The following is a 288,358-nucleotide window of genomic DNA, read 5'->3' as shown; positions in this document are numbered from 1 at the left end:
TCATGTCGATGAGATCATGCATTGAAACCCTCGGACATCGGTTATTCCTAAACAAGTATATACTTCTTTGGTGCAATGACCCTTGACATCTTTCCCCCAAGCTTAGATACTTCTAATCCTTATTACCTTATTATCTTCCCCGCCCTCTTCTAGTAGTAGCTGTAGGCCTAGTAGTCGGACTTTCTAGTGACAAAGTAGTGTTAGCCTACATAGTGTTTTTACTTGAAAAATTGAGCGACCCACAATCAAACTAAAACGGTAACCATAGCTGAATCTTTTTTTAAAATAATCTATAGTAGATTAGTCGGGATGTTTTGTGGTATAACAGCTGATTTACCATGTTCATTATAATAATCAGTAAACGTCGAGGAATGATATGTATCCGAGAAATGTATATCCTTAGGACAGGCTTGCGCACTTCTCAGATAAATAGGACTTATATTAATTATAACCAAAGTATTAGAGTAAATGAAACATATTACCAAAGAATCAGACATTAGTAGGCCTAGGTACAAACCGTCGAACCGATAGGTTTATATTAATTGATTCCTGTATTGTGCTTATTGTAGGCCTATATGGAGAATGGCATTTTAGTCTTACGATTAAGAAAAATGAATTGTAAGCTTCAGAATGGCAGCTATATTCCTATTAGTTCTGCATACATTATTCATTTAAACGGAACGAGCGATTGAAGCCACAGTAGGATACTAACGAATTCATGTGTTTTTATTGTGCCTCAAACTGCCGATTCTTTCTAATTCTGGATTTCTTGTATGTTTTTCTATGGTCTATGTTGGTGCGATCACCGCCACACTGTGTAATTCCAAGTATTGGGCAACTTTATAGTATATAGTCATGTAATCGCAGGCATAAACCAATCAACCATTTAGATGATTATCGCTACTGTATATTTAATTTACAATTTGCAGTTATCAAGATAATTCTGATAGAGTATCACAGTATAAACTTAATATTACAATACACTGGGATATTGGGACACGGCAATTGCATGGTCAAGTATGTAAATTAACAAGGGTTACCAGCTGCACATTGATATAAGTTGTTTAGTTGTTGGCCAAAATAATAACCTTAAACTAAAAGATGTCTTCACCGTTTAAGTGTCTGGCTTACAGGAAGTGGGTTTCCTAGAATCACGATGACATACAGTAAGGCATAATAATTAAGCAGTCTCCGCATAAAACCCACATCCTTGTAATTTTTTTTTTCTTATTTTTGGCATGATGGAAATTCTATAAGTGAAGTAGGAACGATAATCCTAACCAGTCTACGCAATGTAATACCGGTAGGCCTACACTGTATTTTAAAAAACCGCTCATTTTGTTTAACTATTACAAATCATTATCAATGATGGTAATTTACCGTCCGGTATAACCGAACTTTCAGATTTGTTATTCATATTGTTTTCAACACACAAACGCATCCTTATCACGTAGGCCTAGTTGTATATATACAAAGCTTAAACAACACTTACAGTCAATAAAAATGACATTTTCTCTAAAAAGAATTTATATTAAAAAGTTTGATCTATTCTTTTATTCTATTCGTTATACATTACGGTCACTTTACCAGTCAAAAAGGGTAAGAGTAAACTACGAGAGGTCGCAGGTTCGAATCCCGTCTGAGACATTTTTCATATAACTAAGAAAAATACGGAGCTTTCGCCAATGAGCTATGCTCGACGCGATTATGAGATCATGTTCCGAATATGAGCACTGTTTCTATAATTTGACAGTATGATTTATAAATAATTAGAGCAAACTAATAAGTAACGTTGCAAAGTAGGCCTAGTCTCATTACACCGTTAATCGATCGGCATACAGCTTTTCATAATATGGCATCGACACATCAATACACTCAAGCAAATCTTCGGAGAACTCAGATCGTGGAGGAGGATCCATGTTAGTAGGCTTCTTGAAGCACGTACTATCAAATGCAGCCTGGTAAACACCGTATACGGCCTTGTTGGCTTGCAGCTGAACCTTCGACGCTGCCCATTGCTTCACGACCCCATCACCAGCTTCGAATTTCAATAGCTTATCTGTATACTGAAGACCTGAACTCTTGCAGAATTTTCGAAGAATCCCTTCTGGGTCCATAAGCAAGTCATCAGAATCGATAATGATTGGGTTCCTTTCTAGACCACTCTTCTTCACATATTCGTAAAGATCAAACAGCTCTTTGAAGCCATACCCTTCTGCCCCAGATGCTTTTAACATTTCAGAGAATAAGAAACCCTCCCCAAGGTGCGGCATCATTGCTGCAAACATCTTGTTCCAAGATTTGAAAAGTTTGTTTGGATGTCGTATCATGAAGGCATGTCTATATCCACGTGGGATCATATTGTATTTATCTCTTGGAATGCTCATTGCTGTATCTTTACATACTACGGCCACTTTGCCGGGATATGTTCCTTCCAAGAGCGACTCTTTGACCCACTTGTAAGTGTAAAGATTGTGATCCAGACCCATGTCCATTTCGGCTTTTGAACTAATATCAGATACAGTATCCACAAAGCCTTCTGCAGCACCCTTCAAAAGTCGTTCTGGACCAAAAGCAGATGCACACGTGAACGGCTCAGATATGATCTTGACCCGATCCAGATTGCTCATCGATTTGAGGAAGACAGTGGATAGTGTTCGAGGAACCATCCAAACCATCACTCGCACAGGTTCTACTTCGTTTGACGCCATTTTGGTAGCAGTAGTCTGGTTTAAAGAAAAAAATTATGAATTTTGTCTTGAAGAGTCAAGTTTATTTAAAGATGTATTGTCCCCCAAAAACATGAAAAATGAAAATTAACTTTGAATAGGTTATTTTGTAGTTTTAATAATAATAATAATTTTAATCCCTTCCGTGAAAAAAAAAATAATGTTTTCTCACATAAAATGAAAAAAATTGTCAAATTCAACCAAAAACCTATTGGCTGGCAGTCAATTTGACTATATTTTGCTTTAAATTACAGTTTTTTCAGGTAAATACATTTTTTTTTATTCAATTTTTTTTCAAAGTGGATAACTATTATGTGACAATAAAATAGCACATTCAACAACAAAAAAATGTAAAAAATTATTTTTTCAGGGGGACAATACATCTTTAAGATAAGTTATCAGTTAATAGTAGACCTGTATTACCTGTACTTAAATATGTTAAGCATTTGACTTTTGACACTCGATTACATGCAACATTATAATGTTCAATTCAATCGTTACCCTATAACCAATATTCACTCTTCCCACAGTAACATTACTGTCGTGTAGGCCTACATACCTCTTGATTTATTGGCACGTCGCAAGCAGTTTCAGGAAAGAATCATCTATAAGCCAAAATCCAGTGAAGCTATATCTGACCTCGACAGATCACATGATGTTTGTCCCTTATTATAATAATGTATATCCTTGTAAAATAAACAACATGGTTCGTATTGACACAGTTACTTGCAGAGGTAAAAGTCTGATGAGTCAACGCAGCGCATAGATACGGTATTAAATTATTTGATGAAGGTTAACAGCGGAAATAATACCATTTTTGATATAGCTATAAACAATAATACCAAGGGAAATATTATAATTGTCAATGCAGCTAATTAACATATGGAAAATGAAAAATAAAACAATAAGCAAGGCCTTATTTGATGGACTTCAAGTCATCACACAATACACATACTATATAATTATTTCAATTACATCATGTTGACAATAATAAAGAAACATCTATCAATGGACGTGTTAATTTATATAACATCTCTCTATCCTAAAAATATGAACGAGCTTGAGAATAATTCTAACTGGATAGGCCGCATACAAATTGTTTATAACTCAAAACACGGAAAAAATACCCAATCAGTGCTCGGAATGTTCCTATTTTGGTGGTTAATTTTGGACGTATCGTAAAGTTATTATTCATTTATCGTTCGAGCAAGATGTTTTGTTCTAATACATGACCTTGTAAAATTGTAACTCAATAATCGAGATTTCTGATTTTAATCTCTTTATGGTTTTTAAGAAGCACTTAGGCCGCATTTGTATGATTTTTTAATCCCACTAATCTAAAATGATGTTTTCTGTTCTGTCACAAAGGTCAGCTGAACGTCTCATTTTTGCCTTTCGCGTTGAACTGTATTTCTTTATAACTCGTAGGCCTATATTAAAGGAAACAACCTTCATCAAATGTCCCGTCAAATGTGCCATAAATTGTTTAGTTGCACAATCGTAATCAGCTGTAGGAAAGGTGAAATAGGCCTACTCTATATAACGTTTCGGGACCGGTAAGCGATAATAAATGCATATGCGCATGCGTGCAACACGCCTATGACACACATGTTCGGTTCAAATCTTTTTTAAACAAGCTCGTACTGTAGATAAAGTTTATCTCTACTGAGAATAATTTGTATCTGATGAATAGCCTACCGCTCGAAGGGAAATATGAGATTAAATCATTAATATTGATGTACTGTAATTATGTAAATGAGCTAGCGAATAGATTCGTATCGACTTGCTTGGTGGTCGATACTTGTATAATGAATTCGATATTACATAATTAATTGTAATAACAATATTTTGTCTACAATACGTTTGATTATGTAAATGTGTGTCTACGTCGAATTTGCAGAGAATGCTTGCGATATTCGGCTGTGTCACACTGTCGTCTACGCCATTCTCGCCTTCACCGCTACGTACATGCAGCGCGTTCTAGAAAACCGCGCTCATGTCTACTCTTTCCCAGAGTCTCTAAAAGTCACCCATGTTCGACCCACATTGAAAAAAACAGGTCTAGATCCCGAGATTCTGAAAAACTACAGACCTATCTCGAATCTTAGTTTTTTAGGAAAAATAATTGAGAAGGTTGTTTCTAAACGGATTTTGTCGCATGTACAAAAACATGGCCTACTTGATCCGTATCAATCTGCCTACAAAGCGCATCACAGTACTGAAACGGCATTACTTCGTGTAAATAATGACATCCTACGTGGGATGGATGATGGAAAGCTAACTGCTCTAGTATTATTAGATTTAAGTGCAGCATTTGATACGGTTGATCATTCTGTGTTGCTAAATAGACTCAGTACTTATATTGGTATTGAAGGAAATGCACTTGATTGGTGTCGGTCATATTTGGAAAAACGACCTCAACACGTATGTATTGGTGATGCTATTTCAAAAGCTTCTTTTCTAAACTTTTCGGTACCACAAGGATCTGTTCTTGGGCCGCAATGGTTTACTATTTATTTACACCCGATACGGGATATCATAAGTAAATATGATCTGTGCTATCATGTTTATGCTGATGATACTCAGATTTATATTTCTTTTAAACCTACTATGAAACACAGTGACATTTCTTTGGAATTGCTCCAACATTGTATCTATGAATTGCGTGTCTGGATGAAAAACAACTTTCTTAAATTAAATGATGAAAAAACAGAATTTGTTCTCTTTGGATCAAAACAGCAGTTGGAAAAACTGCCACCAAGCTTTATTCACATTGGTGAAACCCAAATTGACCCGGCTAGGCAGGTTAGAAATCTTGGGGTTGAAATGGATGTGGGTATGACTATGATTTCTCATATCTCAAAAACTATTTCTGCGTCGTCTTTTCACTTGCGAAACATTCGAAGGATTCGTAAGTTTATAAATGAGACAGCAGCTAAACAACTTGTTCATGCTTTTGTCACTTCACGACTAGATATGGGAAACTCTTTGCTATACGGGCTACCACAAAAACAACTCCACAGGCTCCAACTGATTCAAAATACAGCGGCACGAGTTGTTAAAAAATTACCAAGATATGGACACATATCAAATACTTTGGAAATATTGCATTGGCTCCCTGTTAGGTACCGCATTGTTTTTAAAATATTACTCTTTGTTTTTAAGTCTATAAATGGCATGGCTCCTGAATATATTTCTGACATGCTTAGGCTGTATGTTCCCGGACGTAATCTGCGCTCTAGTGACTCGCTGCTTCTACATCAGCCTAAGTCTCACCACTCATGGGGTGACAGAGCATTCTCCGTTACTGCTCCTCGTCTGTGGAATGCTCTACCGAGCTCTATAAGATTTTGCAAAACTGTTGATACTTTTAAAAAATTATTAAAAACACATTTATTCATTAAGGCATATGGAAATCATGAGGTTTCTTAAAGTTGTTTAGACTTAGAATTGTTTTGTATACCTTTTCCTGGCCAGCATTCTCTTTGGGGTGCCTCTGTCTTGGTTGTTGTCTCTGAGCACCCGGTCGTCTGTGGCAAGGCAAATGTGTATCCTGCTCCTTTGTTTGGTCACCTAGGTAGGGGTCCGGGACCGCGACAGAATGACAACGGATGGGGACCCTCCAAAGAAATTGCATTTTATTTGCCAGGAATTTGTATGATTTATTTCTTTTTTATTTTTAAATGCGCCTTGAGCACTCTGGAGTGGTATGTGCGCTATAAAAATCTTATTATTATTATTATTATTACGTTACATATATTGCGTCTAAAGCGTGGTTCCCACTAGCGACGCAACGCAAGGACGTAACGCAACGCAAGTGAATTGACCAATCACAAGCGATGGCTTATTCGCTTGTGATTGCTAAAGCGTGGTTCCCACTAGCGACGCAACGCAAGGACGTAACGCAACGCAAGTGAATTGAACAATCACAAGCAATGGCTTATTCGCTTTTGATTGCTAACTGTCTATAACTTCGCTTGTCATTGGTTAAAACGCTTGCGTTGCGTTTACGTCCTTGCGTTACGTTCTAGTGGGAAACAAGCTTTAAGCGTGGTTCCCACTAGCGACGCAACGCAAGGACGTAACGCAACGCAATTGAATTCACCAATCACAAGCGATGGCTTATTCGCTTGTAATTGCTAACTGTCTATAACTTCGCTTGTCATTGGTTAAAACGCTTGTCATTGGTTAAAACGCTTGCGTTGCGTTTACGTCCTTGCGTTACCGTACGTTCTAGTGGGAACCAAGCTTTAGTTGCATTGGCTTCACGTCCTACGTACGATACGTCATACATGCATTTCGTTACGTCATGTGAATTACGTTGCTTACTACACGTCCCACGATCATTGTACGTTACGTCCTAGACTTTTTTTACCGTCTTTAAAAATCAAACTTTTACATGAATACACCACCATTAAGAATAAATAAATCGACATGAATTTACCACCCTTTTAATTGACAGGCCTACATAACTCATGTAATTAGTATTGTAGTACCATTTCTCTAATCAGCAGCAAAGCAAATATCATTTCCATGAAACATACCTGAAAATTTACATTTTTGCTGTGTAGCATTGCAAATACTGTATTTTAACACAAACAGATGTTTTTCACTCAAACAAATTAGCCTTTTTGTAAAATGTTTTGTATTTATTCAATACAGTTTACTATACATTAATTTACAATCTAAAAAAAATGATTGGATAATAGCTGTTTTACAGTTCCACCACAAAAAAATCAATATTTACATATTGGAGAATACATAAATATGCCAATGATAATACAATATTAATTTGTGTTTCTTTCTAGATACTCTGTAAGGTAAAGGTAAAGTCGAAACCTAAGCTAATGATAACAGCCGCGGTGCCTATCTTTATTTCTTTAGCATTTGGGCCAGACTCCCAATAAGTGTGTTTGTTTGTACGCCACTCCTCCCGCACAAACGAGTCCGATTTACCTTCCCAGTACTTTTTACATACCGGTACCCATTTCTTTCACCTGGGTGAGGACGAACAATGTGGATGAAGAATCTTGCTCAAGGACTTAACACTGCAAAGACCGGGTCGGGGCTTGAACCGGCAACCTCTTGATTGTCCAATCAAGAGGTTCTAACCACTGTGCCACAGTGCTCATTCAGTGGTATTACTCTCAGTGTAGATCATTCATTTTTTATATTCTGGTTTTTTTTGGGAGAACTTGAAACACACTTGTGTTTTATTTAAAACACTAACATGTCTTCACAAAATGATAAAAAGTATGTATCATATAGAAATATTAACATAACATTATGATAGGTCTGCTCCATGTGAGGACATGATGCTCAAGAAACTAATTGACCATGATACCTTAGACTAATATTGTTTAACAGTATGTGTAAAATAACACTGACAAGTACTTACCATGCTCTGGCAATTACTTGTAGTCTGTTTACACTGTTTTCTTAATGCATTTATGCAATTTAAACAAACTATGTGAAGTGTAGGCATAATCAGATGTTTGATTTGAATAAAATATCCATTCAAACTCTATACATTCACTTTGGTAGGACAGCATTAATGGGCAACAGTTACATATATCAGTTCTTTCTTTGTCGGTGCGTCTAAAAATTACCTTCATTTTCATTTTTTCAACTTGGAACCAAACTTTGCACTTGGTTTCTTAGGAGGACTCCATCTGAGGACGTTGCTGTCTACTGTAAGACGTGGTTTGCGATATTGCGTACTCTTTAAATGTTCTTCCACTAACTTTGGCGTTACACACACAACATGCTGTCCCTTCCAGTACTTCACCATGTTAAGCGCTTGCAGTGTGTTAATGATGTCATTCTGAGCAATGCTTGTCATTGAACTGAAAATAGAGTTATTATGATATTAGGGACTTATCGCATCAGAACGGGAGAAACAAAGCATCTGTGTTCATCGGAGCGTGACAGTATTCTGTCATTTATAGCGATCAGTGAATAACCATCTTACAATTCTAAGCAGTGTTACCCTCCACAATTCAGTTTAATTATGGTAGTAAAATGTTCATTTTTATAAACACAACATTAAAACATTATATAATGTTAAAAAACTTCAATTCAAATTAATTGTAATGTACTGTAGTATTTAAGAATAATATGTTTTTTGTGAGTAATCTTGATGTTTTGAGATGTTGGTAAAGTGGGCCAGAACTTTCAAAGTTGTCCTTTAATTTGAGATTGCTTTACCATTTACCATGCTTTATCGTACACAATGAAAAAAAAAGGAGTCATCAAAGCCGGCTTGGCACTCGTCTTGAATTTAAGTAAACCATACCTGAGGTCTTTGATGGAGAGTGTGCCACGGAAATCTCTTAAAATCTCTAACAGAACCCAAGACCAGTAACTTCTGTAACTTAGTTTGCCAAGATCTGATAATGGCTTCTCTGGTGAGCCAACTTTATTTTCAATCTTTGATAGTTCATAACCTGTGTAAAAAATTAAAATCTATGTGATCTTGCTCAGTTTTAATCAAATGATGGTTTTGATACTAGCATGATATGAAACCAAACCAAATACAGCTACGGCTTGGTTCCCACTTGGATGCAACGCAACAACTTTGATGCAACGCAACAACTTGGGCACAACGCAACTAAGTTAAATAATAACAAGCGACAATACTGGAAACTGCATTGCGTCAAAGTGGAAATCAAGCTTAAATTAGAATGAAACTGTCGGAAAGGGCTGTCCAATAAAATCAATTATTTTTATTATGTCATCAAACACACACTTGGTTGATGATTGAAGGAGCCAATTACAAATTATTTTGCTTAATACATTCTTATTCTGGAATATCATAATGTATACAAATACTTAAGTTATGTTTGTCTTTGGGTTATATACAAAATAATATTTTAGCCACAAAATTATTTGTTAGTCGTTAGTGAACAACTTACTAAAAGCAATCAACAGTTTGCCATAGCCCTTTCTTTGGAATGGTGGAAGAGTTAATATACACGCAACGTTGTTACCATCTGGTGACTCCTTTTCCTGTGGAGAACAATATTATTCAAATGAACATTGAGAAGATATTACTACATCAGGGAATATTACTACATCAGGGAATATTACTACATCAGGGAATATTCCATTTCGTTGAAACCTTTTAATAGAATATGACACCAGAAACTTCCATACTGGGCAAGGTATATGTTTTGACATGGTCATGTCATGTGAAGTTGATGGGGAGTGGAGTTGTGCTAATTACAACACCACTACCAAAGACTTGTTTATGTAGAGCATGTTAGGGGGACACTTTGTGAGGACTCAACAGTGTCCTCTACAGTATCAACGGTCTACATACCTTAGAAAAGAAGCCAACAATATGTGCGCCATAGCGGTCAACTTCAGTGAGTATGTAGAATAAGAATGGCTCAACATCAAAGTACAAAGTTTTATGGTCCAAAAACAACTTAGCAAGAAGACAAACATTCTGACAGTATATCTAAAGAAAGAACAATAACATTTTTAGATAAACTTCAAATTATCACCACTAATTAATTAAATTCCTTCTCAAACAAATGAATTGAGTTATTTTCTATCATGGTTCAAGTAGAAATTATATTATAGTTCTAGAGCTGTATATATATATTCAGATAAGTGTTTATTTATTGGTCCTCACTTTTTTTTATCCGTTGCACACACTGTCGTGCAACCAAAATAGAGCAAGAAAACAAATGAGCAAAGTAATGTTGTATCCTTTTGTATTAGACACAAAACCAGATCCCTGAAGGACTCCAGGTTTACATGTAATTTGCCGTTTATAAAAGTTATGATAATGACCATAATGATATTTTGGATAATGTTTAAATTATTAGGTCAATATTTAGAAAAATGACCATTTTCATTAAAGCAAATAGAAATATGTGTGTTGTAAACAATTTGAGACCAAATAGAAGCCTCTACAGTTAACGGTTGCCAAGATATACAATCATATTAATTACAGTAGGCAAATTTTATCAAAAATTAAAATAAAAGAAAAATTTTTCCCCAAGATGGATTTTTGTCGATTTTGGATATGTTATTATCCATAAAATTCCGCTGCCAATGGTGTAAAAATTTCTTTTGTACCATTTTTTCTCTTCAACTACCAGACTAAAGGCATTTTAGGCAACATTTCCACATATTTCAGATAACAATCCTAAACTGATATCGTATTTATGTCTCTAATTTGTTTGAATCTCACCTTGGAGTCATGTCCGTCAACTTCATACACTGATATTGAACCTTTTCTGTAAATTTCTTTACCAGGGGGTTGCCGCACTGAACATGTACTCTAGAAAATGAATGATTGGAATTGAAACACCACCATATATGCGATTTCAGAAACTCTGAATGCGAGGACAGGGATCCAGACTGTAAAATATTACAGATAATTTACTTGCCCTTACCAACTGTAACTTGCCTAACAAACATTTGTGAATAGATTTGGTATTTCATTATTTGCACTCTTGGTCCAAACTTTATCAATAAATTGGTCAAGTACTTATGCATATTCTGTATGTCTTACCATGTGTTTTTTATATGTTCTCTCATACTTCATGTAAGTCAGGCAGTACTCACAGATCCACAGTTTTGGTTGACGACCGAATTCTTCCGGGTAAGGCGAGAAATACCAAACATCAATCTCATATTTTCCAATCTGAATTCTATCAACATACTTGACTTTTGTAATCTATAAAAAATATGGCTACATGTATGTAAATAGCAAAAATACCATGACTAAAAAAATCTTACCTTTAAAAGTGTATGTATTTCTTTATAATAATTTACTACTACATCATAGTAAACATTTTGACAAAACAATTCAATCTTTTATCAAATAACACTGAAGTATAATAATATAATGTCCCGTGATCACACTCTATTAGTCACCACGGATATACTTTCATCATCAGTGCTTCTATGAATGGATGACTTTTTACAATACTTACTAGCTCATGTTCTTTCTCTAAAGCCGCTGTTGTCGGGTCCATTTCCGCCAATGTCTACAAAATACAAACAAATATTATAATTATAAATTACAGTCACAAAATCTTTGTTGAATGACTATTTAGAGCGTTTATACCTTTTGGACATGGTTGATTTCATCATGCTTCCGTTTCTGGTTACGAGTTATCTTTCTGTCTGGTTGGTCAGCAAAGATAACATTTTGGTCAAGTTGTTTCTTAACCTCAACTGGACGTTTTACATCCAAGCGGTTCACATCCACCCATTCATCCATACGACGATTCACTAAAACAGCAAAATATAATTACAAAAGATAAGAACACAGCAATGCAATGTTAACTTTCTTAAATTATCTACAGATTCAACTTCATCGCTGCATACAAAAAATATATACATACTGTATAAGCAAGCGAAAAAGAAAGAGATGAACCCTATGCACTATTAACGCCTGCAACAAGAACAACAGCAATAATAATATCAGGGGTCAAAATTTATCATAATTTTAAGTAAAGTATTTAAATACAACAACAAATAAATCTCTAAGCAAATAAAAGGAACTAAAACCACTTTAAAATGAATTAAAGATTGTTAATTGAATTTATTCAAAGATTTTTTTTTATTCCACATATTTTGTAGCATTCCCTGGTAAGTTTGCACTTTGTATTGTTCATTGCCTTTTAAAGTAAAAGAAACATTATACAAAAAGTTATACACTTAGTCTTACATCCTTTGTAATGAACATAGTACTCGGTTCTTCCTGACTTGTAGTCATTGTGTCGAGATTGCACCACTTCAGCATTAACTAAAAACAAAGAGTGTAAACAATTAAATTACTTCCATTTTCATACTTGATTTATTTTCCTCTAATAGTAATTGGCATTGCAAAAAAAACCCCTATGTTTAATACCAAATATCCTGGAGAGATGACCTCATGACTAGCCTACTCTTTGGCCTACTGTACTTTTTTCTAGGCCTAGGTCGTGCCGCTTACAACAGGCCGCCTAGCTTGCACCTACTACTACAATTAGCCCTACTAGGCCTAGAGTAGTACTAGTACTCTAGCCTAGACTAGCTAGGATTGAATACTTACGCCACGTGTTATCAGCTCGCTTTACAAGGTAATTTTGACCAATAACAACGTCAAAGTTTTTCTCTTCTGAAACATTTTCTTTATCTTCGGTAACTGCAGCATCCTTCTGCTTATTTTCAATCTTATCTGAAGATAATAAAGGCTTTTCTTCAGCATTTACTTTTGGTGTTTTCACAACACCGTCCGATGTCGCACAGCCATCCGCCATTATTATTATTATTGCTAGTGGTCGATACCATTTTACACAAAGGGAAGGTAATTTTAATTGCCCATCATTCAAAACGCAACAATTTTTCCTTCATGTTGGGTTAAAAATTAACGCATTAATCCGACAATTACTTGATTTGAATGAGATAAATATCGGTTAATTTGTCTCGAGCGGAATTTATCGGTAAATTTTTGACTGCGGAAACACGGCCAGATGCACAAGTACGAGTCTGCATACAATTCAGTTTACAAATTCCAATTTAGACTCTCTGCCCAGACGTACTTTAGCGGTGCGCATGCCCAGTCCAAGTTTACTCAATAGTTCACTATGTCGGTCGGTCGGTCTGTCTGTCGGTCCGGTATCAATATGCGTCGCTTTTCTGTACTTTTTGAACTGTTTTGATGTACATTACTTTTTGAGAGTTCATTTTTTGAGAGCACGCGACTTATGGCTGTTGGCCTTGTTCAGCTTAAAGCTCTGTACTAATTATGTGGCATTTGATGTCTGATGTAATATCACGACCATTAGCAATATCAATACCATTTAGACACATCACACTTTTTTGTCAAACTATAGTTTGTGATAGTGTAGACAGAGCTAGTAGTAGTAAACTATAAATTTACTTCCGCATGGAATAACTGTTTCCTAATGCTTCCGTTCTCTTAAATTAAAACTGAATAAATATAGGCTAAATAGAAAGAAATAAAAAGAGCGGCGCGAAAAAGAAACATGACATCTTGCACGAATTTTCATCACGATCATTTTTTTTTTCATTCTTGTTCATATAATCATTATAGCTGCCAAGAAGGAGACTAAATTTAACAAATACTGTCGATTTAAACTCCAAAAAAGTACATATAGTTTAGGGCCGGGCAAACAGACGCCCGACTCGGGAAAAAGTCTTTTGTTATTTAATTTGCTGAAATATAAAGAAACGTTCAACTTTATTGTTTAAAATAATTAACAATATAAAAACAATCGTACGTTATTAAAGAACTTAAACAATGTTATGTTTAAAATCACAAAGCGAAAATTGAACGAAAGTGAACACTATCACCGTAACAGCGGTGTAACCCCGCAGTTGTTAGTACACCGGGCCGGCCGTTAAACGCCGGTGTTGTGGTTTTTATTGAATGGTGTAAATGGGAAAATCCAACCACCCCGGTGTGCTCTCCCCGGGGTAAAACGAAGCTGAATGTTTTCCGGTGTACCTTCTCCGGTATAGTCGAATCTACACCGGCGAGACACGAAGTGTAAACGGTTTTTGTGGTTCAACACCGAGCTGTTAAATGGATGAAAATGATATCTTTTTTAGGAACTGAAAACGTACCATACAATAATTAATTTTCCTTCATTGATACATTGTTATGCTAATTAACAAATACATTTTTTATCTTAAATACTTACCATACCTACCCTATTTTTACGCCAACCTAACAATTTAAGGCCTACTTAATGTATGCACAGTCTACAAGGCGGAAATGCAGTCATTTTAAAAAGAAAAATAATTGTTAATGTTTAAAATAATAAATGATAATCTTAATAGCCACAAAGAAAATTTAACACTGGACTACATTAAAAATTAAATAAATTGTGTGTAAATTCGGAGTATTATGTTTTGATATGAGATTTGTCGATATGTTCCATGATATGTTTAAACGTTTAAACCATTGTCAGTTAAGTTCCACGTGTGCGCTCGCAATGGTGATTTGATTGACAGCACCGGGGTGATCTATATAGTGTAAATGGGCGCAACTCGAGTTCATCTCGCAGTTTTTTTGGCTAGTGTAAATGGAAATTGCCTCCGAGTTCAACTCGTGTTCCTCTCCCAGTCGATAGTGGTAAAAAGGGTATCAGCCACATGGAACCGACCGAATGGCGTCCAAGTTATTTATCTTGCGCGCGCGCCGCGTATATTTGGTTGCTTACAAAAAAATGACCGATGGATTCGAAAGGTGTATCATGGCAACGATAGAACAAATCGACCGTTCTACGCCGCGCATAGAACAAAAAGATGCACTTCGAACATGTGCACGCACACGCGCTCAGAATTATCTATATAAGCAGCGCACCGGCAACCTAAAAATCGACAACGACAAGAGACAAGACTCTCTACCAGTACCAGTTGTTTTTTTTGTGCTTACAAAAAAAAGTGTTGCTAAGTAAACGTGAATTCGAATTCGAAATATACCAAGACGACGATCATGGCAAACAAATCGATTGTTCAACCAGAAATCCTGAAGAAACCAATAATTGGAGGGTAGGCCCAAATACAATTTAATAGTGGTAATAATTAATAGTGGTTACATTTCCACCACTAGTAGGCCTAGCCTCTAGGCCTGGGCTGGGGCCTAGCCTTCTAGGCCTAGCCTAGGCTAATTTAGTTACCGTAGGCCGTAGAGTACCTAGCCTAGTAGTAGGTAGTCTATACGTACTTAAATAGGCTAGGCCTAGGCCTACTAAGCTACTAATCCTAATGCCTATAATTATAGGCCTATAGGCTACCTATCCTGCCTCTACATATAGGCTAGCACGTATAGCCTAACCACTTATTTAAATAGTAAGTTGCTGTAGAGTAAAGCATCATTTAACCTAGCTAGGCTAGACCTAACTTTAGTTAGTCTGTATGTAGGCCTAGGTAGGCCTAATTAATAAGAGTATGGGGCATTAATTATAGGCTAGGAATAGGACCTAGAGGTCTAAGTATACAAAGGTATAGCCTAGGCCAGGCCCAATATTAATAATAATATGAGGGACTGCTAACTAGGACTAGGGCCTAGTTATTTAGTTACTGTAGGCCGTAGAGTAGTAGTAGTAGGTTGCCTATAATAATAGGCTATGCATAATATAATATAGCCTATCCTGCTTCTACCTAGGCTAGCATAGTATTAGTATAGCTACTTTACTTATTTAAGTTTCTGTAGAGTAAGGCATCCTTTAACCTAGCTAGGTGGCTATGTAGGTAGGCCTAATTAATTAGAGTCTGGAGCATTAATTATAGGCTAGGAATAAGACCTAGAGGTCTAAGCTTACATAAAGGTATAGGCCTAGGCCAGGCCTAATATTAATAATAATATGAGGGACTGATAACTAGGCATAGGCCTAGTTATTTAGTTACTGCTGTAGGCCGTAGACTAGTAGGTGGCCTATAATTAAATAGGCTATGCCTATATATCCTATCCTGCCTCTAACCTAGGCTAGCATAGTAGTATAGCTACTTATTTATATAGTAAGTTGCTGTAGATTAAGGCATTCTTTAACCTAGCTAGGCTACACCTAACTTTAGTTAGTCTGTATGTAGTATGTAGGTAGGCCTAATTAGAGTCTGAGGCATTATTATCGTAAATACTTACTATAGTAGCGCCTATTCAAGTTACCGATTGAATTGAATAATTGATAATAACTTTGTAATATAATATAATGTTTCTTGTTTCGAATTTAAGCAGATCTCAGCAAGATATAGGACACCAACCAAGAAGAAAGTCATTATTTAGAAGGGTTTGGACAGCAGTACTAAACCTTTTATGTATCACAAGTTACCAAGCAGCGGATAGCAACTTAAGTTCACCATATTCATCACCTCTATCATCAATCCAACCATCAACGAGTGCAGTTCCAGTTTCAACCTCACTATCACGACATTCAACAGCATCACTATCATCAAAGTCATCATCACTATCAAAATCAACGTCTGTACGGCCAAGGTCATCTTCGACATTATCGCCTGGTCAGATAAGTGCATCCGCGTCGTTGTCCTCCTCAACAGCGTTATCACCCGGTCAGATACCAGCATCGTCGTCATCACAATGGCCAGTGTCATCTATTAGTAGCTACAATGGTTCTCCGACAAGTAACTCAACCACGTCAACAAAAACCGTTGGTAACAAGGGAGATGCCACTTCAAAACATCTTGATCAAATACTGCCGCATGTGAAGATCCTGCCTAGATCGAGTGTATCCAACCTTAGCACTCCTGTAGAGCTTGGTCATGGCAGCTTCGGTCGCGTTGACTTGATGTCGTCAACTCTGTATCCAGGAAATCTAGTTGCAGTCAAGACGGCATTTTTGGAGAGGTACGATAATGCTGATGAAGCGTGGTCCGAAATGGTGATAGAAGCACGTGTTATGGCGTTGATGAATGACCAACCTTCAGTTCCTCGTGTCTTGGGCGTCTTTCGCCAAGCCAATGTTTGTTGCATGGTGCAGGAGTTCGTTGGAAATACTCTGACCCTATCCAGTACAACATTACTGAAAGCAATGCGAACTGGACAGCCGTCATTGAGTGAACTTGATTGCATTTCCATGACGAAAGAGGTGACCACTGCCCTTAACATCATGCACCAGCGAGGAATTCTCCATAATGACGTGGCAGCAAGGAACATCCTCATCAACCACGATGGCATCTGCCACAGAGCGAAGCTATCAGACTTCGGCATGGCTAGCACCCTACAACACCCAAGGGAAAACACCCAGCTAACATTCAAATCGTCAGCCGAAGTGATTAAATACCACTTGGACAACCGAGAAATCGCGCCAGAAAAATACATTTTCGGTGCCTGCAACTCAGTACAGAGTGACGTGTATGCTATCGGTTATGTAATCAAATGTTTAGGAGTAGCAATTCAAAGTAGACAGATGGTTGAACTCGGAAAGGACACTACAGCAGTTAAAGGACACTACAGCAGTTAAAGGACACTACAGCAGTTAAACCAGAACATCGACCTTCATTAGATTTCTTAATAAACAAATTAGAAAAAATAGCAGAAAGTGAAAAGAGAAATCGACGTGTATATTAAATATAATTTTAATCAATATTTTAATTAAAAGTAATCATTGTATTAAGTAATTAAAATTTTTTTATAGGATAAATTTAATAACGATATTAAAATAATAATAAATAAATAGTAATATAACAATTTTAAAATGTAACAATAATAAATAATTAAAAATCGATTTTAATCTCTAATTTACGTGTTTTATATTCAACATTATTACAAAACATTTACCAAATACATTTTGCGTTGCTACTGGTAACTGGTAAGTATTATTTATAATAAAGTAAGTACACACAATTTGTATTATTTCTAATGTTCTAGTAATGCATTCAAATGCCTTAATAGGTATGTTTAAATAATACATTTTTAAAAACCCATAGAAATAATATAACAGATTTGTCAATATACTGTAATATATTGAGAAGCATGAACAGTTCACTTCATTTACGCCTAAAACTATTTACTTTATATTAATTAAGGTATTTTTTTTAAAGAGTTTACGAATTATATATGTACAAGATCGACAACCCTTTTACCCATTATAGGTAAATTTTTATGTAAGCCTGTTCGACAAGAAGTCAATATGATGTTTTCAAAATTTTAGGTAAAAACAATCAGCATATTTTTGTACAATTATGTTATACCGAAATGTTACAGACTTCTTATAAAATTATTATTTCTTTTTATTAAATGCTTGCCGATTCGAGGGATTACTATCACAGCCATCGATATGAAGACAAGATCTTTTCAGAGCGGCATTTTTCAACATTTTAGGTAAAAACAATCAACATATTTTGTACCTTTAACGATTTGTATATAACGTTATTTATTTCTTTTGTAAAACTATATCTAACAATAATATATAATATTTTGTATATAACGTTTATTCATTTCTTTTCATTAAATGCTTGCCGAATCGAGGATCTACTACAGTATCACAGCCATCGATATGAAGACAAATTGATGTTCAGAGCGGCATTTTTCAACATTTTATGTAAAAACAATCAACATATTTTGTACCTTTAACGATTTGTAGTATATAACGTTATTTATTTCTTTTGTAAAACTATATCTAACATCAATATATAATATGTTGTATATAACGTTTATTTATTTCTTTTCATTGTTTGCCGATTCGAGGGACCACTATCACAGCAATCGATATGAAGACAAAATCATGTTCAGAGCGGCATTTTTCAACATTTTAGGTAAAAACTATCAACATAATAATGTTGTACAATAACATTAATATATAATATATTTGTATATAACGTTATATTTTTTGCATTACATTCTTTCCGATTCGAGGGACCACTATCACAGCCATCGATATGAAAACAAGATGATGTTCAGAGCAGCATTTTTAAACAAGAAGACAAGATGATGTTAGCAGCATTTTAAAACAAGAAGACAAGATGATGTTAGCAGCATTTTAAAACAAGAAGACAAGATGATGTTAGCAGCATTTTTAAACAAGAAGACAAGATGATGTTAGCAGCATTTTAAGTAAATCAAAAGTGTTGTAAACTATCTAATATATGTTTACAAACGTTAACATGTACTTGTTTGTAACCCCATATGCCCTTTCACGCTAAACCTTTAACCGGCCGTCACCTGTAAATGTAAATTACCCACGTTGTTATGAAACACGATCATTGTCGGATTTTAATTTCGTGAAAATATCCTAACAAATATACAATCAATACATTACAACTTTGATGTTAACTGCTTAACTTTACAGAATCGTTAACTTTTAACTTTGCGATTATGATCATAGCTAACATAGCCTTTCCCTATTAAATTTTAAGAAAAAACTTAATAGTATAGCAATGATAAGCAACCAGAACCCAGATAGAAGTGCCTATAAGGTTCATGGCCAGGTACTCGGCATGAGTACCCTTGTAAGGAGCCCACGACAACGGAAAATATCCAAAGAAAACTTCATGACTCACGTACAGTAGAATTGAATTCATTCCTAAAAATAAAAGAATATTATTTCAAAAAAGATGTGATTAAAACAACAGTAGCCTAACCTCATTTATATTTTACTTACATTAACTCAGTTTCCTTGACCACTTTACATATTACTTATACTACTACCCACACATCACAATAGGCCTAACTTAATTTTTTATATAAGTGTAATTGTTTACCAGCGTAGTAGAATGGGTTACCGGAATACCAGGGTTTGACATCTATGATATAATAAAAGAATGCCAGTAAAATAAACGCCATCGAAGCGAGGACAAGAACGTACGTCAGAGACCTATAAAATAAATAACATTATATATTATGAAATAATATATGCCAATATACCTAGCCAACGACATATTCAGTTAGTATTTGGACTCGGCCTTGTAGGCCTATTTCATAATAATGTCCTGAAGCGGCAATGCAGCTTAATTTAGTGATTATCATACTTCTTTAGGAGCCTACGGATCTTAAGGTCCTGTGTTCAAATCCAGGTTGATGAATATGTTACATTACTAGGCGGACCATTTTCTAGCTAAAACAGCGCTACGACATACAACACTGCAGAAAAACTATGATTTTGAAAAACAGAACAGAATAAAGAAATGTATTATTTAACTGTAATAGAAAATGTGGAGTAGGCCTACCATAAGTTTTTATTGACTGGAATCCACCCATCGTCTTTTGATGCTTTACACAGTATAGTACCTATCGCACCCTGAATGTAAATACAATCTGTATGGTTAATACAAATGAAGAAACTAATGTATTCTAAGTGGGTCTAAAATATTAGGCTTATGTGTAAATTATGTAGTACTGATAGTGATACATACCGTAAGAATACCCCAAATTACTAAACGCGACAATCTCTGACCGTTTCCTGGGAAATGAAATATAATCTTTCCAGCCTGAAATGTAAACAGCATTACAGCATCTTTTTTAATTTGCAATTTTGTGACCATAACATTAATTAATTCATTAGAGACAATGTACTATTATTATTATTATATATATATATATATATATATATATATATATATATATATATATAATATGTCGTTTTCTGTACTATATTATGAAGATACAATAGTTTTTCTATTGCAACTGCAATTATTTTTACCTGAAGTCCCAAAAAAGTCATGAAAATTGAAGTAATTGAGCCTAGCATACCCTCGGGATCGTACGCTCCTGTGCCATAGACAGCCTAAAAAGAACAACACTTTAATGCCAAACGTTTAGGCCTACTATAATTTAATGAGCCATAACACTATTCAATACTACCTGGCAAGTTGGATATTGGTAGATATGGTCTTCACCAAAGAACCATTTATCAATATATCCGGCAGCACCACCAGTACACAGACTATAAGAACTATTCTTTCCATAGATCATATCTCCTCCGGGTCCAAGATAGCCACTATTAAAAAAGATAGACACACTAAATTTGATGCGCTATTTCAAATTATGTTAATTATATGACATAGTTGTCATTTTTCTGAAACTGAATTGAGATACCGTGTTCCTTTCAAAATATTTTTTCTGTGTTTAGACTTATTCTAAAACTTTCCAAATACCAAAATATAAATAAAGATACTTACGTTGGGCATCCAGAAACTGGTAGTAAAAACGTAAGACATGTATGCGTTACCAGCAGTGCAATGATGACCAACCACTCAGCCCAGTAATCGAAGACATCGGCCACATAACTGTACCAGTTACCCTAATAGAAGTGTACAAAAACTATTTGAAACCAACCTGTTAATAAAGTTGCCCTTTACATCCTATTTATATTTGAATACTGTGCGTAATACTCAAGTATTTGTATTTGACTTTAAAGCATCACGTTGCCTGCAACTATTCATCTATATAAAATAACTTCAATTCATAGTGTCTATATCCAATCACGTCACACTGTCTATGTCCAATCACGTTACGTGCTTCTGTTCTACAAATACGCCTCGTAATGCTTACGTCAAATCAAATCACGCTGTCGACATCCAATAATGTCACTTCACGTTTTTTTTTTTTTTCGTTTTTTTTTTTTAAATTACTGAAAATGATAATAATGAACGTACCTCTGACACCTTTCGTGTGGCTTTTGCGAACATTAATTCCAAGATTGCAACAACAAAATACGAAATACTAAATCTCTGAAGAACTCCCGGAATCCTTATAAAATGTAAATCGTTATGACCTTGAATAAAGAAACACGTTATGGCAAATTTAACAAGACATCAATATTTAGAAGAGACGACAAAGACACAAAAAGATGACAAAGAAAGACGAAAAGATGACGACGAAGACACAAAGAGATGACGAAGAAAGACAAAGAGAGATTAGGAAGAAAGACGAAGAGATGATGAAAAGATGACCAAGAAAGACAAAAACATGACAAAGAAAGACGAAAAGATGACGAAGAAAGCCAAAGAGATGACGAAGAAAGCCAAAGAGATGACGAAGAAAGCCAAGGAGATGACGAAGAAATGATGAAGAAAGTCAGATAGCGAAGAAAGAAGACGAAGAAAGCCAGAAAGCGAAGACGAAGAGATGATAAAGAAAGCTAAGCCAGATAGCGAAGAAAGACAAGGAGATGACGAAGAAAGCCGAATAGCGAAGAAAGACAAAAATACGACAGAGAAAGCCAGATAGCGAAGAAAGACGAAGAAAGCCAGATAGCGAAGATCAAAGACGAAGATATGACGAAGACTAAAGAGGGCCTGTTTCTCGTTACCATCAGCTCAAAGTCAACTGTTGTTAACAATAAAGATTTAAATTAATTTTAAAAAAAGTACGTTTTGACTTGATTGGAGATACAGTACACAAATAAATAATTTCATTACCTCCAGCAGTGTTTAGAAATAGACCAAGCAGAAAGAGTATGATTGTTCGACGAATTATCTTCTTGAAAATTTGAAGCTTGGTTATTCCTTTGGAACGCAAAGAATGCTGGGATAGAGTTATTGAAGTTCCCATAATAAATACAAACCTACGAAAGAAGTGTATTGGAATCATTAAAACACGAGTAAAACTCGATATTACACAAGGAAGAGTAAATAAGATAAGATGATGATTTAGTATACTGAAATAAGCGTCACCATGTGCCAAAATTAAAAACAATGTTAAATTGATTACTTACCAAGGGAAAACAAGGTCAGCTACTGTAAGACCTTAAAAAGAAAAAGATCACTTGTATATCAATGAATAAACGGACAAAGCGCATAATTGATATCTTTACATTATATTTGATAATTGTATTTCTGAATAGTATCAATTGTGAAGAATCAGCGACGAACCATATTTTGTATGACGATATAGAAGCCACACTGTTATTTTTTGCTTCGCTAGTAGGCCTACAGGTATGTTGGTACAATGGGACTATCATTCATAAGATTTACTTTTGTTGCATTATTTACAAAATTAACTAACCATTCCATATGCTGTGTTCAAAATACCAATATCGTCCTCCACCATAATTAACAAAAATCATTATTACTAATGAGAGACTATATAAAAAAAAAGAAACGCCATTCATGTTTAAATCAAGAATATTAATCAACGACACTTTGTGTATGAAAGATAATATAACATAGAACTTCATAGTTAAATTAAAAAAAAAAATCACAATCACAGTTGTGTACATGAGTCGATAGGAAGAGTGGCAGACCTCAACGTAGAAGACGGACGTACAGTCTCCTTCGTCTACGGTCCCGAAACGAAGGCACTCTAAACAAAACATATCATTTAAGGATAAACAATAGTAATAATTCTTATATTTTACTGTTTTATTCTCCCAAAAAAACATACATGCGTGGCGCACAAGAACAAAATTGTCTTTACCCTCTGAATGTGTCCAATGATCTCAATCGTTTCGTCCTTGGTTTCTTGCCACTGTTAGCGCTGCTTTGTTCAGCCTGAGAAGTTTGTTCTTGTTTGAGATGTTCTAGCGAAACCGTTGCCTGCATATATTAAATTGTTCAATTAAAATGTATTTTGTAATTATTGTTGTTGATTATTTGTACTGAATGAATTAAATGGCTGGACATGAGTGTAATGAATAATGGATAAGTATTGTATAAGATTACCCTCTCTCAAAGCGCAGTGGACCGGATACTACACCTAGAATAACTTCCATCTCCCTCCCTTGCTGTCCACAACCACAGGGGATAAGTACCACTCGGACACCGGGGTAATCCTTTACTCTTCCGAAAGATGCACTGTGTTTAGTGTTCGCAGTGTTCCGTTCCATAAAACGGAGAAACAGGTAGGTGTGAATGTAACCTAAGAGATGGTGCATGTACGTAACGATAACCAGTTACGTCATTAGTGGACAAATCACCTGATACAATTATAAGAGCGGTATCATTTTAAGCGACAACGTACAAACAGGATGCATTATTCGGTTTTGCAGCAATTGTCATCCCACATATGGTACCGTATAGTCTCTGCTGACAATAATATACAATGACCTCTTTATCAAAAGCTTAATTATTGTATCAGCACATAATAAACTAATTTTTGCATCAACATGTTACTGTTACTCTAGAATGGTATACTTACATTGTTGTTTAGGACATCTGATCCACAACAACAACATACTTTATTTACACACTTGTGTCTGAAAATAGAAAAACTTATTGTATTGGTAGGCCTATATGCGGTAATACTTGGTTCCCACTAGAGACAAGGACGTAAGCGTAACGTAAGTGATTTGGTCAATCACAATTGATGGAATATTTGAACTGTCGCTTGTCATTGGTCAACTTGGTCGTCTACGTTTATTGTTTGGTAACAGGGTCTCTCTGATTAAACATTTGAAATTATGGATTTTACAAAATGATATAATTTTGTAAAAAGCATTACTACACCTACCTTGAAGCTTGTTTTAATGCAATATACAAGCATATGAGACCAGCATATATTCCAATTGCTACAAAGATTGCTGAAAATATAAGTTATAAGATAAATTACTGTAAACCTGAGAATTTCAATATGCATACTGACACTAGCCAACAAGTAACAAGGGTCATTTAGGTAGGGTTGTTACCGCTAACGACAGGAGCTCATTTCGAAAAAGTGCGCAGTAAACTTTTCCAATTTCGATTATTTACACCTTGTTGACACACAATATTAAATTTAAGCCTATCCTGTAAGCTAGGTCCTAATCATTTGACAAACTACTCACTATTACAGTTTGTTATTTAGTATTGTAAATAATAAAGAAGAAATGTGCGATTTTCAAAACTTACGTGTAGCACTAAAATCTGGTTTCTTTAAAACGTCAACAACAAAAATAAACTGATATTTCTCATCAATTTCAACTGAAACGTTGTATTTTCCATTTTCACCAAAATGATATCTAAAACTAACACTGAAAGGGTATAATTATTATTTCTGCGTAAATAAACGTATGACCTGAATGGTGCTTTTTAACGTTAATGAGGAGTAAACAAAACTTTAAAAAATAAAAGTTTACCTTGTATTACTAGTTGTGTTGTATTTTTCTTTAACTTGGAATAGCATTGGATACCTTGTATCAACAAGTAATTCAACATGTTCCATTGACAATAAATCCGAAACAAATAGCGACTTGCACTGCAACAAAACAGAAAAGTATAACAAAATCAACGACTTGAAATGATCTGATTGTTTAAGAACATATAACCAACAATGCAATTTTACTCTTCCCTGATATAACTAAAGTATAGTTGACCGATTGGACATCAACGATCAAACCGTCAATCACAAACTGGTCAATCACAGACACCACGCAATGAAACACCGCGCAATGATCTAGAACCACTGCCCGCATATAAATCGAAAGGTTGATGTTCAAAACAGCTCAGACGTTGTTACCTTATAGCATTCAGTTGTCTGTGCCCAGATTTCTGCATCGTATACCAAATTCGACACAAATTGAACCACGGCTGTATCAAATGTTACCTGATGTATCTCTAAGATGTCTAATGGTTCAGCAATAATCACGGAACCTGTATGTAGAACAGATATTGGTCAATCAGATATTAAGATGAAATAAAAGTACTTACTTATTATACTTTATTATAAAAATAAATAACCTGGTATATGTTAGGCCTATAGGTTAAATGTGTTTTGTAAACTATATGCGATACGTTACAGAAAAATGCTACTGTGTGTATGTAGCACCCAACCCCTTTTCTGTTTGTAAGCCTAATTAGCAGTGGACAAAGTTGTTACACAATCATATCATTACAACACGAAATAATAGGCATACTGTTTCGATTGATACAATACATTTTACTTCTTGAAAATCGCACTTACTTGAAAACAATAAAACAAGAAGGCATATTGTAATTGAAAGTTTCTTCATTGTGATACAATTTTGTTTCAAGACCAGTGACTTGATGTGTTGTTTTCATGACCACGTTAATAATACTTACTATTATTATTAAATAGATTACTAGTATCTTACCTTAACACTACAAATGAGTGCAACGTCCACTGCAATCAGTTTATAAATTGGGTTCCCACTGATAAACGATACAGATAATGATGATTTACCTATATAGTCTACAAACTAGCAAACTTGATCAAACATTATTTGCAAACTCTCAGTTTGCAGAACTACAGTAATTCTGTCCACCTGCACAATTATTACTGTTATTTGTTTCGTTGAGTTTACAAGTCTGGTCTGCACTGATAAACTCTATCAAACCTTATTTGCAAACTCTGAGTTTGCACAACTACAGAATTCTGTCCACACGTGCATGTCACATGCACGATTATTATGCTATTTGGTTCTTTGAGTTTACAAGTCTTTGTAAACTATTTTTTTTAAATCTGGTCTGCACTAGTAAACTTGTTTGCAAACTCAGGATTTGATCGAGAAAAGTGGTTACGTTTGCCTTGTAGAATTCAAATCTGTAAACTTGTTTGCCCAAGTTTGTCAACTGGTCTACACTTAAGCATGCTTGTGTTGAAAAGTCTCGTCTTTTCATGATTTTGTCAAGAAACGTTTTTAAAACTTTGCTAGTGTAGCCGAGTTTACAAATGTCCGCAAAATGCGGAAAATACGTTGTATACACATTTTACAGTAGTTTGCCTACACAAATTTGGTAAAGTTTTCTCAGTTTTAGTGACACACAGTCATAATGGTACAATCATAATAAAACAATAAAGTAAAATTGAAAGTAAAAAAAACACAAATAACTAATTTAAGAACTTGGCCTTCCAAGTTTTTATGTTGTAATTGTCTTTAACCTTGAAACAAAATCAAAGAAATAACAAAGTGTGTAGATAACAAGAAAAATATAGCACAAATACATTAAATTACACTTACGATTGAAAGGAGAAAAATACTTTACTTGTAGAGAGTCATATGACTAATAATGTACGTTTAATTATAACGTCATGTTGGTCATTCAATCCCATACTCCTTTGCTTTCTCAAGTGGTGATGTATTTAAGAATCTATACAAACAATCTTACGTTATGTAATTTTGAAATCACAAATGCACAGCAGGCTACATGTACGATGCTGAGATCCGCAAATATTCTATTTTTAATAACTTTTCACTACAAATTTATTGTTGGTAAGTATTAATATTTTTTCTATCCAAACACGTGGTTTAGATTTTGACGATAGCTCTTTCAATGATAATCTTTATTTTTAATTTTGTGGTGTAATCATGGTAATTATATTAAAGAACTAGTCAAAAACGGGCTCTATATTATCGGGTAATAAAAATTAAAATCATTAATTTCAATTTTTTAATAAAAAAAATGTTAACACTGAAAAAATATAGATTGATACCATTAATATAATTAAAGTGTAATCAATATGGAGTCAAAATTGAGTAACTGATGCTTAATCATATAAATATATTATTCCACGTATAAGTTCATTCTGTTTTGTGTGTCGTGTGACTAATGCGCTTATATATTAATTATTATTAAGGTTCACTTTGCTGTAAATAATAATTATAACTTATATGGCCTATATATCATGTGTTCAAAAACATTATATAGATATTTCATATTTATTTACAAAATAACTAAAGTTACTACGTCATGCATAGCAATGTATTAATGTAAAACAAGGCCAAAAGCCATTAAGTCGCGTGCTACAATGCATAGTGATACCGGACCGACAGACAGACCGACAGACCGACCGACCGGCATAGTGAACTCAAAAGGCATAATTTTGAGAATTTTTTAACTTTTTCATCCAAAACGTGCGCAAATTATCCAATTCGACGTGCTCGTATGACGTAATTTTAAGTCGAAATTGTTTAAAAGTTGGTAAAATTATTAGAAAAGGCTGCAAAAACATAAATCACGCGAAAAAAGTATGTATTTAACGCTACGTGCGCACCGCGCGCGTAAAAATTTGCGGGCGTATGGGAATTTTTGACATGCTCAAAATGACAAGAAACGCGTAGAAAGTTGATTAAAAATTAATTTTGCGCATTTTAAAATTTAAATGCGCGTGCGCGCGTAACTTTGTGTAAAACACATTTTTTTCCAACAGAAAGTTAGCGCCTGATATAAATTAAACTTTTGCAAAGTTTCAATTTAAAATGTTATTTGGTTTTTGACCTATGTTAAATACGAGAAAATCGTTAAATCGCGCGTAAATCACGTTGCGCAACTCTAACGTCATTCACAATAGGAGGTCCACAATTTCACGTAAATGATGTTGACATCAAAACAGTTCAAAAAGTACAGAAAATCAATAAAACGCATAGTGATACCGGACCGACAGACAGACCGACAGTCCAACCGACCGACATAGTGAACTAAAGAGTCGCGTCCACGCGACTAAAAACTTACATTCTATGGTACATTCAGAAACATTGTAGATATTACGGTACGTTATAATTTGTATTATGCATTAACCAGTGAGTATAATCACAAATAAATTAAAATATATTTATAGAATAATGTTCACGCAAACAAGTCACTACTTCTCCTATTCACTAATCAAATAATGGCCCAAGGTACACTTATTAATCAGTTCATACAAAAAACATCTACAATTTCACTATGATTTCCATTAGAAAAAATGTCTCGCTTATTAAATCCTTTCGTGGCTAATTGATGTTTTATTAGCGTAATTGTTAAGTTGAAACACTATACCATACTAATTTGGCCCATTCAGATACTTATATAACCTTGGTTGCTATTGATTGTAAGAGATTGTTATAAGTGTTGATCGAGGTATAGAAAACCAAGTGCATCGTGTTATACAGCAGTACAGTTCATTACTTTTGACTTTTATATTATTTTCTTCTACATAAGATACATATACCTAATTGTTTTGTACTAGACAAAATGAAAAGCACATTACGGTACTACTTTTTTTTTTTTTTACAAGTTAAAGTCCACAATTTTGAAGTTATCTCCTTAATTTGTTTTTTTATATGTAACAGACTATACCTATTGATTTTGGGAAAAAATATCGATATATTGATGACGTCATAAAAGCCGATTAAAATCTTTTTTTATGTGTGTTTTTATTGGCCGAAAATTAATAGCATTTCGCCAAAGATCTTTCTTACCCTTTAAAATCTTTTTTTTGCAAGTATTTCACTCTCAGTTTCTGAGCGCTTGATTCATTTCATTCCTTCTTACTTGCATACATTAAACAATATAATTCAAATTTAAAATCAATGCGTACATTTAGGATACAGCCAATGGGCTGATTTAGTTGATATGCTTTTACTATTCCTGTAAGTATTGATCTAGGAAAAAATAAGATGTCAATCATGGTAAAATTTCAGGATTTGAGATTCGTAAAAGTATGTTGTTATACAGTATATAAAAATCATATCAACCAATATTTACAATATTTTTTAGTGTCTGGTGGATGTCCATCTACTTGGCTTGCATTTGAAGGAAGCTGTTACAAACAGTTTACTGGTAGTCCGCAAACATGGCACAATGCAAAATACAATTGTGGAACACATGGTGCCACCTTAGTATCAATAACGTCACAGGATGAGAACGAATTTGTGCGTTTTAACGGATTGTGCCAAGAATACTGGATTGGTCTTAATGATATTAATTATCCAGGCACTTGGAAATGGGAGAGTGGTGTGGAAACAACGTACTTGAGTAATAAAAAATACATTCTATTTATGCAATTTAACTTTTTGTTTATGTTTGTACGAGGTGCTTTTTTTCAATGTATTTTGTAAGAAACAAATGTTGAAATTAAATTACTAGCAATTGAATTTGAATCTGGGGAAAGTTACAAGTATATATTATAACAGTTCGTCATTATCAAATTACGTTTATTAACGAGTTCGATATATATATATATATATATATATATATATATATATATATATATATATATATATATATATATATATATATATATATATATATATATATATATATAATCAATGATGTTGCGTAGCACTGTGTAAATTATATATAAATCATACTGTAAATTATAGAAACAGTGCTCATATTCGGAACATGATCTCATAATCGCGTCGAGCATAGCTCATTGGCGAAAGTTCCGTATTTTTTAGTTGTATGAAAAAATGTCTCTGGCTGGATTCGAACCTGCAACCTCTCGCTTACAGGGCGAGTTCCGAATATGAGCACTGTTCCGAATATGAGCACTGTTTCTATAATTTACAGTATGATTTATATATATATATATATATATATATATATATATATTGAAACGATAAACATGAGGAAATCTGTGAGAATGAGAAAAAGTCGCCCCAACCGAGACTCGAACTCGGACCGCCTGCTTGATATGCAGATGTCCTAACCATTAGACCACTGGGGTTTCATGGTATTGTTCGAACTCGATTTGATAGCGACTCTTTAACATTCTCGGCGTGGTACGGCGGAACAGCACTAGTACTCAGTTGTACACACGCGCAACAGAGATCAAATTGATACACCCTCATCTTACAGTATTTTTATTCACGAGGCGGGATCTCCGAAGAGATACTTTTATATATATAAACACAGTAGGCAAAGAACATTAATTCTAAACCGCCCGGTGATATACTGAAATTTAATTAATTAATTTGAAACGATAAAGATGAGGAAATCTGTGAGAATGAGAAAAAGTCGCCCCAACCGAGACTCGAACTCGGACCGTCTGCTTGATATGCAGATGTCCTAACCATTAGACCACTGGGGCTTTCATGGTATTGTTCGAACTCGATTGGATAGCGACTCTTTAACATTCTCGGCGTGGTACGGCGGAACAGCACTAGTCCTCAGTTGTACACACGCGCAACAGAGATCAAATTGATACACCCTCATCTTACAGTATTTTTATTCACGAGGCGGGATCTCCGAAGAGATACTTTTATATATATAAACACAGTAGGCAAAGAACATTAATTCTAAACCGCCCGGTGATATACTGAAATTTAATTTATTAATTTGAAACGATAAAGATGAGGAAATCTGTGAGAATGAGAAAAAGTCGCCCCAACCGAGACTCGAACTCGGACCGTCTGCTTGATATGCAGATGTCCTAACCATTAGACCACTGGGGTTTCATGGTATTGTTCGAACTCGATTGGCTAGCGACTCTTTAACATTCTCGGCGTGGTACGGCGGAACAGCACTAGTACTCAGTTGTACACACGCGCAACAGAGATCAAATTGATACACCCTCATCTTACAGTATTTTTATTCACGAGGCGGGATCTCCGAAGAGATACTTTTATATATATAAACACAGTAGGCAAAGAACATTAATTCTAAACCGCCCGGTGATATACTGAAATTTAATTAATTAATTTGAAACGATAAAGATGAGGAAATCTGTGAGAATGAGAAAAAGTCGCCCCAACCGAGACTCGAACTCGGACCGTCTGCTTGATATGCAGATGTCCTAACCATTAGACCACTGGGGCTTTCATGGTATTGTTCGAACTCGATTGGATAGCGACTCTTTAACATTCTCGGCGTGGTACGGCGGAACAGCACTAGTCCTCAGTTGTACACACGCGCAACAGAGATCAAATTGATACACCCTCATCTTACAGTATTTTTATTCACGAGGCGGGATCTCCGAAGAGATACTTTTATATATATAAACACAGTAGGCAAAGAACATTAATTCTAAACCGCCCGGTGATATACTGAAATTTAATTTATTAATTTGAAACGATAAAGATGAGGAAATCTGTGAGAATGAGAAAAAGTCGCCCCAACCGAGACTCGAACTCGGACCGTCTGCTTGATATGCAGATGTCCTAACCATTAGACCACTGGGGCTTTCATGGTATTGTTCGAACTCGATTGGATAGCGACTCTTTAACATTCTCGGCGTGGTACGGCGGAACAGCACTAGTCCTCAGTTGTACACATGCGCAACAGAGATCAAATTGATACACCCTCATCTTACAGTATTTATATTCACGAGGCGGGATCTCCGAAGAGATACTTTTATATATATAAACACAGTAGGCAAAGAACATTAATTCTAAACCGCCCGGTGATATACTGAAATATATATATATATATGCTCGACGCGATTATAAGATCATGTTCCGAATATGAGCACTGTTTCTATAATTTACAGTATGATTTATATATAATTTACACAGTGCTACGCAACACCATTGATTTATATATATATATATATATATATATATATATATATATATATATATATATGTATATATATATTATATTAATCGATAATAATAGCGATCATGTTTAGACCCACGATTCTCAACATGTCGGCCTATACTAAAATGCTGATTCCCCGGTGATGACGATTCATCATCAACAATTCAACAATATAGTAAATGCATCCTCTATCAATAATTTTAAAACCCATCTTGAAACACACTGAAAACCCCACAGCCTAAAGTTTGAGCCATATAACCAAGATGATCAAAGAGGGACTCACAAACCTTAACAGGTTTATAGTCTAAAGGTCAAGGTAAATCAAGGTAAATAATGATTATAATTTTAAATCATTATTCTTATTGGTATTATTAATGCCATTGTAATATTGTTAACTATCACTGTTATTTAATTTTAGACTGGATACCAGGAGAGCCGTCTGGTCCAGCTGATTGTGTAACATTTTACTGTAGTGATGGAGCTTGGAGTACTTACGGATGTAACAATAATCTAGACTACCTTTGTGAAATAGGTTTGTACACTGAGAGACCCATGTTGTAAACATAAACTATTTAATCTAAACAATAGGAAATGATTATGTCACTATAAAATGTACTAAACTATATATTATTAACTATATTGTTTATTATTTATAGGGCCCTATTTCAATTAAATTATATTGCAACATCTGCAGCTTAATTTTATTTGTACAAAACAAATTAAGCTAATTATGAGTTATCCTCAGTTCAAAATTTCAATAGGAATTTATGATCTTTATTCTAAATTAATAGTTGGACCTCCTCTAACAACAGAAGAAGAATCCACCACTTTGAGACACACTACCGAAGGTATACTTATTTTATTGTTAAATGTCTAAAGTTTTTAAACGGTATTAAATAATTACGTAGTTCACATTGTGTTATAATTACATGACAAATTATTTAATACATACCTTCATTTGATAGATTCTGAATCGACGACATTACTCCCCACCACACCTGCTGTAACGACGCTAGGTCAAACAACAGAAGGTATGTAATGTACTGTACCTGTAACAATCGACTATACAATGAAGTAATTTATCGATAAAGTAGTCCGAAAATTAAATGTATTACTTCTGTACATACAACTTATTGTAACACTTTACTTACCTACTTACTTATTTGATTTATAGAATCAACGACACTTTCCCCCACTACAACTGCTGTAACAACGCTAGGTCAAACAACAGAAGGTATGTAATGTACTGTACCTGTAACAATCGACCATACAATGAAGTAATTTATCGATAAAGTAGGCCGAAAATTAAATGTATTACTTCTGTACATACAACTTATTGTAACACTTACTTACCTACTTACTTATTTGATTTATAGAATCAACGACACTTTCCCCCACTACAACTGCTGTAACAACGCTAGGTCAAACAACAGAAGGTATGTAATGTACTGTACCTGTAACAATCGACCATACAATGAAGTAATTTATCGATAAAGTAGGCCGAAAATTAAATGTAGGCCTATTACTTCTGTACATACAACTTATTGTAACACTTACTTACCTACTTACTTATTTGATTTATAGAATCAACGACACTTTCCCCCACTACAACTGCTGTAACAACGCTAGGTCAAACAACAGAAGGTATGTAATGTACTGTACCTGTAACAATCGACCATACAATGAAGTAATTTATCGATAAAGTAGGCCGAAAATTAAATTTATTACTTCTGTACATACAACTTATTGTAACACTTACTTACCTACTTACTTATTTGATTTATAGAATCAACGACACTTTCCCACACTACAACTGCTGTAACAACGCTAGGTCAAACAACAGAAGGTATGTAATGTACTGTACCTGTAACAATCGACCATACAATGAAGTAATTTATCGATAAAGTAGGCCGAAAATTAAATGTACTAGATGGCACGCTCGCTTCGCTCGCGTACCATCTAGGTCGTGCCCACAGATGGTTCTCGAATACACAGTATTTCCAGCGAGAAAAAAATGGAGATTTCAAATGTACGTACCGCAGGACTATAATACATATTGTCGTTTACAGAAACGAATAAATATACACAATGATTTATGTAGTCAACCAAAATTAGCACCCTGGGAATTACTTCCGAGAGAGAAACAAAATGAGTCAATTTTTTTTATTTGGACTCATTTAAACAAACCCAATTTGTGTTTTGTATGTAACATTAAGGGTTGAGGGATGGGGGAAGAAGATAGGTACAAAGAGGAAACATTTTAAAATATATTCTTATCCACTCAGGAACGAAATATTGTTTTTAATGTTTTATAGGCCTATAAATAATATACCACTAAATACAGTAAAACATTTACGATTTAATACGGTACTTTGTTAAAACTCTCACTGTCATAGTCGATTGAAATAGTAAAGTACATGTAACGATACACCACTACGACGTTTATATATTTTTAAATTATTAATTAATACAAACGTTGAGAAGCAACTGTCAGTAATAACGTTTATTTATTTGTATATTATATGTTTATAATCTAACAGTAGGGCCTACCCACACTCACAGTAATAAAGTTTATTTGTATATATTTTTATATTACTATACATCTAACAGTACCAACACTCACAGTAAGAAATTTGCGATTCAAATTGCCATCAAAAGTTGTTAATACCTTAACAGTATTGTACAGCATTGCAATACTATTTATGTTTATTCTCCAAGGGGGCCCATAAATCTAAATCTATACCTCTATGGTTAAACCAAATAATTTGGAATGTTCCATTCATCACAAATCAATGCATTTGTAAAAACGTATATTAAATGTATCAAAATAGTATTTTTTAAAGAAAATCGGCCTGTCTTCAACATTATGATGCTGTACTCGAACTGTTCAACCGGTTTTCAGCTATTAAAAACAATTATCGTAGGAGGAGATAGGAAAATGCGAAGCCTCTTCGCATTTTTGTGGCGGGTATTTTTCAAGATGGACATCCATTAGACAGTGTATACCACGATCGGAAAACACCCCTATTTGGGGCAAATCGTTGAACCTAAATTCGTTTTAATCGTCAATAACTAATTATCTAACTTAATTTAATTAGTAAACAGGGTTACATCAGGTGGTTAAAATCAGTACCGAAAGTGCGAACCAACTTTATATACCATCGAGTAAAAATTCTAGAAGTAAGGCGCGATTTACCGAATTTTGCCCTTACGTAAATTTATATATAGATTACTTCTGTACATACAACTTATTGTAACACTTACTTACCTACTTACTTATTTGATTTTTAGAATCAACTACACTGCCTCCAACCACACCTGCTGTAACGACGTTATGTCAAACAACAGAAGGTATGTACTGGTAACATTGTTTCTTTTGTCAGAAAATTAAACGATGACAACTTATTAAATACTTTTATCTTATCTATTTATAGATTTAACAACACTACTCCCGACCACACCTCAAGCAACAGAAGGTTTGTAGCAAAACATTTTACATGTTAAAAGTTGATAATTGAAAATAATGTGCCTTTAGGCAATTATATTCAAGAAGACGGAAACTTTAGGAAAATATTTTCTCGCAGAAGCTTATAGTTTGAAGATGGTTTGAAAAATGGGAATTTGTAAACTCGGACTGGACATGCGCAAACCGCAGAGTACATCTTGAAAAAGAGAGTATATTAGAAGTATGCAAACAGTAATATTTACGACCTGTTCAATAAAAAATGTTTTCATTTTGGCTGTCAAAATAAGACGGGTATAATACCATCAATTTATCATTAAATAATGGTCAAAACAATCCTTCCTCTATGGTATATTTTTTGACGAATGATGTGTATGTTTGATTAGTGAGTATACCTTTGTCGAAATAAATTATAAAAAAAGCATCATTTAATGAAGAAAGAACCATCATTAAAACTGTCAAAAAGTCGAGCGGCTTTTTTTGTTTCTTGTTTTCATTCATACAAACAAAATAATCTCATTCAGAATACTATTGTTGGTATTTTGATAAAGTTTGCGGTACACTACGTAATTCTGAAAATAACTGTGAGCTTTCTTGACGTTCCGATCAACATGCTTCGATCGTCAGTAGTCAAGAAATTGTGAATAAGATTGTTATAATTAATATCTTGATGTATTTTAGATTTAGTTAGTCCATACACTGCAAGATTGGTGTTTGTATCGACGACAAAGGCAAGAAAATGTCTGACGGAAGGCGCCCTGCGCACACTGACTGTACGTGCTCATCATTCCACTCAAAGTGTTCTACGTTGTTTTAAATTCTGTATTTCGACACCCGGTTGTGCGTCATTCCAGATACAACGACAGCTGGGTACGAACTCTTGTTTTGCCCTCGAGGATCATGGACATGCACCGTATACAATCAATGTAAACAATTGCAGTTTGTTTGAAATAGTTTAATTTGTTTTGCATTTTAAAATTAAATATAGAGTGCAATTGTCTTTTTAAAGTGTTCTTTTAACATTCTTTTCTTCTTCTTTCTTATAACACGTATAGGCCTAATTAGAACAAAAATATGTTTATATGTGAATACGTCTCCTGTCTGCACAAATAAAGTGCAGAGAGGAGACCAATTAAGTTTTAAAGTTTGACGGCCAACCACCCCCGCCTCATCATCATCGTGTCATGCAGACTGTATTATAGTTTTAAACAGAATTGATATACCTTGAAATGTTGTATACTGGAAATGTATCTTGTAATAAATTAAGATTGGCATTTTTTAAGATACTGTATTGTGATAATTAGATTTCGTTCATTTTCACAAATTTACTTTGATTGTTATATACATACAAGTTGAATCTAACATGGAAAAGGGAATATAATATGAAATAGACATAAACAAATCAATTTTAAAATTAGGTTCTTTTTAACTATTTAAAAATATAAAAAGAACAAATCGATATTTTATTAGGTGAAATGGGCCGGGGCGCAATATTTCTTTTCGTACATAAGTAGGGGACCCCTCATGAAACGTCACAAAGTAAACATGAATAAGGTGTGACGTAAGAAATGAGCTAACTACAATTCGCTAATGTCGAGCCATAAGAAAAGTAATATTATTATTTTCTATATGTTAGTTAAAATTACAAAAGCACGAAGAAGAATTATGTGAAGTATTGATAATATGTTAATGATGCAATTTTTTAATGATTGATGAATAAATGTGGTTGCCTATCAAAGTAAAAAACACACTCGTTTGCGTTCCTAATATCCCCCTGGGATCGCAATAATTCGTAACGCCAATGCTTGCGGGTCTAACGGACGAACAATTAAAGATGTATTGTCCAAAAACATGAAAAATGAAGATTAATTAAATCAGACTTTGAATATGTTATTTTGTAGTTTCAATAAAGTTAATCACTTCTGTAGAATAAAAAATCACGTTTTCACTTATAAAATGACAAAATAAATGATTAAATTCAACCAAAAACACATTGGCTGGTAGCCAATTTGACAATTTTTTGCTTTAAATTACAGTTTTTTCAGGTAAATACATTTTTTTTTCGATCTAATTTTTTGTAAAAGTGGATAAATATTTAATATGTTACATTAAAATGACATATTCAATTCAATTTTCAGGGGGACAATATATCTTTAAAACATATGTTATTTATAATATTACGGTTTTACCAAGAATATCGATTTGGATGGAAAGTACGGCCAAAGAGAAGACGTATCTACTTCAAAATGATGATTTAATGTGTTTTTTTATGTTTAGATAAACAGTCCCATGCTCCTTTGCGTTTAAATGCTCTTACCAACATTAAATGTTTTAATCATAATTAGTTGTTAGAAGGATAACTGGAAAAGCTGGTGTAATCATCTACAGCAAATACTGCCATGCATGATAGAACAAAGTTTGAGCGATTAATAATCGTAGTCATTTTAATTTCTTTCCATGGCAATTTTACGTTAGGTAAGTTTTTTAATTTTTACTAATATAATTGACTCACAGTTTACAAACTAATAAAATAATGATTGTTTTTTTATTCCAATGATGGACTGTATAAATACTATTTTTGCTACTCCGCCATCTTAAACAGTAATTATTGTATACCATTTAATGGCTTTGATGTAAACCTATACAGTAATACATTTAACTATCGATTTGTTTTAGCTGCATATTCGTTACTGTATGCTAAACATTTCTAAATGATGAGTTTATCGGACACCGGTGTCGGAAAGAGAGCGACTGTAAACTACCTATCGATAAAATAAAATACTAAGATATGCTTAGGCCTAAAATACGTAAGCGGTAGCCATGAGAAACGTGTATTAAGGCTGTTATTTTGTAATAAAAGCTTTCTCAACCAACTCTGTATGAATTTTATTTAATAGTAATTTCTTTTTGATGACCCAATACAAATATTGGAATAAATACGTTATTCTTAAGTTCAACGTATCTATTAAAAAAGAAATCCTATTAAACTCTGGTATGTTAAGGTGGGTTTGTGGGCCCGTTATTTACCCGTAACTATAACCCCCAAAAAACAAAATAATTTATTTTCATTTGTAAGAAGCTTCGATTCTACATATATTTATAGACTCGCGCGCCTTATTTTTTTTCATGGGCGTAGCCTTCGCGCGAATCATGCATTAAGAGAGAGGCGAATAAATTTACTGTATACAAGTTTACATACGAAAAATGAGTTAAACATGAATTGACGTCCAATATTTCAACTTATTAATCTATTCTTTTGATTCCGCTCTTATAAACATTAAATGGCTGGGATATTATAATTTCGTGCAGTTACAATACACTGATTTAAACAGACTGAACGTTGAACATCAGGAAAGTGTTGAATTGCACTTCACAACCATTAGGCCTTCGTAATCATATAAAAGTAATAATGATCAAGGCTTATCGACTAACAATAAAACACTTTGGTTTGAAATAGAAGAAGCTAATTACTCCTTGTAACGTTTTTATTACTCGGGTACCCGAGTCTAGGACTCACTCATCTTCTCCTCCTCCTCCATCTGGACACTATTGAGCAAAAAGTACGATTTATAAAGTACTACTCCTCCTTTATTCGTTGTAGTACTGAGATTTAGCATAAATATACTACAGGGACATGTCCTCAAAGCTATAGAGCCGGATTTTTTAATTTCAAACCGGATGCGCGCAGCCATATCACGTCTCGAAGATGGTACCGTATAGCCGTATTTGGTAGCGAGGTAATTGATGTGTATGTGACATTACATTCGGTCTTTTGACGTCATTACAGCTGCTTGTTATAATTGATGTTTAAACATACGTTATTCCTACCAGCTTGGTTGTCTAGTCAGCCTTGGAAGATATTGATCCAAATTGTCTTTGCAAGTTCAGTTTATTAAAAATATCGAATATAATAATCATCATCATTTACACAGCAAGTAAACATGTTTACGCTCCACGTTTATCATTACAGTATACAAGTTAACAAATGCGCTAATTAATATGCTTTATACCGACACGTACTGGAAGTATAAATTCAATCAATATCAAATCAAAAACAAAAAACTATGATATTGAGATAGACAATACTACGTACGACAGTTGGCCGAGATCTGAACACGTCAATAAAAGTTATTTTAAGCATGGCTGATCACATTAGTTCAAGTTGGGAGAAGAGAGACGGGTGGATGGGAATGTCTGTCGAAACCCTTTACAAATCCTATTTTTTTCAGGAAGTGGATGTACGAGTCCTTGGGTTCCTTATGCTGGAAGCTGTTACAAACATGTTTTGGCAAGTGGCACTTGGTCCAGTGCAAAATCAAGCTGTCAATCGCATGGTGCCAACCTTGTAACCATAACATCTGCAGGGGAAAATACGTTTCTGCAAACTATCTTACCAGGTTGCTATGGATTTTGGATTGGCCTTAATGACATCACTGTGGAAGGAACTTGGAAATGGGAGAGTGGTGAAGGAAACGTTTATGAAAGTAAGTATTGATGGGAAGAGTAACTCTTCACACATGGTATTGTGCAATAATGCTCTTTTAACTTCAAATAGCTATTTGGTTTAAAACCAGCGTGCCGACCACTAATAACTCGTAAAACTATAAAATATATTAATCACTTAATAAACAACTTTAGTGATTACCATGGGGGTGTCACGAAACCTATAAGATCACGAAAGTTAAGACCTCCTAAGACCTAAGATCATGAAACCTAAGACCTAAGATTACCAATAATTCTCTCTCGCACCTGCCATGTATTTTAACTCTAAATTTGTTAACTAACTTTATCCTGAATAATACCACACCTTATAATTAGATAAAAAAAAAATCAATAAAATAACAATACATTCTTTAAATAAATTGATGATTTTACGGACGTTTTTTTCATGCGAATTTCGCATAGGCCTACTCTATTTTCAATATTTTGTTTCTATGGAACGCAAAAAAAAACAACATTAATAGAGCTACAAGGTATCTGGAATCCATCTATTTAACTAATTTTTTTGTGAAAATCATGTTTAATTCAATATATTTTGTCACTGTCAATACAAATAAAATGTTACTGTTGATAATTTACACGGTTTCGTTAACTTTAAAAATAAAATCGACAAATTATTCCTATCCCCTATAGGTCGCCCTTATGACTAGGCCTAGGGTAAGTAGTGATGCTGATTTTAAGATCGATTAATATTCTTTGAAAATAGAGAAGTATCAGCAGTAACATATTACAGTATTTTTATTGACAAAGTGACAAAATATATTGAACAAATTAAAGGTGCATTTCACCAATAAATGCATTCATGTAGACGCCCTCTATTATTGTTGCTCCTTTGGCGCTCCATAAAATTAAAATATTTAAAGTTGAGTATGCGAAAGAAACACGTCTGTAATTTTTATCTATAAACAATACTTATATATATTTATTTATTACTTTTTATGTGAATCTCTTTTATAAAAGTACTCATGAGGCCTAATTCTAAGGTGTGGTATTCAGAATAAAGTTAGTAGAATTATTTTGAAGTAAAAATATAATGCAGGTGCGAAAGGGAAATACCCCTTGAAACCAACACAACGGAGTAAATATATCAAACAATTAGAATTTGTAATCTTAGGTTTTGGGTCTTAATTTTTGTGATCTTAGGTCTTAGGGGGTCTTAGCTTTTGTGATCTTAGGTTTTAGGGGTCTTAGCTTTCATGATCTTATGTTTCATGACACCCATACAATGGTTCTAATTATATATATTAATGTTTATTATTGCTATTATAAATTGTTATTCCTTTAGGGTGGATACCAGGTGACCCGTCTGGTGCACTCTACTGTGTAGTCTTTTTCTGTAGTGATGGACGTTGGAGTAATATAAATTGTGCCACTTCAGCTGGAGCCTATGTTTGTGAAAAAGGTTTGACTTTAATACACGATATGCACGATCTATTATATAATAATAATAACAATGATAATAATAACACTGATAATGATGATAATCGTGATACAAAATCTAATGTGTTCACATGTCACGCCTGGTATCTTAACCTAACCTTCTTTGGTACACCACGTTTGATACAAATGAGACGGATTTGTCGATGACTGGAAAAATAATTATCATAATGTGCACTGAGAATCACTACCGCGCATTACACCGTATGAAGACAAATTTTCATCTTGTTTTTAAATAATTATTGGTCTTCAAGTCTCTCTTAATATTTTCTTAATAGGGTAAGCAATTGTGTTTGTCCATCTTATATGAGATGTAGGAGAAGATATGAAGTACTCCCATTCAAGTTTTGGAAATAGTCACACACTCTTAAATGACCCTTTTGTCGAAACGTATACAAATTGTCGTTAATAAATATTTTAGTTGATGTTAGCTTTCAATCTAATTATAGGCCTGACATTCTCAACAGAAGAATCAACCACGTTGATACAAACAACCGAAGGTATACATACCATTTTTTGGACTGGATTTTTTAATAAAGTTAGTTAGAAGTGTTTCTTTGAAAACTGAAGGCTTTGTCCTTTTAACCAAATACTTTATTCCGACTTCAATGTTAAGCTGTGTATATTTTGTTTTACATCACACTGTAAGAAGCTATATAAATCACATTAATGGAATTTATCAAAACCATTGTTAATAATAGATAAATTATGTTATAGTTCGTCTTTAATGTTTCTTTTTAATTAATATATGTAATTTATTTTTATTAGTTTTTTCATAATATCTATATTTAATTGTAAAGACAACAAGATTCTCATCTTTTGGGTTCTAAATTTTCTCTTGTCATTATTATTTTTGTTACTTTTTGTCTTTAGACGTAAATAAATGTTTTTTTGACTTGAATTGAATCTTCTATAGAACCAACGACAGCTCCTCTAACCACTCCTTTTGTGACAACGTTAGATCAAACGACGAAAGGTATGCCTATGTATATTCGTAAATCAATGAATCAATCAATCAATGAGTTAGTTAAATCTAATAAGTAACTGCGTTTACTTTTATAGAATCAACGACACAAATCTCGACCACTATGATGACGACGGTTGACCAAACTACCGAAGGTAATTCATGTACAATCAAAATGTAAATATATCAGGCCAATTGACCACCAGTCAATTAATCAATCAACCAATATATATAATCATCAATCAATAATCTTACTTACAATAACCTGTATCAATAAATCAACCAATATATATAATCATCAATAAATAATCTTATTTACAATAACCTGTATCAATCAATCAACAAACCAATAGATATAATCATCAATCAATAATCTTACTTACAATAACCTGTATTAGTCAATCAATCAATCACCAAATAAATATAATTATCAATCAATAATCTTACTTACAATAACCTGTATCAATCAATCAATCAACAAACCAATAGATATAATCATCAATCAATAATCTTACTTACAATAACCTGTGTCAATCAATCAATCAACCAACCAATATATATAATCATCAATCAATAATCTTACTTACAATAACCTGTGTCAATCAATCAATCAATCAACCAACCAATATATATAATCATCAATCAATAATCCTACTTACAATAACCTGTGTTAATCAATCAATCAATCAACCAACCAATATATATAATCATCAATCAATAATCTTACTTAAAATAATCTGTATCAGTCAATCAATCAATCACCCAATAGATATAATCATCAATCAATAATCTTACTTACAATAACCTGAATCAACCAACCAATAGATATAAGCATCAATCAATAATCTTATTTACAATAACCTGTATCAATCAATCAACCAACCAATAGATATAATCATCAATCAATAGTCTTACTTACAATAACCTGTATTAGTCAATCAGTCAATAAATCAACCAATAGATATAATAATAAATCAATAATCTTACTTACAATAACCTGTATCAGTCAATGAATCAATCAATCAACCAATAGATATAATCATCAATCAATAATCTTACTTACAATAACCTGTATCAATCAATGAATCAATCAATCAACCAATAGATATAATCATTAATCAATAATCTCACTTACAATAACCTGTATCAGTCAATGAATCAATCCATCAACCAATAGATATAACCATCAATCAATGATCTTACTTACAATAACCTGTATCAGTCAATCAATCGATCAATCTAGTCGTTAAAAAGCACATTTTAAATGGCAACAACTTACTAATATTTGTTTATTTTTATAGAATCAACAACAGTAATCCCGACCACACCTATTTTGACTACGGTAGCCCAAATGACCAACGAAGGTAACGCAGAATTCACAATCCATTTAAAGTAATCAATATTATTTCTATATAATCGATTTACCAAATCAAATAATAAATATATTGGTATCGATATATTGAAATATAAACCAATATGAGCATCTTACTATTTCTAACTAAAAAATGACACAATTTAAAAAATTTTTATTACAGGACCGTACAGTGCAAGAATTGTGTTTGCACCAACAGGGAAAAGGAAGTGTTTGACGTCACACGCCTTGAATACACTCGCTGTCGGTGTTCGCTGTGCCCCCAGAAGCAACCTACGTTGTTTTAAATTCTGTATTTCAACACCCGGTTGCACGTCCTTCCAAATACAACAAAAAGTCGACACACATTTTTGTTTTGCGATTACTGATTATGGATCCAATGCACCGTACGATGACAATGCAACCAATTGTGGTTTGTTCGAAATAGTTTAGTTACTTAATGACCCCTTTATAGTTTTCTATATTCGATCAAAAACAACTTTATAGAAAGTGTGGGTTTTTCATTCATAGTTAAACTTTTGCAAAACTAAATAGAATGTATACGTTACAATACAATAAATAATAATAATTTATTTGGAAGCTACACTTTTGAAAAAGTGGCACACTTCTTGGATGAAGGTGCGTTCAGACTAAGTACAATAACGTGAAAGAAGAAAACAAGATTTGATAATAGGCCTATTTACAAGGAAACTTAAACTAAATTATGTACAAAATAACATCAACAAAAGTAATACAGGATTTTAAAAAGAACAATAAGTAAATAAAAAGAAATATATTTCCCTTCTCTTTGTCCTCAGTGCAACTATGTGTTTTGTTAAGTCATACCCGGCCATTGCACTGTGGCATATGCAACTTCAATATTAAGTCTAATCTTCAGTCTAAATTCCAGTCTAATATTCTGAAGCGCAGGAAATAAATATTTTTAAAATAAAAAATTAATTTTCTCTGAATACCACATAAATAAAAGTTCAACTTACTTTGCCAAATGTTAAAAAAATAAACAATAACTAGTGACAATACTACTTCAATGCTATCCTGTCTGTCACGACGTCGATGTCCTGGAAGCGATGGAAAACATAGGCATCCTCCATGTATGTTTACTGATTACTATAGGGCTGCCTGGGAAACAAGTACGCAACAATTACGCCGTTTACGCGCAATATACGCGATTTTACGCTAGACAGGTGGCCGGTATGGACGACAGCGATACTGTACACATGTATTCATTAATTTTTTAATTATTTACGGCCATCTAAGTATTGCCAGAGCTGGTCAATGTCCAATTTTTTAGCTCAATTTGTCCCGAAAGCCATCATTTACCTTTCTTTCATCCTAAACTTGAGGCCTACATAATAAATACAAAATATATAGTTTGTTTTTACCTCTACTACTAAACAGTACATGTGTAAAATCAACAATCCTCTCACGCCGGTATCATCCATGTCTGTCTATTTCCAAGTGGAATACACGAAATACTCCTCATATTCAAATCACACGTAATTACCATATCAATAACTGCACCTGCTTGGACTATTCCATTACAGAATTTACAGTACAACATTTTTTTCACCGATGATCGAAAATTTTATGTGATAGTGTCCAAATGAGATGTTTAAATCGAATTGGTTGTCAATATCAATGTTTTTCATCAATGAAAATGTAATGATTCAGGAAAAAAATGATGGAAAGTAAACAAAATTGGTCAATGTTTTACAAACATTGTACAAAACGGTATTTGATATATAAGTAGATTTATTTATACATAATGCCTAATGGATCTGTCCATAATTTAAATTAAAATATATGATTACAATAATAGCAACCCGATACTTGAACAAAATTATAACTAAAATATTACTATAAAGTTAATACTACATTACTATATTAATTAAAATCAATATTTGAATTAAAATAAACAAAAAAAAATATTTTATGAAACTGATATTTATAATTTACTCTATATGAATGTTAATTAACAAAATGAGTCTTGTTTTTCGTAGGCTATTCTGACATAACTTATCACTAGTATTTTGATTAGTTCATTGTTTTTATTTGATTCATTTTTATTGGTCAATTTATTGTCAACACCCTTGATAAAAGTATACATATTGTAAATAGTATTGATACAGATACATAAATAAAGTTCACATTAGTGTCGTAATGGCTTGCTTCACAGAGTTTGTTTTTATTATCAGTCTCGTACAATTTAGTATTATGATATTCATAATTGACTCATTATGTATATAGGCATAATAATTATAATAATAACAATATATACAAATAAATGATAATATTACAAACATTTTAGATTAATAATTGTTATTAATAAAATATGTAAAATGTATAAATTAATTAAAATACAAAATTAAACAAAAATAGTTCATGGCTTAATTATTATAGTTTAAAAATATTTATTTTATAAAACGATGAATTGAATGAAACCAACTTTCTTGATAGAATTTTTAATAATTAACAGTTTTCTTTAAAATATTTCATTATACATGACTTTAACTAGCATGTAAAATATAATTTGTTTATAATTTTAATTTTTTTCAAAATACATACATTTAACTATAAATAAGTAAATTAATATGCACTACACTATCAAACTAGCTTGACAAAAACAGTGTGATGTGCCCATATATGGTAGTGGTATGCCCAAAAATGGTAGAGATATGAGATCATTGTGTCCATATGCGAGCACATCACATTTTCTGTCACATAAAGTTTGAAAGTGTAAACAGAGCTTTATACTGGTTTATGAAAGATGAATCAACCTGCTGGTGCTTGGATCTGAATGTAGCTTTTACCCAATACAATATAAATAATGATAACAATAAAACAAGGCATTTTATTTAATTATGCTAATGAATACTATTAGAGTATATGCCCATATGTTAGTTATGTACAAAAAATAATTTTTAACATTGTTCATTTAGTAACATTTTACTTTCTTCAAAATAATCTTCATAATACAATATCAAATCTTACCCCACCCCCATATCTCCTATCCTATGAGATTTCATAGAGTGAGCAATTGGCTAAACAGTTAAGACATAGAATATTCTAACTTTTTAAAAACAACACCGCAAATAAAACCCACATCCTGGTTATTATAATGGCATTGTATTGAGTACAGTGAATTGAAGTAAATTAAAATATTTACATATTTGATGCATGACTGAGCAAAAGTCTTCAGATCTTTAAAAAGAATTTCACCTTGTAAAGGTAGAAAGCAATCAGTGCCCATAGACTGGTCCCAATCAGACTTATGGCAAGATATTCGGTATGATTTCCCACATACGGAACCCAAGAAAATGGGAAGTAATCTTGGAAAACTTCATGGCCGATGTACAGGAAAATGGAGTTCATACCTGTATTTAAACAAAGAGATATTAACAAAACGTTATTCATTTAATACAATTCTTGCTTCAAAATCCATGCGCTACTTGTCAGACTGAGACATATATTATTTCCTCATAGACATATTATTATCTGTATAAGAAATAGACATTGAACTCCAACAGCTCAGGAGAGGGACCACTCAATATAGCTGCAGCCATCAGATACTCTGTTTGAAGTTAAACCAACTACTCCAATGCGGGAACCTATTCTTATCTGCTTCGTATGCAAGGATTGCCTGAATGATTGTACCACAATTACGATATTCAACAATTTAAAATAATGCAGTTACATTTGAGGATTCAGTGTGGTTTTCGTGAGAAAAAAACAATCTCTGTGCAGGCCACTGGGTTTTTAAAGGCCTCTGTGAAAAAGTGGTAAGGCAGAAACCTTACCAACTGTACTGGTGGCTAAGGCCCTGGGATTAGTTATATAAATCTAGATACATTTCATACATATAGTTTTCCTAATGATGATCTGAAGGTTGTGGGTTCCTGTCTAATACAGTACTACATATAGAATAAACTACATATTATGTCAGAGTAAAGCAAACATCTGACCAATAACAGATTTTGTTAATTACCTGGATAGAAAAAGGGAGCACCCGACCAAATCCTGACCACATCAATAGTATAGTAACAAGCAATGAGAAGGATAAATGCCATACTTGACAATGCAAGCACAAATGAAATAGACCTTTAAAGAAAAATAAATATTAGTAGTGTGCACGCCTAGATTTAGTACTAGTCTAGCATACTATAATATGTCTAGTGCATTATATTTTTTTCTTGGTGGAAAGTTAGCTTCCACAGAGAAATATTTAAGAATGCAAGGCCTGCGACTAGATGATGGCTGTTAAAGGATACTGAACCATTAAAACACTTTGACACTAAATAACATAATCAAATATACAGTACACCATAATTGCTGTATAATTAAATTTTATATTGAAAAATTGTTTTGTTGTGTTTAATTACATTATAAATGATTATGTAATCTTGCTAAACTACTACTGGTAAAACAGATTGGTACACTATAGAAAATTTACTCGTACTGTAAATTGAATGCCCAATTACACACACAAAAAAACCAACTCATATTTTTTTGCCAACATACTTTTTTTTCAAAAACAAAACACATTGCATTTCATAATATTTTATTTTTCTTACCATAAGTTCTTATTTACTGGAATCCATCCATCATTTTTTGTTCCCTTACAAAGGATTGTTGCAATTGCACCCTGAAATAAGGAAACATACACATAATTAAACATAAGTTAAACTTGATACAACATTCAGTAAATGATATAACAAGCCTTTTAAAATACCATATAATATAAACATTCTATAAATTGTACATTGAAATTGAATTAATGACAAACACGTTACTGTATTCAAAAGAATTTATTTACTATGGTTTATATAAAACAAAATGTATATTGCTTTATAGCCTTTGGCTATATGTTATGTCTAAAACATTTGATATATAACACCAATTAAGCCCTTAAAACACACTGCTAATCTATGTATATCTTTTATTACCGTTATCAGTGCCCACACAAAGAACCTTTTAATTCTGCTTTTATATCCTGGATATATTAAGAAAATCTTTCCAGCCTGAAATAAAAAAAAATTGTTAAATCAATATAAAACCATACAATGTGACTGTTGATATTAACAATATGTAATAAACTAAGACTGAGTGCATTTCAATCAGGTATCATGTCAAATTATTCTACTGCAGTAACTATACAGTATTTCTTTTTACTGCAATAATGTTTGATTTTAGTTTGTTCCGTAAATATATGGCATATTCAATGCAATTAACACAGTGCATGTGATTACCAAAAAATACAGTTAGTGTAGTAACTAAAAGTAAAACCATTAGAGGTAGAAGATGAAAAAAACAGTAGATTATGTAAAATATGTAAGTAAAATAAAGTACTGTAGATGAATATTATTTTATATTGTTATGAAGTAATTAGAAATAAATTTATACCAAAATAATATTTTTTTCCAATTCCATTGTCATGATATTATTGCTCTTAGAGAACAATTTGAATAATATAAATGTTAATGCAAGCAATATAAAAGATGTTTATTCAAATAATTATACATATGTATCGCATTATTCTGAGACTTACCTGTAAGCCAAGGAACGTGAGAAATATTGATGGAATTGATCCCAACACACCCTCCGGATCAAAAGCTCCCGTTTTATATATTACCTAAATAGAAAACAATCATCTTTTTACTAACACTACTCAATTGTGAAGGTAGATAACAAACTTTTTTCATTGAGAAAAAATAAATTTACATTGTCATATAATTATTATGTTATATTATCAATGAATTAAATAAAAGAATAATAATCATAAACTTTTGTTTTTATTTTATTATTTAGAATGTAATTTAAGCAGACGTTTGACCTAGAGGTAAGAATCAAACATTACGGCATCGTTCAGTTTAATGAGATACCAGGCATCCACAAAAAGTGTATATGTGGCGGGGACAATCTCTCTCCACCGCTATCCCTCCCAGAAAAATCATACATTACGTCATTGTTCAGTTTAAATGGTCATGAGATATACCAGGAATTCACAAGAGGCTGTTGCTTCCAATATATTTTTTCCACAAATTTGTAGGTGTATATGTGAGGGGGGGGGGGGCATCCCTCTACACCCCTATCCCTCCACACCCCTATCCCTCCCAGAAAAATCATACATTACGGCATTGTTCTGTTAAATGGTCTTGGGATATACCAGGCATTCACAAGAAGCTGCTGCTTCCAATATATTTGTTCCCACAAATGTTTAGGTATATATGTGAGGGGGACAATCCCTCTCAACCCCTATCCCACACCAAAGAAAAAAACAAATATTTAAAAGGGGTCCTCCTATCCCAACCCCAATAGTAAAATGTGCAACCAAACTGTGGCAAAGCTTACCATACACGTTGGATGCTGGTAGATATGGTGGAGGGAAAACAACTTCTCATCAATATACCTGGCTGCACCTCCTGTGCAGTTGTCAACCGTCTCATTGGCTAATTGCTGAAGTGAACCTCCTGGTCCTATGTACCCACTTGAAAAGAGCAAAAAGTAATTCAATAACATAAATATATCATAAAATTATATTAATCATGGATTCGTTAATTCAACAAATATTCTCCACACATATATTAAAAATACATAAAAATAACAATTATAGTAACAAATTTGATAGTAATTAAAAAAACATAGTATGTGTGGAAGATAAAACATATTGCTTTATATATTGACCTTCAATAATTGTATTGTCATTTCATTTCAATTTTATTATTTCTTTACTAAGAAATTATGTTTCAATATGAATTTAATTTTGTTTGCAAATAAGATGAACTACGAAGGATGTAAATTAGTAGCTACTCTACAATGTTTCTTCAACGTAGGAATTAGATAAATCAACCAATTGACTGGCAGCCAATTTGACTATTATTGCTTTAAATAAGGTAAGGTAAATTTTTAGTCGTGTGATTACAGTTTTTTCAGGTAAATTTTTATTATCTATGTTGGTCGGTCGGTTAACACTAACTCAAATTTGCGCACATGACTGCAGCCATGTATATGGCCTTTTTTTTCCAATCTAATTTTTGACCAAAGTGTCACTATCATGTGACAAGAAAATGGTATATTCAACAAAAAATGTTTTACAAAAATATTTTTTCAGGGGGACAATACATCTTTAACAATTTGGTTACTTACGTTGGACAGCCTGGAACTGGTAAAAGGAAAGTGAGGCAGAAATAAACCACCAGCAGAACAATTATTACAAGCCATTCAATCCAATAATCAATCACATCACGTAATGGCGTGTACCAACGAGGCTACGAAAGACAATTAATAATCAATTAAAATGTGCATATAGAAATCAGCAGAGTATGAGTATGACTTTCTGGTAAAGCACAAATATGAAACATTAAGAAGAAGACCAAAAATAGATAATAATGCAGGAATAACAGCCAATAGCAGTATGTCTGCCTAAAGCGTGGTTCCCACTGGAATGCAACATAATACAGCTGCATATCGACGCAAGGTGCTGTATTGCATAATCACAAGTGGAAACCAATAATGCAACCAACAGTGCTGCAAACATAGTCACGGGAAATCAAATCAGTTTGATTTCACGCAACAACGCAAGGCAAAAAAACACTGGAAAACATAGTACAGTACATACTCAAAAGTATGCGGCATGCTAACGCAAAAACTGGGATTGATTTCACGCAGAAAAACATAGTACAGCACGAAGTCAAAGTCTACGGCATGCTATTGTTGACGCGCAACAAGCAGGTTTGATTTTACGCAGGCGGGGGGGCAAACACATTTATTGGAAAGGTATTTTGTTATGTTGCGTCAGTTGCATTGCATCACTAGTAGGAACCATGGGTTAGCCTCATTAGCATGGGTTTACTCATGAGCATGGGTGTGTTTCCTATTCACATGCTAAAAAACACAAAATAAAGATAAGAAAAATAGATACATTACTGAAAGTGTGGCTAACAATAGAGGACAGTATAACAAATACAGTACTAAAAACAAACCACCTGAAAGATGATCTATATTCTTAGATAATGTAGTGCTAATGGTAAAACAGTAGCTGGGGTATAAAAATGGAAGACTACTACAAGTAGCAGTAGACAATTTACACTGACAAGCGGCAACAGTAAGCGGAAAACCGCATAGCTTGTCTCACGTAGAATCTGTTTCTATCCTCAGCGGAACCCGCCAGTCCGCTCCGCGCATTGTGTAAATGGTCATAAGGAACAACATAGATTCTATATTTTATTACCGTTACCACTTGTCTTTGTAAATTTGCCTTTATTAAGTTACTAACCGTGAGACTTTCATACTGTCCTTGAGGTTTTCTACCAAATACTAACTCCAATGTAGCGACAACAAAGTAGCAGATACTAAATCTCTGCAATACACCTGGAATTCTTAAAACACTCAAATCATTTCTACCTGAAAAAAGAGCAATATTACAGATATATAACAGAACATTACTTAAACATAGTATTAGTAGTAATATTGGCTGATTGAAATATAAAAGAATATAATTGAACCTTTATTTATAAAATAATAATTTGTATCCAGACTTTTTGAATCAGATGATCACAATAGTTGACTGCACACATTGAAGAGAGAATTTAAATGAAATGATTAAGATAAATTTGGTATAATGTACCTAGTATTAAAAATGCATCTAGGCCCTTCAGATAAAGGGAAAGCAGACGAGAAAACCCTGCAAAATCAGAAAAGAAAGTTGATGGGCCTGTACAATTTTAATTATAGAAAGTATTGGGACTCAACAAATTGTCCCTTAATGGTGGTGGTTTCCCCTGAATTGGGACTGACTCTAGTGTAAAAATGTGTGTTTTCCCTTGCTCCATTCAGAGACAAGCAATTCCCTTGGGACGTTGAATAGAAATAGAGGTGTCCTCTGAATAGGGCCTCTACTGTATATGAATAATAGTTGAAAGTTGGAGAAAGATTTCCAGTAAGGAGAAGAAAGTTTTACATGAAATGTCTGAATCAATGGAGCTAAACATAACACCTAAAGTTGGTTGTTGTCATGTAAAATTACTGCATATTAGGTTTAATTTTACCTCCAGAATTCATGAAGATTCCAAGAGCAAAAAGGATAACCGCTCGGCGAACTATTTTCAGGAACAAACGTTTCGGAGACACACCTTTCAGCTTCAAAACATTTTGGGATAGTGCAACAGACGTGCCCATGATAAAGATGAACCTAAAATAAGAATATTAATAATAGTACAAAACATTTATTTAATTCATTACTAAATATCAAATCATGTTTTAATTGTTAATATAGCATTTTGATACACCATATCAAAATACAAAAGTCACACTAAAAGTTGATGATTATTATATAGAAGATACATGCAGTATGCCAGGCCTCTGATTGATCAAAAGTGACCATCAGTTATCTGACCTAAAATTCTAAAAAATGTTTAGAAAACATGGTTTAGAAAGTATGATGTCATGTTATCATGTTTGTACTTACCATGGAAATACTAGATCAGCAACAGTTAAACCTAAAATATAACAAAATATAAATAAAAATGAAATTTTACCAACACCCAGTAAAGGCAAATTCTATTTTTCATTAAAAAAACAATAGTTTTCATACAAATATGAATATGGTATTACAGTAGGATTCGGATTTGATTGTGAACTTTTAATACAAGCTAGGTTTACTATACATGATATTTTAACTATAATTTGAACAATTTGATGAGGAAGAAGATGTGAAACTATTATTTTTTATTTGGTTTTAGATTACAAAGATTACAGTATATCTGAAACCTAATAATTATTTATTTAGTACCAAAATAAATGTTCACAAAATAAATTAATACAGCAACAAATACAATTAGTTTTCCACTTTGCCATACGAAGCTTAACGTTAATAGATAAACTAGGTCACACTAAGAGTGAACAATGACAGGAAGTAGTAGTCGTGTAGATGATAACCAAATTTCATTTTTGTTTGTTATGTATATACTGAAATAGACCGAATAAATAATTAATTAGTAAATCAATTAATTTACTAACCGTTCCAACGAGAGTGTTGAAAATAATAATATTCCCCTCCTCTGTAGTTAACAAATATCATTACTATAATAGAAATCCTAAAAACAATACATGCAAAATAATATTACATTATTATAAATATACATTATATTTATATTATTATTTGTGCAAATTATATTATTGTAAATATTTATTAATAAGTTTGTTACAAAAATGGCATTGGCATGGTTTAGATGATTTCATGATAATATATAGTTTGGTTATTCTGAATACTGTATGTGCATTTCCGCCTAGGTAAAATATAATGCTGTATTCAAAACTATTCAAGTCTCAGTCAAGAATGATTTGAGAAAGACTTTACAATATCTGCAGTTGACACACTTCAGTAACTGCAGTACAATAGTTTTTTTTTTTCAGTTATATTTATATTGCTGTTTCAATTGTCATCAACAGTAAAGCACATTTGTATAACTATATAAAGTTAAATTTTATTATTTTATCAAACCTAACCCAAGAAAAAATGTCCTTTAGTATTTTTACTAAACAAGTCCAGTGGATTAGATTGATATCTTTCTAAATGAATACTACTTGAATGAATGAGAATGTTCAAATTCTCTTCTTGCCATAACAAGTCTTACTTACCCTCGGAAAGTGTCCAAAGATTTGAGGCGTTTTGATCTTTGTTGCTGTGCCATAGCTTCTGGGTTTATGGAGTTTGAATGTTCATTCAATGAACCATCAGGGGCACCAAGATCCTATTAACAATATCAGAAAGTGAACATGTTTAATTAGAATAAGTGCCCAGGTGTTCTAAGACAGGGAACTTTAAAGCATAATCATATTAATAAATTTTGAATTATTATTATTATATCAGTACAGGTACAAGGCAATGCATTTGAAATCTTTATAGATAGTACATTACCATAAATTATTAAATAATCATGTCTATAAACAAATGCTAAACCAAACTTCAAATTGTTTTGTTAAGCGAATTAAGCTTAGTTCCCATTTAGACGCAACGCAAAGATGTAGACATAACACAAGTGGGTTGACCAATGCCAAATGACAGTTTATCGCATTGTGATTGGTCAAATTACTTGACGTGCGCTTCCAATCTTTAACTGTATCTGTGCAGAGAGTTTAAAACCATGGGAAACATAGACTTCGAACCCAAATAAACAATTGGAACATTAGTATCAGTAAGGTACAGTATGTGATTGTTGAAATAAGTAATAAAAATATAGAATACATACATTATTAACTAATCTACTGGTACCAAGGCAACAGCATATCTTGTAGATCAATTGTCTCCTTTCAGAAAATATAAAAGATTTTGATAATGTCTTAATAATGACAAAAAGGTTAAGTTGCAACCTAATTCTTATTAATTAGTCTTCATCACAATAAACACTGACATTCTTTAAGGACCATGTAAAAATGATTATCATGCAGTTACTGCAGTAATGCTAATACAAAATAAATGTATTGTGTAACAGAAAATGTATTACAATGTAGTAGTGTATTAGGAATTTCCTGCAATAAACAGTTTGTATGATTATCCAAAAAAATGCTTGTTAAATTATTTCATAAACCAGTGGTTTAACAAAATGTAGTACATTACTGCAGTATACTGCAGTAGAATAAATTTGACATGGTCCTTAATCAGCCTCATCATTTACAATCACTCTTCTCATCAGATTCAATGATGCAGATCTGTTTTGAAAGTAGACACAACATCTGTCTCTTCTGTCTTCACACACAGTCAAATTTTAATGAAAGTATGATGTACCAGTCTTTGAAAGTTGCTATTGGTACTTCTATTTGGGGTGTTGCTGTCAAAATTGGATGACGGTGGGGACCATCAATGTTGGGAGTGGTGGAGGGGGACTATCTATACCCCAGGATCTGCATTAAGGCTTATCACTGTATAAACATACCTTATTCCGGCATTGCTAAGCAGACAAAGAATTGCTAACACAACATAAATTCCAATTGCAACTAAAATAGCTATAAAAAAAAAAGCATCAACATAAGTCTGAATAACAACGCTCTAGTATTCGTTTATTATACTTACCACGAATATATTTTAATGGCAACAAAAAAACTATTACTACGCATGAATAAGATTTTTTTAAATAAAACTAATAAATTAAATCAAACTTTTTATTTCATATAATATGCGAAACAAAATGCCATCAGTATTTTTTATAATTTACAACAACAAACCGGGAAGATGTACGCAATATGTTTATACTGTGAACACCGGTTTATCTCTGGTTTACCCAGTTTGTTTCACTCCTGTGGTTTAGTAACCAAGACAAATTTGTATGCTGTTAGTGCTACCATGGACTATACAGTAGGTCCCTAATGCTACACTGGCCTATAATTCTACATTATGCTTTCTAAAGTACAGTAAATCTTCTAATTGTAACCCTGGGTGATTATTCTTACTTACTATTAGAAGGGGGGTTACTATTAGAGTGTGGGTTACTATTAGAAGGGGGGGTTACTATTAGAAGGGGGGGTTACTATTAGAGTGTGGGTTACTATTAGAGTGTGGGTTACTATTAGAGTGTGGGTTACTATTAGAAGGTTTATGGTATAGTATGACTCGGGTTACACAATTTAAATGTTCAACTGTGCATTTTTGCTGACACAGTGTAAAGGTAAATAAATCAACTCTCTCAATTCTAGGCACCTTTTTATTCGAAATGTTTGTTTAAATGTTTGTTTCGAGATTTTATAATTAGTATGACTGTATTTCATCTGGAAAGTCCAGAGGAAAGAACATGTATTTATAAATAGATTACTATTTGTTTAACTTACGAACATAAGATAAATCAATATCTTTTGGGTCTATCAGATGACACTTGATTGGTTGACTGTTGTTCATGTCATTAACATTTACAAATAAACTGTAGTTACTGTTCTCTGTAAAATGAGTATCAAATCTGCAAACGAATGAAAACAAAAGTAAAGTTGAGATAAAATAATTTTCTTATATTGAAGAATTATTGACATAACTTTAGAGAGAGACCAAAAAAAGATAAAAGCTTTTGAGGATAAAATAAATGTTTGACTTGCTTAACAAAATTTTAAAACGGAAAAGTTCTTGTCATCTACAGTGCTGATAGCTAAAAGTTCTTATTGGGCCTGAAATAGTGTCATAGTTCATTAAATCACAATGTGTCTGTGAATCTTTTAATGTTTGTAATTGTGTTTTCTTTAAATGTTTTCTTATTAAAAGCTGGAATGCTATTATTGTTACATATTTTATCATTTGTAATTGTTGCATTAATAATGAATTTCTTGAAATACAGTATAATTTGTGAAAGGGGGAAGGGGATTATGGTAAGAAATCAGTCATAACACATGAACCAAAATAACCCATTATAGACTCTATAAAGTGGAGATACAATGTTGGATGGGCTTGCTTTGATTTATCAGTAAAATCAATTACATTGATAGTAGTTGTATTGTTTTCATAGCTCATTTCTCTCCTTGTTCAACACTTTAAGGTATATTTAAATTGAAAGTATCTATCTACAGTAAATAGTGTCGATAAATTAAAGAAAGCATTATAATTCCATCCCCTGCTTTGTAAATATCCGAGACATCAAATGGCAATGACATTTTTTTCTATTAATACAGTATTGGTAATAATATCAAATAAGGGGAAATTTGATATTGACTATATTTGTTTAAGCATTTTACTGGTAAGTATTGTACTCAAACAAAGGGATGAAATAGCACAAGATTCAACAGGAAATCAATCAATCAATTACGGGTATGATTTCAAATACAGCACTGTACATTGTACAAACTTTTAAACTAAAATAAAAGGGTTTTTCAATTACAGTACAGTATATAAGGAAGGTTATTTCAAACAAATTAAATTTTGCTCCAGGAAATACAAAATACTAAAACCCTTTGTTTTTAAAGTTATCTAATTTTACTGGGTCTAAACACAAGGACATGCTCCCAAGGCAAGTAATTTGACCAATTACAAGTGATTGATCAGGTTATCCTTCACTTGTGATTGGTTACAATTATTTGGGTTGCATGTCCTTGAGTTGTCTTAACAGGAACCAAGCTTTAGCAAACAAAGACATTGTAATCTTTAATATCAACCATGAAGAAATCTGGACAAATCATAATTTTTTAATGCATTAACTGCATAGGGAAATTAAAATGTTTTTCTTCAGTACAGTATATAAATATGCCTACATCTAAGCAAAAAAAGATTAAATCTATGAACTTGTTTTACTTATACTATTATCATTTATTATTGTTTGGAAAATTACCATTTACAAAGACCAGTAAACTTGCATCAATTTGGGCCAAAGTCAGGGATGAGCTTGTAACCACCAAGGCATGGCCTTATACCAAAGCCAACAGTAACATCAGACTTACTTGAAATATTTCTTTACAGACACACAAACAAACAAACAAACAATACTGTACCTGCAGTCATTCGTTGTATTAAGATGGTAAGCGTGATCTGGCACCACCACTAGCTTGGTCCTATACCTGGTGTCCATCTTAAGTTGTACATGAGAAGACTTGTGAATCTCTTTTAGCATGATCAACTCGCACTTTAATTTAAACATAAACAAAAATTAGTAGCAATCACCCAGCTTAACTCCAACTGGCATAATATATGTACAGTATCATAATATTCTGTACTGTGGCACCTGTATTTATGTTACTTTAGTTACGGTATTATTAGGCTTATGGTTTATGATGATGCAGGCATCACAATAGACTTGCCCCAAGTCTGTATTATCTTTTTTTCTATTTATTTGTTTTTATTTCGACCGCGATTTTTGTCTGAAAATACAGACTTGTGAAACACGTATAGAAATCGATTTGCAGACCGCAAACATCCGATAAGAATGACGTAGGTTATCATACCGTATTTGGCTATATGGGGCGGGCGGTATGTAAATATGGATTTCGAATCAACCAATGATCATTTTGTTTCAAAATGAAAGAGATCGAGTAGGCCTACGTACAGTGCTGAATGTACGATCGAGACTGTTGAAATATAAAATCGTAATGCCAAGTTGTTTTGTTTATTAATTGTTTAGTCCTTGGCCTAGGCCTCTTTTGTAGGTCCTACTCAACTCGCACGTATGACCTGCCAAATAAAACGCCAATAAAGTAGGCCTACATACCACCACCGGCACACAACAGGGCTACACCACCACACAGAACAGGACAGGGTCTGGGTGGAAATTAAATCAAATTATCTCCGCGTAATAAATGATCCATTCAATGTTTGATTTGTGGAGAAGCTAGCCTATCATATCAAGACGAGTTTTCATGTTCTTGGGAAAAATCCCATCAAATGTTTACCAGACTACTAGGCATATAAAATAATTTCTAGACTTCAGAAACTTCATAAATGTACCCAAGTACACATTGTCTAAACGTAACATAGCGCATGCGCATCATCTTAGTTGTTGTGAGTCTTTGAAATTCTGAAATATGAATATTAAAACGGTGTACGAGTGAGTAGCCAATCGCATGCAGCTGAAACTAGTCAACCGGATAATCGTATGCACCAAGAATTCTTGGTGTCAAACCACGTGACTTGTGCGTGTTTCCCCAGACGGAGTATCCAAAATCAAGTAGTATACGTATGAAACGCCATATGTGCCAAAATATTTATCTTTTTACTAATATTAAGACAAAACTCCGTCTGGAACCCAGACTAGCATCACAAGTGGAATATGGGGATTTTGACTATCTTGTTACGTAATTAAATTCTTACATTATGGCACTCATGCGTTTGTCCCCATACTTGTAAATTGCTGTCCACACTGGAGATTACTTGCAGATCAGCTGTATCAAAGGTAATAGAATGGATTCCAAAGACATCCTTTTTATTAGCCAATGCTAAATACAAAAAAAAATAAATACACTATTATTGCTGATGTATTCGTAACAGTCAACTGTGTGTGTCACAGTAATTCAACGTTTATTCTTGTCACCGTCAATATTCTAGTGTTGAGGCTTTTGGTATGCCAACCGTCCATTCATTTGTTTATGCAGTCATGGTTTCTTATCATAGAATTATTATCACAGTAATTAATAACAATTACTTCATGAGAATCAAACAAATATAAAATTTAAGTTTATAAAATTTAAAAAAATTTAAAAAAGACCTTTTGTTGTATTTCGAAACCTATAAGATGCAGCTACGAGCCATAAATTGAACTTAACTGTGTGAATCTACTGTTTTAATAGGTTCATCTGGGGCGAAACGTCCCCTTTTTCTGTAACACCAATCTGGATGTCAGTAGGTACTATATAATATTGTAGCAAACTAGTCAAAGGGCCTAGGCTAGGTAGGCTAGCATCATGGAGGGAACGAACGAGATTAAATTATAATTTTTAAAATACAAATACACAATAAAGATTGCTTATGTTTATATGAAGCTTTTATTAAATATTATACAAACCTGCGTTGAATAGGAGGAAAACTGTACATATTGTTCGTAAATTCATCATTATTTCATTGTTTATTTCAAGCCCCACTAGACTGTCATCAGAGAGAGCAGAGTAGTACTGTGTTTTTCTGTCTCATGATTATATGGATCAATGCACATGATCACTGATCCGTATCAAGAAATAACCTTGATATGTAAATTAGGTATTTTAAAACGGTACACACAATGTTCAAATATTTGTGTAATGAGTGCATATCATATTATGATCTACTCCGAAAATCAAGTTATATAAAATAACAATTTAATTTGTATAGATAAAAATCAGATACTATTAAATTGGTTAATTTTTACTGTACTCAATGAGTACATTAAATTACGTGCACACCTAGGATTAGGCATTAATTAACAGACATGCACCAGGGGCAGATTTTTAAAATATATTAATCATTAGTTCTTCTTGGCTGTATCAGAAGAGGAGGGGAAGGGGCACCCCTAGCACTCAATTCCCCGCACCCCTAGCACTCAATTCCCCCCACCCCTGCTCTGGATCTGCACCTGTGTACAAAAAAACTTCTTATATAAGCAATCAATAAAATAACAATTACAAATAACAATTACAAGCAATCAATAAAATACACATCAAATTATGTTGGTTTCATTTATTGCACACCACAATGATGAAAACACTTCAATAAATATAACACATTCCAAGATTAACACGAAAGGTGTGCGTGATTAATATTGCTTGAATATGGAAAGACAAAACGTGGCCCTAGTATAATGATATTCAACATTCTAACAGAATCATTTAATTTCAGTAGGCCTATTTGTATTACTAATTAATCCATGCCTACTAGTAGGCTACACCAGCATAAACTAAATGATCATTATTATTTAAAAATACCATACGCCAAATAGATTAGTAATCCACCTATTCATAGTATACGCCGGAAGAATACAGTATAGTATTAATTAATAGCAATAATAGTGAAATGCAATAAACACAATATGAATTCTGAATAATTAATTTAAATCTAGTATGATAAACTGTATAATACATTGTAGTACAGTAGTATCAGAGTAATGGTTTTTAATTTTTTGTCAACAAAGAAAGAACAGGAAAGAACAGAATACCAATAGGAAATATTACAAAATACTGTACTACTGTACATACAAACAAGTCTGAATATGTGGTACATTTTTGGTAGGTAAAACTTCAGGAACAATAATCTTGAAAATTACAAAAGGCACATTGGGTTTCATAGGAAATTGCACATTTTACAATAAATATACAGATTTGCATAGAACTAAATATTATAATAAATTATAATATAATGTAGATCAAGGTTATAGATAATTTGATAATAAAAATATATCTCAAATAAATATGGAATGTGTAAAACTAAAGTTTAAAATTATTTTAAACTAAAATAGTATTAAAAACATATAATTTTGTTAAAATAAAAACTATGTTTTAAAATATACACTCAGATAAATATGCGGAATAAAAAACCTTTATTTTCAATAATAAAATATCAATTTAAACACATATTTTTGGTAGGAAGTGTATCAGCAAAAAAATTAAATACCTATGTATACATAAAATGTGACCTAATATTTGCAGATAATAAAATATATATAAAATATAGCACCATTAACTTTATATAATTCTTTTAAAATTAATACTGTACTAAGGACCTTTCCACAATTCTTGTGGGAGGGTCTTTAGTGGAACAGACTTATACAATAGATATTTAGGGGTGGGTGTATAAACAAGGGTGGCCTTATACTAATAACAACTATTTGATAATTCAATATCTACACCAACAATACCACTAACAAGAACAATGTTAAATACTATCTGGAAAGAACACAGACATTTTGATATCTTTAACCTCATTTTCACAGCTTTTCAGCGACTGCTTCAAAGTTTGCTTCAACCAATGCTCGCTTTATTACATTAACTGTTGCTGTAATACCATTTTCCTTTTTCCATTCTTTCAGAAGTTCTTCAACCTACAAATGCAAAATCAAATATTTCATCAACTAAGAAAATACAATAGAACCTCTATTAAAGGACACCTTCAAGACCCAACAAATTGTCCCCTGAAAAGGGGTTGGTTTGGTTATAGTGTTAACACTCCTCCTCCTCCTCCTTCAATTCGCAATTTAACAGTGTCCCCCTAATGGGAGTGTCCCAAAGATGTTTTATAGTACATATATACTGAATAAAAAAGAAAGACATATGATAGCATTTTATCCAAATGAAGCAAAGTTAAGTGTTAAGAAAGAACCAATTTATTAAATGATGTACCACAGCCATAGTGCACCATGGTAGGAAGTCAATCACTTTCTCAGTCTTTTCAAAGTTCAATTATGTACATATGACCAATGAAAAAAAATTAAAGAGTGTGCATGATCAGTCATTGCCAAACAACCAGATGCCCAATCACAACGCAACAATTTGTCCTTCAGGTCAAAGGTTAAAAAATATTGCATTTATCCGATAAATTATCCGATTTGAATGAGATAATTATTGTATTGGTTAATTTTGTGGAATTGGTTAATTATCGGTTACTTTTAATTGGTTAATTTTTGGCTGCGGAAACGGCCAGAATGTTGTATCTGAAGGATGCAGATGATAATGCAGAAAAAGAAACATACCTGTTGTCTTTTGGTTGTGTAGTTCTCTTTAATATCCTTGACTTCCATCAGAGTGAAGCCTAGCTTATTTGCAAGCAAGAGCCAGTCTTTATCATACATTTGCTTAGCCACTGCCATCAACTGATCTTCTGTAACTACTGGTCCTCCAAGAGATGTTGGCCTCAAGACCTTTGTAGAATGCGGTGTCTAAAAGACAAGACATAATCAATTGGTTCAAAATGGAAGGTTGTAGACTGGTTAGGCTGGGTGGGAAGGCTTCAAAACTTTGAAATGAAGGATACTGCCCATACGGTCACCGTTTACTAATGCCTAGCTTTATATTGCCGAGGTTGCCTAAACCAAAATTACTGACATCATTTGATCAGAAAACTTGTTTTATATACACCATTGTCTCCCCAACAAGCATAGAAATTGCCAGTTAAGCTCCTGTGATGTTTGCACCAAGAAGCTTATTTTATGTCATTTGACACAAAATGAATGCTAGGAACTGATTGGCTCTTTAAAAAACAAATTTCAAATCATAGATTTATTGTATCAAAATTGGCCATTGATAAGTTAGCAAAAATCTGGTAAGGTAGTGTTAGTATACCATCAATTTCATATTCATTAGTTCTTCGAAATGTCCTTTACATACCTTAACAGGTGTGGTAGAAGTTGAAATACCATCCTTGTCATTCTGCTGACTAATTTCAAACTTAAGAATGGCCTCCAGAGTGTCATGAGGAAGGGTCGTGACCCAGGAAGAAAACTGATCTTCTGTGATGGCGCCATTTCCATCCTTATCAATCTGTTTCAGCAATACAACTGCTGCTCTTCTTATTGACTCCTAAGAGTATACAGTAAAATTGTAATGATTATTGGACTATGGGATTCCCTCTGGCACTATTGTAAAGTATATTGTACATTGTCATTTATTCATCAAAAAAAGAGAAAGAATACGATTAATGCAATATCCATTCCTGCCTTTTCCCTTTCATGTTCAATTTATTATCTTTTCTATTTCTCTTTAGATTTCTAGTATTTAATATTCCTTATTATATTTAATTCATTATATATATATAAATTATATCTATTTTAATTAATTTTTTTTATACATTTTTGTATACTTTTTTCATGTTATTTTCTTGTCAAATTCACCACCCTCATAAAATATTGTTGAAATAATAAATTAGTAAAACATGAGGAATACAAAGACAATATTAATTAGTACCTGACTGTCTTCCAAATAAACTTGAGAGAGAATTTCAATCAAAACATCTTCATTGAGTGGTCTTCCATCGTTTAAAACGGCAAACACAGCTAAAATGATTCAAAAATATGTGTTAATTTTTAGTTTCCAACGATAATGTCATTAATAGTGACATGACAAATGTTTCTCTAATCACAATAAAATCAGAAAATAAAACTAATTATTTCTTTGTTAAGTATCTGCTACTGTACAAGTAGTTGAATTCTATGCTTTCAGGCAGTGAAATCAAGATTAGGGAGCAATCGATTTGCGATGAACTTACGTTAGGGCATAGGAACTGCTTGTGTTAATATGTGCATGCAAAACAAGGATAGGGGTATGTTTTTTCACTTGATACCTCATAATCTGGACGGATCCTAATGGTAGCTCGTAAGTTCTGGGTTGTTGCAAATCAGACTACCTCTCTAATGCCCAAGTTTTTAGGTGTCTATCGAAATCGTATTGCTTAAAGTTTCATTCCCTACGTTTTTTAGATCTAATTTAAGGTCACAAACTACATTTAATGTAAAAATAAATACTATATGGTCCTATTGAGATTTTTTTTTTCGTCTTTAAGCGGTTAAAATGTGAAAAATGAGTTGATTCTAATAATTTATGCGGTCCTCTATTAATACCAACATGCATTTGCTCGCAGATTGATATTTTTGTGTTTCTTCCGTAATTCACCCACTTTTGGATCGATCGTGAGGCCAAAAACAAATGGAAGCCTCCTAACTTTTTTTTTAGCGAAAATACCGCGTTTCCCCCAATTTTTATCAACAGATTCTGGCAAAAACAGAAAGACAATTAATGCAGCAACTATACAACGTCAGGCTAGGCCTATAGCTAGCGTACGTTACCAGCTGTTTACCTACAAAACTAAGCATAGCTAAGCTAAGCCTAAACACCGTCCATGAGAGGACATTCACCGCGAGCTACATAGGTACTGTAGTGCGTAGTTTCTCTCTTTTTATCATAATTTACCATGAAACGTACATTTAAGACATGGAATAACCTGGTTTAATGTTTTAAAATAATATATATGCATTATTTTTATAAAACGTCACAAATTGTAGGGAATGTTTGGAATCTTTAATCTGAAATTTAAAATTAAGATATTTTCACCTCTTATCTTTCCATCTATGGATTCATCTGATAACCATCTAGTTGCTGCACAGAAGGTTTGAAATGTTATAGCTTCATCGTCTGATTTTGGAAACTGCTTAAAAATCTGTAAAAATTAAGTTCATTATTCAAAATTAACTGTTGGTATTCTGAAGGAATTGTAGCCTCTACTGCAGGGTTTCTTGGTCAATTATAGCTGGTAACTTAATTTGACCAAATTAAATCCAGTGCGAATGAAGCTTTAGTAAGAGAATACAAACTCTGGTTTAAAAATTACCTTGCTCACAAATGGGTCAGAGGTCGGAGAATCATTAGGTAAGGAACCTGCATACAATATGCCTTCCTGATTACAACCAAGCTCATTAAATCGTTTCCACAACTGTTTTACTTCTATTGTTGTCACTAAGAAAAATACATGAATCATCAATCAATACATAAATTATTCTGGGTGTGTGAGTAGCCGAGTGTTAAGACAGTTGAACTATAATCCATAGCCATAATATTAGGAAGGGTTCGAGGCTCTCACACACCATGGTTCTGGGTTCTGGTGGTAGAACGAGTCTTCTATTAACCATAGGTCCAATGCACTTAAAGAACTTAGTACATCTTTCAAACAAATAGTACTAGTTGGCACAGCCACTAAGTCAATCTAGAACTCATGAAAAATTCAAGCTCCAATCAACTAATAAACATTAATTATTTGTATACTCACGTCCGCAAGCGTCAGCATGCTGAATTATCCAGTCATCTTTTAAAGGTGAAGTTAATTCAGAGATGATTCCTCCATTATCTCCAGGTATTGTTGATGCATTCAAACCCATTTTGTAATCATTATACAAAAATCCTAGAGTAAATAGAAACAAACATCAACGTCAACGATAAATGTAAAATGTTATGGTAATGCATGAGAAATTGGCAGATAAACATTCTTACCACCCACTTCCTCAATTCCAGGCACAACACATATGATTATTATATTATTTAAAATCTTTGTCGTGCCTGTTTTAACCTTCCGCTATGAGCCTTATAATTTTCTATATTCTGCTTCCAAAAACGGTCTTAATAGCATGACATCATAGTTGCTGGTGGTAGGCAAACTGTTTAAATGATGTACAACATACAAAATCCTTTAATTTTATTTTATTGCTTAGCTGCTGTATAATTCAAGTTTCCCAAGTAAAAAAAGTCAAATGGGTTCTGATGATTGCACACTATATGCACATTTCATATGAACCCCAATACATGAAAAATAAAGATGAATAAAATATGAATATGCCATTTGCCATTTTGTAGTTTTAATATTTATTATTAAAAATTTGATATTTATTTTTTATAAAACACTATACTGTAGTACATACTATAATACTAAATACTTATTACTATAATAATAAGTATAATAAAATAATAATTTTCATAGTTATATAGGTAATTAAAATTATGTGACTTTTTTTTTAAAAAGTTATTTTTTCGGAGAACAATATTAAATTCTAGTTTAGAAGTCTATTATTAGCTTAGCCTTTAGTATAGTAGTACTAGTAGGCCTATGACTATGTTATACTAATTTGCCTACTATTTAGGCCTAGGGCCTAGGTATGCTAGTAGTACTACTCTGGCCTAAACTCTAGTAGACTAGGCCTATGCCTAGGGGCCTACTAGGCCTAGGCCTACTAGTACTAGGCCTAGGCTATAGGTTAGGTAAGGCCTGTGTGAGTGAGGCCTACTAACTAAGACTAGAGAGACCCTCGTTGTATGTAATACAAACACGGTGGGCTAGCTATAGGCGTACTATACCTGGCTATCGTATTTATGTCTAGTAGGCCTAATACTTACTTATATTATACTAGGCCTAGGGCTAGAGACCTACCTACCTACCCGAATTAATTTGTTTAAACCTAGGCCTAGGCTCCAGCCTTCTTTTTTTTGGTTTTTTTCAGATTACCGACTACCGCCCTCAACAATGAAATGCGCTTGGGAATATTCCATTTTCTTAACAGGGGAGTCGAGTAGGAGGCGAAAGAAACGTTACTGAAGATTCTCGATGTACTGTAAATTATTATTTTTACTCGGGGTACCCGAATCTAGTACTCTCTCATCTTCTCCTCTTCCATTTCCTCCATCTGGACACTATTGAGTAAAAAGTGCGATTTATAAAGTACTACTCCTCGATCCCTTATTCGTTGTGATATTGAGCTGGGATTTGGCATGAATATACTCCAGGGACATGTCCTCAAAGCGTTAGAGCCGGATTTTTAAATTTCAAACAGGATGCAGCCATATCACGTCTCGAAGATGGTACCATATAGCTATATTTGGTAGCTGATTTTGATGTGTATGTGACGTCATCCCGTCTTATGACGTCATTACAGCTTCTTTTGCTGTACCCAGAGTATCGCACATTCGTGCTTGTTTATAATGATTATGAGATATACCGTATTTGCATCTGGTTAATTTGTATTGTAGGCCTATAGGGTCTAATTGCTTTCGACGATAGGAACAGGGAGGAATAAACAAGAATTTTTCTTACTAAAAACGCTGCTCGATATTTAAAAAAATTATTGATTGTTCTTTCTTCAGATATACTTATGATTAATTATTAAAAAGATGTCCTTTAATCCCAAAAATACATACAAATCAAAGATAGTTCTTTAATTATGAATCACATGCCCATTTAAAAATGGTCAATTTTGAACTTTAATGTGTGTGTGTGTGTATGACCTCAAGGCATGCAACCGAATACCCTCTAGAGAAAACGTGACTTCAAGCAAAGAGTGATATAATATTCTTTGCTTTAAATGAGAAAATTCTTTCCAGTCTGTAGATTCAACCAATCAAAGGGCGAGAATCCAAAACCGTTTAAGTGAGCCCTCATAGACTCTCTTTTTCCACAGTTGTTTGGGTCCAGCAGCTGGGATCTATAAATTATAGTTGAGTTTACAAATTAGCAAAAACGTCAGCGTCAGCCTCTGTACTATAACTGCTGCTAATTGCTTTCAGCTTATAATTGATGAGTCATCATCTCCTGTGACGTAGCGGGCTAGAGCAGCAGGGTGAAAAATTATCTCATTAAATTGTTTGTAGCATTATTCAGTCTTGAAGTCCCATGTATCACATAATGTTGAATTGACTTAAAAGGTTGTAAACCAAATCCTAAAATCTAGCAATTGCAATATATACATAATACAGTAGAACCCATATTAAGGGGCCACTTCGGGACCCAAAAAATGTCCCTTAATAATGGTGTCCCCTGAATATAGATAATCCTACTCAGGGGATCGGACATTAACCACAACAACTGAAATTGTTCTGTTTAATATTGTTTTAAAAAAAACATTTTGGTATCCTACGCTATTAACCAAGGTTGCAGTGGTGAGGCTTCTAAATAATGCAACCGATCAGCAGTAGTTTCTTTTAATATGAATTAGTACCGTACCTGATGGCAGAAAATGAGAAAAATCATGTGAGAGTCACTCCAGTGAATATTACCGACGTTTCGCTAGTTCGGTACCAATTATGAGTAAAAACATTATCTAAATATATAAGGTAATAAATGGTGCATTGACATATTTAACTAATATTATGATTATTACTTAAATCGGGGAAGAATGAAAACATAAATTAATTATATAATTATAGGTAGGCCTATATTATCAACACTCTTCAGCTGCCTTGACGATGGGATGGTCACTTCCTTGCATATTATGGCCTCCTTCAACGCAATTGGCTATGATTTAATAAATAATACGATTGCCTTCAATTTATAATACTATTATTATCGTACTTTTTTGGTTTATGCAAATCATACGCAGCCATTACGTAATATTTTTACTTACGTCACTTCCAACGCAAATTCAATCTTCGGCGGCGGCGCCGCTTAAAAACAGGATCTGGGTTTTTCCCTCCCTTTAAAAATAGAACAAACATCATCACCGATCGCCGATCGACGCCATAGTTTTCAATCTGTAGTACGTGCTCAGTGGATTTATAGAGTGGATAATTATTATACTGTGAAATTAATAGTTTAAAAGCATCTAGGCCTAAATCATTTAAATGACTTGTATTAATGTATAAGGTAGTAGGTAAGTTTATTATCGGAATAAATGTGTAATGTAGTGCCTTTGTTCTGTGATCATGCAGCCCGAAGCTGACGAGGTAGGTTTTAAAGCTAGGCTAGCTGGCTAGTAGGCCTAGCCTAGTACCTCAAATTCAATCAATCTCGTTTGTCCACTCCGCAGATAGTTTTCACCGCGGGATGTGGAATGTGTGATTGGGTCAAATAACCCACAAACACGGAAACTATTGCCCTATTTCACATTATATAGGTTTATAATTAAGTCTATTAGTGCCAAAATATTTTTCGCAATATACAGTAGGCCTCTCTAGTAGCTCTAGCAAGCATGATGCTTGCATAGGCTAGGCCTAGTTCTTTGCAATTCAAATTAAATTCTGAGGGTTATCAGATAAGAATTGTGCTGCATATATATATATATATAGCGTACTGATAGTATAGGGCCTATTATAGTATTATTACAGTTTACTATTCTAAACATATTATGCGCAACTTGGACAATTTGCGCAATGATTTCCTTGCATAGAATTATAGTCAACTATCACTCAATTACTGTAACATAAAGTTAAACTTTGTGGATGTGTTTATATATTAAATATTGATACCAAAGTGGGGCCTGTTTCTGTTGCATATCGCCGAATAAATCATTTATTTAAGAAATATAATTTTTAAGTTGATCGCATTTCTATTTCTTATTTAAATTTGTGGTTGTTTGAGACTACAGCTGTCAATCAAATAACCGTTTTATTTTACGTTGTAGCTAAAAGTTGCACAGCGATAACAGGTTAAATGGCGTCTAAATTTGGTGTTTTTAACCATTATTTTCAAGCTGTCATCTACCCAATTAATATTTGTCCTGTTTCTGCGGCAAAGAAATTTTGGTTAATTTATTCAGGTTATTTGTTCGCAGCAAAAACAGGACCTTAGACCTAATGACCTCAGATGGGCAATTGATGTGATTTAATGCATGTCATGTGATTACTAAGCTAGCCAATGAAAGTAATCAAGACCATACATTTATAATGTATATCCATCATGATGTCACAAATGAAAAGTGGAAGACTATTGTAAAATCCCGAGTTCTATTTATAGTTCAGTATTTAAAACAGAAACCGCGGTATTGATTTTCACTTTATTATAGCATTTTAATTGTAAACTACAAGCACGCAATGTTTCATTGATTCAGCTTCGGTATTGTTAGGAACCATCCAACTACCTCATTTGCTAAAGTAATTCAAGAAAGATTACCTCATTCAACAGGTAAGAAAGTTTTACTTCCAAGGTACAGTAGCCATACTGTCTGTCTGTATTTATTATTAACCGGGGTGTACAGTATCTGTTTGAATATCATAGTTTACAAGATAGCTTCTACTGTAAATATTTATTTATCAATATCAAAGTATAAAAACTAGTACTGTTACTGTTACAGTATCCTCAGATAAATGTATTTTTATTACTGTACAGTTACTGTAGAATTAGATTTTCCCCAAGAAGTGTATTCAATTGTCTTTTTTTATTTATTTTTTTTTTATTTCGATTTTTGTCTGAAGCTCATCCAAGCTCAAGTAGTATACGTTTGAAACCCCATAATGTTCAAAAATATTTATCTTTTTACTAATATTAAGACACTCTAGAATTTACTTTAATACTAGGATTTAAAGTGCATAAGATTTTTTTTTTTTTTTAAATATAAATATTTAGTTAATCTCATCACAGTATGCTAAACGCTAAATAATACTCTATTGATATTACTATTAGGCCTACAATTGTATAGTCTTTTAATAACAGTATTTATACAGTACCAGAATAGAAAGGTAAAGATGCATTACTCGTTTTAATTAATTATATAAAATGTTAAGCTTATGTTACTCATCCAAAGTATGAAGCTAAAGTAATTCTTACAGTATAAGCATAGAGCTATACAATTAGATAGCTCCATGGTATAAGTGATGAATTGTATTTTATTTTTCAACAAAGAATACTGCACAAATAAATAGCAAAGTTCTAATATAAACAATTTGTTTGTTTTCAAATACATTAAAATTAAATTTGTTAAAAAGTTTCTGCTAATTTTTCTATGAATGGAAAACATTCATTAAACTGTATATTTTGATTCAGCTATTTAGTTATAAACTCTAGAATCAGGAAATAATATAAAATATAATCTTAAGGAAGAGGTCTCAAGGAACAGTCTTATTATTTCCTTAGTTGCCAGGATATTTAAGGTATTAATCCAGCAATTTCAATTTCAAAATGTTTACTATAGATACTGAATAATTCCGTCATAAACTGTACAGTATCTGTAATTTAAAGGCATTATACAGTTTTATCAATTATTTTGTCTCAATTTACTGGAATTCTGAACAGGCACTTTACAACAGCCACAGTAAACATACTAATAATGATGATTGTATTACCACTGTGGAGTACAGTAGCTTTGCCTCGAGGAGGTGAGTCTGACCAATCATTAATAATCATACAGAAACACCAGTATTCTTAATGTTTATCCGAAATGAGAGTAAATTAAAAGCTACTTGCCCAATGACACAAAGAAGAGGCATGTTTACTTACACAGCAGCTAGGCAAATGAAGTTGTTTAGGAAAAAGATGATAACAAATTAAGGATGTACAGTTACTGTAGGAAAATAAATACAAAGTGTTAAAGTTGGCGAAAAATTCACCAGACAAAATTTGCAAAATAATTGAATGAAACATATTGTACTTAAATGAATAATTGAAAAAACTATGCTAATACTGCACAAATCAAAAACGCTGTTGAAGTGAAAAAAAGATTTAAACACTGTAATTACTGTACCTTTGTTTTAATCTATCTTTTTGCATGTATTAATTACTGTTCATGACTTCTAGCCACAGTAAACTAAAATCACTTTTTAAGTTTTCTAAGAAGCAACTAATTTACTTGTCGGCAAATATTAAATTTGCAATTGAAAGCTAGATTTAAGATAACTATATTTTAATAACTACAATTGGTACTTATTTTTTAGTACAGAACTATCTTGTTCTCAGAAATATTCTTTTGAAACCAACAAATGGCGATCTTTCTTTCAATTGAAATATTAAACATATTAATAATATTTAAACAAACTAACTACGCTGTTGCCATAGCAAATTTTGCAATATGAGTTTTGTAAACCTTGAAGATTACAGTTCTGCAATTTTGATATAAATATTCTATGATCATATTGTGGTAATCAAGTAAATCATTATTTGATCAAATCGATTCTAGGGAAATTTTGTTCACAAATACTACTTTCTTTGAAAGATAAACAAGTGTTTAGTTTATCATCTGGTTTAATTTGTTCCACAATAGTTATGGTTAATAACTAGACTGTATTTTATGGACAGATCTTTTTTTTCATAATTAAGTAAATTGTTTTTATTGAAACAATAAGAAGTATAAAATATAGTGTATTTATCCTAATACATGTACAGTAAATCCAATTCTAGTCTCTTAATACAGTACATACTGTAGTAGGACAATATTTACTAGCCTACAGTAATGTTCATTAATGTGTCTGCTACAGTAGTGCTATGCAAAACAGTATTAAATAAACAGAAAAGTAAATAAAAAATCATAACATATCATAGTAGTTCTAATTTATGAAAGCAACAAAACAGAATCAAAAACTTTGTTTACATTTCTACAGGATATTGCAATTAAGTAGTAACAACAGTACAGTTAGTAACAAGTGCAATCTGTGCTGCCTTATATGGTGGATGCTGTTTAGGGAAAGTCCCTAAATTTTCCCTTATAGTCAGTTCATTGAAAGATAAACAATGTTCAAAGGAAATGCTTTTGTGAAACCAATCTCAGTGATTAGGTACTGTGCTACTATTAGTATTGTGATTTTTCTTTTAAAAGGTTTTTTACTATAATTATAGATGCAAGTTTTTATATTGTATTATACAATAATGATTTGTTGTCAAAAATAAAAAAAACTTGATATGAATACAGCTACATGTGTATATGTAATTTATATTTTTTTTGTAGAAAATATGTAACAAAACATACTAATTTACCAGGGAAGAGTGAATCATTCCTCCTTGATTTTACAAAACATAGATAGTGTGTCTATATCGTGCCTCTGTAGCTTACCTGGATAAACCGACAATAGCCTGTGCTCTCAATGGGAGTGCTTAGATACGAAAAGTAAAAGTTCCTATAACACTTCTGGACCATAATGGACTATTCCGCAACCACGCCCTTAAGTGGGAACGTACCACCACTATTACTGTACAATTGAGGGTTACAATATGTACTGTAATTGACTTCTGTTAATTTAACTTTATTATTAACTTCTCCTTCAATTAAATTCTAATGTACTGAAAATTATTAATTATTATAAATCTTTTTTTTTGTTCGATGAAAAATCTAACCAAATTTTATTTGGCTGCGCAAACTTTGCATGTGTTTGATCTTACTTTGATTGACCTGAATGTGTGACACTTTCATGTTCCACCATTCCAAAGATATGGTCTACTTTAAATACATGTTTCATTAAAAATTGCCATTTTAGTTATAACAATACCATTGAGATACTATTATAGTATCGCATACAATTCACTAGGGGAATAAAGAAGGTTCCCCAAAAGAAAAGAAAAGACCCTGCCTCCTAACAGCGGGGTTTAAGAGAATACATACTTAGACCACAATGGATTTAAATCTACAGCTATTTTCCTGTGTGACTGATACAGGTAGCTTTATGCCCCACCATTAATTACGATTCATTCAAGTAACAGAGATCACTCCAGGTAGCTTCTTTCATTTACCTCCTGAACTATCGCCCAATATTCAGAATTTAAAAAAGTATTGCTTACTTCCTTGTTTAATACAGAATAATATGTGTTTAAAAATTAACATTATTTAAAAGCAATTTACTGTTTGGGTGTGTGTGTGTAAAGTACATCAGTTGGAATTAAAAATGTGTGTTTATAAATAAAGAATTTTCATTCAATTGGCTATTATTAAAGTGGCACAGGGGCACAAGCTCCCGCCGTCCCCAATTTTGACAACTAAAAATGAAATATTATTTTTTAACCGACTATTTACATTATATGTTTGCGTTCCCCCATTTAACAGAATCCTAGATCTGCCCCTGAAAGTATACTTTTAATACCCGCAAGATATATACAGTAGAAGACAAATAAATTCCTAATTTGGTCATAAAGGCCAGGTGAGATCAAAGTTAATAATATAAACTCATCACTTTGTTTACCAAGGAAACAAAGAGCTGTTTCATTTCAGTTTTAATTGTTTATACACTGTTATTTGCAAATATACTTTTTATTACCTATTTTGCATGGTGTGATTTGACAGAAGATGTTTTTATAATTCAAAGTAAATTTTGAATATATTATAATATTTGCTTTTATCTCTGCATTGTCTTCATTTCTGCAGAGTAGAATACCGGCATGGAAACATCAAGATATTCAACTTTACAGCTGGGTATTTATTTTGTATAATTATTCTGTCTTTCAGACTAAAGTAAATCATTCAAAAGATGGCTGTACCATTTGACCCTGGCTATGACCCTAGCCTTAATGTCCATATGGACATGAACGCCCCTCAACTTAGAATCATTGAGCAACCAAAACAGGTGAGATATTACAGTATACTAATTATTATATTATACCATATTTATAGTTCTATACTGTATGCTTTCCTTATTAATAGCAATTATAGAACAGGCCTTTTCTTTTGAGGTTAGCGAGTGCGATCACTCACCAAACACACTCCTAATAAAAAGACAAGACCTGATAGAATTTATAATACTATAGCTTCAGTAATACAGTACAGTGATGCCTTACCTTTTAATATCTTAATACCAAATCATTATTAGTGCTTTAAATATTTCTTTTTAAACCTTAGTACGGCTTTCGGTTCAGATATGAGTGTGAAGGAAAATCCCATGGTGGAATTCCTGGAATCAGTAGTGAAAGAGGAAAAAAAACATATCCATCAACTGAGGTAGGTTTTAATTATACTGTGTACTGTATGATAGATTCTCACCTACGATCCTATTTTAGGTGATAAACACTTAAGTGAAATCCTTCATATAAATTTATTGGCAAAAGTGAAATATCTAACTTGCAGTAAGTAAGATTAGTATATGCTCCTGTATCTATATTTACCATTATACATAAAAATTAAATTTTTTTCTATTTAGGTTAATACCACTTAATGGAAATCCATATTGACTTAAGTGAAATAATTAGTAGTTAATGAAACAAATCTCAGTTAAGTTTTCTTGATAAATAACTACAGCAACTGAATTCAAGTCCTGGACCTTATTATGTTTTCTCTGTAACCAAAAAAAAAAACTCCACTCCCAAATACTACTAAAGTACTATATAGTACTGTAAAACACATTTTAAATTTAAAATCATTTGTGATTTCTTAACTTTTAAATGAAGTAGGCTTAAAACTACACAGCCTAAAATTAATTGTTATAGTCTTTTCCTATTAATAAACAAGTTCTTCCTTCCTTCATAAACCACACCTGTCAGACCACCTGAAACGTTACAAAAATTTTCGAGCTGTATGTACAAAGCAAACTATGCATTATTGGGCATTCATTAAATATGATCAACAAAATAATTTGGCTTTGGGACAATTTGCAGATTAAAAAGTGCTGTATAAATATAACAACATTGATATAAATCATAAACATTTTTTTCCCATTTTGTTTATACATCTAGATTGTTAACTACAAAGGTGTAGCAAGGATTGTTGTCTCTCTTGTCACTAACGAGGAAATGCCTAGGCCTCATGCCCATAGTCTGGTAGGCAAGCATTGCACCAATGGCATCTGCTCTGTACAAGTTGGGCCTACTGACATGACTGCAAGGTAAGTACACAGATGTTTATAAAGAGAAACTGAATTGAAAGAAGTCCTAATCTGATCTTGGTAACCCCACACTTAACCCAGCATGAATACATTAATTATCATATAACATTGAATGGCTGATAAGCTAATTGTTCATTTTAATTATTTTTACCTTTTCAGCTTTCCAAACCTTGGAATACTACACATAACAAAGAAGAATGTTATTCCTATCCTAAAGAAACGAATGTTTGACTATCAGGAGACATCCAAGAACCTCTGGGGACAGAGCAGTGACCAGTTGACGGACTCTGTTGCAGAGCAGCGGGCAAAAGATCTTGCTAAAGACATGGACTTGGCATCTGTCCGGTTGTGTTTCCAGGCTTTTTTGCCAGATAACAATGGCCACTTCACACAACCTCTTCCGCCAGTAATTTCAGTGCCTATTTATGACAGCAGTAAGTAAAATAGCATTATCCATTTAATCATCAATCCAAGGTGGTCCACCTAAATAATAGTTTAATTTTAGCACAGCTCGAATTTTAAACCAGTTTCGTTGATATGTAATAAAAACTTTTATACATATTAAATTCTTAATTTGTTGTAAAATCTGTTTCATTTCATTATTGTATTATAACAGAAGCACCTAATGCAACGACATTAAAGATTTGTCGCATGGACCGTACATCTGGGTCGGCAGAAGGCGGGGACGAAGTGTACATGCTCTGTGACAAGGTACAAAAGGATGATATTCAAGTCCGTTTCTTTGAGACATCAACTGATGAAAATACTCAAAGCTGGGAAGGCTTTGCTGATTTTGGACCAACAGATGTCCACAGACAGGTAGACAATATGATGAGATATCATACTTAAATGTTAAGATCAATATTCATCATATCCTATTTTACCCAGAATGAATAATGGAACTTCCCAAATGAAAACAGGCAACATGTTTACATTTCAGAGTTTGAAAAACCCATCTCAATAAACTTTTTATCTAAAACTATTACAGTTAACATTTTTATATACATATATTGCAAGTGTAAATACCTGTTCCAGGGCAGTTTCCCTCCCCATATCACCAACCCCTTCAGGAGGAAGTTAAAAACTTTCCAGTACAATTCCGGTCATTTTGATACTTTGCGTGTGGATGCGTATACAATTGTTTTAATGGACAAACTTAATCTCTCTCGCTCTCCCTCTTATTATGATTGATAATGCAAGTTGTTTTGTTTCACAGGGGTTTACCCCATAATGTGTGTTATAATGCCTGTAGTGTGATTGTACTTTTGATTGGGTTTCTATTATGTGTTAATGATGTTGCAAAACCAGTTTTCTATTGTAGACTCATATTGAATATAATATTTACTAATTTAACTTGTTGCCAAATAAATATTATAACTGCTATTATAAATTATGAGAGAAAAATAATAATTGAATAGTGTAATTCTTGAAAAAGTAGACATAAATTTTATATAATTAAAAATAGTATTTCAAATGCTTTTTATACTACTACAGTATGCCATTGTGTTCAAGACACCAAAATACAAAAATGGAGATATATTGAAACCTGTGCATGTTCATATTCAGCTTATGCGCAGGTCAACTAAAGAAAAGAGCGAACCAAAACCGTTTTGTTACTTTCCAAGACCATTTGGTAAGTGTATTACTTTACTCAAATAACTTTGGTATAAGCTACAGTACATTCCTTGAACACAAAATTAGGGCATATTTTGTTCGTGCACTAATAGTATAGCAAGAAATGAGCGAACCAAACCCATTTCGTTACTCTCTAAGACCATTAAGTAAGTGTAACTGTAACTTATAAATGTTTAAGATAAGAAAATCTGTGAGAATGAGAAAAAGCACACTCAATTGAGATTCAAACTCGAAATCTTCTGTTTAGCATAGAGGGTGCTGTATCTATAGTAAATAACAGCTATACATTGTTTTCACATAGCATAGTGTTTGTTACTAAAGGTGGAAATGTATTTTTTGCCTTCAGTAACCAAAAATGGTAGAACTTCAATGGTAAATATACTATGTACTATAATATTTTTTTTTTTTTAAATATACAAAAAAAAGTACAAATTCGGCAAAAATCAATATGATGATATAAGTTTGAGGTGCACACAAGTCATGTATGAAGTTCTGACAAGAACTGCTGAGAAACAAAAAAACAAAAAAGAAATAATAATGATGTTGCTTTTATCAGATAAAGACGTAATCAATCATATAAGTTTGAGGTACACACAAGTCATGTATGAAGTTCTGACAAGAACTGCTGAGAAACAAAAAAATAACAATGATTTTGCTTTTATCAGATAAAGACGAAATCAATAAAAAAAGACAGAAGATATTGCCACATTTCACGCAGCACTTTGGGCCAATGGGTCAGAGATTTCAAGGAGGTGGGGGCGCAGGCGGAGGAGGAGGGGGAAGTGACGGACTTGGAGGTGGAGGTGGTGGATTAAGTAAGTGGTTTTTTTTATTTTAACTTTAGCATAATCGATAGTTTCATCCAGTATGTTTTGTAATATTAAGTTTATTAACATATATGATGGTCATATTGAATAATAATAATAGAATTCAGAAACATTCCAAATTAAACAATTAACTTGATTAAAGAGATTTTTCATAAAAATATATATATATATATTTCAGATTGGTTTAAAATCACTTTAGATATGAAGCTCTTATACTGTAAAAAATGTGTAAACTTATGATCTAAATATGAAAACAACATAAAACATGAACATACTCAAATTTCATGTTTACCTCAGTTGTAAACGTGAAATGATATTAAATAATAAACCTATAAAATTTATATCTTTTCTTATCTAATATTATTAATCTCTTTGCCTAATATAGATTTTCAGTTTGGACATTCGGGTAATGTACGGCACATGGTGTACGAGGCTGCTAATAGTCCAATGGATGTTCAGATTAACGGTACGCTAAAGAATAATAAAGACAACCTCTCATGTCAACGTTTTAAACAATTATATATTTTTCCTATGATATACAACATACATTAATCTAAAAAATGTAATTTGGTAATTTTTTTCCTCTAGGTGTTGCCATGCAAGAAAGACAACCATCTCCATTCAACCAATCTGAAAATATGTATCAGCACAACTTACCTACAATTCCTACAACTCAGATGCAACAACAAGGCAGAATAATCGCAACCCCAACACTACCTGGATTTAACATGCAACCTGTCTTACCGCAGCAGCAGCAACAACAGCAGCAACAACAGCAGCGGCAACAACAACATCGACAGCGACAACCACAAAACCAGCCTCAAAATGCAATGCAGTTTCCAAACTTCATTGCCCGTGCTGCTAGCCCTGATGATCCAGACATAAAGCTTATTCACAGAGGGCCTAAGCCATCTAATGGTGAAGTTACTAAGCTTGTCTCAAGAGGCCTAAATAAACCTAGTAACATGGACACATCAGACAGTGGGGATAGTGATCTTGAAACAGATTCTTCCCCTCCAGGTAATACTATACTTTGTTATTGTGTTTTCACACTATAGTAAAATCATTTAAAATGCCTCATTAACATACTAATTTGCATAATGTTATTAATGCCATTTGTTATTCTTGTCTTCTAGAACATGAGCCAATACCTATTAGCTCCAAGATGGTAATATCAGCATCGGAAAGATTGGTGAAACCATACAGTCATTGTGCAGTTCAAACTGGTTAGTTTGTTTGGATATTTATAGTAATAATGAATACATATCCATGGTTTGCCATACCCTATCCACTGGGCAACTTGACTCTAATGCCTTATAAATCAAATTCAAAATAAATGTTAAATAATAATAAAAAATACAATATTTTTAACAGACTATACTGACAACCTTTTGTTACTGGCTGAGAATACCTCAAGAGCTCTGTACGACTACGCCATCACAGGCGATGTCAAGATGATTTTGGCAGTACAACGCCATCTTCTGGCTGTTCAAGATGACTTTGGTGATACGTATGTATATTGAAATTGCAAAAATGCATATGTATATAGAGAACTGAAGAGTAGGGGATTGTCATTGTATTTTTTAATTTAACAAACTGCTTTATTGTAGGTGTCTACACATGTCAATCATTCATCAAGAATATGAGGTAACCAAGGCTATTTTAGCTATAATTGTGCAGTTGCCAAACCAGGATATCATTGACATGCCTAATGATCTCCAACAGGTCAGTATATAAAATCTTTAGCAAGCAGTTACAAATCTACATACAATCTATTTTCTACATACTAAAGTTAATTTTCTAAAATGGTTGTTCGAAATAACTGTTGGTGATATTCTTTAATAACAGAAATGTATTGCCAATTGTGGTATTTAGTATTGACTTGGTGTTTGACATGCTTTCCTGGCCACTGAATTCAATCCTTACCTAAAGTAGAGCTAGAGTTTATACTCCATGATTTGACAAATGTTTCTCAATATTAAAGCATGGTACAGTTTTAATATCCCTCCTGTAATTGGCAAGTTACTAGCTGTTGAATGTGCATGGTAGTGGTATGCCTAGATATGATAGTGATATGATATCATCATGTCCATATATGAGTACATCACATTTTTTTGTCACATAAAGTTTGATACTGTAGACAGAGCTTTAAAAGGTAATGTTAGCTGGTAATGCATACTATATTTTATGTTATATTTTATTTTCAGACACCTTTACACTTGGCTGTTATCACAAACAAACCAAACACAGTGGAACTATTGATGAGCAATGGAGCTGACCCTAACATAGCAGACCAACATGGCAACACACCACTGCATCTTTCCATTCAGTATGGTAACATCGCTTCAGTCAATGCTCTTCTTCAAAACTCAATATCTTCTGCTACGTTACAGGCAGATGTTAATATGCTCAACCATAAGGGTTAGTCTTATTAGTAGTATATTTGTTTTCTTTGTTTTATAGCACTATAGTACTAACTGTATATGAACAAATATAGTCCCAGATGGCCTGGTTGTTAAAATTGGCAAAACAAAATAGCTTGATACTTACTTAATTAAATAATTGGTATTCATCGACCCTCTGTCTACACTATTAAACTAGTTTGACAAAAAAAGTGTGACACACCAAAACTAGAAAGACACTCCGGGAGTGCATACCTTCGCCTACTGTGAAATTCTCCTACATAAGATTTCTCCGGTCAAAAAGAAATATATATATATATTTGTGTGTGTCTTGATGCTGTTTGTGATTTAGGCTAATTTCACTACAAGCATGTGTATGCGAGTTTGGTGTAATGGCTATGTAACAAGCCTTTCAATTAACAATAGCTTCAGTTGACTAACAATAGAACAGCAACGCGAAAATCAAACGAGTGAATTTGAAAAGAAATAGGTTTTTTAAACTACTCGCATCAAAAAACGTGCACATTAAATCGAATTATGTTTTAAATTTACAAATCACAAGTTATAACTCTTGCCTCTTGTACAAAAATGAAGTTTTTTGGACAAGTAGTTCTCGAGAAAATGCAATTTTAGTTTATTTGTTACTTTAAGACTGCTCGCCGGCTTTTGGAAAATTCTGTCCTATCTTTTAACACTAGCAGGTCTGAATAGTATACTAAAAAAGTGGTCCAGAATTGGGACCATGGTCCCAAATGGTCCCAAAATTTAATGGAATGGTCCTTGAACACATATCTATCCGTATATTCATTTTGGTAAAGATCTTGTAATTACTTTTTGAGTAATCCTGCTAACAAACAAACAGACAGACAAACAAACCCACGCGATCGATTACATATACCTCCTTGGCGGAGGTAAATAATGGAAGTGATATGCCCAAATATAGTACTAGTAGTGATATGACATCATCATGTCCATATATGGGCACATCACATTTTTTTGATAGTGTAGACAGAGCTTTAGGGTAGTGTTCTCATCTTTTCTTCAAATGTTTTAACACTAGATACAGTACAGTATTACGTTGTTAAAAATTCTTTGCTTTTGTGTTCAGGATTTGCTCCTATACACATCGCCTGTCGGAATGGAGATCTTAAGTCTGTGAAAGCTCTCTGTCGTGCTCAGTGTAATATTGACATACAAGTAAGTATACTGTCTGTAGCTAGTAGTATGTTGGTTGCGAGGATATTTGCATGGTATTATGTATATGTACATCCTCTTAGGTTCCCAAAATCTGTATTTGGAATTGTATGCAGTTTATTTCATACAGAATACATATTCATAGCTCACTACAGACATTCCAAGAGATTACAGTTTAAAAAAGATTTAATGATAGAGTATGTTTAGTTTGATACTGGATTCGTATGCACTTTCTACAGTGACAACCATCTCAACGCGCATATTTAGTGGGTTTAAAGTGCGTACAATGGAGCTCAAATTTTAAGCCCTTATGTAAAACCAACCAGAACTATGGTTGGGGAGAGGCTTAAAACTGTGCTGATTTTTTGGCTATGATTCGCGATGCCCCTGGCTTAATTTCACAACCACTTAACTCAACAATAATAACATTTTCTTGTGTACATTTTTAGGATGGTACCAGTGGATACACAGCATTACATTTTGCAGTAGAGAAACAGGACTTTGGAATTTTGGGATACCTCCTTCTCGACACTAATGCAAACGTTCATGAAGCAACGTTCAATGGGAACACTGCATTACATCTTGCAACCGGGAGAAACCTCGTTGCTGTGGCTGCACTGCTTCTAGCCTCTCACGCAGACCCCCTGAAGGAGAATTACGACACGTACATTGACAGTTCAGATTCATCAGATGATGAAAATGACGAAGATCCAAATATGGACATAAGTGATGATGGGGTATGTGGGAAGACATCATTGGATTTGGCGTCAACAGAAGAGGTATAGAATTAAATCCATATTATTGATTACAATAGAAATGTAATGTGTGATTATTTATTCTTTTCATTTTCCTTGTGTCATATATTTCAAAACCAATTTTAATGATAATGATTATCACTGTGGCTCAATTGAATTTTTGTACAATTTGGTATTTTTGTATTTAGGATTGTTTTTTGCAATAATCGTATTTTCAGTCAAATTATATATTTTTTTTATAACATTGTAAAACTACACCACACTAATATTTCTTTTTATAGATGAGACAACTTTTAAACGGTGAGCCTTTTATCAAAGGTCCATCCACCACAGATATAATGTCAGAGTTCATGCTGGGGTCAGAGTTCACTGGCACATGTGACTCATTCAAGATTGATTCAAGTAAGACATTTTCTTCTATACACATTTTCTAAAATATTAATGAAGTTTGATGTTGTCTAGAGATTACTAGAGATTATAATTGGATCTGGATTTTAGAGTACTATGTGTAATGCAAAATGGTAATGGTATTAGACTGCTAATTAAAAGTTTAAAAACAAAATTATAATGATAGGCACACCAATAGAACTAATACATGGTTTTTATTTATTATTTATACTGGGTAGCCTCTTCAGTCTAAGACTGTTCTCCCAGAGGGCCCCGTGTCTTAACCGCTCGACCACTCACTCGCTCTCGAAAGCTGCTAATAATCTTTAAACCACCCTCTAATTTTTTTATTTTTTTTTTTCCTGTACTTATTTTCTGATTTTAGGCACAACATCATTTTGTGATCCAATCACCCTGGACAAGCTAGCCCGACTGCTCGATCAAAATGATTCCTGGGTTGAGGTAGCTAAAAGAGTTGAACTGGGTGATATTGTCAATTATCTCAGGAAGGCTAACAGCCCAACACTGGATTTACTGTATCATTTTGAGGTAATAACGCAATATATTGAAAGCATCTGGGTGCATGATGTTTGTAAGCATACAGTAGTAGCATAATAAGCCTGTAGTAAGTAGAGGTTCGAATTTTTCGAATGAACCTCCATTTTCTTTAAGTGCCATTTTCTATCTAGAGAGTTTTTAGAATTTTATTCAGGCATGTCATTATACAATATCTTGACATGTTTATTCAATTTTATGTTTATAAACTTCTTTTTCAAAGAAAATTGATGGAACACTTGAAGAATTGAAAAATACACTGAGCATGATGGGTAGGACTGATGCTGTGGATATCATTCATGAAAGGTCATTGACCTACTCAGCCTCGCAACTTAAACCTTTGTCGAAAGACTATCTAGATTCACTTAAAGATTCCGGAATTTCTGAAGAATTATTGGAGAGTTTGAGACGCACAACCATTGATAGCAATTAAATGAAAATCATAGAGATAAAATAAAACCAAAAGAGTTAACACACTAAAACAGTGTTCCACCATACAGACACATTGACACAACAGTTTTAAGTCACGCACAACTACGTCTGCGTTTCACAGTGTTAAGCGTATGGGCTTCGTATACAACAAATTTGATAATAAATTATTCTTTTTATTGCCATTACCAATAGATTTGATTTTATAAATATAATGATATAGGTATGATGTGTGATTTATGTTGTTAATTAAACAACATGTTGTTAAAGTAAAAAAAAAATGTTTTAAAATTATTTTTATATTTTAGTAAAATATTTGCGATACGGAATATAGTAGCCATTTTAAAGAGTCGTTGCCCTGTTTGCATCATGTCGCTGTTTGTTTGTTTACTCTCTATTAATTTAATAGTATCTCTATGATGAATATTTTAATTAATAATGACAATGATGCAATGGTCTTCATTGTTGGCATTGTCAAGGTTTGGCATTTCTAACTATACATTAATTGTGATATCCATAAATGTTTGTACAGTTTCAGAGAGAATTTCAGGCTCAAACTTGGTAATTTTAAATCTTTAAATGATGTAGCATAACTATCTGTACATGCACCTGTTTACACTTTTATCAAGAAATACACTTGTCTGAAACTTATAAAGATGTATTGATTACTGAAACTTATAAAGATGTATTGATTACTGAAACTGATTATGGTCTATGATGACAACATGTTTCAAGTATTTTAACAGATAAATGTGGTATTTTAGCAAATCATTTCAATAAATTAATGCTGGTATTTGATTGATTGATATACTGTATATATTTGATAGATCATATCATTATCCTTTTTTTTATTGAAATTTACTAAGTATTGGCAATTGCTTGTTCAGCAACCTCTTCTTTGTTTCTGTCTTACCATAGAGTATCCTCTTCCTCTTCTTTTATTTTTCTGTATATAAAATTCTATTATGTTTTTTCAGTTTTAGGTAGTACAGTAGATCTCCACTTTTGTGACTACCAAACACATTTTACCCTTTATTATATCCCCTGAATAGGATTTAATAATAATAATGGTAGTCTTATATAGCGCCTAATACAATATTTCTAAGCTCTTTACACAAAAAAAATGATCCATAAAATATCCAAAGATAATCAAAACAAAAAAGAAGAAGCAGGGGGACCATTTACATACACCACTCTGTTCTCCAGCACTTTAAAGCTCTCATATGAGAGCTCGCTGGTCCCCTAGTGTTAAACATATATTGCTGCTCATTCGTTTGACAAGAAAGTGTCCCCTGAATAGGAGTTCGTATAGTGTTAAACATATATTGCTGCTTATTCGTTTGACAAGAAAGTGTCCCCTGAATAGGAGTTCGTATAGTGTTAAACATATATTGCTGCTCATTCGTTTCACGAGAAAGTGTCTCCTGAATAGGAGTTCGTATAGTGTTAAACATATATTGCTGCTTATTCGTTTGACAAGAAAGTGTCTCCTGAATAGGAGTTCGTATAGTGTTAAACATATAGGCCTATTGCTGCTTATTCGTTTGACAAGAAAGTGTCCCCTGAATAGAGGTTTACTCTGGGGTGTCCTAAAGGACGTGTGCTACTGTAGTACACTATTCATACATTTTTCTTTTTCTTAATTCTTTTCATAAATGTAGATGCCGATTTGTTTTCGAAAATAAACATGCTTTTGTAAACAGTTGTTTCTTATAAATTACGACATACTGTATTTGCATATAGAATTTTGTTTTTAATTGTTGTCCGAGCATTTGTAATGTAAAAAGTTACAGTAGTTGAGATAATTTGTACTCTTACTCTATGATTGATTGATTGTATTTTATATTTGGATTTTATGTAAATATAATAATCTTTGAATTAAAACAAACGCAGTTAAAATTCAATTCTTGCTGCATTGGTTTGTAGGTGTGTTTCAATATACTGTATATATACTGTATATATACTGTATATATACTGTATATATACTGTATATATATAACGAAACGCCATATTTATCTTTTTACCAATTTACAGGCGAATCTAGATTAGGTGGATTGTGTTTGACTTAAAAAATGTCTAGGTCTTTAATACGTGTGATGGAATTTTTATGTCACCATTTTACTTATTAATTTAATAGTTTGATTTTTTTTGGTTATTTTCATCCGGGGTTTTTGTGAATGTTGTTGTAATAAAAGAATCGGTTAAAACTTTACAATGAATGATAGACGGATTGAATCCAACGTTTATTATTCTGTAAATATATGAATCTAAATTACTAAAATTAATATTTTTTCTACTGGATTATGTGCCAAAAATGGTATAAAATTAAGAAAAAGGAATCTGATTTAATGGAAATCAAAATAAAAGTCTGTATCAGAAAGGATAACTAACAGAGTCCGTTATAGATAATTATTAAAATAGAAAATGTAGTGAGAGTAATAAATACACTTAATTTATATATCCTTACAGTATAGGCCTATTGTAAATAAATTGCACTAAAATTCCCTCTCTGTTTCCTTACATTGTTAATTTTTGTTATCCTTAAAGTTTACAAAAAATGATCTAAATATAAATAATGTGACTGTGATGTTTCACATGAAAAAAGCATTGGTAATTAATAATATTTTGAATATAATTAAAACTTTAAAAATCGAAATTAATTTTTCGCATATGTAAATATTTTTGTATTTTATTTCATGTCATTCCTTGTTTTTAATTATTATCCTACATTTTTGTTTAGTTAAGTCCGTCAAATTTCAACATGTACATGTATTGATTTGATTAGAATCACAATCACTTGCTAATAAAAAAAACAAACTATTATTATTTACGCCCATAATATTCAACATAATTGATTATCATGGAACTAAAAGGCCACAGTACTAGAAGGCCTACTTCAAGCACGACAGTGTGTAACCCCTACTCGTCTCGAAAGATGTACTAGGTTCTTTAGAGTGCTTTAGTCTCTTTACAAAACCCATTGCAATAACAAGTTTGATAAAAGTTAGTTTTTTTTTTGCTTAAGCTTTTTGACTTAAGAAAGTTGATAAAAGCCCGGATAGGGCCCTATTTCTGGTACATAACCTGATATCCAATGCTTTTTATAGAATTTCATTGTGTAATGTAATTTTAGGTCAAAAATAAGTGGTATTTTATGTGTATATTGATGTCAGTGTTTCTGTACTGGGTTAATAACATAGTAGGCCACAGTAGAATTTTTTTTTTCAACCCTAGAGCTTATAACTCCATAGTTGAACTATGAGCTTTGTATGATGATTTTGATGAAAAATAAAGTGCTGTGTCTACAGTAGGTTAAAACTTGTTAGGCATTCTCCTTAAATGCTAAAAGATTTTTCTTAATGTAGTATTCATGTTTTCCCTAACAATATTTCCCATGTTTAACATAAGCCACAGTTACTGGTTTTAGGCCTTCAACAGAACTACACTATCATTTCTGTCCAAATAAAATTGTTCCAATGGCCAAAGTAGCATTGCCAGAATTTTTACGGAAAGTTAAAAGACCATTTGGGTGCGAAAATTGTAAACTACATAAGTGCGAATGTTCAGCATTCTTTAAAAAAATCAAATCTAATCTATAGCTAGCTTTTGTTCCAACTAGAACGCAACGCAAGGACGTCGAGACAAAACGCAAGCGAGTTGACCCAAGACAAGCGAGATTAATCTAACATTTCTATTTGAATAGAGACCCTAAATTTCACACTAATTTGCATAACAATAGATGTGTTTTATACAAACACAATAAATTGAATTGTTAATAATAATAATAGTGGTGGTATAAGCTGTCTTTGCTACAGCAGTTTGATTTAGCTTTCGTGATCTTAAGTTTCGTGACACCCGGTAAGTATGTCATCTAGTCTGTGAAAGCTAGATTTTAGTACCAATATCTTGACTAACTATGTTTATTTTTTATTATTTACGACATAAAAAGTGACTGGGAATATTTATTTTCCCCAGAAACCAGTTTGGCGTAAGCTATGCAGGCAGTATCTATAATCTATATATAAATTTACGTAAGGGCATTATATAAATTATGCTTAATTCTTCTGGAATAGGTAGATACAATGTAAAACGCATGTCACCAACTCCGTCGGTGTCGGTTACTTACTCTATCTATCCTACTTGGAACTCAATGTGACCAAAACCAAGGAGATGATTGTAGATTTTAGGAAGGAGAAAGGACGCAACCCTTGGGTATCCATTATAAATGACGAACCAGTCGAAATTGTCCATTCCTTTAAATACCTAGGTACTATAGGCCTATTTGAGGACAATCTCGGCTGGGAATTAAATACAGAGGCAATAGTAAAGAAAGGACACCAGAGACTTTATCTGTTAAGGAAGCTGAACCATTTTAATGTCGATAAAGTAATTCTTAGGGTTTTTATATTAAATTCCTTTATTGAGAACGTTTTAAATTTTTTCTTTATATGCTGGTTTTTTAGTCTTAGGGTCAAAGAGAAAAACTAACTACACAGAATTGTTAACTTAAGTTCTAAATTAATAGGTTGTCAACTTCGTAGCTTATCTTCTTTCTGTGACATGCAAACTCTAGAAAAAAGTAGAGCTATTCTAAAAAATATTAACCATGCCTTGTTCAGTGATTTCGAGCTCATGCCTCATGGGCGTCGCTTTCGATGCCCGGCATGTAGAACAAACCGTAAAAGGAATTCGTTTTTGCCAGTGGCTATTCGACTCTTAAATTCTTGATCCTTGACTCTTGTTTTTTTTTTGTACTGTGTATTGTGATATTTTGTATATTTTGTAAGATCATTTTAATCCAGTCCTTTTTATTTGAATTGCCCCGTGTGGGATGATTAAAGAATTTTGAATTGAATTGAATTGAATATCAGCTGTTCAATGTGTACCGCAATAGGTTATTCTAAAACATTTTAGCAGGCCTACGATATTCTTCCATATTTCTGTCTTATGAATATTATTATCAAAGGTTTTAAAACAATATTTCTGAGGTCATCGGTAGAGTTTTAACCGTCGGCGGTAAAGTTAGTTCACTTTGCGATTTCCGGGTTGCAACTAGTTAGGAACTGCAACTCATGCTCGATCACTAGACGTATCTTTAGGTTAAAAAATGTACTAGTAGTAGTCGACCTAAGCTACCTGTTACAAACTGAAGATCCACTTTTAATTAAGGTTAAAATATATGATGTAACCGTAACCGATGTCGGTATTGAGTCACGGACACCGCCGACAAATTTTCACGCAACTGTCATGTCAAGGCCTATTCCAGAATACTAAAAGCCTTAGAATAGATGATATTTTTTACTCTAAAAAATACACCAATAGTTTTTACAGCAGTTTTCTGCTTTTTACAGATTGAAATGACGGCAGATCTAGTACATAAAGGGTACTATCACTACAAAGGAAGTAAGTTTGACATGCTATATACTCCTCCTGGAAACTTGGATACAATGGCAACGTTTGAAGTTAGGCCTGATGATATATTTAAGTATAGTAACAAAATCAGAAGACCGACCCAAGTTTTCTGTTTAAAATGTGCCATGTCTAAGTTGTCTAGGGACCAGAAGTACGTGAAGCTGTATCCCAAGACAGACATACAGTATTTGGTGTTTTTTTTCTCTTTTTCCTAAGTACTCGCTGGACATCTGAAATTAGCCATCTAATTCTGACTGGTGGTGATCCAGATAAAATAGATCGTACCTGTATAGAATCACCTCTGGAAATATCATACTTAAAGGACAAAACTGACATAATCTTCGGTCCCTTTTTTACAAAAAGTTGGAAGCAATTACAACTCGTAGAGTTATTCTCACCCACCTTCCCAAATCCCTACTTTCTCCTCAGGTGTTTACCAAGAAACCTAAGGTAACAAGATTGAAATGCAACTGTCAATCTAGTGGGTTTTTTTCTGTCCGATCAAGAAACACATATTCATTGCACTTGTAATTCTTGCATAATCCTTCGCTGGCTTTAATTCATCCGTGTATTATCTGTGATGATTTAGTTCAAGTCTCTACTTGCTTCCATCCATCTCGTCTGCAACCGTAATTATGGTTATCGCTCTGTTGAGCCCCCTTATTCCTTCAATTGCTAATTGAAAGACATTTAAAATGTATTAAATTGTTTTATGTTCATTTTCTGGCATTTTAGTTTATTGTTAAGTACTATTAAACGTATTATATTGTATATTATGTTTTAGCTTTTAGATCTGCATCAGGCATTTGATTTGATAGATCTGTGTGACGAGAAATGCTAAGGATTGTGGAGTATCTATGTATCACTTCGCCTTAGGACTTGGTGTAATTGAGAAGAGAAGTTGGAATGGATATATTGATAACTGGATAAAACAAGAAGACAGTAAGTATACTTTATTCTGTATATTGTAATGCAAGCAATACTTAAAATGTGATGTGCCTATATGGACATGATGATGTCATATCACTACCATATTTGAACATACCACCACCATATTTGAGCACATCACACTATTTTGTCTAGTTTGATAGTGTAAACAGAGCTTTATACGAATGCTTCAGTTATTCTATTCAAAATGTACGTTTTTACATGATCATATATCTCCAGCTTCCACGTGTTCATGCAATAGAACAATTTAATAGAACAACAATAACATATAATTTTTAACATAACATTTTTTCCGTGCAGTATAAATGAAATTGAACGACATATGATATACAAAAGTAACCAAACCGTAAATATACACAGGTGTGTTGTAACATCTTCTGCACTGACTGTTCACTTTTATTTTATAGTGGTAATGGGAGGATTTTTCACAAATGTTCTTGATTTCTGGAAACATCGACATGATTCAAACTTTTTGTTTATGAAGTATGAAGATATGAAAAAGGTATTCTGAGATTAGGCCAAATGAACTCCCTAGTTAAAGAATGTACCGTAATGATCATTTCCAGGTAATCAAATAATTTGTATTGATTTTCCTTTTTCCTTATTTATAGAAATGGTATATTTTATGTTTATTTGATCAAAATTAATGCAAGGCCTTTTCCCATAGAAAAAACAAATACTCAATCAATGAAATACCCAATTGTGGGCATTCTAGAAAAACATTAATGGCCGGTCTATACTTCCAAAAATAGGGATATGTTTTTGTAGGTGTGCAGGTGTAAAATAACGATATGTTTTTTCTATATCAAAATTAACCGATCAATCAATCTAAAAAAATGCACCTTAACGTAAGGCACACGAAATATGGATTATTACAAATCTTCTTTTATAGTGATTTTGTGTTTGTTATTGAACAATTTAAATTATTTTGACAATGTATATTGACATTATTGTATGCCTATACATATTTTTACATGTATAGGTAGTTTTTAAATTGTAGTTTATGTTCCGGTAAGTAGGTCTATAAAAACACATTTATATATAGTTTATATTGGATAATAAAGGTTGTGCCATCAGTGCAAAAACTGGAATTGGCACACGTGACACAGGCTTATTACATTTTTCCTACTGTATGTAATGTTCTAGATATAACAGAACATTTTGTAAATGGCCGTATGGTTTTTGTAGAGTATTGAAAGTGACTACGTTAATTGAGTTGCTTAAAGCATCAGCATTGTGTTCAATAATGTTCTAAATATTACTTTTAGGACCCAAAAGAATCAATCATTAAATTTGCCGATCATCTAGAGCGCACTCTAACGGATGAAGAACTTGACCAAGTAGTTCATCACTCTGAAGTAAAAAATATGAAGAAATCATATGAAAATTTTGAGAAAAGGGTACAAGGAGGCGTGTTTATAACAAAAGCAATGGGAAAAGTTCCATTGATCCGAAAAGGTAAGTGACTGTAGGTTCTTTCACCACACTAAAGATTAGTAGAAATTTTTAAATTTTAGTGCTTTTCATGCAATTTGTTTTAAGATACTTTACACAATTTGTATTCTTTTAGAAAAAAACATTATTATTATTCTTTGTTATGATCAGAAGATCATCATCATCATCATTCGCTGCTCAGGCAAAATGACAAGTTAGTTATTGCCGGCCTCATTTGGGTTTTAATGTTTGCAAATTGTTTTAATATAGGTCAAATTGGTGACTGGAAGAACCATTTACTGTTGCTCAAAATGAGCAGTTTGATGCTGTGATCAGAGAGAATCTTCACGGAACAGGCCTGGTATATGATTTTGAATAATACATTAATACTCAATTGAACTAATGACCTAACACTATAGTCTTTCATTTTTTCAATGAAGAATTCTTATAACTTAAATTACTAAACTATTTTTATGGTGGTTTGGAATTGATAAGTAGTGTTTAATATGTTATATCTTTTATATTTTAAACTATACTCTGCCTCACAACTTTCGTATAGATTTACTCGTGGATCTATAAATTAATTTATAGATCCGTAATTCACTCAAGATACCACCATTCTAATGTAGCCTCAAAAAGCGATTCACCACAAAGAGAACAGACTATCGAAAAATGACATTAGCCAATTATATACACAAGAACATATGCGAATATTAACAACTTTAAACAATAAACTAGTGATTTTTTAAAAAATATTCCATGGTTTTACTCAAGAAACACCTTCTGTCAATTTGCTTATTGTACGTCTTAAATCTCACATTGTAATAACCAATTTTTTTACTAACACCAGCCAATAATACTTCTCTGGCATACAATTTCTTTTTTAAATTGAATTTTAATAATTTGCTATAGACCTTATATTGTTTTGTACATTTTTTCATCCTTTTTATTTAGTTTCTAATTTTCATATGTTCTGTCTTACGTTTACGATTCTTTATTTAATTGTACACATTTTTTTGTATCTTTATGTTATCTGTATGCTTTATTTGGTAGGGCCACCGTAGTCCAGATAATTGTGGAATCAAATCATTCATACGGCTTTAGCCTTTGTTTTACATATCTGTTTGTGTTGAGAAACACATTTGTTTTAGGATCCACCGATTCGTAATCCAGACACCTATTATTTGTTTTAAATCATTTATTTAAATAAAAGGTAGCCCTAGCCTACATTTGATTCACATTTATTAAGTAACATTTGTTTTTTTAATTTTATATTAAATGTTATATTTATATGTATTTTAGAAACACACCTACTACTTTAGTGTTAATTATGTCAACAAACGACCAAACAATCCTAGGCCTAGCAAGGCTAAAACGCCTATAGGCTAGGCCTAGCCTAATACTAAGGCCTCTAGACTATAGCAGCTCTGGGCCTAGCCTAGGCTAGATCTAGGCCTAGTACTATAGCTTGGCTGAAAGGCAACTTCGACAGACAATTGGAACTCATCTAGGCTAATTATTTTTCCAATTATTCCACGTCTTTTTTAGATGTTTCCATTAATTATTCAAAATCCTACAAACGATCTAAAGTTAATTTAAATGCCTTTTCAAAAGGCTTTTGGTATAAATTAGTACATATAGGGTATATGTTTTATCGCAATCAAAACTTACCAATCATAACATTCAAATCGCGGCGAAAGTACAAAGTAGGTGGCGCTGTTGTATTTCAAAAGCAATATTAAAAAAACAAAATGTTTTTCAAACGCAGAAAGATTTTTTTTTTCGTACACGAAAAAAGGTACTATTAAACGATCGTTTAATAGTGCGTACTATTACACGCCATGTGACCTAAATGCGTCCAATAAAATGACAGGAATTTATTTATGTGTTATATACCTGTATAATATAGTATAGCAGTAATGTAAATTTACATCATCGCGCTTAGCCTCGTGCCTAGCCTATGGAACTGTTTTGTCCCCATTTACCCAAAGATAGCCTACTACACTATCTTTGATTTACCTTTTAAATATGGCGCCCTCTGGAGTTATCGCTTAATAAGCTGTTAAGCTCAGGTACAGGCATGAATTTTAAATATAATATTTGGTTAATTGTACATAAATCAAATATGTGTAACAGAAATCAAGACGAAAAAACATGAATTTCCCTTAATATGGTCAAATACAAAATTTGGCAAAATTCTTCCATAAAAACCAAGAAGACCTTTTTTCAGTAGTTAGGTAGTTAACCTAATGTAATAACATGTCTGGTGACTCCCTAGAAGGTGAAAAAAGATGGTGGATATACGCTGGATAATTTTTGCTATAGCATGAAAATAAAAATCTGAAGTTGAATAAAAAAAAACAGAAATGTAATATTCAAGTTATATTACCTATATTTAGTCATCTGATAACATTTTTTACCACAATGTTTATTTTTCATAGCGTTTTAAAATGTCTGTCTATTTACAAAATTTGTGTACAAAAGAATAGAGATTTTACTGTTTAATTTGAACTATCCCCCCACTGATAAGAAAGTGCTGATTTTCAACAAGCTTGTGTAACACAAATAAAATCCCAAAAATTATGAAACATAGGGGAAACTATAGATCGATAATTATTGGAATGTATGATCAATAGAAATTTTTTGCCCGCACCTGGCCTTTACACAAGTTTCTTTCCGGAGGAAATTAATTAATTTACTCACAAGCGAAAGTACTGTTACTATGTCCATGACATTCCTACTAAAATGTAATTATGTTAAATTATTACTCGGTGTGTTTGTTTTTGTATCTTTATAACATTATTATTTCATGTTTCTTTGTTGTAAACAACGTAAATGTAATGAATAGGCTAAGATTAGTATTGTATTCCATATTGAAATATTTCTCGTATACATTTTCTAATTTCACTACAGAAATACAGCTTTTGTCGTTAGCTTCTACCCATAATGTAGCTCCGCACCCCTATTCTCTATATCCATTCTTCCAATTATATAACTACAAGTTGAATAATAATAATGCATCGACGCGGACAATTTCAGATAACCACCTTTCAATCGGGCATAAAGAGTAAAACGCACATTTAAATCTGGTGGAAATAGTTTTAAAATAAACGACTCAGATTATTTAATCTGAACCTATCTTGTGGAACGTCAAACTGTAACATTGATTCGACATCAAAATGGAAGAAGGCTGTTACTACTACAAAGGTTTCAAATTTAACATGTTGTTTGTTCCCCCTGAAAACTTGGATGCCATGTCAACGTTTGAAGTTCGAGCCGATGATATCTTCTTGGTGACTTACGCTAAGTGTGGTAAGTAGGCCTAAATAAGGTTAACAAAATGATCAAATTAATGTTAACACATTGATTAATGCTATTAATGTTTGGAACATTGTTAATGTATATATAACTAGACTAGTTATAGATATAACTTTTATCCGATTCTACAGCTGATAGACACCATATAGATACACCTAAATGACCATCGATGGAAGTCAGTAAAATAGAAGTCTTGAATGGAGACTACTGTAATAATGCTCTGTCGGTATTATTAAGTTATGATTAGGTAAATTTAACTTTAATTTTTGGTCTATATATCTTGCGAAATGTAATTTATTACCGAGATTGTTTTTATGTTTTATATGTTTTTAATTTAGGCACACACTGGGCATGTGAAATTATTAATCTAATTCTTACTGGTGGTGATCCGGACAAAATAGACCGTACCTGTATGGAAGCATGTTTAGAAATGTCATACCTAAAGGACATAACTGACTTCACATCTACTGTGCCTTATTATAAAACATTGGAGGCAAAAACAAGTCGTAGAGTAATTCTCACGCACCTGCCCAAATCCCTACTACCACCTCAAGTATTTACCAAGAAACCTAAGGTAAGCATATTTCAATTTGTAGTATACCTTTTACCTTATCCAAAACTTCTTATAATTTACCCGCTGTATACGGTATAGAGAAAAAAATCTCTTTTGTCAATCAAAATACTTGTAAGGAAAAAATATTCCCCGTTCAACTAACTAAACATTCATTTTTGTATAGTTACTTTGTTTTTCCAACTGAGTGAATCTGAATGGAAATGAACAAAAGGGAGAACAGGTCTGGTGCAGACAGGTTGAAAGGGGGCCACCACACATAGTTGTTTCTGTGGTTTTTTTTTTAAAGCATATTGAAGTGTACCAGTATATCAATGGAGTCTCCATATTTTATCATTCATTCATTCAATGGTTATTTTGTTTTTCCAACTGTGAGTAAATCTGAATGGAAATGAACAAAAGGGAGAACAAGTCTGGTGCAGACAGGATGAAAGGGAGCCAGCACCACGCAATATTACAGCAATCTCGTTATTTCATATTCCATATAACCAATACCATGATGGAAAATCGTGTGCAGGCGTTCTTTTTATTATTTCGAATGACTCCCGGAACGAAAGACGGTACCGTTTTGTTAGAAAATCGTACGAAGAACTGAACGGCGGAATATTCAACAGAACAAGTGTGAATATAGGTCTACTTCTCTTATAGGTGATATATGTAACTCGAAATCCTAAGGATTGTGGCGTATCTATGTATCATGCTTTTAAAGAAATGGGAATGCCGGATTCAGATTGGGATGGATTTGTTAATGAATGGACAAAACAAGATAATTGTAAGAAAACATAACAACCTTATACATATACACATACATGCTTAATCACAACTAATTATACTAATTGTGTATGAAAAAAGTTTAAGCCTACCATTTTTCTTTTTGCTTAAGTAAATATTGTTTAGAAGTGTAACAAGCTGCTGTTCATTCTTCCGCATTCATTAAATATCACATTGTGATCTTTAAGGAAATGATGAAAAAAGTACATTTTTGTGACTCATTTTTGTGTGTAAATTTGTTTTTTTTCGTATTTTTTTGTAAAAACTACTGATTCAATAAATATAATATAATCTAAGATGTAAGAATAATCTTATAATACTTTAGTTTGCCGACAATTGATTATAACTCTTGTTGTTAAGTATAGTATAATATAAGGTATAGTACGGTAACAACCATGTGTATATAAATTCATGTAGTTTATCGAAAGTAACATGTTTATCATAGAATAGACTTCGTCATCAGGTAGGATTTAAGAAAATTAATCATTGTACGTAAGAATTAATTATTTGCTAAGGTTATTTTGAAGCTGACATTAAATTAAAATTAAAATTAACTTAAAAATAAAGGGCTCTCTTCAGTTGCAACAGTTGTATTAGACACGTTTAATCTACTGTGTTACAATAATTTTGTTTCCAGTGCTATTCGGTGGATTCTTTACACACGTTTTGGATTTCTGGAAACATCGACATGATTCAAACTTGTTGTTTATGAAGTATGAAGATATGAAAAAGGTATGGATATAGTTTGTATAGTGGAGTATTAAATAAAAGATATTTCATTGACAGTTTCTCATAACTAGCTACCTACAGTGTTAACGTGTCAGTGTGTCAATTTATAGAAGATATAATTTCTTGGTTAAATGATATAAGCCTAAAATCACATTAGTAGACTAAGGGTATTTAATAACTCTCAAAATATTGGTGTTGGTTTGTCTGTTATTTTTAGGATCCTAGAGGATCGATTGTCAGGTTTGCCGATCACCTAGAGTGCAATCTAACTGACGAAAAACTTTAACTTGTTGTTCATCACTCGGAGGTGAACAATATGAAGAAAACGTACGATAACATTGAGAAGAATATACCCGGTGGAGTGTTTCTGACAAAAATATTGGGAAAGGCACCGTTTATTCGAAAAGGTTGGTTGTTGCTATTTAGGCACATATATATTATATTATTATATTCATATTCCTAGTTGCCAAATCCATATGTGCGACGAATTCTAGATCATTGAGCTTTTCGCTTCAGAAAATGAGGTCGCATGTTTCTATTTTTTGCGATAAAAAAAACCTGAGCTTCAATATCTATAGCGAATTGAACATCAGTTCGAAAGCAGAGACATGCATCTATATATAAATTATGGTTAATTCTGACATAGGCGAGCACAATGCAAAAACTTCGGTACAAACCTTATCTATCTCAGATGTACTGTGAAACGTAGATTTGATAACATTAGTTTTCACATCGACGCTATTGTTCCATATTTCTATCTTAGGAAGATATTATAAAGGGTTTTATAAGAAATTTTCTGATTTCAATCGGTAAATTTTAACTCTACGCGCGGTAGAAGTAATTTCCGGGTTCACGGTAAGGTGTTGGTTTCAACCAGGGAGTTGTAAAACAACTACCTGTTTCAACTAAGTTGGCCGTTGGTGCTTAGTGGCGATAGCCATTTAGATTTTTTGTTTATTTTCAGTATAGTAGTACATAAAGATCAAATTAAATACATTCATGAAACATAGGAGTAAATTGTGGGAATTAATTATATAAAATTACATTACATCGAGAGAATTGATGATAAGAGTTTTTGTTTTGAAATCGAATGAAACCCCGATAGCCGAGTTGTTGAGTAAGCTGCCAGGACTTTTTTTTTTTTTTATCTTATGTGGGTTCATCCCACTTTTATTTCCATACCACTGTTCTCTTTACATATATTTTTCACTATACACTAATACATATCATTATATTTACAATGTTTGTTTAATCATCTGTATACATATACTTATTTAAAGAGTTTTATTCATTTGTTTACATATTATCACATTGATTACATAGCTTCCTCTTTTTAAACATATTATTTGTAACACATTTTCATTAACAAGCTTATTTTTTTCTTACATAGTTGTTTTTGATTTTTTCATCTACCACATTTTCATTTAACAATGCATATTCTCTGTTATACTCATTACTTACTATATGTTTACTGTTAACATAATATTGTTCTCATTCTTTAACCTTAATATTAATATTTTTGTTCTTTAATGTTTACAAAACTTTTATTTCCAGCAGATCTTTTTTTGCATCTATAACTTCTTAAATTTTCATTTAACTTTTTTACATTCTTCTCTTATGTGGATTCATTCCACTTTTTTTTTTTTTTCTTATTTTCTTTAAAAACTATTTCCATATATTATTTTGTTTATACATACATTATCATTTAACCACATTGATTACCTGGTTTCCTCTTTTTATACATATTATCTATAACACATTTTCATTAACAAAGCTTATTTTTTTCTTACATAGTTGTTTTGTTTTTTTTTTCATCTACATGCATATTTATTTCATACAATTATAATACGTTTATGTTTAATAAATCCATCCCATGGGTTTGTCCCATTTTATTTTTCTTTGGATTTATCTATGCAAACATATTTTCATTTAAACAATGCTTATTCTCTGTTATACTAATTACTTACAAACTTTTTACTGTTAACATTATATTTTCCTCATCCTTTAACATTGATTTTTTTTTTATCTTTAAATGTTTACAAAATTTATTTCCAACAGATTATCCTTTTTTGCATCTACAGTATAACCCATCAAAGTTTCATTTAACTTTTTTTTTCCTATGTGGGTTCATTCAATTATTTTTTTTTTACTTATTATTTATTCTATTATTTTTTCATACATACATTATCATTTAACAACATTTGTGTTTAATGATCCATTAAAAAAATTAGAATTTTTTTTTTCTTTTTAACCATTTTATCATTTCAAAATTCCACATGCAGTAAGAATGTGCAAATTACATATATACGGTATATACCTATAATATGAAAGCTTTGATGAAAACACTTCACCACTTAAACCTAAACCTTCTTATCCTTCATCATTTTTTTTTATCATCAATCTATAAAAAGCTTTTCACATTTTGTCTTTTTGTTTTCAAATCATCAAGGTATACATATTTACAAAACATACAATATAGTAGCAAGAAAAAAAAAAAAAAAAAAAAAAAAAAAAAAAAAAACATAATAGATTCATCATTCATGGTATCTCTTTTACATATTTTCTTCCTTAATCTGGTTGAGCATATACAGTATACCTGCAGATTTACATATTTCTTATCTTTTTTTCAGATTTAAACATTTGTAGGAGATTGATTTTTTTTTCTTTTTCCAATAAACTTAATATCTTTACTTTATAAATACAAAATGCTCCTAAAGTGTATAATTTATTTACGTAATTATTGTCAGTTTCAAATAAAAGTCTTTTGAAAGAAAAAACAGGAATATGTATGCTTACTGCTCTAATTATTTCGTTTATCTCTCTCCATAAACATTTTACTGTTATGCACTCTACTAACATATGTTTATCATTCTCAATAACATTGCATGTGTCACAACATGGGGAATTTACAAGTCTCCACCTATGTAATCTTTCATTTGTTGGCAATATTCTGTGCAACAATTTAAAATTAAAATGTGCCAGTTTTTTTTCTTTAAGACCAGAAACTTTCTTAACCCATATTTTTGTCCATGGCATATTACCAAATATGGATTCCCACTTAACCTGTGCCGTAGGTGTAATATATTGAGCATCTATTATGAATCTATATAATTGTCTAGACGTCATATTTAAGACCTTATTGTTTGTAATAGGTATATCATTTACATTAATGTCATGTGTTGATTTTAAAATACATTTCCATTCTTTTGGAATGGCTTTCAATATACATGAATATTCACTGATCCAATTTTGTGTACATCTTAACCATCTTTTTATCTCTATCGCAGGCTTAAACACATTATTATTTATTACATCATATATTTTTAAAAACCCTGAACTAATCCAGTTACAGTTATATAACGGCTTCTTTTTAATACATATAAACTCATTACCCCATAATGATTGATTAATAATGTCATCATAGCTTATTGGTTCCTTATTTAATCTATTATTACAAGCATTAGCTACTGCTATAGACTTAATAACTGAGAGGTAAAATGGTGGTACGGATATATTACACGGAACTTTTGATAAATTTGAGGTTAATGATTTTGGGCCTATCTTTTCTATATAAAATGTAGGTAAATATTTCCATTTGGCATCATCGTTTTCATACAGTCTCCTGTACCATTTAACTTGGAAAGATATTACCTGAGATCTGAATTCTACCATTTTTAGACCACCTTGACTGTAATTGGCACACATGGTTTTTCTTTTTATTTTCTCTTTCTTGGTTTCCCAAATGAATTTAAAAATTAATTTATCCACCTCTTTTATTACTTTTTCTGGTACTAGCAAAATGCAGGAATTGTATATAATTTTTGAGAGCGCTAATGTTTTTACAATAGTAATTCTTCCAAAAAAAGTGAGGTGTCTTTTCTCCCATGTTTTTAGGGTATTTTCTAATGCGTCTATTTTTTCTTTCCAGTTCTTTTGATAACAATATTCCTTATCATGTCCAACATAGATACCTAATATCCGAATTGGTGTGGATGTCCAAGAAATGTTACCATGTGTGTCCTTGCAGTCTCTTAAACTGCCAAGCCAAAAAGCATTTGTTTTATTCTTATTTAATTTTAATCCAGAAACCTCTCCAAACTTTTCAATAATACTTATGCTGTTATCTATACTATTTATATCCTTTAGAAAAAGCACAGTGTCATCTGCTAGCTGTGCAATCTTAATCTGCCAGGACTTTATGTATACTGTGCGCTATCTGTGTCCCGTCAGGACCCTGGGATACTTCTGCCCATGTTGCAAGCCGTCTAAAACGTCTTCCTTCTTAGGCCACTGTGTCGCGGAATAATGTATTAATTATACCAATTAGGATGGTATTTATTTGAATAAACGCCCGGAACAAAACATCAATTTAAATAAATATCTCGCTACTCACCACTCTCCCCCCCCCCCCCAACCCCAAATACATCTAATAAACGCCCATCCACATTTATACACACAATATTGTATTATATTTATAACACAATTATACTATTTTTAGTATAGATTTCTTCGGATTGTTATCTACAATTTACCAAGCATTTGTTATTTTAGGTTAGTGAGTACGTTTAGTTTTACGAATATCAAAAGCATTTAAATAATGGTAACCGACCGAAATTGTCCAGGCCAGAATGTCCTTCTAAGACTTTTTACGTCCTGAGTCATTATCATTCCGAGAACCATCGTCTACACTTCCTAGAGGGGGAGCGAGCGAAGCGAGCTCACCCTCTAGTCAGAATAATTCGTTGTGTTGTAATTGGATAGTAAGTGCAGCGCGATTTTTTCCAGCAAATAATTCTCGAAAAATAACATAGTGGTATATTGGCTACCGTAATAGTCATTGTTGTATTATTTTATTTACAATTTCTGGTCTTATAATTAACTTTCCATATTGCACTTGTACATATTCCAACAGAAAATATCTTTATTATCTATGTTAAGGTCAAATTGGTGACTGGAAGAACCACTTCACTGTTGCTCAAAATGAGCAGTTTGATGTTGTTATCAGAGAGAATCTTCATACCACCGGATTAGTATTTGATTTTGAATAATGCAGTCAAATAGTAAACACACCATGAGTGTCCCATTCGATTATTGAAAACATAAACGAACCGTAAAACAATAATGTAGATAACGAGTTGATATAATATTCAATTTCCAGTATTTCAAGTTACAGTGATTAGCAAGTTACAGTTAAACCTCAGGTTATATCAAGTTACAGTGATATAGCAAGTTAGGTCCATACAGTAAAATCTCAGGTTAGGCCTATATCAAGTTAATACATTTAAATCTCAGTCTGGAATTTGAATATTTTATTGCTTAATTACATATTTGTATTTATTACATACGTGTTTATTATGCTTTGCTGAAATATAATAATCAAAATATAATAATTACATATTTTATTTAAACAATTAGAATCGAACACTTATAATAATAATAATAAGTAATAATCTTTCCGTGGTCTAATTTTAAGGAAATAAAGACAGTTGTTTAGCAATACGTTTGTTTTTGTCAATTGATCTTCGACGCATACATGTGAATAGAGCAATCATACTGCGCATAATCATTTATACATGGGTGTGTTTCGTTATTGATAGAGTATTTACGACAATATCAGTTGATGTTTTATAGAGGACCACGGCAAGCGACATACAATCATTTGTTGCAAGCCATTCTACTCCGCTTGCCCATGGTACCACCCGCGGTGCGTTGCAACGACGCCCTCAATAAAGTATAACATTAACTTTAATAGCGAGGACGCACTCTATTTAATGAACCAAGGAAATAACTCGTGAACTAAGTCCATAACAACTTTGTCATTATACTGATAGTATATTTAACGTCAGGGTGTGTTTAAGAATACACGACGGCTTTACTAAATTATTTTCTACAAATACAGATCCTTTAAATATTAATTGTATGCTATTTGTGTACGGTTCAGTTCACACAATTGTTATTGGAATCTCTTTTCAATGTATTATATTATGTTTTCTCTTTATTGTAACTACATATAAATTAATCTAACTTAATACAAGGTTCAGTTAGCTACTTCAATGGCTATTGTTAGTGAATTATTGTAATGGCATATTTATTTCAATATATGTATCCGTACATAGTCGATGGAATGGTTCAACACACATTCCATCCTATATAATCCATTAATTCGCTTATCCATTTCCATCCATCCCCAATAAAAGTTTGAATGGAACAGTTAATCAAATCTTCCAAAATACAGCATCCTCCTCAACAAAACATTAATAGATTTGATTAGATAAATATCTAATTTCAAATCCCTGCTTCTTTATGATGACCTGTATAACAATATTATTGCTTGCCTAAAACGTGCATCTAGTGAATGTTTGAAGCCCACTAGGTCCAAGTCATATAATATTGTGCCGGGCTGGAATGATTATGTTTCTGATCTGCATTCTGTTGCTCGTGAAGCCTTCTTATTATGGAGAACTAACAACGGGAAACCAAGGAATGGGCCCTTGTTTCATTCTATGAAAATATCTCGTTCTCGTTTTAAGTTGGCATTACGCACGTGTAAACAGAATGATCAACAACTGAGAGCTGATAAATTAGCTCAGTCTTAGGCCTACAACAGTAATAGGGACTACCAAGGTTTTTGGGAAGGTGATATGAACGATACTAGAGCTATAGGCCTACCTCTGAAGTTATTGATAATGTTAGTGGTGAATAATCTATATATAAATTTACGTAAGGGCAAAATTCGGTAAATCGCGCCTTACTTCTAGAATTTTCACTCGATGGTATGTAAAGTTGGTTCGTACTTTCGGTACTGATTTTAACCGCCTGATGTAACCCTGTTTACTAATTAAATTGAGTTAGATAATTAGTTATTGACGATTAAAACGAATTTAGGTTCAACGATTTGCCCCAAATAGGGGTGTTTTCCGATCGTGGTATACACTGTCTAATGGATGTCCATCTTGAAAAATACCCGCCAAAAAAATGCGAGGAGGCTTCGCATTTTCCTATCTCCTCCTACGATAATTGTTTTTAATAGCTGAAAACCGGTTGAACAGCTAGAGTACAGCATCATAATGTTGAAGACAGGCCGATTTTCTTAAAAAAATACTATTTTGATAGATTTAATATACGATTATACAAATGTATTGATTTGCGATGAATGGAACATCCCAATCTCTCAGTCTGCCAGAGTTTGGTTTAACACAAGTACTGTAGGTAAATTTATGAGCCCTTGGTTTAACACATACGGTAGGTAAATATATGGGCCCTTTGAGAATAAACTTGCAATACTTTGACAATACTGTAAATACCTATTAACTATTTTTCATTTGAATCGAACATTTCTTACTGTGAATGTTCGTACTGTTAGATGTAATATAAAAATATATACAAATAAACTTTATTACTGAGACTGTGGATAGGCTCTACTGTTAGATATACAAATAAACTTTATACTGACAGTTCCTTCTCAACGTTTGTATTAATTAATAATTACCAAAAATATAAACGTCGTAGTGGTGTATCGTGACATGTACTTTAATATTTCAATCGATTATGACAGTGACAGTTTTAACAAAGTATTAAATCGCAAATGTTTTAGGCCTACTGTATTTAGAGGTATATTATTTATAGGCCTATAAAACATGAACAAAATATTTCGTTACTCAGTGGATAAAGAATATATTTAAAAATTGTTCCTCTTTGTACCTATCCGCTTTCCCATCCCTCAACCCTAATGTTACATAGCAAGGAGGCTTCGCATTTTCCTATCTCCTCCTACGATAATTGTTTTTAATAGCTGAAAACCGGTTGAACAGCTAGAGTACACCATCATAATGTTGAAGACAGGCCGATTTTCTTTAAAAAAATACTATTTTGATAGATTGCTAGAGTACACCATCATAATGTTGAAGACAGGCCGATTTTCTTTAAAAAAGACTATTTTGATAGATTTAATATACGATTATACAAATGTATTGATTTGCGATGAATGGAACATCCCAATCTCTCAGTCTGCCAGAGTTTGGTTTAACACAAGTACTGTAGGTAAATTTATGAGCCCTTGGTTTAACACATACGGTAGGTAAATATATGGGCCCTTTGAGAATAAACTTGCAATAGGTTCGGAAAATGTTAAAAACCAATTTATATTATTTGAATCGGTAAACAGTTTCCATTTATTATACATTGATAATGAAACATGAAATATTCCTATTTATGTTCATTACAATTTATATTTAGTAGTCCCACGGACTTCATCTTAGCCACTCCCCCGAGTGCTAAGGCCAAATTTATGATACCCTACTTTCTATGTAAGTTTAGTTACAGTTAGTTCTTGACGATAATACAACGAATTTAGGTTACACCCTTCGGCCGCGAAAACGTTTCTGTACAAATATGATACCGATTGGCTTTATTTCATTCAACAGCGACCATAATGTCGCCAATTACAGGATAGATAAACTATTTTATTATTGATGTGCTTATAAATTAAGACTCATGTAAACAGCTTGATTACATCATTTTACAGACAAACGAAACTTTTTTAAACCTACTGTTTCAATAACTGAGTATAATACTGTATACGTTTTCATAAGTAAGTGCATATACATTTTCGTGTTTTCATTGACGAGATTGTAATAGTAACTTCAGTAACTATTACAGTACTTATTTATTATACGACACAAGACAATTGTATCTGACAGGTACGTACATTATTCTAAAAAATAAGTCTAGATAGATCCCTTAGGCGTCATAAATCACAGGCCAACAAATCAGTACTCATGACAGAAATTCGACCCAGTTTGGTTCACACAAATGTTTACAGGAATTTCAACCACCACAACCGATGATTTGCCCTAAATATTTAGGTAGACTACAGTTTAATTTTTCACTGAATAGGAGCTTGAATTTCCGATTTCCATTTCGCAGAATGTCTAGGTCTATTTATTTAGTTTGGTTCTTATAATATATAAATACAATCAACTTTATTACTGCGGTTCCATCACCACCACCACGTGCCGCCCAATTCCCCGGTACATACATTTCCATTTCTCCCTAATTTCTTTAGTCCACATAAATTAATTGTCCTTTATGGAATCCAGTATTGGTTTTGTTGTCTCTATTCTATTCTACTGTATTCGAGAACCATCTGTGAGCACCCCTAGATGGTACGCGAGCGAAGCGAGCGTGCCATCTAGTTATGAGAATTTGTTTAACTGTGTGGATAACACGACTCATAAAGCATTTGTAGAGGAGACTCTAGAATACTCAGTGTCCGCCTGAGATTGGTATTAATGTCACTCCTATCATTGTGTTTAAAGAGCGTGATACGTTGCAAGCCATTCTACTCCGCTTGCCCATGGTACCACCCGCGGTGCGTTGCAACGACGCCCTCAATAAAATTAACTTTAATAGCGAGGACGCACTCTATTTAATGAACCAAGGAAATAACTCGTGAACTAAGTCCATAACAACTTTGTCGTTATACTGATAGTATATTTAACGTCAGGGTGTGTTTAAGAATACCAGCTCTCATTTCATAAAAAGTAAGGTAAGTCTACTAGTTATTTTTAAAAAGAGTAATTTGAAGAAAGCTCGGCTTTCTAAATAATAACGGCGACGGCTTTACTAAATTATTTTCTACAAATACAGATCCTTTAAATATTAATTGTATGTTATTTGTGTACGGTTCAGTTCACACAATTGTTATTGGAATCTCTTTTCAATGTATTATGTTTTCTCTTTATTGTAACTACATATAAATTAATCTAACTTAATACAAGGTTCAGTTAGCTACTTCAATGGCTATTGTTAGTGAATTATTGTAATGGCATATTTATTTCAATATGTATCCGCACACCGCTCATAGTCGATAGAATGGTTCAACACACATTCCATCCTCTATAATACATTAATCCGCTTATCCATTTCCATGCATCCATCCCCAATAAAAGTTTGAATGGAACAGTTAATCAAATCTTCCAAAATACAGCATCCTCCTCAACAAAACATTAATAGATTTGATTAGATAAATATCTAATTTCAAATCCCTGCTTCTTTATGATGACCTGTATAACAATATTATTGCTTGCCTAAAACGTGCATCTAGTGAATGTTTGAAGCCCACTAGGTCCAAGTCATATAATATTGTGCCGGGCTTGAATGAGTATGTTTCTGATCTGCATTCTGTTGCTCGTGAAGCCTTCTTATTATGGAGAACTAACAACGGCAAACCAAGGAATGGGCCCTTGTTTCATTCTATGAAAATATCTCGTTCTCGTTTTAAGTTGGCATTACGCACGTGTAAACAGAATGATCAACAACTGAGAGCTGATAAATTAGCTCAGTCTTACAGTAATAGGGACTACCAAGGTTTTTGGGAAGGTGTTAAGCATACGAATGATACTAGAGCTAATACCTCTGAAGTTATTGATAATGTTAGTGGTGAATACAACATATGTAATCATTGGGCCAAGCATTGTGAGAATTTGTTTAACTGTGTGGATAACACGACTCATAAAGCATTTGTAGAGGAGACTCTAGAATACTGTCCGCCTGAGATTGGTATTAATGTCACTCATGATCTTGTATCTAATTGCATTGATAAACTTTCTGTAGGAAAATCACCCGGACTTGATGGTTTGGGTGGTGAACATCTTAAATATGGTAGTAAACGACTTAATATCCTGAGTTTATGCTATAATGCTATGCTGTGTCATGGTCATGTAACTAAAGATCTTGTTAAAGTTATTCTAGTGCCGATTGTTAAGAGCAAATCAGGTGATACTACTAATAAGAATAATTATAGACCTATTGCTTTAGCGTCTGTATTATCTAAGGTGTTTGAATCCATTTTGATCAGTCATTGTGGTAACCCATTGGAATCCAATGACTACCAATTTGCATTTAAAGCGAAACACTCGACTGATACGTGTATCTTTGTATTAAAACATGTAATTGACTACTACAATAGAAATTGTAGTCCAGTTTTTGCCTGCTTTCTAGATGCCAGTAAGGATTTTGATCGAGTCAATCACTGGACTCTTTATAATAAGCTCATTAACAATGGTATTAATCTTTGTATTGTTAAATTGCTCAAATGTTGGTATGAGAAGCAGAGTTTTGTGATACGTTGGGGAAACTCTGTTTCAAATCCATTTACAGTATCCAATGGAGTTAGACAGGGTGGGGTTATGTCCCCTCTCCTTTATAACATATATATTAGTACTCTAAATTGTAGACTAAGTGGTTTGTGTCAGGGTTGCCAATGTAGAAACATTATCTTGAATCATCTTAGTTATGCGGGTGATCTTGTTCTACTTGCCCCCTCAGTTGCTGGTCTCCAGCAATTGGTACATGTTTGTGAAGAGTTTTCGCAAGAGAATGATGTTTTATTTAATGATAAGAAATCTTTTTGTATGCGTTTCTGTCCTCGTACTTGCAAACTTGAAGGTAATTCTATTACTAAACTTGTTGGTAAAAAACTTGCTTATGTTGAGAAAGGTACCTATCTTGGTCATATTCTTATGTGTGATTGCAGTGATGAGGCCGACATTCAAAGTCAGTACAGGTCTTTATGTATTATAAGCAACTCACTCAATCGTAAATTTATGAAATGCTCTACCAATTTTAAATGTTGTCTCTTTAGATCTTACTGTATTAATATGTATTGTGCAGCCCTTTGGTGTAACTATCGTATGAAGACTATTAGATCTCTTAATGTATGCTACAATAATGCTCTGCGCCGTATACTTAATGTCTGTAGAAGTAGTAGTGCCAGTGCAATGTTTATTGAACATGGTGTCCCTTCCTTTAATGAGTACATGCGAAAATCTACCTATGGTTTCATGCAACGTATGTTGAATAGTGATAACATCCTTGTTGCTTGTGTTTGCAAACATATGCTCCATAACTCCAAAATGTATTGTAGATGGAGAAGCATTCTTTATACTTAAGTTTAGATTTTTCTTTTTCTGTTAATAAGTTTATTAATATGGATGATATTTCCGAAATAAAAAGAAATTGAATTGAGTTGAATTTACACCTGTTATCACCAGCAGCGTGGTGAATGTTAGCTGAGCCTCACCAGTAAAATATGCATTTAAAGGCTGGTCGAAAGAGTTTCAAAGTAATGAAAAAATTGACACGATTGAAATTGTATTTTTTTAAGATCAAAATGAAACAAGAGCATAACTACAAAGGAGTCAAGTTCAGCATGATGGTTCCTCCTGGAAACTTAGATGCCATGGCAACGTTTGAAGTTAGACCCGATGACATCTTTTTGGTGACTTATCCCAAGTGTGGTAAATTGTTTAAGGCAATCTATTGACAAATAAAAGTATTTTATTTTGTCGATGCTTTGAGTTGAATGTAGATTTCTGATTTAAACTTTTCCACAATGTTAGTGTTAAGGTATACTTAATCCTATTTTTATTTAGCTTAGCTCACATAATTTAATGAATATATTTCTAAAGGTATACACTGGTTATTTGAAATTACCAACCTAATTTTGACTGGTGGTGATCCGGACAAAATAGACCGTACCTGTATGGAATCTTCGTTGGAAATGGCATACCTAAAGGACAAAACTGACATGACATCTTTTGAACCTTTTTACAAAAAGTTGGAAGCAAAGATTGATCGAAGGGTTATTGTCAGCCACTTGCCAGAATCCTTTCTTCCTCCACAAGTGTTTACAAAGAAACCCAAGGCAAGGAAGTAGATTGTTTAATATTTATGATATTAAGTTATTATATAGGCCTATCTGAATTCATTACATGATAAACATCTGATAAAACGTACGTTTTACATGCATAGTACAAGTCATGTTTCCCGGAATTGACTCAATTCATTCTTGTATGATTACTTCCGAATGATAATGTACAGATTATGTTTTTTAGATAGGCGTGGCACTATCGTAAACAAAGATGAATAGTCTTAAAACACGGACACATATTCATTTCCTAGTTTCTCTTTAATCTTTGCCCCAGTTTATGCGTAAAGTAATCATAAAAAAGGAAATTGGACGCATCGTCAGTATATGCAGTTATGCTATATACACGTACTGTAACTTTTCGGAATCTTATCAAAATATTTTTGTGATGCACTTGGATCAGTAGTATTAATAATTACGTTATTTAAATTCGTCTTAGGTGATTTATGTAGCCAGAAATCCTAAGGATTGTGGAGTATCCATCTACACTGCGCTTAAGGAAATGGGCGCTGCATCGGAATGGGAAGAATTTGTCGAAGAATGGACAAAACAAGAGGAATGTAAGAAACTTCTATATTATATAATCTTTCCATGCAAAAACTTCATATTATTTTTACTTTTTACACTATCGAGTATTTGATCGTGTGGGTCAGCGATGACATTTTGTTTATACACTCGAAATCTGCACATTCACTTTCGCGTTTTATTTTAACCGATTCATCCGAACACCATTAATATCAGTCGTTATTTTGTGGTGGTTCAGCTGTTCATCCGATGAACCGAATTGCGGAACTAATTGAAGGAATCAGAAAAACACTATATGGAGTGTATTCGACACTATTACTGATACTGCCCGAATTTTATCAAATAACCTCTGATCTTGTTAATGAAACTATTATCCGGTGTGAATAATGACATTCAAACGTACTTACCTTTTCTCGGGCAAACAATGATGTCTACACGGAATGCTTTTAACGTTATCTTGATCAGTGGTTACAAATTGTATGTAAATATAATGTTTACATATAACATTTTATATTGAAAACTAAACAAAGTTAAAGCTATTACAATGTATTTTTTTTTAAGTAACATACGGAGGGTACTTCAAACATGTTTTGGATTTCTGGAAACATCGGAATGATTTAAACGTTTTGTTCATGAAGTATGAAGATATGAAAAAGGTATGTAAGGAAGCCTATTGGAGAATCTATTCGTCATTCTATAATTCTTGGTAAAGTGTATATCCTTATTAATTGTTTCTAATGAGGATTGTAATCTCAATCTTTCCTACTTTTGAATATAATTTTAAAAAGTTGATGTTCCTGAATGATTGCTATTTCTAGGATCCTAGAGGGTCGATTGTCAGGTTTGCCGATCACCTGGAGTGCAATCTAACTGACGAAAAACTTAAACTTGTTGTTCATCACTCGGAGGTGAACAATATGAAAAAAACGTATGATGACATTGAGAAGAATGTACCAGGAGGAGTGTTTCTCACCAGAATATTTGGAAAGGCACCGTTTATCCGAAAAGGTAAAGCTTGATTTTCACACAGCGAATTATTAGGAGAATCGATAGCGTTAGTTTATGCATAGAGATATCATAATGGTTTATGCACATGCGCATTCATATTTCATTTTGTCAACCTTTCTGCGAACACAATAAGTATGATTCCCTGATTTTTTGCCTAACCTTCTACTTTTTTCGGTAAGAAAAAACCGAAACTCAGATAAAATCTAAATAAAATTGCAGCTATTCGATCTTGAATTCGAATATGATAAGAATAGCATAAGAGTGATTTTTGTCGAAAGAAAATGTTCGAAAGAAGAAGAAAAAATAATTAAATGGAAATAGACATGTGTAATTGCAAATAGAAATTTTTATTGTCTGAAAACATTCTTATTAATACATTTATTTATATTTAGGTGAAATTGGTGACTGGAAGAACCACTTCACTGTGGCTCAAAATGAGCAGTTTGATGCTAAGATCAGAGAGAATCTTCGTGGAACGGGCCTAGTATTTGACTTTGAATAGTGCATCATGCTTGGATGATAAATCTGCTCAGTAGAGAGCGTTGCAGCTTATAAATGTAGGCCTACAATATAAATATTAAAATTATAGAACGGAAAGAAGTAATACTATTGTGACAAATATCAACATTGTTTTACTATATACAAATTAGACCATTAGATATTATGACTCTTGTTTTTAATAAATAATTCATTTATGAATAGAGCTTTTTGATGGACGTTATAATGGTACGACTTTTAATGTCAAATGGTAAATAATATAACTAGTTTAAATCAAAAATATGGATATAGATGGCCTTTTTTTGGCAAGTGGCAACCCACTTTTATTTATTCATCATATTTTAATTAAAATCATTATTTGAAATGTACGGTCATCTACAAAACTAATATACTTATGATTTTCTATATGTTATATTAGGATTAACAACTTAAGAATCATTTATGCATAGCTTTTCCGAAATAAAATTCATTATTTTTCCTTTCACATTAGTCCATTTTTTTTAAATCAAGCAAGTTCCAAACTACTGTTGAATTTTGTTAATACTTTCTAAAAAATTAATGTTATATTTGTATAATATACAAACGGTTAACAATGAGATTTATAATTAAATATTGAAATTTTCACCTTTCAATAACAGTATCTATCAAGTTACGAACTGTTTCGTCATGTAAAACAAATTTAAGATAGTTTTTCATATAGAGGCCAAAGCAATAGAAATGTTAAGCCCGTGGCTTTAAAATTGGCGGGAAAATGTATGCATAACCCTTCTACGACCTTTTACTTTATGTATATTTACAAGAAATTATCTGATGCCACATGTGATGAACAAAGTTCAAGTCTGTGTTTACTACGGTCGTCTTGTAACATACCCAGTTAGAAAAAATATCACAGACTTCCACAGTAATAAGGTACAGTAACATCATTTGATAATTTCCTTTGTGTGGAGGCTATAGTAGATAAATAGTAGGCTACTGTAATTTACCAACTTTTGGCCACTGTCGGTCAATTGCCAGTAGGCATATACTCACCAGGTGTTCTGAACAGAAGATTGCTAATAGTCGAATTGTTTAGATTATTAATTTAATTGTGGCTGTTAAACAGGGTTGGGGATGTAGCGCACCACCGACCCGAATCCTCCCTATCTGCATGCAATACTTCCTAACTCTCAGGTCTCTCATATGTTGAAGTATATCTTCTTCATGTCGTACACTATTTCAAATCATAGGCCTATGTATATCCTTGTAGAATGCTTATAATTCATAAATATACAATTAACCATAGATTAACAGAGTTCAAAATGTCAGCCGCAGAACAATTTTCAACCGAAAAGTTCCAGAAGGGGTACTATCACTACAAAGGCATTAAGTTCCATATGATGATGATTCCTCCTGGAAATTTGGATGCCATGGCAACGTTTGAAGTCAGACCTGACGATATATTTTTAGTGACTTACGCAAAGTGTGGTAAATAAATCCATTTTACATAATTGGTATGTGACAAGGTGTTTAATACAGTACTAATAATAACATTATAACTTTAACATTGCTTTTACAATACTGGTCCTACAAATTATCACGATATAATTGGAAGATACGTTCATTTTATATTCAATTTAGTGAACACAAAGTATATATTAGAAAAGAAACAATTTCAAAGATTACAACCAAAACATTAGATAAGCAGCAAGAGTGGAGAAGATATTGACTTTATTGGTAATGTAGGTCCCGATGTAAAGAGCCGTTGTTCTAAGAAATCCACCCCCCCCCCCCATAATTCTCAACCTCTCCCCCCCCCCCCCCTTAACAACGCATGCGCGAAAAGGGAATTTTTTATGTTTATTCAACGATTACACGCTTCACTGATCTTCGCTGGCTTGGAGGGGAGGTTGAAAATGTTAGCTAAGCTAAAACTTTCAACCCCCCCCCCCCCCCACCCACCCCCTTTCTCTTTTGACTGACCCTCCACCATCTCTTATAGCAGAACCACATAGTTACCTAAAAAATAACAAAATAAATAAACATGGATATTACGAGGGCCTTTTTATAATCATAATTTTATTTTTTTATGTCGCAATATAATAATAATACAATTTTCAGAATGTCTCCCTCTGTTTTACAAAGAAGAAGTTCTGCTTCATTTTTTCATAATCAATCGGTTCTCAACACTATGTCAAATATAAATACAAACAAAATGGTTTTAATTAAGAAATTGGAGGGGGTTCGTTTCCACAGCATATAACCATAAGGTAGGCCTACTTGTCTAAAATGTTCAACCCCCCTGTGAAAGAATGTCTCCCCTCTGTTTAAAGAAGTTCTGAATCGATTTTCATCATTATTTTTTTCATAATCGATCAGTTCTCAACAATATGTCAAATATCAATACAAACAAAATTTGGTTTTAAATCAGAATATCATAGAAATTGGAGGGGGGTTCGTTTTCATGGCCTATCTAAAATTTTCAACCCCCCTGTGAAAGTATGTCCCCCGTCTGTTTAAAGAAGTTCTGAATCGATATTCATCATTATTTTTCCATAATCGATCAGTTCTTAACACTATGTCAAATATCAATACAAACAAAATTTGGTTTTAAATCAGAATATCATAGAAATTGGAGGGGGTTTGTTTTCATGGCCTATCTAAAATTTTCAACCCCACCTGTGAAAGAATGTCCCCCTCTGTTTAAAGAAGTTCTGAATCGATATTCATCATTATTTTTTCATAATCGATCAGTTCTTAACACTATGTCAAATATCAATACAAACAAAATTTGGTTTTAAATCAGAATATCATAGAAATTGGAGGGGGTTCGTTTTCATGGCCTATCTAAAATGTTCAACCACCCTGTGAAAGAATGTCCCCCGGCCCTCTGTTTTAAGAAGTTCTGAATCGATATTCATCATTATATTTTCATAATCGATCAGTTCTCAACACTATGTCAAATATCAATACAAACAAAATTGGTTTTAAATTAGAATATCATAGAAAATGGAGAGGGGGGAGGGGGTACGTTTTCATGTCCTATCGGAAAAAAAGGCTCCTACGATTATAGTTATTAGGCCAATTATGAAGCCTGTGCTTCATAATTGGTAGGTCGGAAAGGAGGCTTCTTATTTATATTATATTTAATACAGTATTAATAAATAATATATAGAGTCAAAAGGCTATAAATTTAGCCTTGTTTTCCTATATGCCTAGCCTAGTAACAGGGAGCTAAAATGCTCTAAACTATTTCTTTCCCTTCTCTAGCCTTAGATCAAAGAACTCCTAGATGTAGGAGAGATCGAGGCTAGAGAGCGTTGTAGAGATCGAGGCTAGAGCGTTGCTGCTGCAGAGAGAACACCTCGACACATAAAGCTTAGCTTAAAAGCTGTTATCTGGCGGCCGCCACTTAATTATCTGGCGGCCGCCACTTAATTATCTGGCGGCCGCCACTTAATTATCTGGCGGCCGCCACTTAATTATCTTGCGGCCGCCACTTAATTATCTGGCGGCCGCCACTTAATTATCTGGCGGCCGCCACTTAATTATCTGGCGGCCGCCACTTAATTATCTGGCGGCCGCCACTTAATTATCTGGCGGCCGCCACTTAATTATCTGGCGGCCGCCACTTAATTATCTGGCGGCCGCCACTTAATTATCTGGCGGCCGCCACTTAATTATCTGGCGGGCGCCACTTAATTATCTGGCGGCCGCCACTTAATTATCTGGCGGCCGCCACTTAATTATCTGGCGTATTATATTATTATCAGTACATGTCCCGTCACGTGACATGTACGTGCATTGGATCCGAGGCGATGTTGCATATGGAACGCCATCGCTGCCTCCGGCAGCAAACTTTAATTCTATTCGGCTCTTTTACCATTACGTTCGGCTCTTTTAGCATTGGGCGCATTTCTATTCGGCCCATTCACCATTACGTTCGGCTCTTTCAGCATTCGGCGCATTTCTATTTGGCCCATTTACCATTACGTTCGGCTTTTAAAATGTAGTTAACTTGTGGCCCGAACGGGCTTCCGTAAAATAACAGCTTCAGTTAATACATCACAATATTATAAATAACAATTTTTTTCTTTTCAAAATGTATTGCCACATTGGTTAGTAAAGTCCTGCTGGATCAATTAATTTCTATAGTGACGTATTGCACATAAACAAATCACAAGTAAATTCTCTTGGCTTCTTGTTAGGTACGCACTGGTCGAATGAAATTATCAACTTAATTCTAACTGGTGGTGATCCGGACAAAATTGACCGTACTTGTCAGGAAGCTGCTCTGGAAATGTCTTACATAAAGGACAAAACTGACATAAAATCTTTTGAACCTTTTTACAAAAAGATGGAAGCAAAGAAAGCTCGTAGAGTTATTCTCACCCATCTGCCCGAATCTTTACTTCCTCCTCAAGTGTTTACAAAGAAACCTAAGGTACGATTTGATTTTCAAGTTATGTTTTTAAGTTAATATCCGTGAACAATTATTATCTAAAATACAGTATTGATCAATTTGATAATGATGCAATATTGTTTATGAATTGATGATTGATGAAATAAAAGCGGTTATGCCAAAACATTTTGTTTATGTCTGCACTCGTATACTCGGTATATACATACTCGAGTACTCCATGGTATAACTATAGGTAGGCACTTTAATATCCATTGTTCTTGCATACCGTACGAATTTCGTCTCACAACTTAGGCCTATAGAACATAAACTAAACTCGATTCATTTAAATTAACAACTTGAAGATATCAATGAAACGGCGTCCCATAAGCCGTGATAGTGATAAGAAGTGCTGCCAACGACCTGTTTCTTCAAAGTCCGTAATAAAAGACTCTAAATCTAAACTCCTCTCACAGGTGATATACGTCACCCGAAATCCTAAAGATTGTGGAGTATCCTTGTATCATGCGAAAAAGGGAATTGGTATGTCGGCTCTGGATGAATCTTGGAGTACATTTGTTGACGAATGGATAAAACAAGAAGATTGTGAGGATAAACGTATTTTTCTTTAGGCCTATCTGAGTTCTAGCCAACAACTTTCTTTTATCATCATAATAACATCATAACTACATACATTGTATGTTCTAACCACTGTATCATAATGTTGGGGTTTTCTTGCAGTGCTGATGGGAGGATTTTTTACCCATGTTCTGGAATACTGGAAACATCGACATGATTCAAACTTTTTGTATATGAAGTATGAAGATATGAAAAGGGTATGCAAATAGCTACAGTTTTTTCTGATATTCAATCAACCATTTCCTTAAAGAACTGTCAACTAACTTTACTGTTTTTTAAAACTATCTATTGGATACTGCACGTTGGCTACTACAGAACAAAATCAATGACAGACTGCCCAAAGTACATAACTATGCCTAAATACACATACAAACAGGGTCTGCAGTATACATTTGATGCACACCCCATTGATTAGGTTGTCGCTTTAGGGCGTGTTCTTTCCGACAACATGAATTGTAGACAACTAGATGGTACGCTCGCTTCGCTCGCGTACCATCTAGGTCGTGCCCACAGATGGTTCTCGAATACATGTAATTTCAGCGTAAAAAAACTGGCGATTTCAAATTTACGTACCGCATGACTAAAAAACATTGTCGTTTACAGAAACAAATAAATATACACAATGATTTATGTAGTGTACCAAAATTAGCACCCTGCGAATTACTTCCAACAGAGAAACTTGTCACAAAATGAGTCAAAATGTTAAATTTTGACTTATTTATACAAACCCAATTTGTGTTTTGTATCTAACATTAGGGTTGAGGGTTGGGATGAGGATAGATACAAAGAGGAACAATTTTTTAATATATTCTTTATATTAAATTATTCTTTATATTTCTTTATTATCCACTAAGTAACGAAATATGTTTTTTATAGGCCTATAAATAATATACCACTAAATAGAGTAAAACATTTCCGATTTATTAACTGTTACAATTGTCACTGTCATAGTCGATTGAAATAGTAAAGTACATGTAACGATACACCACTACGACGTTTATATTTTTTGTAATTATTAATTAATACAAACGTTGAGAAGCAACTGTAAGTAATAAAGTATTATATTATTATGTGTTTATAATCTAAAATTAGGGGCTACCCACACTCACAGTAATAAGTTTATTTGTATTTTTGTTTATATTATATCTAACAGTCCCAACACACACAATAAGAAATTTGCGATTCAAATGGCGATCTAAAGTGGTTAATACCTATTTACAGTATTGTATAGCATTACAATACTATTTATGTTTATTCTCCAATGGCCCATAAATTTACCTACTTGTGTTAAACCATGGAGGTATGCAAGCATGGTTAAACCAAATAATTTGGAATGTTCCATTCATCGCAAATCAATACATTTGTATAAACGTATATTAAATCTATCAAAATAGTATTTTTTAAAGAAAATCGGCCTGTCTTCAACATTATGATGCTGTACTCGAGCTGTTCAACCAGTTTTCAGCCATTAAAAACAATTATCGTAGGAGGAGATAGGAAAATGCGAAGCATCCTCGTATTATTGTCTGCGGGTATTTTTCAAGATGGACGTCCATTAGACAGTGTATACCACGATTGAAAAACACCCCTACTTGGGGCAAATCATTGAACCTAAATTCGTTTTAATTGTCAATAACTAATTATCGAACTAAATTTAATTAGTAAACAGGGTTACATCAGGTGGTTAAAATCAGTACCGAAAGTACGAACCAACTTTATATACAATCGAGTAAACATTGTAGAAATAACGCGCGATTTACCGAATTTTGCCCTTACGTAAATTTATATATAGATTACAAAGATACGACCGGTTGAGTTCCAACTGATGCTGATATTTATACTACAATTAAGATAGAAAATAAATACAACAAAATATGCTTACAGAAAAAACATGGAAATACAATTTCATAAAAATGTCATAAATACATTATTTATTTCAATCAAAATGCTTTTATTTTTACGATTTCATGAATAAATGTTAAAAAGCGTAAACATATAGTGAAAATTGCTAACATTTTAGTATAAATATTATTTTAAAATTGCTTTTTAGGATCCAAGAGGATCGATTGTTAAGTTTGCCGATCATCTGCAGCGCACTCTAACGGATGAAGAACTTGACAAGGTAGTTCATCACTCTGAAGTAAAAAATATGAAGAAAACTTACGACAATGTTGAGAAGAACGTGAAAGATGGCGTGTTCCTAACAAAAGCCATGGGGAAATCATCATTTATCAGAAAAGGTTCGTAATTATATTTAAACAATCAAGCAAGCTAGCTGGTTACTTCTGTTCTGGGGGATTGTTCGACCATTTCGACAACCAAATCATTCAGTAAAAACTACAATAGGCCTACAGACAGTAAAGTATGGAAAATGTTTCTTTTATATTATTTTTTACTCAAATCCTCACAAACTGGCATCCAATGTGTTTATTTTTAGGTCAAATTGGTGACTGGAAGAACCACTTCACTGTGGCTCAAAATGAGAAGTTTGATGCTGTTATCAGAGAGAATCTTCACGAAACAGGCCTTGTATTTGATTTTGAATAACAAGTTAAACTCATTTTTAAAAGAGACGAAATATTAGTGTGCCGAAGTATCGTATTCAACTAGACTAAATCATTATAATGAATCAGTCCAGTAATTTAAAATCATAGAACGTGAAGAAGAAATAATATATTATATAATATCAACATTGTTTTACTCTATACAAATTAGATCTTTAGATATTATGATACTGGTTTTTTTTTTTTATTAAATATATGATTTATAAATAGAGGGACGTTATAACAGCACGACATTTAATGTCAAATGGTAAATATATAGAAAATTCAAGAAATATAACTGGAGTAGGTAAAAGTTTGGAATATCAGTGACGAGGGTTTAGGATAATATTATTACAAAATTGTAATAACTTTAATAATAATAATGTTTGGCAAGTGGCAACCCACATTTATTCATTCATCATATTTTGATTAAAAATGTACGGTCACCTATAAAACTATTATACTATACATATAGATTTTCTATATAAGTTATAACAAAAAAGATAAAATAACTTTAAAACACATAAATATGCATGACTTTTAAGAAATACAATTCAATATTCTTTCTTTCACATTAGTCTATTTCTTTTTAGCATTATTTGTATCGCAAGGTCAAATAAAGCAATAGGCCTAAGTACCGTTGATTTTATTTTTCAATACTTTCAAAATAATTAATACTATATTTGTATAATATACAAACGGTTAACAATTCAATACTGACATTTTCACTTTTTTTCAATAACAGTATCTAAGTTATGTACTGTTTCGTCATGTAAAACATATTTAAGAATCAAATAGGCCTAAACAATAGAAATGTTAAACCCGGGGTTATACAAATTGACGTACACTATGTACTTATACGGTAAACCTTCTGCGACCTTTCACTTTTATGTATATTTGAAATTATCTGATGGATATGCCACGTGTGATGTACAAAGTTCAAGTCTGTGTCTACTACGGTCATCTTGTACCAGTAAGAATAAATATCACAGACTTTCATAATAAGGTACAGTAACATCATTTAATAATAATTTTGTTAGATTTGTATGTATCGTAGTATTTTCTATTTTTATAGTTGTTTGTTATTTGTCTATAGATATTATTTGACGCAATTCAGTTTTCTACCGTAATTCTGTAATTGACCTTTTGGCCACTTTCGGCCAATTAGGCCTATAGTCGGCTTGACTTAGGCTAACTTTAGTGATGCAGTATGCCTATGCTCACCAGGCTTTCTGAACAGAAGATTGCTAATAGTCGAATTTATGATCAGAGGCATTTAAGCATCTAGATGGTCCATTCAAACTATAATTATTTGAAGAGACTAATAATTTAATTTTGGCTGTTAAGGGGGTGGGGGATTCAACGCACCACCGACTCCCAGACCTCTCATGTATTAAAGTATATCTTGTTCATACCTTTGTAGAATGCTTATAATTCATAAATACAGTATACAATTAACAATAGATTAACAGTACAGTTCAAAATGTCAGCCGCAGACCAATTTTCAACCGAAAAGTTCCAGAAGGGGTACTATCATTACAAAGGGATTAAGTTCCATATGATGATGCTTCCTCCTGGAAATTTGGATGCCATGGCAACGTTCGAAGTCAGACCTGACGATATATTTTTAGTGACTTACGCAAAGTGTGGTAAATAAATACATTTCACATATCGGTATAAGGTGTTTAACACTAATAATAACATTACTTTAACATTGGTTTTACAATACTCATGGTCCTATTCACGATATAATTCGAATAACGTTCATTTTATGTTCAATTTAATGAACACAACATATAATTATTACTATTAGAAAAGAAACGATTGTATTATATTAAAAACATTAGATAAACAGGAAGAGGGGCGAAGATATTGACTTTATCGGTAATGTTGGTCCCGATGCAAAGAGCCGTAATCAAATGTTAACTGTTTCAAAATATCTATATTGTGATATTAACAGCCAATAACCATTTATAGGTAGCAATTTCGCCCTATTAATGTGTCTCCTCAAGACGGATTGCCCAATTTGTTAGTAAAGTCCCACTGGAACAGTTTTCTATAGTGACGTATTTACACATAAACGAATCCCAAATACATTTTTTTTTTCGTGGAAAGCAGGCGCTAAGACTCTTGGCTTCTTTTAGGTACGCACTGGTCGTATGAAATTATCAATTTAATTCTAAATGGTGGTGATCCGGACAAAATTGACCGTACTTGTCAGGAAGCTCCTCTGGAAATGTCTTACATAAAGGACAAAACTGACATGAAATCTTTTGAGCCATTTTACAAAAAGATTGAAGCAAAGAAAGGTCAAAGAGTTATTCTCACCCATCTTCCCGAATCTCTACTTCCTCCTCAAGTGTTTACAAAGAAACCGAAGGTACGATTTGATTTTCATGTTATGATTTAAGTATGAGAAGGAGAACAATGTTTATTTAGAATACAGTATTGATAAATTTGCTAATGATTTGCAATATTGTGTAAACGCGAGCTTTCCCTCAAGTAACATATTGCTAAATGACGCAAGAGCATCGTCTTTACTTAAACTGTAGTTACTTAAGCCCACCTAACTGTAGTTGTGCTTTGACACGGCGTCCCATAAGCCGTGATAGTAATAAGAAGTGCTGCCAACGACCTGTTTCTTAAAAATACTACTAAACTCCTCTTACAGGTGATATACGTCACCCGAAATCCTAAGGATTGTGGAGTATCCTTGTATCATGCTACAAAAGGAGTTGGTATGACGGCTCATACAAATTGGAGTACTTTTGTTGACGAATGGATAAAACAAGAAGATAGTGAGGATAAACGCATTTTTCTGTATCTGAGTTCTATCACACACTATATACATTGCATATGTTCTAACCACTGTATCTTAATTCATTTTTGCAGTACTATTGGGAGGATTCTTTACACATGTTCTAGATTACTGGAAACATCGACACGATTCAAACTTTTTGTATATGAAGTATGAAGATATGAAAAGGGTATACATAGCTATAGCTTACTTCTGATATTCAATCAACCATTTTCATAAGGAACAGTCAACCAAGACAGACTGCTCAGTACATAACTAGGCCTAAACACACATACATACATACATATGGGATCCTCTTCTTCGTCGTAGAACTGGAGTCGAAAACCTATTCAGCACTAAATAGCCTACTAAGATGTTCGTTAAGAATTTTCTTCGATCAAACAGCTGGTCTGCACTAACCCTCATAACATTTAGTTTAACTCAGTGTTATTTCCGGCCAACATGAATTGTAGACAATTAAAAAGATACAACCGATTCAGTTCCAACTAAAAATGCTGATATTTATAATAAAATTAAGATTGAACCCCCAAAAAAGATAAATAGGCCTAAATACAACACAATATGATTGATAAACACAGTGAGTGAGCAAGACGATGATTGTAAATAATAATTCTTGAATGTAATGTAATTGTTTATAGACTCTATTTAACTTTAATCAAAATACTTTTAGTTTTATGACTGCAAGAATAAATGTTAAAAAGCGTAGATATATAGTGAAAATTGCTAATATTATTCTTTTAGAATGAATAATTATTTTAAAATTTCTTTTTAAGGATCCAAGAGGATCGGTCACTAAGTTTGCCGATCATCTTGAGCGCTGTCTAACGGATGAAGAACTTGACAATGTAGTTCATTACTCGGATGTAAAAAATATGAAGAAAACTTACGACAATGTTGAGAAGAACGTGAAAGATGGAGTGTTCCTCACAAAAGCCATGGGGAAATCATCATTTATCAGAAAAGGTTCGTAATTTTATGTAAACAACTAAGCAATGCTACATCCATGCTTCGACAACGTATGGTATGATCGGGAAAGTTTTTTTCATTATATTATTTTGTTCGCAAGTTCTCATACTGGCATTAATATGATTGAACCTAGACTATTGCTGAGACAGCCCACGGTTGACATGCTTAAAGGATATTTTTCCATTCAATTTCAAGCCAAGTTCTCGGTACTTCTAATATAATGTGTTTCTTGCCCAAAATCAAAACACTGTTTATTAATTTTTTAGGTCAAATTGGTGACTGGAAGAACCACTTCACAGTGGCTCAAAATGAGCAGTTTGAAGCTAAGATCAGAGAAAATCTTCACGGAACGGGCCTAGTATTTGATTTTGAATAACAAGTTAAACACATGTTTAAAAGATACGAAAAATATGAGTGTGCCGAAATACCGTATTCAACTATACTTGAACTTGAACTTTTTTTATTGCAATCGATTATATAAATAAATTGACTACTATAATTAATCAGTCCAGGCTCTCCGCAATTATGAAAATAAGATTATATTATTTACAGGGTCATTGAAGATCAATCATTACGCTGATGAAATCGAAAAAAATGTTCTGACTCATTTAAATGTGGTACGGCAGTACATATAAAAATGTATGATGTATTTCTTCGTTTATCAATATTCATACAAATTGGTGTAGAACGTGCTTGTCAATTAAAATATAATTTCTAGAAATGACTCCTTTTTATCGTGAATTGATAAAAATTTACACTTTGAAATGGAACTGTATTAAAATTGTATTAAAATTAATTTTTATTATTGAAATACACCAGACACGTTATTTAGATGACTATCAATATTCAGTTAAGATTTACCTAGTGACAACTGCTGGATCGGGTGGGATATTATTAGGTCTTATATAGTAATATCACTTTATTTCAACCATTGAGGGGTAAGAACTCAATCCCATGACCTTCTGTTTACAGAGCACTGTCAACAACATTGCCACGTCACCCACGACCTCTTCCTTACATTAGTTCTATTTACACGAGACACGTCTATTATTATTTGATAAATAAACCTACGTGTAATTTACACCGTTCAATTCATTTAAAAGAGTCGCCGTCGACTTAATAGTACCCAGTTGCAACGAAGGTGAATAACGAAGAATACCGTCACAACAGCTATTAAGGTACAGTAAATTGATTTAATTATCTAATTTATGCTATTATGAGCTACATAACATTTCGCCTATAGCCTGAAAGTAAAGTAATGCATGTGATTTTTTTTTTCACTAATAACAATTAAACCGGAAAAATGTGCCCTTTATTACTAAGTTCACATGTTAGGCATACGTATGTTTGAAGAGGAGTGCTGATTAATGTAAAGTTCTGTCTACTATGAATTTGTGCCAAAAAAAGTATGATGTGTCCAAATATGTTAGTGATATTCTCAAATATGGTAGTAACACATCATTATGTCCATATATGGGAGCATCAATTTTGATTCGTCATATAAAGTTTGTTTGTGCAGACAGAGCTTAAGAAAATTCGCCCAGTTCAGAGCAACACAGTACATTTTGAAGTGTTGTAATTTGTAGGCATACGGTACTCTATCTCAATTCACTCTCTCTATGGTCAGGTCAGTAGTTGACCTACTCGATTAAAAAAATCACATTGTGTACTATATTTCTTTTGTATAGACTGTTTGTAATGTATGATGTATAGTATAAATCAATTTAAGATTCTGGCAATAATTGAATGAATTATATTCACAGTTCAAAATGTCAGCCGCAGAACAATTTTCAACCGAAATGTTCCAGAAGGGATACTATCACTACAAAGGGATTAAGTTCCACACCATGGTCTTTCCAGTTGGAAACTTAGATGCCATGCCAACGTTTGAAGTCAGACCTGACGATATCTTTTTGGTTACTTATGCAAAATGTGGTAAATAATTTTTACACCAAAAATATTTATTTTTCAGTAAAAAAAATGTGTTTACTAGGCATATAACATAACTTGAATATATTCTACTAATACTAATTATGACGATGGATGATGATTATTAATTTTTATGTATACTTTTTAAATTTAATATTATCATTCATGGAACGATAATTTACTAAAAAAATATTAGTAATACATATCAAAATCTGACGGTTGAATGATCAAACATGGGGCACGTTTTCAAGCATAAGTAAACTCGGTCTAATCTGTGTAAACAGTCGTAATCTTATCCAAATGTTTACAGCCCTAATTCAAAAGAAAGCAAAAATGATTGATTATGCAGCATACCTTATTTGCAGAGATCATATTTATAGCTAAACATTTTTTAATGGAAATGAAGTAATATCCCACTTGATATGCTCTAGATTATGATATTAAAATGTATAATTTTTCTTCTGCATGTGGAGCGGTATTAAGTCTAGCGATAGTAAACAGCATCCCAGTATCGAGTCTTCTGACAGCCACGTTCATGTCATTATGATATAGTGTATCCTCTCCTGACACTATACAGTATCTATGTTATGCCGGTTACATTATACTGTAGAATCGAACGTCCCTTAGCTACGGTTGCGCATTTTATTTGCTTTAAAATAAGTAGACAGCGGGAAGTTTGCGCATAAACGATTTCTTGGATTTTGAAAATTGAATAGCAGGCTATAACGATCTCACTCTTTTTTTTTTTAAAGGAACTCACTGGTCGAATGAAATTATCAATTTAATTCTAACTGGTGGTGATCCGGACAAAATTGACCGTTCTTGTCAGGAAGCTGCTCTGGAAATGTCTTACATAAAGGACAAAACTGACATAAAATCTCTTGCGCCTTTTTACAAAAAGTTGGAAGCAATAGAAGGTCAAAGAGTTATTCTCACGCATCTGCAAGAATCTCTACTTCCTCCTCAGGTGTTTACAAAGAAACCAAAGGTACGATACGATTTCTGCAACATTATCCAATTGTTGTTTGTTGATGTCTCCACAACTAAAGCTTGGTTCCCACTTTAGACAGTTGAACCTCTCGTGATTGGTCAATCACTTGAGTTGCAACGCTTACCTCCTTCCGTCGCGTCGTACAGGGTAGTGGGAACCGAGCTACAGTCCACTGTCACATGCACATTCCGTCTATTCGGCCTAACTCTCAATATAAACACAATCACTAACACGATTGGATTTGATTTTAAAAAGCTTGAAGAAACATCTATTTAATTCGTGACAAATTTTCTATTGGAGGATGGATGTCTAATTTACCGTATACATAAGCCTTTCAAACCAATTTGAGTTAAAGGTTCCATAATTATCTCATGATTTGATTTGTTGACCATAATTATCCAATTGCTTCAAAGTTTTGGGGTGTCGATATTGCATTTATTATAGGTGTAAGAAATAATACAATTACAAATTCATTGGAATTCGTCTTGCAGGTTATCTACGTAACCCGAAATCCTAAAGATTGTGGAGTATCGTTGTATCATGCTAACAACAAAATTGGTGTGTCGGCTCTGGATGCAACTTGGAATACTTTTGCTGACGAATGGATAAAACAAGAAGATTGTAAGGACACCCATATTATATTAGCTGTATTCTTTTTGTTCATTTCAAAAAGTGTTAATCAACAACTAGCCACAGCAACTTTTCTAACCACTGGTGTATCATAATTCTTTTTTTGCAGTACTAATGGGAGGATTCTTCACGCATGCTCTGGAATACTGGAAACATCGACATGATTCAAACTTTTTGTATATGAAGTATGAAGATATGAAAAAGGTATGCAAATGAACCAAAGGTATGCAAATGAACCATTTTCATAAAGAAAACAGAAACAAATCAAGAATTGAAAACAATTTCCTAATATTGAATACATAAAACAACAAGTTGTAATTTGTAGGAATTCTTCTTTATGGCAAGATGAATGGTACGCCAGATAGGTCATTAACACATTGTCGACTATAACTAAAAAATACTGTTCTTTATTTCAACTTAAAAGAGGATAATCTTCCAACTGGAAATTTCAAGGCACTCTTAATAAATAAATTTTAAAAAACACGCATAGGAAGAAAAAAACGATAATGTTACAACAGCAGGATTAAACAAAAAAGTTCAAATAAGTATACACTTCATCAACAATTGCATTGGAAAATATAACTCGGTTTAATGAGAAAGATAATTATTTTTATATGATTTTTATGGATTTTTCTTAGGATCCAAAAGGATCGGTCACTAAGTTTGCCAATCATCTGGAGCGCACTCTAACGGACGAAGAACTTGACAAGGTAGTTCATTACTCGGATGTAAAAAATATGAAGAAAACTTACGACGATGTTGAGAAGAAAGTGAAAGATGGAGTGTTCCTAACAAAAGCAGTGGGAAAATCACCATTTATCCGAAAAGGTTTGTAATTTATGAGGCGTATATAACAACTTTGGATTGTTGTGTTTGGTACCTCTTGCTTCAGAGGGATCGTTTTGAATTGCTGAACTCTTGTGTTGTGACATGGTGACATCCAAAGTCACCATCTGTGAATACTATTAATGAAATACGGTAGTTTTTTGTGTGTTCAACACAGTCGGCGTTACGATATTATACGTCATGTGTGCCAATATATTATCTTTTAATTTATATCTTCTATTAAGTTGAAATGCAGTTTAGAACATCGACTACTGAGACAACCCACGGATGGCATGATTAAATTGGATATTTCCAGTCAATTTTACGCTACTTTTACTATATGTGTTTCTTTTCCAAATTCAACCCACTGTTTATTTCTCTTTAGGTCAAATTGGTGACTGGAAGAACCACTTTACTGTTGCTCAAAATGAGCAGTTTGATGCTAAGATCAGAGAGAATCTTCATGGAACGGGTCTAGCATTTGACTTTGAATAGTGCATCATTGATTTAAAGAAATCCATGTTCGTAGGCCTATCCTTGTAACAGATGAAATATAAACTATTAAGTGTACAAATACAACAAAATAATCATCCAGACTGATATAATGATATAGTCTATATACAGACTCTCCCCAATTATGAAAATATAGATACTATTGTTTGGGGTCATGACATGCTAAAGATCATCATTTAATTATCATGGCTGATGAATCCGGCGGCAGAAACGATGTTATAGGAAAGCCTATATTATTCATTTTTTAAATGAAAAATAAATTAGATATGTACGTTTTAATAATGTTAAGACCTAATATCGAATAAATCATTGAACCAGTAACCAAATGAATTTTAGAATATTTATTATGCATTAAGATTCCCTGCACAAAATAATCTTATAATTCGTTAGTTGCTGAAATTGTTTGATGAATGCGATGTAGAACCCATAATGAAATAGTTAAATATGCACTTCTTATTCAAACAAGTATTCCATGTATAGACACCATACCCATCCTAACCCTAAAGTACCCCTCTTTGATCAACTTTAATCTAAACGATAAAAGCGATGACTTATCCAGTGACCTGCTGCTCAAGACTATTTGAAAACTACAACAATATTACAAAGAACAGAAGGGAAACAAATGCTATTCAAGCGTCGTGAGTCTATAAACGCAACTTCGATAAATGGACCATTTTAGTCCGGTGGCAGGAGGGGGGATATCACCACCCGAAAGGGGACAAATTGCCATCCAACTTTTCTAGACCAGAATTTTCCGTAGATTACGAATATGGAAGGTAATCGATCAGGATAGGAAGCGTTTTCGAGATATAAGGGGTCAAAGTTCAAAATTGACCAATATAAAAACATGCTATATCTCTGGAAATTCTGGACGTAGTGAGATAATTTTAGTGTCAAATTGTTCACAATGTATATGTTTATATTAGCTCTAACAGAACTTTCTTTGAAAAATAATAGCAATTTTGACCTTTGACCTCTTTTTGCTATATCTAAGTAACGGCAGGTCGGAGAGAATTAAAAATAGGAGCAAATTGTTCCCAAGATATACATTTATATTCAGTATAACAGATGATATTGCTTGAAAATGACCGGAAGTGTGGTTATTAACCTTTGACATAATTGAATAAGGTTATAAAAACATTAATAAATATTTGTCGTAAGGAGCCAATTTTGGTGTCAAATTGTTCACAATATATATGTTTATACTTTACATAATGCAACATTTTTTTCAAAAAGTGACTTAAACACCTATTTTTCTGTAATTTTAACCTTTGACCTGTTTTTCTCATCTAAATAACGACATGGCATAGCGATTTCTAACGGCAAATTGTTTATAATAGATATTTTTATTCAATCTAATAGATTATACTGTTTGAAAAATACAAGTGTGATTATTGCCTTGAAAGCCTTTACAAAGAGCCTATCAGGGCAGATTTAATTCAAAGAGGTGTGGAAGGGGAATAATACTATTACTATACAGTACAATGTCTTTCTTTTGAGCAATTTCAATCAGGTATCCATGTATTTCCAATAAACGGAATGTACGGCTCATAGAGAATTCAGAAGTTACCCTTGGTTCATTTTGGCAAATCCATATGGGTTCTTTTAAACGGATTGAGGGTGCACAGACAGGCTTTTCCCATGGCTTAATATTGGAACCTACAGTTTTAATTACCCGATATATTTCTAACACAGTAACTTATGTAGCCAAATGCATTGATCCCATACAGGAGCCAAATGTAGAACTGACCATACAGTAGAGAACCGCATAAGGGTCTAAATAGATGACCTGCTGTAATTGTTTCATTTTAGGCAAAATCCAAATCGGTTCTTTAAGGATCGAGAGTGCACAGGCAGCTTTATTCCATGTGCCTGTCTATATTAACCAACATTGTCACCCCTTATATTTCCATTATGAGGCTTAATGTCCATGGATGACCGGCCCTTGGGTTAATTTGGGCAAATCCATAAGTGTTCCTTAAGGATCGAGAGTGCACAGGCAGCTTTATTCCATGTGCCTGTCTATATAAACCCACAGTGTCATCCATTATATTTCCATTATGGGGCTTAATGTCCATCCATGGAGGACCGGCCCTTTGGTTAATTTGGGCAAATCCATAAATGTTCCTTAAGGATCGAGAGTGCACAGGCAGCTTTATTCCATGGTTCTGCCTGTCTGTATAAACCCACAGTGTCACCCATTATATTTCCATTATGGGACTTAATGTCCATGGAGGACCGGCCCTTGGTTTAATTTGGGCAAATCCATAAATTTGTCTTAAGGATCGAGAGTGCACAGTCAGCTTAATTCATGGGCCGCGCCTGTCTATATGAACTCACAGTGTCACCCCTTATATTTCCATTATGGGGCTTAATGTCCATCCATGGAGGACCGGCCCTTTGGTTAATTTGGGCAAATCCATAAATGTTCCTTAAGGATCGAGAGTGCACAGGCAGCTTTATTCCATGGTTCTGCCTGTCTGTATAAACCCACAGTGTCACCCATTATATTTCCATTATGGGACTTAATGTCCATGGAGGACCGGCCCTTGGTTTAATTTGGGCAAATCCATAAATTTGTCTTAAGGATCGAGAGTGCACAGTCAGCTTAATTCATGGGCCGCGCCTGTCTATATGAACTCACAGTGTCACCCCTTATATTTCCATTATGGAGCTTAATGTCCATCCATGGAGAACGACCGGCCCTTGGGTTAATTTGGGCAAATCCATAAAATGTTCCTTATGGATGATCGAGGGCGCACAGGGATATTTATTATATCTCTATGAACCCACATTTTCACCCCACATACAGTATTTCCAATATAGGTTCTCTTGTAGCCCCACATAGAGAACCCCGAAAGGTCCATGAAGGATCAGCCCTTGGGTTCATTTGAGCAAATCCATAAATGTTATTTAAAGATTGAGGGTGCACATTTAGTTTTATTCCATAGTTCATCTATGAACTATTTACTAATTTCTAATACAGGGCCTTATGTAGAAGCACACCACATAGAGATCCAAAAAGGGTCCTAAGAGGGTTCATTCGGGCAAATCCATATGGGTTATTTTAGAATCCTTTGTATACAGGAAACTATTTCCTGTATGGGCCAAACTATATAAAAATTTTGGTCTGTCTGTGTAGTGAGTTGTGGATTGAGTTTGGCCACCTGGATCTGCCTATGCCCTATCCTGTACGAATTGGTATTCTCTGGTTCTGATGAATAGTAGTTTATTTTCCAAAAACGAATATTGTTGCCCTAATAAATGCAACTGTATAGTGGCAAATCATTGAAGGTCAGCGCAACATTTTTTTTAACATCATAACATTTTAATCGTCATAATATTAATTTTATTATTTACTTTACAGTATTATATTAATACATTTAAAATAATGCGCACTAGAAAAAATATAAAAATACCATAACTTCACTGATCAAATAATGTGATTACATTTATGAACATCGATCTCATAGTTTGAATAACTTTGCATTATTTAGTGGATCATTTGTTCAAATGTTGACCTTTGACCCATGTCGACTTGTGTAATGATAAATGTGCTCTTTTGATTGTGTATGATTGATAGATGTCTTAACAGAATGATAAAACATAACATTTTGTCTTAAATGTTAGTTTTTATTTGGTTTTAAATGCAAATTGTGTGATTGGTCAATATTGACATTTGACCTTTAATTGCAAAGTATTTGTTTTATAAGGCGACTGAATAACACCATACAATACCTATAACCATACACATGTATTAAAAGACCAAATTGAACTTTAATAAATTGGTTATAATACATATGTATATAATACATTGTTATAATTGGTCAATTTTGAACTTTGACCCCTTATCTCTTCCAATTCGCTTCCTATCTTGATCGAAGTCTGATTTGATTAAATACAGTATTATAATGAAATAACATAACTTTACTAATCAAATAATTTGATTACTTGTAAAACCATCAATATCATAGTTTCGACAACTTTGCATTTATTTGTTAACTAATACGCGTATTAAAATGTTGACCTTTGACCTTATGTCAACTGATGAAATTGACCTTATGTCAACTGATGAAATGATGTATTCGCTCTTTTACATTGCGTATGATTGATTAACAGGATGAGAAAACATCCAATTTTTATTAAATATTAGTTTTTATTTGGTTTTATAGGTACGTTTTATGATTGGTCAATATTGACATTTGACCCTTAATCACAAAGGATTTTTTTCATAAGGTGATTGAATAGACACTTATAATCATAAAAATGTAATAACAGACCAAATTGTGCTTCAATAAATTTGTTATAATACATATACATAATACATTGTTGTAATTGGTCAATTTTGAACTTTGACCCCTTATATCTCGAAAACGCTTCCTATCCTGATCGATTACCTTCTGAGTCGAGACGCAGAGTTGCGTGACCTCGAAATTATCACAATCTCGAAATTTGAATCGCCGCCATTGCTACCGGCAATCGAGAGAAAAAAGTTCTGAATTTCCGTGTAAAATTATGAGATTTTATTAACGATTTACAGGGTATTTTGTATTTATAAATAATATTTAAGGGATTTTACCTGTATAGAATTCAAAAATTCGATCATATTTAGCCTAGCCAAGTGAAAGTTTGTGGCGACCTTAGCGTAGGCTAGCGGCGACTGGCGTAGTGATGAGTAACTTTAGTCGAAAAAAATTAAATAACTCACTGAAAATCGTATGAACAGTCACAGATTTTAGGTATATGACGTAAATATATATTCCAAACATTTCTACCAAAGGAAATCGTTAAACTCTCTTGAAGAAAAAAACGGCTGGATTCGTTTGAGTGAAGCGAATGAATTCTAAAATAGCAGCCATTTTCCGACGAGAGAAATGACGTAATGACAATAGCCTTACAGCACCAGACGGCTTAAAATGACGTCATGGCATTAGTCGTAGGGGAACCAGACTGCTTTTAATAAAAACTTTCAAGGTCTGACTGCATTACAGTATTTATGATTTAATTTTTAAATTCCATTTATTATTGTTATTAATTAATAAATATTAATTTACAATGCACAATCCATCACTGCAATCATCACACCACAAATTCTTCAAAAACTACATAATAAAAATAAAACACAAAGAAGAATTTTTAAAATTTATACTTTATTTTATTTCAATTCATAACTGTTGTAAAATAAAAATTATCATTAACAAACTATCCTAAAATATACAAAAATGATTTTGGTAGAGTTATAAAACATTAAAAGTGTAAGTGTAAATTAACTGAATCTCTTTGGTATTTTTTGAAGAACTGAGAAACATGTAACCTAATACAATTATGCAGCACGAATTTAAACATAAATACGATAACATTTAAAAAGACTAGATAGAAGTTAAATGCTGATAAAATAAATAAATATACTGTAATTATTATGCACTATACAATATTTACACTACCATGATGAAATTATTATTGAAATTAATCCTAGACAATGCAGAATGTAACGAGATGTTTTTATTTTTTTATGGCAAAGTATTGGTGCATATAAAAAATACTATTTTTATACTATTCTAAGGCAAACAAATCTAATTATTATAATATTATTACGGTAAATAAAATCAAATATATCATATAGGTCTATAACTTATTTACATAGCACACATATTAAACTTGATATAAATTGGCGTAGTAAATGCACATGAAAGTTGGTTCACAACAGTAGCAGACAGGGTGTGTAGAAAGCGACGACCTCGAATTGGACGACCCCAACGACCCGGGCGACCTCGAATTGGACGACCTAGAATTGGACGACCCATAACACGAAACCGACGACCCCTATAATAGCCTAGCCTAGCCTAGGCCTAAGTATGGTATAACATCCCAAAGCCGAACATAACCAAAGATCTTTAAACCATACCTTATATAATACTCGCAAGCAAGCAATTGATTGAAAAAATACAGAAATATCGCCATTTGATACTGAATGTGTCGACACGAACAAACGAACAGATATGGAACGCCAAGAGTGCATCATTAAAACTGCATTTGACATATTAAAAATAAATTAAAAAGAAAAAAATATTATACAATACATGGTTAAACCATAGACGTATAATTACATCTAGTCTTCTTATAACGAACACTATAGGCCTACCAAGCAGCGTAACATGTCCATGGGGGGATATGACCGGTTGGGCCGCCGACAAGTTGAGCCGCCGGTAATTTCTATGAAACGGCCAGTGCGTCTTTTACGACATTTCGCGTAGTGATAGAGTGGTGTCCTAGTAGGCCCTACATAAGTTCATGGTCTTTAGGTTTATTGTGTCATGAAAATAAATAATAATTACATACTACAATTTTGTTGGTTTGAAACAGCAAAGGAAAGTAGTCATATTTAATAATTTAATTGTTTTTAATCTTTCAAGGTAAAAATGCAGTGCACTCTATAATATTTTTCTCGCGTGTATGCCTACCACGTAAAATCACGTTGTCTCTCAGGACTAATAGAGTATTGATATTCTTCGAATGAGGTTAAATAATTATTATTTTTTATTTACTATCTTTTAATATCATATTTTATTGAATTTTACAATGTTAATACACAAAATATTTTACTAAAAAACGCCAGTGCGCCCTCATGGGCTGGAGCTGTTCGTGCGTTGTGGCTTTTGATTTCCATGTTGTTGTATTGAGTTTAATTGACTGTTATTAAAATACATTATTCGCATTACATCGGTCTATGTGTGATCTGTAGAGTTGTGGCATATAAACATCAACCTTATTGGCGTGGTGGCAGCCCAAGATATTCGGACCTTCCGCTTAAAACCAGTGAGTTATTAGTTGTTGAACTTAGGCCTAGCCTAGGCCCATCCATACCATTATCTACGAGATCGCACTAACGCACAGAGGCGTACGACCAGCCAGCACATATAGCTGGTAGGATGGCGAACGTTAACAGAGCTCCTAAACAGTGGAGCTTAACCAAAACTGAAACAATAAACTCATTTGAGTCATGGCGGCAGAACATTATTTATACACTTTCGTTGGATGAAAATTTTGCTCCATTCTTGATGGAAGGCACACAATGGGGCCCCAAAACCAGAGCATCTCCACTCCGCCTATTTGAGGACGATGATGACACTGTCCCTAGAGCACGTCGACGTACTGCTCAGCAAAAGGTACACATGCTCGAGCTCATGCTAGGCCAGATCGCAAACTTCTGTCCTATTATTTCTCGAAGCACAATTGTTAAAACCTCCACGTCCATCTCGCAAATCTGGAAGGCCATCCGACTTCACTATGGTTTCCAAACGACCGGAGGTCACTTCTTAGACTTTGCCACTATTCACCTCGAGGCTGGTGAACGTCCAGAAGATTTGTATCAACGACTATTGGCATTTGCTGACGATAATTTGCTACGCACTGGAGGCGGAATTAATCATCACGGCGTCGCGATCACAGAGGATGAAGAAATGACACCTACTGTGGAGAACTTTATTGTGTTAACCTGGTTATCCCTTATCCATAAAGACCTCCCGCGTCTAGTCAAGCAACGATATGGAACTGATCTGCGAGATCGTACCCTGGCGACAATAAAGCCCGAAATTTCGCAAGCGATGGATTCCCTTCTCGATGAATTGCGTGCTACAGAAGACACACGCGCAATGCGTACTTTCGCAACACCTCCCATGGTCAACTATCAACGCGCTTCTCGCACGTCTCGTAATACTACTAGTCATATTCGTCGACAGCTAAAGTCTTGTCCTCTTTGCAAACAGGCTGGTCGAAAGCATGACACCCACTTTCTCAGTGGATGCATTCACTTACCTGAACAGGACCGGAAGTACATGGTCAGGGCTAGACAGGTCATCGGAATCATTGAAGGTATCGAGGAGACTGACGTTAGCGATGACGCCAGTTTAGCAGATAACCAGACAGAACAGGCTGCACTACGCCTGCAGATCAGACAGTCGCCCTATCTCGACGTTTTCCACAATCACCACACGGCACGTATTACTATCGACAGTGGTGCCACCGGCAATATGATCTCCCTTGCCGCAGCGACAGCCCTATCGGCCGAAATTAGAGAATCATCTCAATCAGCCCACCAAGCAGATGGCTCATCTCCATTAAAGGTTGTCGGCGAGACAACAATTAGTTACATTTTCCCGCGACCATATTGAACTTCTCTTTGACGGCCTCGTAGTCGAACGACTCGATGTGGATATTCTGGCAGGCACACCCTTTATGGAAAACAATGACATCGCCATTCGTCCAGCGAAACGTCAAGTAGTCATAGGGAACACTTCTTCTTATACGTACGGTTCTAAGGACACTACTAAGACCCCTGCCATTCGTCGCGCTCAAGTATTACGCGCTCCTAGCAGCTTAACTACTCTGTGGCCTGGTGACTTCATAGAGTTACTAATCCCAGAAGGTGTTTCGACTCATGATAATGAGCTCGCCCTTGAACCTCGCAGCTATACTCATCGACCTCCTACCTGGCCAGAGTATGGTACTATTCACAGCATTGACGGAAAAATTCGCATTGAAAATAACACATCATTACCTCAGGTTCTTAAACGAAACGAACACTTCTGTCAGATACGCCCTGTCTTTGTCCCGGACGATTGTAATACCAATGACCACACTTGTAAACCTCCTGTGAAAACCAGTTCATCACCACGCCCCACACAATCGACACTACATTCATTGCAAATTCACCTTGACCCTGATCGTATCATTCCCCCTACAATCCGACAAAGATTTAAATCTCTTAACGAAGAGTTTGATGTTGTTTTTGATCCGCATATCAAATGCTATAATGGCGCAGCCGGTCCCTTCCAAGCCGTCGTTAATATGGGTCCTGTACAGCCACCACAGCGAAAAGGCAGACTTCCACAGTATTCGCGAGACAAACTTGTTGAGCTTCAAGAGAAGTTCGACGACTTAGAGAAGATGGGTGTTTTTGTGCGACCTGAAGATGCGGGTATTCAAGTAGAATATTGAAACCCATCATTCTTAGTAAAGAAAGACAGCGGAGGATTCCGCCTTGTAACCGCCTTTGCGGATGTCGGTCGATACGCGAAACCTCAGCCTTCACTAATGCCCGACGTAAACTCTGTACAGTACTTCGTCATATCGCTAGGTGGAAGTACATTATCTCTACAGACCTCACTAAGGCATTTTATCAGATACCGCTTTCACGCGAATCGATGAAGTACTGCGGAGTGGCCACGCCCTTCAGAGGAATCCGTGTATACGCCAGGTCTGCTATGGGAATGCCGGGATCTGAAACAGCGCTGGAGGAACTAACCTGCCGCGTCTTAGGAGAGCTTCTCTCTGAAGGCGTCATTGCCAAGATTGCAGACGATCTCTACTGCGGAGGAGACACCCTAGATGAGTTACTTTGCAACTGGCGCCGACTGCTGTCCGAACTTTATAGATGCGGCCTCAGTCTCTCAGCAAGTAAAACATTTATCTGAACAAAAACTACCACTATACTCGGGTGGACATGGTCCCTTGGCACGTTAAGAGCCAATCCACATCGTATTTCGACGCTCGCTACGTGTTCTCCCCCTAAGACTGTAAAGGGCCTCCGATCGTTCATTGGGGCGTATAAAGTGCTCGCACGGGTTATCCCCAACTGCGCTTCCATCCTCACACCTTTAGACGATGCTGTGGCTGGCCGACAGTCCCAAGACAAAATCACGTGGTGTGATACCCTTTGTGAAGATTTTCAGACTGCTCAAAAGTTGCTCACAACCAGCCAAACAATCACGTTACCCCATCCAGATGACCAGCTTTGGATAGTCACTGATGGTTCAGTAAAAAGACACGGAATTGGGGCAACACTATACATTAGACGAGACGATAGTCTGCGGATCTCCGGAAACTTAGAGCTCGACAGCTTACGTGGCTCCCGTGTGAGATCGAAGCCCTGGCAATCGCTGTCGCAGTTAAGCATTTTAGTCCATATGTTGTTCAATCTACTAAACGAGCTTGTGTTTTAACTGACAGTAAACCGTGCGTGCAGGCTTTTGAAAAGCTTTGCCGGGGTGAATTTTCCGTGAGCCCCAGAGTATCAACTTTCCTGTCCTCTGCTAGCCGATACCAGGTTTCCGTTCGACACCTAGCTGGTTCCGCGAATGTTCCCTCAGACTTTGCAAGCCGCAATGCTCCTGAATGCATTGATGCCAATTGCCAGGTATGTTCCTTTGTTCAGCGCTCTGAGGAATCAGTTGTACTCAGAATCGCTTGACACGATTTCATCACAGGTCAATCCAAGTTGCCTTTCACAAGTAGGTCCGCATGGCTTTCACTACAATCTGAATGCCCTGATTTACGTAGGGTACACGCCCACTTAATCCAAGGCACGCGTCCTTCTAAAAAGGTTACCGATAAGAGAGATGTCAAACGCTACCTCGCTGTCGCATCACTTAGCAAAGACAACCTTCTCGTGTCTCTCGTTCATGAGCCACTTCCTCCTCCACGAGAAAGAATTATTGTTCCACGCCCGTTTTTGCATGGCCTGCTTACTGCCTTACACATCCGATTAGACCACCTGACTTGTCACCAACTCAAACATATGGCACATCGATATTTTTATGCCCTCGACATGGATAAATCGATCGAAGTCACCACCTTATCTTGCCACCAATGCGCCACCCTTCGCCGAATTCCTAAGGCCTCTATCGATCAGTCTACTGGCGACCCACCGGAAACTGTGGGTGTTACGTTCGCTGCAGATGTCATGAAGCGCAATCGTCAATTCATTCTGATTGTGAGAGAAGCGGTAACGTCATTCACAGTCGCTTGTTTTCTTGACAACGAACAGCGTAACTCACTTCGTGACGCTCTTATCCGAATGTGCGTTGAGCTCCGTCCCCTTGATGGTCCCCACGCCATTATCCGTGCCGATGGGGCACCCGGATTCCAAGCACTTGTTAATGACTCATTACTCAAGCAGGAACGCATCTGTATTGAAATAGGCCGACTTAAAAATGTTAATAAAAATCCAATTGCCGAGAAGGCTATTCAAGAACTGGAAGATGAGCTACTTCGTTTGGATCCTGACGCTGGTTTTATCTCGCCTATTGCACTCGCTCGTGCAACCGCACAACTCAACTCACGCATTCGCTCCCGTGGTTTATCCGCTCGTGAGATGTGGACCCAGCGTGACCAGTTTTCCCACGAACAGATCCCACTCTCTGACCTCGAGCTTATCCGCGAACAGCACTCATCACGCACCTCTAATCACAAATACAGTCGAATTTCAAAAGCTCCCACTCGTGAACTTGCTCCTGCAACTCTTGTGGATGTGGGTGATCTCGTATACCTGTATGCAGATCTTAACAAGTCTAACGCTCGTAAGAGATACCTTGTCGTATCTGTTGATGGTACATGGTGTTGCGTTCGCAAGTTCAGTGGAACCCAGTTACGAAACACATCGTACCGTGTTAAGCGATCCGAATGCTTTAAAGTTCCTAGCTCTATACTTGCTCCTAGTACACTTACCTCACGAAAGTACCAGAGTGAGGGATCGGACAATGAGGATAATACATTTGGACCTACCGTGGTTGCCCCAGTTCAGCCTGTCATTCCTCTTGAGATATCTTCTCCGCTTGTCGACGGTGCCACAAACACCGTCCTTGAAGATGTTCATGATAATGATCCGCCCTACAACCAGATTCGCGATGAACCAACTTCTCAGTCTTGTTCAAGACCTCAAAACTCTCACCACCTACCAAACCGATTTGCTGAATTTATTATGGACTAGTGGTTTTACGATCTTGCACGTTATTTTATTTTTTAACAAGTTTCACTCTGAATAACATGATTTTATTTTTTGCTTTGATTTTGTGATGCCGGTTACCATATGTCAGGCCCGTAACCAGGGGGGGATCGGGGGGATCGTACGTCGGAGGACATCGTCAGCTTGATCGCATTCCACCAAGCATCATGTACGTCGACATCCTTTGTGTACTATCAATCTCTAGTGTAACAGCGTTACCAACGATCATTCACAGTTAAGTGTAAAAGGAGCAAGTTGATAAAAGCCACGTGGTGAGCTTGGTCGCGTTCCACTAAGCATGTCGGCATCCTTTGTGATCGTCACTCCCGTATTGTAGAGTAGCGGTACCTCAGACGATCAATAGAGTTGATGAAGCCACATGGTCAGTGCTACTATACTACGCGCCCATTTATTAAGTACAATAAAAACAAAGGCTAGGACTGTAGTGCCTATGAAAATTATCCCGTTAGGGCTAAATGTTATTAAAACGTATTACTATTAAAATATTAACAATGCTGCAGCATTTCATGACCCTTGTTGTTTTATTTGCTTTCCCGTCGATGATTCTCATAAACACATCGCGATGACATCATGACAAAAGAGGTGTTTTGTTTTTTCAAATCACTAAATATAATGTAATCGAGCCGGACCGCTAATTTTTAAACGATCGTTGAATATACCGTGATTTTAATTGTCAAAAACATGACCGTCAGTCGATGGCTCGGAGTCGAGTTTCGATAAATCTCGCGTCGCATGTGTTGCGTGGTGAAAACACTCTCAGCAAGTTTGCTTCATTAATATTCATGATGAGACTCTGTGACGACCCGCTTTAACTTGACGTCATTTTACTTTAGCTGCATGCCAAGTATAGTGACCGCGATCGACCCGGCGCGCGTGTAAAAAAATAATACCGGCCTAGGTATTATATAGTTTATAATATAAAGCGAACAAATTCGCCTAGTGGAAAATCGGCTTAAAAGGTGAAAAACATCGTCGCGTTGTAAAAATTTAGATGTAAAGTACAGGCAAGTTGTTAGCTTGCTTTTGGTACCCTAGGTAAGTATCAGCTGCATATTCCACATGTCGTAATTTGCGAGCTTTAGAGTGTTTGGTAAATGACATTATGAGATGTTTGTAAATCGTTTTAAACGACTTACAATGCGCTAGAACGCCAAAATTTCCAGGGGCCGTCGGCCCCTGGATCCCGACCGCGCCGGGGGCCCTTGGCGGCCCCCTGGCCCCCAGCCAATGTTTGCTCGCTTCGCTCGCAAAGCTACGCCACCCCTATTTCAATATCCTGGATCCGCCCCTGGGTTCCACTAAACAACTTAACGATCCACCCCGCCGTCAAACCTGGTTACGGCCCTGTATGTTTTGCTTTTCTTCTCATGTATTGTATTGTTTTAGATTAAAACTGATTAAGAAAGAAGAAGAAAGAAAAGTAGTCACGCCAGTGCGCCCTCATGGGCTGGAGTTGTTCGTGCGTTGTGGCTTTTGATTTCCATGTTGTTGTATTGTAGTTTAATTGACTGTTATTAAAATACATTATTCGCATTACATCGGTCTATGTGTGATCTGTAGAGTTGTGGCATATAAACATCAACCTTATTGGCGCTATCCATAGGATATCTGCTATCGATAACTGTGAGTTCTCACGAATTCAAATAAACAATTCAGTCCAAGCCTATCGTGTAGGCCTAAGGTAAAATGTGTTTTTATTTGAGAGCTTATAGCAAAATGGTATATACATCATAACAGTACAGGCGTATATGTAGAAACGATTATTGTAAAATCCATGCTTAGTGGCTCGAGTACGGATAATACGAGGGGTTATGGGACCGGTCCCCCCCCCCCCCCTCGGGTTGCAATCTTGCAGACAGTACACACAAACGTGAGTGAGTATGACATGCTTTCGTGGCAAAAAATCATGTTTAACAAGAGTGTTGTGATCACTTCCCGGATCCGTGTGACCTCAGTCTTATAAATCTAGGATATGTAATCTTGAAGTTAACTGCAAGTTGGCAAGAATACAAAATGTCAAATATATATATATATAATAAATGTTGCTGGTATTACCTATACTTTAAGAAACCTTGATTTTTAAACCGAGTGTAATATATATTTTGAATGTATATGTGTTTATTCATATGCAGGTAAAATGGCAGAGAAAGGTGAACTTTCGAATGGTTGCTATGAGTACAAAGGAATTAAATTTGTACGTTGGTTGGTTTCACCTGATAATTTAGATGCCATGGAAACTTTTGAAGTCAGGCCTGACGATATCTTCTTAATTACCTATCTTAAATGTGGTATGTACTATGGAAATCTCCAATTTAAAATAATAATTCTAATTCAAAACAATTAATTGAACCGCTGTTATATTGTTTCTTATTCCTATAGGAACACATTGGGCTTATGAAATTATCAATCTGATTTTAACTGGTGGAGATCCTGACAAAATTGACCATAGTCGTCATGAAGCAGTACTTGAAATGATGTATATGGCAGACAAAAGCAATCGGACGTTTGGGTCATGGTATCTGAAGCTTAATTCGATGAAAGGTCGTAGAATTATAATAACACACTTGCCATTATCTCTCTTACCTCCTCAGGTGTTTTCCAAAAAAGTGAAGGTAATTTGAAACACTTCATCCTTTTTATTCATGCCTGTATTACTTAGGGAGGATGATTGAGATGTCAATGAACGTTACTACTGAATTAGAACCTACAGACCTACAGATGATTAGAACGAAGTAAATTAGGTCCCCTATAGTTTCATTTATTTTCTTCTGTAGATAATGTTTTGTCATTTCTACTGCTTTCCTCAATGCCACGATTTACACAGTTGAGGAGAACGCTTAAGCAACACCTGTACAAGTTTGTTTACGTTCATCTTCTTCTTCTTGTTAGATAATCTACGTAGCTCGAAACCCTAAAGATTGTGGCGTTTCATTATACCACGTCAAAAAAACAATTGGAACACCAGATGCATCGTCATGGGAAGCTTTCATTGGTCAATGGATAGAACAAAAGAATTGTAAGATATGCTCAAATTCACGTATGTGTTGAAAGGTGGCAAATACCGGAGGGTCAATAGACAATTAGCAGTCTATCTTCCCATTTTGAGAAGCTGATATGTTTCTATAAGTTCTATTACAAATTATTGGATTGTTTTTCTGTATAAACTCTTTGCTTATTTTGAGTTCCCTTTTTTTATGACAATTTATATGCCTACATATTTTTTTTAATGAAATAGATTGATTGATTTTAGAAATAATATGATGGGGTCCCTAAGACAGTAGAAACAGCGCTTTCAATATACATATCACATTATAACATTTTTTGCAAATTTTGTAGATTGTTTTTAAGAGTTAGTCTAAGCATGGAGAAATCAGCTAGGACTGATTTCTCCATGGTCTAATGTATACTCTGTTCTTCAAATTTTTTTTCTAGTGGAATATGGCGGCTTTTTTCCACACGTTCTTGATTTTTGGAAATATAGACACGAACCATATTTCTTGTATATGAAGTTTGAGGATATGAAAAAGGTATGTGATAGACCTGTTTTTTGTTTTCTATACGATTGTGTACACTGTTTTCTATTCAATATTTTGATCCGATAGCAAGCCAAAATGTTTATTATTTCTGGTTCTGAACCAACATGTATAAAAGCATCATGTCTAACTGGCTTATTTAAACGACAGAAAAAGTCATATTATTTTTAAATTTTTCGTAATTCTGAATATACTTCCAGTGCCCTTGATGGAGCAATGTGTGTTTTAACCATAATTATTTATATCATTTCTTTTGCTTATTCTTTCTTGGTTTGTTTTTGTAGGACCCTAGAGGAGCGATCATTCAGTTTGCCGATCATTTGGAGTGCACTCTAACTGAAGAAGAACTTGACAGAGTCGTTTATAACTCTGATGTGAAAAACATGAAGAAAACATATGAGAAAGTTGAAAAGAATATACCTAATGGTGAACTCCTTACGAAAGCAATGGGGAAAGCACCTTTTATTCGAAAGGGTATGTTGCGAACAATATCACCTATAGGTCTATATTGCAATGAGAACATATATTATGTTCTCATCATTGCCTGCACAAGAGCGATATGAAGTAATGCACAGTAATACAGCTAGCATGGACGTGGGAAAGGTAACCATGGGAAGCATGGGTTTGAGACCTGTTCGTGCCATTCCTTATTCTTAGGAAGTCTCGTTCAGCCTTTATAATAGACATAAAGCTGTTGATTCTGGCGAGTATATGCCTAGTTTTACAATGATCAGGATGTACACAAAGCGAACTGGGTACACTCCAAAAGTAGGTGATGTTCATGTTAGGTGAAAGCCAGCCAATTGTAATTATTAATTACTTGAATTCAAATCTATTTTTGTAGGGCAAATTGGTGATTGGAAGAACCACTATACTGTTGCTCAAAATGAGCAGTTTGATGCTGTGATCAGAGAGAATCTTCATGGAACAGGATTAGCATTTGACTTTGAATGAATTGACACTTGATGGTCAGCAAAGAACATGGCACATTCCGAGTGTTAAATTGTTAATGTTAATAAGTCAATTTCAGTCCCACATGGAGGACCGATGTTTGTTCGTAAGAACCATGTTTGAAAATTAAAGCAATTTGTTATAATTATAGGGCTAGGCGAATATCAATATTCATATTTTATTTCTATAGCCCTAATGGAAAATAACTGCAATATGCAGACTCAATAAATAAAGTATAAGAAATAAAAGTTTATTATGTCAGATTTTAAAAAACAAGAACAAGGCCAACAGCCATTAAGTCGCGTGCTACAATGCATAGTGATACCGTACCGACAGACAGACCGACAGACAGACAGAGAGCCCGACCGACCGACCGACATAGTGAACTATACTGACCGAAATTACTGAACATGTTTAAAAATGTTGAAATGTTTAAAAACATTTATTTTTTTTTATTTACACGTGCGTAGCCTGTCACTTTCGACGTGCTCGTATAACGTAATTTCGAGTTGAAAAGTAAGTCAAGAAAACAGAAATCGGGCAAAAAGAGTGCGCAATAACATTTAACGCGCAGTGCGCGCGCAAAAATATGCGCACTCATGGCAATTTTGTAAACGCTTAAAATTGCCTGAAATGTACTCTTATTTCATCGAAAATAAATTTTGAAAATTTTAAGCGCGCGTACGCATGCGTTACATGCGCTACGCACGTAATTGTATTGCCATATGATGATTTATGCCCTGAAATTTATGAGTACCAAATTTTATTTAATTGTGATTCATGGTTGTGAAGATATGATTACAAACGTGATTTCGTTAAATCGTGCGTAGACCGCGTAATTTTTTATTGCGCACCGTGAAAACATAACCACATTGATTCCTGGCCATAAGGAATATACTGTGAAAAATTGACCTAGCTAGATTAAACTGATATCAAGATAAGGTCAGAAAGCGATAAAACGCATAGTGATACCGGACCGACAGACAGACAGACAGACCGACAGACAGACAGACAGACCGACCGACCGACATAGTGAACTATAGAGTCGCTTCCACGCGACTAAAAAACATGGCAGTAATCAGATCAGGAAAAGTGTAGAATAACTAACAGTTAGCTTGGCGGATATCCGATTAGGCCTATAAAGATGATGCCGTAGCAAGGCTCATAAATATAAAGTTTCTCATGCCCTCCTGTAAATGATCATGGTTCAATTGATCTAGAAACAAGCTGTAGTTACAGTTCGCAAAATCAACGAAAAAAGCATTGTGGAAACAAGAATGTTGTGATTATCACATATATATATATTAAACATTATTATCTTGGTTATCTTAATTAGGCCAGAAATCTAGTGTGTTATATTTAAGAACTATCCCCCTACTATTTTTAGCCTTTAAAAAAGATTGAGGATCTCCAAAAATTGGACAAAAGGTTAGGCCCTACCTGAAAAAACTGTAAGGCAAAAATAGTCACTTGACTGGAAGTCAATGCGGTTTTGGTAGAATTGAACGATTTATTTTTTCCTTTTATAAGTGAAAACGTTATTTTTTTCTACGGAAGTGATTATACTTTATAAAAACTGCGAAATGGCCTATTCAAAGTCTTTTTATTATTCATTTTTCATGTTTTTGAGGGACAATCCAATTTCATTCTTAAGGACCTTTCGATTTTATTATGGGTAAATCGGTTGTTATTTTGACTGAATAAATTACTATAAAGTGTTATCAAAACTAAACAAAATTATCAAATGAGAATTTAAAGTACCTTTATATTGATTACAAATAGTCATTAAGTCTATAATAATTAACTTGTTTAATTGGTTTATTTTAATTACAAATTTTGGCCACAATATAAATGGCATACTCTAAATAAGATGAGCGTCCTCTGTCGGCCTCCCACGACGGAGCAGCGAGTTGTGAAAAATTCCTCCATTTTGTGGTCGTTGTTGTACAAGTTTGAGTTGTATTTTATAGACGTTTTCCCCAAAAGATTATCAGAATTCGTTTGTAGTTATGCCGGTAGATCGTTCATATGGTGGTTATCGAATATTCATTGGTGACATTGGACCCAGAATAAGCAAGTATGATCTGGAAAGAGAGTTTGAAAGATACGGCCACATGCTGGACGTGTGGGTAGCCAGGTATGTATAGCTAGCCTAGTTAGTTGTAGAACTCGCGCCGCGGGCCGCATGGCCTCCTTCTCGTCACTCGGAAAGCGTCCTTTCGCCATTTTGTCTGTCGCTTGAGAAGATGTTTCAAATTATTTTAAAAAAATACATTACCACTCACAATATTTAATTTGTCTGCTTTGATTTATTATAGGCATATTTCACCGAATTAAAATTGATAAACTGAAATTAAAATGCATTGAGGCTGATTATTATTTTATTGTATTGTAAATTTTGTTTGAAATGAAAAGGAGAAAATGGCGTTATTAAATTGGCCTAACTAGGGCCTAGGCCTATATTTAGATAGTGCTAGCCAAAGGCCTAGTAGTATAGGCCAGGAGGGAATCCAGGAGGATTCTGCCCAACTAGTTTTAGGCCTAGGTAGGCTAGACCGAAACGTTCCCACTTTTATGACAATGATAACTTCTTTTATTTTCTTTGTAAATAAAGTAGATAAATAAACGACAAAATTAACATTTATAATTACAAAATTGATTTAAACAAAGACCAGTTATACAAACGAATCACATGCATCTCTATTGGCTACATTACATTAATGTCGCAAGTTTCCTTGCCTAAGGCCTACTGTAGGCCTATTTTGATTTATATTGATATTTTTTCAGAAATCCACCAGGTTTTGCTTTCATAGTTTTTAAATATGAGGATGATGCAGAAAGGGCTGTCCGAGGACTAGATGGCAGGTAAGGATGGTTATTAATGATTATGTTTTTGTGAATTTATCTGACTTAACCTACAGTATACCCTTCAAATTTCATAAGTAAAACATGTCGTCTCCTCTCTGGTACTTAAAAACCTTAGGCATCCGTCTTGGGACCCGTTCTTGGAAGATACAAGACTGGAATGGCATGTCCACCCTGGCTGATGATATACTGTACTGTTGAGATCAACCCATCTGAATTTCTATTGTTTGTAAAATGCATTACTTGACTAAATCATGGATTTGAAATAATATGTTGTCAAAGGTTTTTAACTCTTTTTTTTTTTACAGATCTGTATGTGGTCGTCGAGTTAGAGTTGAACATGCGAGACCACAGCACAACCGTGGACGCCATGGTGGCTCAAGTAGATATGGTGGTGGTGGCGGCGGTGGGCACCATGGTGGTGGCCGTTTCGGTGGTGGTAGACCAAGAAGGTAAGTTTTGATTTTTAATATTTCAATCAAATCTGTATCGTATATTATAAAATTGATTTTGACATGATCGCTGAAAAGGAAAAGAACCAGAAAGGTCAAGAGTATTTTTGAAGGGTTATAATGTGATTACTTCATTGCTCTTGTTATGTACATTAAGAAGAACCCAGTAAAGGAAAATCTCAACAGACGTCAACCGCTCAGATTTCTTTACAAACCAATTTTCAGTTAGGTATATCATAGTTGAGTTGTCAAACTGAATCGAATGTGGAATTACAGACTTTTGAGTGTCACTAATTTTCCTATTTGAAAAATTCAGTATAATAATTTTTTGTTATTTTGAGGTGCTTTTTAAGCTTTGTTTCTATTAGTTTTGCAGCCATAATAAAATTCATTATAACCCTAGCATTTCATTGACAAAATATAAAGTTATGCAGAGCAGTACAGATATTTAATTATTGTGACTTTCTTTAAGAAGGAGCAAAGCTTTACTCTTTGCAGAGATGGCATCATCAGCTTAAACTTTTCTTTTAGCTTTTGTAAAATTCGCGAGTTTTGATTATTCCGGCAGAAATATTTTTGCAGGACAATTTACAATAGTAAAGTGAATAAAAAAGTAAACACGTGTTGGTTTTTACTGAAAAGTTTTTATTATAGGTGTTTGATAAACTACTTCTGAGCAACTTACCAAACGATAATCATTTTAACCCAGACCAACCAAGCATTCATGGACTTAAAAGCATAATACCAAACCATGTACTTCTACTACTACCACCACCAATACCGACTGATCTATACGTCCTACTATTCGGTCTTGCTAATGGCTTCTCGTTTCCGCGACGATTGTCAACAGACCTGACCACCACCAAATAATACACATTTTACAAACAACCAAGCCTGCTGCGTTGTTACCAGTCTAGTAGTCGACCATTGTCATATATAGCCACCACACTCTTCCCTCTGCGCCACACACTAACCAATATTTGCAGCTGCTCGTTTTAAACGGTGCCCTCTATAGGCACCACTGGTACTATTGTAAGTACGGGGATATTGCTGTAAAGCTTATCAATGTTACTAACATTGTATTGCTTCAAAGTTTAGATATTAACATATTTTTTTTATAGTTTTTGATCATTTTCTTACCAACACACACTTAAAGAACACATTATTTTTTAAATAATTTTAGTCAAAAATGTAATTAGTTTTGTACGTAAAGTTATATACGGAACTCTATATGGTTGTACTTGCATGGCTTGGTTTGAAGTCTACAGTTCATAGTAGTCACTGTGACATAAATATTAAATGTTAGTAATTATTTTCTATATCTTTGCATCAGGTCAAGATCACGATCAAGAGACAGAAGACGCAGATCATCTAGATCAAGGTACTATAACATTTTTTGTAGTAATTTAGTTTAAAGTATAAATATTTTGTAATTTTAAAGAAAGTTTCTGGGTATCAGCTGGCCTGCAGGTCCAGCTGGAAGAGTAAAATAATATAATTATTGTAGAATAATTGCACTAAATCATTCTACATTTTACATGATAAAGTAGGTCAAAAAGGTCGTGAGAAAATTACTCATGTGCATCGGACAGGACTAAAAAGTGTATAGAGCTAAACAACAGCCATTGAAACTACTTCAAGTGCATCTGACCTGGTATTATACAGTATTGAAGTACTCTAGTGTTGCATAACAATCCACTTCACCACCATCAGGCAATCTTAATTCCATTTTTAGAATGTATTTTAAATAGCTTTCACACATTTGAAAGTTTGAATATAATCTAATCATATTAGCCTTTTATTTAATCTTTGGAATTTATAGTACAATAAAATATTTGTTTGTTGTTTCTGACAGATCGCGCAACAGGAATCGTTCTCGTTCAAGGGACAGATCGCGAGAAAGAAGGCGATCAAGGTTAGGGTTTTAGATTTTTCACTATTTAAACTCTTAGGACAACCAACTTATAGGACAGTCACAGTTAAACTGTTTGGTTTAAGTAATTTATTTTTACTGTGTATGTTTTACATTACCTCCATCCAGGGTGTAATTTTCCCCTATAATTAGTAATAAAGGAAACTGAACAGTTATCCAATGTTGTAATTAAACTGTGTATTCTACGGAGTTAACTTTGAGTATACACTCTTGTTGGAGGGTGGTCTAATAATTGAAACCTTTTATTTTCATATGCATCACTTGACAAATGCAGCTATCGGGTATAAAGTCATTCTGCAAATTAGCACATAATTTATTATTGGTGCGTCGTGACAACAAAGGCTGCTAATGTGTTGTCACTAGCAACCTTGTTTTTTAATTAAGCATAATAAATATAAGACCCTTAAAAAATGTTTTTCAGATCTGGAGATAAGAGGAAAAGTCGTGATCGCAGTGTAAGTAAGGAACGGAAAAGTCACAGTCGTGAACAGAAAAGCGGAAGTCGCGATAGAAGTAGAGATCGCAACAGTCGAAGCAGAAGCCGTAAAAGCAGAAGCAGAAGTCGCAAGAGTAGAAGCAGAAGTCGCAAAAGTAGAAGTAAAAGCAGGAGCGCCGAAAGAAAGAGTCGTAGTGGAAGCCGCGAAGTTGAACAGTCTAGGGACAGAAGTCGTAGCCGCAGTCGTGGATCTGCCGCAGGATCAGTCAAAAGTGACAGGTAATTCTAGTTGTCTTTTTTCTCTGTCCGGCAACCATTTGCATGCCATGGCCTTAGTTAAAATGTATCTGTAGCTCTCTTTACTGCAGCTCATGCGAACATTGGAAGAACCAATCTTTAATTCAAATTGAGTTTTGGATGTTGAGGGGAGGGGGAAACACGAGAAGAAAACAGAACACAACAACTGAGAAGGGAGTCCTTGGTTAAAATCCTGGCTCTGTCTTATTGGCAAAACAGCAGCACGACTACCTGAGCCTTGTATGAGAATTTAAAAAACATAATTTGTTTCCATACTGTAAACATGAAGCTTTGGAATTGTAACAATCTGCATCTACTGTAGTGACGTCATGCAGGGCTAGTACTCACTTGATTCCTTGTGGTTTCTAAGTTTTTAAATGTTCATATGTTTTAGGTCTTCACAAATTGAAAACGCTTGTTATGTGCTTGCTATTCGATGTAAAGAGATAAATTCATAATTTCTTTGGTTTCAGACTTGAAAATGGAAGTGATCGTCACAGTAGATCACGCTCAGCATCTCCGATTCCAGCAGATGACTGATGGACATTCATAGAGATATCACTAATGTTCGTTCTGTATATCATATTTTCTGATGCTTTCAGCTTTTTTAAATTTCACAATTACTGTAGAGTGAGATGACAACTATGGTAGTGTGTTGTATGTCCTTAGCACTAGCCATGTGACCTATGTAAATATTTTAATGTAATTTTAGGACATATCTACAATCACTGTTAGCAAAAAGTTCTTGAGTTGCGAGTCCTATGCAGCAACTTGTTTTGTCATTTGTGTGTTTTTTAAAAATGTATTTTAGCTTTAAATTTATAGAGATGTTTGCTTTACCTAGTTGTCCTATTTTTGTGCTATTAAGTTTTAATAATGTTGACTGTTAAATTGACTCATTTTGCATATAAAAACCTGCACTTCTAAGTGTGGATGTTAGTTTTCATGTAATTGATAAGCTGTAAATTTTGTCATGTGTCACATAATGAATGAAAACTCAAAGGGTGGTAATAGCGCCTTACATCACAGACTTGACTTCTTAAGCTGGATTCAAACGTGGATGAACGCAATGACCTAGGCATTACACGGGTGGGTAGACCAATCGCAAGCAACAGTTGTGTCCGAATGGGAACCAGACTTTTGATGCATTAGAACTGTAGAAGATTATTCATCGTTTTTGTAACAAATGCTTTGAATTTAGTACGTTATAACATAAGAATCATCAGTAATCGTAACAATATTGCTGCTAGACCAGTTTTACATTATAAAACTCTGTTAATGCATGCTTATACCTATACTTCATTGTATGTATCTTAGCCATTACATCTATTGATATAACATTGCTTGTCATGAAGTTCAAAACATCCGAGGAGACGGGACAAATAATATTTAAATATATTTATGTTTAGTTAATACTTGTTAGTCTCCATTTCTTAAGAAAAAAAAGTATTTTTACGGTTAATAAATCGTTTATCATCATCGCCACAAGCAAATATCATGGTACAATATTAGACACGGCTTGCATAATCAATCCATTTTTTATGTAACTTACAGTATATGTTTTATTTAGTATTTTTGTCTTTATATATTGCTTTAGTTATTGGCTTCAAAGATGTTAAATCACACTTTTAGTATAACTAGATAATTCTATAAAAGCATTATTTCAAATATTGTATAACCAATTAAAATTTTGGAAATAAAGCATTTGACACTTTGGTTAATACTGTATTTCGTTATGATTATTGTTTCCATTCCTGCTGCAGTATTTTAACTTGTTTTATGAAAGCTAAGTTTCAGCATAAACATAATACGGACCACTTAACTGCGGTTTTCAAATGTTTTATGAAAAATGAATAGCTGGAGATATATGCGAAAGTAAATTAATATCAACTGTAAAGCGTGGGCTAGGACGCAAGGACTAACCCGCTACGCAAGCGAGTTTACCAATGACAAGCCACTGTTCGAATAATCCATAGCTTGTGATTGGTCAAAACACTTGCGTTTCGTCCTAGTGGGAACCAAGCTTTACATTGCTGATACTAAAGTGTAAACAACGCCCTAACATTGTTTTTGTCTTCAGTGGAAGGGAGCACTCAATGCAGTCCTTTATTGGACGATTGTAAATGGAATTATTTTAACTCGACGGTACACTTTTACTATAGAACCCCTCCTTTGTGATTTAAGGGGACACTCATTTCAGTGAAACAAACTAGGGAGAATATAAATAAGTAACTCGATGGCTAACTCTCAGGGAATACTATGCTTTGTTTTGTCATTTGTTTTACTTTTAAGCATATGACTATTTTGTACATTCAATATTTCAGTTCTTTTTCAGAAAATGTTAATGCTTTTAGATTCTTCTAAGATTGAGTCATTTGAACAAAATAAAAGTCAACTGTAAAGGTTTGATAATACAGGATGAATGAGTGAAGAGTTTTTGAAAGAAAATAGAGGGGAAACGCCAAGAAAAAAAAAACGTTTTCTACGTAACATATTTATTCTAGTCACAAATGTATATGGGGAGGAGAATAAAGGCGTTTCAATATAATATTCGCCTTATTTTAACATACAGCATTCATGATTTATATCAAATAAAAATAAATAAATAAAAATGATTAATTATCAGGAAACAAGAATACTACTTTTGTAGTACATTTTACTTCTAAATCTACTTTAGCTAAAACGAGAATTAAAAAACAAATGGAAAATAGCACCATTTTTCATAATTTGGTTGAAAATATAATATCCAAAACCAGCTGGAAATATGTACAGTATTTTGATTTTTAAGTCAATTTAATGCAAGTTGTAATTTAATTTAAAAATATCACGTAATTATACAGTTATAATTCTGTTTTAGTTGGACCTATTGATTAATAGGTAGCAACACTGTGCGTCTGACCAGGTAGTTTCAACTTCATTTTCTTCTTCATCTATTCCTCCTCATCGTCTTCAGTTGGTTCGTATGCTGTGTAAGAAGATAATAACAGAAATGTATTACTGATGCTGCGATGCAATTACTGGTGATGTTATATTATGTTAATGTGTTGTCAAGCACACAAAATTAGGCCTACTGTAACTACTAATACGGTTATTCGTTGTCCACTAAATGAAATACCCGGTCTCGTGTTAGATATTCATCATTGATACACTAAATCTAAAATACCGGAAGACATTGGTTACGGTATAGCATGTGTTCCGGTGTAAAATATTTACGGATTATCGATCAGTCAATGAAAATAAGACAAATCAATCAATATAATCGATACTTACGGACTTCATCGATTCGAAGGCATTCGATCCATTCATCGAGTGTGATGACGTTGTCACCTTTGTCACACATGCTGAAGAAGTTGTCGGCACAGTGCTCAAGAGGCATCAATGCGTAACGGAATTCTCGGAGATCACGACGATCAAGTTTGTTGTCTTTTTTGTTCCTGTTTAGCTGCTGGAATTTCCACTAAAAATAAGTAAAATCGTCAATTATTGTTTGTTAAAGTGAATAAATACTGGATGAGACTATTAGCTGTTTTTCATATGTGTCTAAGTATCACCAAAAGCGACCATTTACCTCGGCAAGTTCGATCCTCTCACTGATGTCAATATTACGGATGTTGTTCTCTGGATTGACTTTTCCCAACTCTTCGGTTTCTCGCAGATGGAGGAACCATTCCAACAGACGGTGTGGGAAGTCTTCAAGTTCTGACTGAGCACATGGTGTTGACTTGGCTGCACGTACGTGATAATATAGAAAATGTACAATTCAAATAGAAGTTTTATACAACATATAATAAAATAAATATTATATTTCTTACAACTTTTTCTGTGATTTGGATTTTTAAAAAAGAAATAAGATAGAAAGACAGTGTACGGTTTGTTTGTTTGTTTGTTTTATTAGTTTCTCCACACATTTTAAAATAAAAGATAAAAATTACAAATTAAAAATAAGATAGACACATAACTTAAAAATTACAATAAACATAAAAACATCAAAAATGTGCAGATGGAGGTCAAAATAAGTTGCGGACAACTTTAAGTCATAACCACCAGTTAAAAAGGGTTTAAAAGTAAAAAAATATAATAATGTAGGTAGGCCTATAGCAGTCCGGCTTACAATAAAAATACAGAAGGTTAAATTGCTAAGACAATTGTACAATAACAAAAACAGTATCATACGGACATAATTTCATATGGACAGTTTGTCTGAAATAAAGTTGAAAGTTGAAATCTGTGATGGAGAGGTTTTTAATTAAGGATCAGATAATCATTAATCATCAAATCTTGAAGCAGTTACTTATGTTACCGGAATTATGTACTTTTAAGTGCTCTCTCTGTTAAACATTTAATTCGTTTGTTCATTTGTTACGTTAATTTTCCTAATAACATTGTAGAGAACAAGAGGGAGACATTTCTACTGTGATGTTTGTAGTAAGTGAACACATTTTCCTCACTATCTTACACTTACCGATACATTCACTGAGGAAGGCCACTGGAATAGCTCGTTTCTTTTCACAGGCAACTTTGTGCAGAGTACACAAGTTATCATACTGCTTGCCATAGACACTGCAGACTGGCTCTACTTCGGTGGGACATTCCTCCGGACAGACACATGACGGCTTCAATTTGGTTCCCTTCTCGACTACTACGCACATAGAGCCAACTGGATCCTTGCACTTATATCCATAGCAAGGGTCTAAAGGATAGAAAAGGGAGAAATAAAACAAGAAAAATTCACGTCTTGAAGCTCTCTTTTGTCAAAGTAGTTTGATAGTGTAGACAGAGCCTTACATTCTATATCTATAACAGATCATGTCATTATAACATATTTTCTTCCAGCATGTTCTGAACAGTGGTATTTAATTATCTAATAATTTAATAATATATTAATAACCTTTATAAATGTAACGATCCTTATAATGATGATGAAAAAAGAAATATATTCTATATCTCCCCCTTGATTACTAGATATCACAATGATCTTATTTTTCTTTTTAAATGTCTTCATTCTATTTTTTAGTGCAACTTTATCTCCAATTTCGGTATTCGTGTTCCCGCCCGTAATTTAAGAAACAACAATATCCTCTGTGTTACTAAAGTAAATGTTCTTTAAAATGGTTACATCAGTAGATTAAGTTTATCTTATAATAGTATAGTCCAGGCCCATCCCCATATCAACATTTTTAATTCCAATATTTATCTGTTTCGTCGTAATTTAAGTGTTTCTGAGTTGTTGTAATTGTCTTTGTATCTGTTAAACCAAACTGATGTGGCGGATTTGTTTCTGCTGTTGTTTCTGGTTTTAAAAAATGTAATAGATAATAAATTTCTATTGGTAATAAACAAGTCTTTGCAGCTAGAGTCTACCATACGTAAGAAGTGACATTTTGATGATACTCATAATTTTGGCTTTTAGAAGTATAGCTTTTGTACAATTTGTTTTGGAAGAATAACATATCTCAATAATTAAAATAATATTTCCGGCCGTGATGCAGGAACAAGAAATGTAGAGTGACAAGTTCTCTGTAGCAACCATTAACAAAGCGAAGAGGACTGCTGCGCCAGAACCATGAGGGATGTGTTAACTTTTAAATAAGTAAAATTTGACTAAACTTCTAAATGCTAGAACATTATAGTTTGATTTCCCAAATTTAAAGTAATTTCTTGGCAATAAGTTTACACATTTTATCAATGAAATCAAGGTTATAAAATCCAAAATTAGATTCAGCTGGCAAGTCATATTGCATCACGTGACCCATTGGATTGTGCCTCATGGCGAGCCTTGTCAGATACCCATGCAACATTACTCTACCCTCACAGCAGTACCCGTCTGACCCAATCGAAGGACTAGCATGCAACTCAAATTAGCCTAAGTAGAGAAAGGGTGGATAATTTGGTACATTCCTTACGTATGGTACCTGCCATCAATGGGCCATAAGGAATTACGTTAATCAATTTAAATGTGAATAAGTTAATTGTATTATTGTAGAGTGGTTTTGTGTTGTTATCATTTCCTGAGTATAGCAGATATACATATTGCATGGAGGTAAACATTTTTAGCTGTGAACAACAAGACAGTCCATTGTTCAACATAATTATGGGACCTGGGGGAAATAATTTCTCTATGATATAGTTGAGTCCTCTCTGTGATGAGGAACATTAGCAATAATTAAATTCTAAGGATCTTCGATGGTAAAATATTTGTCGGCCTACCGGTAAGTTTCAAAACATTAACAGTTTTAATATTTTAAAACAACAATTAACTAACATTCCACGGTCTATTCAGACAATGACATTTTTGATAACAATGTTAGCTAAAATACCATTGTGAAGTAAATTGTGTTAAAGGATATTCAATATTTCAATATTAATCATGTTTTTGTGTCAGTCTTTGATCAAAAAGTATATTATTCGATTATGTTACTGATACATGCATTGGAAGTAAAAGTTAATGGGTGTTGCCACGTCGACCATTGCGGGATACCAAAGGGGTTGATTTTAACATTCCAATGGGATGAATAATTGGTATTAAAAATAGTAATATCATATCCAACCTTTTACAGATATGATTCATTCCCAGTGAAAGTTAGAACCACTGACATTAGACCACTTGGTGTTCAACACACATTGATGGAATTTTGGTAAATGAGAGAATTGAACTGAATAACTTTCATTGACGGTCCGTAATCTGATTTGGAATTGTTCTATTCGACGTGTACTTTATTAGAAACTTTTAAATTCATTTATTATTTTATATATTGAGAACAATACGTGTCATGTAATTAGATGAGCTTTACTCCAATTTAAATGTTGGGTTGTGACTTATTAACATAAACAATGAACAAGGCCAACAGCCATGAGTCGCGTGCTCTCAGAAAAAAAATGAACTTTCAAAAAGTAATGTACATCAAAACAGTTCAAAAAGTACAGAAAAGCGATAAAACGCATAGTGATACCGGACCGACAGACAGACCGACAGACCGACCGACCGACATAGTGAACTATTGAGTCGCGTCCACGCGACTAAAAACCGCTGTTGTAAACAAAATGCAAAAAGCAAATCTTTTCAAGCAAAAACGAAGTAAACGCATTTCATCACAAAACCGTATTGCTTCTAAATATATATCTGTTAAGTCTAACAAATAATTACGGTATTAAGTTACGTATCAAAGAAAACTGTATTTGCTTTATTCTCTGCGTATTACACTACTTTACAAGAAAATTTAATAAAAAACAACAGATGTTCTTGTATTTAAAATAATTATATAAATGTTATGTGAATGTGGCTTTTGTTTGTACATTATTGACAAAAAACCCGTAGGCCTACATGTCTACATTCCTACGTTAAATGCTTTCCAGAAACAATTGCCAAAGTCTTAAGCAAAATTTTGCTTGATAAGATTTGCAGGACGTAACTGAACGAACTTTTTGAATTAACTCAATTACAGAATTATAATTAGTTTGATCATACTTTGCTGCCCATCCTCCAATTACTTAGATTTCGTTTATTTTTCGAATAGGAATACATTTAGGCCTATTCATTACATTCAATGAAAATAAACAGTGTTATAAAAATAAAGAGGAGAGGGAGAGGATAAAATGGGTCTCAGGAAACCAGAAAGGACCCGGATTACATTCTATAACATGACATTTTGTTAATACATTGTTACCGTGCCTATAGGCGTTTGCATTTGTCAATAAGCCCTGCCATAACATAAGTGATTTGTGCATAGACCTCCTGGCAGTACATTACCTAAATAACAAGGTGTCGATAACATCCAGGTATGTTCTTAAAGGTCTTTGTTATGTCTTGCATGCGAAGGTGACGTCTAACTTACTATTATGGTTATTATTTAATATTTGCCTTATTGTCAAACGAGTATGGATTATCTCATGGATGGTCTAATAGTTTTTAATAATGCAAATGATAAAGACAAATTAAGATTTATTTTAGGAAGACATAAAACATCATGTATTTAGCCCATTTTCTACAAGGTAGACCTATAGTTTGGCATTGGAGAAACGTTATTTCCAATCAAATGTTTGTTTGAAATATAATTTGCAACAGTATCGACTATGTTGGTTTTGTCATATGCCTATATTTTACAATTTTTTAATTGTTTGTAAAACTATTTGTACAATAATACTTACTTTCCTCTGGTGCAAGCTCCTTTTGGCTTATGGCAGCTGATGCCTAAAGAAAGATAACATTGATTAATGTACAATGAGGCCCACGGATCAAAGTGTAAAAATTGGAATCATTATGTTCATTTATCAACAGCTGTTGTCTTGTGCTTTTGAAACTTCTAAATAAAAGAAATTCGAATCGAGAATTGGAAGTTGTTACTGAAGTATTGAATAGTTCTGGAAGTTACATTACAAACCTTTGATTATTACAAAATCAAATTAAAAGTTTAGGTAGGCCTAGGCGTAAAATGGAATTATTATAAGTATGGGGTCAAAGGTTATTTGTCCAGCATTCCATTCTGACAACTGGTCCAAGATTTCATTTCACTTCTCCACACGATACCATTCTCACCAATGGATGGATTACACCATTCCTGACCTAGTGAAAGTAATACACTTTCCAACGACTGTGTTTTAGACCAGTTAATTTTAACCATTTGGACGAAATAGTGTTTTTGTTCAATCGTAGGCTATGATTAGTTATTTTAGTTCGTTTTTACCTCCAGGCTTGGAAGTTAATAAAACAAAACAAAGAACAATATGCTGAAATAAGATTTCAATTATGTTAGAAAGCCTGCCAAACGTGATTTTCCCATCGGCCCCTCTGCTTTAAGGCCTAAGTTGATTGGAACAGTGTTTTGGGAACTTTCAAAAACATCTTCAGTTGTCTTAACTAATAAACATTTCATATTACTCCATACCTCAAGGACTAAACATTGTAACCTATTAATTTATGCTATAGGCTTCAATATTTGATTTTGATAATACACAACCCATATAATTGTTTTCATTTCTTTTTTTGAAAAATGCTTCAGTTTCTATTCCACAGCTTGAAATAATAAGGCGTGTGTTTTCTTTACCTTACTCTGTATGACGCATTAGTCATTTTCGAATTATTTTTCATTGTAGTGACTGGTGTTGTTTGTCTAGACGTTATGTCATATAATATTCGTAAGAATTAAATAAGATAAACAAACACACAATCATAGCCATCTGTACAATATGCCTATTGTAATTTATTTATTCAGTTTTATTTAACTTTTTAAAAGTTTGCAATTTCTAGAAGACGGAACTAATCGGTACAGTTCATTAACTTTCTTATTATTATATCAACAATATTTAACCATTATTAAGGATGTTTTTCAGCCAATGATGTGTTTTGGTATAGGTTATTTTAAGCACGGTGTTCCTTTAATACCAGTCCAATTGTGTGCACACAAAATGGTCAGCAGTTATAATTATAGTTAATATAATACACACACAACGTTCTACAGCTTTCGATAGGCCTATCATGATTGATAATTTTACTTTGAATTATTTCAAATCTAAAATATATAACTCAAGTTGAGCATACTGACTGGATCTCTCTGTTTTGATAGTGGGAGCGAAGGAAACGTTTTGGACTTACTTCATAGATTGGGTAACGGATTAGAATAACAACCGGGATATAGGTTAAACTATAATGACCGACTTACAGACCGGTCAATCTTCAATATCACAATCATTATTTAAGTTTACGTTTTTCAAAAATGCTAAAATAACATAACATTACACGTTCTATGATATGAAACGTGTAATAAAGATGTTTTACTGGTCCCGCGGCCGGAAACATTTGTACCCGAATTAAAAAACCTTAAAATGTGATGCCTATTTCTCAAGATTTTATCAAATTAAAAACTTCAGAATAATGCAAAAATAAAAGAATAAAACTTTAAACTTACGATTGCAATGATCGCAGCAATAAGAAGTATGTTGTACGAAGCCATATTGTCCAGTTCCTAAATAATATATATTATTATATATTAACTTAATATATATAATAATATAATTGAAATATGTATGCATTTGCATTGGTTATTTTTTTGTGTGCAAAAACAGAATTCAAACCTGCAGGATTTAGCCATATAAGATAAGATAAGATAAGATAACTTTTATTGATCCTCAAAAAGGAAATTCATTGCTCGTCATAATAACAAGAAAACACAATAAAAACAAATATAGCATAAAATCATTCATATAAAAACATCAAAAAATACAAGATAAAATTATCTTCTTGACTTTCTGTTGTACTGGATGATGATGATATGATATGCTTACTGTATGTACTAATGATGACTAAATAAATGTAAATTGAAAATATTTTTAATAGAATTTTGATTTTGTTTCTTAAGCTAGCGGAAGATACCTAAAGAACAGTTTATATAGATCTAGTGATTATAATGTTCTTAAGTTATACAACTCTACATAGGCACATACTTGTTTTTACCTTCAACAACCATTTAAAAGAATTATACAAAATTGATTCAAATATAACCGATTTTAGATTAATATACTCGAATTATTATAAATTATGTTGGATAATAGAAAAATAATAATTGAGCTACTTACGAAGTTGGTTACCGATCTCTGACGTGTATCTGTACCAAAACGTCTGAGCTGAGTGAACAAGCCTTAGGCCCAGTAAGTGAGAAAAAGTATGGCATAGTCCATTAATCTTGGGGGTTAGCGTAAGGCGGAATTCCAAGGTAATATGTACTATCTCGCCAACAATGTAATGACTTTTTAAAAATGTCATTATTCTTCTTGTATGCATTTACTACTGATGAGATATTTTTATATTTTCACGGGTTATCAAATGCACATATTTTAATATTTTAAGCTAAACTTTTTGAATGTTCCTGTATTGTATTTCTTATGTAAATTGCCTCCTTTTTTATATATAATTATCATTGGTTTTATACTTTTATACAAATTTTAATATTGAGAAAATGTAAATATCTTTGTAATTCAGCTAAGGCTGCGATGATGATATTGAAATAAATGAAATGAAAAAAAATGAAAAAAAATGAAAAATAATGGAAACTTCATGCTTTTAATTTAAAAAAAATAATATTTATTTATTCTTTTCAAATTAATTAATATAGAGTATAAATAAAATATATATAATAAAGAGGCAAACTATTATGGAAGCAAAGTAACTTGTGTTGTGGGAGCCAATTAATATATTTGCAATTTTAATTTATATATTCGTTTATTTTTTATCTCTTTCAATTACAACGAGCGAGTCATATGGCCTAGCGGTTAAGGCAGGGGCGCCGTTTACCGTACCTAAAGAGCCAATAACAACATCGGCAAGGGTTCGAGGCCGACTCGCTCCTAGTTCTGGTGGTGGAACAAGTCTTCTCGGATAAGGACTATAAACCGTAGGTCCAGTGTACACAGTTATAACCTGTGTGTACTTTAAAGAACCCAGTTCATTATTCGAAAAAGAGTAGGGGGTTACCCCGGTGAACTGGTTCACACAATAGCCCCTGTATCAGGGGGATTACCACCTATCTGATAGGACAGTGATTAATTCACTATTGGTAATCCTTGGCCACATTGCCTAAAGACATAAAATAAATAAATAAATAAATAACCCGTTTGGATTGCGGAAACAAATGAAATGTTTGTACATGCACAGAATAAAAAATAAAGAAGGAAAATTTGTATTTCGACTAAAGCGTAATGTTACATGCATGACGTCTGTGTACTTAATTATTTTACATAATTAGAAAAACATTATAAATATAACACTCTTTTTTATGATATTTCCTACTAAAGCGGGGTTCCCATTAGCGACGCAACGCAAGGACGTAACGCAACGCAAATGAATTGACCAATCACAAGCGATGGCCTATTCGCTTGTGATTGCTAACTGTCTATAACTTCGCTTGTCATTGGTTAAAACGCTTGCGTTGCGTTTACGTCCTTGCGTTACGTTCTAGTGGGAACCAAGCTTAACGAGGAGAGTGATATGTAATCACACTTTTTTTTTCTTTTTACAATTAATAGCAGAGTGCTACATTCTTTCTACCAAGGTAATGTCTGATCTTTATAATGCATTATATTTCTGTATTCTGTTAATGCAATGTCAAGGTAATTTAAGCAAGGCAATCCTCTGGCTGGCTTCTATGGTTAAGTTATAAGCTATATTCTCGTTACCCACAACACTGTTTTGTATCTCAAATTATGTTACAACATTTTCATCACATCTTTGGATGGCCGATACTAATAATTATATATCTTGATATTATCTTCTCTGTGATTTGCGACCGCGAACGTCTTTGATGAAATTAAACTCATGAACACTGGAACATTCAGACCATCTTCATCTTTATCGATCCTCTTTAGAAACTTGCCACTCTGGTCAAACAGTTGTAATTTATGATTACTAGATACAATAACGTTATCGTCTTCGCACACAACTATCCCAGATGGACCTATAACCTTTCCGTCCTCTTGACCATAACCAATCATGATTTTTACAAACTTGTCCTTAGTGTCTAACATTGAAACCCTATGATTTCCAAAATCAACTATAAGAAGATGACCACCGCGGGTTATGGACACGTCCTGAGGGTTTAGCATCTGACCGATACCTTTGCCAGCTGATCCAATTGTACTGATTAGTTTTCCCGTTTGGTAGTCAAAGCGAAATATGCAATGAGCATCAGAATCCGCAGCATAGAGATCACTGACATCTCGGCGAACAGCAAGACCGCGAGGTTGTTTAACGATACCCTTTCCGAATGACAATATTTCATTGAAGGCATGGCTACATGTTGTAATACATTTATTTCCCATATTACTGTACGCCATTAGACTATCGCTTATATTACATAACCCACTGACTCTTGTTCCAGGTTGCAGTACAATCTTACCGACAAACTCACCCGTTGGTTTAAACTTTAGAATATCTCGACCCGCACTAGTCACAAGTAACAGTCCTTCTTTGCTACAACAAACGTTCATCACTTTAGTATCTTTGGTATGTTCCATGTAATCTAAAATGTTAGGTATGGTTACATTAAGCCCTTCTTGGTGTACTTTGATAACAATCGGAGACCCTTGAATATGCATTTTACCAGTGGTTATTTTTAACAGCCATTCACCCGGAATATTGCATTGACCTCTTAATATGTACCGACCGTTTTGTTCCGAAATATTGGGGATTCTCTCTTTACCTAGTGGGTCCCGTATCGTTGCAACCAACTCACATGCCTTATCACCCTTAAAACAATCTACTCCAATCGTAAACGTTTCTCCTTCTGTGATTTCAGTTAACCTATCAACTTCTGACACTTTGTACAGATCTTCTACGGTGTTGATGGTTCCAACTCCATTACAAAGTGCTTCAGTAAATTCACGAGATGGAATAAACTTCACATCTGAGGAAATCTCTTCTTGATCTAGTTTTTCTAGATTGTACAGATAGTTGCGAATCGCACCGACTTCCTTTACATTTGACTCAAGATCATTCATCAAGCTGTTTCGTAAAAATTTACTCTGCAAAGTGACAATTGTACCAGAGATTTCGGAGAGCAATGCCTGTGATTTTTGCATTTTGAGATGGAGAGCATACTTGTGTAACTCGTCAACATCATCAATATTCTTCTTCAGATTTTCGCAATACAATTCTATTTGTTCAATGACACCTTTTTTCCAAACGTCAACACCTAATTTGCATACATCTCGAGTTGTCGTTAAACCAGAGGTGTTTGCGCCAGATGTTTGTAAATAGGATTGTGTGTCGTCAATTCTTTTCTTTCCTTTATGAACCAACTCCTGAACTTCTGCTTTAAGCTCCATACACGCCGTGGATGCTAAGACAACTAAATGTTCAGTCGTTGACTTATGAAACTGCTCTTTACATCGACTACACGCTAACTTTGTACAACTTGTGCAAAAAAACTCTAACGTGTTATTTTTGTGAATGTCACACAACTTTGGTTTAATAACTTCTTTGTTTGATGTCGATTGGACTAGTTCACTGAGTGGCAGTAAGGTGTGTTTCTTTGACTTCAACCGCGATGATTTGTGCTGCTTTTTACACTCAATACATACGTTTTCTTCACACTCTTTACAATGGTGGGTTGGTGGTTGTTTTCGACAACTGCAGAATAACATCGGTGATTCTTCTGCTGCTAAAACATTGTCCTCCTCTTCTTCCTCTGGACTCTTCTCTTCCTCCATTGTCTTGATATAATCAAGTAAGCTGTTAATGGTAGTATTTGGTGCAAGTTTTTCTACACCACCTTCTGGAATCTGGAACGTACGAGAGCACAGTGGACATTGAAGTTTACATTTCACAACCGCCCAATTTTCTATACATTCGAGACAGTATGTATGCAGACATGGAAGTGCCCGTGGTTGTGAAAATCGCTTCATGCATATTGGACACTCTAGAACTTTCTTGTCCAGATCTTGAACAACTTTTCTCTCAGTCATTTTGGAAGTCTGGAATGAGAGATATAGGCCTAATTGTAAAATAATGGATAAAGTCATGAGAAACGTAATTTTTAAATCAGTAAAATCATGAATTCCATGGTAAAATTGTAACTCATAATCATTATATAGAAACTGTTTTAACGACTATTGATCATGGGGTTAGGGTTTCCATTCCTCGTGTGGACGTCATGTATTCTAAGGGATGGAATCCTGTGAAGACCTGAGCATGGTGTTATAGATTTTAGCTTTCAAACATGTGACATTAGAAAAGTTATGTTAGATGCAACGGCGGGCTTTCTTAATTAAAATGTCACTTTCCTGTTATACCATTTAACACACACGAGGCGTATACTGTCAAATGGATTTCAAAGGATACATTGCATGCAGGGTACATTAATATTGAAGAAGGAACAGTGTTGAACACCGTACCTCAAGAACCACATACACGAGGTAAATAATGAGTTAGAAATATTAGAAGTTTAGTGATCTACAACGTATACATACAAAACAGGAAATGTCATATAATTATATTAATAATACTGTGTTAGTATTTTGATTCCGAATAAATACGGTGTTGATGGATTAAATCAAATTGTTTCTGTCAGCTATGCATAGACTACGTTAAAATATTCCTAAAATGATAGGCATAATATACCGACATAATATTAGTAGGCCTATTAGCATGCTACGCCTGTACGTCAGTAAACACCCGGAAATTCAATCGAATATACGATTGCACTATCAGACCCCAACTTATAAGTGGCAGTACATGAGTAATTAGTTATAAGTGCATATTCTTTAAACTGTAAAAGAAGTTAATACAATCGTTAAAATAATAGCTATGTCCGTTTGCCTACCTTTTAGAAACAGTGAAGTCCAGTAAACCTTTAAAAAGCGACCCGTTATTCAGTTTTTAGAGAGAAAAACATAACAAATGATGAACAATAAGGGTTAGCTAACAATACGTCACGCTGCTTACGCAAATATATAAAACCTGCAATGGAATATTTTTGAATAGGATATACTCATTGTTATTAAAATAACTCAACCACTGTGAATGAAATGGAATAAAGAAGTTTGAGCTTATTTACGGTAGATCCGGATTGGGGGATTATTTTGTCGATACCTGTCACTATTGTCTATATACTTGTCATTAATATAACCAGCTACTCGATTCATGAACCATTTCAATCCAGTGCAGCATTCATTATCATTCGTACCACAAAAGATAATGTTTTTCTATATTTTTATAAAACAATATTCTTCCAACTCACTACGGTACTTTTTGCTCACCCACCAAAAGCTCCTACATATATATCATTATAGGGGGCGCAGCACAATGTTTTGGATCAGTTTTGGATGATTGGATGCATCGTCGATAGTTTCCAAACTTTTTTAACCACATGTTTTTAATTTTAAAATAACTGTTTTTATATCATCGCGTTTTTTGTTAAACCAGAATTTTCTCACAACACTTTCTTATAGTACTCCGGAAAACGTCTATCCATTTATATTTGGTTGACCTGTTTTTAAAGTTTATCTAGAGGCACCAAAATCTAGGCCTTCTAGTCTAGGCTAGTCTCTATCTAGCTAGGCCTAGGCCTTTTTTTAAAGTAATTACGATGATGACAGCTTCTTCACCCGCTGGAGTGTGCAAAGAAGGATGTATTGCAGCACTTGGTATTCCTTTGTTAGATATGATCGCAAACGTCACAGATGACTTCTTGAAAAGGTGTAGTTATTTTAGTGAAATTGTTTTATTTTATTAATTAATTCTACAAGTTCTTTCAGATTTGTTTTTAATTTGATTAATTTTTTAGTAGCTAAATAAAAATATGTACGTTCTTTAATTGCTGTAAAACAAATGTATGTTCAGAAATCCTATACAATAAGTTATTAGTAATAACAAACGTTATGCCATGAGGTCTTTGTCATCTCTCCAAGATATTCTTCAAATTGCAAGTAAATTATAAATTGCATCTTGTTGTATCTAGGTTTAACCTTGAAGAGGACAATTCAATACACATTGGTACAGAGCAGAATTTAATCTATGAGGTACTTCAGAAAGATTGTGAAGTGAAATATAGTGCTGGAGGATCTGCACAGAATTCAATCAGAATTTCCCAGGTCAGCCATGGTCAGCCATGTAAAGTCATTGCAAACAACTTCATTTATTCTACCTTTTTCACTCCCCACTCCTCTTCCTATACCCCTTTCATACCAAAACTCCGGAGGCACCCCAGGGTTTATGACCATTCAAAACGTCAAGAAACTCCGGCCATACCCCTTTCACACCAACCTAGCAACCCTGGGGTTTATAAAATAAATTGTAAATGTCGCCCTCTATTTTGTTTGTTTACATAGCGACGATCATTAGAATCATTTTAATTAATAATATTTTAATTTAATAATTACTTTCAAAAGCCTCAGAAGTAATATAATGTTTTATTGATACTACTTACTATTTTCTAGACCCGGTGTATATTTTGTACAAATATTTAAAGTATTTTGAAATAAAACTAAAGCAATGAGTGATCGTGTGAGGATGACCTTTTGCCCTAAAACTCCGGAGTTTTGATGTTGGTACCTTTCACACCAAAACACCGGGGTGTCCCCTCAGTTCGCTCTCCGGAGAATGTTCAGCTGTTCAACTCCGCAGTTTTAAACTCCGGAGTTGCTTGATTTTACTTTCACACCAAAACAGCGGGGTGTCAACTCCGGAGTGTCTCCGGAGTTTTGCTTTTGGTACTTCCTAGTAAGGCCAAAATTAGCCACGTTTGGGTTCATTCTGTAGTATAGTCACCATCAGAAAGACTTTCTTCATCAGTACTACATCTATGAATGGATGAATGGTTGGGCGCAGAAATTCCATTACAGTTAAATTGTAATACCTCTTTCACATCAAAAACTTGTGAGTGTACAATTACCAGGACGCACACTATACAAAACACAGTTGCCAGAAAATGTGAAAGTGGTATTGATTGAATCTTCCAAATTACCGTAAGAGTTAAGATATCTATAAATCTTTTTTGCCTGTTGTTGTTTTCTGACTAAAGTAGACTAGGAGGCACCGGATCCCTGAAAAGATCAACACTTAACCGATGCTAACTGGGGTACTTACGCACTGATCCCCAGTTAGCGGTGATGGTGTACCCCATCTGTTTAGGTGCTAGCTTGGTGTTTTTGTCTTTTTGTTCTCTTTCTTTTGGTTTCCCCTCTTTTCTCTTTATTGTCGAGCGCATAGAGTCATGGTTTATTTGTGCTATATAAATCTATTATTATTATTGTTTATTATTAAATATTACCAGCATGGTTAGTTAGTCTTACACAATGTGTTACTTTTATTTACAATGTATAGTTATTAATATTTGTACTGTATTACTTCTTTTCTCAAGGTTAGTCAATTTAACAATCTTTAATTCTTTGTATAGCTTATACTAAATCTTCCACATGCAACAACAATATTTGGATGTATTGGAAAGGATAAATTTGGTGAGATATTAAAGCAAAAAGGGCAAGCAGAAGGCGCTCTGGTTGTCTACAAAGAACATGATACTCTACCTACTGGAAGGTGTGCAGTTTTGATCACCAACCAACACAGGTGAAAGATAATTTTAATTTGTCAATTAATGTTTAAGACTAAAAAAAGATGTGCCCAAAGTACAATTGTTCGATTGGTCATTATATTTTGTTATATTTAGGTTAGTTTTTTGTTAATGATTGATTGACATTTGTCGTATTCGATTTAGACTTTCACCGTTGAGTACAGTTTTTCCGTTGAGTACTTCTTTAACGGAGTATTTTGAGCGTTGAGATTGTTCTTAACGAAAAAGCTTTCATTGTCAACGTTTTCTATTCGAATGACTTTCTGTTGAGCACAAATTTACAATTTGAATACAAAAAGTACTCAACGAATCTTTACGTTGACAACGAAAGTTCCCAATCGAATACGACAAATGACATAAACATAAATTCTTGATAAAAAAAACTGTTGGGTGAAAATCTAAAAGAAAAGTAGAGGGCAGTATTGAGAAATCACACAAGTTTGCAATTACTAAAAATTTTGTCCCAAGAGAGAGATTTTTTTTAGCAAAATTTAAGCTGAAAAATGATGTAGATTATAGTTACTACATGTATTATTGCTATTTAATTGCAAATTTTTTTATTTTTTTCCATATTTTAATGATTTATTTGATATATTTCCATACTTTTTAGGTCATTATGTTCTGATTTTTCAGCAGCTAAGCATTACACTCTTGATCATCTACAGGCGCATTGGAGCTATGTTGAGAAAGCTAGTATTCTCTACGCACCTGTAAGTATTATATTTTGATAATACTTACCTTATTAAGCGCAATACAGTAACAACTTTTATCTTTTATCGAGTCGGGGAAAAGTGTCTGTAACTTCATCAAGAAAACCTAAGTAAGAATTACTATGTGTCTTTTAAAGGCTATGATATATTTACCTAATATAAAGGAAATCATAATAAATTAGAACTTATGTCTGATGGTTTATTAATATCAAACACATACAAATTTTATTTTACAAAATTATCGAATAAAAATAAATCGTCACTTTACTTAGAATTGCCTTCTTTCATCCATCATTTTGATTTTCAGAGGAAAAATTATTATTTGCAAAACATGCCATTTTCTTTTTTAGGGATATGCTGTAGCCTCTAGCCCAGATTCAGTTACTGCTTTGGCCCACTTTGCAGCAGAGAAAGACAAGCTGTTCTGCCTGAATCTCTCTGCTACTTATATCTGTGCTCAGTTCTCACAATTTTTACTAAAGCTAATACCATATGTTGACATTTTGTTTGGTAGTCTTAAGGTACAGTACTTTCTCTATCTCTAATCTTTTCTAATATTTTTCTGATAACATAATTGTATTATACTGTTTGCTGCCCTCTACAGTTCATGGCAGTTGATTACTAAGCTGTTTGCTGCATGCCAGATTTTAAAATCATTTTTAAACCATTAACCATTTATTATTTTAATCAATTATAAATATGTCTATAAATTGAAATATTTGATTTATGTTAATCTAATTAAATTTTTTTTTATTTTTGCAGGAATTAATAGCATTTTGTGACATGATAGACTGTCAAGTAAGATAACTTTTTTTAACATTTCATTTTTTGTTTGTTTTTTGGCTAAACTATCAATGTCTCCTTCCTCACACACATAAATTAAAAAAGAATATAATTGGTTTTATTTTAAATACATTCAATAAATCAAGGCTGATTTTTGTCAATTTTGGATGTATTCTGCTACTAAAAATTTGTAGGCTTTAACTTTCTAATGTTTTTTGCAGGTTTTACTCTACCAGTCTATAACTTAAAATAAAACACTTACTGTAGTTTTATTTATATTCAGAAAGAAAAGCCAAGTGAACGTGTTCTTACTGTTTGCAAACTTCCAAAAGTTAACCAAAAAAGGAATCGAATTGTTGTTATCACTCAAGGAGAGAAACCAACAATATTAGCAACAGGTATGCATTCCGTAATAAATAATAATGAATAAATTATCGTAGTTGAGGCTGTCAAGAAAAAGTAATTCCTCCGTATAGTTCAATACTGACCTAGTCAGGGTTGTAACTTTCTACTTTCTCAAATGTGACTTAGTTTAAGCACAATCAATTACAGTTTATTTATCTTGTAATTGGCAAGTTTCTTGTTGTTAAATTTAAAAAAAAATGCAATACATGCAATTCCAGGTGGTAAGGCAATTGAATACCCTGTGATTGGAGTTCCGAAGGAGCACATTATAGATACATGTGGGGCCGGAGATGCATTTGTTGGGGGTAAGTTTATAAAATCCTAAAAAATGGTTGAAAGTTAAAATATTCTCTTGCTGAACCAATAATTGGCTGACCTTTTCCAAATGCCATTTAATAGTGTTTATTTAAAATGTTAGTACAGTAACACTGTAGCTTGGATGGCATACTTGTTCACCTGTTTACAGCCATGCCTGATTTTTGTCCACTACAAAACTTAAATGAAATGCTGCTTATTGATATAGTTTAAAAGTTCATAAAATCCTTTAAAGATGTATTTTCCTCTAAAACATGAAAATGAAGATTAATTAAATCAGACTTTGAATAGGTTTTTTTGTAGTTTTAATAAAGTTAATCACTTAACTAGAAAAAAAAGGAAAAATAAATGTTTTTTTATTTAAAATAATAAATGGTTAAATTCAACCAAAAATCAATTGGCTGGCAGGCAGGCAATTTGACCATTTTTTGCCTTAAATTACTGTATTTTTAGGTAAATAAATTTTGTTTAGATCCAACTTTTGGCTTATCCAACAACAAAAATTGTTTAGAGGGACAATACATCTTTTACTCTATAGTATTGATTCTCCTTTTTTTCAGGTTTTTTGTCACAAATTGTGTTGGGTCAAGACTATGACCGGTGTATTCTGTGTGGTCATTATGCTGCCAGCATCGCCATCCAACACACGGGTAGTGTCATTCCGAACACTTTGAAATTTCAGAATAATTGGGATGTTATAAGCCAAAAATGATAATTGAATTTATACAAGGGTGTGGTTCAAATTGATACAGGGGTGTGGTTCAAATTGATACAGTGGTGTGGTTCAAATTGATACAGGAGTGTGGTTCAAATTGATACAGGGGTGTGGTTCAAATTGATACAGGGGTGTGGTTCAAATTGATACAGTAGTGTGGTTCAAATTGATACAGGGGTGTGGTTCAAATTGATACAGGGGTGTGGTTCAAATTGATACAGGGGTGTGGTTCAAATTGATACAGGGGTGTGGTTCAAATTATAGCCCATGGTGATTAATAATAATAATAGGTAGATTTATATAACGCAAATAAACAATATCTCTATGCGCTCGACAATAAAGAGAAAGAGTGGAAAACAAATGGAAGAAAACAAAAAGACAAGCACATAAACCGGAGTATGATATTATTACCATGGACTACCATATAATCAAAGATGATAGATATATTTATAACATGGGTTCAAGCCAATCAGACGTGCTGAAATGAGTCACGTGTGCGCTCTTTATTTTTTCACTATCATGTTAGTTCAAATACACAAATAATGCACAAGTCTAAATGTAACCCGAGTTTCTAGCAAGAAACTAAAATTTCCAAGAAGTATTAAATAATCAAATCAAGGAAAACGCCTTATAAATTAAAATGTAGATTTATTCCTTTGACATCAACTTGTCAGAATTTACATAACCAATATTATTTATTCACAAGATAAAACATTAAAGTGTCCACAAAACTAAAAGTTTATATTAAAATTGAGTCTTCAGTTGAAACAATTCCGACTTGAAAGGTTCCACAGTAGAGTAAATGTTATCAACGAAATGTTCCGACCAATGGTGTAATAATTGCAATAATGATTCGTAAATTTCAAAAGTAGTGTTTTCTCATCTAAGAAAAGAGAAAATATATACATATACTATATAACTATAAAACAATTTAAATCAAATATCATTTGGTACATAATTAAAATACCACAATGTTTGCAAAATAACCTAGGCTATGATAGACAATTAAACAAAATAAAACATAATCCGTCAATACCGCCAGGTTCGATTAACACTGATTGGTATATGATTATTCACACTACTCATTAAAACATTAGTTACATTATATAGTTAGAGGTACTTCGTTTGGTAAGTATGCTAATACTTGATACCAATATAACTACATTGCAACTCAATGGATAATAGCAATAGCTATTCAAACGTGTGTCTATCAACATATTAACCTGACTATTATAAACTCAGGATGGTTAATGCAGCGCATCCATTCAATAAACTAAATTATAAACTAAAAGGTAATTAAATGTATAAAAATAAATGTCGCATAAAGCGGAAATCAAAAATAAGTGTATAATACAATAGTCTCAATTCTACAATCACACTCCAATTGTCTCTAGGTCAATCAATACCAAGAGTGTACTGCCATCTAGTAAATGACCCACATTTACCAGAATCGTCCTGATACACTCATACAATTAAAAGTATTAGCAAAAGCAAGTTAATCACTTCAAGACCCTTTAGCTTAAAACGGGAGAGAACAATGTGTGATTGCAGAACCTTACTTTACAGTAACATAAATTACCAAGCGCAATTGCAAATGGTATCACAAAAGTTATAAAATATAATCAAAAAGTTAAGTATCACATAACTAATCTAAAGCATTGAGCCAATGCAAACATAATGCATAAACCTAATCTTCATAAGCTTAAATCTCAAATTAAGTTATATTAACAAATTTGTTAAACATAAAATAATACAATTGATAGTTCTTACCTAAGAAAAGAGCCAAAATATAGAAAAGTGACTTCCTTTAAAGTTGTTAAAAATGTATAGATGTTTCTTGTGAGCAGGCACAAGTGGAAGTGAGGTATAATCATCAGAAATGAAGATAATCACCTTAGTTGCCTAGCAACTTGGCAAAACACATTCCTTACTTCCCAAACATTTGTCACTATGACCCACTTGGGGTAACCTTTGTTGCAATTAAGCTGCATTCTTTTCTACTGACCTATAAACTATATTCATATACAGTACATTGTAAAAACAGATACATTCAAATGAAAAAAATCAAACAGAAAGATATAAGAAAGATATAAATGGTAAAAATATATTCATAAAAATCATAGGGTTACAACCTCCCCTCTTGAACTCTGCGTTGTCCCTAACGCACTTAGAGAATTTGCCAGACCATAGAGACTGGTGGCTACTCTGCTATACCAGGTTGGATTTCCAAGATGATCATAGTTGAGTCTTCGAGGCACTTGACGGTTTCTGACTGGCCTGCTGTATTCCTCCGTTTCTACAGTGATGTCGTCACCTTGTTCTGTAACACTTTCTGGTTCATTGGTTGTTTGATTACCATCATCAGACTCGGACCTCGTTGTTGTGTTAGTATCACCACTAGCTGTGTCTGCAGTTTCTACAGGCACTTCAGTATTGTTTTCACACTGAACTTGCTCCTCTTGTCCACTACTAAAATCTGTGATTCTCTTTATAAGTGTTCTAGGCGTGTATTCAGAGGCATCCATATTTGGAAATGTAGAAGATACTATTATAGGCCTACTTGGAGTTTCTTGTAGATACGGTGGTGTAAGTGAACCAGCTATGCTGCTATCCTCTATTTCAGAATTATCATTTTGTACAGGAGTAGCATTGAGAACATCAATGTGCTCAGTTTCACTGGCCTGATCATTTGCATTATCTACAGGAACTGATATAGTTACATCTACAACAGATTCATCATCTTCATCACTGGAACAAGAATTTTCATTCTCGGTTGTATTCTTTGTTTGTGATCGGGTTTTTGGTCTTCTAGCCTTTTCTGGAACTGGACTGGGTAGTCTCACTTCTGTGATGTAACCAACAGGAAGAATATGATCCCGATGCAAAGTTTTAGCTTGTTCATTACCTTTTTCTGGTTTAAGTCTGTAAACTGGAAGGTCTGCAAATTTCTCTATAATAATAAATGGTTCAGGTTTCCAACGGTCTGCAAGCTTATTCTTTCCTTTAAGTCCTAAGTTTCTGACTAGAACTCGGTCTCCTGGTTGCAGAACTGCATTAGCTATACGGACTTTCTTATCGTACCTCCTTTTGTTAGCATGCCCAGCCTTTTCTGACTCATTTCGTGCCATATCATAAGCTTTCTCAAGACCTTGACGAAGATCTTCCACATATTTGCTATGACTACGATTTTGGTTTCCATCAGGGTGCAAGTCGAAACAAATATCAACGGGCAAGCGAGCTTCCCTTCCAAACATAAGAAAGTAGGGTGAAAATCCGGTACTGTCATGCTTCGTGCAATTATATGCATGCACTAACGAGCTGACATGCTTACTCCAATTTACTTTCTTTTCATTTTCTAATGTTCCCAGCATGTTTAATAGAGTTCGGTTAAATCTCTCAGGTTGTGGATCTCCTTGTGGGTGATAAGGAGTGGTATGTGATTTGTGAATTCCTAATAGACCAGTGAGTTCTTTGATCACTTTACTTTCAAATTCTGGTCCTTGATCAGAGTGGAGCCTTTTTGGTAGCCCATAGTGTTGAAAGTATTGTTGCCATAATACCTTCGCAACTGTAAGTGCTGTTTGGTCCTTTGTCGGAAAAGCTTGGGCATACCTGGTGAAATGATCGGTCACTACCAGTATCGACTTCTTACCACTGCTATCTGGCTCAAGAGACAGAAAGTCCATACAGACCAACTCCATAGGTCCATTTGTTTTAATATTGTGTAGCGGTGCACTTTTTGAAGGCAAAGATTTACGTGCTAGGCAACGACCACAATGCTTGACCCACTCTACCACCTCTGTTGACATCTTCGGCCAATAGAATCTCTCTCTAACTAACGCTACTGTGCGTTCAGTGCCATGATGTCCTAAGTCATTATGGAGCATTGTCAAAGCCTTCACTCGGTAAGCCTTTGGTAAAAGGAGTTGTTCAATTTTACTACCGTCTTGAGGTCTGGTAATAATACGGTACAGTACATTATCTTTCAATGTTAATTTGGCATATTCTCTGCAATAACGAGTAAGTTCCTTCGACGCGTTGTTTGTTATCTTTGGCTTCTGACCTGATTTTACCATTTCTTTCAGTTCCTTTAACACATAATCAGCATCCTGTGCTTCATTCCAGTTAATAACATCAGTGAGGGATGTTTCATTACTATACATCTCTGGAATACACTGACTACTACCACCAAGACAATATGCATAAGGTAGTGTGTCACTTGAATTGGTAACAGCTGAACGTATCCCATATACCGCATTTATGACTTCTTTAGGTGAGATTTCACTCACTCGCGTTTGTAGATTCTCTTTAATTCTCATCTGATCAACTTCATCTGCCGCATTAGCATCAGAAGCGAGAGGTCTGCGGGACAATGCATCCGCATCTTGGTTAGTTCTACCAGGTTTATATTGAATGGAGAAGTCAAAGTTAGCTAACGCGGCCAACCATCGGTGACCTGTAGCATCCAATTTAGCTGAAGTAAGAACATATGTTAATGGATTACTGTCAGTCATTACCTTGGTACCTTTTGCATGGTACAAAAGATCCTTAAATTTATCAGTTACGGCCCATTTTAATGCCAGGAATTCAAGTTTATGTGCTGGGTAATTTCTCTCACTCTGGCTCACTGTCCGACTAGCATATGCTACAGGTTTAAATTTGTTGTCAACTTCCTGTAATAAAACTGCTCCAAGACCATCACGGCATGCATCGACATGAAGTTGGAATGGCTTGGTGAGATCAGCATATGCTAAAACAGGTGCAGATGATAATCTAGTCTTAAGTTGGTTAAAAGCCTGGTTACATAGATCAGTCCATTGATTTGAGAATGGTTCAGAAGACTTCTGTAACCCGTCATGACGTACTTTCTTTGACGTTCGACCACGCTTAGGTGAGAAGGCATATTTACTGGCTAATGAGTGAAGCGGAGCTGCAATTTTCGAGTATCCTTCAACAAATCGTCTATAATAACCTGTTAGGCCAAGGAAACTTCGTAAGTCCTTAGCATTCTTTGGTGTAGGCCACTCTTTAACGCTTGAAACCTTTTCAGGATCAGTCTGAATTCCCTCTTCGCTTACTATATGCCCAAGATATGTTACAGATTTGCAAAAGAACTTGCACTTCTCTGGAGAAACCTTGAGGCCAAACTCTTTTAAGCGATCAAATACTTTGGTGAGACGATTTTCCATCTCCTCTACTGTCTTAGAAAATACGATAATGTCATCCATGTATACCAATGCTTCAATAAAATTCATGCCGGACATACAAGATTCCATTAATCTTTGAAAAGTAGACGGTGCACCTTTAATACCTTGAGGCATCCTTTCGAATTCATAAAAACCAATTGGGCAAGTGAAGGCGGTTTTCTCCTTGTCACTCTCGCGCATAGGAATTTGATAGAAACCGGACTTAAGATCAATTACAGAGAACCATTTGGAACCACTGAGACAGTCGACAGCATCTTGTATCAGGGGTACTACATACTGGTCTGGCACAGTCCTTGCATTCAACTTTCTGTAATCGACGCACATTCGTAAGGAGCCATTTTTCTTTCTGACCAAAACAATTGGTGAGGCATATCTGCTCTTTGATGGTTTGATAATTCCATTACTTAAAAGTTCGTGAATATGTGTTTGTAAGTCAACTAAGTCGCCTGGGGATACCCTTCGTGTCCTCTCTCGAAAAGGAGTAGTGTCGTTCAAGTTGACTTCATGCTCAGCATTAGAGGTCAATCCAAGGTCCCATTCATGTTTGGCAAAAACATCAGCCCTTTCCTGGAACCTGCTAAGCATTCGGCTTTTAACATCTACTGGCACTTCAGATCCCCATTCAAACGGTAACTTACTGATGTCATTTAATTGCTCTGGGATTTGAGAAGAATTAGTTGAACAAGGGTTAGTAATGCTGCTAGGGATAGTGGCTTCTGCTAGTATATTATTTTTATGTACATAAATATCTTTTGAACTGCTGTTTTTAACATCTATATTTACAGTGACACGTTTTCCTCTGGGTAATTTCTTAAGGCAAATGGTTGAATTTAAATGTGCATTGACTTTGTTATTTGTATCAATCAATACTGTGACTTCATTGGTTGGCTTTCTGACTACCGCTTTAACGCTCTTGGTGGTACCAGCAGCAATAAGCTCACTACCAGCTGACCGTATAATCATGGTTTTCTCTTGGTTATCAGCATTGCGATATATAGCTGCACAACGTGTATTAATGAAGAGTCTTCTCAGGTATTGGGAACCAGCCCTTTTCTTACATTCCTGACGGAGTTGATTGAACAATCCTGTGTTGGTACCAATAATTACTTCATGTGAATTTTCAGTGTCTGGAACGACTAAAACTAGAACTTCAAAATTCTTATTGGTGCCAGCAAAAGTTTGAGGGAAAGCAATTCTAACCTTGGTCCATCCGAGATATGGTATTTTGCCACCACCACCATGCCATAAGACTAAATCTGACAAAGGATGCAATGTCTTTGTAAGCTTCATAAAGACTGAATTATTAATTGTAGTGACTTGTGAACCACTATCCAAAAGGCAATTATGTTTTAACCCATCAATGAAACATTCTTCAGTCACACTCTCCCCCACCAGTCCATTGGGAATATCGGTAAAATTTGGAGCTAATCGTTCTTCTTTGACATCTGACTGCCCCCCTTCAAATGTCCGTTGGAGTTTCCCTGGTTGTGCAGATGGCTAATCAATTTCTCGTTAACTAATGCAGCATTTACTTCTTTGGCACAATTACGTTTAATATGGCCATCTTCGCCGCAGTTGTAGCAGAATTTAGGGAAGTCAGATGGTTGTCGTCGTCCCCTACCTTGCCATTGGGTCTTTTGTTGATGTGGTTTTGATTCTGGTTGAGATTGTTGACTTTGTTGCTGGGTATGAGTACTGCCTAGAGTCGATTGTTTTAACATTTTCTCAATTCTGCTCATTCGCTCAATCAAATCGTTATTTTGGACTGAATGAGATGCAGCCACTGCGTTGCGGCTTTGCCCTTTAGCCTTCATCTGTCTATTTGATGTTTCTTCCTCCCATCGTCTCACTTTTCCTAGTAGGGTAAGATATGTTGGTGGTGCTTCTTGTAATTCTCTTAAACGCAAGTCCACTAACAGCAATGGTTCGAAGATGTTGCCCCTTATGAACTGCTTCAGAATTGCGGCATTCATCCTGTCTTCTGATATACCTCCCTTTTGCAGAACATGTCGTAAAGAATCCTGCAGTCGTGTGAGGTAATGTGATGGCGTTTCCCCTGTCTTTTGCTCAATCGAAAAGAATTGGTGGAACAATTCTTCACCTGTAAGCGTTGAGCCATACACTACCTCCATAGCTTGGAGATAATCTTTTGCTGAAGCTGATGGGTTTTCTCGCCGGAGGTCATCAATAACATCCAACGCTGGAGAACGGAGTGCTTCACGTAGTCGCCTTTTCTTTTCAGCTTGTGAAACCTCTGTCTCCGATTCTTCAATAAGGGCCTTTGCCTGTGTCCTCCATACATGATATGGGTCTTCGTCTTTCCCTTTGTCAGTTCGGCCAGAGAATACTCTAAGTTTTCGGTAGTTTACTGACAGTCTAGCCACATTTAGCAATTCACTGTGATGAGTTGAATGACTTGGTTGGGGTGACGTGGAGGGAAGTAATGATGAAAACTCTTCTACCCGTTTGACTATAATCGTAAAATTAATCGTGTCATCTTCTTCAGAGATTTCAAATTCTTCTGGAATGTTCATATCTGCTGTTTTCAATGACAGTCTAGCTAATATAAAAGTTTTCTTGAAGTCATGTTTGTCGATTTCATCTCTTCGTTTTATCTCTTCGACTGGCAGAGCACCACACAACTTTCTATATAGCCTGTGAGTAGCCACTGTTGTTCTAGGCGCAGACAGTAAAATTGACCTATCAATAGGGTAACCTACAAGATTAGCCCATTCTAAGGCATACTCTATTAATTTCGACATCTTGGCTCTTTTTAACTACTTAGAAATAAATAAAACCTACTTATCAGAATACTGTAATTACAAGACGTAAATAATGGTGATTAACCACACACACAATAGTAATAAAATATATATTACGTTTCCCGGACGAGCCCCCAATTTGTAACCCGAGTTTCTAGCAAGAAACTAAAATTTCCAAGAAGTATTAAATAATCAAATCAAGGAAAACGCCTTATAAATTAAAATGTAGATTTATTCCTTTGACATCAACTTGTCAGAATTTACATAACCAATATTATTTATTCACAAGATAAAACATTAAAGTGTCCACAAAACTAAAAGTTTATATTAAAATTGAGTCTTCAGTTGAAACAATTCCGACTTGAAAGGTTCCACAGTAGAGTAAATGTTATCAACGAAATGTTCCGACCAATGGTGTAATAATTGCAATAATGATTCGTAAATTTCAAAAGTAGTGTTTTCTCATCTAAGAAAAGAGAAAATATATACATATACTATATAACTATAAAACAATTTAAATCAAATATCATTTGGTACATAATTAAAATACCACAATGTTTGCAAAATAACCTAGGCTATGATAGACAATTAAACAAAATAAAACATAATCCGTCAATACCGCCAGGTTCGATTAACACTGATTGGTATATGATTATTCACACTACTCATTAAAACATTAGTTACATTATATAGTTAGAGGTACTTCGTTTGGTAAGTATGCTAATACTTGATACCAATATAACTACATTGCAACTCAATGGATAATAGCAATAGCTATTCAAACGTGTGTCTATCAACATATTAACCTGACTATTATAAACTCAGGATGGTTAATGCAGCGCATCCATTCAATAAACTAAATTATAAACTAAAAGGTAATTAAATGTATAAAAATAAATGTCGCATAAAGCGGAAATCAAAAATAAGTGTATAATACAATAGTCTCAATTCTACAATCACACTCCAATTGTCTCTAGGTCAATCAATACCAAGAGTGTACTGCCATCTAGTAAATGACCCACATTTACCAGAATCGTCCTGATACACTCATACAATTAAAAGTATTAGCAAAAGCAAGTTAATCACTTCAAGACCCTTTAGCTTAAAACGGGAGAGAACAATGTGTGATTGCAGAACCTTACTTTACAGTAACATAAATTACCAAGCGCAATTGCAAATGGTATCACAAAAGTTATAAAATATAATCAAAAAGTTAAGTATCACATAACTAATCTAAAGCATTGAGCCAATGCAAACATAATGCATAAACCTAATCTTCATAAGCTTAAATCTCAAATTAAGTTATATTAACAAATTTGTTAAACATAAAATAATACAATTGATAGTTCTTACCTAAGAAAAGAGCCAAAATATAGAAAAGTGACTTCCTTTAAAGTTGTTAAAAATGTATAGATGTTTCTTGTGAGCAGGCACAAGTGGAAGTGAGGTATAATCATCAGAAATGAAGATAATCACCTTAGTTGCCTAGCAACTTGGCAAAACACATTCCTTACTTCCCAAACATTTGTCACTATGACCCACTTGGGGTAACCTTTGTTGCAATTAAGCTGCATTCTTTTCTACTGACCTATAAACTATATTCATATACAGTACATTGTAAAAACAGATACATTCAAATGAAAAAAATCAAACAGAAAGATATAAGAAAGATATAAATGGTAAAAATATATTCATAAAAATCATAGGGTTACATAAATTTGTATGTTGGAGTGGAGATGTGGGTATTCACAATGTAGTGCATGTCGCACCATTGTACATACCGTTGAGTGCGCTGCATCTCCACTAACGCACTCTGACTTGTGCATTATGTGTATAATACTATAGCACCAAGATTTTTTAAAATACAGAAATTCATTTTAACTGCCATAACAAGTTCAAAGGTCAAATTATAAATAAGTCGGCGGGAACAATGAATTCTTTTTGTGGACGGATAAAACCAAGTAACAATAATTGTACAGTGGATGAATGTGTCTTTCATAGGTAAATTTATTATAAATATCATTGAGATGTCTAATGCAATAAATTATAAATCAAATATTACTTAATATGACTAAATTATGTATTTTTTACTAAAACTGGTCTCTTGATAGTAGCCTAGCTAGGTTGTAGTCGATATAATAGGCCTATTGTATCATTTTATTAAGATAAGTGTTCCAATGTTTAATTTAAGACTTATTTGTAGTGCTTAGTGAAAAACATTGACTGCTAAAAATGTGCATGATCTATTCATGATTATTCAATCATATCACATCGATCGTCATAAAAAATATATGATAGGTCAATCCATTAGGTATTCAGGCGTACGTGAGCTGCGTGAATAGTGCGTAGGCGTTTAGAATACGGCGCACGTATCCTGACTACCGATACTATAACAACACCTATCCAAACAAACCACACCAATTCGTCGCTGAAAGCTGAACTAGTAACATCGTTTCGAAAATCCTCTTACAAAATTCGTTTTTATCAACTACCTTCTAAAATATTTACAAGCAATATCGAAGTTGGTAAACTTAATTTTGTTGTCGTTATAATAACAATTTGTTTAAATTTCTGCTTAAACAAATAGGTTAATCGAAATCCCCTCTCATTAGTAAGTTCATTCTCATCGGGCACTATCATAGCGATTAGGTTATTTATCAGAGACGCCAGTTTTATTTAAGCCTCGCCCTTAAACGAATTCTTATACGGTGAATGTTCGTAAATTAATAATGTTATTGCCATTAACATTACCGCATTAAAATATATAATATGATCAGAGTCAACAATTCATTTTATGTGGCTCTTTATAAAACTGTATTTCTACAATATTAATAGATAATAACATTCATTTACTCATTTCTCTTTATTTCAGACTTCATATCCATAGAATAAATAGTACATAATAAGCAAAAGCTCTAAACAACAGCTTTAAATAAGACAACATTGATAAATTAATAAGGTGGGAAGCAATGATGTCAAAAAAGATGCACGGGATAACACATAAAGTTGTTTAAAATGCAACAATTTCAAATAGTAATATTTCACTGAGTAAAGATTAAATCGGAAAAACATTTTACATTTCGGGTTTTTTTAATCAATCAATGGAATCTTTTTATTCAACTAGTTATTTAAAAAAAATTAAACTACAAAATGACCTTTTTTGTATCATTGTTCATCTTCATTGATTTCATTTTGAAGTTATATTCTCGTGTTTTATGTTCTTTAATATTTAGAGTATTCGTTTGAATTCAAACTATAGCTGTGGGTTATGGTAGTATAACAGAAGAACGTTCACACGTCTTGTTCAAGTGCCGAAAGTTAGGCCTAGGCATTCGTTTCTTAGGCATTGGCAATTCCGAAGGCTATACTTTGTTGTTGCTCTTTGTTGAACACGTTCTAAATGTTCTAGAATTGTATTATATTTTTTATTGTAAGAAACAAGATGAAGATGAATTATTTAAATTTAATACTTTACAGATGTGTATTTAGAAATTTAAATAAAATCACTGTATGTTATTGTTATTTAACTTAGCAATATGGTTTGACTGTGAAGAATGAACGGCATCAAATATATGCGTCTCCAATTGGCTTTTAAGTGCCGGCATCTGGCAAAGGTCACCGTAACAATCGATCACTTTAAATCGTATTTTTATTTATTTTATATACCGTATGGTTTATTTTCTTGCGTAATTTCAAAATTAAAAATTCAGTACCGGTATATAAAGATTTTTTTGCTGGGTCAGTAAGTATAAAATTGATAAAATCCTGAAAATGATATATTTAAAAAATCTGCATATTTGATTTGAATAAATTAGCGGGGATCAAACATCGGGATGTGGATTTAAATTATCAAAGGTGGTGAAGAGATTAGACGAGTACAATTTTATTTTTTTATTTCCTACCAGTCAAATAAAAGAGATATTTGCATTCTGCAACCAATTTTTCTGTTTTGAAAAATGGTATTATTTTTTAATTCATTCAAAGAAAAATTAAAATACACATTTTAAAATATACCACAAAAGTGGATTGGATGTGTAGGCCTACAGCAATGCTGTAACCAATTTTTCTGTTTTGAAAAACGGTATTATTAATTTATTAAAAAAATTAAAATACACATTTAAGAATATACCACAAAAGTGGATTGGATGTAGGCCTACCGTAATTCTGTAACCATTTTTTTGTTTTGAAAAACGGTATTATTAATTTATTCAACAAATTTAAATAAATATTTTAAAATATACCACAAACGTGAGTCTGGTTTTACGTATAAAACTGTGAATATAAGTTTTAAAAATATACAAAATAATCATGAACAAAGGGTTTTTTCACAAAAGTCTCTCAGATAACGTTTAAGTTCGGCTGATGATTTGTAACGAAAATTCGAAATGATAAAAATCTCTACTTATATAGATTTGTCTATGGTATGATGTATGCTGTGTTTAGTATTAATAAAATGCCCGAGGCTGTTCAGAAGGCTGGATTTATTCTACTGACCAATAGTGATTCATCTCAAATACAGGAAATTGACATTTTATTATCATGATGAGTAAAGAAAAACAAACAAGAATTTAAGTGTTTTTTTTTCCTTATAAAAATTATTGGTAAACCTGTGTCAACAAATTATAACCTTACTCAGCGATATATTTCACTAGAAAGCCTGTTTAGTAACTGTATATATAAATGGCTGTTCATAAATGAATGAAAATAGCATCCTATAATATTAATTAGGTTTAATCTGTGAACAAGAAGTTTAAAGGAGAGTATCAAATTTGAGACGTAAGAACGAACAACAGCAGTCCTACGTCTAGTCGTACATAAACTGTTCAAATAACAAAATAATTCAACTAAAGATTCATTTTATTCTCTTGAGAAAGAATTTACGTAAATAAATACATTTGGCCTATAAAAGTATTATCAGTATATAAACTCTGTTTATATATCGATTATAAAGTATTGAAACTGCATTAATGGATATAGTTTACTGTGTACTGAGTGTAAAAGGCAAATTCCCAACAGATTAGCCCTAATAATTGTAACTGAACAAGGCCATGTAGATGGCTGCAGTCGCGTGCTCAAGTTAGTGTTTACCGACCGACCGACCAACCGACCGTGCCAAAAAAAATGGAATGAAAAGTTATTGGAGCTCACATCTTGGAAACCGTCACATCACATCCGGAAACCGACGTCCATTAGTTAAAAAATCAATTGCATAAAAATAAGTTTAAATAAAAAAGGCAGACACAAAAAAACCACCGGTATCAGATCATCTCAGGATCTCCATCATTTTGTTATGGAGCCTGGATGATTCAAATGATGATACCATCTATACATAATTACAGTAATGATCATACCACAATAACTACATTACAAAAGGCTCGTAAATGTATTTAATATTGATTCACCTGATAAGAAATGAGTTAGGTCTCGACTATTAAAATATATAAACTAGGTATTGAACTGCTGCAATCGCTTTTTAAGTAAGGCAAATGACCAATTAACCTTAACTATGCAATAATAGGTGACTGCAGTAACCACTACAATAACTGCAGTAAAGTAATGTTACAGACGCATTACAGCAATTTCTTTATTTCTTTCACCCGATTCTGCTACTGTCCACATGTGCTATCTGTAAAACTATAGCAAGTTATACACGTTGTTGTCTGCTATAAATGCTGTACTTTTAACACACGGTACACTGTCTGTAGCACAGTGTCTGTTGACAATTTACAATGATGTACTGTACAACCATAGATAGGCAGGTTTTCGTACTGCCATGCAAGAATGGATAGGTGTTTTCCGCCGCTTTTAGGCCTTCTTGTCAATTATTGTTATTATTATACGAATTACGTAATTAGTTTAGTAGCTCATCTACCTTTTTAGCAGGGCATAATGAATATTGTAGCTAGGCTAGGCCTACTACTAGTCTAGCGGGAAATCAACCAATTATTTGGTTGGATACGAGTTTAGGGTAGGAAGTTAAGTACGAGTTGAGTTGGCATGGGTACGAGTCGACCAGGGTACACCCGGCCGCCCTACTAGAGCATAGGCTACAGGCCTGCAGGAATGGGAAATCTGTCCTAGCTATAGGCATAGGCCTACATTGGGACGCCCAAAAAAGCCATCCCATGAGCATAAAAAGGCCTCGTAGAGCCAGAGGTGTTAGCCTATACTACACAGTACTAGTACGTCTACCATTTATTACAGTTCCATGGTACTATACTACGGATGGGACACTACTATCTAGGCATAGCTAGTATGCTAGAGTTCCAGTAATTTCGGTCGCGTTTTCGGCCTACTTATCAGGAGGGCATGTGAGAGGTGAGGTAGGTTAGCCCAGCTAGGCTAAACTAACCTGTAAGTAGTATTCTAGCATGGGAACGAGTTGGCACAGTGGTACGGGTTGACCCTTATCATTTTCTAGGGTGCTGGTCAACCTACCCATGCCAACTCGTACCCAATTTGGCTAACCCGTACTCAAATAATTGGTCAAATCGTACCAACTTTGGCTAACCTGTACCAAAACTTTTAATAGCATTAAACATGGATACTGGTCAGCCCATGAAGAGTACAAGCCAGCCCTTGATGATTGCTAGAGTGCGAGCCAACATTTTGGGTACGAATATACCAAAATTTGGTTACCAGTTGGAATTGCGGGTTGACCTGTATTCTTCTAGCTAATCTTACTAGGCCTCGAGTAGGTCTACGCTAAATTCCGGCTACAATAATTGTCTATTCTGTTTATAGCTTTATTGATACTGGGTTCAAATCTGGGTTGGGACGGCTTTTTCTCATTCAAAAACAGATTTCCTTATAATAATAAAATAATATCGGCCTATGAATTTAACTTAATATTGTATTGTTTACATAATATTAGTAATTCCCATTGCATTTATTATTATTATTATATATTTTACGGTTACCCCTTAATTATAGTAACTATAGTATAATTTCCTTGTTATATTTTACAATATTGTCTTCATAATTCAGCAATTTTTTTTTTCACAGCACAAATTATCATACTGAATCATCACACACCAAGTCTCATGAAATCTCTACTGTATTTCTGCAAGCTAATGTAGCTACATGGTATTGCCTTGAGGCTAAATTACACTGTATACTGGCACTACCATCATTCCTAGCCCACACGTAAGTACAGTCGTGTACTACTGATTCCATCCTGTGGTCAAGGCTTTATTTGCTCTTATGCTTATTTCCTCTAACAATAACATACAGAGTATGTATGGCTTCTAATTTGCTTTTATACCGGTTAATTTAAAAATCATTTAAGCCTATTGGTGCATAAAGATCAAATTTAGACTGTAAATACTGGAATAATCACCCAAAATTTATTTCACAGCTAGAAAAAAGCATACAGAGTTTTTTGATGTTTGTTTTATTCATAACTGTTGAATTGCATCCCAATACATGGTACCTATTGGTATTATATCTATAAATATAAAGTACTCTCTTATAAATAGATGTATCTCTCCAAACTACTCCAACTATAGTATACTAATAATATATGTACTATTAGCATACTACTGTACACTTTGTAGACAAGAAATAAGTTGTATCCACCTAGAGGACTTATGTTAGTACTGTACTGTCGATCGTCCTCTCACTGGCCTGGTCAACATAATCTACGCCTAGATTATTACAGTAATTAAAAAGTACATTATTACAGAGATTTTTTTTTTTTTGCAGAAATCAAAGTTATGTGTATAGAAAGCAGTACTCGTATTAAAAACTAAGCAGGTTGTACTGAACGCAAACTGGCAGGATATTTTGAATATTTTTTGTTCATTTTCCACGAACTGGAGACAAAGACATATTACGACCCTTTTATTTAAATTTATTTGGATAGACCTCCATGTAAATTCATTAAAGGCTATATGATTGTTTTATATTTTAATAATGTGATAGTAGAAAACCATTGTGCATAATGAGGACTATGAATCTAATATTTACTTGCATTCTCATCTTTTTAACATTTTATTTATAATGCTGGTAATGAATTTACTATTGAAAAGGTCATGTTTCCACTTATCTCAAATGTTGGCACCCGGCCCACCTCTAACCTTGGTAGAACTGACTGTGTTCTACATGAGTACATATAGTAGTGTTTCCACCATACTACTTCAACCTGGTAATTGAATAAATTTCATTGGGGTAACAGTTAAACTAATTATCACCTTTAACATAAAGTATCCTCCTGAAACATGTATTTGTACTGTACTTCATCCATTACTTAATACTAATTTATGTGATTTATATTATGTCTAACTTCAGGGAAAGATCTGAGGCTAGAAGAACGAATTTCTGTACACATATAAAAAATAAACCAATGTTTTCCTAATAATTTAACCCCTAGGTTGATAACTAACAAAGAAATTATTGAAATTATGTTCTCACAATATATAGGTGTACTGTATCTACATATGCATACTGCTGTACTTGTTTTTAACCGCATAATGGCATTGAAAACAAGAATGTTTTATAATTATTATAGGTTATTTCTAAATATTAAAGGTCTGAAACAGAAACTAAATGTTACCAAACTATGTTTTTGAAAATCTCTATGATATAATATAATAATATGAACATAATATTAAATTATATTGATAATCATCATGTCCTTTTGTGTAATATAGTTCATATATTATGTATTAAATAAATTGGTAAGGCCCTATACTGTTTATATTTAAGGAAAGTTTATATACACTATTATTTTATGCCTACCAATATAGTATTAATTGTTTATGTAACTATTTTGTCTAATTGCATTGATTTTTTGTATAGGCCAATGGCATTAATGTTTTTCTCAAAGCAAATTAGCCTAATAATGCCATATTTAGACACATAATTCTTTGATTTCTGATATTCTGTACTTGTGTATGCATTACTAAAATAGTAGTTATTTTATTTCATTTATAATGTATGTATAAACATTTATTCATTTTTTTTTTTTACCTTTTTAAGTTTAAAAAATATTAAAATACCTATCAACCTTTCTGTTATTGTTACTATTATAATATTTTTTGCAGAAGATTGATTTCAATAAAAAAATTTAAAACATTTAATTTGACTTATACTGTACTATGTTAGTTCAGGAGATGAAGTGTGTGTTGGTAGAATCTGGTGTGTTTGAGGTTGGTGATGTGAGGTGTATTTTTGTGACTTTAAGACCTAAATTAGATGTTTTCTGAAGAAAAGAAGCAAATAGGCTTCCCAATAAAATAGTATGTAACAGTGTATATTAAAGTACATTGAATGAATTCGAGCGGAAAAATAACACACATAAAAAAACATTCATTTCCTTGTCGAAAAGCGCCCTCTCTAGTTTTCTATTAATTTATTAATAATTATTATTAATTAATGAGTAATATAAACATATTTTTAACATTTGATGCTGGAAGCTGATTCTACTCCAAACAAAGTTTCATACCTCTAAATTTCATCAACGTATTCAAAGCACTTCAATAAATATCACATTGAACATTAAAAATTAGGGTTATGGATAGAATTTTGCTTAAAACATATACAAAAAACATCGATAAAAATATTTTTCGTATTCAAAAACATTTGATACTTGGTATAAATGTTCAATATAGGTTGCTCCATCCATATTGCAAAAAAAAAAAGACTATCGAGCCATATTACTGATTTTTTAAATTTACGTTTTTACAAAATGTACACTTATGAAAGACCATACAATTCCAATGCATTTTTTAAACCTAATAACGATTTTGAAAAAAACAACCAACAAAATACGTTCATGAATGAAATTTTGTTTCTGTGAATAGAGCAACCTATATTGAACATATAAAAGAAGTTTCAAATGTTTTTAAATTCGGAAAGTATTTTTTATCGATGTTTTTTGTATATGTTTTTAAGCAAAATTCTATCCATAACCCTAATTTTTAATGTTCAATGTGATATTTATTGAAGTGCTTTGAATACGTTGACGAAATTGGGAGGTATGACACCTTGTTAGGAGTAGTATCAGCTTCCAGCATTAAATGTTAAAAATAAGTTTATATTACTCATTAATTAATAATAATTATTAATAAATTAATAGAAAACTAGAGAGGGCGCTTTTCGACAAGGAAATGAATGATTTTTTATGTGTGTTATTTTTCCGCTCGAGTTTATTCAATGTAGTGTAATATACACTGTTACATACTATTTTATTGGGAATTATTTTTGTGTGAATCTTCTTGGAGTTGTTTGAAAGCCTATCCACTTACTTCTTTTCTTCAGAAAACATCTAATTTAGGTCTTAAAGTGACAAAAATACACCTCACATCACCAACCTCCAACACACCAGATTCTACCAACACACACTTCATCTCCTGAACTAACATAGTACATTATAAGTCAAATTAATTGTTTAAAATTTTTTTATTGAAATCAATCTGCCTCAAAAAAATATTATAATAGTAACAATAACAGAAAGGTAGATAGGTATTTTAATAATTATTTTTAAACTTAAAAATGTAAAAAAAAAATGAATAAAAGTTTATACATACATTATAAATGAAATAAAATAACTACTCTTTTAGTAATGCATACACAAGTACAGAATATCAGAAATCAATGAATTATGTTTCTAAATATGGCATTATTAGGCTAACTTGATTTGAGAAAACATTAATGCCATTGGCCTATACAAAAAATCAATGCAATTAGACAAAATAGTTACATAAACAATTAATACTAATATTGGTAGGCATAAAATAATAGTGTATATAAACTTTCCTTAAATATAAACAGTATAGGGCCTTACCAATTTATTTAATACATAATATATGAACTATATTACATGATGATTATCAAAAATAGTCAATATAATTTAATATTATGTTCATATTATTATATTATATCAATCATAGAGATTTTCAAAAACATAGTTTGGTAACATTTAGTTTCTTTTTCAGACCTTTAATATTTGGAAATAACATAATAATTATAAAACATTCTTTTTTTTTAATGCCATTATGCGGTTAAAACAAGTACAGCAGTATGCATGTGCAGATACAGTACACATATATTGTGAGAACACAATTTCAATAATTTCTTTGTTAGTTATCAACCTAGGGGTTAAATTTTTAGGAAAACATTGGTTTATTTTTTATATAAATTATATGTGCAGAAATTCGTTCTTCTAGCCTCAGATCATACCTGAAGTTAGACATAAATCACCCAAATTAGTATTAAGTAATTAAATGAATAGTAGATGAAGTACAGTACAAATACATGTTTCAGGAGGATACTTTATGTTAAAGGTGATAATTTTACCCCGATGAAATGTATTCAATTACCAGGTTGAAGTATGGTGGAAACACTACTATATGGCAAATTAAATGTACTCATAGAACACAGTCAGTTCTACCAAGGTTAGAGGTGTGCCACAATTTGAGATAAGTGGACACATGACTTTTTCAATAGTAAATTCATTACCAGCATTATAAATAAACTTTTAAAAAGATGAGAATGTAAGTAAATATCAGATTCATAGTCCTCATTATACACAATGATTTTCTACTATCACATATTAAAATATAAAACAATCATATAGCCTTTAATGAATTTACACGGAGGTCTATCCAAATAAATTTAAATAAAAGGGTCGTAATATGTCTTCGTCTCCAGTTCGTGGAAATTGAAGTTAGGATTCCATCATTTCAACAACAAAAAATATTCAAAATTTTCCTGCCAGTTTGCGTTCAAGAGTACAACCTGCTTAGTTTTAAATACGAGTACTGCTTTCTATACACATAACTTTGATTTCTGAAAAAAAAAAAATCCCTGTAATAAAGTACTTTAATTACTGTAATAATCTAGGCGTAGATTATGTTGACCAGACCAGTGAGAGGACGATCGACTGTACAGTACTAACATAAGTCCTCTAGGTGGATACAACTTATTTCTTGTCTAAAAAGTGTACAGTAGTATGCTAATAGTACTATTATTAGATTAGGTAGTTGGAGTAGTTTGGAGAGATACATCTATTTATAAGAGAGTACTTTATTATTATAGATATAATACCAATAGGTACCATGTATTGGGATGCAATTCAACAGTTATGAATAAAAAAAAACTCTGTATGCTTTTTTCTGGCTGTGAAATATAAAATTGTTAAATGAAAAAGAAAATTTAGGGTGATCATCCCAGTATTTACAGTCTAAATTTGATCTTTATGCAACAATAGGCATAAACGATTTTTTAATTAACAGGTATAAAAGCAAATTAAAAGCCTTACGTACTCTGTATGTTGGAGGAAATAAGCATAAGTGCAAATAAATCCTTGACCACAGGATGTAATTCACTATTTGGAATCAGTAGTACACGACTGTGTTGGACCATAATGTGGTCCAGGTTGACGGGCCAGGAATGATGGTAGTGGCCAGTATACAGTGTAGTTTAGCCTCAAGGCATAGAGATATTATAGTTCACTATAATATCTCTATGCTCAAGGCAATACCATGTAGCTGGATTAGCTTGGAGAAATACACTAGAGATTTCATGAGATTTGGTGTGTGATGATTCAGTTTGATAATTAGCTGTGAAAAAAAAGTGTTGAATTATGAAAAAAATATTGTAAAATATAACAAGGAAGTTATACTATAGTATAATTAATGGGTAACCTTAAAATATATTATAATAATAAATGCAATGGGAATTACTATTACTACTAATATTATGTATACAATACAATATTACAGTTATAGGTCGATATTTTATTATTATAAGGAAATCTGTTTTAGAATGAGAAAAAACCGTCCCAACCTAGATTTGAACCCAGCTATCAATAAAGCTATAAAGCTATTGGTACCAGTTGACCAATTATTTGGGTACGAGTTAGCCAAGTTTGGTACGAGTTGACATGGGTACGTTACGGGTTGGCCAGCACCCTAGAATACGGATAAAGATCAGCCCGTACCCCCATGCCGACTCATTCCCATCCCATGGTAGAATACTACTTACATGTTAGTTTAGCCTAGCTGGGCTAACCTACCTCACCTCTCACATGCCCTCCTGAAAAAACGCGACCGAAATTACTGGAACCCTACCCTACCAGACCTAGATAGTACTGATCCGTAGTACCATGGAACTATAATAAATGGTAGACGTACTAGTACTGTGTAGTATATGTTAACATGTCTGGCTCTACGAGGCCTTTTTATGCTCATAGGATGACTTTTTTGGGCGTCCCAATGTAGGCCTATGCCTATAACTAGGACAGATTTCCCATTCCTGCAGGCCTGTAGCCTATGCTCTAGTAGGGCGCCCGGGTGTACCCTGGTCGATTCACCCCTGGTCGACTCGTACCCATGCCAACTCGTACTTAACTTCCTACCCTAAACTCGTATCCAACCAAATAATTGGTTGATTTCCCGCTAGACTAGTAGGCCTAGCCTAGCTACAATATTCATTATGCCCTGCTAAAAAGGTAGATGAGCTACTAGACTAATTACGTAATTCGTATAATAATAACAATAATTGACTAGAAGGCCTAAAAGCGGCGGAAAACACCTAGGCATAGGCCTATCCATTCTTGCATGGCAGTACGAAAACCTGCCTATGGTTGTACATCATTGTAAATTGTCAACAGACACTGTGCTACGGACAGTGTACCGTGTGTTAAAATTACAGCATTTATAGCAGACAACAACGTGTATAACTAGCTATAGTTTTACAGATAGCACCTGTGGACAGTAGCAGAATCGGGTGATTTCTTTAATGGTCACATTACAGACAGCACAGCAAGAAAGTTGTGGTAGTACATTAATAATGAAATCAATATACTTCATTAATTTCAATTTCCTTGATAATTAGCACCTGTTAGTGGTTTTGTAAAGTATTTTAAACATAAGAATAATTCGTAAGAGGTGTCATTATCTCAATAAATTATTGTTGAAAGTCTTAATTGAGCGCGCCTCCACAGATTCCCCTGATCGCAAATTCGCAACTTTTTTACACAGTCACAACTTAATAAAATACAGTAAAACGCATACTTTCGAACGCCTATGAAGGGGACACTTTCGAATATATAAAATGTATTGGATAAAACAACATTCAGATTATACGGGATGGGGAAAACATAGCAGAGATGAGTTATTTCGGTATTACAAAAAGTAGCAAAACTATTACACATTGGTTTGTTTGTATTTCCTACTTGGGAAGGGGTATGACACTCTCACATCCCATGAATACAAAGTTACAATTCATGAACCCCACGTACACCCTTCACTCGAGTAAGAGTGAAATCAACACTCTGCTGCGCTTCACTGAACCCCACGTACACCCTTCACTCGAGTAAGAGTGAAATTATACTCTGCTGCGCTTCACTGAACCCCACTTTTATTTCACAAACGTTTTCTTCCTATAGCTCTTTTGTCAATTTAGCCTCAGTAGACTTACATGAAGATTTTTTTTTAGTAAAACATGAACCGAATGATCTTTTAGTACTGTAATGTGATTAGTAATACTGTACCATGGAGGAATAATTTGGCAATGGTAATACCTCACGTTACCACCTCGACATTTCACCCCTCACCTATGTAGAACTGCCATGGCGGTGTCTTTGATGTGTTAATCTGTTCGGCAAAACGTCTTTGTGCAAACCAGATTTGTAGAATCCCGAAAAAGTTGAGCGTTTATTCATGGGCCACCGACGATGTTGTGGTACCTTACCCTTTAGGGGGAATTGCTTTGATATGTCGCCAATAATATGAATGATAGATAGGCCTATAGACAAACGTAATTGCGTTCAAAACGGGTCCAACCAATGTTCACTGCAAACAAGCAAAGCCATGACAGCAACAGCCCTATTACCTAAAAAGACAAATGCAAATAATAAAATCGGTAAATATAAAGTCGCCATCCACACTACCCGTAATTAAGAATCACCACAAAGGTGACCCTTAATTGATGAAATGATCTATGCGGGGAAATTGCCTCTTTTACTGCGTTAACTGGTCTTCCGTTATTGTAGACTTGTGTCAACTATTATTAGGCCTACTGGTACTGGACATTTACAAATCGCTTTATCAGTTACTAATTTGGCATGCCCTCTCACACCATGGTCACTTTGATTAGAAGAAATCACCCGTAAAAGCAATATTTGAAAACATTATTCTAATCAAAAATATTAAATTATCAATCATTTTATAAAAGCTAAAACCTTTTCACATGTGCATAAACTTGTAAAAACTTGTGACAGTGAACTTGTAAAATCTCGGAAGAAAAACACACCAACATACCCTGGTATTAACTGACCAATCATTAAATCAAATAGCGCCCAACTATTTTTCCTTCCGAGATTTCATAAGGTTTGCGCCGTATGCGTGTGTGAAAATATGTAATAAGTCGGGAGAGCAAACCTGAACATTTATGCGGATGTGAAAAGGGTATTAGACAGCAAGGGCGTAGTCCGCTTTTTGGTGGTCGCTACAGTATGTAACTTGTCCTGATTCAATTAGCACAGCATAACATGGTTCGTTAAAACAAAGATAGTAGCCTCTCTTTAATTGTTGTTGAACAAAATGCACACGCATACAAACTTCGGTTGTAACTACTAACAACCGTCAGTTTTGCTGTTGTTTGTGTGGTTGCTGTAAGCAGGTTTCCATAGGATCAAATCGGAAGTTACGCAGTTGGTTGTTAGATGCGTATAATTGCGCACTTCCGATACGCGTTGCTATAAACAAGAGCCAGCCGGCCAGCCTCATGATAAACGCGTTCAATTATTTTTAATCGAGCCAGCCAAATGTAGTGTGTGAATCGAGCGCAGTTTGTGTAGATCCGTTTCCATTATGTGCGCGACTGTGCTTCGTAGGAGGCCTGTAAATAAAATAATACAATTTGAGAACCTTTTTTTTTACATTGCTGACACAGCTGGTGGCGCGCCTATTCATTGTGTTTTTGGAAATAAAAAATAAAAAAAATCTTTTTTATTACAGTTTTGTTATTTATTGCATACAGTATATAGCGCAAAGTATTTTTTTGTTTTGTCCGTGGGTTTTACGTGACAAGTTTTACTTCTTGTATTGTAAAATCCTCTATTAATTGTATGTTTCTTCTTTATTTAATTTATTTTCTATGCACCATTAATAGAAATAAATGCTTATGCCTACGAAACGAAATGAAGTAAAAAAACTAAACATTTTAATTTAAACAAATTACACGATACGCGATTTAATTTTTAACGAAAAAGAAGGCTAAACGTTCTGAAAAAAAATAAAGATGTGAGTTTAAACCGTCTTTAAAGCCCCTTGGGCCTTAGGTATAGTAATTCTGTTTATTCGGAAAGCAATTCTGTAGTTGAGACTTCTTCACATATTAAACACAGCAAACGCTACGTCATTGTTCACATGACGTAACAAACTTTATATTTGGATTATTTAATAGAATATCTTTAATCAAACTTTAGCTACAAAAGGATTACGTTGATCTTGATTGTGACACGGTCAAGGTTTCGGGACAGGCATTGAACCCCACAGTTTCCCCTGAAAACACTTATTTGTCTGCGTGTCTTCCTTCCCATAAATAACCAACCATTAATTAATAGTCAAATAAATAGAACAATCGAACAAACTTAAATAGTCTCATTATTGAATAGATGACAAGCGACGACCGCAAAGTTGAGAGATTGGAGACAGTCTTTTTGAACTTCTTACGTAATAACAAATGATGTCTTATTTAGGCCTACTGTCTTACTGTGTGAATAGACCCCCGGTACAGAATGTTCGAACCACACCCGAATGACCTGACACAACAACAGTTTGACGGTGAGGCCTAAACTATTGCATTCAAGTCGTGTATTTATTATTCATAGGCTTAAATGATATTCGTGGAATCATAAAACAAGATTGACTTGCCTTGTATAAATAACCTAGGCCTACCAGTAACAATTTAGCTAGAGTATTGATACTGTAATAGGTTGGTAGGGTAGCAGGCCTAATTATCTTACGGTATTTTTTTTTTAGAATTTAGAAAGAGGGCCTAAGGTCAATTCAATTCAATTCAACGTAAACATTTTTTTTTTCTTTCATCTTTCATAAACAAATACAAAATATAAATTATTAAGGTACTACTAAGGTAGGTAGTATTGAATTTGAAATATATACAGTATATAAAAAAATAAACAAAAAACCCCCAAAAACATCAATCAAACATATTTATTTATCATATCTTATGATTTTAAATTTCATGAAATTATTGCAATTTTCTCTATTTTCTCTTTTTTCTTCTTTTTTTTCCTTTATATATTTATTAACAACAAATAAACCTTTTATAATACAACAAAATGAAAAAAGAAAGGTCCATGGTTGGATCCAGTAATCAATTCAATCGATAAACTGCAGACTTTTCGAGATTGGACACTCATTTAACAATGTAATTAAAAATATAAATTACAATGTTGTCTCTTTGTAAATTTCCAATATAGGCCTATGTGTATATTTTCTTGTTGTTGGTGATATATTTCTATGTATTTTTTACATGTTAAAATCGTCTCTGTTTATTAACAATTTTGAAATCTTTTTGTATGATTTGTAGACGTAACTAATTTGTAGAATAATACTAGTAATTATTAAGAACTAGCCAACGTATAAATGGAAATAATATAATGATTTAAATTTAATGATGATTGTTTCGATATTAAAATAGTTCATGGATTTTTTCGGTTATAAATTCGAGTTGACAACTCAAGAATGAAAGAAGAACAGACAACAAAATATAGTGTCGACAAGTGACGACAAGTGTAATGTCATTAAAGTTGTCACTCGCTCGTACCTTACCTCTTATAAAACACATTTATAGATAACTCTCCAACCCCATTTTTCCGTGTCATAATAGGTTTCGTAATGAGCTCAAACTATGCTAATATTATAAAACAAAACAAATAGTGCATATCATTAATATTTCAAACGAATCTGGTGTTTTTTTCCTCGCAAAACGTTATAGCGCCCTCTTGAGATTCTAAACTTGATCAAAAACTATCTATGAAATATAGCACAATACTACAGCCTATCGCAATAGCTATTATTTTAATAACTCTTACTCAAAAACATAACCAGCTTGAACAAAGCAAACCAGAAACAACGATTAACATTTATTTAGCATTTGACAAACGAAATTTGTCCTTTGCAATTTCCAAAAGATTGGAATAGGGCCTACCGGGGGCCTACATAAGAGTATGTTGTACCATATTTATAATGATGTATAAAATATTGTTCTGTTCATATAAATGTGTGCAGTAATCGGAAGTGAAGAATTTAAAAGATACTATAGTACAATATTACCAGGTACGGATCTAAACATACTGTAGGACTATACACAATAACATTGAACTTCGATTTTGTTTTTTTGTTATTTATATGATAATAAGTTCAGAGTTCCATTTTGCCTCCGATTTTGATAATAAACACATGTAAACAATGTATCCAAAATACAATTTACTTTTTAAATTGTAAAATAGATAATTACATTGTAAAGTTGTCATTTATAATATAGTTTATTTAATTATTATAACTTAGATTATTTTAGGCTAATTGAAATAAAAAACGAAAGATAAAAAAATATGTGTAAAAGCGTCAACTAAATTGAATACTGTACTTAGTTTATGAGAACTATTTTCATTGAACATTTTTATGAAGGGTTGCTAATGATATAATGTTTCAAATCAGTGTTGTCTTGATTATGAAATATATTAAGTGGGGCAAGGACATGGGCGATTACAACTCGTTAAAATACCATTCAAAACACTTGAAGGGTAAAGCCAGGGCGATGACCGTTAACGTAGTCTCCAGTGTTAGTTTAGCTACGTCTATTTGATGATTCTAATAGGCTGACAATTCCTACGAACAACGATATTCACTCTCTTCCTATTCGTTCAATCGCTAGCGCTTACCTTCGCTTTTCAATGGTATGTGAAGAACGTAATAAATATTCATGAGAAAATATTACATCACTTGAATTACGGTAATTGATTGGTCAAGGCGCTCCAGTAATGACAAAGCGACCTGTCAATCAAGGGTGCGGCGAGGCTTTGATGTAGTTGCCTTTGAGCTCTGTATACAACCGCCAGGATACGTGAGTGCCGCGCGTGGATTTCATAGCGGAGTATAGATAAATTTCGAAGATTTTACACCAAAACAGAACTGCTTAGGCCTAGGAAGATATGCCACAACAGCCTAATGGGGCTGGCGAGGATTTAGCTGCCGGAGATGAGACAATTTCCTTCAAAGACGAAGGTGGCCCAGGCGAAATCCCGACGAAGAAATTGGCCGATTCGACCACGTCTAGTCGGGATCTGAACGATATAAAATCTAGCCTAGTGACTGAAGGGGAATGCAAGAACTCCAACGACGATCAGGTTTGTTATGATTGCTTTTATGACTTTTACAACTATTACTCAAAATACTTGGACGATCTTTAAATATTTTAGTTTGTTGTGTCGGGTTTTTATAGAACCGTTTATCATTTTACAGCGTGGTATTAAGCGTGGACTAGCCCCCGAGTATGGAGAATCGGTAAAAGACGGTGGTAGTGTGAAAGAACAACCGCTATTTCGGATTTACGACACAGTTGGGGGTAAGTCGAAACTTTGTTCATTTTCAATATATTTTAGCCTGGTAAATCCACGTAACTGACGTATATTTAAATGGTTTATTTCTTACTAATAATATTGCATTAAAAATCAGGTAGACCTAACTAGATCATGTTTTGGTTTATGAACTGAAATAGTTTAGATGGAGTTTTGTGTTGTCTGATTTGTAACTTGATCGTAACTAGCCTGTTTGTGCTGCTGAACGTGGTGGTAGATTCCACAAACTGCAACACGGTCTAAACCATGTTTGACCCCCATTGTTGTATTGTTTTTCCAGGCTCATCTAAGCTTGATCATTTTCGATATGGACAACATTATCGCTTTTTTACCGGGGCATACCCAGGAGCCTCAATGCTGTCTACGGTATGTTTTTAACTTTAAATACAATACTAATAGTTTTACTAATGTAGACGACTGGTTTTTAGCTTCGATGACCTTTTCTGTTCTCAATCCTAAGCGCCCCTTTTGATGTTTTGATAAAAGCCTAGCTGAGCTGTGTTCTTGGCCAATGGACCAAGTATTGTATTCATTAGAAGTGAAAAGATCTGTGTTCAATAGGTATGGTATTGTTTGCTCAACTCCCTTTGATATGATCTTTTTAAAAAGGTGGGATTTAACACTACTTACTGTTTTGTTATTGATTGAGCGACTCATTAGTGACCATTTTTCTCTTAGGTTTTTATAGTATTATGGCATGTCAGTCATAAAACAACAGACACCTAAGACCAGTAATTAACCTCTTTTCAACATTCTTTAAGAAGCAATCACAACAATTTAAAATTTACACCATCAGTACTTCAATTAAATACCAGCAAAAAACAGAATCTCTGTTTTTTATGTATTTGACTTCTAACTAAGTTCTGTTCTATCTAAAAAAACAGTAAATGATTCAATTGTGATGTTATCTCACACACACACTCTACTTACTTCTTCAGTGTGAAAGTATTGTATTCAGATAGATGATGAGTGTTACATGTTTAGCATAAAAAAAACTTTATCAGCTTAGAAATGAAATTTGATTTGTATTCACATGCGATTTTATCTTAAATATTTTCAAAATGTCTTAAACCCAAAAATAAATCACAAAATTTTTTCAGAAGTAAAGTTGGAAACAGAAACTATTAAATTCAGAACTTGTTTTCTGTTGATCAATGCCGTGTTGTAATTATGATATTTTAAAATAAAATGTTTAAATAAAACATTAAGTAAGTAAAATGTATTAAGTACAGTACTTTCAGATATTACTTTTTACCATCCATTGATTGTATTTACTATATTCTGCAATTTATATAACTATATTCCCATGGGACCTGAAAATTGTTTGGCTTACATACTCAAAACAATAGGTCCAGCGTCTTGTGTCTAAATTTAGCTTTTGGAATATGATTTATACTGCGGCATGGGATTTAATATACTCAGTCAAATGTATATGTGACCCGATCTGGCAAAACCCTACTTTTGTCGGAAATATTCATTTTGTATTTTTTTATATATTTGGATTATTTGAATCATAAGCTTTGCAATGGTGTTTATTTCATAAAAATTGAATAAATATTTAAAAAGTTATTATATTTTAAAAACTTACAAATCATTCAATTAGTTTACGAGAAAATCGCGTTTGAAGTTTGCAATGAAATTCTTTTTGATACGCGCTGAAAACTCACTCCGTAGCAACGCGCTATTTTGGTCTAAGGCACAATGACGTCATACCAGGAAGTGTGTGCGATATAGCAGCAGCGTGGACACTATGGTCAATTTGACTGATTTCAGACGCCGTTTTAACCTATTTAGTCACTCGAATTAACTATTTTGCACTATTGAAAAGCAGCATTATAACTACCAAGCTAATGTTAACTGGTTTCGGAAGTGTTTACGATATCAACGGCAAAAAACCAAGCAGGCCTAGGCCTAGGCGCGCCTATTCAGATTTTCGCCGTCATCGTCTGTATTATTAAGACCTCCTGATGATGGGTGTTCATTAGGCCGTGTATGGCAGCGGTGCATCGACACGGGGGCTAGCGTTAGTCTAGACAAGTTAGGCGCCTTGCAGAGTCACAGCTAATTGCAAGCTAACATTACACTGTATTGACGATTACATTTGTTTTTTGTTATAACGTGGAAGATTCGCTGTGATGTTTGGGCTTGAATCCAATGATTTAAAAAAACATTTAATATGAAAGGAATGGACAATAAATTAAATAAATAATTAAGAGCCGATTGGATATATAAAATGTATAAATAAAACTATTGACAATAATATAAAGCTAGGCCCAGTAGTAGTAGGCCTACAACCATAATAAAATTAGGCCTAGGGCCTACTAGCCCCCAAAAATATAGAAAATACAATTGAATTTATGACGTGAATTGTTTTTGACTTGTCTATTTTACTATGGAATAAACAAATACACACTACAGCTATTGCAGAACACTTTACTTTGAATATTAAAATCGTTTTTATTCCAATTTACGACATGCTGTGTGTACAATAAAAATAACCTCACAAAAATGTAAACAACTTTTTATTTCCGCGCGTAGAGCGTATAACATCTAGCGCGTTGACCAATAACGTTTGTTATTGCGATGATGCGCCATAGCAACACACGCAGTTCGCTGTTCCAGAAACTTCGAAGAACCGAATTTTCTGAAATGATGTCATAGTAAATCAAAGTTTTCATTGGTTCCTTCTTTAAACTCCGCCCTAAAACTTCCATATTTGGAATGTCAAATGGATGAGCTTTATTTTGATGTGTGACCTTTCAACATTGTGCAGCGAACTGGCGATCAAAATGTCGTAAAACTCGGCAACTTTCAACTGAATTTACGCAAAATTTTAGCGTATATCGTGAATAAATTGTTAGGCTTGAGGAAAATACATGTTTTTAAAACTCTCTTTTTTCATAATTTTAGTTAAATTTCGGGAGTTTAAATCAGGTAGACGTATTCTTAGATAGTGAAATATTTCGAAAATGCAAAAACATGTAATCTGCCAGGGTAGTCGATTTGGACGTATTTTGACTGATTACGTGAATTTTGAATTGCCGACAAAGAGAGGGTTTTGCCAGATCGGGTCACATATTTATGTCGATCCTGTATTGGTGTTTTTTTTATACACTGTTGGATCTTGATAAATAAATATACAGTATATTATATGGTCTATAATATTTTCTATATTCTTAATTTAACTTGAGAAATCCACAAAGATCTATAACACATTTGCAATCCAGGCAGCCGTTAGTAAGGTGATGTATGAGTTGCCTTAGGAGGTCATCTACTATACATAACAATGTTAGATATTACCACCATGATAATATGCTGTATATTGTTGTCTAGTACTAGGAGCAATCTTGTCCTTAATAGAATCAAATTAAGATAGATTTTTAAAAAGTAAAAAATGATTTTAATTAGTAATACATTCATCATCTTGTCTGCAATTTATTTAGATAATAATTTACAGTATACTTGTATTTGTTTGTATAACATAAGTTCATGATATTAATTAATGACATGCAAACAAAATGTTCTAGTAATCTTTCCCTTACTACTGTAGCTCCGCCCTTTCCCTCCCCCAAACAAAAAAAAATCCGACACTTTCGTTGTTAAAGAATCTATACATCAAACTGTGTTATTGTGTTATAATTTGTAACAGTTAGGCCTAGCTATTTATAGCAGGATTTAGCGTAGAATTTGTGGGATGCATGCTTATGCTAAGCCTGATAGATGCTATTAGCTTTAAAGTAACGGTATATAAATGTGAAATGAAAAACTATAGCTGACAATGGGTATATTATTTAAGCCTAGTAATTCTCTCTTTTAGTAGCAATTTTCTTTGCAGTTTTACTTTAGGTGGTACCATATTTAGTTCATGGAAACTGATATTGGTGAAACATTTTAAAGTTAATGTTTCAATCTAAATATTAATAATAAATAATAATATATGAAAACTTGTATAGCGCCGGTGTCCCCCACTCATGTGGAGCTCATGGCGCTTAATATTGAAGATTTCTTATATTTTATGTCAAACTGTACTGTTTTTTAAATAATTAATACTGTAAAATAACAATGACCATTTTGTGGTTCTAAATGTAATAATTTTTACTACCAGCTAAGTTTGACCCTTGTATGTTTGATTTCTCCGAGTATAAAAATGGTATTCAGTACTTAAGTCATTGCCACCAAAGATGACATTTGACTTTCTTAGATTGAAGTATCTTGTCTGATGATTGACAGGCATCTTAATGCATTGAACTTGTTTGTTTATTAACAGTAGTGCCATAACAAATGTTTTGTCTAAGATAAGGTGTGAACATCCATTGTTTTACAATTATTTTAATGTTTGTTTTCTATTCTGTGGTTGTGTGCTGTATTAAAACAGGTTGTCACACATTCTTTATAAAAAGTAAAATCTCCATGTTTTTTTCAATATTTAAACATTATTTTTTTAAGTTTACTGTATACCCTATTATTAGTTGCTTGAATGGAATAAAGTGGTGACTGACCCATCCCTAAGGATAGGCCTAGTCTGAACCAACCCAAAAGATAGGCCTAGTCTGAATCAACCCTAAAGATACTGTAGGCCTAGTCTGAATCAACCCTAAAGATAGGCCTAGTCTGAATCAATGCTAAAGATATGCCTAGTCTGAATCAACCCTAAAGATAGGTCTAGTCTGACCTTAAAGATAGGCCTAGTCTGACCAAACACTAATGTTAGGCTAGTCTGAACCAACCCCAATGATAGGCCTAGTCTGACCCAACACTAACGTTAGGACTAGTCTGAACCAACCCCAAAGAACCTACTGTATCTATCATCAAACTAGTTTTACTTTGCTTGATACTCTTAGAAAAAAAGCATTATTATGTTTTAATACACATTAGAAATTAAATACAAAAACTTTCACATTTACTGAAAAATGTCTTAATGAAATGATTTGTAGTAAGACTTAAATCTGCGTAATGTACTATGCTTATCTACTTGAGAGGAAGTTGAACCTCTAGCGTAAATTATGTTTTGGCTAATGTTCAATAATGTGAATGACATTAATGTGTAGTTCAGCTCCCTTCAAAACTGAAAATTTAGGTTAAGAATTTATATATTTCTGTCAATATGATTTCAAAGTGTGTGAATGAACTTGCACTTTTACACAGCAACACAAACTGTACTGTATCTCCCATGTTTTATTTGTACAATACCATTACCATGTGTAATGTGAGACAGTGTACAAAACCCCAAAACAATACACAATTAATAGTGTAAATGTGAAATAAAATAAATAAATACAAATTTCTAGAATATTATTGATATAAAAAAATTATTATAAGAAAAGGTTTCTGTGCTACCTGTACAGTTAAAGTACGTGTGCTACAGTTATGTGTTGACACACTATATACTGTAGTTAGGCATGCATAGATGGTATGACTACTGTATACATCTGTGTCATGAACTTACTACAATGTACCTCTGATATAACTCTTTAAAGGTACACATCAAATGTAACTTTAACTCCGACACGTTTCAGTACTGTACATCCGATTGACTTTAACTAGGTTTTAGAATGATGAATTCAACTGGGGTTATTATATTGGATGTTTAAAGCGGTATATTTTTGCGTTTGAACACAAAGTCAGTTAAGCCGCAAGATGTACTGTGTTCACCTCTCATGTAAACATAACTCACAATTCTTGTTCATTGATGTTTATAACCCATTTCTATTGTAAAATAAACAAGTACACTTTTTTTGTTTATATTGTCTGAACCAGCAAAGTATTTCTCATCCTCAGTTGTTCTCATTTTTCTATCAGTTTCAAAACCCAAGGGTCAATTTCTATTAAAAAACTATTTAAAAAAACAGTTACATGTACAGTGTTGTTTGTTTATATCATGATGATTCCATTTCAGCCTAATTTTTACTAAAAATGTAAAACAATTTCTCATTTTGGTCATCATTGTTTATTGATTTCATTACAGTAATTCAAATGTTTACACCATTCATTTGACCTTAATTATGAGGTCAAATTTAGATTGTTGCATTGCAGTTATAAATTGCTCCACAGAAACTGTTTTAAAAACCATTTTAAGGATACTTCTTTTTGTGATTTGTTTTTTTCTTGCAAAATACAGTTTTAAATCTGTCCTTTCGTCACTCAGAAGGTTCTGTTATCTTTAAAGGTTTTTTTTTTTTTTGGAAATCAGTATAATGTCTAAAAAGAGACAATTAATTGTATCCTTTATTAGTGTGCTTTATTATCTCTTGCAACACACTACTGATATCAGTGTCAGGAATGTAATAGAATTTGGATCAATTTGGCAAATACTAATTGTATGGTTTATTAATAGAAAAGCGATTCAAATGCAAGTAGGATACTTCTTCTAGTTAAAGAGCATACTAGTGAGCGCACTGTTCTATAATGGTGCGCCAGTCTATACTTAGTATACTGTAGTGTAACCTTGAAGACGAGATAGTTTTAAAATGACTCCAGAAATTGCAAAAACCTTGTATAATAAAGCATAATATGAATCTTCATAGCTATACATTTTTTTTAGTTCAATCCTAGATTTTAAATGGTATTTCTCTAGAGATTAAATCCGATTCCACAAAATAAGACATAACTACTTTAATTTAGGATCTAGTTACAGTGTTCATTTTTGAATAGTAAACTATGTATAATATCCTTTTGTCTTGTTAGCATTGAAATTTGTTGATTAGTCAAATGTTGTATGTGGATTATGCTTCTTTTACAAATATTGATCAACATTCTGAAAGCAAATGAATGTAATTGAGTCAATTGAATGTTTGTGGTCTGCGTGTACAACAGATTGATTATTAACTATAGCCAGAAATTAAACCAGCCAATCTTCACTATTGTCTTACTAAGTACATGTTTGAATTAATGTATCTTACTAATTTATTCGTAAATATTTTGTATTGGCTTACGGAGTTAGAATGGTAACATCTTTCTATTGGGAATTATATTATGTTTAATTGATGCAAATTTAAATTTTGTTAAACTAATATATTATATGACACAGTAAATACATTCTATTTTTAAGATTTCCATATTTATCAAGTGTAAAAACTGTCTAGAAATTAAATTTAGTATGTAAATAAATATTTTTATTGATGTACAAACATGAACTTTACCAATGTTTGATTTTTGAAAAAGTCTGGTACCTGTACAGTACATGCTAATAAGACAATTTCATTTGATTTCTGTCAGAAGTTTGCTTTTGTCGGAGAGTTTATTACTGTACATGGTTAGTTTGTCAGTTATGAAACAATATTTATTTTGTGGTCCCTAAACAAGGACCAGTCTTAAAGATTAAGGACCCCTTGCTATCAAAGCACTTATCAATGTCTTATTGTAAAAACTAATTCTAAAAAAAAAATGTTTTACAGTAGTAAAGGATTAGCATTACAGTACTTTATCATCAATACAATTTTTATATAGTTAAAAAAAAAATTAATCTTAAGGAACAAGAGAAACAAAATTGACACTGAAATTAAATTAAATTTAAAGTATACAGTATAATAACAATGAGAGGGTTGTTTAAAGTCATTCCAACCAAGATTCAAAGTCAAAATTTAAATATGAATATTTCACATGACTTACTGTATACAGTAAGGCTCCTTGAAAGAGTTTGTTGATGCCCTTTTCGCAATACTACAAATTATAACTTAGATGGATATAATATCAATTTTTGAAACAATATCCCATCTTTAAAATATAATTGTCTTGTATTGATATCTAAGTGACAGGTAATGTCAAGACTGTACTTAAGCATCTTCTTTGAAACTTGAGTAAATTGGTATCGATAACATATAGTGATATACTGCTTACGACTGTATTATTAATATACTTCAGTATTGCACTATGATTTATATTGATACTGTATAAATACTTAAATGATGTGAGTTGACTTATTGTAGATATTATCAAGTGCCTACATACAACTATTCAGTTAGTACTACTGGTAGCTTGTGTTACATAGCCTACAGTGGTGCATTTGGGGAATCAAAATAAGTGATTTTTTATAAATCAAAAGAAAAATTAGTGAGAAAAAATTGAATTTTAAGGATTCTCAGAGGTCCCAAGTTAGAAAAATGATGCAACTTTATAAAAACGTAGCAGTATAATGATTTTATACAGGGTGTTTCTGTATAACTAAAATAAAGCTATATAGTTCAAACAATTTTTAGCATGCATCTCCATTGTATCATTTCCATAGTAAACACTGGGTACACCTATGTCATGCTACTGTAGGCCTAATTTTCAAGGAAAATAACCAATTACATAGATGAAAGGATCTGCTATAAAATTCATAAACTCCCAGGTTGGAGTGACATGCATTGACTGGATCGCCACTAAGATACTGTACAAAATAAATGAGAGTCTACACTACACTGTATACAAATAGAACCTCTATTAAGGGACCCCTAATAATGAAGTGATGTCCTCTAAATAGGTGTTGACTGTAATGTTATAAAATATATTTTCCCCTCAATAGGAAAAGGACCCGTTATTATTGGTGTCCCTCTGAATAAGGATGTCCCAAAGGAGGGGTCCCACTTTAACTGACAATATCTTGTACAGTAAAGTATAACACTTTATCACGCAAACCTATTGTGTTTAAACATAGAAAATGCTATAACAGTGTATTCCTGCTGTATGTTGTATCCATTAATCATTACAAACAGTATTGAAAAGGAAAGGAAAGCTTTAAAAAAAAAAACAATTGTAACAAAAACATTCAATGCAAGTTTGTAATTTTAGAAGATGTATGGCTATAGATTACAGTTGCTTGTTTTGAACACATCTGTATTTAATAGTGAACACTCTCATTGATAAACCTTCTTCTTGGTTGTTTTAATTTAAGTGTGTTATTTGTCATTTATAAAATTAACCTGAATCGATGGTAGGTATTTTCACAATGCTTCTAGCATCCAGCTCTGTGTATTACTAACAATAAATCAACTACAATGTATAGTGGTTTTATTCTCTGTTATAATGTCAAGTGTTACTGATAATTAGGTAAATGAATGAGTTTATAGGCATATTGATGTTCATTTTTTAACCTTTTTAAACCATGCTTTTAAAAAAATGATTATTGATTTTATGTATAGTGATATTTTTACTAGTTTGAAGCTACTGTATTAAAGTTGTAACTAATAATAAGCTTGTTTTATTTTCAAATTGCAATTTGTTACAAAATTGACTGTAAATGAATGATTTTTTTGTTTTAATTCCTGTAGTAAACTAAAACTATTTTAAAATTCAGGAATTTAAAACAAAAAATCATAAAAATAACTCAAGCAAATATTAATGAAGAATTTTTGTTGAAAATGTTCATTTTTTTTTGTTCGGAGAGTGTCTATTTCAAATGAAAGCATGTATAGTTATTGTATGTAAATGAGTCGTAGAATTTTAAAAGTCTTAAAGATTAGAGCGATTTGATTTTAACAAAGCGTGCAGTCAAGCGGAAAGAATTAGCTGTGAAGTCACCAATCCTGTTTTTGGGCTGCGACAACTGACGAGCTGTGCTTGTTTTGTGCGTTACTGTGTGGTCTTATTGTGTTGTGCTTCCTATGCTGAGGAAGTAAGGAACTATTATAGGTCCTGTTTCAGGAAAACCTATGACATGCCTGAAGGGGCAGGCATTCCACTTCATTTATTGCAATCTTTCAACTGATCATATGTACTCTAGTTTCTAACTTGACGTAAACAAGCTTGTACCCTCTTTCAGGGAGTGCACTTTTTAGTGCAATATTAATGACACAGACAATGTTATATAGGACAAGCTGTGTAGTCTGTGTTGATAATGGGTCAGGTGATAAAAACACAATTATTATGCATACATACATGTCATAAATAGAGAAACCAATACATTATTAGAAATTGTTTTATTATAGCAATGTTTATAGAATAATTGTTTCTACTATTTGTTAGGCAGTTAGGTAGTCAGTTTTTTTAATTACAGTATTGTAGGCATTGGAAGTGGGTAAAGAGTACATTTAGTACTGTGTACTGTAATTACTATTTTAAGTAAAATTATTAATTTGCTTTTAATTATGCAAGTTAATATCCTTCCAACTATGCGTTGCACTTAATTATTTATATTATGCAAATGAGGTTGTTTTAGTTTTAAGGATTACAGTCTCTGAAACTTAAAAGGGTTCCATTTCGAATGTAACGAGCATTATATCTAATAAAAGCATAAAACAGATAAAAATCACTTTTGTGGCACAAGTAATATTTAAAGGGATGATTTATATGAAACAATCCTCTCTGAATACATTTGAATTTGTTAAGGCAATTGTTCCCCGTAGTGTTGTACGTTAGATTGAAACATGCCTTTTAACATTTCAAGGCGCACGTTATGATTTCTGCTGCTTTTTTGCTTCTGGTGAACCTGTGATGAATCACTTGCTCCAGTTTTTTTCCCAGTAATTTAAGTAAACTGTTAGTCGCGATGCTTAGGATTCCGTCTGAGTGATTATATACAGCACGGGATGTGTTGTGTACTACGTGTACTTGTATAATAATAATAAGAACCTCATCTAAATTCAGTCACCATCTGAGAGTTACATTATAATAAAGTATGGTGGTTTAATATAATTTTATTTCAGAATTTTCATCGTAGATTAATAGAGAATGTGTGTTCAAACTATACAGTACTATTGCTTTGTTTCAAAACCACCTGAAAAAAATATATTGGAATAAATTTGAATATAAAGATTACATTTTTTTTAAATTTTGTAAATTTTTAAACGTACCAAATGTTTACTTTAAAATCAAAATGTTTTAATCATTAAACCAGAATGAAATGGACTGGTATCTTTGACCTCTATGACCTAAATTTGTTACATGAAAATAAATGGCTTGATTGGCCATTTTAATGATATCGGTTTAAAAACAAATGTTTTATGACAGTAAATTTTAGTTCTAACATAGGCCCCGTTTCTGCTGCCAAAAATATACCGTATATATACGGTATATTTTATATACGGTATATTTTTTGGCAGCAGAAATGGGTCTCATAAAAAATATACCGTATATATATGCGGTATATATACCGCATAAATATCCCCATCGTTTGTGGATATTATACGGTATATTCCAAAATATACCGTATATTTCGTACCCCGTTTCTGCTGCACTCAAAATATACCGTATATGTGACCCGGCCCATGACACGAGGTCAAAAACTAACAGAGCGTGACGCGTTTGTTTGGTTTTTCTGCTGCATTGACACACACGTGTACTGTATAATAAGCAAGCAACAGATCAAAATATCACTGTGGACTGAAGAAATAACTATTTTTGCAATTCAATTGTGGGGAGAAGCGAAGGTTGGGGGGAGACTACATGGCAACAGAAGAGATACCGAGATTTACAAAAGTATCTCAAACAAAATAAAAGCAGAATTTGTGGTAGACTTAATAACGCCAAAGTTATCGGCAAACGCCGTCGTCTTCTTTGCATAAATGTACAGTAGTCAATGCCCATTCTACATTTCTAGATTGTTTGTGCGATGTAAATTCGTTGCCACTTCTGATCATTAGATTTAAAATAGAAAGCAATGCTAAGACGTTTTGAGAAACCATCATTGTTTTGTTTTTGTCATGTAACCTCACTACACGAGACTCTAGGTCAATCCATACTTCCGTCTCACAAAATGCATTTGGGTATATGAAAGCCAACTTTTTTTACAGCCCACCCACGAAGTATGTGCAGCGGAAACGGTGCACGAATTTCATATACGGTATATATACGGTATATTTATACGGTATATTTGGGATTGGCAGCAGAAACAGGGCCATACAGTAACCCTTACAAATTAGAAGCCCCTAGTGCAGTGTGATTTTTTAACACTGTCGTTTTTGGAGAAAATAAATTACATGTACAGTAAGCACAGTAAAATTATAAAGTAGGAACAAACTAAATTGTTTTAAGGCTGACAGCAACCAAAAATACATTCATTTACTATATAAAAAAATAAAAATAATAACAATTTTTGTAATTATTATTATACTGACTAGATATTTCTTTAGTGTGGTAAACATTCCTTAATCCAACAATAAATTTATCAAAAACATTTATTATTTATATTGTGCTATTATAGTGAGTATTAATGGAAATGGTAATGCACATGAGCTTTGAACTGTATGTAATATTATACATAATGTGGTGTTCTAATTATCTCCAATATTGATAATTTTAATGACATTGTTGTACTGTAGCATTAATATGATTCTTTACAACAACAAAATAATAATATGTGAATGAGTTTATTACTTTGGAATGAATTCTTCGATCTTCAAATTTAGACTGTCTATGCCAAACTGTAGTCCTATTCATTTGAATTCCAACAAAGCTTTCTCATTGTGGTTAAAACTAGGCCTATAGGCTGTGTTCATTCTAGGCCTAGCTATAATACAAAGTAGGGTAACAAAACGTACACAACTGACTGTGGTCAGTTGGTGTTTGTGGAGTTTATTTCAAGGCATTATTTAGCTGTTATTTAATCTGAAGGATGTGGAAATAAACACAAGAAGGTCACAGTATGAGAGCTTACAATTGGTAATGGCAGATGATTGCTTTCCAATAACTATCACTTTCATTTGTCTAGAAAGATGTAGTAGCACTGACAACACCAATGGCCTAATTGTATTCATCAGGGGTATATTTATAACATTATTCCACTTGTAAGTTGTGTTTTCATGACATAAAATGATTCATTTCGTTAGTTTAAACAAATCTGTATAACACTAACAATAACATACAGTATTGCATTATATACAGTTGACTCTCTGAAAACCTGAAACTCTCCTAAACTCTTACTGTCAGTATGAAAACCAAAGTATGGCCCAAACTGTATTTTAGAAAAAATAATAATTTAAACTGTGTTTTATTGAAGTTGTACTCTACACAGTACTGTATATGCGCCAAAGAGTTCAGAGTAAAGCAATGTTACTGCTGTTAACACCAACCAATCAACTATCAAGAAAACCAAACAATGTTCGTATTCTACGTGTCATTCCGGTTAAAATTAGAGCTAGAATCAGAAAAGTAAACTTACATATAAAAGGTAGATTATTAGTTATGCTATTAAACTGATATTTTTCTTATATTGAAGGTTCAACCTACTTTATAACCAATCAATCTTTACAATAAAAATCAAAATCCGAACTCGACCTAAATCGGGGACAATTTTTAAGCCATATTGTTGAGTATGTTGTTCGCAGTAGACGTTAGCTATGAGCGCATTGAGATGTTATTAAAGTGGGTTGGGTAACTCTATAAACTACTCCTCTAGAACAATTTTATAGTCTGTATGCGTTGCATGTTACTACATGTTATTAATGAGTTTTTTTTTTTTTTTCCTCAAGAAATTTTTATTTCTGTGCCAAAGTCGTTGTGCAATATTGTACAGATATTAGGTTGCTTATACTGCCAGGCAGGAGCCTCACGGCGCAGCGGGAGAATTCTGTTACGCATTTTCTGTGACAGTACAATAAAAACAGATTTTTATGGACTTGTTATAAGATTGAGTGTTGAGGTTTTTTACATTCGGTTTTAATGTTTTCTTTGATGAGAAACGTGTCCTGGATCGTTGGAAATAATGAAAATGAAAAATCGAAAGATGACAAATATATAGATTGAGGGTAAAGGTTAACCAATAACAAAAGATAGTTTTTTCACTGCCATTAAAAGCACAATACATTTATACTGTTATTAGTGTTAAGGTTTATAAAAAACGCAAAATTTAGAAATCATTGTAAATTTTATCAAAAATAAGTAAAGATTTGGTTTTTTAAGAAAAAAAAACAAATATTGTAATATGTGCACATTAAATAGAGAAAATATGATTTTTGCCATGGTACAATACACAAATTAAACATGTTAATAATAACATCACAGTCTAAGCTGTTATTATGTCAATACCTATACAGTCACTGAAGTCATCCAAGGCCAGTGTCTTCCTGATCCATGCTTTAGTAGTTCATTCCCAACTATCATAATTTACTCTCTATTCAAAGTATTATAGAGTATTACATATTTCTAATCACTCGTATCAATGTTGTCACTGTTGTATTGTTCCATTGTCTTGTAAACTGACATCATTGGTTTCATCTTATCTCAATGTCATGGTTTTAATGTAATAAAGTATTATCTGTATATAAATAATTCTGGCAACAAAATGTATACAGTATGTTCAATTACAGTACTGTAAGTGGTATATTGTAAATCAAAATTAACTTTTTTTTTAAAGAACAAATATACTGTATGGTAATTAATAATCACAATTTTAATATCTGTTGTAATATATTATTTAATTTTGGCAGAACAAAATTTAAAACATTTTACCGTACAGTATGTGCAATTACAAGAAGTTGTACACTGTATCGTAAATAATTATTTGATTTTATGAGGGGCATATTCCTTTTTATTCAGAAAATGTGGCAAATCTCATGTTCTTGACTTTTTATGTGTGTTTTTTTATTATGAATGTAATTTGTAAGTAAATGAAATATAGTACTTTGTCATGGTTATACAGTAGTAGTGCTATAAGAATATTAGTATATTGTAACAAAATAATTATTATATTTACTGTGTATTTATTGCTCCGTTTCCACCTGCCCTGACACCTAGATTGACCATTATATTAATTTTATTGAAATAGCGTATTAACATTCAATTGCGTACTGTCTAGTCCAAGAACAATTGCTGCTAAAGAAAAACAACTACATTGAGATAAATAGAGGCAGGTGAAAATTGGATCATTCGACTTTTCCCAAAGAAAATTCTATAATAAAAGTGAAAAAAGTGCAATTGTACAGTATTTGAAACATTTGAGATACTTTCTTATTGGTGAAGTTATGATTTAGCAATCTTACAATAGGTCAATCTGATGATGAACATACTGTAGGTCATCATAGGTAGTGGTGAGCATAGGTCATCATCAGTACTGATGAACATAAGTCACCATCAGTACTGATGAACATATGTCATCATCAGGTACTGATGAACATAGGTCATCATCAGGTGGTGCTGATGAACATAGGTCATCATCAGGTGGTGCTGATGAACAAAGGTTATCATCAGGTGGTGCTGATGAAAATATGTCATCTAGATCATTTCCAGGTACAATTTGCATCATAATATACTAATTGTTGGTAATGTATACGCCCTGTGTAAAGTAGTGATGTTTAGGCTTAAGGACCCATATACCAAATAATCATACTGTGAGTACTGTATTGGTCTGAACATAATGGAATGTAACAAATTTTATAATATTAACAAACATTCTAAGTGATAAACAAAGTTTACACAAAAACAATAAATATTACAGAAACAAATTCAAAAAACTAATTTGTCATGCCTTATGGTATGTGGTAATACTATATGGACATGGTCATACTGTACGTTATAGAAACAACATCATTTAGTTCCACTGCAGTGGAAAAATGATGATAGAAATATTAAATTAGACTTGAAACTTGGATAATTATCAGATACTAATCTAGCATATTAAACAGTCATTGACTTTTAATGCAAGACAGAAAATCATGCACGACATGAGAATTACCTATTGTCAAATTTATCATGGCCCCATAAGAATATTAAATAGATCGTTGAGTTGTGGAAAGCTATATATTTGGATAGATGTAACGCATATAAATTTGCCAACTTGACAAAATCTGTAAGAAAAAACCATCAAAACACACAACACTAAAGATAAATATATGCGAAGAAGGCCTCGGATGATAAGATGGTAATTTGTTAGTGTCTTTTGAGTAAAGAGTTGCTGAAGCGGATATCTTATTAGGTGTTATTTGACAGTTTTATGGGTTATTAAAGAGTGTTCTTTTCTGCCTTTATTCCCAAATCATTGTAAGGATTGCCATTTATAATACAAATCCAGATAATGTTATACCCAATCCAGGTGGTTATACAACGGACTGTTCTGTGACTTGCCTAACAAACCCATATAATGGTCTCGTTTCAAATCCCTTATAGGAATTCACTGCTTTTGTGTTCGTCGACAAATTCATTACTTTAAAGATTGTTTAAAATGAATATTACATGTGAACTGTATATTTCATATATGGATTCTTCAACACTAATCTTTCGATAATGAATTATTTATTTAGCAGTATTAAAATTTTGAGTGCAAAATTCATTCAGTAATTCTTAATGTATCTAAGTAAGTGAATTTTAATGATATTAACCACAGCAATGGATTTGTATGAATTTGAAATGAATTTTTAATCATAAATCGCTATAAGAAATGTAAAAAGACTGTCAGCTGACCTTGGAATTGATCAAAGTTCACTTACTTTTGTAGACAATGAAAAGCAACTAATGTCATGGTTAGATAATAAATGAATTACTAATTTTAATTATTCCATGCCATTGATTGTCAGTCAGTGCTCTAAACGAAGCATTGTGCAGCTTATTTGAAATCTTCGAAACCAACATTTATAGTAGTTTTGTACTTGAAACCTGCGAAAAGATTCTCCAGAGAGAGAATCATAATTCAGAAATAATTTAGTTTGAGCAAACAGTAAAATCTTAAAAATCAGTGTACCTATTTTTAAGTGCAATGATTTAGAATATCAATCTAATTTTAAATTGAATTAAAACATATTTATTACAAATGCAGATCTAAGAAAAGATATAAACAGAGTTAGTGAAGGACAGTGCACCTATCTATGCTTAAGAGACACTGGCTATTTATTATCAACTTTATGTGGGAGTTTAGCAATTAAACTATGATTTTATTGTCTGTAAAAGATGTTATTTTTAGTAACATACTCATTACTAACCATTAATTAATTATTTTTATTGTTACAAATTTAGGTCAAAACTCCTTTGTATTCACTCTGTGTTTCATCTATAATTTTACTATGGAGGGATTGATTTATTGTACTGTAAATCACTTTGCCAGATTTTACTAGCCCACGTTTCATTTTGCTAGCCCAAACCTTTAATCAAGGGTATTAAGGTTTTAAAAGACCAATATAATACAAATATGGTGATACAAATTGTACGATTTGAACAAACAATTTAGGGAAATTCTTGCAATTAAAAGTACTGTTTGTTTTACAACTAAGTTTCTTTGCTAGCCCGCAGTAATGAAGAGAGGAAAAGAAGGGAAAAATAGTAATAGTAGGCTAGTACTGTAGTAGTACTGAATCAAGTCCTGCTATAGTGTTATTGATGCTAAATGTGTTATCGTTATCTAGTTCACGCCCATTTTCTAAGCTCCACCAAACTTTATAGTAATATGGTTTTTTTAAATTCTTAATATCATAATTTCAATGTTCATTTCGCCGTTAAGGTGTGCAAACAAACAAACTCTGTGAGGCATTTGGCACAATACCTGAATTGGAAGTAATAAATGATGGTATAAATAGCAAGTTATGTTGATAAGCGTGCTTAAGTTGGCAACTTAAAATATGATTTAATTGGTAATCAGTGGAGCATGGTACACGGCCTTGTTAATTGTCCAAGTAGAAATGATCCTATAGCTCACCCTCCTTTGTGTCTGAGCATTTTACCAGTATCGCATTAGTTTGTATCAAATGATTTACCTAGTTTTCGTTGTTTGCTATTTTGTTAGTTTTCCTGTTTTTCTATCATATTTTTGTGTCATAATACAATGATGAACTAGTTTTTTCTTTAACACAGTGCTGTCATTTATAAACTTGACTCCATTTTTTTTTTAAATGACATTTAAAACAATATTTCAGTTGTTTTTTTTCTTCGTTCTGTAATCTACAGTATTTTACGTGGCTGCATTTCATTGTTGGTCAAAGTTTTGTTGGTTTTTCTCAATCAATTTATGTAATTTACAAAATTATAGTGAGTATTAAAGTGAGTATTTTTAGTAAACTCTGTGGGTCCTAATCCAAATAATATTACAGTATTTTACGTTCCGTGTGTTCATAATAACAGGCTTATAAATTTAAATAGAATATGTGTTTGCGTATGGGCCATTGTTATAGAATTTAAAATTCAATAGACCATCATCATGACTGACCATCAGTAGACCTACTTTATTTTGTATTCCATCACCCACCAAGCTTTAGTTTCTAATGCTCTAGGAACAGCTGGAAGATTCGGCCTGACCGTATCATGAACCAGTTTTCAAGCACAAACAACTTGTTGAGTACTACTTGGCAAGTCGCAACCTATTTGCCTTTTTCCACTAAGGCTAAATATTGAAATTTTGCTAAACCCCACAAACATCTATAAAAAAAATTATAAATATAAAATCTTATACTTTCATTATTTTGGGTAGATTATTATACTGTAAATAAAATAACAATTGTTTATTTAGAGATGTTGTGACATGCTGGTCTTTGTGTTCGATCTGAAACATGATTTGTATTCATCATCTCTCACCTTTTCCTTCTGAACATTTCTTTGAAAGTTCTTTTCCCCTCATGGGAGAAACTGTTTCACCTTGTCACCTCTCACTGGAAGTACAGTAGATGAATGGCAGAAGTGAATAAGTCCTATAGGTATAGTAAGTACTAAATGAATGTAGAAATTAACTTTGGGAATTGCTCACTTTCTAAACTCCAAGTATTGAATTATCCCTTTTTCTCTTTCCTTAAGCATTTCATTGAATACCCAATATTTAACCAGATTTCTTTTTTCTTCTCTTTTTGATACTGTTTTTATTTTGCTTTCTCTGTTTTTTACTGTTGTTGTATATTGTTTACTTGTTTACATTACAATATACCTTTTAAACCTAAAATAGTAACAGTTCACATTCATTTGAAGACAAATCCTTTATTATTTTTGTAAATAGATTATTTTACTTTGAAACCTTTTATTTATAAAGAAAAACAGCAGCACACACTCTCACAATGTTTTTTTTCTGGCCATTTTTGTTTGTGCTATATAAAAACAACAAAAGTATATTTTACACATATTGTACATAGAATGGAGTACAATTAAGAAATTCAGTTCTTTTATTAGTTTTTGATTCATTTTTCCTTCAATAATTTAAAAGTACTGATCACAGTTATGTTTGACTCACTCTTGTGGTATTTTCGTCACAATGGCAAATTCACTGCATGTGTTTGTGCTTGGTTTATACCCACCACATTGGTGAATGCAACAGGGTTAAAAACAAGCACCACCATCTTGGCCTAACATTGAGTTCATTACTGGTTAACAGCAAGCCTGCCTACTGTGAACGAGAAAATGAGCTTAGAAATTAACCCCTGACCTGCCTGCATCCTTAAGTCAATAAATAAGCTTCATCGCTTAATGGTAAATTGACAGAGTTTGAAAGATCAGCAAAGTCTGAACTTGAGGGGCCATCTTTTTCTTCATGGAATTTTCTCGACAAGTTTACAAATGCTAATCTATTCATTATTTTGATTTATCATTTATTGGTATTAATTTAAATTTATTAATTATTTATTAATCCATTACATCAATCAGAAGTTGTTATTAATTTCCTTGTGCTTTAGTTAAAACGATTATTAACAATTTTGCCTATAATTTAGTAAAAGTAATTGTATTTAATTAGTAATCCACAAATGGTTGCTTCAAGTATTAATAGCATACAGTACATCTAATCTAATATAATTTAATCCTTTAAAATAATTTTTAACATTGCATTTTATGCTTTTTGATGTAACCTTGATATTTAAAAAATTGAATTATTTGAACATGCTGAAAAAACTGGAATAGAACCTAGCACTGTAAATTCTAGACACGTATTTACCTGCAACGAGCTGCAGTGCCACAATGTGATTTGCACTGTCAGTATTAGAAGGTATTAGAAGAGAGAAAAATAAGTAATTTGTTTACAAATAGCCAAAAGTAATTAATTCAAGTTAATGAAGTTGATGTAATTTGATTAGAAGACCCTGCAATTAATTTGTTACACTGTTTGAACATATTGCAATATCCTATAGTTTCTATTAAATAAAGTAGAATTAACTGCTCTATTGGCTCAGTACTATCACTTTTATTTTTATTTCCAAACTTTGTCTTTACCCAACCAATTTTCTCCCCCTCACTCCCCACCTTGTAAATTTACTTATATTGCTTAAACAAAACAAGTACTACTATTACATGTTAATTGATAAAACTGTCCCAAGAAAAACGGTTTGTGATGTTTATGTGGTTCACAAACATTGTGAAAAATCATTTTTGAATTTGGATATTACAAATTGACGACCATCTTGTACTGTAAATTCCATCTTATAATCTTTTGCTCAGTTAGCTCTCTACTCTATTTAATGTACAGGACTGTATGTCTAGTATAGGAATTTTAACACTAAATATTATGATGGATTATAATATCTATCCATTTCCCACTACTGAAGTACCTTAATATATCACCTAGGCCTCATTTAAATTAATAGTAGGCCTAGGTATGAGCCAGGTACTAGCTGGGCCTCTTTTTCTTGTCAAAGGCCATTTTACTACCAGTCATATCCTGTCGCTTAGTTTGAATCCAGGCCTAACCAGTATACTTATCAAACATGTTCTCTAATTTTTCTGGATTTAGTTAAATTTTATATTGAAGCAATTACAGTATTCTTGATTTTACTTCAAATGGAACACATAAATGTCTACATGAAATTGTGAAAGTTATTGAAATAAAGTTTGAGCTTCTAGAGAAACTTTTAAAGTGAGGCTGTCAATTTATTAAAATTCAATCAGCTTGGAGCTTATAACTTAGACTGTTAAGTAAAGTATTTTAGATATCTGGTTGCATTCTTTTAAGATTTAATAAATAATGCATCATTTAATATCGACACACGATTATTAAATCCATCATCAGCAATTTATTAAGCCGTTCAAATTATACCAAGAAAGAATCGTTTTTCTAATAGAAATAGCTGTTTAGGTATCATATAATGTAAACCATATCGAAGAACTATATCAGTGTTCTTTTAGGATTGCCTGAAACGGAACAATTAATTGAGTTAAATTCATTTTGACGATTATAGCCATTCATAGAATTCCTCTTACAAGTGCTGTCATTTATGTTCGTTAGAATTGTGTATAATAACTTGAACTATTATTAATTTGTGTGCTCTTTACTAAAAAGCTTCAGGATATCTTATACCCTGGTCAATATTGCTGACGAAAAAATGGTAACATTGCTTGTGTAGTAGTGTGTTATAACTGTAGGTATACAGTAGTTGCATTGATTTGTTGTGGCATGTATAATTACGATAGTTATGAGGTCTATTTGACTTGTATGATGTCAGAGGCTAGTCTGTCAGGGTTACTTCTAGATTTACCAAGCTCTAGGCCCCATGAGATCATGCTAACAGGATCATCTGTAAGGGCTTTCTTTGTAATGATGTTCTGTTGGTGTCTGTCGATATTATATCAAATTGATAGGATTATTTGCCATTTATATTCAACTGTATATTAATAAGGCAATCAATTCAAAAGGGCAGTCAAACAAAGTATGAATGATAACCTTTCATAAGGTAGATAACATTACTACTTTATCAATGCCTTGATTAGGCTATGCCAATGTTCAATGTAAAAAAAAAATGTTATGTACTTAGATATTGGGATTTTTCATTGTTTATCACCATTAGGGTCTTATTGAATAAACATAGATCTCAATAGATTTTAGTTGTCCTGCAACCCCAAAGTTGGAGCAGAGAAACCATTGTCTTTGTTTACGTATTTAAATTAAATTTGCTAATCTTTAACATTTTTAATTTAGTAACATACTATAAATGACCGAGTATAGTTTCAGGGGGTCTGGGTATGAAATTTGATGAAAATTAGAAGGTGTAAATGATACTATTGATTTACCACAGTATTGTTTCTGAATTTAGCCTAAGTTAGGGGTACTTAATTTAGCCTAAGTTAGGGGGTACTTAATTTAGCCTAAGTTAGGGGTACTTAATTTAGCCTAAGTTAGGGATACTTAATTTAGCCTAAGTTAGGGGGTACTTAATTTAGCCTAAGTTAGGGGGTACTTAATTTAGCCTAAGTTAGGGGGTACTTAATTTAGCCTAAGTTAGGGGGTACTTAATTTAGCCTAAGTTAGGGGATACTTAATTTAGCCTAAGTTAGGGGATACTTAATTTAGGCTAAGTTAGGGGGTACTTAATTTAGCCTAAGTTAGGGGATACTTAATTTAGGCTAAGTTAGGGGGTACTTAATTTAGCCTAAGTTAGGGGGTACTTAATTTAGCCTAAGTTAGGGGATACTTAATTTAGCCTAAGTTAGGGGATACTTAATTTAGGCTAAGTTAGGGGGTACTTAATTTAGGCTAAGTTAGGGGGTACTTGGATTATACTCGCGTATGTATAGTTATCAAAACAAATTAAATGCACTAACATTTCTATTCTAAGTCTTTTTGATCCAAAAAAAAAATCTTCCAATGTTTTGATAAAGCATTAAAAAGTATATGCTAAATGTAGGTCTTGAGTTAGGAAGGACTTTGATGCTTATAAAGGCTGTCAAGCTTATTAGGGTAAATGGTGTTAAAAGGTTTTGAATATTGTACCCAGAGATTTCTAATTGTCTTACCCTTAATTCAAAAACACCTTAACCCAGAATTCTGTTTCCTACTGAAGATGATGTTTCTCTCGCATGCCTCATATTTACAATTAAGTTCTAAAACAAAATCAGTGAAATTTTGTGAATCTTAAAGTCAATTTTCTCCCGCTTGCCTCGTAAGGAAACATTTCCAACGAAAAACCTGAACAGGGATAGAAAAACACATTTTACGGTTGGCTTCTATTACCTTTGGTGAGCACATTCTGTTGGTCTGAAATGCCTGATTAAGCTCTATTACCCTTTGGCTAACACATGCTTTTGGTCTGATATGCCAAGTATAGAAGTGCTGGTCGTTTATGTCATCTTGCAATACCTGATACCTTTAGTTTTATGTGAAATTATCAAAGACAATTGTAGACAAGGAATACAGATAAAAATCACCATTATGGGGATAGTATTACATTAAATAGATCTTCTTCAATTTGTGTTTATTTGCATTAGTTTTCTAGAGCTTCAGTCTGATGACATTTTCTCAAAGTGATTATGATAGCTAAACTTTACGTATAACCTTGTTTGTACTGAACTTTTCTTCGAAACTAAAAACAAACGATCTTTCACAAGAAAACTTATTCATTACTTTTTTTTTTTTTGGAAATGTTATCTTTCTCCTGCCTTTAGTTTCATTAATCCAAGTCGTTCTTCATAAAGATGGTGATATGGGGACATGTGAGGGAAAATTCTTGAATCTGAAATTTTAGTGTTTTGAAATAGTATATATATATATCTTGTCTTTATACTACATACATTCATTCTTACAAATAATCTATAGATGATTAATTCAATTAAATAAATGATATAACTGTTTCGCACATAAATAATTATTATTGTGAAACCCCTTTTTCCTTAAAATTATTATAATTTGTTCTTTTTATTTCAGTTTTCAGTTAATTCAGACACAAATTTCATACTTTAAATTTTTTTGCAGATTTTAGCCAATATTTAAAATTGTGTTCATTTGTTCTACAACAAATTTAGTATAAAAATGTTTTCCAAACAAATTGCTTTTTTGTCTTCAACTCTTCAATACAAATATTAAGGTTAATTGCAATACAGATAATGTACAGTAAACTGGCTTGTTTTTATTGATATATTCTGGTATCTAATAAAATGATTGGTTAGAGTCTTAATAAGTTAAGAATCTGGGTTAATTTAATGTTCTTGATTATCACTTTGCATAATTTCAAGGTGATAAATACTAATCCCTCAAACCATTGAAACACAATTATTTTGTTGAAGACTCTATTGACAAAGCACAACAGTTTTATGGTAGCTCTGGTAATGATGTAGATCTGTAAACTTTAATGGGAATACAGTTTACAGATAAGGTAATAAATAAAATAATAAACCGCTTAAAGTTATGTCACATATACTATGAAATAATAAGGGTTTTATTTTATTCACGATATTGTATCAAGAAGACAAAATCCACAAAAAAATGGGTTAAAAATTGTGTTTAGTGTACTGTACTGGGTTCTGCAGATCATTCAATTCAATTCAACTTAACATTTATTTCTTCCTTCAAGAAAATGAGGTAAACATAATAAATTCCAGTAAAATTTATAACAAGGCAATTGATGATAAAAAAAAGTATACATTAATCAATAAGAGGAAGTAGGCAGTGCCCAAGAAGATAGAAATCTTGTGGCGGGCCAGCCTATTTACAGACACAAGTAAAGCGGACTAAAATTCAAGAAAATAGGATTCAAAATACAGGACGTAAGGACAGGGACAAAACAAGACAGTTTAGTTATAAAATTGGCATTAAACTGTAGACGCCATCAGTGTCCTGAATAGAGGCCATCATCAGTGTCCTGACTAGAGTAGAGGCCATCATCGGTATCCTGACTATACTGTAGGCCATATCAGTGGCCTGATCACAGGCCATCATCAGTGTCCTGACTAGAAGAATTTGCCGTAATGAACAATGTTAATATTTGGAATCATTTTTGTTTGATCAAGGTTTTTAAACTTGAAGGAATTAAGAAAATTTGCCAAGCAGGAAGGTTGATTGCCCTTGAATTTATTTTAACCTGCAAGAGTGGTTTGATATCAAAGCTATGGTCAAGGCTAAGCCAATACAAAGTCTATAAGACTATAAAAATACAAGCTTTATGGCGTCCGACTTTAGCCGTTTTTATCCTTTTCAGTTCCTTATTCCAGTTACTCACGGAGGGTGTTTTGGAGGTGGATTGAATCACCTGTCTTAACATATTTACCGACACTTCCCCCAGCGCAGGTCACATATGCCATCAGAATTGATTTGCGAGAGACAATAGTGACTCCCTTTTGAAGCGATCATCGAACCATGGAATTTCTACTGTTAATACAGAAGAGGCGTCGCATTCGTCGGGCTATTTGTAAGCAGTTGGTTTGATGGACAGATTCAAACATAGCGGTGAATAGTATCAATAGCACTAAGGCAATAAACTTACACCTTTTCCTGTGTGGATTACAGATTTAGCGTACTACAAAGCACGTTGTTGTCAATGAAGCTAGGATGTTAACACATATCAAGGGTAGACCCTTATTATTCCTTCAATCGTATTAAACCAGCCTTCCAACCTAGATGGAAAACATACCATCTGCTATTTCAGTTTCACTAATGTTTTGTAATGATTGGTAATAAAATAAAAATTATTAAAATTAAGCCCTTTTCCGGGAAATTCAATGCAGCATTATGCGTTGCTAACCCTAATAAAATATATTAGAAAATTAATCTGAGAGGCTGAAATGTTAATGGGAGAATGTAATAATATGTGATGATAGGTCATTAATGAGAACCGAACGCTCTCACTCGCACACCATTGTGTTATGTTAGACACACATCTGCAAATCCATAAAGGAAATCAGGAAGTAAAAATGATGAAAAGACGAGAATTGAACAATGTGAATGGGAATATTACTGTAAATCCAAACCTGAAGGCCCAAGGAGTCAGGCCGTTGACTCTAGTCTTCATGGGTCCATGGGGATTGATAAAACTCACAGTTTTATTCCTAATAAATACAGAAAACTACCCAACTGGAAATATTTAACCTACTTAAGGCTAAATTTGATGAAAGGAACGCTAACATTGTGTTGTTACTGATGTATTTAGAATGATAAGCATAATATCGCGGTCAAGATTTCAACACTTTATCAAGACACAAAGAGGAGGGGACAGCTCAGTCAATTAACGACTGAATTAATCCTAACTATTTATTCACACTGTAATTTTTTTTACCATCAATTAATGTAAACTCCGTCAGTCTATGTCTAAAAGTAATGCGTTTTTATATTCCCCGGCTTATGTACAGAAATATTTATTATTATTGGATGAGCTAAGTCGTACTGCAATAAGCAAAATCTATTCTTTGTACCAGATTATTTAGTAGCTTAGGGAGTCAACTGTCTAATGGATTACTATCAAATGTATTTTCTAATTCTGCTCTCTGTAATTAAATAAGTTTTGATAATTTTCAATGAATTGTTTGTAACAACTTTTTCGAACTCCAGTGAAGTGTGTATACGGTATTACTAAAAATGACTAAAAATTATTAAGAGTATTAAAATTAAGTTATAGATTATTTTAGATCATAATTGTTTTTTTAATTGAAATTCCAAACTAAATTGCTAAAACAACTACAACACCATTTAATAAGTAATAATTGTTAATACCATAATTTGAAATAAATTTATGTTTTTCGGATATTGAAATAATACAAATATATTACTAAGAAGCATTCAGTTTCAATATATCGAATAATTAATAATTTGTCAAAGTTTTTGAATTGATATAAAAACTGAATATGTGTGTTAATTAATAAATATAATTATTAATATAGACTGGTAATGTCTGTTATAGCCATCTCTTGATCCTAGGATGTTCAACAATGGGCAGAATCTCCAGGATAAAGCATTAACAAATGGATACAATGATGATGACTCATTTCAAGTGTATTGTGGGATATGCAATAATTGTGAGTGCCAGCAAGTGGAAATAGTTCACAAGTATTTGACTTTCTCTGACCCTCCCCAGATATCATATTTCCATAATTAATAAACCTGAATTTTTAATATTGACTCAAAGTGAATTTTAAAAAGCATTGATCTTGGTAACTTTAGGGCATTTCTTCTTTTTCAGTATTAAATTTTATAAAACTGTAGTGTTATTTTTTTTAAATTTTCAAAGTGTAATAACTTTGACAGCCAACCAAATGATTCATATGTTTATTGTTTTTGTATGATTATTATAACAATAAGACATTATTTCTTAGGTCTGTTTCTGCTGCATAGCGCCTACTACTATACCATTTAAAAAAAAATCTATTTAAAATATTTAATCGACTGCATTTCTTCTAAATTTGTGCTCCAAAATAACCGTTTAAATCATAGTTGCAGCTAAAAGTTGCACAGCAACAACCGGTTAAAAGGCGTTCCAACACCGATGTTTTTAAACAGTTATTTTGAAACTACCATTTAACCGGTTATATTGAAAATGTTTCCAGTTTCTGCTTCCAAGAAAAACTGAGGTTTATTTATTCAAACAGTTATTTTTTCGCAGCAAAAACATTGTATAAAAACATAACCCTTATAAATATTGTATAAAAATATACCTTATACATATTGTATAAAATATACCTTATAAATATTGTATAAAATATACCTTATACAAGCAATAATAGCAAAATACAAAGAATAGTTGGCTGATATCAATTTATTAACATTTTTGGAAAACTTTTTCCAACCTGGTGATTAATTCAATTTTATTCATAAAAGAAAATAGTGATAAGTAATATATAACCTGGCGATATAATTCATGTGATTAACAGCTTTCTGCTTGACTATTCAACAAAACTCTGAGAAAATTGTATTTTATGTGTTTTTTTCCATTGCATGATAGTTAACTGGTGATAAAAATCAATATTCAAGTAGAGTAATGTTGAAATTCCAACCAACAGTGTGACAAGGCGCAATGGACGGTATGGCCCTCTGAGACCCATTGCCTCATTTGTCTTAGCCTACGTAGTAGCTCTATACATTATTTTCTTACATAATATTTTAGTATTTTAACAATAAAATGCAATTTACAAACAAACACTCGCTAAGAAAAGGCTGTTGAAATAAAAATTAAAGGGAACTTTACAGTCATATTAAATATAGATGATTAGAAATTGTTTTAAACAATTGTTAGAAAATCATGTGCTCATCTCAATTGACATTATTACACTTTGTACAAGGCTACAATTTTGCTGCGACCCCTTTCACGCAGAACGGTAAAATTATCACAATACTTCCTTCAGGTCTAGGCTGACAATAATGCTGGCTCACTGCAATTTCTATGTGAAAAGGGCTTATGTGTCATAGACCCCATTTACACTTACGTTTGGGTCCAGGGCCGGTCCTGGGCCGGTTGCAAATATTTACCTTTTAGGCCGGCCCCAGAGCGTTTACACAAGCGACGCAGATTACTGGTCGTAAATAATTTTATCGGAAGTACCATTGCATGCTGGGATACGAAGTACAGTTTGTTTACATTTTTCTCTCTCGATCGTCAATTCAACTCTCCGCGCGAACCGACCTTTTATATTTATACTGTATTGTTGTTTTTTTGTCCCATTAAAAACAAAATGAACTCCACTGTTTTATATATAATATGGCTGTATTTTATGTATATGCGAAACAAGCGGAGGAATACTTTATTGAAAGAAGATGTCTGAAAATAAATTTAACTATATAAATGATGAAGAAAACAAATTGTCGCCCGAAAAGGAGGAAGGTATGTACTGAAAATGTCGGATCGTCATAACAACAACCTCATAAAAAGGTCAAACATTGTTCACAGTTCACTGCGTAAGCCGGCCCAAACGTAAAAGCCGCTCCTGAACCTACCTGGAGAGGTGGCCCAGATCTGCGTCCGGCCCAGGGCCGGCCTAACTTTTTGGAGTATTTACACTTATCAATTGCCGACCCAGGGCCGGCCTAAATCGTAAGTGTAAATGGGGTCATAGAGCTACTGTTAATATGGCTATTGTAAAACATTGTCCTGTTTAAAGAGGCTTGAATCATTCCAGCTCTTTCCCCCCTCATTTCTGCCACAAAGTGTGCCGTCGTCAATTCCTCCTCTTTTTGCATGGCCTAGCCTCCTGCCTTCAACATTCAATTGGAAGCAGAAGAGTTACAGTTTGGTTTTGATTAAACAGTAGGTGTGTTATAAAACAAATATCCCTCAAAGAATGTACTGAAGCGTACTGAATTTTAAGTGGACAAATTAAATGATGTTTTCTTTATTTTGATATGTTTTAATTTTTGTAGTTCTATCATCGTCGTTTCCAAAAAGAAACATTATATGTGAAACAGGATGTCACATTCACCTGCTATGTGCAGTTATATTCTTTGTTTTTTCTTGTGTAACAATAACAATAAACTATAGTCTCTATTTTATACCACCTATATTATAATATATTAAAAAATATCATTTCTTTTATACTCCGATTTTGAATCTACTGTACCAGATAATTCAGTCAGTGATGTTTTATTTTGTTTCATTATAACGAAACTGTTAGAGTTTATCCAGCATTGGACTTTAGCATCCAGCAATGGCCAGACGTTTGTCCTCTTATGAACTACACCTCTATGTTTACACTTGGTTGATTATTAACTTTTCACTAAATGCACTTAATTGCTTAGGAGTGTTATTAGTTGAAACGATTGCTCTGTTGTGACTGGCGTAGTTTGCAGGATTTTAATGTCAGGCTTTGAATTATCATTTCTGTCAGCCATCTTTTTTCTTTTTTTTTTTAAAGATCAGGCAAGTTTAGTTTGACAAGTCAGGGTTTCTCTAGTATTCGAATAGATTACACATTAGTGAACATTTTTGTGTGATTTTATTTGATATAATCATTCATTATTAAAAATCAACATTTTCTTATAATGTACAAAAATAAACCGTCTGAAAATAGGTGACAATAGATCTTGTTCTAGTTCACGTTTAAAGTCTCACTTGTGCCTAGTATTTGTGCCCTCCTATGTAGATTCTAATTTCAGGCAATCAACAAGAAAATAGAGGGGCCTGCTGTGTAAGCTGACTATACCACTCCCCCTGAGGGGCAAAAGTCAGTCTCCTATGACAACTGCTGTATTTAACCAACCAATAGGCTTTGCCAAACATTGTCAATTAAATACCAAATACATCCACAGGTCGGCCTTGAACTTTCTTGTGTGATTTATTTAAATCTTTATTCTAGTGTACTTCATTTGAAATATTATTTTCACACATATTCTTAATTTTATTGTTTCCTAATTATAACCATACATTATGGAATTTCACCAAATTAGGTATACCTTTCCATAAAGGCCAATTTACACAAAAGCAGAAAATAAAAATATAGAATCTATTAATTCAAGAAATAATATCTTACTTTCAAGTAAGATATTATTTCTTATTTACGTGGAACGGAAAACTTGATTAGCATAGATTCAGATTGTACGTGGGACAAGCTAAACACTTTTCCACCTACCGTTTTTGCTCGTCTGTCTAAATTGGCCTTAAAACATAGTGTACTTACATGAATTATAAAGTTTCTATTTTTTTTTTATTAATTTCGGCAAACAAAAAGCTGGTTGTGCCAATGAGTAGCAAAATAGGCCAAAAGCCTCTGGAAAATTAGTTTTTAAATGAAAATATAAGATGTTTTTGTAGACTTTTCTAATCATGGTTGTGTGATTGCCTATGTTTGAATTAGCATTTAATTTAAAGTGGAGCTACACTCAGACTTTCTCAGCTTATATTATGTTTAAGTATGTTTAATTGAAAGTGATTACATAAAAAAAAACAGGAAAAATACGGAAATATTTTCCAAAAACTCATTTCTAAAAAATTGGTCAGAAAATAGTGTTTTTTAACACATTACAGTTTTTCAGTAACTTAGGGGTTATTAGTTTACAATACGTCGCAAAACGCGTTACACTTAGCGACTGACGCGTTTTAGTCGCCGGTCAACGCATTGATGAAATGTCTCCCCTTTGGTAAATTATGTGTCGAAAAATGGGGAATAAATTTTATACACACAATTAGTTAATACGATTTGTTTAGGCCTAAGTAATATTTCCGATAAGAATGTCAGTATAATTTACATGTAACCTCATGATTTTCACTGTACAACAACAGCATAATAATCTTATCAGATTGCTTTTAACTTTAAGCTAGGGCTAGGCCTAGCTCAGCGTCTGCTCAGCCTAGCTAGCCTTGAATTTTTGTCTATAGGCCTATGTATTCATAGGCATGGTCGTTTCGCCCCATTTATCGTTCCTGGGTTTTCTCGCACATTAAGAATTGTGAAACACAAAATCCTATAGTATACAAAACAAGAGTAGTAAAGCGATGTGCAAGCTTAGACCTGACTGAAAAGCAACTATTCAGGCACCCTATCATGGCCCATGGGTAGGCCAAGGTCGGGTGCCAGCAAAACAAACTTCACTGCTGTCAGCCTAGCCTAGCTAGAGGCCACGCAGCATCGGTACATACCTACACTCTAGTAGGCCTAGGCCTAGCTTTATTGAATATATAGCCACGTCTTTCTCAAATCTCGTTAAATTTGACATTTTAGTAATAGTCTCATAATCACATTATTACACTGTGAAACATAATAGGGTCACATTCAGAATGTTTTAATATACTTTTCGCCCGTCAAAAATAACATCGCGACAAAATAACAGATCGCCAGCTGCAGTGTAGTGTGATTGTGAAAAATGTCACGTGATCGTACTCCCTAGCAAAATAAAAAACCCAATTGGACCCGAACGGGGGAAAGTGTCTATTTACGCAAAATTGCGCAATGTATACGTGATAAAAATACCAGAAATAGAAAGATCTGGAAAAATTACATAAATATTCATTTGACATTTTTTTTTTGGTGAAGAAATGAATTTTTTAGGATTATTCAAATATACCCCCCTTTTGCATGTAAAAGAATAGGAAATTACAAGGTATCCCCCCAAAACGCAAAAAGGCGTGATTTTCAAGAAAATCGTACTCATTGAAAAAAATTTCAAAAAAATATGAAGTATAAGCGATGATATTTTTAAATAATAGTTGAAATGTATGAAAAATAGTAATTTTCTGGGTGGAGCTCCACTTTAAGCCTACCATACAGAATATATTTCAGTGATTTTATTATTTTTTCATTTCTTTCTAGAAAGCAAGTACAAATTATAAGTTATTATTAATATAATAATCTTTTATAGATTAATTTTTAAGATAAATATGAGTGTAAATTTATTCATTTATATTATAATCCTTATAGTATTAAAACCTCGCCGTTCTTAAAAAGTGTTTAAATTTCATTATTCTAATTAAGTTCGGCCATAATACAATAGAATGGAAGCAAATTATATTATATTGGCGCCATATCATCTTATTTTTCAGTTACTACAATAAATCAAAATAGACATATTATGCAATATGTGTGAAGGATTATTTTAAAAGTCTTTTAATACCAATAATTGTATTTCTTCTCTTTACAGTTATTTGTTAAACAAAATGTTTCTATTATAATGAGATACAAAATAAACCAAAAAAATACCAGTTGTTTCAACAACAAAGTTGTCATACCAACTAATAGGAGTTTTCAAGATATAATATCTAACCAAACTCAATAAAACTAAAGTTGTATAGTTTTCTTTCTCTGTAGACTAGTACAGTAGTTATTCTCAATAAATTATTATATTATTGTTGCTTTTATATGTACAATACTGTGTATTAAACTTTATAGCATTTCACATCATCCCATCATAGCAGTAAACTTTTCACAGTAGGACATAAACATAATGAGGTCAACTTGAAAGGTCAACAATAATGTTCTATATCACAACTATACATGCACATTAAATTATAAAAGGTCAAACTGTATTCATTGTATTACTGTGTGTAAAATAAACCACAAACCAAAAGTGTTTGTTTAACTTAACTTAAAATATTTTTACATTCTGTGTATAGCACCCCTGAAGTTACAATAGCCTTTCCTCGGATAAAAGGGCTATTACTGTACAAAAGTAGTTTGTGTGTTCGGTTATATTTAGGGTAAACATTTTTGGACTATACCATTAATATGGATGGGTTTGATTGCAGTATACAAACACAGAATAATTAGTACTGTAGAATAGTTAAGACATTCTTAAGTTAGATATTTACCACATCATTCATGTGGACTACAAGTGTAAATCGGTGTAAAAAAGGCGGAGTTTATGAAGTATTTAGGATATAATAAAGTTCAAGTTTAGTTAATTGATTAAAATCTGAGTTATGTAAAGTGATAAGTATCTATTGATTTGCTTTATTCTATTGCTAGTGATAATGATAGGAAGTGATTACAAATAAATATTTTATAGTATAGCTAGCTGATGCCCATCCTACAGCATTATCTTTGACCTCTTAGCGACCTTTGTTGTGTAAATATGGCCAAGATGTGCTGAATGGTTGTTGGCCATTTAATAGAACAATTCATATATATATATATTTCAAAAGATAAAAAAGAATTAAAATACGAGCCTTAATAGTAAAACAAGTTACTGGTATATACACATGACCCAGCAATGACACAGAAATGAAAGTAATGAATACAAATTTATTGAAAATAATAATCAGCAATTTTATTTGGTACCATTAAAATGCGACCCTACTGTATCTTACAGATCACGTTCGCAATTTGGGGATAAAGAACGTTAATATTATATATAATAATGTACTGGTACTACCTAAAATATGTACAATTTGAGTTTGACAGGGTGATGATTGATATATGATAGACTAAATGATGGACTCCCATTGTGTGATACCAATAACTCCAGTGACTATAGTAATTGGACCAGTTTTATGTATTGACGATGGGCAATTACTTTTGTGGATTACCTATGATTGCATGTCGCATGTCATATAATAATCTTGTATAACAACTTCAATTTAAACACAATGTACTTTAGTACGGTTATTAAAAGTCTATTAAAATTAAAGGTTAACTTTTATTTTTTAAATATGGAGAAAATATCAACCTGCAATTTAAAAATATGCATTGAATTTTCTAGATAAACATTTATTTGGAGAAAAACAAGAGGTCAAATGTAGGATGCCCTACTTTATTTAATATATCTATCAACCAAGGGTAGCTCCTGGTTTAAAATTTCTATTACATAACAAAATATACACATTTGCAACAACATTGATAATGACCCTAACTTACTGTAGGGCTTGTTTCTGCTGCATAAATAACCGGTTAAAAACGGTGTGAATAAACGCCATTTTCTTGGACCGGTTAAAAAAGAAACCCATTTAATTCGGTGTTAGAACGCCATTTAACCGGTTATCGCTGAGCAATTTTTAGCTGCGACACGAAATAACAGCTATTTGATTGACATCTGCTGACAACTACTTGCCATTTTTACCATCAGAAGTTTCTCGAACTTAATAAGCAGGTTTCTTGGTAAATAGTAAAAGTTTTTGTTTGTTTATTGTTTTTTTTTTCCTATCAAGTAAAAACTTATTTGGGTTTGCTGTGGATTAGGTGGGCTGGAGGATAGGATCACAGAAGCCTCTCAACTTGGATTCTTTTCATTATTCCAGGTCTGCCATTGCTGACAACAAATGTTCAATCAACAGATATATCAAAAGGTTATTTTTAATAAAAAGCAGTTGTTATCAAAAGTATTTCAAATCATCTATTACAATAAGAATACCTTATAAAGGTTGCTTCTAAGTAGGCTAATTGCAATCCTATCTTATTCATTTTCAAAGATTGTATTTTTTTTATGGATGTCTCTGATATGAAACATGCAGCTGGGCAGATCCCATGCTCTTGTGAATATGAGAAAAGTTGATAACAAATTTTATAGCACAAGACAATACATATAAATATATTATATAAATATGATATGGTTACAATGCAATCCCAATTGTAAATTAAATCTGTATCTTTGTAAAATATCAATGAAAATGTTTATTTTAGAAAAATATAAATTAAAACAAATATTTAACCATAATAATTTTCCTGCATATCTACCGTAATAATTCTCCTGCATATCTAATAATTCATTGTCAAATCATGAAAATCCATATCCTTGTTTCTGCTGTATATCTTCAAAATATGGTTTAAAATAAAAAATGATTATTATCAATTGAGAAATACATACTGCATATTATATGTTTTTTAAAAGCCCTCAATTCTGCTGCAAAAATATACGAATACTGTATATTTTGGCACCACAGACAGTAATATACTGTGTAATTTTTTAATTTGAATTTTGAAAACGCCCACTATTTGGTTAATTTTGGTTAACGCATTGAAACATAAAAACATATTAAATATACCAGGTACCAAATATCTCATAGTTAATTAATAATTCACGAGAACAAAAGAAATGTCTACACTACATAAAAGACCCACTTACAACGAATAGCTTTCAATCTAGCTCAGGTTTCATACAACGTACGACTCTTTTATTTTATGATATTGCTTTCTTTTCATGCTTAAATTATCCGCAATAAAGTGCGTTCTAGGGCTTTTGTACATGGCTTCATTACTATTGGATTTCGATAACTTTTTTTGTTTTCAGGGAGGAATTAACTTTCAGTATTTCTATTATAGTACAGGGTTTCAGTACTGTATACAATTAAAAAGTTGCATATACACTTTTATTGTACAATCTACAGGAATGCCTGAGATCCCGTATATTTCACCAATTTTCCCTGGAAGCATGGTTCTACAACAAACTTATATAAAAGAATTAACAAACTGAATAAATAATTATATTTTCAATAAAAGTTCCAGAAAATGTATTTAAGTATAGATAAAAGTCAATTTTTGTAGGCTAAGTATTGTTAATTTTTTTTATTATTATTTTATACATGATTAAAGGTCTGAATATAAAGTTTAGAATTTCATTGAAACTATTCATTTACACGTCACTGATAATTGGTGAATGATATAATTATTTTTTGATACAGAGAAAGCTTAAATATGTACAATTACAGTCTAATGCCACTGATAACAGCTGAGCGAAACCATTATCTTTCTTCGTTCATCCATTATCTTTCTTCGTTCATCCATTCCGTATTCATTTCCCTCTTTTACGTGCGTGAGACGTTTTACCATCGCATTTGGCTTGAGGTGGAATGAATGGAATACCACTTCACTCGGTGTTATGCGATCTCCCCTGGCTTTGTTCGCAGGTCTTCCAAGCAGAAGCTTCATATGACAATCAAATTGTTACCTTTTGTTGTTCGTTATGATACGTGGTTTAATGCGCTGTCAAATATATCTGAGTGTGTGAAAACAATAGCTCGTTAATGATCGGGTGTTTGTTTATTTAAGCTTTACCCGTTAAACAATTGATTTACAGACGACCGGGAACCAAGCGCCGCAGTCATTGGCTGTTCTCCCCTTCCTGTTTCTTGTTTAGTGAATGGGTTCGTGTTGGTATTCATGGGGTAACGTGATATGCATCTAAAGTGCGTATCAATACTTTAGTTGACGGCAAGTAACCCGATCACTAAACATGTAAACATATGGCGTACAAATTATGTTTTATGAGATGAAATTACCAATAATTTAAATTAACTATGAACATATTTAAATAGTATAACCATGTTTATGTGGGTGTTAGTCGGTTTACCCCAAATTTCCAAAGCAGAATTATGTATGTATTCACTAAATAGTACTTGTTTGATTCTGTATGGTTTTCATTTTTCAATCCTTAATTAAACTACCAATACCAATGTATAAAGTCAACATATAGTTTTCATTATCATTGCGTGCCATATAACATTGTAATAACACTAATTATTAAATAAAACCTTAATTATTTTATTTGCATGTTCTATAATATTGATAATCAGACAATACAAAATTGTTTTTTTTCTTTGCATGAGGTCAAACTTGTTCAAATCGCAGTTGATATTTTTAATTTGTGATTTATATTTCCATGTTTCCAATTAATTCAAAAACTAGTTTTCTCTAATCAAAATGAAATTGGTGAAATCTGTTGATTCATGTCAAGGAAATATTAATACAATATAAACTATTATAACCTGTCACTCAGAATCAAAGAATTTATTTTTAATATTTTATCAGCAAATAGTACATTTGGTATAATAGGATTGACAATGGTATCAATGTTCCTGTGTGTATTTTTACGAACAATGGTCAATGAAAGAAACAATAACAATAAAAACATAACATACCAACTCAAAGTTTTAAGTTTAAAGAATCGGTCCATGGCATGTCTTTAATTATTTTCTCAAATAATCAAACATACTTTACATGAGACATAATGCGTCTATTTAATTTTAGGCCTATAATTGAGAACAACATTTAAAATGTTCTAATAAAAGTTTCAAACGTTTCTTATGTTTGAAGTGAAGTTAATCCTATAAAATAAACTGTATGATGATCAGTGTGTTGTTCAATGACTCTTAGTACATATTCTTGTAGCATTGTTCAAATAAAGTAAATATATTTCAAGCTGTATTACTGGACAAAATTTCATACGCATACAACCGCAAGAAACACGGCAATGTCATGATACTGGAGAGTTGAGTAGAAATAGTCATGAGTTACAACACTTGGCACCATGTCAGGATTGAACCCTGGACGTCAGATTGTAAGGCAAGTACATTTACCACCAACTACAACTCCACATATTTAAATTTTAAGCTCTGGTCTCAACCAATATGAAAACTAGGTTCAACATATTAAACAATACTATATACTTTACAATTAGTTTGTACTGAAATCCAGGCTTCAGTTTCTTGGCACCCTACATTTTACATTCTCACCTCACGTCCACTGTCACCATTCATCATTTACATCTCCATTTATCTTCTTTTACTGCAATTATGTCAAATTTATATTTAATTAATGAAAGAAAAAAACTGTGAATCAACCTTGTATTTTGTTTGATATTTAAACTTGTATTGTAAAGGGTATACATTTTAATCAGCCTACTTTTCTGCATGTCGCATTATTTTATTACTTAATTTCATCGCCCTTTATTGCAAGTGATATTGCGCTAAGGCGAGCTAGACGATGTCACCCCGGCTAAGTTCCTGCCACATACAGTAGTATTTTAGGCCAATTTTTGCCCAATCTTTATACCACCTTATAAGTCTCTTTGTAACAATTTTTGAAAAGATTATGCCCACAATCTGTTTCTTGAAATTTGTACCTGTACAGCTCTTAATGTACCCTTGATTTTAATACCAAAGTATCTGCATAAGCCAAGCAGGGCCAATCCCCACAAACAATTTTGAATTTCTTCAGTTTCCAGCTTGAGGACCATAATAATACATTTTTAACATTTAATTTGATCTACCCTTTCTACAAGGGCATTAATACAAGGGAATTTAATAAAAACTTGATGATTTTTCTTCCATAAACTTTCCATTTTCATAGATGTGTTTAAATTAACGAGGTTCGTGATCGGTATAAAGTAACAATATACCACCACTGCATGTTGCACTGTAAACTATGACATTGCTAGTTCTCTTCAAAATTAAATGAATTTTGATAACATAAGCACTATTACACTAGCAATTTTCTTCATTTCCGATGATTACTTTCTACTAAATAATTATATTGTGAATTATTATTTTGTTTTTGCCCCTAGGTTTAATCAATAATGTTTTATGAAGTGAATGAAGAAACGTCAATCAGTTATAATGAATACGCATTACTAGTAATAAAAATGTATCATAATAATACATAATATAAAGTTAAAAACAGTATGATGTTGTTTTATGTATGCAAACAAACAGTGGTGGTATTACTATGCAGAAATTTTCAAACATGCCAATCATCGTCAGACTTGTGTATCTTGTTGCTTATAAAATGAAAACTAATCCTATTAATTTTTATTGCATCTTTATATTGTTTGCACAAAGGAATCTGAAGGTGTAATCTATTTTTATGTTTATTAATGATATCATAATGATATTTCTTTGTGGATATAGATATTTTGATGGACACAGTATCAATTAATTGATATTCAACATACCGGAATATTAGGAATCAACATTACTGTATATTATGATTCTTCTTAAATACCATTTAAAAATAGTACGGTAAAACTACTCAATTTCCATGATAATAACACCTTCTTGGTCTGAAAATAGTTTATAAATCATCAGAAAGTCAATAAATGAGAAGTTCATAACAAAACCCTGTAAAATATAATTATTTTATTTCAATAGAATACAGTATCTTAAACATGGTGCCTTTTGTTTAAAATAAAAATGTGTAGAAAATATATAATACAATAAAAAATCATTATAGGCATTACTTTAATGTTTAATGGATGTTTGCATGGTCAATTTCACTTTCATCGTACATGAACATGGTACATTAAAAATTCTTCAATCTCATTGAAAGTTTGAAAAAAGATAAATTTGCAAGATAATATTTCATGTTTGTTCATTATACAACCTTAATGATGACAGAAATGTTGGGATATTTAAATTGATTCTGCCTTTTTTGTTTGACCTTTGCCCTGTCCATCATACATAGATTAATCACTCAAATTAATACGCTGAATGTCAGCATAAAACAGATTGCAATGACCGCAGTTTCAAAAGACGTGATTGCGACGACATTTTCTTTTAGCCTGTATTAATGTTCTGCAGTATTTGGTTTACTCATACTGTAGATTTTGTATATACATTCTTTTAAAGACCCCTTCCCTGCAATTTTGGACGTTTTTTGGAAAATTATACATATATATCACTTTAAAAACATTAAACCATGTCATTTCTTGTCTTAAATGTACGTTTTATGGTAAATTATGATAAAAAGTGAGAAACAATGCACTACCTAAGTAGCTCGCGGCGATCGACCTCTCGTGGACGGTCTTAGGCCTAGCCTAGCTAGGCTTAGTTTTGTAGGCCTAGCTGGTAAACATCGGTAACGTACGAACATCGTACGCGAGCTATATACCTAGCCTGACGTTGTATAGTTGCTGCATTAATTGTCTTTCTATTTTTGCCAGACTCCGTTGATACAAATTGGGGAAAACCCGGTATTTTCGCTGAAAAGTTAGGAGTCTTCCATTTGTTTTGGCCTCACGATCGATCGAAAAGTGGGCAAATTACAGGTGAAAAACAAAAATATCAATCCGCGCGCAATGCATTTTGGGATTTATAGCGGGCCGCTATAATTATTAAAATCGACTTATTTTTCACATTTTTAACCGTTTAAAGACGAAAAAAGTTATCGCAATAGGACCATATAGTATTATTTTTACATTAAATACAGTTTGTGATCTTAAATTAGATCTAAAAAACGTAGGGAATGGGGCTTTAACTGTTTAATGGTCTATTTCTGGTGCATACAGTAGAGTACCGAATAAACTGTTCAAGATGCCATTATTTTACCTTGCAGCTAAAAGTTGGAGTTGAAACAGTCGTGAGTTACAACCCTGGTATTAGATCAGGATTGAACCCTGGACCTTGGGATTGGAATTACAAGTACATTAACCACCAAGCTACACATGGTTATTAATCATGAAATTAGGAATAAAAAATGGCAAATATACATGTCGCATAATAGTTAATATCATAACCAGTTTTGTATGTTGGAGGCCTTGACTAGGCCTACTACTTAGGTGCAGTGACCTAATAGGGTATGTATCTTCATCATCATACTGTTCACATAAGCAATCATAAAAAAATACTGCAAATTGATGAAAAACATATGAACTATATGAAACCTTGGGGTTTTTTAACACTTATGAATATTACTTCCTAGCCTCTGTGCAAACAACCAATATTTTAAAAAAAGGGAAGAAAATTAATTTTTTTTCTCGAGGTGTAATTTTTTGTGTTTGTTTTACACTTTTTAATACAGTACTGTATCATGCTCAGTAATATTGGAATTTGTTATGATGTCAAGGTTGGTAATTACAGATTAAATTGCCATGGATAGGTATGCTGTATTTCTTTTCAGTACGCTTCTATATTCAACATATTGATTTTGGATTTACACAATTTTTAAATTGTTATTATTCTTTGCATGTTCCGCATAAAACCATGCAACACTTGTTTTTTGCCCAGAATATAGGTTTGTCCCCTAGGTGTTTTTCACATTCACAAAATTAATGTAAACAGTTCTATGCCGAGTTAAAATCACTATTAATTTATCAGCTATTCTCCAACAGAAAGACTTAACATATCTTAGTATATCCATTGTTTCTATTGACAATAATAATAATACTATAAAGGGTGAATCATTTCAAATCAAGTTTGTTTTATAATGTTTTTCTCCTCCTTAGATTGTCTTGTGGTTTATGTGCAGAAATAGATAAAATACAAACATTCAAATATAGTTGATTAAACTTTTATTTTCACTTTAGAATCAACAGGGTAGTCTTGGATTTGATTTGTATAAATTATAATTACAATTATTCATATATTTGTGTAATCGGTGCACGCAGTGAATCGTAGAGAGCTTTTCCTTAAAGAGTTCCAACGGGATTAACAAAGGCAGACATTTCCTCCGAGAAGGGTTGATTCTTAGGTCGATCAACTGTTTACCTACTTATACCAGTTTTTCATCCATTGTTAGGCCTTCAATCTTTTTATTCACACATTTTTTTCAACATGGTGTGCATGTATGATTGTGTGGTGAACGCATAGAGGATTTGGAGATAAATCCATGTATTATTGCTAGTATCATCTTGAATGAATTATGGTAAATATCCAGTAGTAGCGATATCATCCTGTTGGTCTTTTTAAAGCTTATCAATTTTATTTAATACTTTTTATAAACTAATTATATAATTACTGGAATTTGTCTATACTAAATCAAACAATGTATTGTTCAAAAAAATCATCAAGGGTGCATTATACCCAGAATTTTGCTGATAAATAAGTTTTTTAATTAATCTTATAACGAATAGATGAATGAATTTAAGTAAAGAACTATATGCCACTAAATACTGTGTTTTTACATGTTACAAACTAAAAACCCAATTTATACAATATATTTGTGTGAACTATACCTCAAAACTATGTTTTTAATATTAACTGTTTTTCCAATTCTGCACCATTCAGTAAAAAGGCAGATTAATTAATTAATTAAATAGTATTATGACAGGGTTATGGTGATATTATGCTCTTTTGGTACAATAAGTTATTTTTTAAATCCTTGCTGTTGTGTTTAATAGTGTTTAACTGGCCTTGATATAGCTTGTAACAAATGTGTCAAATGTTTTTATTCCCTTTCATAATAATCACCTACCTTCTGAAGATAACGTTTTATGAAAGCTGTTTTTCATAAATGTTCAATTAAACACTTTTGCTATTGTTCAAGCACATGATCAATAAAACAACAGGCTGCTGTAATGTATCTGCCTACACTATTACATGACCTTTAACGAAAACGTAAAGTAAATTGGGTTTTTTTTTAACATAGTATTGTAGGTACATAATACATAGGAGGAAAATCTAGGATTTGAACTGGATAGCACTAACAACTAGAAAGCCACTCCGAGAGTGCATACCTCCGCCTACTGTAAAATTCTCCTACGTAAGATTTCTCCGGTAAAAAAAAAAATATATATATATTTGTGTGTGTCTTAATGCTGTTTGTGATTTAGGCTAATTTCATTACAAGCATGTGTATGCGAGTTTGGTGTAATGGTTATGTAACAAGCCTTTCAATTAACAATAGCTTCAGTTGACTAACAATAGAACAGCAACGCGAAAATCAAATGAGTGAATTTGAAAAGAAATAGGTTTTTTAAACTACTCGCATTAAAAAAAACGTGCACATTAAATCAAATTATGTTTTAAAATTACAAATCACAAATTATAACTCTTGCCTCTTGTTAAAAAATGAAGTTTTTTGGACAAGTAGTTCTCGAGAAAATGCAATTTCAGTTTACTTGTTATTTTAAGACTGCTCGCCGGCTTTTGAAAAATTCTGTCCTATCTTTTAACACTAGCAGGTCTGAAAAGTATACTAAAAAGTGGTCCAGAATTGGGACTGTGGTCCCAAATGGTCCCAATTTAATGGAATGGTCCTTGACCACATATCTATCTGTCTATTCATTTTGGTAAAGACCTTGTAATTACTTTTTGAGTAATCCTGCTAACAAACAAACAAACAAACACACGCTACCGATTACATATACCTCCTTGGCGGAGGTAAATTATAATATTAATAGTCTGTAAACAAGGCCTTATACATGGCTGCAGTTGCGTGCTCAAGTTAGTGTTTACCGACCAACCGACCGACGTAGTGAGCTGTAGAGTAGACTAAAAATAGTGGCTACAGACATGGAATTCTAAATTATTGAACCAATTCAATTGAATAAAAAATAAATAAATAAAATAATAAAAAATAAATGTTTGGTATTAATTAAAGTTTAAATTTGAAATTGATGTTTTAAATATATATTAAATATCTTTTTTCTTTTTTTTTAAATCAGGAGATACTACTAATTGAAAATATTTATAAATATTGCATTGGATAAACAAACAGGATACATTTTTCATAATTATTCATCAGACAAATCCTTTAATCACCTGGAATTTCATTTTATCACTAATCCACTGTAATTGAATATTAATTTAAACTGAATGCAAAATATGGTGTTATTTTAGCTTAATTATTTTAGTTTTAATATTTTAGTCTGTAGGTTTTTTTTTATGGCAGACAGAAATACATGTATAAAATAAATGCACATTTGTTTTTTTTCTTTTTTATTATTTGATTTTATTAAATTCATTTTCTTTATATTTGTTATGTTTTTCTTTTTTATTATATGATTTTTATTAGATTTAGTTTCTCGATCTAAGCTTACATAGTACATTTAAGACTTTTAATCCATAAGTAAAGTTTTTGCATAGCCCGAGGTAATAGTTGAGTCGCAGTGGACGACAAACACCGCCATCTTGAGAGAATTGGCTCTGAGCCATATGATCGATGTTGCCTTTACCCTTGATAACCAACAGGGTGACATATTAACTAGTAGTTACGAAACATACTTATCTCATAGACTTCCCGAAACATTTTCTTTTTTGAAAAAATAAAATTGATCTTTAAGAAAACGAACGAGGAAAATTTATATCCTCTGTTTCCTGGTAGAGTCCTATGATTTGTATTAGATAAGGGTTGTCTGCCTACAAGCTGTAGTAGACATAAGGTCTTTAGGTAGATTTTTCAAGCAAATCAAATTAGCTCATTTAGGTCTCAAGGCCCTAGTGGCAAACTGCTACTTTACAATTATGGAAGGGGATTTTGGTGCAAGCACAGGTAATTATCTAATTTAATAAAGTTCTCCTGAACTATTTTTGCAACCCACATTTAGAATAGAAAAACTAGCAAAAAAATTGAGAAACAGCCATCGCTAATGAGGTCATAGCTGAGTCACTTTTATTGGCTGTGTAAAAAACTTTATTTTTAATCCCAAATATTTATGAAGTGCGGGTCAAACAGAGGCCAGAGAGAAGTGGACATTTCATTTGGGATTTGTTGAAAAAATTAGTTTCTTTAATTGTCGGTCTCATGGCAGACAAATAGAATTAAATAAATTCTGATTTGGATCTTACCGTATGTAGTACGTGACATTACTTGCCCTCCTTTGGCAAATACTAACATCTTTTTGTTAAGACCGAATATGGAATTTTTTCTTAGATTTTTTATAAATATTCAATTTTTCTTTCTTATTTCTTCATATTTCAAATGTTTTTAAATAACAATTATTAAAAATATTTTAATAAATGAATCTATATTAAATATCTAGCATCTAATCAAGTTAATTCTTTTTGTTAAACTGTTTATGCTTTAGTATTCAAATTACCCCAGTGTACATCACAGCCACTGATCATAACTGGGCCATCTGGGAGACCAGTCTTTGACTGAAGAAATCACCCAGTATAGATAAATAACAACCAACAAACAATCTTAACTTAAATACAAAAGAAATAGATGTTATATATATAGAATTTATTCTTTGAACGATTATATTTTAAATTAATTTTTATATTAAACTTTTACTACTGTATTTATTTGGTCAAATTAAATATTCAATTTAAGTATTGTGTTGATAACACATTTGACACATTTTGTCATTTCATGAGAACACTGTTCCCTTGTAGGCCATCAAATCTTCAAATTAAATTTTATTGTTGAAAAGACAATGTGCTGATACTTATGAGTTTGATGGCTTATGTGTGTAAGGGATTGTTTGTATCTCCAATTACACCTATTTTTTTTTACTGTACATAAATTTTCAATACAATAATTTCTGACAATCAATGAATTTAAAAGGAAAGTAAAAGAACATCTACAGTAAGTAAAATTGTTAATGAGAGATACCAGTGAATTTTATATTATTGTAATAATATTTTTTTTTTAGCCCAAAATAGATACAATTCAGCACTGTGAAAATATATACTTCAGATTGAAATTTTGTGATTGTTGCAAAAATTTAGGCTTTATAGTTTTCTAGAAATATGAAAAAAGAAAGAATCAACAAGAAGAACTATGAAACCATAAAACCCTTTACGAAATACTTTTATATTTATAGTGATATTTTTAGTAGGAAACCATATTGGAAATTAAGTTAAGAACAATAAAAATGATTTATAATTATAAATTTCAGCATTTAAATGACTTTAAATTGAGAGCCATTGTTTGGGACAGAAATTAGAATATTTTTTGTTATTTGTTAAGTTTGTGTAAAACCTGTGGCAAAATTGACAAATTTAGAAAACGTATATGATAAATATCATCACCCTTAAAGGTTTTTTAATATTATTTATATTAAACTTGGCAATTAAAAAAAAGAAAGGGAATTGACGTTTTAATGATAAGATGAGTATCGGTGTCATTTTGCCACTACAAATATTACTGGATCAATAGCCGATCGCAACTTCTTTTCAAGTGTACATACCAGAAGAAATTTCATCTGGCAGGAAAACAATAGTTGTTCGCTGGTTGTAATTGGTCGTGATAAAGGTGGTGCATTCACTAAAGACCTGTTTGAGCGGTGGACGGGAAATCACCAATAAATGTGGGCTAACACGAACGATAACAGTTCTCATGCGATGCTTTAATTGACTGATATTAAGAAACATGGCAAAGGTGTATGCAAATGCAAATTTCTGTTTATTAATAGTTTGTTTATTGCAATATGTGTATGAAGGCCATTGTTGAAAGTTAATATAAAGCCTGGTTAAAAATATATGTCGTATTTGACAGTCTTGTAAAATAATATTACATAAATAACCTACTACGGTTTGTAATGTTACTATACTGTAATTTTCATTTAATACAGAACAAAAAAAGTTCAATTTTAAATTATTATTAATTACAAAAATATTATTTTGAGTCCTAAAAAAAGGTATTAGTATGACATTCTGACATATTTTAAACTTTTTATCCTTCTTAATCTTAGTCAGTGTATTTGGCATGGAACTTTATTTCATTTCAATACACTTTTTAGTAACAGTAGGAAAAGGCTAGCAGTTATGGGAATGTTCCCAAGTTGTGTTTTTCCTTCCATTTCCTCCATAGTGGAAATTGTCATTGTTGCTTAAAAATTGTATGCATTTACAGATACAAAGATTGAGGAAGTTCTATTAGATAACTATAATGGCTTCCTTCACCTTTTGATAAAGCACTACCTTGCCATGATAATCAAAAACTACATCCATGTGCTTTTTCATACGTGGGCCAAGTTTATTTTACACTTAGAGTAAGTACCAGGGTGAGTAGGTTCCTACCCACCAAAGTTAGCGATAACTGTGCCCATGAAACCAACTAAGCATGGACTAGCCCTACTGTAATTAACACATTCCACTTTTATAATCTAAAGTATAGAAACATCACCTTTTCAAAAGTTACTATAGATAAAATCTTCATGTACAGTACTGTACTGTGTACTATACATAGTGTTTATAACATCTTCACCTTTCCAATCTATAGCACATCCACTAATTCAAAGAGAGTGGTGCTATAATAGATAAAAACTAGCACAGGGGTGGAGGTCCTATAGATAAAAATTACACCCATGTGATCTGTCAATAAAACAAATTAGAGGGGAGATATAGTGATATCCCAAAACACATTATTCCATATCCATTTCTCTTTTTATAATGTACTACTATATCATATTATTATCTTTCTTGATTATTGGCCGTTAAAATTCTTGTACTAGGATCGTGTGAAAAAGAAACACTGTTTAAATTATTAAGTAGATCTTCCGATAATTACCAGGCTCACTTTAGGTTCATTACATGTTTTGTTAGAAATTGATTATAAAGTTTACTGTAAAATGGTTTGATAGCCATCAGCAATTAATTGTTATTTAATTAGTTAAAAGGAGACACTTCATGCTTGATAATTTCACTGATCACACTGAAATAGATATCATCTCAAAAATCTATTGTAATAATATTGTACTAAACAATCTTCCCAATCAACCAGAAATCAATAGACACACTTGAGGGCGCTATTTATTGACATTCTGTAACAAAATTAAAGTATGACAAACAACATCAAATTAAATCTATAAATGTTTATATTTAAGCCATCTTGTTCTGCCATGTCTAACATGAGTAATTATTATAATTTTTAATTAATGTTTTACACTTCTATATTAAAATTAACGTTATTTGTTTCTTGTCATTAAATTTCTCCACACTCACAAGTCATGTAATAACATAACTGATTGTATTTAATTAATAAACAGTATATAATAAAACATACATTTAAGTTACCAGCATTACTATTGTATACTGTAGTGTCGTTAAGATTTTTGATTTGAACGTAATTTTAGAAATGATTTTATGGCAACTTTTTTATAATTTAGAATAGATTTGCGATACAAACAACCTGTATGTTGTATTCACCTAATTGGCTGTGAAGCTCCAAAATAAATCATTACCCCTCCCCACTGACTCAGTTATATTATGACTCATTCATTCTCAGCAGGGGTATAGCCTTTTCTCATAATTTTTCTTAGTGTTCATTATTATACCTATTAAAGAAACATCCTAAATTCACTAAAATTACTTAACACTGTCTAGTAGGGGCTAAATTGCATACCAGATTGATTTACATTTCCAAGTTTGAAATTAAAACTTGATACACATAATAATCACAATGAAACTGATACAATGCTATTTGGAATTGCCCTTGAAACAAATCGAATATAGGCTTTGTGTTATATTAGGCTCTGTGTGGAGAACCGCATGGAAACGTTATTCTCAGTACAACTGCGTAGTTCCCCCTTATGAGTACTTGTGGAATTTGATGAGGAAATTTGCTTTAGAATTAATCTTCTCTCCTGAGATTTTATACGCCAGTTGTAATTTCCCAGATAAGTACTGTACTGACTGACAGGTGGGTGGCGTTTGCCTAGCAGAGAGTGTATGCTACTGCCCTTGTGTATGTGCAGTAGTATTATTATGCTGTAGTTAACCTCGATTGGAACTATACAGGATTTTACCACATAGTTATTTTGGTAGACACATATTATTAATCTTAATTATTGTCATCTTCTGCAGTTTATTATTCTCTCTCTTTTTTTGTGTATCTTTATTTTTATTCAGAGGATTTACAGCTGACCTCAACATTAAAGAAAGGAAGGAAGGCTGTTCTGATTGTTTCTTTCTTTGGTGTTATACAATAAAAAAAATAAACCATTCAGTAAATAGTATGTTATTTAAATTTGAATGTATTGTCTATCTGAATTGAAACATTTTTGTTGTTGACAATGACTACTCCACTTTCCACTTACAAGCATCAAATCAGGATATATAATTTTTTTTTTCTGAATATGAGCTAACATTTAATTTTTTTGCCATAACATTGATATTCCTTTTAATACTTTCAGAAAAAATTGGAATTTTTTGTATACTTTGTAATAAAATAAACATTTTTCTAGGAAAATCAAAAGAATTTAAATATTCTTTAAATGTCAAGTTAAAAAAGTATGATTAAATTGAACAAATGTAATACATACTAAGATAACCGTCAGCCATCTTAAAGGAAGGGTCCACGGACTATACCATTGTAAAATAGGGTGTTCAACATTATACTTTATAATTATATCCCTTATCTTAGCAGAGAAAAGACAATTGCTGGGTTATCCAGGTAGGCAATGCTATAATGATTTCAATATAATAATAATAACGTAATTTTATTCATCCTATTCTTTTCTGTTCATTCTGTAAGTGCGTTCATAAAAAAAAAATAAGTACATATTTTTAAAGGAGGCTTAACCGTTTTAAAGTATAGAATCTGTGCATGGATTTGACAGTATCTATGAGGTAAATACTCTCCTTGTAAGTGTACTAATATCTAGCAAGTAGAGGGTCAAATACTAGTGACATACAAGTACATAGCATACTTTAGCTTCAAGAGGGCAACATGTGAAATATACACTTTGCTATAGTTACAAGAATTATGATAATTATTAATCAGTTGCAAATGCTTTAAAACCACATAATTCATTGATGTGATATTTTACACACATGCACAGAGATTTGGATGAATGAATAAATTCAATAAACAAACTTATATTCATGATAAATATTTAAAGACAATTTAATGTAATAACAACATACAATCTATCTGTGTTTTTGCTTTTTTAGCATGTCTAACATAAAAGTAAGTGTGGACGTCAATCAAGATCAGTAAAACTAGTATAAAACCTGGTTTCCATTAAAATCGCTACAGCGTTTCCATTAAAATTGCTACACACGCTGATGTCGCCGACGCAATCATGAAGGCACCCCGACTCATCGCAGTCAAAATCGGCAAAGTTGAACATGGTTGAACTTTGCCGATTTTGTCGGCGATGAATCGTATACGCGTACCAAAGAATATTTAGCGCTCGCGTACTAGATCCCCGATAAATTCTAGCGTTTCCATAGAATCGTTACGCTCTGTCGTGTAGCGATTTTATGGAAACCAGGCTTATCAAAACAGAACATTATGTATTAAATTATTGTATATACAGTATTATTACAGTCAACTCTCTCAATACTGGATACACTTGGGCTGGCCTAATAGTAATATGTCTGGTTTTTCATAACTTCAGGTATTCTAAATGTGTTTGTTACGGTAAAAAAGATAATTTGAAATTAATGAATCTACAAAAGAGATGGTAAACTATACTAGAAATAATAATATAAAAACATTTTGTTTAAATTGATATTGTAAACTGAATCAGAGAACTAATCCATAAGATGATCCAGTCATTCATTGCTTCCTCTTGATGAATAATCGTAATCATTCACTTAGTCCCTGAACATGAATTAAGTTCTTACTTTACTTAATCCCAATTACACATTATCTTAATCTTTTACATGTTCTTGTTAAAGGTCCATTAAATCATGCATTATCTATTCCCTAAACAGTGTACTGTACATCCTTTTTTTGTAATGGATTGTATGTATGTTATTTATTTAACTTGTACAGACCATGGGATATGAGTTTGTTGCAAGTGAAATATAGTAATAGTGTTGCACTATAAATATTGGTGTGTTTGATGCTCGAGCATGTGTAAGAAAATAGTGGAATTATTGTTTGAGCAAGTGTAAAATAATAGTGGGACCTAGAGCACATTTAACATTGTAGCCATACTTCTACTACTAGTGTTTTTATTCAATTAGTTAAGTCTATTCTCAAATAGATGGATATAACTTGAACAGTAGAAAATTCATTGAACACCCCTCTCCACAAATGGCATAGTCAACAAACTGACCTTAATTGGGAGGTCCATCTTCATTTTGCAAGACCTCTTGTCTGGGGGGAGGGCATTTATCCAAGCGGCACTCCCTACACAATATCTAGTTTGTGTATTCAATTAGTTAGGATATTTTAGTTAATGACCATACCTAAACTGTTGTCTTTGAAAATAATGTTTAAAATGAATAAGCTATTGTATTGAATGTATTTATTTTATGAATTATTTTCATTATTTTACAGAAATCAAAAACCATAAATATTTTTCTATATATTTCTTTAGTTTTTCGATGTTTAAAATATCAGCATAAAAATAAGAAGGGTAATAATAGTAGTTAATAGTCTTTGCAGCGATAGCTTTTCACGTATAAAATTACATGGCATAGAGCAGATGTGATTTTATGATCGGTTTGATCTTAACGGTTCAGAAACATAGAATAGGAAAGACATGATGTTAAAAGTGTAATTTTAACAATATTACGGTACTCATTTTCCTAGCAAACATTACTAAAGACTTCAGAGTTAGACCAATCAGTGAAATAACAATAATTAATAAATTGCGTATTAGTTTTACGTAATTGCTTAAATACATCAAAACGGATGAAATGACAGGTAATATAGTCCAGGTGCATACTTGAGAAACTCCAAAGGAAATCCGAATCACTGGAGGATGTCTGGCGGAACAAGTAGTTTTCATTTGGCCAGACTGTTCAGGAAAAAACTTAAGTATTTGTTTACCTAACTGGTTAATTTCATCAAATCTATAATTTTGCGTGCTATGAACTGGGAAAACCATTGGTTACTTTTCTAATTTTTTTATTCCTCTCTTTACTCACAGATAAGAAATTAATAGGTTAATAAATTAGTAATAAAGAATCTTGTGGTCAATAAAGCTATTAGATTGATAATATAAAAAGTTATATAGGACATTAAACGATCCAACAGCTTCTCTATGTTTTTATGTAATATCTTTAAAAAATATGTAACCAGATACGTAACCAGTTTTTATCTAAGGGAGAAGAGGTCATAGGTTACACAAACCCTTTTTAGTATCCATAATTTGAGTTTGTATAAATAAATTGTTTTTAGTCACATTAGGTACCTAAATTTGATGACAATGGTAACAATGGAATGAGCAATGACAAACAATACTAAGTTTGTGTGAAAGGTTGTTATTGTTGTTTTTCTTGGTTGTTTCAGTTGGGAGATTGCTGGCTCGGGGTTTAAAGGGGACGTTAACCCGTTACATACCAGTGCATATATTCTGTCTGACATATCTTAACGTAATGTATTTTTTATCCTATATGATCTGTTGGAATCCAGTGAGTTTATGGTTTCTATTTTAAGGGGAGTAGATTAGCTACTACGAGACAATGCATTGTGTGAATAACTATATTATAATTACGTTCGTATGTAGAACAAAGTCACTATGGGTGAAGTGGAATCGGTGAGGCGTGAAACGATCTGATAGCATGTAAGCGTATAGAAAAGTAGTTTGCATCGAGTCAACTAACTATTTAACTGTTTTTGTGGCGCATTGTGGTGTTTTTTGCCTTGCCTGGTCTAAATTTTCTCTCTTCATTGCAACATTGGTGACCATTCAAAGAGTTTTGGCAGCTTTCAAATGGTTGATGTTGACTCCCTTAGGAGTTTTCAGTGAAAATGTGTGAGATAACATTGGTGTGAAAAGTAAAGGAGGTCTGATGAACATGACCTACATCTAGATAGGTAAAATAACTATCACATAACAACATAAACATACCACATCTAATGTTCCACTGTAATTGTTATGAAAAATATGATTGTACAGATATCAAACTTTATGGCTGTAGTGTTAAGTATAGGATTGATCATTGATACTACTACTAGCATAGCAAATGTCTTTAGTTATAGATTTTTATTGGGTGATTTTTTTTCGTCAATAAAAAGATTGAAGAATACATGTGATGTTACAATAAAGAGATTTGTCGTATAAAGGCTGTTAAGTCAGTCATTATGCAACTTATGTCCAAACTTGCCAAGTTTTATGAGATGGAATCATTTTATAACCATTTTTAAATTACCGAGACATTGAAATAAACAAAGATTTGAAACTAACCGAAGTATTATAACTTTATTCTTCTCTTATTCAAATTAAATTTGTTTTTATTAGTTTATAATTTAATTTTATGTAGATATGAAACAATGAAATGATCACATGTCCAACAATTGATAAATCTCCTTTTTCTTGGCTTGAAATACCTGTCGATGTCTCTTTTGACATGGAAATTAATTGTACCACTTTTTTGCCTAAACAATTGTTAAAAAGTAAGCATATTTTGTTTAATGTTACTATTGCATAGATATTTTACATTTAGAGTGCAAGAACTTTTGAAAAAAAAACCCAAATTGTTGACCCACTTTTCAGCTGGTGTATCGTTTTTATGACCTATGTTTACGAGTTATATAGTTTCCTTTCTAAGTGGAAAATAAGACCATGTTGGTATATCTAGGTAAAGGGACATAGATAGACAGTTACCAATACCACATGCACATTTCCTTTTTTTTATTTTTCATTTATATAACATTATAAAAACACTTTGTTTTTATAATACACTGCCTGAAATAACTTTTGGTTAAACTGCAATTGCCTAAATTGTTTTATCAGGGAAATGAAGTATACCAGTTGTATTCATATTGTCTTCACAAATATAACCATCGTACTTAGTGCTCTTACAAAATAGTTTATGAACCATTAAGTTATTTGTCTTGCTTTTATTGTATACCATATACCTTGTTGAGTGATACCAGTGTGTTTTATGTTGTAGATTGGATTGATCCTCTGAGTTGTAGGAATGAGTTAAGCTGATTTTCCACTAGGCGAATTTGTTCACACGAATCCAACATTTCGAAGGGAAAAAAAAAGCTGTGACGTTCATGTTCCTCGCGTGGCTGGTGAGCTTTACGATTCGCATGAGGACTCATGAAAGCATCATAGCTCATTCCCTGAGCTTCACAATATTTTGCTTCGCAAAAAGTAGAAAAATTTGAACTAGTAAATTTCCCTGAATTGAAAATTCAAAGGAACTAGAATTCGTCGCAGAAGGGAGTATGACAGTACGCGCATAGCATGACACTTTCCATTCGCGAGAACAAGTTCGGCTAGTGAAAAAATCGGCTTTACAAACATTTTCATGCTTTGTTTGCGTTTTTGATGTAAAATGTTCACAAGGAAAAGTTTGAATTTGCACAAGTACAATTCGCCAAAACCAACTCTATACACTTTCCCGCTTGGGTCTGGTTTAGAACAACAAACTTGTAATTTTAACCTACAAATATCTATATTTTAACTGTTTGTCATCTCATCTTGTTCTAGATTTGTTTGCAATGTAGTTTTCTGTAAATTGTGCCTTCAATACAAATATTGATATTATATTTAATTTTAATGCCTCCTTATCAAATTGTTACTGTTTCTTCTGCTACTCAAATGTGATGATAATTATTTGTTACCGCTGTAATAAAAAAAATTATATTTCACTCCAAAAAAATGACATTTTACATATTATTTCTTAATATATTAGTTGTAGCGTATTTTAAGATTATGAGATGTCAGTGGAAATCATACGTCTGAGACATTAAACGTAATATTGCGCGTAAACTCGTTGTTAGCAACACCCATACTCCAACTTATAAATCAAAAATACACATGATAATTAGGTTAATGGGTTTACACATGAGAAACCATTGTGAAGTTACTGTTAATAGTCATGACGTTTTGTTTGTTATATTAAATATCAAGGGAGTGATAAAAACCGCGTAAAACAGCTTGATTATTCTAATACGGCACAGAAACAATACGATAGTGTCGCCATGGTGAAAATGCTACAATATTAAGAAAGTTAGTTGATGGAATTTTTCAATTAATGATAGATCTTTTCTAACGTGTGTTTTTCCCCGAATTAAAGTTATTAGACCAGATAAGGTGTAGAAAAAACTGACATTTCGAAATGTAATGGTCCTTAAATACCATGTTCAGATGTATGATTTTAATGTTGTTTTATATAGAAAACAATTTCATTAGCACCAACTTTCAAATAACTTTGTTGCTTTCTTTGAAATAATCAGTAATCATTTTGCTTAAGCACAATATAATGATCTAAAAAAAAAATTATTAACATTTTATGAAATGTTTATTAATAATAATAAACGCTCTCAACAACTAATGGAAATAGCAACTCCAAGTTACCCAAATTGTATTGTAAATTCAACCCATTTCAATCGGTTGTTATTGTATAATGTTTTCATGTTATGGCCTCAATTAAATTAAATAGAATTATGTTTGCGTATTAAATTACATTAAGTTCCGGCCCATTGCCGGTTATCTGCTTAGCCCGAACATGAGTTTCTCTAAATTTTTCGTTTGTTTGGGAATTTAAAAGAATATTTTTATGAACTTCTTTCATCAAAGACTGTTTGAATACTCAGGTTAATATATATCATATTAAGTTTGTGGCATTTGTAATTTATAAATTTTCTATAAGGAGACTATTTAACTAAACATTATTGTTATTTTGAAATTACTGCAGACTATTGTTAATACTCAGGTAAGTAATGATATGGCTTATCATTATTAGAGTTGGATTAGAAATTATCATAACAATATTATTTAATAATTCCGCATCAATTTAAATTAAACTAAGTTCAGTGTAACACAAAACATTTAAAATGTGAGGATATTATTTGAAAATAATCTATAAAGTTTACAGGGTTAATTTCCAAGACATATTATATTTACTTAAAGACAATTTTCTGCTTTGAAGTGAAACTACAGAATGTAGTTTTAAAACTCTGTAATTGTTAACTTATTGTTTACATGAATGTAATTGTTTATGTTGTCTATGAACATTATTTTCTGTTTTGTGCCTCGCTTACACTGTGCCTGGATAAACTATTATATAGCCCTTTTACCCATTAGGAGAACACATACTGTAATTTAAATCCCTCCACAACAATGATATCGTCTACGAACCACAAGCTCATAATGGTCGAGATGTCCATACTTACCACTCTTGTTTAAGCATTGACACAGCAAGAATTCATTAATTGTTATCAATTTTGAGAAAAACTAATTAATTTGCTGGTGTGTACCTCAGTATAAACTGGGGTTAAGTCCAATATTCTTGAATACTAAATATTAAAAATTCATCTGAAACACACATACAGCCATACATTTTGAGCCAACCCCACAGGTACAGTATTTTTGGAACATGGCCAAACCATAGAGGGTGCTATTTTAAACAAGAAATCAATTGGTACATACTCGGCCAGGCCCTTTCCATTGTGAGTTTTACTAAAGATCATGTAGAGAAATTGCACATTCCCTCAAACTATTTTGGAAACAAATAAAATTGAAAAATGTATGAAATTCCTTGGTGGAAATGGGTTTCTTTGACAATTGTAATGTTTATTGATTACGTACTTAAGACATTATTAGTAAATGTTATCCCTATTGGATATAAATCCAAACAATTCACATAATCTACCTAGTATCACTTTATCTTTGAAAACAGTTCCCGGCAGGGTACAGTTATAAGATATGAATGATATCGATATCCTGAGACTTATTTTCATGTTTAACTTTAGCCCTTTGGCATCCGTCAAGGCTCTGGGTATGCCCCAGCAGATTCAATCTACAAATAGAACAATTTATAGAAGTAATAACAGTAAACATCAATTTGTAATTTGTAATCTGCCACCTTGGCATTATCAAAGAGTGTAGTTGATGGAATATTATGCCAGTTAAGTAGCAGTGGTTAATTATGATCTTCCGCAAGCTAACATTTACAGCACCTACTGTTACTAACTGTAACACGGAGGTCTTTTGCCTAACTGATTCTTGAGTATTTGAATTATAGTCATTACAGTAATGATGATCATAAGTATTATTACAACTTTGAGAATAACACGAAATATCAATAAACTTAATAGATACAAATGTTACACTACAGCCATAAAGTATAGAAAGAAAATAATTTTAAATTTGTTTGCCCGTAGATTTGATTAAAATTGCAAATGGCTCTCGTGTACATTTCAACATTTGAAAAACATAAAACCGTAACTTTATGCCATTAAATTATTTATGGTACAAACATATAAACCACGTTTGTATTGTGGAATGTTTAACATGGTGTTCATAAACATGGTATCGATTATTGTAATATGATGGTTTCCTTCAAATTCCAGTGTCTGGTTCAAATCATCTTTGTTAGTGAATTTTTTTTTTTTTTTTTGTAGAAAAAATTTGACTCACTGCACGTACAGTTAGCTATGAATTTACTAATAAAATGATAAAATATAGTTCTGTGTACATAAATATGTTTTTAAATTTTATCTTACAGGGCAGCAAGATGTCTGTGGTACATCCCGGGAGCCCACATGGCCCATTGTTGATGCAACCACCGCTTACAGCTCCATTAGAAATTGATCCAAAAACAGGTACTCTAAAAAATGATATTAAAACTTAAAGTAAATTAGTATACTCTTGTTTTTTTACAAATACAATTTATATAAAATTACTTTTGTGGTGGTGAAATAAAAAATCTGTTGAATTTTCTCATACACTAAATGTTGATACACTGAACATGCTGCAGGCTGTACTGTAGTTGGTGTGACTTTATACTGGCGTATCAGATTGGCCGATAAGATGCCGCCATATTTGATTGTTCCTAGCCTCCAAATCGGCTCACTCTTTCCACTGCGATAGTGTTAGAGTTTACTCTAGTTTATATTAACGGTTGATCTATTGTAACAAATATTCTAGTCTCAATTCATATGATTTTCTCTCTTTTTTGGCACTTATTTCTTTTCACTTGGTATTCAACTCCATTACCTATTTTATATTCATATTCTTACATACTAGGATGCCATTTTATCTTTGTTTAGTATACCCTCAAGGGGAATATGGGAAACATCATTATTTGTGTTCGAATTTACTTGAACTTGCCAGTTTACGTTAACATTTTAATCGTGTTTTTGCATAATATCTTAAATATTTTTGCTAACGTTTACTGGTTTCTTTACTAGTTTTTCTGTTTTGTAATACTGTACATGACTGAGTTTGAGTATTGTTTTTACAGGTATACCACGGTCAAGACATGCTGGGGATATTGGACCATTTTATCCCTTGTCTCCAGGACCATATAGTCCCCTTGAATATGTGCAATGGTAAGAATTTGGTGCCAATTTTAATTAAGCTCTGTCTACACTATCAAACAAGTTTGACAAAAAAAGTGATATGTCCAAATATGGCAGTCATATGCCCAAATATGTTAGTGATCATCATCATCACATCATCATGTATGGGCACATTCCATTTTTTGTAACATAAAGTTTGATAGTGTAAAAGCTTTACTTTTAATATCTGTTTATCTAAAATTAAAATGTTTGTTAATAAATGTAATAATAAAGAAACTCTTTACCATCGTTGCCGGACAATGGCTGGTATAAATTTAACCTCTTTTGTTGTAAGTAGAACAAATATACTGTTTGTTAGTTAAGTATTTAAGCCCAAACTTTAGTTCATTCATCTCATTCATTCAATTATTTGTACTAAAAGAAATGAAAGCATGACTCACGTAGGGATTGTATCTGCTGCTATTTATTAGTGGCAAACTGTACCAGTAAAGCACTAATATTTATATTGACCAAAATGTAGTGGGATATAACCTATATTGCCTTAAAAATTACTTACTAACCTTGTACCAAAAATGGTGGCACTACCACCAGCCATATAATAAAGACTAAAATTTAAAGCTTTAGTGCTATCATAGCAAAGCATATTTTGGTGTGTGGAACGTGTTTTAAGTTGCGCCCCTTGCAGACTAACTGTATCTAACTCGTCTGCACCAATAATAAGTAAACCAGTGCATATCGAGTATTTGGTTCAAAGGAAAGGAGCTTTCTAGTCTAAAATTGTAGCTTAGATATAGATATATGGCACAACCTATAAGATCTGCAGATGTGTGTGGTTTTTTTTATAGAAAGCCTATAATTCTTTATTTTGCTAGTAGTACGGTATACTAAAAAGATACTGCATTAATTCACACGTTATGGCTATGAACAAATTACTTTTATGTTAAAAATTAACTTAATTGTTATGAAAGAATAGAACCATACTGTCCAGCATGGATTATATTGCTTCTTCAATATTACTCTATGTAATCTTAACACATTATTGGTTCAATATGCCCAAGGTATTGATGGTTGTTGTCACAATTTCTTAATATTACTTAAAGTTTCGTTAGTTTATTAGAAATATTGATTATGGTAGATAATACGATGATATTAGGTAATGGTACAAGTTGTCATTAAGTATATTAACTTGATTGGTTTAGTAGGATAACAGACAGTTTCTTGAAGGGGTTATGTTTTCAATATTTCATGTTTGTGGGCTCTATAATGCTTGGTTCCCACTAGAGACATAATACAGGGATGTAACGCAACGTAACTGATTTGACCAATCACAAGAGGCGGATTATTCGAACTGTCGCTTTGTCATTGGTCAACACGCTTGCGTTGCGTTTACGTCCTTGCGTTACAGCCTAGTGGGAACCACACTTTACTTGGTATTTACATATACCTTGGTAGTTAGCATAGCATGGTAATTACCATACTGTTTCCATTCTTGCCGTTGGATTTAAGTTTTAAAATGTATACAGAACAGGATAGTCTTTCTTCTTTACAAAGAAGTCCTGTTCATTGGGCGCAGTGGGGCCACCACCTTCTTCTACCCAGCCAACCTAATTGTAAACAACCCATCTAAGAAGATCTGGGTACCTAAAATTACTGTTTTAGTTTTCTACCCATTCTTAATTAACTTTTTGAAACATTCTCTACTAGCTACAGCTACCTGGTAAAACATACTTCTTAGATAAGAAATTAGGTGATGTGAGATATACCAAATATAATTCGGTCTCTGGATTATTTTTAATTATTATTTTTTTCAATTTATGTAGTAGGTATCGGTGTACTATAAGTGATCAGCGTGAATGATAAATTATTTTTAATTATTTTAAAGTAGCTTTCTATTATTATAAGTGATACATTTTGACCTTTGGCTTTAATATTTATATTCCATTTAGCTTCCTAGTTTTGTATTCAATTTTCTAAAATATTTCTTCTTCCGTCCATTTGTTCAAGCCCTTTGTTTATTAGTTTACATAGTACCCATTCATTGATAATATTGAATTAGTAATTCTTAATTAGTAAGAAAAAGCCCCTTTTAATGCAAATCAAATTCAATTAAAGTTTGTTTAAATATTAAATGCTAAATTGTTTAAGATGTCATTTTATATTTATTTTGAAATGTTATCCTCTTTTTTAATGTTTTGTAATGATGAATAGAGACAAATCGGATAGATTTCTCAATTTTACAACAATAGACGTATCAATATCAGAATAAAGAATTCATTAATATTCACTTAGCGTTTGTAAAACATCATCAATGCGATTTATGCATTTTATGCGTTTACTTAATACTATGATTATTTCTCCACTGTCTTTACAGGCATTAAGTGGTGTCGTTGAAAGAACAATAGCCTAATACAATCTGACAATCTACCGTACTAGCTCCACAATTTTTCCCTAACAAACATCTTTTGTACATCACCTTTTTTTACCGATACATTTTGAAACATAAATCATATGTTCAGTGTATTCCCACAGATTGTTAACACTTTACAATATAGCAGTTAATTCTTCATGCTTGGTTGATTTCAAAATTAAGCTCACTTTTAATTACTGCACCTAGAAATGTTTGTAAATGCTATTATGGAATTGCATCTCGTATAAATCATTCATGGCAGTGGTAATATTTTAATTGCATAATAAATTTCAGTATTACCAGTTTTTTTTTTATTGCGATCCATTTGTAGGCGATTCTAGAATCCATTTGCTTTGACAACCTATAGACCTTGTCGCACTGGCCTACATATTACACCACGTATCTTTTAACACAACCGCTTTTTATAGCAAAATTACCATGTGAAAGTGAGAATTTAAAAGTCCAGCATATTTTTTTTTTCCATATCCTGCAGATTGGCTATTAAACAACTCATTCCACTGTTAAATGTATATCTACTTCCTAAGTAGTGGATTAAACATAAAATGGCTTGAATTCTTCTATTTCACCAAAAAAAAAATCATATCATAGAAATACTGTTATATCTCTTTTGTCTTGTCATAGAGGTAATATATCTATGGTCGTATTATAGAGGTACAATCTCTATGGTCATATCATAGAGGTAATATATCTATGGTCGTATCATAGAGGTACAATCTCTATGGTCATATCATAGAGGTAAAATCTCTATGGTCATATCATAGAGGTAAAATCTCTATTTTCTTATAGCGATAATATATCTATGGTCATATAAAGATAATATATCTATATTTATATAGACAATAATTAACTCTACGGTCACAATATATCATAGAGATCTCAATGGTTACATAGAGATAATGTCTCAATGGTTACATAGAGATAATGTCTCAATGGTTACATAGAGATAATGTCTCAATGGTTATAGCATAGAGATAATGTCTCAATGGTTACATAGAGATAATGTCTCAATGGTTACATAGTACTGTAGATAATGTCTCAATGGTTATAACATAGAAATATCTATAGTCATATTTTAGTTAAAGTATCAGATTTATATAGGGTTTAATCATTTGATTAACATTTGATTTTACTGTTAATTAACACTGTTCGTATTCTGATTCATGTATTATCGATATCATTAGTTAGATTTATGACAATTTGAGTTATCAGATTCAGAGACGTAAGTCATTTAAATTGTTATGCGTAGTTACATCAATGTTATATTTACTAAGGAAATTAATAACATATTGGTGGCGCTATTCATGTGGCTCCACTACCATGTTAAATTGTGTTATTTCAATTTGGTTGTATAAAGAATATTATGTATTTCATTGGCAACACACTACAGTTTATAGTGACACTATCTAAATAGACCATGTTATTATTCTACTGCAGTTACTTTACAAAATGCATTTTTTTTTTACTGCAATAAATGTCTGATTTTAGTTTGTTTTGATGTATAATTTATGAGGTAGTCACTGGAATAAAAGAGTGTCTGATTTACTCCAAAAAACTTGGTAATTGTAAATTGCATTTAAAGGTAAATGTAGTTTCTGCAGTAACTGCAGTAGAATCATTTTATTAAGGATGGTAGGAGTATAGAGTAGCAGTACAACAATTACTTTTGACCAATCATTGACCAAAACAGTGAATGAATGAATGAATGAATGAATAATACTGTAATACCAGTGGTTATTAAACCAGTATATAATGATATTAGTTCCGCACCATCCAATCTCAGTTCAATGTACTCAAACAGACATGGATTATAAATAGTCTAATAAGAACTAAAAAACAAGGATTAATCTGGATTTGAGCAAGGTTATATAACTGATGACTTGTATTGCAGAGATATATAAAAGCACTGGTGTTTGACTAGTAGTACTCTAATAATAACTGCTCAAACCATAATCATCTATTAATGCGTGTATTGCCTAATGGCAGATTTGTCACTGTACTTTTGCTATGGTCCTTGAATGTTCCAGAAATATCAGTTTTGACGATTGCGTGGCACTCTGAAAGGTCTTATAATGAGTTAAGCCTATGGCTATTTAGATCATTGTACGTGTGATCCGTTATAATTATCATAAATGTATGTGTGTTAAGGTCTGTAGGGAAATGTGATTTACAGTCATGTTTAGCAAGGGACCACTTCTTAAATACCAGTAAATAGAAAATGTAATTTCTGTCCAGTAGGTATAGGAAAATATCTATGAAATAGAGGATCGTTAATAGCCTGGTAACATTTTAGGAAAATGGTTTAGCATAGAACAAAGGGTTGCATTATTGTTTATCAAATCAACCGAATATAAATTAAAATATACCTGATATGATAGTATAATCCCAGTTTGAATAATCTCACTCACTAATTTAAGATTTTTGATAAATACATTGTTGATGCAATCCGAGTAGATTACAAACCCCCTAAATTTTGTTAACCAGGCCCCCTAAGACTACAGTGTGATACTCTCATATTATGTTAACATTTCGCTTGGTGACTAACTAATAGTAAATGAATCATTTCTGTCTCCAGCCCAGTACTAGAATTGTTCTCAAAAGAATTGTCACTAGAGAAATTTACTTTAAATAACATGTTATACCATGGAGGTATAAATACCTCCATGGTTATACTGCTATTATTACAAATAATACAAAATAATCTTTATTTTTTTTAAATTTCTTTCATTTCAGGCAACGACAGCCCTTTTATCCCTTCTCTTCTACGACATTGAGGTCACCGTATTCTTCACCTCTTTCTGTAAGTGCTGCTAGCATACCTAGACTAGCACCTACAGGTTTACCCCCATCACATCCAGCCATGCACCTACCTGGGATGCCCCCACATCCAGCGTTATCACTCAGTGGTAAACATGAAATACATCAACACAATGATAGGTATGTATGTGTGTCATTTTTATGATTATTGTTTAGTACAGTAAAACCCTCCTTTGAGACAGCCCTACAAAATTTCCAGTGAATGGAAAGATAAGCTATATATGTTTTAACACTACAGCCAATCCCTACTCAGTGGAAACCTCTTTTAAGGGGACAATTTGTTAGGTTCTGAAGGTGTACCCTTAAAGTGGTTTCTACTTTATTCACATTTATCATTCTACTCAGATGACAGTTGACTGTAAGAAATATTCACACTTGAATATGACACAAGTGTGAAAGCAGCTTAAGGAACAAGTGTAAACGCAGCTTAAGCCTGATGGTCTCAGAGGTCCCTTTTGTAGTATTGCCTATTTTGAAAATGTTCTTTAACCTAGGACAACTATATCTGTATTTATTACCTATTCTAAATTCCTAAATGTTTCTTCAATAAATTGCATTAAACATTTTTATATTCAAAAAGTTTAACATAGTTTTAACTCTTCGAAATTCACTTAATTTCTAACATGTTTCAATGCAAAATTATGTCACAATTTTGTTATTGCATTTAATTTATTTCATTGTTTCTGATACAAACCATCTGTTAAAAAAAAATTAAATTTATAACATTGAAATAAAAAGTTATATAAATGTGCATTTGACAGTGTAAAATCAAATCACATAGAATAATATTATATTATACTGAACATATTTCTAACATTAGTTTAGTTATTGCAGCAATTTTTTAAGGTTTTCTAACAAAATATTGGTCATTTTATGACCAGTCCACTACCAATTATACTTATACATTCGTGTCCATTAGACGAAACTCTCGATGGCTTTCAATGAATGATTCGCCGTTAGACACGATCACATGACATCCATTTCGTTGGCCATAAAGATAAATCATTACGTTGGAAACAAAAACGTTACACATGTAAAGGCCTTCATGTGGGTCACACATCTATCTTCAAGCTTTTCATCAAGCTTGTTCAAATTCATTACCATCCATTTATACAACATTGTGTTGAATGAATTGTTTCTAAATCCAATGCTATACAGTAACTCATCATCTTTGAGATTCTGTTAAGGTTTAACACGTATCTAGACTACACACTATACTTGTCACTTTCATTCTTTTCAATTGTTTATATACCCTAATTCTTTTGTGTGTGAGGTTTGCAGTGTGGGTTCACAACATTGTTACGTATCATTTTTATTTGATTATCTTCCTAAGTGATATGTATTTGTTTTATTACCCGTCTTTAGCCAACTTGTCAGTATCATTCAATGACTTGAGTACAATGTATTTATTACGATACAATTTTCTTTGTATCTCTTACTTAAGTAAGTTAAACAAATCTATTGGTAATTGGCTGTCTGATACAGTCAGTTTTTGAATTATAGAAAAGGTTATGTATTTAAACCTAGTTTATGACTTCTTTACTCCTTTATGAAGTCTTGAATTGAATTATCTTAAACGACAAGATTTTTTAAAATGAAAACGAAAATATAATGTTTTAAAGTTGTTATGGTGGTTTTACTATATTGAACTTTGAAACTGAATTGACCAGTGCATATGGGCATACATCTGAGGATCAAAATGAAATGGGTATTACCTGTACACGCTCCCAAACTTTATGCATTATACATACTTATTATGCTTATGTATACACATTCAAAATCAACATTAATATAGTATAATATAATAATGGTTTTATTTATTTTTTTCAAAACAGGGAACGAGAGAAGGAAGCCCCTAGACCCCCTGAAAAGAAGCGCCCACATGTTAAGAAACCTCTAAACGCATTTATGTTGTATATGAAAGAGATGAGGGCGCAGGTTGTGAAGGAATGTACACTAAAAGAAAGTGCTGCTATCAATCAAATTCTTGGTAGAAGGGTAAGTTTTTGCGCCATAAGCCACTTCCTTATGGACTTGCTCCGCTATTTGGCAATTCCTTAGGGAATTGATTGGTATTTAGCATGGAACCAGGACTATGAGAATGAATAGATCATAATTAAACATCCGTATATACCAACAAGCATCCTTTGAACAAGTATTAACCAATGTTATTACATGGGTTTTATTGTAAGAGCAGTGACGTAACCCAGGGGCCCCTAGTTTAGCATTTCTAAGGGCCCTCAAACTTTGCATAATTGCATTGGGCTTCTCATGCTCTTGGAGCCCTTAAGCTCTTGGGCCACTGAGTTTAGCCAGTGAGCACTCATAGCCATTACGCCACTGGAGGGTAAGAGCTAAAAAAAGCTATGTTAAATGTCCAATTTTCATTACATCATTTCAAAGGAAATCATTAAATTAGGTTCTTTGAAGAATCAACCACCCACTATTAATGACGGTCATGATACTAGATAAAAATTCAATTGTTGTTGAACAAACATTATATAAAATACGAAGTGACAAAAAAAGAATAATAATGAACCAAACCAGAAAGCGATGTCCCGCATGAAGAGCTACGAGGAGTTAGCAAATAGACAGCAAAGTGGCAACAAAAACACTTTAAGCAGCCGTTTATGTCTAATCAATTGATAAGCGGCTTAAGCATGAAAAAAAAAAAACAAGTGTTAGAGGAATATTTAATGTTGAGTTGTTGGCGGATGATAAATTCTCACTAAACCAATAATGGTAGTGTCCCAAGAGAGTAGAGATGATCTCTGTAACAGAGTGTTTGCACACCTTTGGTATAGTCTATCAGAAGCCAATGTCGGTCAGATATCCTCCGAGTTTAAAAGCGATACAAAAATATAATATATTATTTATTTTTATTTATATATTTAGGTCCCCTCCAAATTCAGAATGGTTTTCTAAATAATTGGGATAATTAACTAATGTCTACTTTTGTAATCCGAGTACTGCTATTCAATATAATACTTTTTTCCTAGTATTAAGGTTGTTTTTGTGTGTATTTCTTGGTAATTCTTATTTAAGAGGTTTGAGACACCTTTTTTAATTATCCTAAACTGAATGAATCATTCTACTGTATTAGTTTAATGTGAAAGCTAGAAAATAATATTTAAATACCTTTATCTAACTACATTCTTTCTATTGTTAAACACAAACAAGACTTGGTAAACCTGTAAAAATGTTAACAAAACAGTTTAATCACTTCATCATTTAACCTTCCGCAGATCATAAACCCTTCTAATTAGTTGTCTTTATTGTGTAAAACCTGTGTTACCTACTTATCTCAAAGTTTTCATTATGTGCTCTGTGTCTTCTAGACGGCATATGTTATTGTCCTACTTAATCTTTCATGGATGCGTATTATTACCGTGCCACTGTTACAATTAATTACCGCGTTGGTCGGTCATTCCCGAGCCTGTACGCACACGCTATCAACTATTACTCATCCTTCCATGTTCACCCACCTATCTAAATTGTCTGTGAATTTATAGGTCTGGAATTTATGTACTAATTACAAACCTTTTGATTCATTTTCAATAGTACCCTATATTTATTGTCGATTAATCCTGTATCATTCAACTCAGTGCAACTACCATTTAATTCACTTTATACTAATCCCTCCACGGTGCTAAATCTCTCTACAGTACCACTGGTCTTCAGAATAAACTGCATTTTTTATTCCAGTACAATAAATTATTTTTCCTAACTATGATATTATTTATTAGGCATTCTTTTGTTGAACTCCATAAACCTTTCTTCATCGTTGCATTTTTTTTTATCTGTCATTTTTTTCCCTACTGATCACTTATAAACATTTTAACTTCATAGGTGGCAATATTTTTTGAAAATGTTCTACTAATGTTGTGAACTTGATTATTAGTTAACTAGTGCATGATGTCATATCTGTGTATGATGTCATTGTTCACGTTATCTGTTCTGTGGCTGAGCAGTGAAGCGCCCTCGGTCCATTGTGTTCATGAATGAGAAGATTTGCATTGAAAAATGAAGAAATATATATATATATCTACAATTGAAAAATGTGTGTATTTTAGCACTTCTTCAGTACCTCCATGATCATTGGAATAAAATTTATATAAACAAATCAAATTATATATTGAAAATAAATTGTGTAGTATCAGTACTACATTTTTTGTTTGTTTCTACAGTTCTGTTATATATACTTTTTTCTTGTATTCCAGTGGCATGCCTTATCTAGAGAAGAACAATCTAAGTATTATGACTTAGCAAGGAAAGAACGCCAACTACATATGCAGCTGTATCCCGGGTGGAGTGCACGAGACAACTACGCACTCGTTAGCAAAAAGAAAAAGCGGAAAAAGGATAAAACACATGGCGATGGTTCAGGTTAGGTTGCTTTTTAAAACATTTTATATTTTAGTTTTGATTTGTTAGTTTTTGATAATTTAATGGGGGAAAAAAGTGAAAATATTTAAATTACAGGTAAATCTATTTCTTGCCTAACCTACCTGGATAAACCTACAATAGTCCATGGTCTGCTGAGGTTTTTATATAAAAAGTTCCACCTCTCTGCAATAATAGTCCACCAACCATGCCATCACATGTGTAAAGTCCAACATAACAATATCAATCATCATTCATTAGAATGAAACATATTTTTATACTGCCACAATTAAACCAAATCAATACCACTGGTTTGGCTTGACAATATTTTTTTCAAAATTCTAACCATTTATTTTCTAGGCATTATTGTTTATTATTTATTTAATAATTACTAACATTGCAACAAATTACATAAAACAATTTTACCCTACTTATACATAAAATACAGTGTGATAGTCGCAATACTTCATACCCACGTACACATAATAAACATTAAAACACAGACTTGTACATATTCTCGTTGAGATATTGAAATAATAATGATCAACGGGACCTTTGGTCTATCATAAAACATTCTTAATTTGCTGGTAATGTTTTGAAAAATAAGGAGTATTTCCACATGATGGATCAGCTAATCCCCAGACATTTCAACTATTAGTTCTTGTTAGACCTCATCGCCCACTAATTTTTCATAGAAAATTATATAATGCACTAGAAGATATAAATTATTATTTTTTATCTTAAAATAATTGATGTATTGCAAACACGGTTTCTTCTGTTGTTTATATATTTTTTATTTGATATTTATATATTTGATTTGTTTTGTTTGTTTGCGTGATAACAGACTGTGCCGATTGATTTTCATAAAAAATTATCATCACAATTTAAGCTTACTAAAATCTTATCCATATCTTCAATATGGGCTGAGTAAGTAAATAGCACTAACCCAGTCATTCTCTGCATTTTGTATTTTTACCAGTTTTTTCATTGTTAATTCTATTGAATAATTTTATAAATAAAAACATTTATTTCACATACCATTGACATGTGATTTTTCATCTTTATCATTGATTCAATGATGATTTAAAGTTGATTGAAATATATCTTTATGCAATGATTCTCTTTTTTTTGTATTTAAATTATGAATTGCATTTCTTATACCAAAATCAGTACTGTACCCCCAGGCAACAAGGAGCAAATGAGGATGGCAGATGGTGTTGATAGAAATCTGGTACTCGCACACACACCCTCAGAGCCAGCCGTGTTTTGTTGAAAAACAATTAAATCAAACTTTGCCATAGTCATCTAGGGAATATGTGTTTCTTTCGTTTCTTTTTTAATTAGAATTTTCATCTAGAATTAAATTAATGACTATTTACCTTTGTAACATTTTATTTTTGTTTAATATCAAAACAATGACATTTTCCTACAATTAAATGTTACATTTTTGTTCTTGGAGTATTATTTTTGGACATTTTTCTAACATCGTTTTCAGTTATTAATTAAAAATTAATATATAAATATTTGTTTTTTATTTTTTTCATTTCTATATTTTCTGGATCTACCCCTTTAATTTTGGATACTGTACAACAAAAATATATCATACTCTAGAAGCCTATTTTACGGTCTAATCTACAAACATAAAGCTATAAGATAATATTTATTACTAGTTATATTTTGATAATTTAAATAATAACCAAATAGTTATTCATCATCACCACTGTCGCAATGAATCCATTTTTTTTTAAAGCAGCCAATCACAGCTTCAGATAGGTAATAACCACTACAACCTATACCTGATCCCTTATTTATTCAGTTTCTTATTCATTATTCATTTGTTAGTTGTTCAGTGTAAACCCCCAATGTGCCGTTAAAGGAGTATCTTTTGCATTTAATAGGCAATATGCGTTTCAAATAATTACCCTTGCTACTAAAAATTGACCAGGATTAAAATATTGCAGTTGAGATAGAATCTCGGGGGATGCCTCCCCAGTATATTGTGCACTGATGTTGGAAATATGTTGGCTTTGAGAATTCAAAATAGAACTGCAAAAGAATTCTTGATTTTTTTTTAACATGCAGATAATAGATTGTAGATACCTAGCAAGATTATATTTGCATAATTTGCATACATTTACATTTTAATTTACATAAATATTTACATCTAATTTACATAATGATTTGCATATATTCTTTTTAAGAAGTTTTACTTTGACTTTCAACATTATACAATTCCATTGCTAAAAATGTCTTGCTCGTTGAAATGTGCAATCATTTCAACAGTTTACATAAATATGATTTTTTTTTAAGTAAATAAACTACTATATTACCAATACCAAACTATCTAATAATCAAAAAGTTATTTCTAAATAAAAATATAAATTCTTTGTGTAGCTAAATCAAAGTAATATCTTATTCTGTATCAATAGTCTTCAATATTCTAAAATCTAGTTTGCTGTTCTTTAATGATTTTCTGAATGTAATATATTTATTTATTCATTTCAATTTGTCCAATTTTAACTTTCATCAATGCTAATTTTATCTACTGTGCGTATATAATTAAATATCTATATCTTTTGATTAATTAAATATAAGAGATTATTCAAGGATTGAATATTCTTTATTGTTAGTTTTGTTTTAAAAACTTTCGATATGTTTGTTCAACCTTTACAGCACTTAAATGTGTTGAATAACAAAGGCAATGAACAAATATAAAAGATCTTCCACCCAACAAAATGTCCCCTGAATGGGAGTTGTGTTAAAATATATATTTGCACCCTCCCATTAGTTTATAGGAAAGTGTACAGTAAATGTATCAAAGAGGAGTTTTTACTCATCTATAAGAAAAGATGTAGAAAGAAATAGGACATTCAATTAAACTCAGACCTTCATTTCACCATTTTTAGGTCTTGCCCTCATCCCCTACAAATGTGTAATCAATCAATTAATGCTATATAGTTGAATATTTATTTTGAACTATGCTTAAAAAATACCATACTCAATACACACCACTGAGAACCTAGACAAGCAGACAGTGCGGTTTGGTTCAAATTGTTTAGTTATTTATGGCTCTATTTAGGCCCAGGAAACGGCTACAATATCGGTATTGTTCCAATTACTAAAATACTAATACAAAATTACGAATCTTTACGAGATATATGAATTCAAGGTACTCTTTGATTTTTCCTCGTTAAATGTGATAAATACTTAACAGATGGGTTACATAAAAATCTGCACTTTTTATGAAATATACACAGTAATTTAGCCTTGAGAATTTTTGCCTTAATAGTTACGGTGATTATTTTGTCAATAAGTATTCTGTTGGTAATGCTAATTTCAGAATATTCAAGTCCAATTTCCATTGAGGAATGTTCTTAGAACCATCGGCAATGCCAGCGACTTTGTATCTATGCATTAATATGTATATTCTGTATCTAGTACTTCTGGGATTCACACAAGTGACCTGCTAAATGTGTTAATCCATAGTTTACGTATGATATTAACATGTTTTTGAGTCACATGTGTATTATATGAATTGCAAGCTGCTTTAGTATAATTAGACTTTTCCTTCTCTTTGATGAGGTACTTGGTTTTGGAAGTGTGGTCAGAATTTGTTATATCATCGTTTAGTTAACATAATAAAAAGTTTTTTTTACTGTAATGTCAGAGAATATGAAACATAAGCACATGTAATCTATAACCAAGATTTCTTGTATTATTGTTATGTAAAGCTCTGTTTACACTATCAAACTAGTTTGATTTAAAGAGTGTGATGTGTCCAAATTTGGTAGTGCTTAAATATGGAAGTGATATGACATCATCATGTCCATATATGGGCACATCACATTTTTTTGTCACATACAGTTTGATAGTGTAGACAGAGTCTTAGGATTATCATCCATACAAACATTTTGTTATACTAAAACACAGTGGCTTATTTCGACAGACACCCTTCAAATGTTCCTTTCCCCAATCCCTTTATACCCAGTCCCTCCCCATTTAATCTTGAATCAGATACATATTGTGCTGACTGAAGAATAATATTCAATAAACAGCACATAATAATCAATTATGCCTTGGTGAACATAAACACTTACAGAAATGAAATATCAGAACGGAATAATTACCATCAAATTTATTTTTGAATCTCAACAGTTATGCTACGTTAGTAAAATGAGAGAAAATTCACATGAATGTGTTTAGAATAATGTATTTATCCTCAGGTTTTATTGTATTAAATACTGTGCCAAGTTTCACAACGGTATTAGGGAAGGCGTGGTTTGTCGGGGCTTTTTTAACACCTTCAACGTGGCTGGAGCAGTTAGAAATAAGATGACATATGTGAACGTTTACAGGTTCACACATAAGTTCACTATCCTGATATATAGTTTCTTTCATAACATATGGACAGTGAAATCTAAACACATTTTTTGTTTGTTAGTTGGAGTTGCAGAATTTCTTGACCATAAAATTGAATAAGTTGTAGATAAGTTACTTTCAATAAAGTCACCACCTAAAAGTTTGTTTGACAACAAATGCATTTTTCCTCTACAAAATTCTGAAAATTATATATCGGCACCCACAAATTATCTTAAATAATTTAGTTCAAATTTTATTCAAATAAATGTTCAAGTGCAATTGACCAACTATTTTTATGGGGTGAAATAGAACATTTAATCTTTTAACGAATGAAAGTATTTGTTCCGTTGCACGAATATAAAAACAATCATTATTTGTTTTAAATTTGATCTTAAGTAGATGGCATTTGAAGGTTACGTTTGTATATAACAACATGAAGGCACATAACACAAATTGCCACTCGCATATAACGAAAGATGAAAGAAATAAATTATAACATCTGCAAAATGAGACACTCTGCATTTGAAATGTCACAAAACATTGGTCAAAGGTGCATTTTGTTCAATCGGCCGAAGCTCTTGTAAGTGGTCACTTTAGGTAAGCACCATTTTTTACAAACAAGAGTGGAAAAAGAAAAGAGGGGCAGTATTGAAAATAACTATACTTTCATTAATTTATTCATACAACATTATATAATGTCCATTACAATATACTTCTACTAATTACTGTATGTTGGAAAATAGAATTCTTATTCTTAATTATTATATAAAAATTCTTTCTACTGTATAGTGTTAATTAATCGCATTTAAAACACTCTTCCATCACTTAAAAATTGCCATCTTAGAGAATCCACCCAAGAGACGTCGTCTTGATAAACACAAAGTAAAAATAACTAATGGAAAAGCTGATGTTTTTTTAATTCAGAAGATTGCTATTGTTACTTATTATCTTTATGTATAATGTCTTTTGTCCATATTTTTCATTCATGGCATTTGATAGAAGATGGTTGTGTCTCTCTGTACGTTTTACAAATATCTTGCCAAATTCATTGTTTGATTGTTTCTATAAACTCTAAATGTCAACATCTTCACGTTTTTCTATTGTGAGTGCTTCTAGGATAGAAATCCGACTAATATGTTTAGAATCATTTCTAAATGTTTTTGATAGGAATTAAGTCCTATAAACGACTGGTGATTATATATATATTGCTTCTTAGCACCGTACCAATAAGATTCTAATGATGCTAGCTTTTTGTCGCAACCCTTTGCGTTTTTATCTCCTTGAGACTGTAAAGGCATTTAATTCAGTCAGGGTCGTGCATATTTGTCAAAATGTGTTCTTCAAATGTAGTTTACTAATATCGTAACTGTATTTTCCATCTAATGTGGACACAAAAATGTATGAGTGTTAGTTTTATCTATTAGGGTTATCCATGTGGATTGACCTTGATTAAATGCGGGATAAATGTAACGTGTATTTCTTAGAAGTCGTCAGAAGAAACAAATAATGCTTAACCGAAAAGATTTTACTAATAGCTTTAAACATTACATTTGACTTTTGTGTGTCAATCTGTACATTAAAGTATAAATACAGACTTCAAATTGTCCCAAATTAAATGTATTTTTAAAGTAAAATATTGTAAAATGCATTCTTTTTAACTTATTCGATCTACAGTAGTGGTATATAAAAAATACATCAGAAAATCGTTTATACTGTATTTATTAATAATTTATTATAAAACTTGGACTGGACTCTATTTATCTCGTGGAAAAAAGTATTTTTTGGTCCTTTACGAGAATTCTGTTTTAGTTTTGTTTTGTTTTTTTTTAGAGTTTTTAGGGGAGTTTGATTGACATGTTTCAATAGTGTCTGTAATAATAATGACAATGTAATAGTTTATAGTTTGTTGACTGGTTAGATAACATGTTTATAAAGTAATTAACATGTTCATAACCTATAGTTATAAAGTAATCTTGTAATTAACATTGGTGACCTGTTAACTTAATTAGGTAACATCTTTTGTAACTTGGTTAAAGTAGTCACTCTTTATTAACATTGGTCAGTTTTCAAATAGTAAAATAGTCTTTGTTTGATGTTTAATAGAAATAATCAAATACTACAATTTATTTTGATGCATTACATCAATTACACAAAATCTACACATGTTTGCAACCACTTTTTTTAAATCAGAAATTTAATGATTATAAATTCTGTTGATATTAATAGATTTAACTAATCTCAGTGTTAAGTAGGGCGCTATCCAATGCCACGGGGAAGAGCGACTTTTAATGGCAATCACGGTATAAATCAACTGTAATAGTATGAATAGAACTCTACGTCCTCTGGCCAAAATTGAATTTGTGAGGCCATTTCTAGCATGACGAAACACTCAATTCGCCAGTAGCCTCTAATTGTCCAGTGACACATATTACGTAAACCAAATATTTTGCTCGCAGAATCGACGTGTGAGATACACAAAGAGAACCATTGAAGGTTACGTCCCTTGATATCCAAAAGTAATTTCTCTTTTTGCCATTAATTTCTGCAAATGGTCCTGTAAGCCCGAAGCAATGACAGAGTTGTGTTCGTGGCTTGATTGAAATCAGCAAAAACATGAATATTTCAATACTCAAAACATCAATTATTTATTACAACTACAAGTTATTTAGAATGTCCTGTTTGTGATATTCAAGGGGTTACAGATAAAGGAGATTCCTCTCTGAATCTGTCACAGTTTTAATTATTCAGTTAAATATAGGTGTAGTTGTAATTGCCACAATAGTATCAACCATACAGTACTGTATCTTTCATTCATAAGTGGCTAAGGCTCTAAATTCCCTAATCCTATATATAACTTCTCAAATAATTATTAAATCATTTTTGTTATTGATTTTAATTTTAATTGAACTAATAAGAACCCTAGCAAAAATAAAATATAAACTAAATTATAATAAATTTGTACATTATAATTAGCATTCCATTGCAGTGTTGTTTTTTAATTGAAATTAATAGCGCCACCAACTTGCCATTACACAATCTATATCCATCATTGATTTTTATACTGTACATCTTAAATCTTAGCCTACAATGTTTAAATCGTTTATTTGGTTAAATATGGGACATCAATGTAGGTTTGGATTTAAACGATTCGTAGACTGTCAGGAGCCCTAGCTGTTGAGAAGCACACTGAATGTGAAGTGAGAAATTTTAAATAAAAACAAAGCCAATCTTGGCACAGCAGACTACTTGTTACAAGGTCAAGTAGGGGTTATAGGTCATGGGTTATGGGTATGTATTGGGAAAAATACTTCATATAAAATTAGGTAGTATAATTACTAAATCTTTATTCTGCAAGATAAGAATGTTTATTACTTTGCCTCATACATTTTTAAAGTGTCTTTAAAAGAAGAGGATTTGTTTCTGTGTGTCCAGAGGTGAATACTATACATCTTTTTACAAAAAACAATGTGTCTACAGTTAAACTTTATTCATAAAAGTTACCTTTTAATATTTGCAATATGATGTGCAATCCAATGCGGTTCATTTATCAATCAAATAGAATTATTAATAATAATAATAATAAAGATTTCATACAATAACAATAGGTGATCATTTTATTCTAAATGATCACCTAATTAATACACTATGATCAGTTTAGTAATTAAGAGTAAGATATATCCATGCTGTAATGTATAAAAGAAATATTTGGACCAAGTGGCAAGGTAAGAAGAGAAGTGATTTGTAAATACAGATACAGTAGATTTGGATGGAGATCGTTTAAGATCTACCACATTCAGTGTATGTGTTAAGTCTTAATGTAAGATTAATGAAGCTTAAACCTAATCTTTCTTAATATGGTCTTATATTTTCTAAGAACTCATTATATTGGCATCCAATATATACAAACTATTAGTAAATTACTTAGTTATTGGGGATACCAGAGTTTGTGTAAAAGTTGGAATTGTCCCTTTTTTTAACCTTTTTTTAGTGGAGTTCTTTCTGTAAATCATAATCTTGTCAATGAAATTAAATGAAGCAATCCTCCTCAACTCCGCCAACCTATACCCCTATCCTCTGGAATGATAAGAGTGCATTACATTTTGTTTTTGGTACTCTGATTAATACTGTTTGAATTAAATGATCTGTAAAAACTATTCTGTGGGACTGCTTGTTATAATAGTAGTAAGTTAAACATTTTCTGGAACCCTTCCTTAAATAGAAAACAAGAGCCTATATACACAATAATCAATCAATCAGACTTATATAGCGCCGGTATCCATAAAAGTAATGTTCAAAGGCGCTTGACAAAGTTAAATGGGAAACAAATACTTTATTGTATCCTGAAGTTCCCCCCCTATAATAAGGATTCTACTATCACTAGCTTTTATCAAAAAAATGTATTAGAATATTTTGAACACTATTAATTACAAAAATTATTATTTCACTCATAGTAAAAAATCAATTTCATTATATATTTAGGAAGAAAACTGAACTATTTGTAGAATTTGTTAATAAGAGCCTTTGACATGCAAGTGCACTCTTTAGTCCGGCAAGCTTTATCTTAAAGGATTTGCCGCAACAGATCTAGTATAGCACTTTGCATTACAAGGTTTTAGTTCAATAAATCTGATAAAAACAACCCATTTTTCTTGATCTCTTTGATGCATTTGTTTAAGGTGATCTTAGTAGAAGACATTTTGTATAAAATAATATTAATACCTTCAAATATGTAGGTGCTTTTGAGTCTGTTTAGAATTCAAAAATAGCAAATACTATTTCAATATAACTACAGTATAAACAAAATATATATATATTTGAATGTTTTATTTTCCATATTATAAATTAAATCTTGAATCTCATCACTATAGTACTTCCTTATATAAAATAAAAACAACGCAAATATTTTAACACCGCTAAAGTTTATTGATGAACTATTTAGTTTGTTGTTGATGCGCTCTAAATAAATTCATTTCATAATAGTTTTTTTTCCTATGGCATTCTCGTGCTTGATATGATGACGCTGATCCAACCTGCTTTCACTCACATTGTGTGAACCGTTAACACGTGATGTAGCCATTGTCACAATACATACCACAGATAATAAAAAAAACGCATCTAAAGTGTGTAATGAAATAGACATTATCCGGTGTTAAAAGTTTACTTACATCAACCATATGCTAATACACTGTTAGTCAGAAGGCAAACGGTTGGTGAAGATATTGCGATCGTTGCTTTAAAACCATACACTGACAAGTTCTGTTATGAAATACGAGCAGTTTGTAACGGTTATGTTTTTATCTCCCAGAAGAATATTTCAATTTTTGCGTGTGTGAAATGAAGTGCCTCGTCTGATCGAACGTTTGTGTGTGTTTGTATAGCGTGTTGAATAAATATACTTTTGTGTCTTTTTTTTGTAGTAGTGTGGATTATTTGAATTTATCACATTCACAGCTATTGAATTCAATGTTGAGATATACACTATGTAAGCCAATCTACATCTCACAAACAGACATTTACACTTATTTGAAATGTTGTGTTTTTATTTTAACATGTAAAACTGTATATATTTTTTCTTTTTTTATGACATGTAATGTTAAACAATTATTCCTTTAAAAGATGAATAATATAAAGTATGTAAGGACAACAATATGATATATAATTGACTTGTTTGTTAGTTCTATTAATGTTTAACGCATATATTTCTTTATTGAAATATGAATAATATAAAGTATATAATATATGATAGGGCAAAATATATTATATAAAATATATAGTGGCCTTTTTGATTAGACATACAGTAGTAATACTACACTATTAATCCTTTATTAAATTATGAATAATATAAATTATACAATATAATTCAATTGGTAATGATGAATGCGACTGAATATATTATATTTAATTAAGATTGTTAGTTACTGTATTTAATGATTATCGATTAATCATTAATATTTATGTCTAGTTTGTTTATTATACCCTGAAGGAAATGTATTCCAATACTTAAAGTTACATCAACCAATGTATTGAATAGATTAACAACAATTTATTCTGTTAAATAATGTTTTAATATTTATTCATAATTATTCTTTAGTTGAAAGAATACAACATTAAAACAAAATATAAAAAATACTTTGGTTCTCTAATATAAAAACAATGTAATTGGGAGGGTTTCCATCGAAAGGTCCAAATCCAAATTTTCACATTCAAATTACCTTACTCATTTTCTATAATTATTTTTCTATAATTCATAGTTTTTATATGTATTGATTGATAAAAGTATCATCTTTCTTGGCAATATATTACTTGCCACATGTTTGTTATATGTGGTAATACATTCAGTTGATATAATATTGCAGGCATTGGTGATCATGTATATAGTGCATTTACGTGTTACAAGCACGCATTGTTCCACGTAAGTGGTTAAAAAGTTTAATGCGATGTAATTATAGTCGTAATGGCGTTGATAATGGTTGGGGACTTGTACAGCCCATGCGTACATTGTAATGGTTGTGCTAGGCCGAGCAAAGACCTTCATCAAGGTTGTAAGTGTACGCATGGAGCCACTGCACTGGTGCGAATCATTGCCTGTTAACAACATAATCCCATAGACTATCTAGGCTTAGTTTCTACCACATCAAAAGTCATAGCACTTTTAGAATGTGTTTCGATAGAAGCTTGTCTGTCATCATTCTCACTGGTAGAACATCCGATATTGCCTGCTCCTGCCATTAATAATAACAGGATTTATTTCCCAATTGTCACATATTTATTCGCATTCCACATTTTCAGATTAGTTTTTAAATTGTAATAGTTTAAACTTTGATAGGATTCCAATGCATATTTCCTGTTAATATAATAATTCACTTACTATAGGAAGAGATCATTTTTATGTATAGGCTCGCCCAATCATCTTTTCTGACATTTGCCTTCATTCTCTGTTTTTATATTTCTATATACGGTATAATGTTTCATTATTTACGAACCAAAGTTATTAAATGTAATGAAATGAAATCAAAATGATTTTTTTAAACACGGATTTCATAAACATTTGCTATTTTCTGCAGTTTACTAAATTCTTTATAAACTGTGTAAACTATGAAAATGTATTTAATAAATAAAAATATGTTTTAATTATACTGTAAAATAATTAATATATTTAACCGTAAAATTATATATTTTTTTATATTTTTAAAATTGTATGTATGTGTATGTATAGCATTGTTAATTTTCATTTTTAATATTTATGTTGAAATTTGATCATGTGACCGTCCTAGTTATGCATCTAGGAAAAGAATAAAAAATGCCTTATATGTGTTTTTACCTCTCATTTCTCGTCGACATTTTGATGACCCAACCCAATTTCGTCGCTTCTAATGGTGATGAAGACGGAGCAATGAGTGCGTTAAAAGTTAATTCGCTTTTGATGATGAGAACATGTTTCATAAAAAAAAGAAACTAGATTTCATTCGATTTTACAACTAAGTCAACGTTTACAGCAGATGCCATAGTATCTAATCATTTTACACAAATATCAAATAAAAACCAACCCTATAATCATAATGGTTTGGCCCATTTTAAAAATATATTTGTTACTAATGTTACTTTACATTAAAGTATCTTTTAACTTTTTATATCATTTAACTTTTATATATATAATTTATTATATGAAATAACATGAAAAGTAGAAAAATTAAATTATTACCATATTAGTTTAAAATCATGAAGTAATTAGCCAATGTTTGTATTATTTGATCAAATTTTTTACATGATTTAATGCATATAATAAAAAATATATAATTATCAAAATTATTATGTACCGGTAGTTATTACGCCGAATACAGTATACTTTGGGATTTCGATCACTCTGTCAAAATTTCATACTTGTCATTAAAAATAGACCAACAAAATATCAGCCTAGAACACTAAACACCTTTGTCCCGTATTTATTTCTTCGTGTTAAAGCATATTCAATACAACGTTTGATTGAATCCACAAACGCCTGATACTGACAGCGTCTCCCGACACTTTGTTCTATTTTTTATCCTCATTATTTACCCTTAAATAAATACTGTACAACAGCTTTTATCATAATGAATGCTTTTTACCAAATTATTCTCTTATTGACCGTCAGCATTGCCTTTTCACCTCACTTTCTAATTTGTTTTTCTTTTACGTTTTGTCTATCGCGACCTTTGTCTTTGTCATGTTTTTGTGTTGGTTTTTTTTTCATTGCAAAAAATAGATTTGTATAGATATTCTGTGATGGATTATTAATTATTAACCTTTGAAAATGTGACAATTTTTTGATCGTCTATAATTTCTAAATGACGAATAAATGAAGTTTAGTTTTTAGTTGAAATAATAAGAAATACCTTTCTCTGAGTGGGTACGCACCCTTCCCACTCCCATTCTACTCCAATATGTTTTTTTAAATGCACAAACGACCAACTCTCTGTCATATTATAGATATGCATCTTTTTTTATTGTTTCCACGAATTGACAAATATTCATAAAGAAAAGCATCTCGAAGAAGAATTTATGATTTTTCACTTTTATTATCACTATCAATTATTGTAAAAGTTTTTCTGATTAAAGTTTTAAGTGAATTTTTATTACTGGTAATAAAATGTATTTTTTACGATTTAATATAAGGATCATTTATTAGGCAGACAATTAATGAAGTGTAATGTGCGAACGTAATGTGATTGATACGTGTTTGATGTCTTTTTATTTGTTATTTTTCAACAGACGCTTCCACTCCCAAGAAGTGCCGTGCTCGATTTGGCGTCGATCAGCAAGATTACTGGTGTAAACCCTGCAGGTCAGTAGCCGTACACGTTCTGTTACCCTAACGAAATGATGTTCGATGCGATTTGCCGCAAAAAAAACCACTCTAATCAAAGTCGTTTAGCCCACATTGTTGACAGTCGATTACCGATTTGTTACAATTGCAGGGTCGGTTGCTTAGCAACTGCCATTTACTATGTCTATGAGACACATTAGATGGTACTCCTAATTATTTGTCTGACTAATTGTTTGATTGATGGACTTGGTTCATGTCCACGCCAACATACATCTAATGAAATGCACTAACTTATCTCTCATTCTGCTTTAGTAGATTGCTCTTTACCTCAGATGACCAGGCCATTAAAATAAAACTAATGTATGATGGATTTTCTTATATTACAGGAGAAAGAAGAAATGTATTCGTTATGTGAGTGGAGATGAAAAAGGAGACGATGACGACGACAATTCTAACGATCATTCGGATTGTGGTGGGGATGAACAAAATCCTGTATCTTCAAGCAACGGTGAAAACGGTACCATGCAAACGAATGAAAGGCATTCGCCCGTGCCCGTTGCGGTTACTCGTTCCTTGTTGTTGAACGGCAATTCTGAACACCACGAAAAGTCGCAATCTTCCAGCACGTCGGACACTCAATCGCATACTTCTTCGCAGTCTGTTCCTTCACATTGTGTACAAACATTCGTCCACTCCCCACAACCTCAGCTTGCAACGCACCCCATAGCGTACACGCCCCCACTCATGCTATACCCTCCACAAGCACCGTTTCTCACGCACTCGTCGCATTCCGGTTTTACAGGGGCATTAACGGGACAAACACCATTACACTTACTACCGCGACCACCGCAAAGACTTTTAGAATTAACAGAAGCACCTCAGGACTTATCAATGAAGACGGCTACTGTAACGGCATGAAACCTAATAAATATTTGTATAAAGTATGTAAAATTTCTTATGCTGCCTTATAAGTGTATAGATATCTGAAGAAAAAAAATGGAACTCCTGTTTGTTGTCAGTTTTGGTGTTGCCTTTGTGAGTATGTTGGTACTGCTTTCTGGACATCAAGTGCAACGAGAAGGGTATAGGAATAGATGGCATTGTTGTTATTAATTTAACTTATGTTATGATTAAAAGTCTGTACATTTAAAGATTTAAATAGTCTTTTTTTACAACAAATGTTAAAATGTGCTATTTGGCAGTATTTTAACGTTGAATTTGTTAGGCCCGTTTGTTTGCTTTCAAATTCAACTAAAGAGGGAAAGAGTTTTTTAAAACTTATAAGGGCCAATGGGAAGATGGACACATTTTTTTTTAATTTAAAATTACAAATTGGAAAGAATTTTGAAATCAAAATAATGTATAATATTATCTATATTAACAAATATTGGGAAAATCCATTGTGATTTTTATTATGTAAAACACTGTATCATTGATATTTATGGATACATTTATTGATAGCAAACAAAACAGTTTTTGTAAAGGCTCATTATTTTAATTAAATGATTTAAATGCTCTGTTTACTTCAAATACTTGACTATGTCCTATTTATCTGGTATGCGAATACTTTCTGTGTTCCTTCTTCATTGCTGATGACACTGAAATAAAGCGTGTCAGATATTGTAGTGATCTATTGTAACTAGAGATTGCTTCTTTAAGATTAATGGATATCTCTATTACAAGAACACAAACACTAATTGTCCTATGTTTTTGGTTTTTTATGTTTTTAGATTAAAAATATTGTAAAGAGCATTTTTATCCAGGGTGGTTATACATAGCATACAGACAAAACCAACATATTAAACGATACTCTGTCTTGCCTTCTAACTATTTAGTTATTGTTATTTCCCAAATGATCCTTTTTAATATTTTAAATATACTTTCTATACAAATCTGAAATATATAGTTTTCTTCATCTGTGTGTTTTGTCTATAAAATTATCTATGGAACAATATTGTTTAAATAAAGTTTATTAAAATCATATGAACACATACAAATTCGTAGCCGTAAATTTTGTCTTAAAAGGCACTTAAAGTACTTATAAAAGGTTATTTTTATTTACTTACTACATTTTTATTATCATTTTTAAATTTATTTATAGAATGGGAACAAGATAAAATGTATGCATATTGATCTGTGTTTTAAGATTTCAAAAGGCGAACTTCATGTCATACCTTTTGAAAAAATGTGAACATAGATTTTATTTTTTTTAAATTTCAGAATTAATATATACATTTTAAATATTTTTCATGTTATGACCAAACAATGTGATGCCGCAGAGATGTAGTTCTTTATATTAATTTGTTCTGATATCCTGACCTAGTCAGCTTTATTCAATGCTATTTTGTAAAATAACAGAAATCAGTGAATACATCAATCACATTATTTTTGTATTGTTTTGTTTTGTGTATCAGCATGTATATTTAAACTTTGGAGATGAATGAATTTTGAGATGTGCTGGTATTTAGTTATGTTGTTTTTGTATAATTTAGCGACACCTACGTAATAATCCTACAACAGATGCTGTACTTTTAACATTGTACATTCAAGAAAAGAAAAGAGGTTTTTTAATGTATTTTTATTGAAATATTCAATTATCGTATAATTTCCTAACTTTCCTTAAACATTAGAAACTAAACAATGAAGAGAGTTTAAGTATCAATTATGAATATTATGATAAATATATCTTTAATTAAATATATCATGCAATGGTTGGTTGAATTTCCTAAAGATTATTTACATCTTTATGTGCACCCTAGCAACCTGCTATAGTATGTACCATCTACTTGATATCAGGCATGTTATTTACAGTACAGTAAATAGATTATACAGAGTATAGTAAATGTTATATTGCAGCTTGCTGTTTTAACAATAGGTTTCCATTATGTATACCATCAACCTACAATATATTGAAAATGCTATATTAGTACTATCACGATGCTATAGTGTTTAACTAACATTCAATAGAGTACTATCACGATGCTATATATATCAATAGAGTTTATGGTTAAATGTTTTAAACTATGTTCCAACTACATAACTTCTGAGTCATTTGGCTCATGCTCATATGATTCTGTTACACGTTAAGCGGGTAGTTGAGTGGTGCGTCGTTACAACGAAAAGTTGTTATATTGCAATCCAATAGGTAGTATCTGCAAAATGAAATCTGATATTTCCGATGATCAGCTGTTGTACTATCAGACTAGTTTGAACCATCTGTATGCAAATACCATTGATAGCAAATCAACATGTGATAATGATAGCATATGTCATCAAAAGGTTATATTAAAACAATATTACAGATCTACAATACTAACATATTTACATATTGAATACTATATTATTCATTCATTTGAAATGTATACCATCATCAATACTAAACTAAGTACTTAACAATATGATAATAATAAATTATCATATTGATTTAATAATCTATAATTAACATCATAAATGCCTACTTTATTCAGTATGAAATGTTATATAATGTGCTGGGTTATGAACCTGTTACATATTCTATTATACAACATGCTGGTATACGCTATTACACTATATCTTAAATATATTTGTATCTCTCCGTTTATTTTAGTTATAGCATTTAAAAGAAAGTTATTTTGTAGAATTATGATTTATTTATGCACAGACTGTTTTGTTTATACAATTTTATCTTTGCAATTTTTTTTGTAATATAGCATATCAGTTTTATATAAAAATAAAAATGTATGTTTTCATTTGTAAATCGTTAAAATTAATTTTGTGATCACTGATGGTACTTGATTGAATTGTGTACTTAGATTCACAGCCATCAGCTATTTATTATTGAGTAAAAGTATTCTACTTAGACCTCACTCTATCTTTCCCTTTCAAATCAAAAGAAAAAGAAACCAACCCCAGTCTCTATTGTTAAACTGATTCTCTGTACTGTATCTCGTCATGACATTATCATAGGCAAATTATGTAATATTCAAATAATTTATTTGGAAGTTAACTTTTAAAACAGTGGCGTGCGCACTTCTTGAGAGAAGGTACTAAGCCCTGATTGATTAAAATAAAAGTAAAAGTTATTTAACAATAGGCCTATTTACAAGAAAACTAAATTATGTACAAAATTTAATATAGGATTTAAAAACAAAAATACAGACATCACATGTGATACATAGTGGGACACTGTATCACAGAGGTATTTAATATAGTGTGGCATATGTATCAAATGTGGCACCTGTATCAAGATTAGGTTAGGCTTATGACTTGATACAGTAATCACATGTGATACATAATGTGGCACAGTGTATCACAGAAGTATGTAATATAGTGTGACAAATGTACCAAATGTGTATCAAGGTTAGGTTAGGCTTATGACTTGATACAGGCATCACACACTTATCACAGAATTTGCCTATGATATTGTACAAATCATATACAGTACCGAGAATTGTTTTCCAATAGATATCTTTTTTTTTTAAACCAATCTGGGTACTTTTCTGTGTTTTAAAAAATTGTACTTTCACAATCTTCATTTTATTTGAAAGTGGACATTGAATGTACTGTACAACAGAGGTGGAAGCTTTGTTTTCAAGACAATCAAAAAGAAATGTAGCACCTTATTTTTACTCAATTTAAATCCTACTGATGTATATTTTGTCCATGCTAGAAAAATGAATATAGGGTAGTTGTGATATACTGTATAATAAACCACACTGTGAACCTTAAACTTGGTCACCACTTAGGACGCAAGGCAACGACCTAAGCGCAATGCAAGAAAGTTGACCAATGACAAGCGACAGATGGTCCATTGTATCATGATTGTTCAACTGAATTGCACTGAGCCTACGTTGTGTCCTAGCATGGAGAAATAATCATTTCTCCATGGTCCAAGTGAGGATCAAGATTAAGGCAGATATGCTAGTGTAACATCTATTGTTTATCTCGGTCAATTTTAGATCAATAACAATAAAATGCAATAGTACATAAGGGATATATTACGATAAAGTGGAACAATGCCCTACTATATGTATTAATGGACTATTTAACAGAGTGCTATATCCGTTTACATCCATTGTCCATGTTAATGTATTTCATACCATTACTGTCACTTTTATTTTACATTCTCTGTTTGCTTTTTTTAGAAAGTGTGAACGCTGTTGCAATTAGGTTTAAATCTAAGTATGCGACCCTTGACCCTACAAACTTGTACCAATATTGACTTTTACAGTTATGTTTATAGACACTTGTACATAGGAATCTGTTTTTATATACACTGGTACTTTTAAACACATATGAAAACACTCACGTTTACAGACAATTATCTAAAGTCACTTATGGGTTTACTGTGGGTATAACATTTGTCTAAAGGCACTTTATTTGTGTATATAGACAGTCACTTATGTGTGTGTACACATTTGTCTACAGGCACTTTTTATATGTCTATAGACTTAACGCTTAAGTATTTTTTTAACGAGTGTTAGGTGATTATTTATTTATTGTGTATATTCAATTACCTTTCATAAAAAGTTTTGAAAAATATATATATTTGTTTCAGATTTCAGTTGTTAAAGCTGGGAATTTATTGTTAGTTGATGTTTTTTTTAGCTGTATATTATATTACTTTTCTAGAGCCTTGATGTGTTAAACAAGCGTTGTTTTATTGTACAGATAATGAGTTGGTCAGAAAGTTAAGAGGAGTTTTTTTTTTTTAATTGAGATTGGTTCTGGCACAGCAATAAAGAAAGCAGACAAATTCAACGTTGTATTTTTGATGTTATTTTTGCATTTTTTTAAAGAAATTTTCAGACGTTCTATATACACATCACTTAGATAAAATTTATTCCCTGTACATTCTTTAAACCATTGGAAAATATTATACAGTCTACTTTGTCAACTGAATAACATCAACTGCAATCAGACTGGCTCTGAATAATCGCCCTCTAGAGTTCCACTTCGTGAACTACACTGTACCAATAATAGTTTCGGTTCCCACCACTAGTAGGACGCAATGACGAGCGACTGTTATCTTCACCGGAAATGCGTGCCAGGGAATTTTAAAAGTTTTTGAATAATTATGTGCATCTAAAAACGTGGCTTAGATTTGCTTTCAGTTGTGAACCCTCCCTTACCCACTGGCCTTGACCTTTGACACCATTACCATTGCTCATTATTACAATTAACTTTATTACAACAGTATATCACATTATGTCTTTTGTTCAAAAATGAATTATTTAAAATGGAGTATATTATCGGCGTTGAGAAACCTTGTATTACACAAAATCAAATTTTCACCTCATTAACTAAACATTAATAATTCAACTGTGTAAGTTAATGATGTATGTTGACTTTAATAACGAACCTAAATTAAAATTTACATTTTTATCTGGTATACGGTATTGACCTTGATTTACAGGTTAATACATTAGTGGTAAATCAGAAGGTTGGTGTTTTTTGCGCCGCTCCTTTAGGCAATTATATTTAAGAGAACGGAGGCATTACTGTAGGAAACAGTTACTATGCGGTATACTGTAGTTTACTACGGCTGAAAAAATGGGTACAATATTTGGGAAATAGGACTGGGCATGCGCACACCCCAAAACACGTCTGAGAAAAGAGAGTCTTTGAAAATGTTTGCTGATAAATATTGAGATGCATGACGGTAGTTATCGTCAGATGAGCGGCGTTTTTCGCGTGCAAACGCGCGACTCTACAGCTCACTATGTCGGTCGGTCGGTTGGTCGGTAAACACTAACTCAAATTGGAGCACGTGGCTGCAGCCATGCATATCCTTGTTTGTAAGAAATATTTCTTGTTTTAGATTTCCAAGGATTTAGAAAATTAAGAAATGAATATGGATACTCTTAATACTCGATTTATTGTCATTATGCTTTTTTTTTATTAACGGTGATCTTTGATTTAAACACAATATTAGGCAGTGTTTTTAATTAGGTTAATATTTAGGAGTTAGGTAATGGATGTTCCTGTCGCCGTCAACAGACAAGATACTGCATGATCATGTCCCTAGACATGATACACCGTTCTTGTATTGCAAGTTAAATCTAGGATTTTCCATTGCCAATATTGTCACCAATCACACAGTAAACCGTATAAAATTATGTCGTTAAACACATAGGCCTATCACTTAAACGAACTAATACATTAAAAGCATAAACATATTAAAACATAAGCAAAATGAATTCTATTTTAGAGCACCACATCCGTGGAACATTACTTTAATACTCTTTGCTAAGCACCTGCCGGTTCTTACGATATACTCATAGGGCGCGTTTATACAACACGCTATTACACGCATATTCTACACGCCTACGAGAAGTGTGTTGTATAACAACAAAGAGATTCCGTGTAATGAGATTTTAATTGCAAAAAAGGCTACTTGGCTGAATCCTAAAATTTGGTGGATTCCCGGTCGCCGTTACCGTGTTGGAAGTGTCCTCAGGGTATATTTTGACCTCTCGTTAAAACAGGTCGTAATATCAATCATGTCATGCGACGTCTAACAAGATTGGGCCCATTTATTGCTGCTTCGCTGCCAGCAATCATCCTCCTACCACGTCTTACGCCTAGCCTGGTAGGGCCAACTCGTAGTGGTAGTAGGCCTCTATAGACTATCGTTTCCCACTCCAAACAGAATAAAAAATAACATCGCAAAAATGGCATCTTCTTCCATAGTGTATAGATGAAACAATGAAACCCTTAAAATAACTTTTATTAATTTAAATGAACCGAGAACAAAATAAACAACAATGCAAACGTGAACGAATACAATAATGAAAATGGTAAAAACCGCGCGAATACATCGGACAGCGAGGAGGCGACGATGATTTGTTGACAACAACCCAGCCAACAATTCAATTCAAGCGATCAACGATTTGACCTTTTATACTAGCATGCACTGCGTGTTGATGAAACTTCCGGTACAACACGGTATCGTGATTTCTAGTATAACAGCAAACGTTAAGGTGGGTTGACCTCGGTCCGAACAACACGCTAAAAATTTAAGCCGTGTTCAAATTTAGGGTGTTGTATAAACACGACCATAGACCCAAGGCAGACAGACTTCTGTAGTGTAGTGTACAGCTGAAGAAAATAACACTGCGTACAAGCCTCAGTGGTCTCGTATATTTCGAGACATCTGCCTCCTGAATAATGAGCGCAATCTTATTCAACACCTTGATGAGAATTTTTGTAAATCACCCAAGAAATTGCATATCAAATAAACATTTTTTTCTTTATATCCCCATTTTCCAGTTATCCATTAACTCAAGATCATCATTATTGTATAAGTTTAAACTTTAGAAACTATTTATTATTTACTGCAAGTCGTACAGTATTCTATTACGGTATCAAACGAGATTTATTCAGTTTGTGAAGTTGTCTGGTATAGGCAAGATTACTTGCTATGTATGTAGGCCTATGTATACTTATATGTTTGTTTGCATTATAACGTCAATAATTTCCAATTGATTG

General features: G+C 32.9%; 17 protein-coding genes, 2 long non-coding RNA genes and 3 other non-coding genes across 30 annotated transcripts; 10 read left to right on the top strand and 12 right to left on the bottom strand.

Annotated features, from left to right (window-relative positions):
- Nucleotides 1-632: 632 nt before the first annotated feature.
- Nucleotides 633-3,434, bottom strand: LOC140051244 (uncharacterized). Of its 2 annotated transcripts, none has more exons than XM_072096384.1 (2): nucleotides 3,289-3,434; nucleotides 633-2,726 (listed from the first exon to the last, which is right to left on the bottom strand). In XM_072096384.1, exon 2 carries the CDS (start codon nucleotides 2,709-2,711, stop codon nucleotides 1,815-1,817), a length of 897 nt encoding a protein of 298 aa, XP_071952485.1. In that variant the 5' UTR covers nucleotides 2,712-2,726; nucleotides 3,289-3,434; the 3' UTR covers nucleotides 633-1,814. The 2 variants fall into 2 exon arrangements, with proteins under 2 accessions (XP_071952485.1, XP_071952486.1); XM_072096385.1 differs by lacking the exon at nucleotides 3,289-3,434 and adding an exon at nucleotides 3,231-3,271.
- A 3,730-nt stretch (nucleotides 3,435-7,164) lies between these two features.
- On the bottom strand, nucleotides 7,165-12,994 carry LOC140052480 (histone acetyltransferase KAT8-like). The gene is made up of 10 exons (XM_072098088.1): nucleotides 12,787-12,994; nucleotides 12,421-12,498; nucleotides 11,815-11,981; nucleotides 11,681-11,734; nucleotides 11,257-11,421; nucleotides 10,933-11,022; nucleotides 10,051-10,191; nucleotides 9,644-9,737; nucleotides 9,025-9,175; nucleotides 7,165-8,575 (listed from the first exon to the last, which is right to left on the bottom strand). Exons 1-10 carry the CDS (start codon nucleotides 12,992-12,994, stop codon nucleotides 8,347-8,349), a joined length of 1,377 nt encoding a protein of 458 aa, XP_071954189.1. The 3' UTR covers nucleotides 7,165-8,346.
- Nucleotides 12,995-19,395: 6,401 nt separating this feature from the next.
- On the bottom strand, nucleotides 19,396-26,086 carry LOC140052479 (heparan-alpha-glucosaminide N-acetyltransferase-like). The gene is made up of 18 exons (XM_072098087.1): nucleotides 26,038-26,086; nucleotides 25,594-25,727; nucleotides 25,214-25,332; nucleotides 24,987-25,108; nucleotides 24,610-24,679; nucleotides 24,298-24,355; nucleotides 23,578-23,696; nucleotides 23,167-23,243; nucleotides 22,877-22,907; nucleotides 22,581-22,726; nucleotides 21,816-21,934; nucleotides 21,339-21,460; nucleotides 21,022-21,157; nucleotides 20,861-20,944; nucleotides 20,574-20,648; nucleotides 20,388-20,458; nucleotides 19,923-20,035; nucleotides 19,396-19,744 (listed from the first exon to the last, which is right to left on the bottom strand). Exons 1-18 carry the CDS (start codon nucleotides 26,084-26,086, stop codon nucleotides 19,566-19,568), a joined length of 1,824 nt encoding a protein of 607 aa, XP_071954188.1. The 3' UTR covers nucleotides 19,396-19,565.
- A 4,730-nt stretch (nucleotides 26,087-30,816) lies between these two features.
- On the bottom strand, nucleotides 30,817-30,888 carry Trnad-auc (transfer RNA aspartic acid (anticodon AUC)). Its single transcript has one exon. It is a non-coding gene; the product is annotated as a tRNA-Asp (tRNA).
- Nucleotides 30,889-31,543: 655 nt separating this feature from the next.
- Nucleotides 31,544-31,615, bottom strand: Trnad-auc (transfer RNA aspartic acid (anticodon AUC)). Its single transcript has one exon. It is a non-coding gene; the product is annotated as a tRNA-Asp (tRNA).
- A 292-nt stretch (nucleotides 31,616-31,907) lies between these two features.
- On the bottom strand, nucleotides 31,908-31,979 carry Trnad-auc (transfer RNA aspartic acid (anticodon AUC)). Its single transcript has one exon. It is a non-coding gene; the product is annotated as a tRNA-Asp (tRNA).
- A 13,837-nt stretch (nucleotides 31,980-45,816) lies between these two features.
- On the bottom strand, nucleotides 45,817-60,967 carry LOC140051878 (heparan-alpha-glucosaminide N-acetyltransferase-like). Its single transcript, XM_072097209.1, has 18 exons — nucleotides 60,533-60,967; nucleotides 59,842-59,966; nucleotides 58,530-58,660; nucleotides 56,892-57,016; nucleotides 56,003-56,072; nucleotides 55,319-55,376; nucleotides 54,708-54,820; nucleotides 54,087-54,163; nucleotides 53,536-53,566; nucleotides 53,117-53,259; nucleotides 52,345-52,472; nucleotides 51,216-51,337; nucleotides 50,421-50,556; nucleotides 49,618-49,701; nucleotides 49,016-49,090; nucleotides 48,644-48,714; nucleotides 48,058-48,170; nucleotides 45,817-47,446 (listed from the first exon to the last, which is right to left on the bottom strand). Exons 1-18 carry the CDS (start codon nucleotides 60,579-60,581, stop codon nucleotides 47,268-47,270), a joined length of 1,830 nt encoding a protein of 609 aa, XP_071953310.1. The 5' UTR covers nucleotides 60,582-60,967; the 3' UTR covers nucleotides 45,817-47,267.
- Nucleotides 60,968-61,150: 183 nt separating this feature from the next.
- On the bottom strand, nucleotides 61,151-67,530 carry LOC140051193 (uncharacterized). Of its 2 annotated transcripts, none has more exons than XM_072096329.1 (8): nucleotides 67,410-67,530; nucleotides 66,250-66,381; nucleotides 65,815-65,939; nucleotides 65,538-65,643; nucleotides 64,395-64,483; nucleotides 63,819-64,010; nucleotides 63,185-63,370; nucleotides 61,151-62,536 (listed from the first exon to the last, which is right to left on the bottom strand). In XM_072096329.1, the coding sequence occupies exons 2-8, from the start codon at nucleotides 66,356-66,358 to the stop codon at nucleotides 62,423-62,425; spliced, it is 921 nt and encodes a 306-aa protein (XP_071952430.1). In that variant the 5' UTR covers nucleotides 66,359-66,381; nucleotides 67,410-67,530; the 3' UTR covers nucleotides 61,151-62,422. The 2 variants fall into 2 exon arrangements, with proteins under 2 accessions (XP_071952430.1, XP_071952431.1); XM_072096330.1 differs by having other exon boundaries at nucleotides 67,368-67,420.
- A 1,945-nt stretch (nucleotides 67,531-69,475) lies between these two features.
- On the top strand, nucleotides 69,476-87,974 carry LOC140052683 (nuclear factor NF-kappa-B p105 subunit-like). Of its 4 annotated transcripts, XM_072098364.1 has the most exons (21): nucleotides 69,476-69,613; nucleotides 70,745-70,863; nucleotides 74,705-74,798; nucleotides 75,104-75,221; nucleotides 75,494-75,592; nucleotides 76,324-76,472; nucleotides 76,632-76,906; nucleotides 77,089-77,291; nucleotides 77,967-78,105; nucleotides 78,773-78,922; nucleotides 79,320-79,400; nucleotides 79,523-79,954; nucleotides 80,071-80,160; nucleotides 80,309-80,444; nucleotides 80,545-80,659; nucleotides 81,142-81,355; nucleotides 82,445-82,533; nucleotides 82,980-83,309; nucleotides 83,567-83,687; nucleotides 84,058-84,221; nucleotides 84,451-87,974. In XM_072098364.1, exons 4-21 carry the CDS (start codon nucleotides 75,126-75,128, stop codon nucleotides 84,658-84,660), a joined length of 3,093 nt encoding a protein of 1,030 aa, XP_071954465.1. In that variant the 5' UTR covers nucleotides 69,476-69,613; nucleotides 70,745-70,863; nucleotides 74,705-74,798; nucleotides 75,104-75,125; the 3' UTR covers nucleotides 84,661-87,974. The 4 variants fall into 4 exon arrangements, with proteins under 4 accessions (XP_071954465.1, XP_071954467.1, XP_071954466.1 ...); XM_072098366.1 differs by lacking the exon at nucleotides 70,745-70,863; XM_072098365.1 differs by lacking the exons at nucleotides 70,745-70,863; nucleotides 74,705-74,798.
- Nucleotides 87,975-90,006: 2,032 nt separating this feature from the next.
- On the top strand, nucleotides 90,007-103,402 carry LOC140052477 (sulfotransferase 1B1-like). The gene is made up of 12 exons (XM_072098085.1): nucleotides 90,007-90,059; nucleotides 90,853-91,010; nucleotides 91,424-91,518; nucleotides 92,285-92,474; nucleotides 92,721-92,811; nucleotides 95,490-95,762; nucleotides 96,107-96,342; nucleotides 96,988-97,111; nucleotides 97,748-97,842; nucleotides 98,057-98,097; nucleotides 98,128-98,246; nucleotides 102,778-103,402. The coding sequence occupies exons 6-12, from the start codon at nucleotides 95,630-95,632 to the stop codon at nucleotides 102,885-102,887; spliced, it is 858 nt and encodes a 285-aa protein (XP_071954186.1). The 5' UTR covers nucleotides 90,007-90,059; nucleotides 90,853-91,010; nucleotides 91,424-91,518; nucleotides 92,285-92,474; nucleotides 92,721-92,811; nucleotides 95,490-95,629; the 3' UTR covers nucleotides 102,888-103,402.
- LOC140052478 (sulfotransferase 1B1-like) lies at nucleotides 90,926-92,782 on the top strand. Its single transcript, XM_072098086.1, has 4 exons — nucleotides 90,926-91,010; nucleotides 91,424-91,518; nucleotides 92,285-92,474; nucleotides 92,721-92,782. Exons 1-4 carry the CDS (start codon nucleotides 90,926-90,928, stop codon nucleotides 92,780-92,782), a joined length of 432 nt encoding a protein of 143 aa, XP_071954187.1.
- A 3,846-nt stretch (nucleotides 103,403-107,248) lies between the features above and the next one.
- LOC140052476 (uncharacterized) lies at nucleotides 107,249-120,140 on the top strand. The gene is made up of 14 exons (XM_072098083.1): nucleotides 107,249-107,386; nucleotides 110,006-110,138; nucleotides 110,310-110,545; nucleotides 110,988-111,108; nucleotides 111,635-111,729; nucleotides 111,892-112,081; nucleotides 112,474-112,582; nucleotides 113,218-113,247; nucleotides 113,862-114,043; nucleotides 116,764-116,999; nucleotides 117,320-117,572; nucleotides 117,696-117,790; nucleotides 119,644-119,833; nucleotides 120,031-120,140. The coding sequence occupies exons 2-14, from the start codon at nucleotides 110,012-110,014 to the stop codon at nucleotides 120,138-120,140; spliced, it is 1,974 nt and encodes a 657-aa protein (XP_071954184.1). The 5' UTR covers nucleotides 107,249-107,386; nucleotides 110,006-110,011.
- A 962-nt stretch (nucleotides 120,141-121,102) lies between these two features.
- Nucleotides 121,103-129,293, top strand: LOC140052475 (uncharacterized). Its single transcript, XM_072098082.1, has 13 exons — nucleotides 121,103-121,142; nucleotides 121,601-121,785; nucleotides 122,281-122,534; nucleotides 122,808-122,934; nucleotides 123,029-123,123; nucleotides 123,728-123,917; nucleotides 124,187-124,290; nucleotides 125,684-125,855; nucleotides 126,602-126,837; nucleotides 127,332-127,461; nucleotides 127,580-127,674; nucleotides 128,109-128,298; nucleotides 128,681-129,293. Exons 2-13 carry the CDS (start codon nucleotides 121,620-121,622, stop codon nucleotides 128,788-128,790), a joined length of 1,869 nt encoding a protein of 622 aa, XP_071954183.1. The 5' UTR covers nucleotides 121,103-121,142; nucleotides 121,601-121,619; the 3' UTR covers nucleotides 128,791-129,293.
- A 6,181-nt stretch (nucleotides 129,294-135,474) lies between these two features.
- LOC140051324 (sulfotransferase 1C2-like) lies at nucleotides 135,475-145,343 on the top strand. Of its 4 annotated transcripts, none has more exons than XM_072096499.1 (7): nucleotides 135,475-135,624; nucleotides 142,744-142,899; nucleotides 142,991-143,223; nucleotides 143,501-143,627; nucleotides 144,044-144,138; nucleotides 144,429-144,618; nucleotides 144,989-145,343. In XM_072096499.1, exons 2-7 carry the CDS (start codon nucleotides 142,749-142,751, stop codon nucleotides 145,096-145,098), a joined length of 906 nt encoding a protein of 301 aa, XP_071952600.1. In that variant the 5' UTR covers nucleotides 135,475-135,624; nucleotides 142,744-142,748; the 3' UTR covers nucleotides 145,099-145,343. The 4 variants fall into 4 exon arrangements, with proteins under 4 accessions (XP_071952600.1, XP_071952601.1, XP_071952598.1 ...); XM_072096500.1 differs by lacking the exon at nucleotides 135,475-135,624 and adding an exon at nucleotides 141,517-141,646; XM_072096497.1 differs by lacking the exon at nucleotides 135,475-135,624 and adding an exon at nucleotides 142,084-142,292.
- Nucleotides 145,344-147,007: 1,664 nt separating this feature from the next.
- On the top strand, nucleotides 147,008-152,875 carry LOC140051315 (uncharacterized). Its single transcript, XM_072096486.1, has 7 exons — nucleotides 147,008-147,232; nucleotides 147,883-147,960; nucleotides 148,269-148,412; nucleotides 149,746-149,793; nucleotides 150,268-150,327; nucleotides 150,767-151,060; nucleotides 151,552-152,875. The coding sequence occupies exons 1-7, from the start codon at nucleotides 147,105-147,107 to the stop codon at nucleotides 151,616-151,618; spliced, it is 819 nt and encodes a 272-aa protein (XP_071952587.1). The 5' UTR covers nucleotides 147,008-147,104; the 3' UTR covers nucleotides 151,619-152,875.
- Nucleotides 152,876-153,552: 677 nt separating this feature from the next.
- LOC140051316 (SPARC-like) lies at nucleotides 153,553-161,706 on the bottom strand. The gene is made up of 7 exons (XM_072096487.1): nucleotides 161,648-161,706; nucleotides 160,981-161,037; nucleotides 159,224-159,266; nucleotides 155,541-155,768; nucleotides 154,647-154,804; nucleotides 154,349-154,535; nucleotides 153,553-154,043 (listed from the first exon to the last, which is right to left on the bottom strand). The coding sequence occupies exons 2-7, from the start codon at nucleotides 161,023-161,025 to the stop codon at nucleotides 154,009-154,011; spliced, it is 696 nt and encodes a 231-aa protein (XP_071952588.1). The 5' UTR covers nucleotides 161,026-161,037; nucleotides 161,648-161,706; the 3' UTR covers nucleotides 153,553-154,008.
- A 484-nt stretch (nucleotides 161,707-162,190) lies between these two features.
- LOC140051303 (E3 ubiquitin-protein ligase TRIM45-like) lies at nucleotides 162,191-166,547 on the bottom strand. The gene is made up of 2 exons (XM_072096470.1): nucleotides 166,387-166,547; nucleotides 162,191-165,538 (listed from the first exon to the last, which is right to left on the bottom strand). The coding sequence occupies exon 2, from the start codon at nucleotides 165,527-165,529 to the stop codon at nucleotides 163,310-163,312; it is 2,220 nt and encodes a 739-aa protein (XP_071952571.1). The 5' UTR covers nucleotides 165,530-165,538; nucleotides 166,387-166,547; the 3' UTR covers nucleotides 162,191-163,309.
- Nucleotides 166,548-166,867: 320 nt separating this feature from the next.
- On the top strand, nucleotides 166,868-172,519 carry LOC140052695 (uncharacterized). Its single transcript, XM_072098377.1, has 9 exons — nucleotides 166,868-167,261; nucleotides 167,524-167,656; nucleotides 168,961-169,130; nucleotides 169,745-169,844; nucleotides 170,195-170,365; nucleotides 170,607-170,642; nucleotides 170,911-171,025; nucleotides 171,251-171,337; nucleotides 171,908-172,519. The coding sequence occupies exons 1-9, from the start codon at nucleotides 167,152-167,154 to the stop codon at nucleotides 172,057-172,059; spliced, it is 1,074 nt and encodes a 357-aa protein (XP_071954478.1). The 5' UTR covers nucleotides 166,868-167,151; the 3' UTR covers nucleotides 172,060-172,519.
- A 6,173-nt stretch (nucleotides 172,520-178,692) lies between these two features.
- LOC140051728 (paraneoplastic antigen Ma3 homolog) lies at nucleotides 178,693-180,031 on the bottom strand. The gene has a single exon (XM_072097023.1). It carries the CDS (start codon nucleotides 180,029-180,031, stop codon nucleotides 178,694-178,696), a length of 1,338 nt encoding a protein of 445 aa, XP_071953124.1. The 3' UTR covers nucleotide 178,693.
- A 211-nt stretch (nucleotides 180,032-180,242) lies between these two features.
- Nucleotides 180,243-181,673, bottom strand: LOC140052696 (uncharacterized). Its single transcript, XR_011845656.1, has 2 exons — nucleotides 181,385-181,673; nucleotides 180,243-180,497 (listed from the first exon to the last, which is right to left on the bottom strand). It is a non-coding gene; the product is annotated as an uncharacterized lncRNA (long non-coding RNA).
- A 3,969-nt stretch (nucleotides 181,674-185,642) lies between these two features.
- On the top strand, nucleotides 185,643-188,670 carry LOC140051627 (uncharacterized). The gene is made up of 3 exons (XR_011845543.1): nucleotides 185,643-185,820; nucleotides 187,037-187,177; nucleotides 187,736-188,670. It is a non-coding gene; the product is annotated as an uncharacterized lncRNA (long non-coding RNA).
- A 10,458-nt stretch (nucleotides 188,671-199,128) lies between these two features.
- LOC140051449 (transcription factor 7-like 2) lies at nucleotides 199,129-285,628 on the top strand. Its single transcript, XM_072096670.1, has 10 exons — nucleotides 199,129-199,412; nucleotides 199,528-199,630; nucleotides 199,924-200,009; nucleotides 256,307-256,403; nucleotides 257,045-257,132; nucleotides 262,261-262,464; nucleotides 264,180-264,342; nucleotides 266,565-266,730; nucleotides 279,835-279,907; nucleotides 280,276-285,628. The coding sequence occupies exons 1-10, from the start codon at nucleotides 199,218-199,220 to the stop codon at nucleotides 280,805-280,807; spliced, it is 1,707 nt and encodes a 568-aa protein (XP_071952771.1). The 5' UTR covers nucleotides 199,129-199,217; the 3' UTR covers nucleotides 280,808-285,628.
- The last annotated feature ends 2,730 nt before the right edge of the window (nucleotides 285,629-288,358 follow it).

The sequence above is a fragment of the Antedon mediterranea genome, chromosome 6 (genome assembly GCF_964355755.1).
Source record: "Antedon mediterranea chromosome 6, ecAntMedi1.1, whole genome shotgun sequence".
Classification (NCBI taxonomy): domain Eukaryota; kingdom Metazoa; phylum Echinodermata; class Crinoidea; order Comatulida; family Antedonidae; genus Antedon; species Antedon mediterranea.
The sequence above is the reverse complement of the archived record's forward strand: the minus strand, read 5'-3'. Positions and strand labels throughout refer to the sequence as shown.

Bases quoted from the DNA above. Each gene is read 5' to 3' on its own strand.
- LOC140051244 (XM_072096384.1), bottom strand. From the start codon at position 2,711: ATGGCGTCAAACGAAGTAGAACCTGTGCGAGTGATGGTTTGGATGGTT.
- LOC140052476 (XM_072098083.1), top strand. From the start codon at position 110,012: ATGAAACAAGAGCATAACTACAAAGGAGTCAAGTTCAGCATGATGGTT. The intron at 110,139-110,309 runs GTAAATTGTTTA...ATATTTCTAAAG, and splicing joins GGTGACTTATCCCAAGTGTG to GTATACACTGGTTATTTGAA. The intron at 117,573-117,695 runs GTATTTTTCTTT...GTTTTCTTGCAG, and splicing joins AGAAGATTGTGAGGATAAAC to TGCTGATGGGAGGATTTTTT.
- LOC140051449 (XM_072096670.1), top strand. From the start codon at position 199,218: ATGCCACAACAGCCTAATGGGGCTGGCGAGGATTTAGCTGCCGGAGAT. The intron at 199,631-199,923 runs GTAAGTCGAAAC...TTGTTTTTCCAG, and splicing joins GATTTACGACACAGTTGGGG to GCTCATCTAAGCTTGATCAT. The intron at 266,731-279,834 runs GTTAGGTTGCTT...ATTTTTCAACAG, and splicing joins AACACATGGCGATGGTTCAG to ACGCTTCCACTCCCAAGAAG.
- LOC140052475 (XM_072098082.1), top strand. From the start codon at position 121,620: ATGTCAGCCGCAGACCAATTTTCAACCGAAAAGTTCCAGAAGGGGTAC. The intron at 123,918-124,186 runs GTTCGTAATTTT...TTAATTTTTTAG, and splicing joins ATCATCATTTATCAGAAAAG to GTCAAATTGGTGACTGGAAG. The intron at 128,299-128,680 runs GTTTGTAATTTA...ATTTCTCTTTAG, and splicing joins ATCACCATTTATCCGAAAAG to GTCAAATTGGTGACTGGAAG.
- LOC140052480 (XM_072098088.1), bottom strand. From the start codon at position 12,994: ATGGCGGATGGCTGTGCGACATCGGACGGTGTTGTGAAAACACCAAAA. The intron at 11,735-11,814 runs GTATAAACGCTC...TGTATTTTGTAG, and splicing joins AAATCAACCATGTCCAAAAG to ACATTGGCGGAAATGGACCC. The intron at 8,576-9,024 runs GTATGGTTTACT...CTCTATTTTCAG, and splicing joins CTCTCCATCAAAGACCTCAG to TTCAATGACAAGCATTGCTC.
- LOC140051315 (XM_072096486.1), top strand. From the start codon at position 147,105: ATGCCGGTAGATCGTTCATATGGTGGTTATCGAATATTCATTGGTGAC. The intron at 147,961-148,268 runs GTAAGGATGGTT...TTTTTTTTACAG, and splicing joins GTCCGAGGACTAGATGGCAG to ATCTGTATGTGGTCGTCGAG. The intron at 149,794-150,267 runs GTACTATAACAT...TGTTTCTGACAG, and splicing joins CGCAGATCATCTAGATCAAG to ATCGCGCAACAGGAATCGTT.
- LOC140051316 (XM_072096487.1), bottom strand. From the start codon at position 161,025: ATGGCTTCGTACAACATACTTCTTATTGCTGCGATCATTGCAATC. The intron at 154,805-155,540 runs GTAAGTGTAAGA...ACGTACGTGCAG, and splicing joins CTTCCTCAGTGAATGTATCG to CCAAGTCAACACCATGTGCT. The intron at 154,536-154,646 runs GTAAATGGTCGC...ACTTATTTTTAG, and splicing joins AGAGGATCGAACTTGCCGAG to TGGAAATTCCAGCAGCTAAA.
- LOC140052478 (XM_072098086.1), top strand. From the start codon at position 90,926: ATGTATCACTTCGCCTTAGGACTTGGTGTAATTGAGAAGAGAAGTTGG. The intron at 91,519-92,284 runs GTATTCTGAGAT...TATTACTTTTAG, and splicing joins AGTATGAAGATATGAAAAAG to GACCCAAAAGAATCAATCAT. The intron at 92,475-92,720 runs GTAAGTGACTGT...GTTTTAATATAG, and splicing joins AGTTCCATTGATCCGAAAAG to GTCAAATTGGTGACTGGAAG.
- LOC140052477 (XM_072098085.1), top strand. From the start codon at position 95,630: ATGGAAGAAGGCTGTTACTACTACAAAGGTTTCAAATTTAACATGTTG. The intron at 96,343-96,987 runs GTAAGCATATTT...CTTCTCTTATAG, and splicing joins TATTTACCAAGAAACCTAAG to GTGATATATGTAACTCGAAA. The intron at 97,843-98,056 runs GTATGGATATAG...TGTTATTTTTAG, and splicing joins AGTATGAAGATATGAAAAAG to GATCCTAGAGGATCGATTGT.
- LOC140051324 (XM_072096499.1), top strand. From the start codon at position 142,749: ATGGCAGAGAAAGGTGAACTTTCGAATGGTTGCTATGAGTACAAAGGA. The intron at 142,900-142,990 runs GTATGTACTATG...TTATTCCTATAG, and splicing joins AATTACCTATCTTAAATGTG to GAACACATTGGGCTTATGAA. The intron at 144,619-144,988 runs GTATGTTGCGAA...CTATTTTTGTAG, and splicing joins AGCACCTTTTATTCGAAAGG to GGCAAATTGGTGATTGGAAG.
- LOC140052479 (XM_072098087.1), bottom strand. From the start codon at position 26,086: ATGAAGAAACTTTCAATTACAATATGCCTTCTTGTTTTATTGTTTTCA. The intron at 25,333-25,593 runs GTAACAACGTCT...GTTTTGTTGCAG, and splicing joins AGACAACTGAATGCTATAAG to TGCAAGTCGCTATTTGTTTC. The intron at 21,158-21,338 runs GTAAGTATCTTT...CTTTTTTAATAG, and splicing joins CCAGTTTCTGGATGCCCAAC to TGGCTATCTTGGACCCGGAG.
- LOC140051193 (XM_072096329.1), bottom strand. From the start codon at position 66,358: ATGGGTTTGAATGCATCAACAATACCTGGAGATAATGGAGGAATCATC. The intron at 65,644-65,814 runs GTAATTTTTAAA...TAATTTTTACAG, and splicing joins CTGACCCATTTGTGAGCAAG to ATTTTTAAGCAGTTTCCAAA. The intron at 62,537-63,184 runs GTATGTTTCTTT...TTGCATTTGTAG, and splicing joins ACACAACCAAAAGACAACAG to GTTGAAGAACTTCTGAAAGA.
- LOC140052695 (XM_072098377.1), top strand. From the start codon at position 167,152: ATGATGACAGCTTCTTCACCCGCTGGAGTGTGCAAAGAAGGATGTATT. The intron at 167,657-168,960 runs GTCAGCCATGGT...TTCTTTGTATAG, and splicing joins ATTCAATCAGAATTTCCCAG to CTTATACTAAATCTTCCACA. The intron at 169,131-169,744 runs GTGAAAGATAAT...CATACTTTTTAG, and splicing joins TTGATCACCAACCAACACAG to GTCATTATGTTCTGATTTTT.
- LOC140051878 (XM_072097209.1), bottom strand. From the start codon at position 60,581: ATGATGAATTTACGAACAATATGTACAGTTTTCCTCCTATTCAACGCA. The intron at 58,661-59,841 runs GTAAGAATTTAA...TTTAAATTAAAG, and splicing joins AAACGCATGAGTGCCATAAT to TGCGAGTTGATCATGCTAAA. The intron at 53,567-54,086 runs GTTAGTAAATTA...GTTATATTTTAG, and splicing joins TCAACACTCTCGTTGGAACG to GTTTAACTGTTGCTGATCTA.
- LOC140052683 (XM_072098365.1), top strand. From the start codon at position 75,126: ATGGCTGTACCATTTGACCCTGGCTATGACCCTAGCCTTAATGTCCAT. The intron at 75,222-75,493 runs GTGAGATATTAC...TTTAAACCTTAG, and splicing joins TCATTGAGCAACCAAAACAG to TACGGCTTTCGGTTCAGATA. The intron at 83,310-83,566 runs GTATAGAATTAA...TTCTTTTTATAG, and splicing joins ATTTGGCGTCAACAGAAGAG to ATGAGACAACTTTTAAACGG.
- LOC140051728 (XM_072097023.1), bottom strand. From the start codon at position 180,031: ATGTCGAAATTAATAGAGTATGCCTTAGAATGGGCTAATCTTGTAGGT.
- LOC140051303 (XM_072096470.1), bottom strand. From the start codon at position 165,529: ATGACTGAGAGAAAAGTTGTTCAAGATCTGGACAAGAAAGTTCTAGAG.